Genomic DNA, 288358 nt, shown 5'->3' on the forward strand with positions numbered 1-288358 from the left:
TTAATTTTTGGCTTCAAGGGCATTGCCCCCCAAAAACCCCGTACGGGCATTGCCCCTCGACCCCACCCTATACTATGACAGGGAGTGCACCTAGGGCGATACCCCTTGATCCAATCTTGGGGGTGCTGCCCCCAAACCCCTATAGAAATAATATGGGGAGAAAAATGCATTGAATAAACCTCTAAGTTTGATTAGGCTCCACATCACAACACATACTACCTACCCAATCCACATTAGTATATGCACATAGAGTGAAATCACTCGATCTGTCATACCAAATTCCATAGTCAGATGTCCCTTTCAAATATCTAAATATTCTCTTTACTGCTACAAAATGATATTCCTTAGGATCAACTTGAAATCTAGCTACAATCCTAATTGTATTTTCTATATCTGGTCTAGTGTGAGTAAGATACTTTAAACCTCCAATCATTGATCTATACTTCTTATGCTCAACTACATGTATCTCATCTTTACTAGATAGCTTGTGACCAGTTATCATAGGTGTGCCAATAGGTTTACAATTTTACAAACCAAACCTTTTTAACAAATCTTTCAAGTACTTAGCTTGTGAAATTAATATACCATCATTATTCTACATAATCTACAATCCTATAAAAAACTTCATTTCTCCTATCATGCTCATTTCAAATTCATTCTTCATTTCTTCAACAAATTTATCAATAGCTTCATCATTACCTCCAAAAGTGATGTCATCAACAAATATTACAATAATCAACAAACCATTTTCAACTTCTTTCAAATATAAGTTATTGTCTACCGTACCTTTAGCAAATCCAAGCTTTGCCAAGTAATTATCCAACCTTGCATACTAGGTTCTCAATGCTTGCTTCAGAACATAAAGGGCTTTCTTCAATATGCATACCATGTCTTTATCTTCTGATAAAGGAAAACCTTCAGGCTGCTCAATATAAAATTCTTCTTCAAGTTCTCCATTCACAAAGGCAAATATAACATCTATCTGATAAACCTTGAACTTCTTGTTGACTGTATAAGCCATGAACATCCTTACTGCTTCCATTCTAGCTACAGGTGCATATGTTTCCTCATAATCTATGCCTTCTTGCTATGAATAACCCTTGCATACAAGTCTAGCTTTATTCCTCACAACTTTTCCTTTCTCATTCATCTTATTTCTGAATACCCACTTTGTTCCTACCACATTCTTGTCTTTTGGTCTATGAACTAATTCCCATATATCATTCTTTACTATCTGATCCAATTCTTCCTTCATTTATTGGATCTAATGATTATATTGAGTTGCTTCATCTATGCTTTTAGGGTCAATTTGAGATATCAAACATATCTCCTCATTTACTTTGTTCCTTGTCATCACACCTTTATCTTTACTTCCAATTATCTGCTCAGGAGGGTGATTCTTTGTCAGATTCCTATTAGGGGTAGGAGTTGACATCTCAAATCTTATCCCTTCTCTAGGTTCAGAACTCTATTATCCTCTATGCTCAAAAGTTAGCACATCATTTTGCAAGTCATTGTTATTCTTAAGAAAAACTTCAACATTCTGTTTAACAATTCTAGTGTTATTCTCTTCTTCATCTGAATTATAATCCACCATCTTTTCTTTAGTTTCAAACTTTTCATCAATCCTTACATTTGCATATTCAACTATTGTCTTAGTTCTATAGTTGAAACATTTATAAGCCTTGCTTTTCAATGAATAGCCAAGAAACATACCTTCATCACTTCTTAGATCAAACTTACCGATGTCATCATCTCTCTCAATGTAACATTTGCTCCCAAAAATTCTAAAACGTTAGAGAAAAAGGTTAATTTAATTTATTTTATTAATTTACCTTTTCTCCCTTCTTAAGATTTCAATCTATGCACCTTTTGCATTCTTATTTAATAATTATTTAGTAATTATTAAATAGCATTTACCTTTTAGGTTACACTTTTTGGGTTTTGATCTCCTTCTATAAGGATAGATCATTTGTAAGTATCTTGTATCTTTTCTTTTTCTGAGAATACAATTTGCATATTTTTAGAGCAAACCCTTTGCTCTTCTCGTCTTTTTCTTCTTTGTGATAGGTTTTTACATGTAGGTATTCAGTGGGCTTTGTGGATTTGTTTTGTGTATTGCTCAAATCCTTCATGGTATTAGATCTAGATCTATTGTAGCTTGTTCGATATTTGGAGAAAAATGGAGAACAAGATTTTGGCAGATAAGATCTGTAATTTTTTAGGTATTTCTTATGAAAATAGGGGGTCTCTAATTTTCAAAGCACTTTGGGGCCAAATAGATCTCACAGTTGGATTTAGAAGGCATCAAAACCCCCATTTTCATATAAAGTTTGTCCATTTTTTACAACAGTAATCCGGGAGGCAAAAATATTTTTCCTAATAGGCCCTCTTGCACGCACTCTGAGGCAAATTTTTTTAAAATAAAAAATCATAAAAAAATGAAAAAAAGTTGTTTTAATACCGCTACAACCGCAGTGGCACTAATGTGGTTACCACTATAGTCTTTGCTAGCAGTCACCACTTATTGGCTCCACCAGTGGCTCTGCCTATGGCTCCATCCCTCCACTCCACCACCGCCACTTTGAGCGGTTGTTTTGTAATTTATTATTATTATTATTTAAAAAAAAAAATTCTTGCATTTTTGAGGGCTTTGTTGGTTTTTTTCCATATCTTAAGCATTAGGGGGTCTTTTTCGATGTAAAAAAAGTGCCAGAAAGCTAGTTCCGAGATGGATAGAATGGAGCAGGAATTTTTGGGTTTTGATGCAATTTGGTTACCTGTTTGGCCAGTTAAAGTTGAGTGTTCTATTTTTTACTTTGGAGGCCATATCTTGAGCATCCCAACTTTGTTTTTTGAAAATGTTATATTTTTGGAAAGTTCGTTCAGTTCTCTTTCTAAAAATGCTAGTTTGTCTCCTAGATTCTGCTCCAAGCTCTTTCTATTATAGTTTTTTCTTTATTGTACCATGGTGGATATCTTGGGTGTTTTAGGATCAGGGATCATTTTTGTAGCATGGGATTTCTTCTTTTGGGCTATACTATCTATTGTAATAGCTCTTTGCCCTTTATGATCATTGTTGATATCATTTGTAATCATATTTATGCAAACACACTAAGATAAAGTGCCACTCCTTGCATTTCAGGATCTTGCTCATCATTGTGACATATTGTACTCTTGGTACATTATAAACTTCCATGAGGGATAGTTATTTTCCTATTAGTGCCATCTTCCTTTGTCAAGTGAGTGTCCCTTCCATGAAATTAGCCCCATGATGTGTCGATGACACATGCCTTTATAGGTGTCTGTACCTCTTCCTCACTCTCGATGTTCTTGGTTCATTCTTTTTTTCAAAATTTATTGGCCCACTTTCTCAGTTGCTTGTCACCTTACCCTTGTCAGCATTAGGGGGGGTTGTTCTATTCTTTCTCATGTTTCCTTGGTTTTATTGATCAACTCTTCAGGCTTTAGTGTTTTATGCCATCTGTATCTTTGAGTTCAATTGTTTGCCTTTGTGTGCCTCTTGATTTGATGCAAATTATAGTCTTCTCTACCTAGTTAGGTTCTATTTCAGTAGAGGTTCTATAGATCAATAGTTTCTTTTTGATAGAGTTTGCGATTTCTTCATGCTTCACTAATGTTTCTTCATGATCGCTCTTTGTTTCTATTTTTTGGAACAATCCTCTAGTTGGAGGCTTTGTTGACATTACAGTCAAGTTTGTTTATTAGTGACACACACACTTAATCAGATGGTTAGCAACCACCAAGCTTATCTTGTAGTTTATAGTGTTAACAAAGTAATTTAGGCTCTACCAAGTTCTATATTTTCTACTGAGTTCTTATAACAATATTTAGTTTGTACCGAGTAGTGTCTACCAAGTTAGTGATTATCAATGTAAATTTAGTTTCATAGTGTTTACTAATTTTTTTAGTGCAAATCGAGTTCTCTAGTATTTATCGAGTTCGCAGCTTAAGTAACATGAATCTAGTGTTGACTAAGTTATGCAGTGTCAACCAAGTGATTTAATTTTTACTGAGCTTGTAGTGATAGTGTTGACCAAGCTATGTAGTGTCAACCAAGTGATTCAGTTTATATGCCAAGTTTCACAGTGTTCACCAAGTTAGTAGTGCAAACTGAGTTTAGACTACTTGGAAAGGATTAGTATGAGTCGAGCTTCTATGTCTACTAGGTGCATGACAATGCCGAGCATTGATAATGGTTGCCAAGTGTCAGAACCTCACCGAGTTTTTCTTCAGAACCTGAGTACCTGCAGTTGGGCCAACTTTGATGAATTATAAATTGGATTGGTATATATGTAATATATTGTATAACATCCAAGGTATGCAATGGAATTATATATATATACATATATATATATATATATATATATATATATATATATATATATATATATATATATATATATATGTATGTATGTATATATATATATATATATGTATGTATATATATATATATATGTATGTATATATATATATATGTATGTATATATATATATATGTATGTATATATATCTATATATATGTATACATACATACATATATTTATATATACATATGTATATATGTATGTGTACACACACACACACACAAGAGCAGAAGTGTGAAGTAAGAAGACTACAAGTAGTGTAAGGAGCAGCAAAGATTTATTCATCATAGTAAGGTGATCATTACACTCCAAATGAATCTCATTCAGAAAATCAAAGTTGCAAATCAAAGATTTATCCATCACATCAAGGTGATCATTACAAGAAATATAAGGAGCAACAAAGATTTATCCATCACATCAAGGTAATCATTACACACACACACACAAAAGCAGAAGTGTGAAGTAAGAAGACTACAAGTAGTGTAAGGAGCAGCAAAGATTATCGATCATAGTAAGGTGATCATTACACTCCAAATGAATCTCATTCAGAAAATCAAAGTTGCAAATCAAAGATCAGCCATTGGTTCATCCTAACATGTGGAACAATTAAATCCTTTCACAAGGTAGAATTAACAATATTTTATAAATCTCTTTACCAAGTGCATACTTCACTGTATGTTTGTAAATCCTTTTGCAAGGTGGACCTAGTAGTCCTTATTGCTCCTAATAGGGTAGATCATCAAAAGTTATCATTATAAGCCTTAACAGACCAACTTTATATTGCAGTACTAAAGCTTGTGGGTATCATCCCCACCCTAGTTTTACTTTCTATTTGGAAGGTTTCTAGATTACCCTATTGTGTATCAAAGTGTTATGAATGTTTTAATGCTTTCAATTTTTCATGCATGCAATTAGATTAGAATACATATAAAGGATTAATTGGTGAATTAAGATTAAGTTTTATTGGTTACTGATTCACCCCTCCCCTCTCAGTAACCTAGCCTATCTTATATTTCCAACAGGCTTCTATAGTCCTTCACTAGGTTTTTAGCTATCTCTTTTTGGAGTAGAGTTTTTCCCACTAATTTTTCTCTATTTCTCTATTTCATAGAGATTTGGTTGTGATTGGGTACGTTATCAGGCCTTGTTGCCTGGACCCATGTTTTCTTTCAACATTGCACTGTAGTTTCCTTGCTCTTTCTACATTGTTGCTCATCTTAAGGGGGTTGTTAGAGAAAAAGGTCAATTTAATTTCATTTATTAAATTCCATTTTATCCCTTCTTAAGATTTAAATTTATGCACCTTTTGCATTCTGATTTAATAATTATTTAGTAATTATTAAATAGATTTTACCTTTTAGGTCACCCTTTGTACCTTTTAGGTTATCTTTTAGGGTTTCGATCTTCTTCTATAACGATGATCATTTGTAAGTATCTTGTTTCTTTTCTTTTTTTGAGAATACAATTAGCATATTCTCAAAGCAAACCCTTTCCTCTTCTTGTCTGTTTCTTCTTTGTGATAGGTTTTTACATGCAGGTATTTGTCGAGCTTTGTGGATTTGTTTTACATATTGCTCAAATCCTTCATGAAATACTTAACTGATGGTGAATGTCCAAACCATAGTTCATAAGGTGTCTTTTCCATACGTTTTCTAATCTGTACTCTGTTTTGAGTATATAATTTTGTATTAACTGCGTCTCTCTAGAATGTCTTAGAAACATCATTCTCAAACAACATTGTTCTTGCTTCTTCTTCTATAGACTTATTTCTTCTTTTAGCAATCCCATTTTGCTCAAGTGTTCTAGGTGCAAATAGCTATCTTTTGATTCCATTTTCTTCATAGAACATGTTAAACTCTCTAGAGGTGAAATCTCCTCCTCTATATGATCTCAAACACTTTATCTTAACACTAGATTCATTCTCAACTCTATTCTTAAATATCTTAAACTTCTCAAAAGCTTCAGATTTCTCTTTAAGAAATGCTACCCACATCATTCTAGTGAAATTATTAACAAAAATCATAAAATACCTTTCACCATAGAATCCTCTTATTCTAGAAGGACCACTTAGATCTGTGTGAACGATCTCCAACTTCTCTACGGTAGTAAACTTCTTGCTAGGGAATGATATTTTCATCTAATTAGCCAAAATACATTCCTTACACACAACATTAGTAGGCTTAGCAATATTAGGCAAGTCTCTAATTGCAAAAGTGCTACTAACCTTCACAATATTATCAAAGTTTATGTCATAGAATCTTCAATGCCACAACTAACTATTATCCATTTTAGCTACCAAACATGTCATCTTAGTAGGATTTAATTGAAATACATTACCTCTAGACCTAGTGCCAATTCCAATCATCTTACCATCTCTATTTTTTATAGTGTAGGTCTTCTCAGTGAATTGCAACAAATAACCCTTTTCTACCAACTCTCCAACACTTAACAAGTTATGCTTCAATCCATCAATAAAATAGACATCATCACTGTTAGTTTTACTATCAAGAGTAATGGATCCAATTCCTATTATATGATAGGCTGAATTGTTACCAACTCTAACAATACCTCCATCATGATTCTTGAACTTAACAAAATTATTCATATCATCAGTCATGTGATGTGAACAACCACTATCAATTATCTGATCAGACTTCTTTTTCTACTTGGGTAACTAGAGCTCTTTCTTCTTTGATTTCTCTATCAAGATCAACCTCCTTGATAACCACAAATCCTAATTCATCATCACTTTCACTTTGACCTTTCTCATCAGTTTCTTCATCTTCATTCACATACAAACAATTTCTATCTCTATCTCTTCTAGGGTTAAACTTTCCCTTATATTTTTTCTCTCTTTTAGGACATTTAGATGCATAATGACCAGATTCATTAAAATTTCAACATTTAAAGATTTTCTTACCATCTTTTTCTCTTCTTACTAGAAGGGTTATTCCTTCCTCAATCTTCATGTCTTCATCAACTCTGCTGTTACCAACAAAATCTCCATGTGTGCTTGCATTCCTTGTTAAATTAGGTTGAATGTTTAGGGCACTGAAAGTTGTTTTGACTCTTGCAAGTTCTCTAGACTATCTCAGATCTACTTTTTCTTATTCTAATCTTCCAAGCAATGTTTTCTTTGTGAAATCCTTACTACAAGCCATTACCAGCTGAATCATCTAAGCTATTGGCTTGAATGGCAGTGTCAAACTTTTCAAGATCTTCCATATGACTTCATCATCTTCCTTGGTTCCACCATGAGACTAAATTACTATAGCCATTTATGATATTATGCTAATATAACTTCTTACATATTCATCTTCCATCATTCTAGCATCTTGAAATGCACATATCCAATTAATCTCATTCTTTTTGCATGATCATCACCTTCAAAAGTAGATTCTAATGCTTCCCAAATTTCACGAGATGTTACAAGTGACTTTACCTAACTGTATTCATGCTCTAGAAGAGCTGTTAGTAGAGCTTCTCTTGCTCTCATTTTACACATGAATAGATCTCTCTCTTCTTCACTCCATACTTCAAGCTTTTCTTCTTCATTGACTATCTTCTGATTTTTTGTCAAGATCTAATATCCTAGACCCATGCACAATAGATGAGTCTTCATCTTCTCCTTCCAACTATCATAATTGACCCTATCAAATCTAGGACTATCCTTTCTAAAAATATTTTCCATCAATCTCCCAAATCTATTAAGCTTATCCTTTAAGAACTTGATTCTCTAATACCAATTGTTACAATATATAGTCCACTGATATAACTAAGAGGGGGGGAGGGGGTGAATCAGTTATCCAACTAATATAAGAATTAACTGTTAGATTGTGGTGACTGATCAGGAAAGTACTGTACATACTTCATAAATAGAATTTTGGGCAGTAGCCGACATGGTAGCCGACATATTATGGCCGACATATGGCCGACATGTTATAACCCTAAAGTGGTTTAATACTTGTATAAAAGGGCTTAGGGTTGGGTATTTTTCATAATGTTGTGATACGAAATTGGTTCTTGCGACGATATTGAGCTGTAAGGGATTACGGATTGTAATCAGGTTGTAATCACTGGATTGTAATAAGATCGAACTTGCTATTTGGTGGACATAGCCCAGGGATTGGGTGAACCATGTTAAATCTTGGTGCCTTGTGTTCATTTCTATGTGTTCTATTATTTTCTGTTATTGGTTATATTTGCATGTAGTTTTTATTTCTGTCCATGGTTTATCCTAACATTAACAACCTTAAACAATATTAACCATATGAGTAATATAACTTGAAACCACAACAAGATACTCATACACAATAATATTAGATATGTTAACTAGGGAAACCCTTGATCAGAGGGAAAACCCCGGTTGGGATGGTACCCACAAGATGATGTACTAATATAAATATTTCTTGTTAGAGAATAGACTTTGTTAGGAGTCTGTTACAATATTCAATACATATGAGTCCCTATTTGAAGACTTTGAATACCTCTTAGGAGATTCCAACCTTGTTAGGAGTTGTGGAAGACAACTCAACCCACTACCCAAACAACTTCAAGGGCAGGATCAGTGAACCCACTGTCCAAATGATCTCTGTATTATTCCTTGCTAAATAATAGAACTAAAATGTACTTTGTTCCTCTAACTTTGTCCTATCAACAAAACTTTTTCTCCTTCAGATGTTGTAACCAAATCTTAAATCTCGCATCCAATAATCCCTTGGACCACTTACATGCATTTAGTAAACACTTTTCTTCTTTTTGCACTTTGCACTTCAACAACGATCTCAATGCACATCATACACTTTATAATCAAGGAAAAAATCTTTCCTTTGTTACCATATCTTCATAATAATTTCTTGAGTTGGCCTTGAGGCTTTCCAAATTAATTAAAATAAGATAATTAATTAATTACAATTACAATAGCACTGTCGACTCACAGTCTGTACAAAAGTTTACACGTGCGATACTAAGGCTTGCACACTCACTGACATCATTAGCAAACTATCCTTTGTCAGTGCCTAATTGTGCATCTCTTCATTACATCTCAGATGTAAGATAGCCAATGAACATTAGAAACTACTTTCCCAATACTCTATCTCTAAACTACTCTCTATAAATTAGGTACATCTTCTGTACGCCTTTGAATTGGACTCTATGCACTTGACCACATCATCAGGACACTGTGTTGAACATGTCCATAACTGCGCATCACCAGACAATCAAACCATTATCCGTACCATCAAGATCTATGTCTGATACTCAGCCAGTCTTTATAGAAACCATGCTTGTTGACATCAATGACAAACACAATCATGAATGCAACATATCAATACTCTCCAATGCTCAAGATACTCCCCAAAGTAGTATCATCAGCATTCATGCTAACACATACATACATACATACATACATAGACATACATATATGTATGTATGTATGTATATATTTACGTATGTATGTATATGTATGTATGTATGTATGCATGTATGTATGTATATATTATGTGTAGATCTAGGATTTCATTGTCACGCCCTTGTGATTGCTACATTTTGTTGTCGTGCCCTTGTGATCTCTGCATGTCATTCATTTTATTGTACCTAATATGATGAAAGTTCTATAGGAATTTGATGATGTTCCCTTGTGTTCTCTACATCCCAAGTATCTATTATTGTTGTTAATTTGGGCATCATTATATGATCCAAAATATTGTGAAGTACTGAAGCCGGTAGTAACTTCTACCATGTCTGCAAAAAATGTAGCATAGGTTTAGGGTCTCTTAGCTCCCAAGAATTTGTAGTAGCTATTCTCACTACTGGAAGAGTAACTTCAGTGAAGACTTGAGCATAAGGAGTTGAAGAAGCAAGTTTTTCTTTTGTGTAAATACCATAACCACGAGGCTCATTCCCTTGTAGAAGCCATAGCCTAGTTAAATATGCATATATATGAACCCATCTAATCAACAACTAGACCCATTTAACTAGGTTATGGCTTGTTTCTTTCTAAAAATATCTACTATGATATGTTTTTTGTAAAATTTCTTGTGAACTCTACTCATTTTTATTGGTCTACATTATTTTTGTGGAGGATCTTGAGGTAAGTCACTTAGCACCTTAAAAAAGATCTCTCTCTCTCTCTCTCTCTCTCTCTATATATATATATATATATATATATATATATATATATATATATATATATATATATATATATATATACACACACATACATATATACATGTATGTATGTATATATGTATGTTTGTATATATATATATGTATGTATGTATGTATGTATGGATGTATATGTATGTATGTGCCCTTGTGATCACTGCATTTCATTGTCATGTCCTTGTGATGTTTGCATATGTATGTATGTATGTATCTTGTTGTTGTACCCTTGTGATCTTTGTATATGTATGTACGTATGTATATACATATATATACATATGTATATTTATATATGTGTGTATATGTATTTATGTATGTATGTGTATAAACAAAGAGATCTTGGCACAATAGAAAAATAATAAAACTCACTCAACATATAGCATGGCCATAGATGCGATGGGAACACCTATTGGTAAGTAGATTCCTCTTTTTTTCTCTCATTTTTCATGTGTTTATTTCAATTAAAATATTATTTATTAGGAGGCATTTTATAATATTAGATTCATTTTATGTAGGAGGCGATGAGGACATTCTTGGATGTACTCATGTGATGAATTGCTTGTGAGCAATGAAGATGGACTTCCCCTAAGAGTAGCAGGAGGTGATGAGGACATTCCAATTACTTTAAATATTGATCATTTCTTAAAGATTTTAGATATTAACAGGGAATTTAGATTTTTTTGGGGGGGAATGAGCTTCCACGTTCACGTGGTTGGCCTTGATTAGTAGAGAATATTAAACTATTCTCAAAACCAACTGAAGCTCAACAATAACCTATTATTGTATGACAACTAATCGTGTGAATCTCTTGGTTTCAGCAATGTAGAAGGATGCCATAGTTTAATATGAAATGTGAATTCATATGCATATGACATCAGGCAGAGCTGAAAAACACAATAGATTTGCATTTTTGTTAGAGGTCTTTAATTAGGTATTCTGAGTTATAAACCATCATGAAAATTATTCATGATGATGGTCTATAATTTTAAAAACTTAATAGATGTATTAAATAAATTTAATCATGTTGTATTTTATCAACTCCACCTATTGTCCATGCATTTGAACACAACTGCACGTGCATTCTCGATTCAGAGTGGCATAATCTTATTTTGGATGCAATGGAAAAATGACATGCACCAGAAGATGGGAAAATGATGTCATTTTTGTAGGTTTGGATCTTTTTTTGTACTTTAAATATTGATCCTTTCTTAAATATTTTAGATGTTAATGGGCAATTTAGATGTTTTGGGTGAGGGGGTGTGTGGGGCAAATGAGCTTCCACCTTCACATGGTTGGACCTTCTTAGTAGAGAATATTAAACTATTCCCAAAACCAAGTGAAGTTCAACATTAACCTATGATTGTATGAAAACTAACTGTGTGAATCTATTGGTTTCAGGAAATACAGAAGGACACTATAGTTCAATATGCAATCTAAATTCATATGCATATGACATCAGGCAGAGCTAAAAAAACCCAACAAGTTTGCATTTTTCTTAGAGGTTTGCATAGAACTATTAAATAAATGTAAACGTGCTGGGTTTTTTCAGCTTCTTCTATTGTCCATGCATATAGAATGCAGTTGCACGTGCATTCTAGATTCAAAGTGACATAATCTTATTTTTGATGTGATGAAAAAATGACATGCACCAGAAGATGGGAAAATGATGTCACTTTTGCAGGTCTGGAACCTTTTCTACACTTTAAACATTGATCATTTTTAAAAGATTTTAGATGTTAATAGGGAATTTAGATATTGGAAGGGGGAGAAAATGAGCCTCCACCTTCATGTGGTTGGTCTTGATTAGTAGAGAATATTAAACTATTCTCGAAACCAAGTGAAGCTCAATATTAACCTATGATTGCATCATAACTATTCAACGTTTGCCACCAATTTTTTAATATATTAATACAAAACACCATAACAATTATGATGGCTAGTCATAGATCCTACCACATTCCTACCACATGCTCATCCCAATCGTAACAGATAGTTCTGATGGCTCGCCATGGGGCCGTTAAGGTGAAAATGAGTGGTTTGCCAAAATGGTAGCCCAATTTATGACACATGTGACCATCACAACTTGTGACAAAAAAATTCTGATGCCCATCTGACAAGAGATAATTCTAACTGATGTCAGTTGGGTGATGAGTTACCATCATAATTCTGATGACCTACCATCACAATTTATTTGGGTCCAAATGTGGTAGTGACACAAAAAATTAGGGTTTTTGTTGTTGGGTGGATGAAGGCTTGGCTTGGTCAAGCCCTAGATTGAGAAATAAGCCTTGAATTAATAATGTAAATGTATGTAAATGAAACAAGATAAATGTAAGGATTCTCCTTTCTTGTAAAAAACCTTGTCAATAAGGATTTTGCCTTGTTGTATGTTGTAGATGTTAGATCTAGTATGTAAATGTAGGATATCTCCATAAGTTGCAATGGATCTACCATGACTACCACATGGATGCAATGTGCATCAATGAATAAGATGATTAGCTCCTCAATGTAGATCTCCTCCCTTGATGCCCAATAGTATGCTAGATCTTGAAGAGAAAATTCTCACAAAGAATCCTTCAATGCTTGATAAAAAATTCTTTGCTCGATTGCTTAAAATATTTGAGTTCCTTGAACTCTTTAATTCCAAAGTATAAGGGTGGCATATAAGTTGAATATTAGATCATGGTTGAAAAATGAAGCCTTCAAGCCGCCTCGCATACTAGTGTTTGTATGGGAAAACAATACAAGTTGACCAAAGAGTGGGAGTTTAATATTTGGAACCTTGAGACACTTCAGACTCCATGCCTCACAATCATTGGGGAAGAGGTTGACCTGGGTTAACCTCTTCTAGAATAGGTCAAACTAGGGTTGATCTCATCTATAATAGGCTGACTTGGATTGACCTAGTCCCAGGGAATGGAAGAGAAGGGCCTCTGAAAAGCTCGGAGGGAGTCCAAATGGAATCAAGAAAGGTGGAAGAAAATAGGAGAGAGAGAACATTAAGCATAAACCCATCCATGGTCTATGAAGTCACTATGAAAAAAGTTATAAAAGGTCTTAAAAGATAGGTGCGTCCATTTTAAGATGATATAATAAGATTCCTTAATTCTAAAAATCTTGTTGGTATCTTGTCCTTATCAATATGAACTACATTAATTTTATCCACTAACTTGGATACCTCCTTAACAAAATTTGATATAGCTTGGTTTGATGTATCATAATTCTTTGCAAGCTTCTCCAAGTTTTTCTCATCTTCTTTGATGAGCTCATCCAAGTTTATTGAATAGTTATCTAATATTATGCATTGAATTTTTCCTTCATAGATACAATTCTTTATGTCTTTAATATATTTGTCAACCAATTTAGTATCACTTTACCATCTTAAAATAGACACACTTCATTGTGAGAACTTTCAGCCCTCCTTAGTGTGGTTATGGTCTCTTTTTCCCCTCCTCCCTTTCATTTCACTCTTCTTCACAATCTCTCACTTTTTGACATGGTATTTTAGGTGTCACTTTGCTACCCTTTTGACCATATATCTTGATCAGTTCACTATCTTTTAGTTTCACCTACATCTCCTTCTGGAGGTTTCTATGGACTTCCTATCTAGTCCTCTAGGACTAGGTTGACCTAGGTCAACCTGATCTAGACTAGGTCATCCTAAGTTGACCTAGTCCCTAGTAATTGTGGTGTTCAAGGTCTAAAAGTCTTCGAGTTTTATAATTAATTTAATTAACTCCCATGTCAGCTTGAGTTATTTTTCTACCCAAAAACTAGTATAAATAGAGACTTGGGGGCTTCATTTTCATATCTTATTCTCAAGTTATCTCATGTTCTCTATATATCTACAATTTATCAAGTAATCAAGGCATTCTTATTCAAACATTCAAGTCTAATCTTCTCCTTCTTGCATCAAGCTTCTTCCTTTAAGGTGGTAGTGGAGTTTGGCTCTAAGGATAATATCCATCATTCCAATCCATTCAAGATCTTCTATTATTCATCCATGGTATGTAACATAAATTTCCATAAATTAAGTTTTGGCTTCTTTAATTTCCTTATGTATTCTTTGAGTCAAGGCTATTATACTTACATACTTGATCATATATCAAAGAAAATTGCATCTTTGAAGGTAATCGTATCTTTTACTTGTTATTCAGATCTACTACATGTAAGAATTCCATTTTTCAATTATATTTCAATTATCGTTAATTCCTTAACCTAAGGCTTCACCAAGGCAAGCCTTCATCAAACCCCAACCACAAAACCCTTCTTTTATGTGTTTATTTGTAGGATATCAATCAAAGCTAATAGATTTGGAACCTACTCTTTGGGAGCTTTTTGGAGATGTATGTTGCAAGTCACTGGAAAATGTCAACCTGGTTGTACGACACTGTTCCAAGTCAAACTAGACCTTTAGTGTCCCTTTATAGAGAGATTTATAGGTTTTGTTCCTTTCATCATTTTATTTTGAGATTCACGAACATATATTCAAATTGGGTTATGATCTGTAATTTTTTGGAGCTAAAACACATCTTCCTCTATGCATTTTAAGGTCAGTCTTTCATATTTTATTTCCTTTCATAGCTTTACCCTAGATCTACATATTATTGGTCTAATTGTATTCACATATCATCTAGATTTATATTATTTAAGCAATTATTTCTATTTCACATTCACATTATCCTATTAAGCACCTAAGAGTACATTTCCTTGAATTGTATTCCTCTTTATAATCTAAATTTAGTATTGGTACCCTTCTTCATTTGGGTTATAGGTAATATAATTTTGATTAAAATTGGAATCATATTAGGAAATTCCTCGCTTTCCCTTTCATACATATTTGAATGCCTTAGTGGCATGGAAAATATGGAGACCTATAGTCTTATTAAAGTGCCCCCCTTTCCCCCCTAAACAATCACTAGCTATGGATTTGCATACCTCTAAAAATATTTTATCCTTGTATTTTTGTTGAATTTCTGAACTGACCTGAAGTTAGCATCACAATGATCAAGAACTTTATCCAAGTTCTTTATAGTATCGCCTCCTTGAAATGCATAAGAAATGGAAAAACATTTGTTCATTGTATCCAAGGTTCTACTCAAGAATCTTTCTTTTTTCTCTATACTTTTCTTGGATCTCTCCTTATCTTTCAAAAAGGCCATTAATAATAGCTTCATCAATTGATCCCTATCATAGGTTTTCAAATCTTCTTCCTTCTCTAGTCTAGCTAGTTCCTTAGCAAGGTCACTTGCCAACAATATATTTGAACCTATCTTCTCAATAGAAGAAATGGGAGTCTTTATTAGAGTTTTCATTTTCTCTACCACTTTCTATGCCCCACTCTTAACTATCTTGGTACTTCAACATTAGTGTCATCTTCCATATCATGAACTATATCATCAAGATTGATTACTAAAGGCTTACCTTCATTAATCACTTATCTAATCTTTGATTTAGTCATAATTTCATCTACTTTCTCCTTCTCATTTTCCTTATCCAATTCTTTCTCTCCTTTAACCATCTTCTCTAATTCTAACATAATTTCTCTTATCTCTTCATTAGAGGTGAAATTTTCCATAACTGAATCTTTTTCTTGTTCTTCCTTTGATGCATCCAATGAGATAGGTATCCTTGGGACAAAGAAATCATGTTGATGTATAGTGATAAAAAATATATTAATATTTTCATTATCATCCTTACTTTTCTTGATGTCCTTAGGCTCACTAGGTATCTATGTTTGATCTTTAATAAATGAGCTTTTCTCATGTGGTATTGGTGTACCCTTATAGTCAATCTCCATCAATACTTAAGAAATAAATCTTTTAGTTTCCTCATATTCTTCTACATAATCTTGATGATCCTCATCTCTAATCTCATCTTATCCTTAGCTCTCTTAAGGATTTTGTGCATTTCCTCATAAGTTATCAATATATAGATATCATGCAAGGTATTATCTCTAATCCTTTGATCTTCTTCTAGTGTCCTTAGTCTTTGCACATCTTTATCAAATAATTCATTAGGTATGCTACCCTTTATCTCTATAAGATTCCTCTTAAAATTCAAGAGATAGTTTAAGACAAAATCTTATAACATCTTTTGTTCATCAAAATTATATCTATCACAATACTCATTTAGTTGGTTAATCATACCTTGACTCTCAATTTTTTCGGCAATTATCTTCATGCCATGCTTCCATTTAGACTTCACTTCTATTCTCTTTTATTATGTCCTTGAATTTTTCTTTATTCACTCTTTATGTAGAGATTCAATTACCTTACTCTTCTTAGGTCATATTTCCTTAACCATAGCTTTGGGTCTAGTAGTCATAGAAGGTTTCACAATAGCTTTAAAAATCTTGGTCTCTTGATCTTTCTTCTCTTTCACTTTTACTTGCGATGCTCTTTTTAAAATTCTTCCTATAACTCTTTGTGATGCAGGGGAAAATTTTGTGGTTGCGTCCACAACCAAGGGTCAATATGATATCTCCAAAGGCTTATGCTCAAGTATACTTTGACTTGGAGTCATTGTTGGGGTATAGGTGTCAAGTTTGGCTTGCATTAATACCCCACCCTTCTTCCTAATCTCTCCTATTTGTTCCTTATTTGTAGTCTTATTAACAACCTTTTGAGATTTGCTCTTCTTAGAACTCTTGGAGAGATCTTCCCAAGTTCCCTATCTCTCCACATTGGGATATTTTTCATTAGCCAATATAGCTTATACATATTGTCTAAAAATATAACCTATCAACTTCATATATCATAAGGGTAATCCATTGTACCATAGGCTCCCCTACCTCCATGTGTGTACAATCAATTTCAACAATAAAATACATAGTGTCAACATATTTATACACTACTTAATTAAATGTCCTAATTATTTGCTTCATTTCTCTTTGAAAGCCTTTGAATAATCCAAAGAAATCACTACTAATCTTCTTCTTACCTTTCATCTTGTGGTATTCAATGATTTATATAATTGTAGGAACATCATCCTTCCATGCACTAAGATGCATGTTAGGAAATCTATGTATGATATGGAAAAATATGTGGAAAATCAAATAACCAAACCTGAATGGATGTGACTTACTTGATTATTTTAAGGTTATCTAGAAGATAAAGTCTTATGATCTCATTTATATCATAATGCTTGTATTTTTTAACCATTTTGTAAGTTGCATGAATTATCCCCATTGAGACAAAGTTAACCCTGCTACTATAATATATTTTGTAACCCAAAACCATAGAAATTAAACTTAGTTCTTGTTTCCTAATGTTTGTGATGATCATAGATCTCCTATCCCACTTCCTGTGTTATTTTTAACTTCCCTCTTCACAGTCTTCATCGCAAAGAGTATGATGGCCGCATTGTCCAAACTAGTTACTAAATGAAATGATTCCTTTGTGATCTTGATAGGTTGATCTCCCAACCAAAAGATTTGGTCATGGATTTTTCTCAAAATAATCTTAATCCACTCAATCTCATCAAATTCATGAAAGTCTATGATGTGCACAAGATTTAGGGTTTCAAAGTGCTTAAACATAGACTTGAATGATCAGTCTTTCAAATTCATGAAATTCCATGATGCTAAACAAAATATCAATATCTAAAATTAGATATATCATGTCTCCCAACCTTGAATAATCATATCCTTCCATCACATGCTCTAATTCTAAAATTTGGGGGAAAGATATGTTACTATCAAAATAATTTCCCTAAGGCCATCCTTGGCCAATCAAGTTGATGTTGAGGGCTCAATAGTAGTTGTAGGTGGAATCTTCTCCTTCCATAGACTTTCATTTCCATTTTTTCCTTCTTTTACAAATCTATCACTGAGATTACCCTTATACTTTAATCAATTAGATTCACTAGTTATTCTTCCATTACAATTGTTCCTTCCACTCTCTAGTTGTCTCCTATTATTAACAAATTGATTGAATCTTCAATATATAGTTGTATGCCCTAGTTTATTGCATTTGACACAAGTAACAATCAGGTTTCCATATCTTGGACCATCTTGATTGATTTTCAATCCACAATCTCTTTCATTTTGCCCAAAGTTGTTGGACTTATAACACATAACTCTCGATGAAACTTCCAATAGGTCCTCTAGCATTAGATCTAGTATTAGAGATCTTTATTTTTTTTATGATTTGCTTTAGATATGCATTCATTTGACTTGTGCTCATATAAAAAACAATTGAAACAATAACCAATGAATGGCTTAGCATCAATATTATTTTTGAAATCCTTCTTAATGTGCCCAAACTTGTTGCATGCAAAGCATCTTCCTTTAATCTTCATGATCTGCTATATAGGCACCTTTTTCTTAGTAGGTTTCTAAATAGTATCTTGCATTGTCCTTTCTTCTACATCTTTTGAACTTTTAGCACTATTGTAGCCAAGGCCAGGCATATCACCTTAGGCTTTTGTTGTTGTAATTTATTATCAAATTTTTCATTGCTTGAATAAACTTTTTCAATATGTTTTCTTCCCTCAATAAGCTCTCCTTTAATAATAAATTGGCATATCTTTCAAGATCCTCATAGTTTGATATTGAATTTTCAAGTCCCATCTTCATCTATCCTAGTTGAGTATTCAAACCATGATATTCATTAGATATGATCTTCAAGGCTACTTTAAGATTATCTCTGTCTTATTTTACTTTCTCAATCTCTTTGGCCATCTGAAGAGTAGTAAATTCATATTTATGTTGAAGAAATTTCATTCTGAAGTTTCTCAATAAGATTTGAGGATGGTTCAATTTCAACTACCTTAAGATTATTTTTCATCTGCTCAACTAGTCACTTCCTTTCGATTCTAATTTAACATAAATCTATACCTTAAGCCTTTTATTGTAGTCTTTTGCATCCCTAAGATTATTCTTCAACTTGTCTTTGTTTATATATGATGTATCCAAGTCTTCACATGTTGCATCAAAATTCATTTGTAAGCTTCTTGCATCCATCAAGATCCTCCTTAATCTGTAACACTTCTTCCAAGGAACTAGACCCTGATACTATTGTTAGGATCAAGAAACACTAAGAGGGTAGGTTGTATCATTGTTGCAATACTTTTAATCATGATATTATTTTTATCACAATACCATATAATAATTGAACTGATAATGCATAGTGATAAAGAGAACTCATAACATCATGATTTTCTCTTGAGAAAACCCTAAGCAGGGGAGAAACTTGATTGGGATTGAACCCACAAGATAATACACTAGTGTAATATTTCCTTGTTATTAGACTTGACCATGCTAGGAGTCGATACAAAATGTCATGCACATAAGTCCTTGTTAGGATACTAGACCTTGTTAAGGTATTTAACCCTATTAGGAGTTGTGAGAACAAAAAGGGAGCTCATTGCTCAAAGATAAGGTTACAATCACCTTCAAGGACTCATTTCACACTACATGAAATATTACTTAGAGTTTTAAATCATACAATGAACCACACATAACATCTCAATGTCTGGTTAATTCCAGTGGTGATCAAATCTACCCTATTTTGACATCCAACATCAAGGATCACACATCATGTAACACCCTACTCAAGAACCCAAAAGAAATAAACCTAACATTTCACAATTTTTATTGAACCTTTTTTTTAAAGTTTAAACAACACAAGATAACAATGCAGGATAAATATACACATACACATCAAGTACACATAAGTAATTACAAATATAGTTTTCCATTCCTTAAGGGTTCCTTCACATTGAGTCACATTTAATAAGTTTATAATAATTAGTTTAAGTCTCTAGTACATGTTCATGAATCATAAAGAAATAGCAGATACATCATCTAATAAGAAAATACATGAATGCAACTAATACTATGAGAACACATCAAATAAATAACATCCACTATACATATTGTAGGGTATGCGAGAATAGATACAAGTGCATTAATATACAATACAATATCACATAGGATCTCAAAATACATGATACATAGACACATCAAATTAATAGAAGTCTATGAGATAAGAATAAGAATGATAAAGGGTACCACTACACCAACAAGCATCCAACATCCACAAATCTTAGGGGGACCCAAATGGTAAGAAGACACTACCTCCCAACCACGTGGTCACCTAATCAAGCTTCCACTCCCACCGTGTAGGGGAGATAATGTATGATCCACACACAAATAATCAAAATCAAAAGGACACCCATTCCAATACCAACATCACACACCAAGTCAACATCCATATACCAAATACAATACAATATAAAATCAAGATAAAGTCATTGAAAGGTATCCACCTTAAGTTAAAGGCCTTATGTCCAAGAACAATAATCAACAAATAACAACCATCATTAATAAAATTAAATCACCAACAATAAGTACACCACCAATAAATAGCTGTCACTCATCAATAAAAGTCATTTGTTAGCAATAAATGACATCCAATCAATGAGTAACAACTTATAATAAATACACCATCAAAGTAATATCCAACAAGTACACTACTAGATGTAAATATTTAAAAAAAATGAAGGAGACTCAGGCTACATACTAGGGAGTGTCGTCACATGGTTAAACTACTTGAGTTACCTTGGACTAGTCTTTCAGTAGACCTCGAACCCTCAAGCATTGAGTTACCCTGGACTGGTCACTCCAAATCTCAAACCCTCAACGTGACACATGTGGAACTAGAATAACCTCTAATGAAGACGAGGCAAACTAGTCATACCTCTTAGTAGGTATCATCCCATTCCCATCCTTAGTCTATACAAGCACTCAAGACATGGGTGAGGCAAAATCTCTAACTTATCTTTTCAATGTGTGTCTAAATATTTTAAATTACTATGTTATCAATTGTTACACAAATTACAATGAGTTACACTAGTAGTCACTTTGGGCCCTAGGCCCCATTGCAAGCCACTCTCATAGACATGCACATAGACTACCTTCCCAAAACTCACAAACCATAATTGCATCCTATACCACAAAAGTAATACTGATCAAATTCAGTTCCTTAACAGGAAACCCAAAAATAACATTAGTTCTCAAAACTCAGGTCCTCATAAATGCTCAATAGCATAAAACTCATCAAACATAAATCTCAATTCAAATCATAAAGTACATCATGACATCTAGTCAAATAGTTATAAAAGAAATCTAAAAAACACTTCTAGTGCACATCCTAACTTGGCCAACTAAAAAAATCATAAAGAAAACCATCACGAAAATAAACATCACAAGACTATAAATAGAATATAAGAAACACACAGTTTTCAACCATATGATTTAATTCCATCATTTTCTCTTGTTTAGTTTGGATCATAAGGATGTGTTTAAAAATAAAGTAAGAATACACATGTTTACAGAGATAGTCTGGCTAATATATCTATTTAAATAAACAAGTATTTAAATGTGAAATCTCTTTGTGCATATAAAAATATCATGCAACATTATTATGTTATTAATTTAAATAATCTTAAATCATAAATGATTTAATTAATAGCATAAATGTATATTATTAGATTAAATATTAATATCATTTTCATTTCTAAAATATTAATTTGACTTCTATTTAATTCCAATATTAATATTTACTATTCTTTTAATTCTTAATGCAACTAGAGATAACTTAAACTTGAAATTATACTTTTAATTAAGTTATTTACAATTTCTCTCCTATATTAAATATTCTGATGCAGGAGCATCCAGAGGTATAAGGGCAATCCTGTGTCACCCAAAAAAATGTACTTAGACTTAGTTTCTGTTTCATGTCTTTACATTTTTGGATACCCATTTGGCTTAAATAAAAGTTCCAACTCTCATAGTTCAACTATCAGTGCATTTAAAAATCCCGAAAAAATAGGAGCATGCAATTTGGCCATCATTTTGGTGACCTAGAAGGTGTGACTTGGCCAGATGAATGTAATTGAGATTTAGAGCATTCCAGAAAAAGAATTAGGTCAAAAGGCCCCACGGTTTGAAAGTTATTGCAGTTTTTCGGGTTTTGGAGACCTCCTAAGAATGCTTCAAAGTCAGGTTTGGGGCATTAAATGACCTCAAAAAGGGTCAAAAAATGGGGGATGAGCAAAGCTTGTCCATAGGGCTATGGAGCGCTTTGAGAGCTTTCTGAAAATGTAAACGGTTCGTCAATCGGAGCTACGGTTCAAAAGTTATGCCTCTCGGAAGTTCGGCTATCGTTTCTGGATTCTTATAGATTTACACCGACTTCTAACGCAGCTTCTGGAACCTTCTATTTTGTCGGTGGATGCCTACTAGCACTTTCTAGAATGTAATCCTAGTCCTTAACCCTCTGGGGTCTATTTAAGGAGATTTCTGGCATTGTAAAAGGCAGTTCGGATTGGAGCTTGAGAGGAGGTGCTAAAAGGAGAAATATTCTCCAGATTTATGCTATTGTAAGCCCGTAGGGCATATTTTGAAGTTTATTTTCTCTGCACTATTTGTACCAGCTTATTTTCTCAGTTAATATAATTCCCCCTTTCTATTGTGTCTATTCTGTTGTTGGGTTGTGTCCCCATCAAGTGGTATCAGAGCGGGTTTTCCTGAGTGTGTAGACAGAGCGCCGACTGTGAGGCAGTTTGCACCAGGACTGTGTGGTTGTGGGTTCAAGTTAGAAGATGCCTCCATGAAGAGAGCATGGTAGAAGGGCCAGAGCTATTGATCCTGAGGAGGTTAGAGCCCTCCAGAGACAGGTACAAGCATTGCAAGAGGAGCTTCGTAGAGGAGCAAATATTGGCGTAGATGACAATAGTGAGGATGACAATGAAGAGGAAGTAATGGAAGTTGACGGGGAAGTTCTGAATCCTATAGAGGAAAGGCTTTTTAGGGCCATTACTAGGTTTGGGAAAAGACCTACAATTGAAGTGGGTATATTTTCGAGAAATTTGAAACCAGATGAGTTGATCGATTGGATCAATGAACTGGAAGAATACTTTGAGTATGAGGATATAAGGGACCTAGATAGGGTTAAGTTTGCAAAGGCCAAACTGAAAGGCCATGCCAAAATCGAGTGGCAAGAGGTTCAACTGGAAAGACTTAGAAGAGGAAAGGAGAAGATCACAAGATGGGATCGCATGGTGGACAAATTGAAGAACCAGTTCATTCCTGTGGACTACGAGCTTGATCTGTTTAAGAAGATGCATGGGTTAAAGCAAGTAGGAAGATCAGTCCAAGAATATACAGAGGAGTTTTACCGACTCCTGATTAGAGCGGGGCATGCAGAAGCAAATAAGGAGAAGGTTGCTCGTTATATTAGTGGGTTACGACCTAGCATCCAGGAGGAATTAAGTTTGGTAAGAATGACCAGCGTTGAAGAAGCATACCAGTTTTCCCTACGAGTTGAAGAGAAGCTGAGTAAAAGGTTTGAAGGAAGACAAAGAGGGCGCGGTCAAGGAGGAAGGGGAAGTAGTAGATCATCTGGAGGCTGCAATGAAACCCAAAAGAAAAATGAAGATGAGGGTACTAGCAGGAACTAGAGGAATGAGGGTTTCAACCGCTCCCGTGATCAAGATTTTGGAAATCAAAGAGGAAGAGGTAGAGGACGTGGACAAGGAAGAGGAGGCTTCTATGGTACCTATTTCCATTGCAATGAAGAAGGTCATCGTGCCTTTGAATGCCCTCAACGACAAGGAAGGACAGATAGGAGAGCTGAGGGCCAAGCTAGGGTTGCTCATGTGGATGAGGATGCACAATCATCACATTCAAAGGATGCAGAAAGAGGAGAGACCTTGGTAAATGAAAGAGTACTACTAAGTGGTGAGAATGAACCAAGGTAACGGAGGAGTTTGTTCCGTACCAGATGCAAGTGTGAGGATAAATGTTGTGATGTGATCATTGATGGTGGTAGCACTGATAACTTGGTATCAGAAGAGATGGTCTCTAAGCTGAAGCTCAAGAGGGAGAAACATCCCCAGCCCTATCGAATTTCTTGGGTAAAAGATGATCATAAGGTCTTGGTAAGTGAACAATGTTTAGTAAAATTCAAAATTGGGAGTTACCATGATGAAGTTCTCTGTGATGTTATTTCGATGGATGTTTGCCATCTATTGTTGGGTAGACCATGGCAATTTGATAGACATGCAATACATGATGGACATGCAAACACATACTCTCTGACAAAGGATGGAGTTCGCCACAAATTGAAGCCCATGAAAAAGGAAGGTGAAAAGGTATGTAGCAGTGCTAGGATTTGTCTGGTAAGAAATGATAACATTATATCTTTTTTGATAATAGTTATTTAGTGTAATTTAATATGTTCCAAATGCATTTAAGTCCATTGATCACATGTCTTCATATCTAGCACACTAATATCTAATTTTGATTTTTTTTTTGAAAATAAAAAGGTTGTTCTTAATCCCAACATTATTTTTATTGATCTTTTCAAGCTTGCCTTTACACTTTCATCATAAAAGAATTTGACTTAAACATCTGGCATTATTAAAGGTGATGACGGTTCATCATTCTTATCTTCTTCTTCCATGTTCTGACTTAGCAGCTTAAGCATATTAGCATCCAAAGTGAAATTTCTATCCCATACTTCAATCTCTTCTTTAACTAAGTACATGCCCATACAATTGTTAGAACTAGTTGGTTGAATGTGAAAGAAGACTAGCAAAAATGCAATATTTATTTTGATGATAGGAAACCATTTAACTAACCTTCTAGAGTCAAAGGATGATATGAGGGGATACAATGGAATAATTTTTCTTTTATCTATGGGGATATCATAGTTTTAGGGTCTACAAATGTAGATATCATTTCTAACACATGCTAGCACTTTGTCAAGATTTCCTATGTATTCATGTTTGAATGACCACTTGCATAGGGTTGAGATACTAGATTTATCTAGTTCTAGTAATTAGGCCATAGCCATGAACATGACGAGAATGTCATTGAGTACTCTATACCAATCAATGTTATTCATAAATTCCTTGCCTAAAATCATGTATACTGCTCTCTTAATTAGAAAGTGTGTGTTTTGCAATATAATTGAAAGATGAATATTTGAGATGGGTTCGTCAAAAGTGATTTGAGGAAAAGGTCCCCTTAACTTGATAATCCTATTCATCTTAAGAACCCTTGTAGAAGCAAGTAGGCCCAACCCATCTTAAATAGAATCCAAACCAAATAATGACCTAAGAAATTGAATGGTTGACAAAAAGTGAAGAGGTTGTCGAGAGATGATCTTATGAATGATTTATAAACTAATCACATGACCTGAATTGAGGACACTTCATTTACTTACTTTTGGATAAGGAAATGAAGGGGTGGAACAGATATAATCCTAAAAGACATTAGTTTCAGACTCTTTGGTGACCTAATGATCACCATTCTTAAGTTATTGTTATGATTAAACCAAGTTCCCTTACTATTATTTATTGATCATTATCTATTTCTCAACAGGCTTCTCAAATCACAATTCTTAGGAAGCACAACTCCACAATACTGTCCTACTTGTAATTCTAGTTAGTTTGACCTTAGTTGGGGAATGTATTAGACCATTGTAATTTTATTTTCACTATTATAGCTAGCCTTTGATAAGAAATTTCATTTCTCCTTCTTTATAAAGCTCCATTAGTTGGTGTTAGTTCTTTTCCATTTTAGATGTTGTATTTCTTTGATTAAACCAATCTACATAGCTTGGGTCAAATTTAAGGATTTTATTTTTTTAAATCTTACTTATTTGCAATAACTAATAAGTAGATGACCATCCGTTTCCTTGATCTGAAATTGAATTCAAGCATTATTGGAACTAATAACTCTAAATATTCAATTTTCTTGAAACATGAAAATACTAAAGAGAACAAACTATGTTAACACATTATAGCCATAAGAGATAGAAACCTTCTTGGTCATTGAATATATATATATATATATATATATATATATATATATATATATATATATATATAGTCTTTGATATTTACAATGACAAAATCAGCTTTATAGTTATGAACTTCGACCTAGGGGGGACTAAAAAAAGATAGAGCCCTTAACTGTCCAAACACAAAAACCCTTAAACTATAATGTGTAGATAGGGCTAGGGGGAAACTAAAAAGAAATGAAAGCTAGAAAACTACATTGGAAGAAACAAAATGGAAGAGACCTCAACAAAGTTTGACAACCAAGGGACTAAACCAAATAACACAAACAAAGACCAAACCCTTTAAACAAAACTACAAAAAAATGCTTACAAAGATGAGAAACCAATACTATATTATATCAAAACAAACTAAATCAAAGGTCTTCTTTCATGAAGATCATAATGTGGTCTTCCACTTTCGCAACATTGAATTCCAAAAACCTTGACATTAGGACAAAGGAAATTTTTTGCTAATTGGATTTGTTGAAATTAGGGAGAGAGAAATCTAGTTTACTTAGGTTGAAAAAATCCACCTTAGGATCTCAATAGAAACCAAAGGCTCTAAGGTAGTTAAAGAGCCAATCTTGATTTTGGTCTTCTACAATGTTACTCCACCTTAGCAAAAAATGAATACTTTCCCTCGTCTTCAGCCATACACCATTAAAATGGTTGATATCTCTAATCTATAAAATTGGCCATCTAAGGACATTGGCCTGAAGTAAGCTGTCCAAAGGCTTGGATATATAATCTTCTATAAGTGAGATTTCCAAATTCTCGTTAATTTTTTAGACCATGTGCTCTAGCCCATCAAACTAAGTTAATTAAAACATATTGTTGTCCAAATGGATAATGTTTTAATGACCAACCTATTCCCTAGCCATGCATGTTATAAAGGTGCCTATGATCAAACTATTAGTGTGCCAGGTGTATTAATAGTTAAACACCTTTTCTCCTATAGCCCTACTAACTACCAACCTAGTCATATCATCTATAGGGTTAAGTATCTTGTTCCATCTCTTAGGTTTGATAGATCCTTTCAAGGCCATGGTTCTATTTACAAAGTCATGGAACAAAACTATGACAAATTCCATACTAGGACTAAGGCTAAACTCAATGAAAGGGACAAAATAACAAGAAGAATGAGTATAGGTACCCAATCCATTTCAAGGCATGACTTAATATAGAAGTCTCATACAAAGTAGGATACTTCTCCCACCTTCAAGAAATAACTAGAAGGGTCTAGAAGATGGCCAAGAGTAACTCTAATGAAGACAAATTGTAGAAAATTTAATCACACAAAAACATGCCTAAGAGTGATTTTTATCAAGTTAAAAAAAATGATAAAGATAAGACAAATGTCATGTTGATAGAACTTTGTTTCACACACTACCAATAGAGTAACAATTGTAACTAGACTGGAATGTTTGGCCAATATCACATGAAAGAACAGAGAGAGGAAATCCCGTCTCCCAAGCTCCTATACATTGGGTCTCGACTATGCAAGGAACATGCAAAGTTGGATGAGGGTTGTCAGTATATTTATAATAAGGCAAACATAATCTTCAATGAGTCTTTGTGTGCATAGGATTTCATCTAAAGAGCCTATAAAGCTAGAGATTTAATCTACCTATAAACTACTTTTTCACCATTATTATTAGTAATACATGCTTGAATGGTAGGATAACTTAAATACATGATCAATCAATCAATCTAACATTATCAAGTGCTGCAAATGAAATAGTACCAAGGTATACAAGACCATTTAGTTTTATCTAAACTAAGGAAGATAATAGTAACAAAATAGAAAAATATCACTGCTTTCAAAGATAAATGGATGCCATATCAATCACTCCAAGATCCGTCTACTCTAATAACATCTTAAAATACCAACAAGCAACGGGCCTAACAAAGCTCCAAGAAAGCCAAATTGCAAAAGAAAAGGGTGATATTGCTTCATTAATACCAATGGTGTTACAATTAAATGGAAGATAAAATCATTAATTTTAATGACCCTAGAACAGTCGGCAATTATCTTATTTCTAGATTACTTCCTATAATCTTTGATGGGAAATTAACTTCTTGCCATAACTAATTAACCTACTGCCTTTATTTTTTATATTTACTGAATCTCCTGTCATCTTCACACAATAAAAACTCATGGAAGAGGAAATTAAATTTAAAAAGACATGAAAGAAGGAAAAAAAGAAGTGAGGAATAAGGAAATGGATTTCCCAAAGAAAATTTGGTTCGTGAGCACTAATCTTTACATGCTTTTTTTGTCACATCTTTGTCAATTATCTTCTTAGGGCATTTGTAGATAGATAAGAGCACTCCACTCCTTTGACAACCTTAAATGCATTGGGTATGTGGGGAAATGTGTAGTTGAAAAAAGGGTATTCTTTACCTACTATCATTAATTGCTTGCCACATCATTAAGAAGTATGTTGACCATGCTGACAACAAAAGCCAAGATTCAAGAGGAATCTTTACACATCCGTCTGTGCCTCAAATAAAATGAAGTTCCAAAACCTTTGAGCATAGAACACCAATTTCCATTTACCATGTAATGCAAGCTCACCCAACTAGGTCATAGGGAAAAGAAATCCTCAAATCTGGTCTTTTGTTTTGTAGAGTTGTGGTGCCTTGGGAAGAAGGTGAAACTGCCATTGAGAAGGTATTCAAGCTGGCAAAAAGAAACTCTACATGCTGAAAATATTTCTTGCACAGGAGTCCTCATTGCACACCCTCCCATATCATGACACCAAAGGATCAAAAATAGAAGGGGAGGCCTCATTGACCCAGGAAGATAGGTGTCTTAGGTCTGCCTTTGCAAAGCGTTGATCATGTAAGCACCTCTTCCTTTGTTGACTCCTTGCTTTTAGGGCATTGGTTCTTAGGAAACCTCACCTCCTATGTTGATAGTTGATCCTTCCATGGTTTGGATCTCATGATTCAACTAACCTAGACCCCCTAGGAAATTTCCTTTTCATCTTTTTCCAAAGATACCCTTTTATCAAGTGATCTCTGTTTTCCAGAATTTGCAGTAGTCTTTTTCTAGCCATGATAGCCGAACAATTTTGCTGGTCCTCCAAAGTCACTAACCATTAGTACTTGTGGAGACCAGACATTCATTGGTATACATATCCTTCTTTTCAAATAATTTACTCATTTATCAGGCTTTAATATTTTTGGGATTTTGGGGTTTCTTTCCCTTCTCATCCTTGTAATAGGATAAATGTGCCACCTGGGGAGAAGAAGCGAAACTTGAAATCCCTAACAAGTATTTCAACTGATAAAAAAATGGAAAGGAAAGGTAATTGAAAGTCATACTTGGGAACATAAAAAATGTATCTCACCGATAACGAGGCAAAGAATCCACAAATCCTGAGAACCTACAATTTCACAAATGTCAAATACATAACCAAATTTCAAGGCTCGAAGTTATCTTATTTTTCTCTTATGTCAAAAACCTAAAAAGTATGCTACCCAAACCAAAATTATGATGATGTGGCTCATGACATTGAGTTGTGTTTATGTGATTGACAAGACCACTATTTAACGTCCACTCACACAACACATGGGATTATTTAATGCTAAGTACTTTTGATGTGACAATCATTTAAATTTAAAAATATCATTAAATACACCATGAATGACACAAGACACTCAACATGTGGAAGAATGTTGCACCTAGACTGGCAAGAGGAGCGACAAACCACTATTCATCACCACCTAGGACGTCATAAAGCTACTAGCGTAATGTGGTGCAATGCTAAGAAAGCCACCACTCATTCTATCATGGTTGAGGTTGCACGCATGCATGTAATTGTGACATTTTGTTTGTACATTTCATTTTTCAGAGCTAGAAAACTTACCCCCCAGGCAACTACAAAGAAATACCTGTAACTTCCTTGACTGAGTAAGGAAAGACTCAACTAGTGAGATCCTATCTCACAACCAAACTAGGACCAAAATGGGATACTAGAGAGTATCGATATGGTAGAGACCATCCTTTGGTACAATAAGTTCTTAGAAAAATAGGAGTAAGGAACTCACACCATCAGAAAAAAGATGTCAAACAAGAGACTAATTATGCCTCCCATCAGTGAGATAAACCTTCCACATGGAACCTAGTTTCCTTTTACAAGAACCCATGTTTCCTACTGTTAATTCCACCACACTAATGGGATATAAAACTAGTTTGATGACATGCCGAAGGTGGAGCCAAAGCAACTCCACCAACATGACAAAGAAAGAAAGAAAGAGAAAACATGGGTGTAGGCAAACCAAAAAAAAACCACACACTATCAAAAAAGAACACACCAAAAGGTAGAAGCAAAAAAAAACACAAAGGAATGATGAAACAGGAAAACAAAACCCATAAAAGGAAAGAAACCAGGTGAACATGACTTGCAAAATAGGAAAGAGATGTGACAAGGGCTGAATGAGAATACCAACCTAGGAGACAAAAATTAAGAACACTATGGTGCCTAAATCTACCCTAATTCATACATGAACTAGAGGTAACTTCAAAACCAAAGGCCACTTCATAAACATATAAAGGGTATTTTAAAATTGGCTCCTTGTATTATAAGGAGGTCATGGATTAGTTAAAGCATTAGTTTAATAGGTGCAAATGGGATCATTGAAGAACCCATGGAGCATAGGCTCATCTTCTCACTCATCTAGCCCATAAAAGATATTTTGGAGCTACTATGAACTAGGGTTGGCATGGCATACACTAGGTACTTAAAGGGTGGTTTGTAAGCTAGGTGAATACTTCTAAGGCCAATGTGTAAACTTTAGCCAAGGTATCCCGATCCACTTGGGGTATGGTCTGTTGATGAATGAAAATACAACTCGGGGAATAAAATCCAAATATATCCTTACAACCAGCTCTAGTGTGGGGAAAAAATCATACAAACTCCACTTTAGAGCATGTTGGGATTGATTATTAAATATTGATAGAGGCTTGTTTGGTTCCTTTCAAATAGCAATGAACTAACGATGACACAATCTGGGGTTGTTCTCAAACTAGAACGCTGAGAAGAAAGTTTTTTTTCCATATCAACACATCCACTAATGGAATTAGTAGGTAGATTGAGATACTAGTTCATCTCATTAGGACCGAGGGTCCTTAGGAACCAGTGACAAACAACATCTTCACACTGAGCGGAAAGTTTTTTCCATATTGACCTATCCACTGATGGAATTAGCAAGCAGATTGAGGTACTAGTTCATCTCATTGGGACTGAGTGTCCTTGGGAACCAATGGCAAACAAAATCTTCATGTTCTACATTGTTTCAAACTATAACATCCTTGAATGCTTAGATATGTTCTTCCACCGTTTGAGGACCTAGATCTTCATATTTTTGGCAAAGTTTCTCAAGATTTGATGATAGGTTATGCATCATAGGGAATATTGCCAAGTGTGACAACTGTCCCCTGAGAAATGCTAACTACTATGGAATAATCATTTTCCCTAGTGGTAATTGAGACATAGTTATATTCTAAGTCATGGTCGTAGGTTGGGGCTTGGTGGCCTTATCCTTAATCTTTTTCTTCTTCTTATTTCAAACGATGGGTTCAAGTTCTTCAAACTCTATGGGGACATGCAACTGATGACCGCAACCACTGGAGGCATATCATAGAGAATAAGCCAAGTTAGTATAAAGACTAGGGACTATGATAGTCATTGAATTTTCATTCATGATCGTCGAAACCAAAGCCAAAATTGGATGGAGCTAATGAACTCAAACTTGCCTGGGCTAGTTTTTACACTATATAGGATAAAAGGACACTAAGACTCATTGATGCAACACAAAGGACTAAAGTAGAGGTTCAAGGGTACCCTCTTCCTAGTGTCATTTATCTATTGATAGAAAAAAAATTATGCACTCCCAACAAAGGAACAATTATCACCAGACTGGAATGTACGAGCAATATATTTTGAAAGAATAAAGAAAGGAACTCCTTTCTTCTAAGCTCTTGTAAGTCGGGTCTTGACCATGCAAGGAACATAAAAATTTGGATGAGGGTGGTGACTATATTTATAATAAAGTAGGTAGAATCTCTGGTGGTCTCTGTGTGCATAGGATTTTAGCATAGAGTCTTGCGAACTAAGTTGGGTAGGTATCATAGGACAAAACTAGGGGGTACAGAAAGAAAATAATAGAAAGTTAACAACCTATAGAGTTAGAGATTTAATATACCTATAGTATAATTTTGGATTATTATTATAAAAAATACATACTTGAATGTTAGGATAACTTAAATACATGCTCGATCAATCAATCTAACAATATCAAGTGCTGCAAATGAAATAGTACCCAAGTAAACAAGATCATTTAGTTTTATCCAAGCCAAGGAAGATAACAATTAAAAAATAAAAAAATCTCACTACTTTTGAAGATAGATGAATCACATAGAAATCACTCTAGGATCCATCTACTCTAATAAAAACTTAAAATACCAGCAAGCACTAGGCCAAGCAAAGCTGCAAGGAAGCCAAATTGCAAAAGAGAAGGGTGATACTGCTTCATTAATAAAAATGGTGTTACAATGAAATGAAAGATAAAATAAATAATTCTACTGACCTTATAATAGTAAAAAATCATCTTATTTATAGATTACTTCCTATGATCTTTGATGGGAAACTATCTTCTTTCCCTAACTAATTCACCTACCACCTTTATTTATGATATTTACTGAATCTCCTGCCATCTTCATGCAATGAAAACTCTAGGAAGAGGAAATTATATTTAAATAGCCATGAAAGGAGGAAAGAAAGAAGTGGGGAATAAGGGAATGAATTTCCCAAAGAAAATCTGGTCTGTGAGTGCCAATATTTACATGCTTTTTTTGTCACATCTTTGTCTCCTTAGGGCATCCAAAAATTGATAAGAGCACTCCACTCCTTTGAAAACCTTAAATGCATGAGGTGTATAGGGAAATTTGTAGTTGATAAAAGGGTATTATTTATCTTCCATCATTAACTTCCCACCATGTCATTAAGAAGTATGTGAGCCATGCTAGTGGCAAAAAGCAAGATCTAGGAGGAATATTTGCACACCCGTCCATGTCTTAGAAGGACTAAAGTTCCATAACCTTTGAGCACAAAATACCAAATTCTAGGCATCATGTAATCTAAGTTCACCTGACCAAGTCATGGGGAAAATAAATCCTTGGACTCAATCTTTCATTTTGTAGAGTTGTGGTGCCTTGGGAAGCAAGTGAAACTACTACTGAGCAGGTATTAAAGCTAGCCAAAAGGAACTTTGCATGCTAAAAGTATTACATACAAAGGAGTCCTTTTTGTGCACCCTCCCATCTCATGACACCAAAGGGGTCAGAAATAGAAGGGGAGACCTCATTGACCTAGGAAGATAAGTGTCTCATGTCCACCTTTGTGGAGTGTCAATCATGCAAGCACATCTTCCTTTGCTAACTCATTTCTTCTAGGGCTTCCATTCTTGGGAAAGATCACATCCTCTATTAACAAGTAATTTTTCTATGGTTTAGATATCGAGATCTGACTGACCTAGATCACTTGGTAAATTTCCTTCCTATTTTCATCCAGATATACCCTTTTTATCAAGTGGTCTTTCTTTTCCAGAATTTGCACCAGTCTTTTTCCAGCCACAATACTTGAACAATTTTCTCGATCCTCCGAAGCCATTACCCATTAGTACCTATGGAGACTAGACATTCATTAGTATTTTGATCCTTTTGTTTAAACAACTTATCACTCATCAAACTTTAAGGTTTTTAGGATTCTAGGGGTTTGCTCCCTTCCCATCCTTGTAAAAGGACAAACATGCCACATGGGGAGAAGAAGCAAAACCCAAAGTCCTAAACAAGTATTTCAACTGATAAAAAAAGAAAAGAAAAGGTAACTAGCAACCATACGTTGGGAATGTAAAAAATGCATCTCACTGGTAACAAGGAGAAGAATCCCCGAATCCTGAGAACCTACAATTTCACAAATGTAAAAAAAGACAAATTTTAAGACCTAAAATTATCTTATTTTGCTCTTATGATGAAAACCTAAGAAGTACGCTACCCAGACCAAAATTCCAATGACTTGGCTCATGATGCTGAGTTTTCCTTACATGATTGACAAGACCACTATTTAAAATTCACTCGTGTGACACATGGGATTATTTTATGCTAAGTACTTTTGATGTGACAATCATTTTAATTTTAAAATACTAGCAAATACATCATAAATGACAAAAGGCACTCAACCTAAGGAAGAATGTTGCACCTAGGATGGTGAGATGAGCAAAAAAGTACTATCCACTACTACCTAGGATGTCGTAGAGTCGTTGGCACAATGCCAAGCAAGCCACCACTCATTCTAAGATAATTGAGGTTGCACCTGTGCATGTAATAGTGACATTTTGTCTGTAAATTTAATCTTTCAGAGCCAACAAAATTACCACCTAGGCACTCAAGAAGGTGGACCTATAACTTCCTTGGCTGAGTAAGGAAAGACTTTACTAGTGAGATCCTACCTCACACCAAAACTAGGACCAAAACAAGATACTAGAGAGTACCTAGATGATAGAGACCATCCTTGGGTAGAGAAAGTGCTCAAAAAACTATGAGCAAGGAACTCACACCATTCAACCAAAGACACTAAACAAGAGAATAATTATGCCTCCCCTTAGTGAGGAAAATTTTCCACCATAAAACTTGGTTTCTTTTTACAAGAACCCACATTTCCTACTATTAATTTCATCATACTAATGGGCTACAAAACCATTCTAATGACACACCAAGGGTTGAGCAAAAGTGACTCCAACCACATGACTAACAACCAAATAAAGAGAAAACATGGGTGTAGGAAGACCAAAAACAAAGCCATGTGCCCCCAAAAAAGACCGTGCCTAAATGCACAAGCAAAAACAAAACACAAAGGAATGAGGAAAAAGGAAAGAACTTACAAAAGAAAAGAAACTAGTTGAACACAACCTAAAAAATAGGAAGGAGACACGGCAAGGGCTGATTGAGAATACCAACCTAGGAGATGAAAATGAAGAACAACATGGTGCCAAAATTTTCCCTAATTCACACACAAACTAGAGCTAACTTCAGAATCAAAGGCCACTTTACAAACATGCAAAGGGCCTTTGTTAAATTGGCTCCTTGTATTGTAAGGAGCCCACAAATTTGTAAAATCATTGGCCTCATAGGGGAGGATGAGGTTGTCAAAGAATCCTTGGAGCATAGGCTCCTCATCTTCTCACCCATCTAGCCCACAAAAGATAATTTAACAAATAAAGGTGAAGTTGGAAGGTTCCACCAAAGTACATGGAGGTGTTTGGTCAGGGCAGGATTATAAGTTTGAGTGGGAAATTTGTATTACCTTCTCCAAGGGGGAAAAAATGGGCTCCATATGTGTTTTGGTATCATGTAACCAACACCAATTGGTCAAGGGATAGAATTCTACCATGACAATGGTAAGACTAGGTCCTATGGTCCCTTGGTTATTTAGTTAACTTGGGGGAACACCCCATTAGTCGATGTGTTATTCCATTGTAAGTTACCCTGCCATTGATTATAGTTGTCATTGTTGTTATCTTGGGGACCAGAGTTAAAAGAACCTTGTTACCTTTGGTTTTACCGCCAAATACTCAAATTCAAATTCGCGGCTTGTTCAACGGTTAGCCTAAAAAATTGTTATTTTAATGCCCTGACCCGCCAAAGTTTCTCTTCCGTCAGATTTTAGATGGATCGACGGTCGGCGCAATCTCGTCATCGAAAGTTGCACAGGAGATAGTATCAGCGACATCATGCCCGATTGACACGTGTTTGGTGGGCCCAGTGATTGGGCTACAATGGAGGGCGGGTCGGGAAAGTTTTTCGGCATCGCAGGCACTATGGCGCTATCGCACGCCAACCGGAAAATCTCCATGGCGACATAGCGCCCGACAGAGATGCTCACGTTGGAAGATGGGTCACGTTGCCAAAAAAATGTTGCGACAGTTGGGTAAAGTTTGGTGGGCCAGAGAAAATAAACAGCGAGAGCTTCAGACAAAATATTGGGCCCCATTATGTACCTCATCTGTCCAGTTGGTGGAGCCCGGTGCCACGACAATGAATCAAAAGGAACCACGCATAGATAGGGACATGTCATCGATTGGGCACTATGGCACTATGGGAATTTAGCCTCAATTTTCCCATAGCGACATGGCACCTGGTCGACATGTGGTCACCCTGTGAGGCCAGGTCGCAAGATTGCCTGGTGGTGTTCCGTTGGGCCAGTAAGGAACCGCTGCGTGTAACCAGGTTGGAGTCTCTATCAGTACGGTTGGCACAGTCAAGATTTATAATCTCCACCGTCGGATTTGATTGCATCAATGGATGGCGCCATCTTTCTATGGCAGTGATGCGCAGATGTTATCATGGCGACATAGCGCCCATCCGTCGCGTGGCCATTCTATGGATCAAGTCTCAGGTTCACCAATCAGATGATGCCATGTGTATATGTCAGGACATGGCGTACCACAAGCCCAGTAGTTTTCATAAGGGATGGTGAGTGAAGTACGATGTCGCTCTGATCGTCAGATCTGCAAAGATCTATGGCTGGCGCTATCTCGCCATCGGGAATTGCCCAGACTTTAGCATCAGCGACATAGTGCTCGTACGCCATGTGTCCTGGCGGGGCTGCATTTCATGCCGTCAGAAGCAGTTAGGATGGGATGACCAACAAACCAACAGGAGGACACCACGTATTGGCAGGCCCGGCGAATCAATAGAAACAGAGGGTTACGGGAGGTCAAGACGAGTCTTTGTGATCGTCGGATGAGAAAAGATCAACGGTAGGTGCCATGTCGCCTTAGTGAAGCTGCAAGATTTTTACCATGGTGACATCATGCCTGATTGACACGTGTCCTCGCAGGTCTGGTTTTCGACGTGGCAATTAGCTAACGACCAATGGTTAGATGGTAGGGTGACGTGGTTAGTTCGATGAAGGTGGTCAACCACGGAAGGACTCTCCAGGTGGCAAAACAAAGGATTATGGTTGGCCCGTGTGGCCTAGTCGGCATATAAGAAATCAAGTCGACTGATAGGCTAGGATGATTCATGAACCAAGATGCGAAGATGATCAACGTATCTTGCGAACTGATCTTCGCGATCATTTCTGACCTACCAGGAATGAATACCGGACATAAGGACACTCCACCCATTCGGTCGATCCATCTACCATGTTAGGGAATGTTGTGGCACCATTTTCTATCTTCTCCAGGCTCTCTCAGAAAGAAATTTTTCTCGGTATGCAGGCCAGGATTTCAATCAGATCCCCGATTGGATTCTCAAGATGGGAAGTTAATGCCAGTAGGTAAGAAGTGAATGTAACGCGGAAATCTTCAGTTATGCCTGATCTATAAAGGCAATTTTGTGATCTGTTCTCAAGGTCGATTCTTTTTGATTTTCTCTGCTACTGCTTGCAGACTTGCAGTGTAAAACCCCTTTTGTCTCTGAGCCATGTAATAGCCTGTATCATCTCTTTTAGCCATCAGTGTGAATGTGCATCACTTTGCCTCCCATTGGTGTATTGTTGAGATCAATGATCTGCATACTGTATCTATCTTTGGCCTATTGGATAATACATAAGTGAAATCTCCTTTTGCTAGTGTCATTCGGTTGGTTTTTTCTGATCTGTATGTGATTATTGATCGATATAAGTCTGGATGTGTATGACTTTTGTGTGTTATTCTAGTTTTGTAGTATATATATGGGTAGGAATGAGTCTGAACACTCTATTTTGGTGCATCACCGCCTTAGATTAGACTAGGTAGATTTGCTTTAACGCTCTCTTTCTCCCTTTCCCTTCTGAGAATAGATAGGTGCACCCTAATAGTAAGAGGAAGCCGGCCTTCTTCGGAGACTCAACCTCGTAGTTCAAGTCCCACAGCTTGGAGGTTGTTTCCATGTTTCACTAGGTTGTCCTCACGCATAGGCCTTGGACAAGTGTGCAAACCTAAGTGACAACAGTTTTTGGCACGCCTGGTGGGACATATATCAGGAGATTTCATGTCTACTGGTGTCAAAAGAAGAAAGAGTTTATGAGATTAATGCTGAAGAAGTAGTGCTGGCTTCAGTATTCAAGCCTTCAAGAGGCTGATTCATCAAGTACTTGGTGACTCTGAGCATCAACAAATCTGGTTTCAGGCCAAAGTTGCAGAAATTCATGCCCAGAGCTGAAACAAGGGCGTCTTCTAGAGGTAATTTTCAATATCAAGAACTCTCACTTTCAAGTCCTAGAAGAAGGAGGGCTAGAGCTTCATTATCACCAGTTAGAGGTGGAGTAACAATCAATATACCTGTGAGATCTGTCTCTACTCCTCCTACTGTCCGAACTCAGCCTAGATTGCCATCAACACTCATCAATAGAACACTTGTTTATATGCGACAACCAAGAGTTCATCCTTTTGCCACCTTTAATGGTGGAAGTCCTCTGTTGTTAGCCCAAAGACATGATATACCAGTAGCTGCACTAAAAAGCATACCTGATTTTACTGGTGAAACTTCTATTTCCCCCCTAGAGCATATCCAAGAGGTAGCAAATGTCTGCAATATTCATGGTATTACAGAAGATGATGTTGCTGTCAGACTTCTAGCCTCATCTTTAAAAGGAAAAGCATTACAGTGGTATAGAGGCTTAGCTCATGGTTCCATAACTGATTGGGATGGACTAGGAGCAGGATTATGCAAACATTTTGAGGATAAGAGTGACCATTTGTCACTATTAGAGCAGCTGACTACAATAAAAAGAGCCCCCCATGAATGTATGACTGATTTTAATTACAGATTCCAAAAGACATGGGATAGAATACCTACTATAGTGAAACCTACCCCTGGTAATGCCTTCTTGCATTACCTTAGAGCTTTTAACAGTGATATTGCCACCACAATCCAAACTATGGGAGGAGATACATTACCTAATGCTTATGAGACAGCCATAAAAGCTGAGAACATTCTAATACAAGGAGGAAAATTGGCTCCAAGACCCTCTATGCCTTTCTTTCCTGATGTTCCCAACCACCAACTAGCAATAGCCCCTCTCCCTACAATTTCTACATCGCAAGCCCTTACTCCAGTTCCCCAAACTTCCACATCCTCAAACGGAATAGATGAACTCAAAGAAATGCTCCAAGGTCTAGTACTGAACGCAGATAAAAGAGAAAAGACCCTGGATAAAAAATTACAAGAGCAGGGGAGGGAGTTGAAGGACCAAGGGAAGAGACTAGAGGATAGTTTTTCTCTAATACAAAAGATGAGTAACAAGGTGGTGGCCTTAGAAAGACAGCAGGCCCAAGGTGGCAAGCCTCCCCAATTGCAATATCAGGCTCCAAGTGGTGGTAGGCCTCCTAATCAGTGGAATAGCTCGTTTGATCAGAATAGGCAGAATAGTCATGCTTCTGCTTCAAGCTCAAATCAGAATAGAGCTATAGTCCCTCAAAATAACTTGGCCCAAGACCAAAATTTTTGTCCCTCATGTAACTATTCTTATACCTACTGCCTATGTCAGAAAGCAGAATCTTATTTGGTCCTAACTGTCCAGGAGTCCATGGTAAAGCAATCACACAAAGAAGATCATCCCAAGGAGGCCTCATATGTTCAGAGGCAGGGTGATTGCTCTTTTATGAATCACCAGATGGAGGAACATTGTAATGTAAACTAGGACTCCGTCACTCATAACACAAGAAGCAAGAAGAGAGCTATGGAACATGCTGCTCCTCCTTCTCCTAAGCAAGCCTCAACTTCAAGTGTTATACCTAACACACAAATAGAAAATGAGCAGACAAACACTTCACAATAGCAAAAGCAAGGTCCGAGAAACGAGGACGCAAGTGACCCTTTTGTTGCCCCATCTCAACCTCTTGTAAGTGCAGCCCCCAAAGTTTCTACCAAAATCCCTAGTGCCCCATGAAGTGTGGTAGAGAAAATGAAGAAGACCAATGTAAACATTTCCATGTGGGATGCTGTTGCTACCATACCAATGCAGAGGAAGATGCTGCAGCAAGAATTGGAAAGGATTGAGCCCAAGGATCAGTCACCTACCATGGAGAGTGCCACTAGTTTAGTACAATCAGCAAGAGATGTGGAGGCAAATAAAAAGGTTAGACCTCCTCCATTTTATGTTTCTCTTATTATAGGAGGCAAATTAGTCCATAATTGCATGATAGATTCGGGGGCTAGCAGCTCAGTAATGCCTAGGTGTGTTGCTGATGCTTTAGGGATGAAATATGAGCCCATTGTTAGGGATGTGTTACAACTAGATGGGAGTACTGTCAAAACCGTAGGCATCCTTAGAAGTGTGGAAATGGCCCCACATGCATGCTCTGGTTGTACTGTGATTCAAGACATATCTGTTGTTGAGGTTAAGCCCTATTTTGCCATCTGTCTTTCAAGAGACTTCACTGCTCAAATTGGTGGATTCATATCTGCTGATTGGTCTTACATGTCATTTAAGACCAGATATGGGGCCAATGCTTCAATAAGAGCAGAACCTCAAGCCCTTCATCACACTGAACCCTACACTCCCAACTTCATCAATATGAATTGCCCTATCCTAGAGGTGAATGAAAATAACATAGTAAACAAGCCTGTCACTTCCATAGCAGAGATTCCTGATTTCTTCTTGGATGAGTGGGTAAATACATGTCAGTTTGAACCTATGTTGGAAACCCTTGAGACAGGCATTAGTACATATTGCATAATAGAGAAAGAGGTTCAAGTTCCTGACCTTGTTAGGACTAATGAAGACATAAATGGAGTATGGAGTATGTACTTTGATGGCTCAAGGAATAGAAATGGATCAGGAGCTGGTGTTATGTTGATCTCTCCTACACAAATAAGATACTACTTCTCTTTTAGGTTTCAATTTAGTTGTACCAATAATGTGGCCGAGTATGAATCCTTGATCCAAGGTCTCCTACTTGCCCAAAAGAGGGGAATTCAAGCCTTGAAAGTATATGGGGACAGCGAGTTGGTAGTGAACCAAGTGAGAAATCAGAATATCACCAAAAATGGCTTGCTCAAGTCTTATAAACATAAAGTCTGGGATTTGCTTGAGGGTTTCAATACATTTAACATTCAGAGCATTCCTAGGAAAGAAAATAAACATGCTGACAGACTTGCAGCAGTGGGTGCATCTTATGATGTGCCAGGGAATCTTGAGGAAGAAAAGAAACGACAAATAAGGGTAGTGGTGAGGCCTGCTGTTCCTGATAATAATACTCATTGGCAAGTGTTGGAGTCTGATGAGCAAATTGTGAGCTTCTTGTAGAATGAAGCAGAATTTTCAGGGAGAAATCAGCTAAGACTACAAGATCAATATGGTGATCAAATCATTCATCTTAGTTCCAACAAGCTGCCCAAGGGTCTCATTACCTTGGAAGGCATCTTTAACCCTGATGATCAAAAAAGAGGCAAAGGGATGAATCTAGCTGCAGAAAAGGATGACCATGCCCCAGTTACTGTTGCTGATGGAAAATCTCTTAACATGGGGAAGGTATGTTCTAAAGCTGAGCAAGAATATTTCATTCATCTATGTCAAGAATTTAGTGATGTATTTGCTTGGACATATGATGATTTAAAGGGGTTCGACCCTAGTTTGTTTTAGCATACCATAGATTTAGTTGATAGGGTCAAACCAGTAAGGCAAAAACAGAGGCCAGTGAATCCCAAGATTGAACCTTTAATGAGGAAAGAACTATCCAAACTGATTGAGGCTAACATAATTTTTCCCATCAAACACTCATCATGGGTAGCTAACCTTGTCCCTGTGAGGAAGAAGAATGGAGAAATCAGATTGTGTGTGGAATTTAGGGATCTCAATCAGGCTTCCCTTAAAGATCACCATCCTCTCCCTTCTATGGAGCAAATTCTATCCAAGGTCAGTGGGTCAAGGAGATTCTCTTTTCTTGATGGGTTTTCTGGTTATAACCAAGTGCTGGTTAAAGAGTCTGATAGATACAAGAGAACATTTACTACTAAATGGGGCACCTATGCTTATTGCAAAATGCCATTTGGATTAACAAATGCAGGTGCCACATTCCAAAAGGCAATGGAGGTAGCTTTCAAAAGATTAATTGACAAGTTTGTCTTGGTATACCTTGATGATATAACTGTGTATTCCAAGAATGTGGAGGATCATCTTGATCATTTGAGATAGGTATTTCTAAGATGTAGAGAGTTTGGGGTATCTCTCAACCCAGCCAAATGTGTCCTTGCTACGAACCAGGGAAAACTATTCGGACACATTGTATCTAAGGATGGATTGACCGTTGATCCAGAAAGAACAAAAGCAATACTTGCCCTTCCTCTCCCTAAACACAAGAAAGGGCTACAAAGTTTCCTTGGTAGGATAAATTTTGTAAGAAGGTTTATTCCTAATCTTTCCACCATGGTGAAACCCCTTACAGCCATGCTCAAGAAAGATATGGTCTTCTTATGGACCAAGGAGGGGAATGAGAGTTTTGAAAAGATCAAGGCAGCCATAGCATCGGCCCCTACCCTCATGAACCCAAAATTTGAGAAAGATTTCATCCTCTACACCGCAGGTGGTGAGTCAAGTATCTCTGCTATCTTGACCCAAACAAATGACAAGAATGAGGAGCAGCCCATAGCCTTCTTTAGTGAAGGGCTTAAGGAATATGAAGATAAGTATAGCTTTGTTGAGAAGCAAGCCCTTGCAGTCATTAGAGCCTTGAAGAAGTTCAGATACCTCTTATCCCATAATAAGATCCATTTGTTGGTACCCCATGCAAGTGTAAAAGACTTCCTGTTAAACAAAGATGTCAGTGAGAAGAGAGCTGGATGGATCACTAGGGTAATGGAATATGATGTTGACATTCAGATTACCAAATTGGTAAGAGGAAGAGGATTATGTAAAGAAATGTTATCAGATCAGAACTCAGATGAAGAAGTTGCCATGGTGATAGCAGAGCAGCAGGAGGAAAGGTATGCTGATGGTCCAAGGAGCTGGATAAATGACATGAAGAATTTATTATTAGGGAATGGATACCCTTAGGGATTGGACAGAACTAAAAGAAGACAATATAGACTACAATCCATTCCCTATGTTGTGATTGACGATATCCTATTCAGGAGGGATTTTAATGGGACCCTGTTGAGGTGTGTTGAAGAGGATCAGGCTGAAAGGGTGATTAGAGAACTCCATGATGGCCTTGATGGCGACCACTTCTCTACAAGAACAACCGCTATGAAGATCATGAGGGCTGGATATTATTGGCCATCTCTGTTCCATGATTGTTGCAGGTATGTGAGGAAATGTGAGAAATGTGCTTTTTTCTCAGGCAAACAGAGACTTGCAGCTCTTCCTCTTCATCCTATTCAGGTGGATCAGCCCTTCACTCAGTGGGGGTTGGATTTTATAGGCCCCATTAATCCTCCATCTAGTGCAGGTCATAAATGGATCTTGGTTGCTACTGATTATTTCACTAGGTGGACAGAGGCAGTTGCCTTGAAGGATGCCACAGAGCCATCAGTTGTTGAATTCCTTGATGGAATTGTATCTAGATTTGGTGCTCCTTCTACTATCATCTCAGATAATGCCAAGTCTTTTGTTGGAACCCAAATTTGTGCATGGGCCATGAATCACAATATCTACCTGAGCACATCATCGAAATAATATCCTCAGGGTAATGTTTTGGCTGAATCTTCCAACAAGAATCTGATCAGAATTATGAAGAGGACAATAGAAGACAATCAGAGGACTTGGCACAAGAAATTAAGGACTGCTCTGTGGGCTGATAGGATAACACCCAAGAGATCTATTGGGAATTCACCTTTTGTGCTAGTATATGGTAGGGAAGCTAGACTCCCAATCTCATTGGAGTTCCCATCCTTGGAGTTGGCTCATCAGCTGGAACTGGTTGAAGATGATGCCATGTCAGTAAGAATGGCAGAACTAATTGAGTTGGAAGAAAAGAGAAACAAAGCCATGAAAACTCTAGAGATTCACCAGCAACAGATGAAGAGGAATTTTGACAAGAAGGCAAGGGCCAAAATCTTCAGAGAGGGAGATTTAGTTCTCAAGTGGGACTCAGACAGAGCAAAACCAGGAAGGCACTCCAAATTTGACCCATTATGGAGTGGCCCTTATCTGATCTCCAGTTGCAAACAGGCCAACGCATTCCAACTAAGCAGGCCAAGTGGTGAAATTCTACCCATTCCAGTCAATGGGATCTATCTGAAGCCCTGTTTATGAAGGGTTGTGAATCCATGTACATAGTTAATCCAGTTGCTTCCTGCTTGTTTCTATTTTGCAATAAGTGCACGAGCACATGGCTCTCTTCGTGAGTCATTTTTGACATGTCTCACGCTGCTGAGGAGGTCCTATTTTTTTTGTTTTCAATCATAGAAGTAGAGCTAGAACCTTAAGGATTTTTAATGTTTTGATTTCCTCTTTAAGGGTTAGGGTTCTTGTAGCTCTCAGCTTTGTGCCTCCTGGTCCTCTTTTCGACTCCATAGCCCAATGGATCATTCTCAGGCACTGGTCATGCATTGAGCAGGCTCATGCCCCCTGCGAGTCGCCAGAAGTGTTACCTCTGGTTTACTGCCAAAGACTCAAATTCAAATCCGCGGCTTGTTCAACGGTTAGCCTAAAAAATTGTTATTTTAATGCCCTGACCCGCCAAAGTTTCTCTTCCGTCAAATTTTAGATGGATCGATGGTCGACGCGATCTCATCATCGAAAGTTGCACGGGAGATAGTATCAGTGACACCGCGCCCGATTGACACGTGTTTGGTGGGCCCGATGATTGGGCTACAATGGAGGGTGGGTTGGGAAAGTTTTTCGGCATCGCAAGCGCTATGGCGCTATCGCACGCCAACCGAAAAATCTCCATGGTGACATAGCACCCGGTGGAGATGCTCACGTCGGCGGGCGGGTCACATTGCCAAAAAAATGTTGCGACAGTCAAGTAAAGTTTGGCGGGCTGGAAAAAATAAACAGCGAGAGCTTCAGACAAAATATTGGGCCCCATTATGTACCTCATCTGTCCAGTTGGCGGAGCCCGGTGCCATGGTAGTGAATCAAAAGGAACCATGCACAGATAGGGACATGTCATCGGTTGGGCGCTGTGGCACTATGGGAATTTAGCGTCAATTTTCCCATAGCGACATGGCACCTGGTCGACATGTGGTCACCCTATGAGGCCAGGTCACAAGATTGCCTGGTGGTGTTCCGCTGGGCTAGTAAGGAACTGCCGTGTGTAACCAGGCTGGAGTCTCTATCAGTATGGTTGGCACAGTCAAGATTTATGATCTCCACTGTTAGATTTGATTGCATCAACAGATGGTACCATCTCGCTATGGCGGAGATGCGCAGATGTTATCATGGTGACATAGCGCCCATCCGCCGCGTGGCCATTCTATGGATCAAGTCTCGGGTTCACCAATCAGATGATGCCATGTGTATATGTCAAGACACGACGTAACACGGGCCCAGTAGTTTTTAAAAGGGACGGTGAGTGAAGTACGATGTCGCTCTGGTCGTCAGATCTGCAAAGATCTACGGCTGGCGCTATCTCGCCATCAGGAACTGCCCAGACTTTAGCATCAACGACATAGCACCCGTGCGCCACGTGTCCTGGCGGGGCTACATTTCATGCCATCAGAAGCAATTAGGATGGGATGACCAACAAACCAACAGGAGGAAGCCACGTATTGGCGGGCCCGGTGAATCAATAGAAACAGAGGGTTACGGGAGGTCAAGACGAGTCTTCGTGATCGTCGGATGAGAAAAGATCAACGATAGGCGCCATGTCGCCTTAGTGAAGCTGCAAGATTTTTACCATGGTGACATCATGCCCAATTGACACATGTCCTCGCGGGTTCAGTTTTCGACGTGGCAATTAGCTAACGGCCAACGGTTAGATGGTAGGGTGACACGGTTAGTTCAATGAAGGCGGTCAACCACGGAAGGACTCTCCAGGTGGAAAAACAAAGGATTATGGTTGGCCCATGTGGCCTAGTCGGCATATAAGAAATTGGGTCGACTGATAGGCTAGGATGATTCATGAACCAAGATGCGGAGATGATCGACGTATCTTGCAAACTGATCTTTGCAATCATTTCCGACCTACCAGGAATGAATACAGGACATAAGGACACTCCACCCATCCGGTCGATCCATCTACCATGTTAGGGAATGTTGTGGCGCCATTTTCTATCTTCTCCAGGCTCTCTCAGAAAGAAAATTTTCTCGGTATGCAGGCCAGGATTTCAATCAGATCCCCGATTGGATTCTCAAGATGGGAAGTTAATGCCAGTAGGTAAGAAGTGAATGTAACGCGGAAATCTTCAGTTATGCCTGATCTATAAAGGCAATTTTGTGATCTGTTCTCAAGGTTGATTCTTTTTTATTTTCTCTGCTACTGCTTGCAGACTTGCAGTGTAAAACCCCTTTTGTCTCTGAGCCATGTAATAGCCTGTATCATCTCTTTCAGCCATCAGTGTGAATGTGCATCGCTTTGCCTCCCATTGGTGTATTGTTGAGATCAATGATCTGCATACTGTATCTATCTTTGGCCTATTGGATAATACATAAGTGAAATCTCCTTTTGCTAGTGTCATTCGGTTGGTTTTTTCTGATCTGTATGTGATTATTGATCGATATAAGTCTGGATGTGTATGAATTTTGTGTGTTATTCTAGTTTTGTAGTATATATATGGGTAGGAATGAGTCTGAACACTCTGTTTTGGTGCATCACCGCCTTAGATTAGACTAGGTAGATTTGCTTTAATGCTCTCTTTCTCCCTTTCCCTTCTGAGAATAGATAGGTGCGCCCTGACAGTAAGAGGAAGCCAACCTTCTTCGGAGACTCAACCTCGTAGTTCAAGTCCCACAGCTTGGAGGTTGTTTCCATGTTTCACTAGGTTGTCCTCGTGCATAGGCCTTGGACAAGGGTGCAAACCTAAGTGACAACAAACCTCTTTGCCTCAAAAAGATATTCTCGTTCTGTAGGGGAGTGGACTATTGATTCACCATTGCAGTCTTGTCTATCTTCAACTGACTCATGTTATTAGCCATATCAGTGACAATCCTCTAGAAGGCTTCTATATCAGCTTCAATATGTGTGATTTGATTAGGTGGTTGGGAATACTGCACATACATACCTATTGGATTGGTGGGGATAGTAGGGTTTTTACCACTTGGGTGTGAGGATAAAAAGGTAGGGACTTAATAGGATGGAGTGACTATTGGGACCGAGGTAGGGAACAAAGTTTTGGGTACTTGAGGTACTACCAGTTGATTCTAGGTAGGATATTTTGAAGTTAGGGTAGCAATGTCCTATGATGCATAAGTATAATGGGAGGTGGGATAAGCTAGTAACCCTACCATGGGAATCATGTTTTTATTATCTTGATGAAGAGCTACTCTAGACTAGAGTTGGCATGGTATACCCTAGTTGTTGAAAGTGTGGTCTATAAGATGGGTGGAGACTTCCAAGGCCAATGCATAAAATTTAGTCAAGGTATCTGATAAGCCTCTAAAAGGCCATTATTTTGAGAACCTTTTATCTTATTTTTAGATAATTATCTTGCAAGAAACATTTTGACTCTATGGTTTAAGCAAAAGAACTTATGTTTTTATGAATATATTATCTATATGTTAAGACATGAAGATTGAAGTATAGATTATTTAGATATGTTTTGTTTGCTTGAATTTATGGACTTCTAAGGTTTAATGAAGGAATATTACATGTTGATAAATATTTCCTCATCTATGCTATATTTGGGTAGGTTCCTTGCTATAGCCATAGGATTTGCAAGAGTGATAATTTGAACATTATACCTTTTCTAACATTGATGATGAAATGAGTATATATGTATGTGAAATTTTTGGCATTCAATGTTTTGTAGGTAATTGCCATGCATATTAAAGTCAACATTTCAATGCTAAGTCAAAGCCAACCAGATTGATGAATCACTGCAACAAGTAGATTATTCTGTGATTTTTGTTATGGCAGTGCACGAATGTAGCTTCCTCAACCTACTATATTCTTGGAGGAGTTAAAATGTAGTTAATGATATTTTTGTTGTAAACTTTATGATCTATAATTGATCCTTGTTGATGGAGTGATCGTAGAAGTAAGAAGTTGTTGTAGCTTTCCTTTAAATAGTTCTTATTGTAGCTTTGAAAGGAGATTGGCTTGGCTGGAAGAAAGATATAATATATTATTTTGTAGTGTGTAATCTTGTTTTTAGACGTAATCTCTTAGTATGAATGAATAGAATAAAAAGTTCAAGTTTCCACCTTTAGTCTTGACCATCTTTCTATTCACTCATCCAAGGGGGCCCACTTGGTGAGTGAACTACTTTGTTAGAATAGATTTTATTTCCTTATTTGTTTCTTTGCAAAGTAGACTTCTACTATTCCTATAACCATTGATAATAGAATCATTAAACTATTCCTCCAGCATAGGTGCATAAATAGATTTACTATTTGTAGCATTACTCTAAGCTTTAAGACAAAATATCATTTCAGTTCCTAGCTTAGTTCCCTTCAACATTTCTTTTATGTTTTAGTTGTAATGACTTAAAGAGGAATTAGAGCATATACTTTACACCTGCCCTTTCAAGCTTACGCTCCCAGGTTGACAAAATAAAATGAAGTCAGTATGTTGTTCCTAGAAAAATACATGATTCTTTCTAATCATAGAGTCAATGTAGAAGGATGTCCAATCCTTTGTTATTGAGGTATTTAGCTGACTGACCATTTTGGTGCCATTGCAAGGGAAGGTGTCAATCTAATTCAACCTTGAAGTCATTATGTTAGATTAGATTTCACATTATTTGACATGCATAAAATAAGAGACCCCTTTGGGAGATTTCTTCCCCATAATATTCATGAAGACATTTTTAATCTTGAACCTAAAGAACCTCATAGCGAGAATGAAGAAGAACTTTTTGAAAATCCATTTACTACTGCTCAAGAATGAATACCCTCATCCTTTGATGAATCCTTGCATCTAGATGATCTCTTTCTTGAACTTTAATACCAAGATAATCCACTTTCTCTTGTCATCTATCAAGCACCACTAATAGTACCCCCTCTAGGAATGGCTCAACCTCAGCCTCAACCAACATTTTATTTTCCTATCCCTCCTCAGCAAGGTAACCAAAATTTGAAAAACATACCTGCTACTAAACTCCCCAAGTTTTATGGCTTGATCATTGAAGACTTTGAAACCTTTCTCTTTGAGTTTGACATACTATGTAGAAGTTATGACTACACAACTAGTGCCCACAAACTAAAGTTGTTTCCTTCTACCCTCAAAGAAGATTCTTTGAGATGGTTCATGGGGTTGGGTGCCAATGCTGTAGCAGATTGGCTTACAATGAGGAATTTATTTCTCACAAACCATAAGGAAAACTGTTGGGGTTGAGATTTAAAAGGGGATGCCATTTTTAAAATGTCCCAAAAGGATGATGAAACCTCGAAAGATTATGTTTCCCAATCCATGTTCAACCTGTAGCGTAACACACAACATCAATTAAATGAGGAATCAAAGAAACATCTTTTTCTAAGAGGTGTAAATTAAGGAAGCATTGAAGCTCTAGACCTTATGGAAGGAGGGGATATCACTCAAAAGACTTGGACTGGGATATAGAGTATATGCCTGAATTATTCTAGACCTACTGTGAAGAAAGGTAGGGGACTTAGAGATCTACCACATAAGTCCAACGATAGTTTAGGAGTATCCAAGATGGAATTATCTAATTTTCTATCAGACTTCAAGCAATACATCATTAATGATGTATCCACTTAGCTAGACACCATGCAAGCCTAAAGAAAGAAATATGAAACTGATGCCATGTTGACTGAATACTATCCACATTGTAGAGAAAGGAAAAAGCACTATAGATGTAAGTCTGTTGAAAGTGTGGAGACACAACCAATGCCAACCGAGTTCAAAACCATTGATGAAACCGGAGAGGTACTTTATGTCACTCAAGGAAGGCCATGGGCTCAAAGATAAGGTATGCCACAAGATCCTCTTCAAAGTTATAATAATAATAATCAATTGCAAAATTTTCAAACTACTGGTTTTAGTGTAAATCATAGTTGGCAGCAACCTCAACAGGGTTGGTAGCAACCTAGAATTAGAGTAGCCAATCTAGTCAGCCAACCCTATTGCCACCAACTTAGCAAAAAGCTCTACTGCATCCTCCTATAGCCACTAATACTCCTTCCAAGAAGACCCAACTACCAGTTCAACCTAACCATAATCCGAACAATACTAAATAGTAGGTTCAACAAGAAAGTTATGCTATCTCATTGAATGATATTCACTTAAGATTAGGTACCACTCTTACTGTGCCTAAAAAACCTATAATAAATGAAGTTGAGGATCCTCTAACTGAGCATACAGATGAGTCAAATCAACATACCTCTCCTATAGCCAAAGAACCTCCATTTCCTCATAGGTTGATAGAACAAGGCTGACCCACAGAGAACCATGCAGTCATTGATTTTCTTAATCAGCTGAAACAAATTATAGTAAAAATACCATTACTGGATGTTATTAAGGAAGTCCCTAACTATACTAAAGCAATTAAGGAAGCATGCATTAAGCAACCATGAAGGAAGAAGAAAGATCCAAAAACCATTTACATCCTAGGATAGTTGTCTGGCTTAATGCTAGAGAAATTAACTGTAACTAAATACTTTGACCTTGGGAGTCTTGTAGTTATAGTCACTATTCATAGGATCGAAGTTCAAAATGCTTTGGTTGACCTAGGAGCATCTATTAATGTCATGAATAAGGAGGTAATGTCTCAGTTTCATATCATTGGCCTTAGAGAGACACCTACCATCGTTCAACTTGCTGATAGCTCTACAATTAAACCAAATGGGATGATAGAAGATGTTATAGTCACCCTAAATTCCAAGGAATATCTGGTTGATTTTGTTGTTCTCTCCCCAAAGTCTAATATGGGAGGATATCCTTTAATCTTAGGGAGACCATGGTTAGCCACTACAGATGCTTATATAGCTTGTTGATCTAGGAAGATGACAATATCCAATGGTATTCATACCAAGAACCTAACTTTATACTCCCCTGCTCAACTATTATTACTAGATGACCAAGTAATCTAGCTAGACTTGGGCGATGATGATCTAGAAGCCAATTCCATCCATCAATTGATGATGATGGGTAGAGAATTATTTATAGCTATTCAAGAAGAAGATGAAATAATTTCATCCATTATTCTAAATGAATATGTGTTGAGTTGTCATTTTGCACGATGCTTAACGGCGGGAATTCTTTCGAACTCCTCTCTTGAAAAGTTAATCTTGTGAATCAACTCCAAGGTTCTCGGTGATCTTGTGACCTACTGGAATTTTTTCAGTTGAAGATAAATGTTTTTGTTTATGAGGAGGCCTTTTTTGGTTCGAATAACTTCAGATAAGATGTTGAATTTTTTCATTGCTTCAAAATAAAACACACAAAGAGAACTATGTTTTTGTATTTTGTATTTTTTCCAATGAATGCAACTAATATGAATTCCTAATTTAACAAGGGGTTAGTAAAGAAAATAAAAAAGATAGGGGAACAAGAGGTTTAAGAAAATAACATGAAAAGTAAATCCTAACAAACATAAATTATGGGAACAACACGTCTGTGAGTTAAGCTTTCAAAAAGATCGGTGGTAACAATGAAAGTAGGAGCAGTGCTTCCTTAATTCCAATGATGCAATCATCTATGAGGAATTCAATAATCATATGATGTTTCACTTTACATCAGATTGTAAGGCCACAAAAAGTGCACTCATGCGAGACAAAAAGCTATGAAGGAACAATGGTGATCTCTTCTCAAGCTAGATACGTTAGTGGAATTTGTAGACTTGTAGCAAACACCAAAATTAAAAGATCGCACAACTAGAAACAAAGAAATAAAATTTTGGCTCAATCACAATTCCATGAACATACATTCACAAAAAATATGACACACTTAGGCAAGAATTACTACACTCCAAATGGGAGCACCAAAAGCATATATTATTGCAACATAACGACGGCCTTGATTACATATTACAATCCTATATTTATAAGAAATCATCTCCTCAATTTGTGTTGAGAGTGAGAGATATCTTCATGCAATAATATGATTCTTAATTTAATAAAACACACTAATTATGTACATACTAATAATCGAACTAGTGCTCAGTAAGACTCCATCCATTTTAATATTCATTAATTGGATGCATGAGCCTTTACATGTCATAAAACAAATAATTTATGAGAAAATAAGAAGAAGAGAGCACTTAGTCGAAGTAGAAGTGTCTGGAAGTGTCAAAAATAGAAGTTCCACCTTTATTGGGTGTTTATCAGAGTTAAACTATTGTCAAAATGCATTTTCAGTGCATGCAAAGCTCTAATTTTGGAACTAGCAGTTAACTGTCGGTGCACCTCTAAAGAAGCGCACCTTAGAAAAGTGCATTAGCAGACCTATGCACCTCTGACTTCTTCAGAATTCTTCCAACACTTTATAATAAAAAAGTGTAGCAACACAACTCAATGGTCCAATATTGCAAAATTTTACTAAGTATGAAAATTGAAATTTCGGCTTCTTTGTTTTGTTTCCCTTCATATTAGAGCTATGTTTAGATGCTTGCCTTTGAATTTCTCAATAATATTAGTGATTTTTTCCACATCCGATAAATCTAAAGCATCATACTTATCCTTGACCTTCTATCTGTAGTTGTTTAGTTCAATATGGGTCTTAGCAAAATCCCCGAGTTTAGTATCCAACTCTAGCAAGGCTTCTTCTATCCTGAATGCCTACCAGATATCTTCATCACTAGAAACTTCATCAAAAAATTTCTTGAATTTTTGCACTACTACCTCAATTAGTATTAGCTTCTCCCTTGCATCATCCTCAAAAATGTCGAGATATGCATCACTATAATGTTTCTCTGCTTGTAAAATCTGCTCTTGGGCTTGGTCCTTGTGCCGATGGATCTCCACATGTAATGTTTCCATTACTTTATTATGATCTGCTATCTTTTCAATCCAATCATCAATAAAATCTAACTCCTTGTTGGTAAACAGATTGTTCTTTTGTATTATTACCCTTTATTACCCAATTAAGAACACTATTTGATCACAAACAATTGGAAAGCTTGTTATAGTAAATTTGGCTTTCCTCTGAATTAATAGGTACAACTCCTTGAAACAAATTTGCAATGAATTTTGTTTTCTTCTTAAACTACTTTGTGGTATGTTCTTAACTTGAGATAAATAGAGGAATAACCAAGTTAGACACAAATGGAATCCAACTCAGGTAGATAAACTTCTTAAAGCTGGAATAGACTTATATATCCACACATCTTATGAATCCATAAATCTATCCAATAATCAACTGATATGAATTTAAGCTAAGGTCAACCCTAACTACAACTGATAATTCAGGAAAACTAATAGACTCCTTTCGTCAAACGAATTATAACAATACTTAATACTTTCATTTGCGTTCAGAAAACAGGGGAAATGAAACTTTGTTCTTCCTTAGTTCTCTATGACACAGAAAGGAAATCCTACTAATCACAATACATACTAGAACAGAAAATGATTGAAATAAAATACCATTCAATTGTCTCTACAACAAACAATACTTCACACCAAAATTGTGCCGACCTTTTATTAATCATTTAACTTCATACATATAGAGATTGATAGATGACCGTAATTCCAATCGGTTCATCTTCTAAGGAGACAAATGGCAAGATACCAGTTTGTCATATTACAAAACTTACAAAATTGGGAGAAGTAACAAAAGAAAGTGAAAAGGAGGCATTATTTAGACTTCTTCCCCTTTTCAACTTTCGCTCTATATGCCTTGGCAACAACTATAATTGGAATTAATTAATTCCTCATGATTAGGCATGTGTACATTGGTGAATCTTAAGAGCCATCTTGAATGCTCTCGAGCTAATTCTTTCACGTAATTTAGCTGACCTATCAATTCTATAGCAGCCACATGTATGCATCCACCAAGTTTTTGTAGCTCTATCACTCTGTTTTGACTGCTTGAGGCCATTTCTGATAGGTTACTCAAGTATATGGAGAAGTTGTTCTTTATTACTTCTATTCCAATAAGAGCTTTCCCTTGACTGCTAGTTTGTGGATCAAAATGTAATCCTTTCATCAGCTCAAATGCTCTATCTTGAGTCCTCTCTACTTTATCCTCCATTTCTTTAAGTCCTTCTTCGAATCCCTAAATCATCTCCAATTTGAATTGCATGCTTTGAATCCATTCAAATAGGGGCTCAGTGCCTTTCTTCAAAATTTTTGCTTCAACCGCCTCCTTTGCCTTCATCTGAATGATCATTTTCAAAAGGGAAACACACTCATCACATCTTGCTTTCTCCATAGCCAAAGTGTGTTGATTAGATGAGATATTATCTTTCTCAGTCTCCAATCGAAGGATAACATTCCTGATTTGATCAATTAGAGAAACTCCATCTGTACTGAGTTTATCAATCCACTCCTTCCCAATTTGACCAAAATACCTGTCCTTCTAGAGTTGCGAGATGAAAGCTTGCACTTCCTCTACTGTAGGATTCTCAGTAGTAGGCACACCTATGATTGTTGCTAGTGGAACAACCAATTGCTTGATAAATCTTTTCAGTTCTTCTATCTCTGTTTTCATTTTAATTTTTGATAGTTTGAGGCTCTCCAACTGTCCTTCTATCACCTCATTACTTGATCTCCATAGGCCAACTTTTGTATCGTGCCTGGCCTCTCCAAGGTCAATTGAATGCATAGTGAAGTCCTCAGGAGTCATGTCTTCAATCCTCCCTGTTTTATTTGGTTTCACTATCTCCATGGTTAAATGTTTAGTTTCTAGGTCTTGTCCTAGTATTGACAATGTTTTCTACTTCTTGGCTTTTACCATAGCAAACCCAGAATGAACTGCTTGAGACACAATGTCCTTTGTAGGAACACTTTCATCCTTTCTCTTCCTTTTCCTTTCTCGTGTATCTTCAAGCCAGGACTCTGTACCAATCACCTTAGAAGCCACTCCAAGTGACTCTATGCTAAACATTTTCTTCTTTACTGGAGTTCTTGCTACTGTACCTACAAAGAAAGGATTCTTTGGATCTTGCAGAAGAAGCCTAGATGTACTTAGGGCTTTCTCCTCCTCTCGAGTTTCCTCCACAACTTTATCAAATTTGGTAGATTCACTACTACTACTATCTTCATCTCTTATCTCTACTACTTGAACTAGGGAACTAGTTGGCCTCAAAAGAGAAGCACTCACAGATGGAGTAGGGCTATGATGAGGGGATGGAATTGGAGTAGTATGAGGAGAAGGGATGAGAGTAATTTGTGGAGATGGAGATGAGGAAATGCGAGGAAGTAGGGTTGGAGTGGGAGCACTATCCTTTAACTCCTCTGCCTCTTTTTCTCCAGTAGCAGACTGGGTCCCAATAACTGGCAAAGGGCCGCCTTGACAAGTTAGAGCTATAGGGATGTTTTTATCTGGTGGTTGATCACCTCCTCTCATGGGCATGGCTGGTCCTTGAGTAGCTGCAGTTGTCACACTGGGTGTGGCACTCTGAGAAGAAGTAGGGGTAGCAGCAGCTAGAGAATCTTGAGTAGTCTTGCTCCTACTCCTGCCTTTTTTGGCTGTCCACTCGACCCATTTCTCAATTCTCTTGATGATTCAGGCCATCATAACATCAAGGTCCTCATCTATGTTAACATATGGTTCAGATTTGACTGGAGTGTTTCTCAATTTAGTCAAATATGTATTACTATACATATTTTGTCCATCATCTTCTAGCCCTTCCACATCTAAGTCAATACCATAGGTCTTTATTTGATCCACTATGAGTTTGGAAAAGGCACAATCCCAACTCTCTAGCTCATCTCTGCAATTTTCCCAATAATCCTCTATGGTAGTGAGATGCTTGATTACGCTTCCAATTTGAAGCACATCTCTAGCATACCCATTTGGGTCAAACATAGGTCTTATTACTTCATACTCCTCTAGTCTATATTTACTTTCAAATGCTTTGAGTATGTTCTTTGCATCTAATCGGGACTCGTAGCTATAGGCTCCAACTTTTATGGGGAATTTATACCCCTTCTTTCTCAGAGTAGAACTCACCACATTTACTTGAATTTCTTGCCTCATAATCTCAATGAACATGATCATGTCATCTGAATATCTAGGTAGCTTCAAAGGAAACCCATCAAATGCTGCAAGATGCAAATAAGAAAAAGATGAGAATTGTATAAAATAATAGCCAAATTGACTGATGAGTGCCATTGCTTCTGGACTGAACCTCCACTCCAAAAACCCTTGAAGTTACCTACAAATTCTCATGGTAAACATATCATTAACTCAGATATACTCCGCATAGCTATTCTGTAACTGCAAGCATGGATAAAACTCATAGCTTTTTACATCATCTAGAAATTTCTCTATTCTAGGAAAGCCTGGCCATAATTGTAGGGAAGCCAACATATATATAAAAAAGGATGACATATAAAAAGAATTATAAAACTTGGCCGCACTGAGAGCTTTAGAGAGATGTTCTCTAACTTCATATGCCCAATCAATATACTGTGTATTTGAGCAAATAACTTGCACCAAAAAGAAGTATTGTTCTACAAAATTAAAGGCTTCTACCTCACCTTTGAGTCGATGGAAGAGGACCATAATGTACACAATTTTAGGCTTAAGATCCATACCAAAAATGGTTGTAGGGACCTTAATCTTAGCTCCCCTAGGCTTTTGGAACCAAGATTTCACGATCTCTTTCTGCCATACCATATTTTTTAGGGAGAATTCAGACATGGCTCCTCCAATTGTTAATGCAAAAAACTCCTCTCATTCTAGAATTCATAGGAAATTCACTATTACTTGCCTATGAATTGAGATGAGAACTATTTGATCAGGCAATAGGATCTACTTAGTGTCTAGGTTGTAATGATTGATACATTCCACAATTAGCTCTAGAGCTTGAACTGCGACAAGGAACCCAACTGCCTCCACCGGTCCACTTCCATAGAGTTTCTCCGTTATAGGGTGAATCAGTTCAGTTCTCAACCTTCTCTGGAAGTCTTGCATATCAAAGAAATGTAGTGAAGTATTAGAGATACTCTGCCATGTTGACTTGATTACACCCAGCCCATCAAAACTAGAGAATCTTGATGCCATTTTGACTAAGGTAAAGGCAGATTGTGAATCTTGAAATTGGAAATAGAGCGAGGAAAAGAACTTTGCAAGAGTGGTAATGTTGAATTCAATATTCAATTCAACAACATAACAGTTCACATAAGAAAGTAGTAATTTGAAAATCAATTATGCTTTTCTTTATATGGAAACTTCAATCTACCCGTTAGTTTTCAAGATCCAGGCCACACAAGAAAATTAAATGATAAATCCGTTAGAGTGATGGTTATAATAGATTCTTTCTTGTCTTTTCACTATTTCCATTGGCCCAACGGTAACTTTCCTTTATTATTGACTTACTTTTCCATTTTAACCCTATTTCAGAAAAATAAGAACAGAGTACTCCCTGGGGAAAAATTTGCTTGGCTAAATTCCACTTGAAATATCCTTACAAATTTAACTAATTTGCTTCCATTTCTTTCCCCAACATATCTTGTGATCAATTCACAAACTTACCATGCTTGCAGATGCAATTTTCAATTAGATGCAAAAAATTGCCCTCGAGGGTAGAAAACCCACAGAAGAGAAGTCAATTTCCACTTTTATGCTTTACCCTTATTTTTACTTTCTCTGCGGACAAATGAAAATAGAGTACTCTGATAATAAAAACCCGCTCAGCTAGATTTTGTATAAGATATCTTTGCAAATGTGACCAATTCACTTCCCTTATTTCTTTTAGGCCTCCTATGATTGATCTGATAAATAATCAATCTTACAAGGGTGATTTTCTGATTGATATGAAAAATTGCTTTCAAAGGTAGAAAACCCGCAAAAGAGAAGGCACTCTCTGATTTTTCACTATTGTATTCATTTTGCCTTCTCTACCCTAACCACTTTAATTTAAGCCTTCAGAGAATATAGAAATAACTTTGCAAGTTTAAGTGGGACCCACTGACTTCTAGGTTCGAAGTCTGCCAAGGAGAAACTGCTTCTGAATTTTCTGTCGATCCTCTTTATATTCAACTTCATGGATTTCCAATTATTTCTATAGTGAAAAAATTTCAATACTTGGATGATCTATGCAAAACATAATTCATCTCTCTTAATTTAAGCTCATAAACTACATTTGTAATTCTTGGCAGAGTTTCACCTTCAGGGTGTGAAAATCCGCCCAAGAGAAGGCAAACCTTAATTTTTCGCTAGTCCAAAATTATTCATGCTCGGAACAAAATGAGTTGTAAGTAAGTTCAACTAAAGTAACATAATCAAAAGTCTCCATCGAGTAAGGTTCTAAGTTACCCCATAAGATTCATAATGATAAGGAAAACCCACCCAACCATACAATGTGGGAGAAGGGAAAAGGTGAAAATCTGATGGAGATACTTATCACTTGAGGAAGAAATGACCAACTAACTTGACCAAACTAAACACACTAAAAATAAATTTTTCACTTTTGCAAGATAGGTTCAGGAATAAAAGTGGGGCAACACTCCTCTACTATATATACTTCTACAAGAATTCTATACCCCTGTACCTTTATCGCTTGTAGCACCTGCAAATATTTTCCCCATGCATGTACCTGATCCATAATACTAAAATATTGTTTCAAAATTGCTACCATTTTATCCACATTTTCCTACATAGCATGAAGTAGCTTCAGATTTCCATGGATGATGAGAACACCCTTTTCCTCAAAACTTTCCCACCATTATTGACAAGCATTCAAAAATAGATCTAATTGCACAGCCCCCCATCTCTTCTTTCTAGTGCCACATTCAGAGTCTCCTTGGGGTGTTCAAGATCCAAGGGACCAACAACTTTAGCTAAATATCCTTTTAGGATTTCATTTTTCCTTCGAAGTGTTATTAATTCTACCCCTTCCTCTTCTAAACTCCTAAATACCTCCTTCATCCCCATTGTGACCATCAACTTGGCTGTATCCAATGTAGGCTTCCCAAGCATAACCTCTCTAATTTGATAATCATGCAGAGTCAAATCCTCTATGCCTGTATCAAGAGGAGGAATAGCCACTTGTGCAAACAAATCTTGATTCTGGTCACTATTAATGAATGTCAATGATCTTGCCTCTTTTGATGTGGACTCAAGTTTCCTTAGAACCTCAATCAATTCTATCATGTCCTCTTCATCAACATTGAATTGTTAACTTTTATTTCTTATCATTTCTTTGCACAACCATCTTGGGATCTGTTCCACTGAAGGCTTGCCTCTCAAGGATGAGGAAGTTTTGTTTGCTATCCCCTTTCCCTTATCACTCCTTTCTGGGGTTTTCTCCTCTATGAAGGTTCTCCCTTTATAGTCTCAATTTTAGTGGAGCCCATAATTCTTACCTCTATGTCTTGGGAGGCTTGTTGAGGATATTCGACCATTTTTCCTTCTCCAAACACTTCATCGGTTGATACTTGTTGTGGCTCTTCCTCTTGTTCCTTTTGAACTTGTTCTTCCTTTGTACTTGGTGGTAGAGGAGTAGCAGAGACTTTATCCACAACTGTGACTTGCAATGAGGATAAAGGAGTTATCTCAGGACCCTCTGATTCTGGTGGCATTTGAGTCCAATCTTCCTATTGGGGTTCATTTGTTTGTGTATCCTTGATCTTATCTTCCACCAATTCAGTACCTATAGGAATGAAATCAAAATTTGACATCTTCAAGATACCAGTACCCTCTACATCTTGCTCATCAATCCATTGCCACATTTTATCCTCTGATGTGGTGTTGGTAAATAGATTTTTCACAGTAGAATTGGCCCAACGGAGTGTGTGGAAAACTGTTCACAACAGTTGGACAGGCCCTTGATATGCGGCCTTCCTCTGCGTTTCGAGGGACAGCTCCCTCGTATGATATAATTTTGAAGCTTTTCAAATAGATATAAAATTAAAATTGAAAGGGGAGAAAGCTCATGATGATGAATGCACCACACAACTTCAAGGATTTCCCAAACTACTAAATTAAAACCGCTAATAACAACAATCAAGATCTACGCTTGAAAACTATTACTAGCACAATGTTGATCCAAAGATTCATAAACATCTACACCATACCGTGAGAATGCTCACTACAAAGAGAATCAACATTCTAAACAATTTAGATTTAGAATCAGAGAACTCAAATTGTACATTCCTTTACTTTCTTGCACCAAGAACTTAAGAGGAATTTCTAATTATAAAGACAAATCTGTACATAGTTTCCAAATATCATCTTCTAATCAAAATTTCTGCACAGTGTTCCCTTCTTCTAAAGCCAAAAAGTCCCTTTACAAAGCCCAAAAGAGCCCTTATATAGACACAGAGGTTAATAACTACCCCTCTGTGGTTAGTAACTACCTCCCAAATACATGATTTGGGTGAGGTTAATTAACCTCAACAAAACTAACCTTAAATGACAATAACCATTATTTGAAATGTATGGCTTGGAAAGTGTCTTCAAAAGGTTGAATCATTGATTTGATACTAGACTGTAATAATGGGGTATGTGTCCAAGGTCACACATAGTAGAACACTTCTTTTTTCCTAATACAGGCACAGAGTGGTGTGGCCTATGAAAGTCTCATGTTGACAATGTTTGTTCCACCATTTTCCATAATCTACGAAACTGAAAGGGTCATGAAGAGTGACAAGAAATAGATAACTTGGTTGGCCATTAATAACTTTCTCTGTCAGTGATCGCATTATATCAATGCCATGTCTTTCTATGCATCAATCACATGATATCCTTGCATGGTTTGGGCTCATTCTATACTGATCATAAGAAGGGATTGGAAGTTTGTGATTATGATAAAGTGACCAATTGACATGCAACATGTCTCTACCCATTTCAACAAAAATTGCATCTGCTTACAAGTTTCCAAGGCCACCTAAAGAAATCCATTCTGGGCATATCTGGCAATTATTACATTCCATGAGATCACATTTCTTTGAGGAATTTCTTTGAAGAGCCTAAGAGCCTCCTCAAGTACACCATTTTGTGCATATCCTACAACCATTGTAGTCCATTAGATCACGTCTCTTTTAGGCATTTTGTCAAATAGTTGACGTGCCTTGTTTACACTTCTTCATTTGGCATTGTAAGAAACCAATTGAAGCCTTAAAATTGAGCATTGTTATTCACCATTCAATCTAGTTTTGATTATGATAAGTAGGCCATTGGAACAACCCCAATTTTTATAGAGCAAAGGAGCAGAATTGCAGGAACTAGAAAAAGATGGCGCATTTGATTCATTTCTGCTATGCTTGGAGTGGCTGTAGCATGAATATAATAACTGTTCATGTGAAGAAGATAATGCACCCAGGTTACATGCATATCACAACAGAGTTGATATATATGCTACTGTTGTTAGCAAGGATGGCATTCATGCCCTCATCGAGTAGCTGTGATGGCAACTGACCTTCAAAACCACTGAATGTGATGCCCAAGAATTTTAATGAAAAGAGTGAGCTGCTACATTTCTCAACTTTGTTGGCCTCAGTGCATTTCAATCAGATGCAGTCAGAACTTAAACATAGAGACAATGTACAAAGATCCACCCCCATAGAGCTAATGTATAGAGAGCCCATGTTAGCATGAATGCCATATCATTCCATAGAGCTAATGTAAATGTGCGGAGATCCCATCAAAATCATCAAATCCAACGTCTAAGAATTTTAGTGAAGGCAATGAGAAGAGTACTATAGGAATCTGATGTTGTTGATATCCAGGTCAAATAGCAATTCAAGGCTCTCCAAACGCTTAGGAAGAGTGCCATAGAACTCAATGGTATTGATATGAAAAAGGGAAATATCTATGACGAATCCTGACCTGCACTCAATTTGGAAAGCATGAAATGGCCCTAGTGGTCTTTGCACATTTCTAATGTAAAGAGCTTGAGCATCATTGTGGGTTCTCCCCTTCTTTATGTCATCTCAAAGCCATAATCCTATCATGCTTTTCCCTCGCTCATTCAGATAAAGTTATTACTGAACCGGACTGCCGCCTTCCACAATTTAGGCTATGGAACCAATCTTATCATTTATTCCATGTCTCCAAACTATACAAAAGCTCTCACATTTATCATCAATTCCATTTTGAAGCTCTCTATTTATGTTTGCACATTTCCTCTATTCATAGCCTGTGACTTCTCTTAGTAAAAAACCATGCCTCTCAAGCTTGTTTCACTGACTTCCTTTGATTGTTTCAATGCATTTATTTGTAACAAAGCCCTATTGCATCAAATTCATTTGTCTCTTCACAATAAGACATAGGCAGATTTGCCTCAGTTGAGCAATGAACTATGGATTCATCAAATACACATCGGATGGGAAAGTATCACAGACAATAGCCCATTAAGGTTCAGGTCCAAAATTGGATGGCATAGCACCTTTCTCAAATCAAGAATGAGTCCAATTAAATGAAGTAGTTCTTTTATCGGAATAAATTTTGCGAATGGCTTCCTCTTTTTCAAAACTTTTATGTCTTTCATCTTCTCATCAGGCAGATCCTTTGACCCCCCCTCTTTTTTTTATATTTCAAACCATTTACATGTCTAATTTGGAATTTCAGACATGTTAATAACTATTTCATAAAGGTTAAGAAAAACGTGTTTTTGGACGTTATCATTAACATTTTGAGAGGTTAATGGTTAGGAAAAACACATTTTTGAATGCTATCATTAACCTATTGGAGAGGTTAAGAAAAATGTATTTTTGAACGCTATGATTAACCTATTGGAGAGGTTAAGAAAAACATATTTTTGAACGTTATCATTAACCTGTTGAGAGGTTAATAAAAACATATTTTTGAATGCTATCATTAACCTATTGGAGAGGTTAAGAAAAATGTATTTTTGAACATTATCATTAACTTGTTGAGAGGTTAATGGTTAGGAAAAATGTGTTTTTGGGGGTTATCATTAACCTATTGAGAGGTTAATGGTTAATGATAGACTTTAAAACACATATTTTGGGTCTATCCATTAACTTGTGACAACTTGAGGCTCAGAAGTCGGATTTTAAAAATTTCAAGTGTTGTGTGGAGCTGGGAACAAACCGGGGACATGGAAGCTTAAAGACTCACAAAATTCAAAGATAGAATGGCCAATTGAAAGCTTAAAATTGGGCAATTTTCAAAAATTAACCAAGGCTTATAAAATTGAAAGAATTCATGTGGTCATCTGCAAAGGTTCTTCTTGGATTGCTGGTAGTGTAGCAGTAGAAATTCTTCTCCTTTTCTATTATGTGGCTCTTGCTAGGCAGGTTCTTCTATTCAAAGTTACATTATCCTCATCATCCTCTTCTTCAAGAATAGGTCCTGGAATGGATGGGAAATGAACTACCCTCATGATCACCCTTTTCCTTTTCTTGACTAGAGTCTTGATCTTTCTTCCTTTCTTAGGTGCAGAAGGGGATGCTTGTTCTATCTACTGAGGTGGAGAGACCTCTTGAATCTCATCTTCTATCTCTGTTTGGCTGGGTGTAGCAATCGGTGGCAATTGCGGGTCATCCTAGACTTGTGACACCCCTATATCCTCTTTCTCTTGTACATTTTCTTCTTGCCGCTGTGTAGGTGCCAGGATTTCACCCTCTTCTAGCTTGGCATGTGGAGGAGAATTCCTCTTTCTTTTGCCCTTACCTTGACCTCCACTTTTTTGAGCTTTGTAATAACCCACCAGCCTATTGAGTTGATGTACTATTTCTACCCTTATAGGTGATTGAGCTGCAGAGGTAGGAATGGTCACTTTCTTTCCTCTACCTTTGGCTGGGTGGGCTTCCACATGCAAAATCACTATTTCAAGTATTGGATCAAGCTCAAATAGCTTCTTGATCCAATCTTGCATCATCTTAATAATGTGCCTTGCCCTATGGTTGATATCTAAATTTTCCTCCCTATCAACCTCAACACTCATAACCTATTACCTATCTTATCTTTGTTAAATAGGGGATCAAAGAACTTCTCAAACTCTTGTTGCAATATCTTCAAGGGAATTTTTATCTTTAGGGCCTTCTCTACCAAGCACAAAGTCATCCTACAATAGTCCCTTATTCAGGCATCATAGTCATTTGTAGCATTCATCCAATGTCCTTCAATGACTTCCTCATGTGTGAATGCTTTACCTGCTAGATACTGTACTCTCCTAATATTATCAAAACATGGCTAGGGAGAATTGTACTCTTCCAAGGGATACTAATCCCATTCACACTCAAAATAAGGAATATCTTGCTTCTATTTCACTTCAAAAGGTCCTATGGTCTGAGGCCATGTCCAACAATGTTTATGCTATTTTCTAACTCTATCGTATACAAACTCAATTTGTTGAGCAATCTCCAAGAGGATGAGTCTATCACAAGGGTACCTCAGAAGCTTCTTCGGGTTGACCATGGTACCAGCTACCCTTAGATATGTAAATATTTTAAATTGACTGTAATATGCTCCAAGTACCGTTATCTGTGCCACTACATCATCTAATAACCTCTTCACATTATCTCCTTCTATGAATCAGATTATGGAAAATACAAATGCATCATTCACAATTCTGTACTCTTTGCTTTTCTTTGAGAGATTCTTGTTCACCAACTGAGGCTAGATGATGTATGGCCATGCATTTGGATCCTACATGCTACCTCTTTTGTACAACCTTGGATAATCTATTGCCCTTGCAGCTAACAAGTATACTAAATATGAGGTCATATAAAACTTCCTTTCATTCTTGGCTGCCACCAATTGTTCACATAAGTTCTCACTTAGAGTGGAAGCCCAATCTAGTGGCATCGTCACTTTCTTGATTGTTTCAATGAAATGCACCATAAAGATGTTTAAATGCATGGCTGCGGGTAAACCCATAACTCTGCTCAATAGGACAATGGAATACTTGATGTCTTCAATCATATATCCCCTAGTCATGTCAACTTTGCCTATTTTCTTCCCCAAAGGAGTCTTCTTGATAAGGCATGAGGACTGAATGATCTCTGATGCCTCCTCAATATGTTCCCAGTACCACCTTTCTGCTTGTTCATAGGTAAGCCTAATGAACTGATCTGCCTGTGGGAGATGGAATACTTTCTCAATATTCTTGGGGTGTAGATCAAGGACAATTTCACTAGTTACACTCTTTACCACCCTTTCCTCTAGTACCAAGTGTTCTGCAAGTATCATGCTGAGCTTCAAAGATTGCACCGATACTAGGTGTGAAGCTGTGTTGACCAGTCCAAATCGGATAAGTGCAGAAACCATTTGTGACCTCTTAGTGGGTTTTTTGCATATCTTTAGGAATTTCACCAAATTTTTATGCCCTAGATCAGTATCCTTAAACTCCAAGTAGTCATCCTGGAACCTTGACTTTGCTGGAATGCCTTAGAACTTTAAGACCACAGGTTTCAATGTCATCTTCTTGCCAAGGGAGCTTGATGAAGATGCCATAATATCTGCACAAAAGGACATCCATTAGTTTGGAATTGAGAAAAAATGAATTAATTAAACCCTAAGACCAACTCGTACCAAACTTAGAAAATATGATTACTTGAAAAACATCAAAAACCCTATTTTAACCCTGAATTGCAAAAAAAAATGGCGCACCTAATAGGTGTGCCTAGTGCACCCTTTAGAGAAAATTTTTGATTATATTGAGGTGTGCACCAGTGCACCTCCTACGGTGTGGTGATGCACACCTTAGTTTTGACGTAGAAGTTTTTTCCTTTTGTTTTGTTTTTATAAAATGGGTGTGCATCAGCGCACCTGGGTAGGTGCACTAATGCGCATCCATTTTGGGTTTATGTCTATTATTTTTTGAGGGTGCGCAGTAGTGCACCTCATGAGGTGCGCTATTGTGCACCCTAATTAGGTGTAAACCTTTGTTTTTATTTTTTTTTATGTTCTTCCAAATTTTAGCCATTTTTGTTTATCAAAAACAAAATTGGGTTCACATCACCGCACCCGAGTAGGTGCGTTGATGCTCACCCAATTTTGGGTGTATTTTATATTTTGAAGTCTAGTGCTTTGTGGGGCATGATGCAAAAGGCACACCTCATGGATATGGGATCTACAGTGATGGAGCTTGGAACGAGGCCTTTGGCAGAGATAATGAACAAGGTAAGGAGGTAATGGACCCCCCTCCTTATATACACCCAGGAAACTCTATTGTAGCTGCACCTAAAATGCACAAAAACAACTTCGCCATTTTTGGCACATCAGTGCACCTAAGGAGGTGTGCCTAGTGCACCCTAAAATTGCAATAAAGGCTATGTTCCTTTTCAAATTTTGATTCCTTGGCTTCTGGGTTTCTCTGTTAGAATTTGAATACAAATTAGGACACTAGACAAGACCTCAAAATGACTCGGACCCTAGACTAGGGCCCCAAAAAAGTCAAAAATAAAGTAGGGGGTCCCCATTTCTATCAGAAATGGGGCATGTGTTGTAGAATCACAACAATATGGAACAAAATCTCTAATGTGTCCAATGTATCTTAAAAACCATTGTACCATCTTTGAATTCACTACATCATTCAGAAGCTTCACAATTTCTCCATTCATTATTATCTCATGAGATGAATTCTTCTTATGGTACCCAATTATTGATGGCAGATAAGGTTATTAAGATGGAAATTGGTCTAGGCAAGGAACTGAATATAAATAATGCCTTATCACCCTCCCAACAAAAAGCTATGTTGCAGTTAGTGTAGGAGAATCAAAGCACATTTGCTTGGGATTACATGGACATCAAAGGATTAGATCCTCTGCTTTGCACTCACAAGATTTACATCAGCCTTGACTTCAAACCTATTTGACAGCCTCAAATGAGAGTTAACCCTATCTTAAAAGATATTATTAAGAAGGAATTGCTGGTTTTATATACCCCATCTCTGATAGCCAATGGGTCTCCCCCCTGGTCATAGTACCCAAGAAGGGAGGAAAATGGAAAGTTTGTGTAGATTATAGGGAGCTCAATTAAGCCACTAAGAATGACCATTTTCCATTGCCATTTATAGACCAATTCCTTGACAACCTAGTTGGTAAAAAGTATTTTTCTTTTTTTGATGGTTTCAGTGGTTACAATCAGATTCAAATAGCCCCAGAAGATCAAGAAAAAAACAACGTTTACCTACCCATGGGGAACATTTTTCTACTTAGTCTTGCCTTTTGGCTTGTGCAATGCCCCAACACATTTCAACAAGCTGTCATCAGTATCTTTTCAAATATTTCTACTGATTGTATGGAGATCTATTTGGATGATTTTACTATTTATGGTGCTACTTTTGAAGAAGCAAAAGCAAATTTAGAAATGATACTTAAAAGATGTCAAGACTATAACATTTCTTTAAATAGTGAGAAATGTTTTATGATGATGGAGGAAGGGGTAGTCCTAGGCCATTTTATTTCATCTAAGGGCATCCAAGTAGATCTAGCAAAAATTGAAGTCATTAGTACCTTGCCTATGCCGGAGAAGCAGAAGGATGTACACAATTTTTTGGGACATGCTGGATATTACAGAAGATTTATTAAAAACTCCAGTCAACTTGAATCACCTCTCTATAACCTACTCAAAGAGGATTCTGAATTTTCTTGCGACTCTAGCTATACAACATCCTTCCTATAGCTTAAGGAAGTTCTTACCACAATGCATGTTTTGATAGGACCCAATTGGGGCCTGCCTTTTCAAATTGATATGGATGCCTCAGACTATGCTATCAGTGTTGTACTGGGATAGAAAGTAGACTCTATTGAACATGCCATTTATTTCATCAGTAAGAATTTGCAAGGTGCAGAATTTAATTACACAGTCACTAAAAAGGGATTACTTGTAGTCATCTATGCCCTCAATAAGTTTAGGCATTACATTACTAGATATGAAATATTTGTTCACATTGACTATTCTGCTATAAAATATTTGGTGAATAAACTTGCAACTTCATGAAGATTGGCAAGATGGTTATTGCTTATGCAAGAATTTGACATCACCATAGTTGATAAACCTGGTAAGGTCAATGTGGTAGCCAAGTTTCTCTCTTGGTTACATGTCCCTAATGATATTGAAAGCATTGATGATAGTCTTCTAGATGAGCACCTTTTTCTATTGGCCACACAAAACCCATGGTATGCAGTTATTGCTAACTACCTCACCTCAGGAAAAATGCCAGTTTACTTCTCTACCCAAGAAAGAAAGTTACTAACAAAGAAGAGATTTAATTATTCATGGATTATTAGATTTATGTTCTATACAAGACCTAAAAAAGTGATGTGTAGGTGTCTAAGAGAGGATGAAACATATGATGTCTTGAAAGCCTGTCATGATGAGACCTGTGGAGGTCACTTTGTAGCCAAAAGAACAACCTTCAAAATCTTGACTACTAGGTATTATTAGCTAAGTTTGCACAAGGATACAACCAAATATACAAAAAAATGTGACAAGTTTCAATGAATGGGAAGACCCACTAAATCAGATGAAATGTCCCTACAGCCTCAAGTAGTTGTCACACCCTTTGACAAATGGGGGATTGACTTTGTAGGATGCATTGGACCTCCTTCACAAAGAAAATCCTACATTCTGGTGTGTACTGACTATGTAACCAAATGGGTGGAGGCTAAACCCATGAAACACCCAAGGGATATCAACATTTGTATGAATTCATCTTTACATGGTTTGGTGTTTCTAGGCAATTGACATCTGATCAGGGGACTCAATTTACATCAAATTTGATAATCGCTCTTATGAAGGAGTATACTATCAAGCATGGTAAATTGTCACTTTATCATCCTTAGGCTAATGGTCAAGTAGAAGTTACTAATAGGGAGTTGGAATCTATTCTCACCAAGACTGTAGTGTGGACACCCAAATTTTATTATACCGCTTTGGTAATCTAATTTAGCCATCTCTGAAGGCATCATTAATTAAATTCCTATTTAATTAATCCTTTTCCATCCCCTAGCTGATTAATTTAATTAATCATCTATAGTCCTAATTGATAAATCAAATAACCTATCATTTATCAATTAAATCCTATTCTTCTATCTAATTCCAAAAATCCCCATTTATTAAATAAATCTATTTGATAAATAAAATCCTCAAATCTAAAAACCCCTAACTTATCCCTAATCCTTCATTTAGCCTAATCCACCCCATCCACCCATGCTAACCTAGCTTAGCCACTAACTCACCCACCCTCATTAATGCCATCCACTTGCACATCTCTAACATCCTTAATCTAATCTTAAACCCAAGCCTAATCCACCCCCTAATGTTGTCACATTCCCTAAACAAGTTTAAGACTTTCCTAAACCAAACCAAAGTCTCCCCTCAAAAATCCCAACCACCAAGTCATGAGTGCTCTTACAAACCATAAAAGACTCTTACAAGCCCACTCATGACTCTTACACCCATCTTCCACACTCTTCCCTCTTCCACACTCATTCCTCTTACATCTCTCTTACATACTCAACCCCACTCATCATGCCTTTAACCAACCCTTTACCCTACCCTCTCACACTCATCCTCCTTGTGACAAGTGTCACCTTCCCATTGGTGCTAAACAAGCACAATCCATGTGCTCCCCTTTGAGTGCATCTTAGCCCTCCTTAACCATCTCCCCATCCTTGCATCTAAGCCCTCCATCCCTCTACCCCTTGGCCTATAAATTGAATCCCATCCCAAGCCATTTCATCAACAATCTTTGAGCTAAAGTTACCATGCTATTTTGAGAACCAAAGCCATCAATCTTACCCTTATAATGCCAAATTGAGAGCTCACAAAGCTACCAATTTTCCATTACCCACCTCCATTGAAGCAGCTTTGAGCATCTTCAGCATACATCCACATCAAAAGGACACATCTACAGAATCAAGAAAGCATGGAGTGTTTTCTCTTGTGAGGTTTGCACTTTTTTTTTGCTTATCTTTGTCTAAACATATATGTGAATTTAGTTTTGGTTTGTGAATTTTTACTTTATTTGTTAATGTTCTTTGCATACTAAATCTTTTTCTACAGTAAGATGAGAAGATGTAAAATAAATTTAATGGAAAATCACTTTTAATTGCTTGGAATAGCATAAATGTAGAAATGTAATTATTTCGCAATTCAACCTCTTGTAACCTTGGATTTAAATTTTGAATCCAAGATGATTGATTATATTATAGATAAGTTGTTTCATGAAGAAATTCAAATTAGATTATGGATAGATTTACCTATTGTATTAAAAATTAAATTTGATGTTCAATTGATATATTTCTATAGTTGCATCTCAAATTTGTTAAATAGACATAATGGAATAATCAATATATGTTCAAATTTAAATAGACATGTGATTATTACCCCACTAATATACTCCTAAACACATTAAAATTACCTCTAATATCACTAATGGTCACTAATGGGAGTTGGGACAAATACCCAAATAACCCTTTCCTAAAGTCCTAAAAAAAATGCATTAAAAATAAAATGGTAAAAGGAACACCTACATTATGTCCCTATGGACCCTTGTGCTACGAGGGAGAGAGCTGGACCAAGTTAGAGTCCAATGGGATTGTTATAATGAGGTCACAACTTCATGGGAGAATGCAAAGCAGATGAGATCTCAGTCACCATATCTTTTTGATGAATTATAGGAGGAAGTTCATGCCTAGTGGGGGAGGATGTGAGGCCTCACCTCAATGAATCATAGCAAAGTCAATACACTTATTTTGATACAGTATGATATAAAATTTTGAGACATTATATCTGATGGATTAAATATTATCAGTATTACTTATGTTGTGCGATGATTACTTTAGTATGCTTAGCTATGCTATTTCTGATCTTTTAAATGTATGTATATGCATTATGATGATTATTTTAACATTTTAATTTGAATTGATGAATATGTTATGATGATTCAAATATGAGATTAGTGATGTTAATCTATGTGCATAAATGGGAAAAGTTTATTTAAATGAAAGGTATAATGTTTTGATCAATTTGATTATGTAAATTTTGTTTATATTTGTGTGTGTGTGTGTGTGTGTCTGTGTGTGTGTGTGCACATGTGTGTGTGTGTGTGTGTGTGTGTGTGTGTGTGATTTTATTGAAGTACTAATATTATCAATAAGTGTGCAGGAAATTTAACCATGGAATTAATAAGAAAAACAATAACTAACCCTATGAGCAAACTGCAAGACCAAGGTTGAATCCAATAAAGTGATTGGAACCTCATTGTCAAACGTTCAATTTGTATCATAATCTAAATGTATGTGTATCATTCTATATTTTGTGATGCATCAAATGTTATGCAAAAGTAAATATTATGGTGTCACTTGACACTTGTTATATGCATATGTGTACTAACATGTCAATTAGGGTTGGCAACGTAACTTGTTAGCCTACGACTAATTTAGTTAGTAACCTAAATTAAATCCCCTTGATTTGGGTTTAGTGGAAAGGTTACATCCTTAAGATTTTAGAGATAAAATATTTTCAAGCCACTTTTATAGGTCATAAATTTATCCTAGAAGCCAAATTTAATATAACCCAAGTGCCCAAGTGGTAGAGGTATGGGTTAGGAACCTTTTCGACGCTTCTAGAACTTCCTAGCATCATTTATGACCCCTAAAATATCCCAATTTCCCTTTGTTGTGAAAATGGATCATCTCCATAAGTTTACCCACGTTTAAACTCTTGCTAAGAGGTTTCCTTTATGATAGGGGCATATGGGGAGACCAAAGGAGGCTTAGAGTCAAGTTGGAGTTATTGCTATTTTTGGGTGGGTGAGTTTAGAAGCTATTTAGAGTCCCTTTGAAGAGTTGGAGGGTGTTCACCCACTCTCTATTTTTAGATAATTCAAGCTTTGGAATTGCAAAGAGGAAAGGATTAAGCTCATTTGAAAACTCATTCTTTCCATAACCTTTGTGAAGGTAGGTTTCTCCATTGCCATGTATATGTTCATTTTTTTCATTGCTTAAGTGTGTGTGTAAATCTCTTACATGTTTGGAGTTGTGTTTGTGTTGTTATCATTTGAGGGATGGGTATGTGGTTTTTTTTACTTGTTTCTCTTTTATGTTCTTTTCCTTGTTTTTTTGGGAAAAGTGGGAAGGGAGTGTTGGTATTACTCACCTTTGGATAGGGAAGAAGTGACCATGTATGGGGAAAGGGGTTAGTTGGGCACTAAAATAGTGTAGAGTCTCTTATCGTGGTGTTAGGAACCTGTGTGTTCCTTCTGTTTATTTTGTTAGAGTAGTGTTGTTGGACGCATATGCTTTGTAAGTCGTCCCGTGAGTATATTTTATTATCCCACATGCATAGGTAGTATTACTTTTCTAGATCGTACTCAGTATATAAGAATAGGTTGAGGCCCTTGATGGGCACGGACGAATTTATTGTATTGAGCTTGCTCAAAGGAGGTTACCCCCTCGAAGTGGCCTGCGATCAAGTAGATTCATTCTGAGTTCTGCTATCACTTTGTATTCTGTTATTTCGAGCATTCTCACGATATTGCTATAAGGAGGTTCATCACATCTGGTATCAGAGCACTCTCTTGGGCTCGCTGGGTGGAAATTACATCAAATTCTTTTTTTTTTTCTGTCGTGGCCTTCAGGTTCCTCTCACTTCTAATATCTCTTGTTATTGCAATAACTCTTTTCAGTTGTTCTTTCTGTGAGTGAATTTTTCTAAGTCGGCTGTTCCAAAAAAAAAAAAAAAAAAAAAAAGAGTAAAATTTTTTCTGTTTTTTAGTCGTAGCTTCCTTGTTTGCTTTCTGTTTCTGATCATACTTCCGCAGAACGTCTGCAATATCATTTTGCATAATTCCTTCCTTGGCGACCCAACCCCAAATTTTACATATCAAAGCCCTAAATCCCTCATTTATCTAATTTTAGGGTTTGCCCTATCTTTTTCACCTCTCATCCAATCGCCACCAAATTGAGCCACAAGATTCAATTCCTCATTTTGCTCCCTTATCCCTCTTGGACTGTTCGCCTCATTTCGCCTCCCTACCCTTGAAACCCTCATTTTTCTGTTTCCCTTGTCTCCAGATAGTCTCCCACCACCCGTCGAACACCCATTTCCTATCTGAGTTTTACCCAAATCCAAGTTTGCCGTAACTAAAAAAGTTTTTTTTTCTCATCTTCTACCCATCCCAAAAAAAAAAAAAAAAAAAAAAAAAAAAAAAAAAAAAAAAACCTTGCTTTATGGTTGTTACGCGTACAGGAGCAAAAATCATGGAAGAAGAAATGGCATCCCTCAAAACCAAACTTCAAGATCTGGATGACAAAATTCTGGGTCTTAACTTTCAGCAGTCAGCCATGAGCCGAAACCATTCAGGAGATACTGGGTCCTCTTCTGGCAATTTCCGTGGACCAAAGCTTGATTTTCCACGCTTCGATGGTTCTGATCCGACTGGATGGATCTATAGGGCAGAGCAGTATTTCAGCTTGCATAATACTTTGGATAACCACAAAGTCCCCCTTGCATCTTTTCATTTGGAACATGAAGCTCTTCAATGGTTCCGTTGGTACATCAAGGCTAATGTAGGCCCAACATGGAGAGAATTGTGCACCCTCATTTTGGAGCGCTTTGGCCCTAGTTCCTTTGATGATTTCACAGGAGCACTCACTAAACTGCGTCAAACAGGCACTGTACGAGAATACCAGACAGAGTTTGAAAAATTAGCTAATCACACAGAGGGCTTGTCTGATGAATTCTTCCGTAGTTGTTTTGTCAGTGGTCTGAAGGATGCACTTCGCTCAGAAGTCAAAATGTTTTGACCTACTACAATGATGGAAGCCCTTGGGTTGGCTAAGTTAGCGGAAGACAAGATTAGTGCTCTACAACGCTCCAGATCTAATTTTGTTCCATTCAGAAATACAGGTTCTCACAACCCTCCAGTCATACCAGCTCCCAGAACTACTCCGATCAAGCACTTGTCTGAAACAGAGATGCGAGTCAGGCGAGACAAAGAGCTTTGTTATAATTGTGATGAGAAATGGTCTCGGGGCCATAGATGTGTTCAGCAAAAGCTCTATCTCTTGGATGTGGATTCTCCACCGGAACTGGAAGAATATGTAGATGCTCAGGAAACAGTGGATGATGAGGTTGAGCCTCACCAGCCTGAACCTCCTTCACCAGAAGCTCCACCAGAGATATCTGTCCATGCTTTGGCAGGAGTCACTACTCCACAAACCATGCGGGTCCAAGGTTTCTTCAAGAAGATCCCTCTTACTATACTCATTGATTCTGGTAGCACTCATAACTTCATTGATCCACGAATAGCCAAACAGGCTGATTGCTTTATCCATCCCTGCTCTAGCTTTGAAGTCATGATTGCCAATGGGGGCACTTTACCTTGTAAAGGGAAATGTCGCAATGTGCGTCTCTCTATTGGCGATTATAACATGCGCTCTGACATGTTTGCCTTACCCTTAGGTGGCTGTGATGTGGTTTTGGGTGCCCAATGGTTACGCACTCTTGGCCCCATTCTCTGGGATTTTGCTGAACTTTGGATGCAGTTTTCAGCCGAGGGGCACCAACACACTTTGAAAGGCTTACAACCAGGGTCTCTCAGCATCATCAGTTCACACCGTATGGAAAAACTTCTTAAGAAGAATTCACATGGTGTCATCGCTCAGCTCCATTCCATTCAGATGCAGCCATCAACAGTCTCTAGCACTCCTGCCGATCTCCAACACATTTTGGACAAGTATTCTGGTGTATTTGCTGAACCTGTGGGATTACCTCCTTCTCGTCCAGAGGACCACCGTATTCATCTCCTTCCTGGCAGTGTTCCGCCCAACATCAGGCCCTACCGCTACCCATTTCATCAGAAGACCGAAATCGAGATACTTGTCCGTGACTTACTGAAGCAAGGTATTATTCGCCCTAGTACCAGTTCCTTTTCTTCTCCAGTTCTACTTGTTCGCAAAAAAGATGGGTCATGGCGACTCTGCATTGATTTTCGAGCACTTAATCATCTCACTATAAAGGACAAGTTTCCCATTCCAGTTGTTGATGAACTTCTTGATGAACTTCATGGGGCTCATTTTTTCTCCAAGTTAGATCTTCGTTCTGGGTATCATCAAATTCGGGTTAATGAGGAGGATATACCTAAAACTGCCTTCCGCACACATGATGGTCACTATGAATTTTTAGTCATGCCCTTTGGCCTCACGAATGCTCCTTCAACATTTTAGGCAGTGATGAATAACATATTTCGACCATACCTCCGGAAATTCATTCTGGTCTTCTTTGATGATATCCTCATATATAGCAAAACTTGGGCTGAGCATCTCCATCATCTGGAGCTTGTCTTGCAACTTCTCTCTGATCATCAACTCTGTGCAAAACTATCTAAATGTGTGTTTGGCCAGGAGGAAGTGGAGTATCTCGGGCATATTGTTGCACACCATGGAGTGCGGGTGGATCCTACAAAACTAGAGGCCATGAAAACTTGGCCGCATCCTAAAACTCTCAAGAGCCTTCGGGGTTTTTTGGGGTTGACTGGCTACTATCGCAAGTTTGTCAAAGATTACGGGAAAATTGCAGCACCATTGACAGCTCTGTTAAAAAAGGATGCCTTCTCCTGGACCCCTGTTGCTGACACTGCATTTGAACAACTGAAACAGGCTATGTGCAGTACACCTGTTCTCGCAATGCCAAATTTTTCCAAACCCTTCACTATTGAGAGTGATGCTTGCGGCAATGGATTGGGTGCTGTTCTCCTGCAAGATGACCATCCTATTGCGTTCACTAGCAAAGCCCTCTCTGGTAAGAATCTAGCCCTCTCTACTTATGAAAAAGAAATGATGGCTATTTTGCATGCTGTACAGAGGTGGCGGCCATACCTCTTAGGGAGTCATTTTTGCATCAGAACCGATCACCAAAGTCTGAAATACTTCCTGGAACAACAGGTATCCTCTCCTACACAACAGAAATGGGTCAGCAAACTCATGGGGTATGATTATGAGATCACCTACAAGAAGGGTAAGGAGAATATTGTGGCAGATGCTCTTTCTCGCACATTTGATAATCAAGCTTCCCTTTCCGCTATTTCTATGCCCATTCCCAATTGGTTAGCGTCTGTTCAGCAGGGCTATGACAGTGACTCTTCTTTATCTCAAATCATTCACCAGCTAGCCAATAATCCTTCTGCTATACCACATTACTCTTGGGATGGTGCTTCTCTTCGATACAAGGGTCGGCTAGTGCTTCCTCAGAACCCAGCTCTACATCAGGCTATTTTTTCTGAACTCCATGCTTCTCCTTCAGCAGGGCACTCAGGCTTCCTCAAAACTTATGAGCGAGCAAGGAGAAACTTCTTTTGGAAAGGGATGAAACAGACGATTCAACAGATGGTGGCTGAATGTGATACTTGCCAACGCCACAAGGGTGAAACGACCCTCCTTCCTGGCTTGCTCGAACCATTGCCCATCCCTACACGGATTTGGACTGATATTTCTATGGATTTCATTGAAGGGCTTCCTAAATCCGGTGGCAAGACAGTGATCTTGGTTGTAGTTGATTGTCTCTCGAAATATAGTCATTTTTGTGCCCTCAGCCACCCCTATACTGCCTCCTCTGTTGCACAAATCTTCATGGACCAGATATTTCGTCTTCATGGACTCCCTTCTTCCATTGTCTCTGATCGTGATGCAACTTTTACCAGTCATTTTTGGACTGAACTGTTTCAGAAAACTGGCACCAAACTGAAGATGAGTTCGGGCTATCACCCACAAACTGATGGTCAAACTGAAATTGTCAATAAATGCTTGGAAACTTATCTTCGTTGCTTCACTTCCGAACAACAACATCAGTGGGCCAAGTGGCTCCCTTTAGCTGAATGGTGGTACAATACCTCTTACCACACTGCCTCTAAAATGACTCCATATGAAGCAGTCTATGGTCAGGCACCTCCAGTGCTCCTTCCCTACACTCCCAACAGCTCACCAGTCCAGGCAGTTGACATAGTTCTCCGCAGCAGGGATCAGATTCTTCGTACCTTACAGGATAATCTTCACATGGCCCGTAATCGGATGAAACAACAAGCAGATCAACACCGTTCTGAGCGCTCATTTCAAGTTGGGGATATGGTTTTTCTTCGTCTACAGCCCTACAAACAATCCTCCCTAAAGCTGAAAGGGCGTCATAAGCTGGCCCCAAAATTTTATGGGCCTTATAAGGTTCTGCAGAAGATTGGTTCAGTTGCTTATAAACTGGAACTTCCTCCTTCTTCCCGCATTCATCCAGTCTTTCATGTTTCTTGTCTAAAGAAAGTTCTGGGTACCACTGTCAGAGCACAAACTACTCTCCCTGAAATGGATACGGAAGGATCCATTATCCTGGAGCCGGTGGCAATCATTGACCAGCGCACTCGCCAGCTTCGCTCTCGCTCCATCTCTGAGGTCTTGATTCAGTGGCATGGCATGCAACCAGAGGATGCTACCTGGGAACCCCTTCTTCAGATTCAACAACAATTTCCACACCTTAAGCTTTGAGGACAAAGCTTTTTTCTAAGGGAGAGGGGATGTTAGGAACCTGTGTGTTCCTTCTGTTTATTTTGTTAGAGTAGTGTTGTTGGACGCATATGCTTTGTAAGTCGTCCCGTGAGTATATTTTATTATCCCACATGCATAGGTAGTATTACTTTTCTAGATCGTACTCAGTATATAAGAATAGGTTGAGGCCCTTGATGGGCACGGACGAATTTATTGTATTGAGCTTGCTCAAAGGAGGTTACCCCCTCGAAGTGGCCTGCGATCAAGTAGATTCATTCTGAGTTCTGCTATCACTTTGTATTCTGTTATTTCGAGCATTCTCACGATATTGCTATAAGGAGGTTCATCACACGTGGTGAGGAGATGGAGGAAAGGCAAGGTGTATGGGCCCTTTCATGCTAATGACATTGATCTTACTTTGTGCTGGATAAGGAGGAAAAAGTATGAAAGTTTATGTGAATTTATAGCCTTGAAAGGGCATGTATAATGTATGTTTTTGCATTGAGCAATCTCCTACTTGGTAGTCCACCTTCACCCCTAAGCTATGGATTTGATGTGAACCCAATTGTACAAGCCTTGGAAGGGTGTTCTTATGTCATATTTCAAGATGTGAGATTTGATTTGGTTGTCATGTGGTCAATTATAGTTTCTCCTAGCTCAGTGGGTGGCCTTTCGAGGCCTAGGATGGGAGGTGAGCTCTCCATGGTTGTTCTAAGTCTTTTCATAGATTGATTGGATAGGCTCTCATGATGATGCAACCCAATTTTGGAGCCTTGGTAGTGTTCCTTAAGTTATTTGTTAGAGACTTCTGCTTGTGATGACCTCTTATTGTATCTTGCAATCTTGTTATAAAAAGGGAACTAGTATCTCTATTGAGACCTTCTGAATTGTATTCCATGATGTAGATGTTATTGTTATAATAATTATGATCCTTATTTATAAATTTGGTGTTAAGATGAGAATATGTAAAATAGATTTCATTGCAAATAAATTATAATTACTTGGAATAGCATAAATGTAGAAAACTAGTTGTTTCACAATTCAAGCTCTTGTAACCCTAGATTTAAATTTTGAATACAATATGATTGATTATGTTATAGATAATTTTTTTCATGAGAAATTCAAATTATATTATGGATCGATTTACCTATGTTTTTGAAAATCAAATTTGATGTTCAATTGATATAGTTCTATAGTTGCATCTCAAATTTATTAAATAGACATAATGGAAAAATCAATATGAATTTGAATTTAAATAGACACATGATTATCGTCCACTAATATACTCCTAAATACATTAAAATTTCTTCTAATATCACTAATGGGAGTTGGGACTATTGGTCATATTTTTTCCCTATGTCTTCATAAAGATATCCTGCCATGGGTTACTGGTTTGAGTATGCAAATTAGGGTTTGGTCATGACAATATTTTCTAAACCCTAAGAAAGAGCCCTATTCTATGTATAATCTATGCCCTTTATGTCATAAGATCATCATCTCATAGTTTTAAGCACAATTTTTTAAAAAATATTCATAATTTGTGGGAACCTTTTATGCTTTTCTTTGGACTTCATATAAAAATCTTGCACCATTAGATCTTTCTAAGATCTATGGTAGTCGTTGTGTCACATTGAAGGATTCTGGTTACCTTCTCTTTTGTGACATAGCAACCAAATTTGTTGTTACCCTTGGGACCCAACTAACATTTAATGTAAACTTCCTCATGTTTTACCGAGACTGTTGGATTTTCCAAAATCAATGGAGGTCTCTATGTCACAACCAAAAAATGGTAGGGTCTCACCGGTAGCGACATAGTGCCTTCCTAAAAAAGTGAACCATGGAAGGACTAGAAGCAGATATAGTGCTAGGATTTAGCATGTCATTAATAAGCCTTGCTAGCATGGGAGGTTGTCAGAGATGTCAGACATAGTAAAAGGAACCGAAATGAGGACTTATCATTTTCTTCTTTACAGTGACAATTTTCTAGAAGATCATGGTGGTCGTTATGTCACAACTAGGAAACTCATTGTTTCGGCCAGTAACAACATAGCACCTTCTCATAAAAGTGAAAAATGGTAAGATTAACATGTGTTCGGTGCCATAAAAAATTCTTTATCATTAATGCACCACTTTATTCTTATGGAATGTCAGAAGTAATCAATACAATAACAACAATGAGAACGGACATCTTCTTTGTGCCAAAATTTTTCAAATAACATGGAGGTTGCTATGTCATGATAAAAAAACTCATCATTTTTGCTAGTAATGAAATAACACCTTGCTGTTAAAACAAAACACAGTGGGAACTGAAAAGGAGGTAGCACTAGAAAGTTAATTAATACAAATATTTTGTGAGTATTTCAAGGTGATGTCTTGTCATGTATTACATGGATTCACACTCAAAAAGAAGGCAAATGAATAGTTGGAGCTGTCAGATCAAAGTGCATCAATGACAAGCACCAAGTCACTATGAAAAGTTGCTTGATATTTATCCCATGTGACATGGTGACCAAAGGAAAGAACATATGGACCCACCACAACTTAAGTAAGATAATTGTAAATTCCTCACCATATGATCAAAAATGCATCAATGGTTGGTGCCAAGTCACTATGAAGAGTTTCTCAATTTTTAGGCATAGCAACATAGTGAGAAGGTGACATGTATCCACAAGCACCAATGGGTTCAAGTCAAATTGCTAATGGAAAAAGGAAAGGCTTACATGGAGAATTTCTATTGGGTTGAGTACCAACCTGGCAAGTGAGAAAATGAATCATCCACGATCATATCTCTGGATTGTCATATTTTTTGCAATCAACAGTGTGTTTTAAAAATAGAAGGTGATGTCACCTTGTTTTTTCCTTAGGATTCATTTATGAAGCTTGAAGACTCCATGTGCGAACTAGGAACATAGTATATTGTAGAGATTTTGCTAATTCTTCTCTGCACTGTCAAATCTTTAGACTTCTAGAGAGCTCAGAGCCATTGAGAAATTGTGCTTGGTGATCGAAATGTGAAGGAATTTCCAGTAATCACAGTGTGTTACATAATTATAGTTACAAAATAGTGAAGAGCCAAGTAAGTTTCTCAATCCATTATATATCAAGCTTTCTAGTATTCTAAAAATTTATCCATTTTGCCTCCAAAGAAAGTATTCTAAGGACAAGTAGATTATGCAAATAGAAACATACATGATGACATCCTTGAGTTATTGCCTAAGTCTACAAACAAGTTTGACCTAATAAAGAAGTTAATTCTAGTAAAGCCTAGGCTCAAGGTAGTTGATGGTCTATATGATAGAGGAAATTGGATTAGGGATGCCATTACTACTAAGTCAGGGATTTTTCTTTTTAAAAAGTGGTTTTCAGAGAGAAATCTATTTTCTCCCAATGAAAACATTTGGAACTTTGATTTAGGAAAGCTAGTGGTCCCTATTATATTTGTAGATGTTGACTTACTCATGGTCATTGCCCAAAACTATGACCCTGCAGTTAGAATAGTAAGAAGATTAGATGGGGAATGCTTGATGAGTATAAATGCTGAGGAAATTCAAAAGGTCTTTGGTTTGGAGCCTTTTTTAGAGTACCATATACCCATTGAATTTCTTGGATTGGAAAAGCAATACTGATCAAAGAAGGATAAAGTCAGGCAAGTTGCACTAAGGGCACATTTGGCTTCAATTGGCAAATTTCCATTGGTTATAGCCTCTATAAAAGAGCCTTTTAAGAAGGAATTATTCACCTCCAGAGCCTTAGAAATATATATGACTTTATGTAGAGTTTTTGGTGAGGATGAGCAGAGTTTCATGCCAATCAACTTCATGTATATGATGGCTCAAATTTCTTCTTTTGGTGTGGATATTATTTTTGATTTTTCCTCTTATATAGCGAAAGAAATCCACATAGGACTAGTTGGAATTGCCAAAAGCAAGGTAGAAAAGATTTTTGGTCAATACTCATTGTTGATGCATATGTTTTTTATAAGAAAAATGGGTTTTAAAGGGAGCCTAAAACTCTTTACAAATCAAATTTTTTTCAAAGAAGCCCAATACAAACAAAACTAAAATCCTAAGATGAAACAAGTCACCCAACAAGACATAGTGACTAGGGTGGCATCATAGATAACATAGTACTCATTAGCCACACAAACATGTGTTGAACGGATACCTAAAACCCCAAAAAAGTTTTGAAGGGTACTTGAAACCTTATACAAAAAAACCACAGAAGGTGAAACAAGTCACCAAACAAAAGGTGTCCAAGGTGGCAAAACAAATAAAACATATCACTAAAATCACCAAAATAGGTTTTGACTAGGTTCTTGAAACCCCATGATGAGACACACTTCAAAACTAAAGGCCAAAAGATAGTACAGAGACCAATAGGCCAAAAGCCAGGAGAGCCAAAGAAACAGCCACCAAGAACCATAGGAGAAACTACCTCAAAAACACTAGAAACTAAAACAATAGAATCAGATGGATCAACAACCATCATAAAAGGAGCCAACTGTAGATCCACCATCAAGATGTTAGGAGAGGATGGATAAATAGTGGCACCAGCAGAGTCCATACTAGAAACTAGGACAAAAAAATCTATAGACGAACCAGGTACCACCATAGAAGGAGGCAAGGGAGGGGATAGACTAAAAGAGATAGCAAAATAATCCACACCAAAAATAGGGATAGAAGAATCTAGGGACAGACCAGCTACCACCACAGAAGGGGCCAAAGAAGGATCCTTCTTCAAGATGCCAGGAGAAGACGGTTTATTAGAAATAGTAGTAGAATCACCATTCCCCATAGAAGGGACCTTATAGAAGGTGTAGTGGTCATTCGAGATCCCCTTCCACCAAGAAGGGGACATTTTTAGTCTAGATTTATCGAAAGAGCACCTAGCGGCTAGGTGACTAGTCCAGTGGCAATTCTTGCAGTTGAAGGGGATGCCCTCATAGTCAAAAATTATATTCCAAGAACCAAGAGGAGAATTTTTGATGCATATGTTATTGTTTAAGGGTATAACATATTTTGGGAAGGAGATGCCTTTGAATAGAGAACATGAGGGAGAAGCTCTACAGGTCTAGTTATGGAGTGCTGATATGACTAGAGATGCAGAAAAGGCAAGTTTTGTTAGGTTTGACCAATATTTTGCATCCAAACTAACAAGCCTTTTATTAAGGGACAATCTAAGAATCCCTAAGGCACTAATAATTTTTGCTAGACCAATGGATAACCCATTAGGTTTGAAGGTGTCACATAATTAGGCTTGTAAGAATTTGGCTTAGGCTAGAATTCACCCAAGACCAAGGAGCTCAAACACAAGTGCAATAGTAGACCAATAGAGAGAGTATGATTAGAATGATGATATTCATTCAATATGCCAATATGCCATATTCCATATCAAGAGTACACTAGGAGTGCCTATGTATAAAGGCCTTAGGAGAGCTATAATGCATAGAAGTTAGCATCATGATAAGTCATACAACCAGGCACATGTCCACCAGATATGGGTTATCCTCCATTAAGCATAGAATTAAGTGTGATGATGTGAGGATAAGCCTACAATGGTGTAGCATGCAAATAAGTGGTGTAGACAACATGTGCTAAATTAGGAGTGCAAATAACTATGTTGTCAACATGACAACTTAGTGAATGATGCATACTCCTATGTTGTAGACACCATGTGCATAATTAGAGTTGCATACTTTAATGAGAGTACACAAACTCCTAATTGTCTCACCTAAACAAATAATAAAATAATGTAAAATAGTTAAATAATGTAATAACCTAAGTAAACTTAAGTAAGTGTAAATAGTAAATACTTATTTACACCAACACTCCCCCTCCCCCTTAAGTACAACTTAGGGGAATGCCCTTAAGCTTACAAAATCTAGGATGAAATGCATGATGGGTCTCAGCTACTAGGCCATGTTAGATACCCATGTATATAATGCAATGCAATCTCTCATAAAGCAGAGAAAGAGGGAAAACCTCATGGGATGCATGGATGGATGGAGTAATAAAGACCCCCCCATTATGACATAAATCCAATATATACATAAGAGAATGATGAGAAGAGGAAGAGAGATAGGATAGGCTCCCTCCCCTCCCCTCGAAGAAGAATGCTAAATAGTGACTGCCCCGATGAAGAAGCTGATCCAAGACTATAGAATGGTGTTCCTAGGTACAAATGAGATGCTTTCACTGTGTGTGGAAAGAATCCCATGGATAAGTGATGTCTCTGAAACCTGCTCAACTGGCTGAAGAACTTCTCTCAAAGAACTTTCTATCTGTGCAACTGATGTAGAACCCTACTGCAATTGTTGATCATAAGTATCTACAATCACTTCAACTTGTGATGATTGATTATGTAGAGAATGAACAAGAGAATTGGATGGATCCCTCGTGACAATTGAAGAAGGTAATTTTGCATCAAGAAGAAGAGGCAGATCATCAATACTATCCCCCAAATCTGTCACTAAACCTATACCTAGAAGACTGAATGTACCTTGCTATGTTGGACCTATCATTGTGGCTATGTATGCATGTGGATTGAACTAATGTAGTGACCTCTCACTACAATTTTTGATAGAACCCCACATGTCTGAATCTATTGAAGCAATATCGCTGGTGTCACTATCAGTTTCCACACTGTATGATGTGCGAAGAGGATTGGAGGACAAGCTGGGTGAACTTTCCTCAAAGTGTACATCCTTCTCCAAAAAAATCTAATGTGTCTTAGGATCTAATAGTCTATATGCCTTCACACTATCTTCATAACCAATGAAGGTACAAGGTTGAGATGACTGTGCCTTGCATCCCTTGGAAGATGTGTTTGCCCATGTAGGACAACTGAAGACTTTGAAGTGTGTCACAATAGGTTTTTTGCTGCACCATGCCTCAAAAGGAGTCTTTCCATCTAAGGTTGGATGAGGAGATCTGTTAACAATGTGAGTGGCACTAGAGATTGCTTCAACTTCTAATGATGGATCTAGAGACTTGGCTTGTATCATGCAACTTTCCATAGACTTAAGAGTTTGGATCCTTAATGCTGCAACATTTTTCTTATGTAGACTGAATGCTGACGGAGTCTGAAGATCAATGCCCTCAAGTCTGCAAAAGTCCATAAGTCTTCTATTTACATACATGCTTCCATTGTCCATTCGAAGAACTTTGATGGCTTTCTTGGATTTTTGTTCTACATGAGTCTTGAAGTCTAGAAACTTGTCCAATACTTCATTCTTATTATGAAGAAAATAGACCCAAGTGTATCTTGAAAAGTCATCAACAAAAGTAAGTATGTAGTGACCCTGTCTGAATGCAAAAGGACCTGCTAATACCATGTGATCATCTGTAGAACACCTGCGCTCTTGAAGATTTCCCTCTCTGTAACTTCCCCTCTAGATGCATATCCACTGAATCTGTTGAACATTCACCCTTAGAAAAGTTGATTTAAGGTAGACCTTTGACCATTCTATTTGTGTAAAGTTGCTGAAGATAGTGAAAGTCAAGATGACCATACTGCTGATGCCATAATTGTATGTTCAAATTTGATTGTGTTAACAAGGCCTTTGAAGGAGACTTAGGTACAAAACGAGAGAAAGAGTATAACCTTTTGTTATGATTCACCTTCCCTACTACAACCAAGGAATCATCTTTAAGACTATGCACCTGTATTGAGTCAGGAAGGAACTCAACTCTATGTCCATCTTCGAGGTGAGTGATTTGGTAGATTGATAGGAGATTTGAACTTAGCTTTGGAACATAGAGAACATTTTGAAAGTCTCCATTTTCCATTTCCACATTTCCTTTTCCTTCAACTTCCATTCTACTATCATTCCCCATGAAGATGTGTGGTACCTTGGATTGCTTCATTGAAGAAAAATCCTCCTTTGAAGAACCAATGTGATATGAGGTACCTGAGTCAAATATCCATTCCTTTGAAGAGTTTGAATTAGCCATTAGTGCTTGCCCTTTTCCCTTAGAATTTGAAGATGATGCTTTCTCCATATAAGCATTAGGCAATGGAACATTATGTTTCTTCATGATGTTGTTAAACTCATCAATCTTCTTGAGATAACACTCATGCTCTTAATGACCCAATTTCTTGCAGTAAGCACACTTCTTCTTTTGCTTATTGTTGTCCCCCTTATTGTTGGAATTCAAGGACTTGCCTTGTTGATTGGATTGTGGTGTTATCTTTTCTACATCCTCAGATTTTCTCTTCCATTTTTTCTTACCCTTTCCTTTATTTGAAGACTGTCTAGTTGAATGTTGAGAACCCTCATTGGCCACCAATGCTTTAGACTGAGGTGATTTGAGAATCCTCATTGATTTCAAATTCTTTTCTTCATCATCCAATACTTTAGCATATTCTTCAAAAGTGACTTTGTTATAGGCAGACCCTAAGGTAGTCTTTGAGGTGTTGAAAGAAGATACAAATGCGAAATACTCCGATGGCAGTTTGTTATGTATGAGATAGATCAGTCTGTCATCTTTGATAGAACTCTCACAATAAATAAGCTTTGTCCTTAGTTCATTCACCTTGATGATGAAATCCTGTATAGAATCATATGACTTAGGATCTAAGGAGACAAGCTCATCTTCTATTTTGAAAACATCCTCTTCAGACACTTTACCATATAGGCTTTTGAGGGCATCCCAAGCTTCCTTGGATGTAGAACACTTCTTGATTTGATACATGATCTTATCATCTACCCCCAAACATATATCACCTAGGGCTTTCCTATCCATTGCTACCCAAGCTGAAATATCACTTGCTAATACATTATCACCTACTATTTTAGGAAGAGTACCATCTACATATTGTGAAACTCCATTATGCATTAAGTGATACCACATTTTTATGGACCATGTAGCATAGTTATGAGGAGTTAATTTTGGAAACTTAAAGTTTCCCATAATGCAAAAAGTGAAAGAAAATTGCAGAAAAGAGAGAACACAACACCAAGAACACCCCCCCCTTTTCACTAAATCGAGAAACCCCCCCCAAATAGATGCTTTGGGCACTTTATCAACAGTGCAATTATAGTGGGCCACTTGCCAATTTTTGCCTTCATGGACTTCTAATTTTTCTTGTTACAACCTCTATATGAGATACAAATCTAGAACTTTACAATGTGCTAAAATTATGAAGCAATACAAAGCAAAGAAAGGCCCTATTGCTGAAAGTGACACTTTTTTCCACACAATAGTAAAATTTTACTAGGGATCTGGAAAGTAGATAAAAAATAACACACTTTCAAAAAAAATAGAACCTATTTTTGACTCTAGATGTGCCCGTACGGAGTGTTTGAAGTTGTAAAATGCAGGATTATGAAGGTATAGTTGCCAAAACACACAATTTTTGAAAAATTCGTACAAAAAAAGTAGAAAAGAGCTACACCACTAAATTTTTTAGGAAATTCTACCTAATTTCAAAAAAAATTGCACTTGATTTGGAGTCTGGATGTCTGAGTTATGACCTTCCGAAGTCAAACTGCAAAAACCAAAATCAATCTGGAGAGGGGTTGCACTAGCAAAAGATAGGGTAAAATTTGATGGTCATATGGCCATCATAGTAGTTCTATTTTTCCCTAAAATGATGGTTAAATGATCATCAAATTTAGGCACATGAAATGATGACATCAACATCCTAGCACCCTTGTGATGACATTAGCATGAGGTTAGTCGTACGAATTTGTGCATCCATGCTATATAGATAGGTGGTGGAAAAAATAGCATATCCTACCATGTGTCACTAACTAGTCTTTGGACAGGGCTGCTAACTATTCAGGGTGGCGTGAAGTGGACCCAATGAGTATGCGCCACATGTTAGTCAAGAGTTGTTGCGTCAGTTGCACAAGTGGACAACAGATTGGGTGGGTTATTGAGTTGGTGTAGTCTAGGATAAAGAGTCCATGTGTCCTCTTCTTATCATGCTACATGGCCACAGGGAGATATTCTATAGTGGCCACAATAAACTCTACATTGCTAGAAGATTAACCGCCATAGGGAATATGCCATTGCCCGAGATACTTTGCAGATATTAGAATCTTACAGATGTTGCTAGAATGGGAATTCACTTGCAGGAAAGCTACTTGCCACTAGTATTGTCTATAGTTTGCCATTTTTTATCAAGTGGCCGGTTATCACATTTGCAAGAATCAAATTTCTAAATGGATTAGTCCCACATTGCATGGGAAATCATATACAATTTGATTTATAAGGCAACCTCCGCACCTCTGAAATAAAAGAAGGGCCACTGGAACTTTGGTGGGGCTCGGCTGGTGAGGAATTGTTTTCACTAGAAATGTAATTAGCTGGCCCTGAAGGATATGTGTAGGCCAAAATTTATACAAGCCTTCCATGAATTTACAGAGGTACAAAATGGTATAGCCTGAAATATGCAAAGGCCAAAAAATGATTAATGAGCCCAAACTTAAAAAGATAATGCCCGCCGATTAAAATGATATCCCTACAAATAATGATAAATTCTAAAATTGTAGAGCCTAGTTCTACAAAAAAAATTTCTTTGCAACTAGCCTGATGGGGCAAAATAATTTAGAAAATAAAATCAAAAAATACAGAGAATTACAGAGAAATTAGATCTGAAACACAAATAATCAGATCAATAAAATGACCATACTTGAACTGCAAATCAGGGCCTTCGAGTTCCAATTTGCAAATTTTTTTTGCCTCATGATCAACTTTCACTCAGTATAGGCAAATTTATAGTTGATCTTCATCGAATCAACACTCCGGATGCAACGGTGAGGTCAGATCTGACTCTAGATGCTCCCAATTTTTGTGGATCCTCTGAATTTGGGTCAAGGTGCTGAAGCATGAATGGTCTTGATAGCTATGTGTAGATAAACTCCCTGAGCTCTGATACGATGTAAGAATTTGGCTTAGGCTAGAATTCACCCAAGACCAAGGAGCTCAAACACAAGCACAACAATAGACCAATATAGAGAGTATGATCAAAATGATGATATTCATTCAATATGCCAATATGCCATATGCCATATCAAGAGTACACTAGGAGTGCTTGTATATAAAGGCCTTAGGAGAGCTTCTAGCATGCATAGAAGTTAGCATCATGATAAGTCATACAACCAGGCAAATGTCCACCAGATATGGGTTATCCTCCATTAAGCACGAATTTAAGTGCAATGATGTGAGGATAAGCTTGCAATGGTGTAGCACACAAATTAGTGGTATAGACAACATGTGCTAAATTAGGAGTGTGAATAACTATGTTGTCAATATGACAACTGAGTGAATGATGCATACTCCTATGTTGTAGACACCAAGTGCATAATTAGAGTTGCATACTTCAATGAGAGTACGCAAACTACTAAGTGTCTTACCTAAAAAAAAATAAAATAATGCAAAATAATTAAATAATGCAATAAACTAAGTAAACTTAAGTAAGTGTAAATAGTAAATACTTATTTACACCAATAGGGCTGATGTCATATCATACCCTATTTCAACAGTTATTAGAGTTTATGGTTTCCAGAGAACTTCTCATGTACTCTCCTACCAGGTACCTTTGAAAGTATGGATAGCTAAGATGTTATGGCAGCTGGGAGGATTAGAGGAATCATATATCATCAAAAGAAATGGAGGTTCTATTTTCCCTACTTGTACTGTAGCCCACCCTTTTATAATTACAAAGGGTGGCTGGTTGTTTTTGTATAAATTTCTAGACTAGTATAAAATGGCAGTATCTCATCCCCATTTTTGTGACACTGAGGAGTTTTATGATCTAGTTTTTGGACTTAGGGCTAAGGTTGGTTCAAAAAGGCATGAGCCTTATTTTCCTAAAGATATAATAAGGAATGAGTTCTCTTTATAGGAATAAGAGATTGAAAAGGAGAAATGCAGAGTTTTCTCTAGAATCCTAGAATTCATTCATTGTTTTGATAAAGATTATGAGCCTCTAAAAGATGCAAAAATAGAGGTAGATAGAATAAATAAGCTCATGATTACCTTTCCTGAAATCATGGAGGCTATGAGTGAGAAGAAACAATTCTTTATTAATTGTTTTCCAAATAAAGGAAAAGAGGTCATGAGAAGGTTGCCATTTACTCCTTCAGTTGGGAAAAGAAAATTGATTATCTAGAAAAGACCTAGCTATGATGTGATTCAGAATAAAAGGGCCATTGTGGAAAAAGGGAAATAGATAGTAGCATCTACTAGTATAGCCCTAGAAGAAAGACTTGATGAACCCTCACCTAAAAGCTAGAAGATAATAAGGGAACAAGTACCCTAGGTTGAATAAAATTCACCTACACAATCCCCATTTAAAATTGGAGATGAACATCTCATCAGGGAGCAGATGGAACAACTGGGATCCCCAGGGGGAATATTCATCACATAGGCTGAGTTAGAATAAGGAAATCTGTAGGAACCTCCAATGCCAAGCTTAGAGTTAATAGTGGTAGATTATAGAGGAAAGGAGCTAGATCCTATGATTGAACAAGCTAGTCATGAATTTTTATCTGATGATAGTTTTGTTAGAACAAGAGCCTTCTACCAATTTGCATGGAGAGTAAATATGGGAAAGTATGAGGAGAGATGCAATAAGCTAAGAAGAGAGCATTCAAAAATGGAGGAGCCAGCTATACAGAATTAGATAAAAGAAGAAATGATGCAAGAGTTCCTGAGCATGACCCCTAAAGAAGGGAGACAAATGGTGAAGGCATTTGGTGTTTTATTGCTATCCAATTTGGATATAGTAGATGCTCTAGTTTTTAACTCTATTTCTAATAAACTAAGTATAGAGGATTAGAATAAGAAGGAAATAAAAGGCACCACATTCAGTGAGGACCAAGCCACATTAGTCATTTGGTCAACAAGGAAAGGATCCAAGACTAGTTCCTCACAGTCAGATGATACTAGATTAATGGGCAACAAAATTGTGAAGAGAGTGGAAGATACAACCAATGTAGAAGCTCCACATTTGGGTGTTAGTGTATCTCACCCAACTTTAGCAATTGGAAAAATAGATCAGAAGGAAAAGATAGAACTGTAAGGAAAGATATGAGACACTTTTGGTTGCCTATAATAAAGAAGTTAAATGAAGAATTAAACTTGAAAATAAAGTGGTGGGACATTCTACTAGGCCACATATCACCTATTCTCAACCATTAGTGGGATTTTCTAGATCCAATCTATTTATTGAGATTCTTGACACTCCACAAAGGCCAAAGTTTTATATAGCTGATGAGTTGGAGGAAGAAAAGAGTAAGCTAAAATATTTAAAAGATGAATTGACCTATTAGTATAGTGAGAAACTTAGAAAGGCAATCTTATATCTGGTAGATAAGATTGACTAGCCTACATTATATGAGTAGTTAGTAAACATTTTTGATATGTGGAGAGAAATTAAAGAAGTTGAGGAGGTTTTAAAACCTATAATAAGAAAATGGGAGGAAAGGGATAAGGATATCACCCTTTTATACACTTCAGTTATTGACTCCTCTCATGAATAGATAGAGATAATTTTTGATTTAACTAATGACTTATTTAATTTTAAAAATAAGGAGGCATTACAAAGAAGAGTACTAATTTGTTTCTCTAGGTATTTAGGTGAGAGATTTGATCTTTTTTCCTTAGGCACTCAAACAAATGGATATAATAAAAGAAAGAAAGGAGTGGGGAAATGAATTGAATGATTTATTGGCTCAAAGAATAACTAAAATCATAAATGAAGAAGGATATGTGCTGTGAGTGAAGACAAATGAAGAATTTGTTAAATTACAATTATTTTACAATTCTCTTAGAACGGAATTTGTTGAAATAAATAAAATAGGGGATTGGGTGGTTAAAAAGAAAAGAGAAATCTTGAGCTTTGACTGGCCTGATGATATTGTTTTCTACAAATGGATGGATGTTCTTGTCCATTTAAAACAAACAAAGATAGCAACTGATGATGTAAATAGGGACAAAATCCAAATAGATGACATGTCAGTACATCCAAAAGAAGACAAAGAAGAGAAACCATCCCAAGTGGAAAGCACCATGGTCCAAATTGATGATATGGTAGAAAAAAACCTAGATATAACCATCACCTTGACAGTACATGACAATGCAAGTGGGGATGCCCGGGTTGAAGTAAACTTGCGAAGATTAGAGCCTAACTCATCATTGGAAAGTTTGATAGCTACATAGTCCAAGTAATCAGAATAGCACAAGAGTCAATCATGGAATCCATAGAATTTGAAGATGTAATAGAAGATAGGCCCACCAAAATAATATTATGATGAAAGGCTTTTTTGTTACATGCAATTTTATCTTTTATGATAGAAAAAATGTAAATATCTTTTGTGTAAAAGGATAATTGTCAGTTCTCTATGCCTAAAGCTTGTTGCATCTCACCTTTTATAAGTGAGATTCCAGGGTTAGAAAAGGGGTCTGAATTATTGTTTCTTTTAGTCTTTACGAAGATTGTTCGGTCCAATTTTCTTGATGTACATTTTGTGACATGTTTTCTTGCAATTTTATGATAATACATCAATTTGGCAGGATTTAGATGTTTTTTCTTGAGTCATTCTGTGTCTTGTTCAATTGTATACAATTTTCAAATAAAATTAATACAAAGATGAACTGTCCCCACAACTTTTCTAACTAAATCTTGTCTCTATTTTATTATCTAGTTATCTTGAAATTGTATGAGCAAGGCTTCTTTAATTGAATGTAATTAGACCAAGTTGTATGCCGATTTACTATTGCTTTTAATTCAAAGGATTAAGTAAATGCTTTAGTGAAATTGATTGGATTTCCATGGTAGTAGAAGGGATGTCTGTAAGAATGATTTTCAATAAGAATTACTAATAGTATTGATTGTAATGTAGTCAATCAGATCTAGGAATTGAATGGACTCTGAATCCCAATACATTAGACACTGATCTAATTAATTCAATCTGTAGATGGAAAGATCATAAATAAGCATCAAGTTTAAATTCAAAATCAATTTTATTCTATTATTTGAAGAATGTCAATGCTGATCAGCACTTGTTTGAATCTAATTTCTGAGTTTTAGTTGGCTACTATTGCTAGAATTATTTGCAAACCTAAGAAAAATGGTGACCACATTTGCTTCAAGGGATGTGTATTGTTGTGAAATGAGTAAAATATGTATGTAGTGTCAAGTTGAGAAATATGTTGGAAATGATTGAAAAGCTCAAGAATGAAGAGTGATGGAACTAGCAAAGAATGTTCTCAATCATTGTTTTGTCATTGATGTCAAACTTGCTACTTGTAGGAATGACAATTGCTTTAGTGATCCAAATACTATCAATTAGTTGATTGACAAGGAGGAGGCAATCAATAAGATGTAACTAGAACACCTAGAGAAAGGTTGAAGTTATGATGTTGTAATGAAGTACAAGGATCAACTAAGCCATTGATGAAATAGTGTATTGATGACATACTCTAAGACATAGAGAATGGGCACACTAAACCATATCAAAGATGTAAGGGTTAGCTAAGTCATTTGTAAAGCCTAACTAAGTTTATTAGAGAGAGAACCAAGAAAGCTAGTTAGTGCCAAACAGATTCCTAGTTGAAGCTGAGGAAGTTCAACTTTAGCATGTGCCAAGTGATCTTTAGGTGCCGAGTGAAGATCAAGTTCCAAGTGAATATCAGATGCCGAATAAAGATCAAGTGCCCAGTAACACAGAGAGGTGCCAAGTGAAGATACAGGCGCCAAGCATGATTCAAGTGCCGAGTAACACAGAGGTTCTGAGCGTCAATAAACCAACAATGCTAAGTTGTTACATTATTTCAAAAGTCAAAGATTCACCTGATCTAAGCTAACATGGTAGTTATCTAGAATTTTGTGAATCAAATAAAAGATAAGAGTGATGAGCTGGTGGCACAAAATACTATATAAAACATTTTTGGCAAATATAATTAGATACTAGACAAAGTTTCTAGTTAAGAGAAAGATATGGGGTAGATACATTGTATCCTACCTAATCTATTGAAACCCTAAAGTTGGAGAGGGAGAATCGAGCGGGAAAGGTAATCTAGATTTCTATTTAAGGAGTCATAAGGTCACGAAGCAAAAGAGAGAGAGGTCAGCATAAAAGCATGAAGTGTTGAAGAAGGTGCTAAGGGGAAAGAAAGCATAGATACTATGCTTTGATAGATGACCACATTTATGGTTGCATTGGTATGATGAGCAAGAAGACTCAAGGAGATGAAGCTTGAGATGACAAGCTATCAGAACTGAAGTGATTAAAGCCAAGCAAAGGATTGAACTGAAGTGTGATCTATAATCTACAAGATATGTTGTAAGTTGTATCAGATCAAAAGCCATTATTGTTACTCTCTAGCAATTGTAATAGTTAGTATAAATCCTATGGACTTAGGTTGGTTTAATAACCATGTTGTAAATCCTTTAACAGGGTGACATTCCAAGTGAATGTTCCAAAGTCCTTTTACCAGGCCCATTCCTAACAGTATGGTGAAATCCTCTAACAAGGTCACATTTAATAGTGTGTTGCAAGCCTTTAACAAGGTAGGCTCTTAACAGGGCATCACTTTAGAAGAGTGAGAATTAAGTAGCATGTTATTGGTGGTTTTTCCCAAATTGGGTTTCCACGTAAATCACTATGTCATGTGTTGATCTTGCATGTTGATTTGCTGTAACTTGCTAAGATGATTGATTTAAGCTTGGATGGATGAATAGTTTAATGGGCTCACTATAATTGGTAAAAAAGTATTATTAGGGCATTTAGACCTTGGATAACTAATTCACCCCACCCCTCTTAGTTATTCTAAAGAATTCTAACAAAATATTCCATTCCTTAGATATACCCACCTTGGTTCTGTAGAGCCTAAGAGTAGAAAATCTATCTTGATTTTGTTGAAGTTGGGTCCAGATATGAAACACATACAATTGTTTATGGGAAGTAGCTAATCATTAGATTATTGTGGTCTTTTATTATCTTAGTATTAAGTATTTTAGACTTAATAGTTGAAAAACACCAACAAAATGGTGACTCTACTAGGGAGTTGCTTAACACACGTTTGTGTATAAAAAAGTACTACAGTTTCTTTGGTCTTGTCATATACATGTCTGTCAAAGTTTTTAGTAGTGCTCATGGTTATAGTGGACCTTTTTAATGAAAAACCTTGAGAATTTAAAAAAAAGAGAAAAGATGATAAGTACCATAGACTTACACTAATGGATACAACCCTTATGAAGTGTCTTATCTGTCAAGCAAGAGTTGTAGTCATATATTTTTGTGATTGGTCCTTCTATATTGCAAAGTTGTTTTGTATTCTCTTGTGTCTTTCCCTTGAAGTCAAAAACTATTTTATTGTCATATTTTCCCTAGAATAGGATGGAAACACAATCAAGGTTTTGAAGCTAGTGCTTATTTGATAATTAATCTCATAACTGGCTAACAAAAGGAAGACTATGCAAGCCTATGCAAGGGCCAATCTTGATATGCCATTATACACTGATCTACCCCAGGACAGAGGGAAGAATCAAAGAAAAAAGAGAGCATATCCAAATCCCACCTAGAAACCAAGGGTAATACATTAGTACACCTATAATACCAACCAATGGTAGGAAGGGAGTCCTCTTCATTAAGTTCTGAGTCAGAGACTACAAGGCTTTTGGGTGGGATATTTAGTACTGCATTGCAAGAAGATCAATTTTACCATGACAAGAATGTTTCCTTAGTAGGAGATACATTATACAGATCAAATATGAACCATAGGCTAGGATATGGGAATGTTATGAAAGATCAAAAAATAGTTCCATATGTGGAGACTAATCTTATAGATTTTAATGATCCTACCAATTTAGAAGCAACTTTTGTAGACCCTAAAGAAGTGTGTTTAGAGATAGAAGTCCTGAAGAAATGGGTTGCAAAAGAGGAGGCAAAACGTGCTCATTTGGAAAAAGAAAGAGAGCAAGCCACCTTGAATGCTAATATTGAAAGAGATAACCTACTTAGAAGGATAGTTGCTTTAAAGGAATAGAATAAGAAGTTAGAAGAAAGGACCCTAGTCCTTCATGCTAATGTGTTTGGGGATATAGATAGTTTGAGATCTAAGGTTCTAGAACAAGAAAAGCTCATGAGCCAAAGACAAGAACCTTTTATTTCTCAAGTCCAAGCATGCCCAAGTAGACCCTATAAAACCTACTATGAAACACACAAATAAAGGAAAGGGCAAAGCTATAGGAATCCAAATAAATGAACCCGAAGGTTTACCAAGAAAATTGGTAAACCCTCCCATGTCTAAATTGGATCTTGATCTAGAAAAGGCCAAGAAAGAGAAAGAGGATTTAGAAAAACATCTTGAAAAGGTTGAGAATGAAGCTCAAGTAGTAGAAACTAGGAGAAAGATTAAGTTTATCAAATCTAACTCTGCTTTAGCCTCCTGGTCCAACTTGTCTACTCAAACTACAACTTCGATCCCTACTTGTGGACCAGTAATATCCAGTCAGGCTATGTCTCAATCTACCCTCATGTCATCATCCACTACTAGCATTTAGATCCCTACTGTTCAAATATAACAATCTCAAAATATTGCTCATAATCAGGCTAATATAGCAAGCACATCCAATGCTGTAGGTTTTTAGAAGAAGCCTATATATATGAAAAAATTTACACAAATATCATTTGTAAGGATTTCTGGTTTCCCTCATCCCATATCTTTTGATCTAAGGGATAAAGTTGTTAAGTTCTCTAGAAACAATGCTGTCATTGGTGAAGAACACTTGAGAATCTTTATAGATATGTTAAATGACTTTGAAGTTGAGCATGTAGATGTGGTGATGAAATTATTTGTACACTCATTGATTAAATAGAATGCTAGAGATTGGTTTAGAAGATTACCAGATGACTATATTAGTTCCTGGAGTGATATGGAGAAATTGTTCAAAGAGAAATACAGTGATAATACTAATGTTGGTTTCATGTTGAATGATTTCAATAATATCAAGAAGAATCCTAATGAATCTACATTTGATTTCAATGTAAGATTCCAAAAGGGAATGTACAAGTTGTTTTAGGTTATGAAATTGAATGAAGATGTCTACCTTACAGATTACCAGATGACTATATTAGTTCCTGGAGTGATATGGAGAAATTGTTCAAAGAGAAATATGGTGATAATACTAATGTTGGTTTCATGTTGAATGATTTCAATAATATCAAGAAGAATCCTAATGAATCTACATTTGATTTCAATGTAAGATTCCAAAAGGGAATGTACAAGTTGTTTTAGGTTATGAAATTGAATGAAGATGTCTACCTTACAGATTACCAGATGACTATATTAGTTCCTGGAGTGATATGGAGAAATTGTTCAAAGAGAAATATGGTGATAATACTAATATTGGTTTCATGTTGAATGATTTCAATAATATCAAGAAGAATCCTAATGAATCTACATTTGATTTCAATGTAAGATTCCAAAAGGGAATGTACAAGTTGTTTTAGGTTATGAAATTGAATGAAGATGTCTACCTTACAACATACTTCAATGATTTTGATAGCAAGATGGCTTATGAGTTGAGGGATAAAGAGCCTAAAAATTGAAGGGATGTTTTTATAATTGTAGTAAACATTGAAAATAATAGAAAAGCATCTGGTAAGCTGGGGAGGAGAGATGATCCAAAGTTGTTCAATCCCAAGAACGATAAGAAATAACATGATAAAGCTCCTACAACTAAGAAGCATAAAGAACCCACAATAGGCCAAGTATTGGACTTGTTGAAGAAGATGAATCCACTAGTTTTCAATTCACATAAACCTAATGTTGGTGAAAAGGCCTTAGTAAATAGTAATCATTTCAATATATAGCCAAGAATGTAGAATTACCCCTATACCACTCAATGGAAGGATGGTAAACCAATTCCTAACTAGACCCAAAATGTGAAGGATAAGGGTACACCAAATCCTCTACTAAGAAATTCTGTTAATATGAATGATGATGTGCCATGGTGCATCATATGTCAATCACATCATTCTTTAGATTATTGTACGATTGCTCAGTCATTTGCTTTAGATCACAATGAATAAAATGAGGAGGAAGAATAAGAAACGAGCCATGATGATGTAAGCTATAATATGGTAAGCATGTTTGATGATTGTGTAGATTTTGATTTAGAGGAACATGAGGATGATGTTACTAGTCAGAGAGTTGCTTACCAACTACATCATCAACAAGTATTCTCAGATGATGAAAATTATGATAAAGACAAGGTATGTAATGTATCCTCAAATATTGATAATATAAATTTGAAAATTCCTTCCAAGGAGGAGATTGACAAAATTACTGCATAAATGATTTCTCAAGTGCACAATAACTATAATTTGAGGAGTAGGACAATTGGAAATGATGTTGGAAAACCTTCTGGTATATTCATTAAGGATATTACACACAAGATAAAGGATGAAAACAAGAAAACTCATGTAGATACAACAAAGGCCAAAGATAGCAAAGCCAAGAAGTGGGAACCTAAAAAGACTGTGCAATTTCAAACAAGTGATACCCCTAGAGCAGTAGTGCAAGAAAAGAATTCAGGATCTGATTTAGCTAAGTAGATCATAGTGCCTATTGTTCAAAAGAATTCAACTCCAGGTATGCTTGTGAAGCCCACTATATCTGAGCCTATTGATATGATATTTATGTTGTCACAAATTACTGTCAAAGTACCTTTGTCTAAATTGTTTAGAATTGATGAGCACAAGAGTAAGGCATTGTCATGGTTAGGTGGGATATGAAATAATAGTAATATTGCTGACAAAAATGTCATCCAATAAACCCCAATGATAACTAAAGATAGTGGTATTATATCCTAAATTCCTCATATATTTTTGGATGATTCATTATTAGCCTACATATATTTTTTCTCAATTTGATCATAAAAGGAAAAACCTTAAAAAATTGCATGATAGATTCAGGTGCTTCTAATACCATCATGCCCTCTAAAGTTATGGAAGCTTTAGGTCTAAAGGTAGATGTAGGGGTATTGATGCTAGAGAAGTCCTAGTCATAGGTACTATTAATGCATTACCATTCAAGATAACATCATACCCTAAGGTGGAATTGACCATGTTAGTCCTTGTGGTTGACGTTCCTCCACATTATGGAATTCTATTCTCTAGAAAATGGAGTGTTGCTATGGGAGGTAGTTTACAATGTGACTTGTCTTATGCAACTTTCCATATAGGTGAAAAGGTTGTTGGAGTAGATAGGGAGCCAAAGGTCAACACAATTCTAGGAGAAGGAATTGCTAAGAATTTAACTTGCTTCTTGGACACCGGTGTGAATGCTTTTAGGGTAGAACTAAATATTTAGGAAGTTAAGAAATTACCTGCTATGATTGAACATGAAGTAGAATGTTGTATGGATTCACCAGTTCTATGGACCATGTACTTTGATGGGGCTAGTTCTAAAGAAGGTTAAGGGGTAGAAGTAGTTTTGTTTCTCCTAAAAAGAATACCTTTAGATATTCATTCACTCTAAAATTTTCTTGTACCAACAATATAGCAGAGTATGAAGCCCTTTTTTTGGGATTGAAAGTTGCCACCTACCATGGAATCAAGAAGTTGCATGTCATAGGTGATTATGAATTGGTTATTTCACAAATTAAGGAAACTTATGCTTCAAAAAAAAAAGGTTGGAATAACATAGAAATGTAGTATGGGACTAGATAGAGTTTTTTGATGCATTTGGTATTTCATGGAGGGATAGAAGTCAGAATAAAATGGAAAACCTACTAGAAAATGTAGCAATCAAGCCTAAAGAAATGTCATTTGCAGGAATTTCATAGATGGATGTTCAAAATAAGCCTTCAATACCTAACAATATTGAACATTGACAAGTCTTTGAAGATGACAAAGATATTTTAAATTTCATGTTAAGCGAGGACAAATAACATGGTCAAGAAATAGATTGTAGTGATTTAATTGAAACCATTAATGGTAAGGAAATAATTTTTGGCCAAGAGATTATGTAGTTGAAAACCAACAAGTTACCCAAGGGGTTATTGGTCTTGGAGAATATTTTTGATAATCAAGATAGAGTAAAACCTAGAACTAGGGACCCTAAGCCTCAAGAATTAGAAGAAATAAATCTTGGTATTGCTGAGGCTCCCAAGAAAGTTTATATTGGCTAAAACTTGCTAGTTGAAATTAGAAAACCACTGATTAATTTTCTAAGGAAGTATAGACATGTCTTTCCATGGTCATATGATGACCTAAAAGCATATAGAGAAGATTTATTCCAACATGTCATACCATTGAAAGATAATGTAAAACCTTTTAGACAGAAGAAAAGACCAATAAATCCCACCCTAGCCCCCAAAATGCAAGAAGAGTTGATGAAGCTAAGGGATGGAGGAATAATCAAACCAATTAGACATTACACTTGGGTTTCAAACTTGGTACCTATCCAATAGAAGAATGGAGATATAAGATTATGTGTAGATTTTAGAAATTTAAATATTGCATCTCTAAAGGACAATCATGGATTACCAAACATGGAAGCTATGCTGCAATAGGTAACCAGTTCTAAATTAATGTCCATGATGGATGGATTTTCAAGGTACAATCAGGTCCTTGTGAAAGAAAGTGAACAATTTAAGACAACTTTTACAACTCCATGGGGAACCTATGTATATGTGAGGATGCCATTTGGTTTGATTAATGCAGGTGCAACTTTTTAGAGAGCTATGGATGTAACAGTCCATGAGTATATTGATAAATTTATGGTAGTATACCAAGATGACCTTACAACATATTCCAAGAAAGTTGGTGACCATTGCAACTATCTGGAAAAGATTTTTATCAAAGCTTTGGAATATGGAGTGTCCTTAAACCCCAAAAAATGTACTTTTGGGGTGACAGAAGGTAGGTTATAGGGACATATAGTATGAAAGGATGGAGTGAAGATAGATTTTGAAAGAGTGGTAGCCATTGATAAGGTGCCTAAGCCAAAAAAATGTAAAGAGAATACAATCTTTCTTCGGGAAAGTGAATTTTCTATGGAGATTTGTTACAAATTTTGTTGAGAATAGAAGACCTATTTCCAAAATGCTCAAGAAAGGATCTACTATTAGTTGGGATGGTGAACCTTGATAGGCCTTTCAAGATATTAAAACTACCATGAAAAATGATCTAGTCCTTAGGACCCTAGGCTACACTAAGCCAATGCACATATTCTCTTTTGCATCCTTCGATCCTGTAGCTGTAGTTTTATTATAGAAGAATGAGGAAGGATATGAACAATCTATTGCTTTCTTTAGAAAATCTCTATAGCCTACTAAACTAAAATATGAGATAAATGAGAAAAACACTTATGCTTTGGTGAAAGCTATTAAAGCTTTTAGGTGTTATTTGGTAGGTGCTATTGTTATTACATTTGTACCTAGTGCAGTTGTCAAGGATATATTTTCACAACAAGAAGTATTATTAGCTTAAAGAATAAATTTGAAAACTGAGTGTCAATACACTTAACCAAGATCAAGAGTAAGTGCCGAGTAAGATAAGGTGCCGAGTGATAACAAGTGCCGAGTGTTAACAAGTGCCAAGTACAATAGGTGCTGAAGTGTCGAGTACAACAAGTGCTGAGTGTTAACAAGAGCTAAGTACAACATGTACCGAGTAATACTATTTTGTTTAGGTGTCGAGCTATCTAGGAAATAACATGTGCCGAGTATCAGAAATACTTCAAGAGCTGAGTAACTCAGTAGATCAGCATAAAAGTTTGAAATTGCACAAACTATGATGCAAACAGTTTTTGCAGCCGACAGAAGGTAAACTTCAAAGGATCTAATTATAAAATTGAATCTTTTATTTTTCTCGTGCAACTCACATGCATCCAATAAGAAAACTGATAAATGGCATGCAACCAATCAAGTAAAAAAAATAAGTATTGAGTGGGAAATTGAGAATCAATATGGATCGTAGATCCAAATCAAACCCTAAGTCTTTGAAGTCTTTATAAGGAAGACGAAATTTCATTGTAAACATGCATATGAAAGGACATACAAGGGTGCATAAGAAAATCTATTTTCAGAAGCAAGAGTTATCAGATCACAAAGGATCAAGATTAGGAGAAGGTGGAAAAGGAACCTGTATTCAACAATCAAGGATTGGAATCTATCAAGTTTATTGTATCTAATACTCTCTAGCAATTGTATTAGAATGAAAATCCTATGATGATAGGTTAGCTTTATAGCTATTCTATAAGATCCTTTTGATTAGGTGATTAAAATCCTTTAACCGGGTGACACTTCATGTTAAGTGTTTGTAAATCCTCTAACCAGGTCACTATTAATACAGTGTAAAGCCTTTAACAGGGCAAACCATCAGAAGTGGTTGAACAATATTGCTATAGTAATTTTTGTGGGTATCATCCCCACCCCAGTTTTACCTTCTTATTCCTGGAGGGTTTCTAGGTTACCAAAATTCCGGTGTTATGAGTTATTGATGCATGAGTTTTGTTACATGTTTATTTGATGTATTTACATGCATACAACTTACTTTTAGTTAAAAGTTTTATTGGCTAAAGTTTGATACTTATGATTCACCCCCCCTCTCATAAGTACTCTTTCCATATTTGAATATTCCAACAATTGGTATCAGAGCTGGTTAGGTTCTCACAAGGAAAAGCCTAACAGCTTGGAGGGAAAGATCTAAAGATGGAAGCTTTCAAACTTGGAAAGATCATTGAAAATTAGGTGATAGATGTGCAACTTGCTCTGCATAGCTTGGAGGAATTCAAAAACAAATTGAGAAACTCATTAAAAAAGAGGAAGGATCTAGCCATAGCTGAAAATGATATACACTACAAGGAGATTGATACCACCAACATATTTTCCAGTGGAGACACTAAAGAGTTTGATGCAAAAATAGAAGAACTGATGGAGAAAAATAAAATTCAAGAAGATGAGATAAGAACTCTCAAGATGGAACATGAATCACAGGCTATAATGATATGTGAAATTACTGAACAAAAGAAAAGAGTAGTTGATGATAAGGTCATGATGGAAAATGACAAAAGGAATCTTGCAAATAGACTTGAAGAAAAATGTACTGAACTGACAAGGATCTCAAACATGCAGATGGATACACTTGCCCAAATGATGAACCTTCACCATGAACTCAATGTAAAGGATATTGAGATCTCTACCTTGAAGATGAAAAATGAACAAATGCAGAATGAATTGAACAAAGAAAAAGAGGTAGCAGAGAATCTCAACAAATCAAGTAAAGCAATCAAGTATTTTGAATAGTTGTTGAAATCACCAAAATCTACCCATGATACATCAGGACTAGGATACAATAGCACTAAAGTTGGAGAATCTTCAAAGAGTGCTGAACAAAGAAGTGATAAAGGTAAGAATTCAAAACCCAATTGTCATTTTTGTAATAAGAAGGGACATACAACTAATGTGTGCAGGAGTAGAAGATTCAATCAATCAAACATACCCAAAAGTTTCTATCACAAGTGCAACAAGCAAGGACATATGACACAAAATTGCAAATCCAATGTCACAAGGACTCAAAGATTTGATGGACATTGTTATAATTGCAAAAATTATGGACATAGGGCATTTGAATGCAGATCAAAACCTATGTGGACAGTAAATCAACCAGCAAAGACATCAAACCATGAATTTTGGGATTACAACACCAGGAACAGCTATCACTATTGTCAAGAATATGGACATATCCCACAGAACTGCATAAGAACACATTTTAGAGGGAACTACAAAAGATGGTTGAGTCAAACCACATGTTTCAGTTGCTAAAAAATTGGTCATGTCAGCAGGAATTGCCCAACAAGGTCAAAGGCATCAAGTTCTAAGTTTAGCAATGGAAAGCCAAAGATAGATGTTGGACATATCAGAAGTGAAATGAATAAGACATGGAGGAAGAAAGATGAGTCTAGCACATCAAGTATAGAGATCACTTCTCCTAATAGGTCAAGTGATCACACTTCATCAAATTAAGCAAAGAACAAGTGTGAGGGATTGATAAACCAAGTTACATCATAAATCAGTCCCAAGACATATAAGAACTGCAAAAATGAAATCAGCATAAACAAAGATGCTAAGTCAAAATTGAGAACTCATTGAAGATATGTCAAAATTGCCTTCAGGAGCCGAGTTGCTAACAACGATCGAGTTGATAGTTGATGCCAAGCTATGAAATATCAATAAGAGCTGAGTAAAGTAAAACATAATGGGAGCTGAGTCATGACGAAACTTTTTAAGTGCCGAGTAGACAGTTGGCAGCATACTAAGAATTTATTACTCTGTTTTGAAGGGTACATAAATCTGATTTTTGATCATTTTCCCACCATTCGAACAAGAAGCAAAGCTGAAAAGAGCGAAGAAGATCAATATCAACTCAGAAGCCATTTGTGAAGATTTCAATAGCGATTCAAGACAAATTTCATCGATTTAAGGTATTTTACTTAAGTGTCGAGCTACGTAGGACTTATAAACTTGTTTAAATTATAAACCCTAGTTTGGCTAACAATGGCATCTGGGTCAGGAACCACTAAGGGTATAGAGAGTCATGAAGTTTAGTTGGTCAGCAACGAAGTTAAACAACTTGAATTTAAGCCCATTCCAGAAGTAGCATACAAGAATGATCCTGTAGGTGCATTATCAGTTATTTCGGATAAAGTTGTTATGGTCCAAGATGTTTGCAGATGCTATAATTGCAAAATAGGTGCCATAGGAGACTTAGAAATTCATAATGCATATGATAAACTGTGTGAAAACAAAGTACTGAAAAATGAGTTTTCAATAATAGAAAGAAAAGGATTGACCAAAACCCTAGCATTTCTGACTGTTTTCAAAACTGAATGGGTACGAATAGTTTTGAGCTGAATACATGACAGAGCTTTTTGGTTAGAGTCAGGGCCAGTAAAATTCACCAAGAAAATTGTTCATAGGGTTACTGGTATTCCAACCCTAGATTGGCCAACGACCCTGCGAAGTGACAAAACGGAAGTAATAGAGAAAAATACAGGTGCCAAATGGAACAATAGAGGAATGACTATCGACACAGTCACAGATTCCCTACTAGATTTTGTTGTGAGAATAATTTCACATAAATTCTATCAATCAAGCAGGTTGAACAGTGTACCTTGTATAGCAGTTGATGTTGCATACAAGATAATCAAAAGAGATCACACTTATGATCTAACAGAGCTCATGTTTCAACAGATTAATGAAAATCTGGGAGCAATAAGGAAGAGCAAGGGAGCTCAATGCAAATTTGGATCAGTTTTGATGTGTATGTTTTTCTATCTAATGAAAGAATTTCCTTCTATGGGTAAAGTAAAATGGAATCCAGATAAAACAATTGTTGAACAAATTAATGGATACATTGAACAGATGGGTGAAAATTTTGATGCCCAAATGACTAGTTATTTTGAGGACTTCAAAAAGTCCATGAAACAAAGAATGAGAATTCTAGTCTCATTGACTGAGAAATATGATTTTTTTTTTTTTTTTTTTTGTAGATATAGATTATACTTACATACAAGTAGTTATACCTAGAATAAGATGGCTTAGACCACTAGGTTATGAACTTGATGTTGATCAAGCCTCTGCAACAATAACAACTTTACTTGCAAAAGAAGCTGATAAAAATGCAGAATTTTTTGGAACCTATGATGTTGTCAAATGAAAGGTGATAACAGATTTGAAGATTGCTTCAGCAGTAAAGAAGAAAGAGAAAATGGTGAGACAAATCAAAAGAAAATTTGGCGTGGAAGAAGAAGAAGGAACAACAGGAGAAGAGGGAGAAGACATTGAAGAAGAAGGAGATAAACTTCAAGGTCAGACTCAAGGGTTAGGAGAAGACAAAGAGGAAAGTGTTGAGGTAGAAGAAGCCAAGGAAGCACCAGTTAAGAGAAAGACCACAACTCCTTCTGTTCCTAAATCCAAGGGAAGGAAAGTAGTTGCCCCTGCACCTAAGAGACCTACCACAAGGGCTGCAGCACAAAGAGCCCAAGAGGAGGCAAAGAAAAGAAGAAAGACTCAAAGAAGACTACTACTGAGTCAAAGAAAAGGAAATTTATTCCCCAGCCTGAGACAGATGAGGAGAAAATAGAGTCAGAGGACACAAACCCCTGACTGTTGTTTCAAGTGGTAAGACACAAACCCCAGACTGCTGTTGAAAAATTATGTTAAAAAATTAGAAATAATGATTTAAAAGGTCTAAAGAACCTAAATTTTTCTAAGCTCACCAAAGAAGAGCAAAATAAATTAGAGGAATCTGTGTATGCTATGATGGCTGAGTATAAGCACACACCTCTAGAATTAGATGAATCTATGCCAAGAGAATTGTATAAAATTGTAGAGGATAAATGGCATTTTTGTTTACAAATGGAAAAAGAAATAAGGGAGTCAACATTAGCAAGATTGTTGCCTGATTTGACTAAAGATCAAATAATAAATGCCGTAAAAAGGCATAATAACAGATTCACTCCCAAGTATAGAGCATTCAGCATATTGCAGAATAAAATTGAAGAGGTAGTTACTAAATCCACAAGATTGTGGAAAATAGTTTACAAGAAAATTGAAGATGTATATAATGAAGAATATAAGGCAGAGGCAATTTCCAAGACAAAGGAAAAGAAAGTATCAGAAACCAAAGAAAAAGAGCAGGAACTAGTGGAGAAGAAGAGTAAAGAGGAAAAGGAAGAAGAGGCACATAATGAGGAGAAAGAGGAAGAGAAAGATATAGCTGAGCCACAAGATCAAAGTATGCTAGAAATTCAAGTATCTCCTCCTAGTCCTCCTCATGCGACCATCACACTTGCAGATATCATAAAAATAAAGGATGTTACAGATACTTCAAATCTAAACATTAATCCATTAACTCTAGAGGATTTGGAAATCCTTGACCAATCATCACTAGTAGCAAAATTAAGTTCAAATCTTGTATTGGTCAGTGTTGATGAATTACAGAATCCAGAAGTGAAGGTAAAAGCACAAGTGCCACCTTTGACCATACAAACTACTGGTATTCTATTCCTTCCACCACCACCTCCACCAAGTATAGTCACTTATACACTCCAAGTGCCGAGTATAGCAGCAGGGGAAATAAAAGAAACATCTGAACAACCAACAAGTTCAACCCCACCTAGCAATCATAAAAGGGATATTCAAGCTGAAGAAAAAGATGAGACAAAGAAGAAGGAGGAGACTGAAATAAAAACATGGGTTGCATTACCAAAATCTGGTACTCCAAAACAAACTCTTCAGTAGCCGAGCACAGATGGATTACAACTGAAAATCAGAACACCAGGCTCAAGCTCATCAAAGGCAGTCAGGAAACTTCACTATGGAGTTCCTGAGCTTGATGAAGAAATAAAGATCCCATATTATGAATCTAGCACTCTTACTGAAGAAAAGATTAATGAAATTCAGAGTGCATTAGACAAAAGAAGGAGACAAGAAGCACTAAGAAAGGAATACAAGCATAAGCTTACCTTGAATGAAATTAAAGATATATTCACGGAAGCCTTTTGCTTACAATCTCCAGATGAGTCAAGACCAATTATGGAACAACTATCTGATATAGTTGACTAGGTGACTAATGAAGACCAGGAAACAAATGTCGAATTGCTTGAATGGTCAGAAAAGAAGTTCCAAGGTAAAGTAAATAGTAAAATATCCGGTGATATAGCACTGTCTAAAGAAGAACTAGCAAAGAAAGTTATAATAGTTAAAGTTGTACTAGGAAACATCTTTTCCCTATACAACAAGTTGTGTGATTTTTCCACATTCACATAGGACACTAGCCAAAAAATACTGAGCTTGGAAAACAATCTAAAAATTTCTAGCATGCAACTCCCCACAGATCCAGCTTAGAGTGAGAAGCATTTTGTCGAATCGCTTCACACACAAAGAGAGTTAGCTGTCTTAGCAGCAGAGGAGGCAACCACAAAAACCAAATTGATAAAAATTCAATCGTCAATAACTCCTCATTTGGAACTACTTCAAAAGGAGCAGATAAATGCAGAGACAGTCCTCAGGAAAGACCCCAATCTTTCTTCATCTGATGGACTTGTACACCTAGCAGCAGAGATTGCCATCCAGCATAAGACATTGGATGTCGCATTAGCAAATTGGGATGCAACTCTGAAGGTACTCCTTGAAGTAAATAGCACATTTTTGGCCAAGTATGGCATTTAATTGTAAAGACCCTTGACATAAGTGTCAAAAGGGGGGAGAATAAGTAATGAGAGAGTAATAAGAAGTGATTAAGTAAGGGGGAGTTAAGTACAAGAATGAAATGATAAGTATGATAAAAGGGGGAGATAGCAAATTTTGAGATAGAAAATTTTGAGATAGCAAATTTGGAGATAGCAAATTTGGAGATAGCAAATTTTGAATGTAGGATAAATTACTGAGTCACATGGATCTTAATTAAGTGTTTTTGCCACTCATGTCAAAGGGGGAGATTGTTAGCTTAAAGAATAAATTTGATAACTGAGTGTCAATACACTTAACCAAGATCAAGAGTAAGTGCCGAGTAAGATAAGGTGCTGAGTGATAACAAGTGCCAAGTGCAACAGGTGTCAAGTGTTAACAAGTGCTGAGTACAACAGGTGCCGAAGTGCCAAGTACAACAGGTACCAAGTAATACTATTTTGTTTAGGTGCCGAGCTATCCAAGAAACAACATGTGCCGAGTATTAGAAATACTTCAAGAGCCGAGTAACTTAGTAGATCAACATAAAAGTTTGAAATTGCACAAACTATGATGCAAACAGTTTTTGCAACCGACAGAAGGTAAACTTCGAAGGATCTAATGATAAAATCAAATCTTTTATTTTTCCCATGCAACTCACATGCAGCCAATAAGAAAACTGATAAATGGTATGCAACCAATCAAGTAAAAAAAACAAGTATTGAGCAAGAAATTGAGAATCAATATGGATCGTAGGTTCAAATCAAACCCTAAGTCTTTGAAGTCTGTATAAGGAAGATGAAATTTCATTGTAAACATACATATGAAAGGACATAAAAGGGTGCATAAGAAAATCTATTTTCAGAAGCAAGAGTTATCAGATCACAAAGGATCAAGATCAAGAGAAGGCAGAAAAGGAACCTGTATTCAGCAATCAAGGATTGGAATCTATCAGGTTTATTGTATCTAATACTCTCTAGCAATTATATTAGAATGAAAATCCTATGATGATAGGTTAGCTTTACAGCTATTATGTAAGATCCTTTTGATTAGGTGATTAAAATCCTTTAACCGGGTGACACTTCATGTTAAGTGTTTGTAAATCCTCTAACCAGGTCACTATTAATACAGTGTAAAGCCTTTAATAGGGAAAACCATTAGAAGTGGTTAAAAAATATTTCTGTAGTAATTTTTGTGGGTATCATCCCCACCCCAATTTTACCTTCTTATTCCTGCAGGGTTTCTGGGTTACCAAAATTCTAGTGTTATGAGTTATTGATGCATGAGTTTTGTTACATGTTTATTTGATGTATTTACATGCATACAACTTACTTTTAGTTAAAAGTTTTATTGGCTAAAGTTTGATACTTATGATTCACCCCCCCCTCTCATAAGTACTCTTTCCATATTTGAATATTCCAACAAGTATCAGGAAGAGGTGTAGATGGATCAACAGGATCTAAGAATTTAATATTGAGGTTCAAATTACAAAATTGGCAAGAAGTTAAGGGCTACCTCAGCTTATGGCTCAGTTTAACTTAGATGCTAATCAAATAAATATAGTAGTAGATGATCTAAGATTAGGTTTATGTGACATGGACCACTATAATTGGTATACCAATGTTATTCATTATTTACAGCATATGGAAGCTCCTTTCAATTTAACAAAAAATGAGAAAAGAAGCACCAAGTTGCAAGCCATCAGGTATATCATTGTTGAGAGCAACCTATGGTGGAAAAACTTGGAAGGAATATTACTAAAATGTGTTGATCAAGAGAAGTCAATAGAGGTATTGAATGAAATGCATTTTGGAGTCTATGGAGGACATTACATGGCCAAGACCACTGCACACAAAGTGATGAGAGCTAGATTTTAGTGTCCTTCCCTTTTTAGAGATGCTCAAAAAATGGTTAGATGTGTGATCCCTGTCAAAGATTTGTAGACAAATTAAAATTTTCAAGTAACACTCCTTTGAAACTAGTGGAAGTTCAAGCACCATTCCAACTATGGGGAATGGATTTTATAGGATAAATCTCTCCTAATTCTAGTACTAGTTATTCATGGATATTGGTTGCTACTAATTACTTCACAAAATGGGTGGAGGCAATTCCTACAAGAAATGCAACTAGCAAGGTTGTCAATAATTTTTTGCTAAATAACATCATTTCAAGATTTGGTTGTCCTCAGAGGATTGTGACAGATAATGCAATGTGTTTTAGATCTAAGGAATTCATAAAATTTTGTGATAAGTATGGGATTACAAGATCAAAATCTTCTCCATATCATACACAAAGAAATGGACAAGCTGTATCCATTAGCAAAAGCTTGTTGAAAGTAATAAAAAGAACACTAGATGATAACAAGAAAGCCTTGGATTTTAAATTGAAGTTAGCAATATGGGCTAACAGGGTTACTATGAAAAAGCTATAGGTGTATCCCCCTTTGACATTGTGTATGGGATTTAGGAAAGAATGCATTAGAACAACCTAGTGGGACTCTATAATTACATCCAAATGTATGATGAAGACATTAGTGATGACATGCAAGAAAGATTCGATGAGTTGGTAGGATTGACAAAGACAATGAAAAAAGCATCTCTTAGAAATTAGAAGTTGCAACTACAAGTTAAAGCACTCTATGATAGAAGAACAACGAGCAAGAAATTTGAACTTGAAGATCTAGTCCTCGTGTGGAATGTTAGGATTTAGGAAAAGGGAAAACATGGAAAATTTGATCCTATATGGTTGGGCCCTTATCTAATTGAAGCTTCATGGGGAGAGGATTCTTATTTGCTGAAGGATCTATCAGGTAACATTCTTGAGCTACCAATTCATGGATAGTTATTGAAGAGGTATTTTTGCTAAAATACTTGTTTCTCCATGAATAGTACTTTTAGGGTTTCTATACATTTGTATATCCTTTGTGTCTTTTGTGTAGTTCTTGTATATTCTTTTTTTAGTGTCATTGCTCTCTTAGAGTTATCAAATCAAAAAGATAGTCAAGTTTGTGGTCTACTTCTCCCATGGATTCTAAGCCCTCATATGAATTTTGCATATTCTTTGTCCCTAGATAGAGCCACTATTTGTCATGTTTTTTCCCTATGTCTTCATAAAGATATCTTGCTATGAGTTACTAGTTTAAGTATGCAAATTAGGGTTTTGTCATGAAAATATTGTCTAAACCCTAAGAAAGAGCCCTATTCTATGTATAATTTGTGCCCTTTATGTCATAAGATCATCATCTCATAGTTTTAAGCACAATTTAAAAAAAAAATAGTCATAATTTGTGAGAACCTTTTATCCTTTTCTTTGGACTTCATATAAAAATCTTGCACTATCAAATCTTTCTAAGATCTAGGTAGTCACTATGTCATGTTGAAGGATTTTGGTTACCTTGTCTTTTGTGACATAGCAACCAAATTTGTTGTTACCCTTGGGACCCAACTAAAATTTAGTGTAAACTTTCTGATGTTTTACCAAGACTGTCAGATTTTCCAAAATCAACAAAGGTCGCTATGTTACGACCAAAAAATGGTAGGGTCTCATTGGTAGTGACATAGCACCTTCCCATAAAGGTGGACCATGGTGGGACCAGAAGTAGAAGGTCATGATTTAGAATGTCATTAATAAGCCTTGCTAGCATGGGGGGTTATCAAAGATGTCAGATGTCATGAAAGAAACCAGAATGATGACTTGTCATTTTCTTCTTCATGGTGATGGTTTTCTAAAAGATCATGGTGGTCACTATGTTGTAACTAGGAAACTAATTATTTTGGCTGGTGATGACATAGTGCCTTCCCATAAAAGTGAAAAATGGTAAGACTAACATGTGTTAGGTGCCGTAAAAAATTCTTACCATTAATGCATTGCATAATTCTTATGGAATGTTAGAATTAATCAATACAATAATAGTAATGAGAATGTGCATCTTCTTTGTGCTAGAATTTTTCAAATAACAAAGAGGTCGCTATGTTGTGATTGGAAAACTCATCATTTTGGCTGGTAATGTCATAACACCTTCCCATTGAATCAAAACATGGTGGGAACTAAAAATGAGGTAGCACTAGAAAGTTAATTAATAAGAATACTTTTCCAACATGTCAAGCTGATGCCTTGTCATGTATTACATGGATTCGCACTCAGAAAGAAGGTAGATGAATAATTGGAGCCGTTAGATCAAAGTGCATCAACGGCAAGCGTCAAGTCTCTATGAAAAGTTGCTTGATGTTTATCCCATGCAACATGGTGACCAAAGGAAAGAACATATGGACCCACCATAGCTTAAGTAAGATAATCATAAACTCCTCACCGTATGATCAGAAGCACATCAACGATTGGCACCAAGTCGCTATGAAGAGTTGCTCAATATTTAGGCATAGTGACATAGAGAGAAGGTGACTAAGCAAGAAAATGAATAATCCATGATTGTATCCCTGGATCATCAATTTTTTTGCAATCAACAATGTGTTTTAAAAATAGAAGGTGATGCCACCCTATTTTTTCCTTACAATTCATTTATGAAGCTTGAAAACTCCCCATGCAAACCAGGAACAAAGTATATTGGAGAGATTTTGCTAATTCTTCTCCATGCAAAAAAATCTTTAGACTTCCAAAGAGCTCAGAGCCATTGATAAATTATGGTTGGTGATCAAAAAATGAAGGGATTTCTAGTAATCATAGCATGTTATAGAGTAGTGAAGAGCCAAGTAAGTTTCTCAGTCCACTATATATCAAGCTTTTTGGTATTCTGAAAATCTATCCACTATGCCTCCAAAGAAATTATTCTCCAAACAAGTAGATTATGCAAATAGAAACATACCTGATGACCTCCTTGAGTTATTGCCTAAGTCTACAAAAGAGTCTACCATGATAAAGAAGTTAATTCAAGTAAACCCTAGGCTCAAGGTAGTTGATGGTCTATATGATAGAGGAAATTGGATTAGGGATGCCATTACTACTAAGTCAGGGATTTTTGTTTTTAAAAAGTGGTTTTTAGAGAGAAATCTATTTTCTCCCAATGGAAACATCTAGAACTTTGATTTAGGAGAGCTAGTGGTCCCTATTGTATTTGTAGATGTTGACTTACTCATGGCCATTACCCAAAACTATGACCCTGCAGTCAAAATAGTAAGAAGATTAGATGGGGAATGCTTGATGAGTATAAATGCTGAGGAAATTTGAAAGATCTTTGGTTTGGAGCCTTTGTTAGAGTACCATATACCCATTGACTTGCCTAGATTGGAAAATGAATACATATCAAAGAAGGATACAGTCAAGCCAGGTGCACTGAGGGCATGTTTGGCTTCACTTGGGAAATTTCCATTGGTTACAACTTCTATAAAAGAGCCTTTTAAGAAGGAATTCTTCACCTCCAGAGACTTAGAAATACATATGGCTTTATGTAAAGTTTTTGGTGAGGATGAGAAAAGATTCATGCCAATAAAATTCATGTATATGATGGCTCAAATTTCTTCTTTTGGTGTGGATATTATTTTTTATTTTTCCTCTTATATACTAGAAGAAATCCACATAGGACTAGTTGGAATTGCCAAGAACAAGGTAGAAAAGACTTTTGGTCAATACTCATTGTTCATGCATATGTTATTGTTTAAGGGTGCAACATATTTTGGGCAGGAGATGGTTTTGAATAGAGAACATGAGGGAGAAGCTCTGTCAGTCTAGTTATGGAGTGAAGATATGACTAGAGATGTAGAAAAGGTAAGTTTTTTTAGGTTTCATCGATATTTTGCATCCAAATTGAGAAGCCTTTTATTAAGGGAAAATCCCAGAATCCCTAAGGCACTAATGATTTTTGATAGACGAATGGATAACCCATCATATCTGAAGGTGTCACATAATTGGGCTGATGTCATACCATACCCTATTTCAATAGTTATTAGAGTTTATGGTTTCCAGGGAACTCCCCATGTAATGCCCTACCTGGTACTATTGAAAGTAGGGATAGCTAATATATTATGATAGCTAGGAGGATTAGAGGAAGCATATCTGGTCAGTACAAATAGAGGTTCTATTTTTCCTACTTGTACTGTAGCCCACCATTTTATAATTACAAATGGTGTATGGTTATTTTTGTATAAATTTCTAGACTAGTATAAAATGGAAGTATCTCATCCCCATTTTTGTGACACTGAGGGGTTTTATGATCTACTTTTTAGAATAAGGGCTAAGGTTGGTTCAAAAAGGCATGAGCCTTATTTACTTGAAGATATAACAAGGAATAAGTTCTCTTTACAAGAACAAGAGACCAAAAAGGAGAAATGGAGAGTTTTCTCTAGAATCCTAGAATTGATTCATTGTTTTGATAAAGATTATGAGCATCTAAAGGATGCAAAAATAGAGGCAGACAGAATAAATAAGATCATGATTACCTTTCCTAAGATCATGGAGGCTATGAGTGAGAAGAAACAATTTTTTATTAATTATTTTCTAGATAAAGCCAGAGAGATCATGAGAAGGTTGTCTTTTATTCCTTCAGTTGGGGCAGAATAATTGATTATCTAAAAAAGACCTGGCTATGATGTAACTCTGAATAAAGTGGTCATTGTGGATAAAGGGAAATAGATAGTAGCATCTACTAGTGTAGCCCTAGAAGAAAGACCTGATGAGCCCTCACCTAAAAGGAAAAAGATAATAAGGGAACAAGTACCCCAGGTTGAAGAATATTCACCTACACAATCCCCATTACAAGTTGGATATGAACAACTCACCAGGGAGTAAATGGAGCAACTGGGATCCCAAGGGGAAATATTCATTGCACAGGTTGAGTTAGAAGAAGGAAATTTGTAGGAACCTCTAATGTCGAGCTTAGAGTTAATAGTGATAGATTAAGAATGGAAGGAGCTAGATCCTATGATTGAATGGGCTAGTCATGAATTTTTATCTTATGACAATTTTGTTAGAACAAGAGGCTTCTAGCAATTTGCATGGAGATTAAATCTGGGAAAGTATGAGGAGAGATGCAATAAGCTAAGAAAAGAGCATCTAGAAATGAAGGAGGTAGCTATAAAAAATTAGATAAAAGAATAAATTGTGCAAGAGTTTTAGAGCATGACCCCTAAAGAAGGGAGATAGATGGTGAAGGCATTGAGTATTTTATTGCTATCCAATTGGGATATAGTAGATGCTCTAGTTTTTAACTCTATTTCTAATAAAGTAAGTATAGAGGATCAAAATAAGAAGGAAATAAAAGGTGCCACATTTAGTGAGGACTAGGCTACATTAGTCATTTGGTCAATAAGGAAAGGAACCAGGATAGGTTACTCATAGTCAGATGATATTGGATTAATGAGCAACATAATTATGAAGAGAGTGGAAGGTACAACAAATGTAGAAGCTACACATTTGGGTGTTGGTGTATCTCACCTAAATTTAGCTACTATAGAAAGAGATCAAAAGGAAAAAATAGAACTGCAGGAAAGATATGAAACACTTTTGGCTACCTATAATAAAGAAGTTCAAAGAAGAATTGACCTTGAAAATAAAGTGGTGGGACATTCTACGAGCCCATAGATCACCTATCCTTAGCCATCAATGGAATTTTCTAGATCCAGTCCATTTATCAAGATCCATGACACTCCACAAAGGCTAGAGTTTTATAGGATTGATTAGTTGGAGGAAGAAAAGAGTAAGCCAAAAGCTTTACAAGATGAATTAACCTATCATTATAGTGAAAAAATTAGAAAGGCAATCTTATATTTGGTAGATAAGACTGACTAGCATACATTTAATGAGTAGTTAGTAAACATTTTTTATATGTGGAGAGAAATTAAAGAAGTTTAGGAGGTTTTAAAACCTATAATAAGAAAATGGGAGGAAAGGGATAAGGATATCACCCTTTTATGCACTTCAGTTATTGACTCCTCTCATAAACAGATAGAGATAATTTTTGATTTAACTAATGAATTATCTAATTTTAAAAATAAGGAGGCATTACAAAGAAGAGTAAAAATTTTTTTCTCTAGGTATTTAGGTGAGAGATTTGATCTTTTTCCTCAGACACTCAAACAGATGGATATAATAAAAGAAAGAAAGGAGTGCAGAAAAGAATTGAAAGATTTTTTTGTCTCAGAGAATAATTGAAATCATAAATGAAGAAGGATATGTGCTATGGGTGAAGACAAATGAAGAATTTGTTAAAGTATAATTGTTTTACAATTCCCTTAGAAAGGAATTTGTTGAAATAAATAAAATAGGGGATTTGGTGGTTAAAAAGAAAAGAGAAAATCTTGAGCTTTGATTGGCCTGATGATACAATTTTCTACAAATTGATGGATGTTCTTATCTATTTAAAATAAATAGAGATAGCAATTGATGAGGTAAACTAGGACAAAAGCCAAACAGATGATATGTCAGTACATCCAAAAGAAGAAAAATAAGAGCAACCATCCCAAATGGAAAACATCATGGTCCAAATTGATGATATGGTAGAAAAAAACCCAGATATAAGTATCAGCTTGACAATACATGATGGTGCAAGTGGGGATGCCTGGGTTGAAGTAAACTTACAAAGATCAGAGCTTGACACATTATTGGAAAGTTTGATAGCTACATATTATGAGGAATCAGAATAGCACAAGAGTCAATCATGGAATCCATAGCATTTGAAGATGCAACAGAAGATAGACCCACCAAAAGAATATTATGATGAAAGGCTTTTCTGTTAAACAAAATTTTGTCTTTTATGACAACAAAAATGTAAATATCCTTTTGTCTAAAATGATAGTTGTTAGTTCTTTATGCCTAAAGCTTGTTGCATCTCACCCTTTATAAGTGAGATTCTAGGGTTAGAAAAGGGGTCTGAATTATTGTTTCTTTTAGTCTTTACTAAGATTGTTCAGTCCAATTTTCTTGATGTACATTTTTTGACATGTTTTCTCTGCAAGTTTATTATAATACATAAATTTGGCAGGATTTCAATGTTTTTTCTTGAGTCATTCTGAGTCTTGTTCAATTGTATACAATTTTCAAATGAAATTAATACAAAGATGAACTGTCCCCAAATCTTTTCTAGCTAAATTTTGTCTCCATTTTTATTATTTGGTTATCTTGAAATTGTATGAGTAAGACTTGTTCAATTGAATGCAATTAGATCAAGTTGTATGTCAATTTACTATTGCTTTTAATTCAAAGGGTTAAGTAAATGCTTTAGTGAAATTGAATGGATTGCCATGGTAGTAGAAGGGAGTTCTGTAAGAATGATTTTTGGTAAGAATTATTGATAGTATTGATTGTAATGCAGTCAATTAGATCTAGGAATTGAATGGACCTTGAATACTAATGGATGAGGAACTAATCTAATTAATTAAATTTTTAGATGGAAAGATCATAAATAAACATCAAGCTTAAATTCAAAACCAATTTTATCTTATAATTTGAAGAATGTCAATGCTGTTCAACACTTTTTTGCATTTAACTTCTGAGTTTTAGTTCGCTACTATTGCTAGAATTATTTGCAAACCTAAGAAGAATGGTGACCAAATTTTCTTCAAGAGATGTGTGTTGTTGTGAAATGAGTAAAATATGTATGTAGTGTCAAGTTGAGACATATTCCATCCCTAAGGTATACCCACCTTAGTTCCGCAGAGCCTAAAGATTAGAAAATCTATTTTGATTTTGTTGAAGTTGGTTCTAGATATGAAACAGATACAATTGTTATGGGAAGTAGCTGATCCTTAGATTGTTGTGGTCTTTTATTATCCTAGTATTAAGTGTTTTGTACTTAATAGTTGAAAAAAACAAATAGGGACAAATTCCATCTATACATGGCTTTGCTAATTTGGACTGTGGAAGAAATGCTGAAACATGTGATGGCATTTTGGAGAAAGAAAGAGATGGAGTTTGTGGCATATTGGATGACCATTTAGTTCTTGAAAGAGATCAAGAAAATAGATACTCAAAGGTTGATCCTATGTTGGATGAGGCATCACTATGGCTACAAGTTGATCATGACCATGTGCAAGAGTTGAATCTTCATGGAAACATTTCTAGGTGTTGCATATCATCTTTCAGTGAGCTTCCTACACTTTATGCTTTTCAGCCTGGAGTGGAATCTACACTTGGAAATGTAAAGGATCAAGTCTCAAGTGAAGGAGAGTATTATGATGAGCTATGGTTGTTCAAAAAGGAATGCTAGATCAGCATATGCATGCATGCAATTACTCTAAAGTTTGGCATTGAAAGAGTCATTGTCAAGAAATGGTTTGGAGTTGTTCCATTGAGGTACGCTTTGCTGATTCAGAAAGGCTCCTATTTCTCTCAACTGGTAAATGGATTTGCTTAACTTCTTCTTTCTTCCAGTCTTTATGGTAGGTTTTTTTCCTACCTTTGTAAATATTGTAAATAAGTTTTTGTTGTGCATAGTGGTAGTTGGAATAATGTGCAAGCCTCGTGCTTGCTAGTAGTTTAGGAGTTTTAGTTTACTAGTTTTTCCCTGCTCCCCTCTGCCCTCTCTACAAGTAGCTCCCAGTCCAATTTTCTTGTTGACTCTATTGCCCAATAGACAAGACACTTGTCTTTAGCTAGAGATTGCTGGAGTTCTCTAATTTCACATCAAAATCAGTCCAACAATTAGAGCCCTTGTTAGTGTATATGAGAAATATGTTAGCAAGTAATACTAATCTATTAAGAAAACAAAGCATTAACTAGCATAAAAGACATAACATATATGAGAGACAAAGTGAAACCCTCAAATGAGAATATGAACCATGGAATGGCTCTCCCAATGAGGATAGTCACTTGATTTAGGGATGAGTCTATTTGATAGGATTTGGGATGTATGCTCAAGCTTCAAACTAGCTTCAATGGAGATTTTTGGGATTTTTGGTGTGGATGCATGCAAAAGTATGGATTTGGCTTCAAAATGGCATTATAACTTTACTTGATGGATTGTGAATGAAAAGGCTTGGGAGGGGATTCAATTTATAGGCTAAGGGCTTGAGGGATGGAGGGCTAAGATGCAAGGATGGAGAAATGGTTAAGGAGGGTTGAGATGCACTCAAAAGAGAGCACATGGATTGTGCTTGTTTAGCACCAATCAGGGAGTGACACATGTCACAAGGTGAGTGGATGGAGGAAAGGGGAAGGATGAGTCAACAAAGGAGGCTCAAAGGATAATATCTTCATAAAGACCCTTCATTATGGCTTGTAAGAGCTTGTAAGAGTCTTTATGGCTTTTGTAAGAGCATTCATTGTAGGGTGGTTGGGATATTTTGAGGGGAGTTGAGATTGTTGACTTTCCTTGGCTTAGGAAAGTCTTAAGCTTGCTTAGGGAATGTGACAACATTAGGGGGTGGATTAGGCTTGGGTTTAGGATTAGATTAGGGATGTTAGAGATTTGAAAGTGGATGGTATTCATGAGGGTGGGTGAGTTAGTGGCTAAGCTTGGTTAGTATGGGTGGATGGGGTGGATTAGGCTAAAAAGGGGATTTAGGACAGGTTAAGGGTTATTAGATTTGAGGGTTTTATTTATCAAATAGGTTTATTTAATAAATGGGGATTTTGGATTTAGATAGAAGAATAGGATTTAATTGATAAATAATAGGTTATTTGATTTATCAATTAGGACTATAGATGATTAATTAAATTAATCAGTTAGGGGATGTCAAAGGATTAATTAAATAGGAATTTAATTAATGATGCCTTTAGAGATAACTAAATAGGATTACCAAAGCAATGTAATCAAATTTAGGTGTCTATAGTTAGCACCCAATATGAACATGATTTTAAAACTTGTAATTTGTGTTTTTGAACCATTTTGAACCTTGGTTCAAAGTAGTTTGAAGTGGTTCAGAAGTTCAAATGACCTATCCTATAGGTTCAACACAAGTAGAGTTCGGGCTCATTCGTTCAAAGTGGCCTAAAATGGTTCATTGGTTTAGATGACCCATCCTGCAGGTTCAATACAAGAAAAATTCAGACTCATGGTTTAAAGTATAGAATGGTCGACTCAAAAAAGGTCACAATTCAAAATTATTTTTTGTCAGTTCAAAGGTTCAACAATTTGAACTTCAAGTGCAAAGTCTTGAACCACTTCGAACTGAAGTTCAAAGCAGTTCAAACTAGTTCAGAATAGTTTAATTTGATCATGCAGGTTTAATGATCTATTCTAAGAGGTTCACATGTACAATTCAATGGCTTGGTTTCAATGATTCATTTCCCAAGATAGAATTGCAGTTTGTTATCCCACAAAATTGGAGGCTCTGTGATACAAAGTTCATATTAAGGTCAAGTTTAGAGGTTCAACATTTAGTTCACTGGTTCAGTATATTCAAAACACAAGTTCAACCAAAGAGCACTAGAGACAACTATTGGCATCATACATTTAAAAGATGGGATGTGTTTTGAATAAATAATAGAGCAAGATTTATTGAAATCAGATGCTTGTTGTTCCAGAAAAATAGTCTCAGTGCGGGGGGCATAACTCCCAACTTCACTATTGGATCTTTCTAAAATTGGAGTATATTGGACATAACCAAGATATATAAATTCTTTCCAAACTGATCTTAAAAATTCAGTTTGGTTTGTGAGATATAGGTGACTGTGTGTAGGTCTATCAAAATTATCTAGAATAGCCACAAATGCAGATAACATAAAAATAGTCATATTTTGAGGGCCATATCTCTCAATTAAGACATTGGATCTGGCTGAATTTCAGATATTTCTTGGAAAACCTGATTTTTTAAATCGTCTCCAAAAATTTTTATTAGATTCATCATGGATCAAAAGTTATGGGTTTCTTTTTGCACCTCTATCAGACCAGCAATAGCAGTCATAAATGTAGATGACAGAAAAATAGTCACAGTGCAGGGGCCATAACTCCCAACTCCACCATTGGATCTTTGTGAAATTTATATATGTTTGATTAATCCTAATTTTCTAACTTCTCACTGAATTGATCTTTAAAATTTTTTTTGGTTCATGAGATACACGTGTCATTTTGCACCTCTATCGGATCAGCACTTTGTCACCAGCAAATGCCACCTGTCAGCATACTTTAGAGGTCATGTCACCAAGTAAATATTCATTATGCCACATATCATATAATAAAGATAAAATTTAAAGAATATGAAGATCATGAGGATGTGACTAGAAGTCACCAGAGAGAGCCAGTTCCAAGAAATAGTTGTTATTATAACTGACCAGCCAACTCAATCAAAAAGAAGATAAATGGGCAGTAGCAAGTGAAAAAAGGGGAAGTCAAAAAGTTTTTCAAGATTTAGTTATGAATTTGAAAGGTTACGTGAAAGAACATGTTAAAAAGGCTTGCAAAAGAAAATGAGGGGGGCTCCACTTCTTTCGGTGCTGGAGACTTTGATGCTGCAGAACAGAAGAGTTGAGCAAGGGTTTTATTTTTCTTTCCTTAACGGAGATTTTATGCTGCCGTAAGGGGAGGGTAGAAGGTTAGAGTTTTAGATAGGTAGATGTTGTAAAGATAGTAACTAATAGATATTGTATGGATGTTTTAGTTTTTGAATGACTTTGTGTAGTTAGAAATTCAATATTTGTATGTATATCATCTTGAATTTAGCTTATAAACTTTGTGTTCACGCATGTTAAATCGGCATTACTTTGTGAATTTTGATTTAGCAGTTCAGGGTATTTGATTACTGTCTTTACTAAAAATTCATCATGTTACTCATTCCTATAGATTAGTCAAGTGTGTCATGGTTGTTAGAAATAATCTATACCTCACAATCTAAGAATTCATGAGAGATCCTTTCGTACTTTTGGCTAAAAGTGCAGAAGATTTAAATTCATTGAATATCTCATATGAGGAACTATATTTAATAAATAACCTATCCAACTATTGGTGTTGATTTTTCCTTTCACTTGGGCATTCAGGGTCAGATTTGCACACATTTTCTTAGAGGACAATCTGTTTACTAACAATCATCTACGTAAAAAATGATAAACTTACCTAAAAAATTCTTCAGCACCTCATTCATGAGGCTCATGAAAGTGCTTGGTGCATCGGTTAGCCCAAAAGGAATGACTAACCACTCATACAGTCCATCCTTTGTGTTGAAAGTACTTTTCCACTCGTCACCTTCTCTGATATGAATCTAATGGTACCCACTCTTTAGATCTATCTTTGTGAAATACTTAGCTCCACTCAAATAGTCCATAATATCATCCATCCTTGGCAATAGAAATCTATACTTTATTGTGATCTTGTTGATAGCACGGCAATCTGTGCACATCCTCCATTCTCCATTCTTCTTTGGTGCTAATACTATTGGTATAGCACATGGACTTAGGCTCTCTCAAATCAACCCCTTCTGTAGTAACTCATGAACTTTCCTGTTCAACTCCTCACTTTCTGTTGGTGTCATTCTATGCATTGCCTTGTTTGGCAAACTAGCTCTTGGAACCAAATCCATCTAGTGATTGATCTTCCTCATTGGGGGCAATCCATCAGATACATTATCTGATACAATATCAGAAAACTCTCCCAACATATTTGCAACTTTTGTAGGTACCTCCTCTAGTTCTTCTTTACTATCTTTTGGAATTATAGAAAAATACATATGCTCACACTTCATACCTTTGAGAAACTCTTTTCCATCAAGAACACATATTTTGGCAGCACTACATACCTTTTCTTCTTTCTCCTGCAATGGCTTCAGCTTATGTTTCACTCCATCCTTGGTCAGAGTGTAGGTATTTGCCCACCCATCATGTCTAGCATGCCTATCAAACTACCATGGCCTACCAAACAACATATGACATATGTCCATAGATATGATATCACATAGTACCTCCTCTTGGTAGCTTCCAATCTTGAACTGCACAGAGCATTGCTCATTGACCATGACCTTTTGGTCATCTTGCACCCAAGCAATATGGTATGGATGCAAGTATTTCTATCTCTTTAGCTTCAATTTGGTGACCATTGTTTCTAACACCAGATTGACTATACTTCCACCATCAATGATCACATCACAACACTTATCTTCACATTTGCACCTTGTGTGAAATAAGCTCCTTCTTTAATCAGGTTCATTCTCACCACTTAGCATGACAATTTTGTTAACTAGGACTTCTCCTCTTTCAGCATCTTTAGAATGTGATGATCTGGCATCTTCATCAACATGTGCAACTCTAGCCTAGCCTTCTATTCTTCAATTTGCCCTTCCTTGGTGCTGGGTACATTCAAATGCTCTATGCCCTTCTTCTCCATAGTGAAAACATTTCCCACAAAAGCCTCCTCTTTTAGATCCTTTTCCTCTACCTATTCCTCTCTAATCTCTATTGTTCTAATCATGGAAATGATTGGAATTTTTTCCCCTTTTGTTTTGATTACTACTTCCAACCTCATCCTTGTTCTTTTGATCATCATTATGATCTCCATAAGATCGTCTGCCAGATCTTCCACCTTGACCTCTTCCACTATTCTTATTGTCAAACTTCTTGCTTAGTTTCTCCTCAATTCTTAGGGAAAACTGGTATGCCTCCTCAATATTGTTCATTCGAACCAAACTTATCTCATCCTAAATACTTGGCCTTAACCCATGAAGGTAATGAGCCACTTTCTCCTTATCAACTTTTGCATGGCCAGTTCTAATGAGAACTGAATAGATTTTCCTGCTTGCTTCAACCCTTGCATTTTCTTCAACAGATCAAGCTCATAATCCATAGTAATGAATTGTCACTTTAGTTTAGCTACCATCTTTTCCCATTTGGTGATTTTGTCCTTTCCCTTTAGATTTTGCTCCAACTAAACCTCCTACCACCAAAAATTTGCATGTCCCTTTAGTTTTACCTTCGCAAACTTGACCCTATCAGGATCCTCAATATCTTCATACTCAAAGTACTCCTCTAATTTATTAATCCAATCGATCAACTCCTGTAGGTTAAGATTTCTCGAAAATGTGGGAACCTCAAACTTAGGTCTTTTTCCAATCTTGGAGATGGCCCTAAAAAGCCTCTCTTCCTCTGGATTTAGAATTGCCTTTGCTTCAACATTTTCTTCTACTTCATCCTCATCCTCACTTTCATCTCTTATGGGAAGATTCATTCCTCTATACATTTTTTCTTTCAATGCTTGCATTTTTCTTTGGAGGGCTCAAAAACCCTCAGGTGTAACACTTGCAACTCTTCCACCACACTTCTTCGTGGAGGCATTTTTGCGCTTCTACTAAAACTCGAGTGCAAACTACCTCACAATTGGTGATCTGTCTACATGCTCAACCTAAACCACAGTTCTGGTGTGAACTACCTCACATTCGATGATCTGTCCACACACTCAAGAACTCTATCTTTGATACCACTTGATGCAGGGGACTCCCCTTAATACCATAAACTCATAACATAAACAAAGAAACAATAGCAAATGCAAGAACAAAATATGGACTTCTTATTATTGTCACAAATGTGGAATTAAAAAATTCTCTATTATAATATGATAACCCAAATGGGCACCTCCATTATAGTAATCTGCAAGACAGTGTTATGAACTATCACCCAGAGCTGTTCTAGACAATCTTCGGGCCTTTCCTAAATGAACAATTTTATGCCACCCGGGAAGGTTCAAGGTGTTCAAACTTAATACCTAGGGCTGATAGACCCTAACAATACATATAGAGTCAGCTAAATATATTTTTGACAAATTATTTTAGAAATTTCGGTAGCCCAACTTCTGAAGGCCATAACTCATGAACCGTTGTCTAATTGGCTATTATAACCACTTTTTGGAAACACCAGCTCATGATCTATAGGTACAAAACCACACTAGCACCCTTTTGTCACATTTTAAGACCTCATCCAGGCACTCTAAGGCCTCCAACGGTGAGCCTGAAGATTTTTCTGCAAATTTTTCCATAAAAAATCCGTAATAACTTCTTCAATACTTAAGTTAAAGCAATGAGATTTTTATGGTAGCCTTATAATGTTGTAATGAACCTTCATATAGAAAATGAGAACATTCTGATTTTAGATAAGAGACTTACTAAAAATAGCAAGTTCCCATAAATAGTAACCACCTTGTCTACTGGTCCTTATTAAAATAGAAAAGACTGAAATGAAAATATTTTATGGTGATGCAAGATTTCTCTTACACCTAGGACGCTCCTACATCATTAAATCCTTATTAGAAGATTATAACCCTGTTAGGAGCTATGGAAGATAGCTGGACCCACTACCCAAACAACTTCAAGGGAAAGACCAGTAAACCCATTGTCCAAATGATCTCTGTATTATTTCTAGTAGAAAAATAGAAATGAAATGTACTTCCTTCCTCTTTCCTGTCAACTATACCTCTTCTCCTTTTGATCTTGTAACCAAATCATAAATCTCACATCCAATAATCCCTTGGATCACTTACGTGCATTCCTCAAACACTCTGCTCCTTTTCACACTTTGCACTTCATACAATGATCACATGCTTCAACACACACTTGAGAAAAAAGGAAAACATATTTCCTTTATACCATATCTTCAAAATAATTCCTTGATTTGACCATGAGATTTTCCCAATTAATTATAATGAGATAATTAATTGATTATAATTACAATAGCACTATCAGTTGACAGTCTATACAAAACTTCACATGTCCAAAACTAGGACTTACACACTTGGTGACACCACCAAATGACTATCCTCTATCACTGCCTAACTATGGATCTTTTCATTACATCTTAGATGAAATATAGTAAAAAAAAATCAAGAACTAATTTCCCAATACTCTGTCTTTGAACTACTCTCTATAAATTAGGTACAACTTTCATACATCTTTGACTTAGACTTGGCCCACTTGACCATGTCATCAGGACACGGTGTAGAACATGTCAATGATTGTGCATCACTAGACAATCAAAATATTGTCTATACCATTATGATCTCTATATGCTACTTAGCCAGTCTTTATAGAAACCATGCTATCTTGACATCAATGACAAACATAGTCATGAATGCAACATGTAAATACTCTCCAATGCTCAGGATACTCCCCCAAAGTAGTATCATCAACATTCATGCTAACATGTCTAAATAGCTTCAAGGCCAATACCACTGAACTTATTATCCAACTGATATCTATATTATTCCTTGCCGAATAATAGAAATGAATTGTACTTGTTTTTTTACTTGTACTTCCTCTTCCTTTGTCCTGTCAGCTAGACTTTTTCTTTCAATTTCGATACCAAATTGCCAACTTTTCATCCAATAATCTCTTAGATCACTTACTCACATTTACCAAATACTTTTCTCCTATTCACACACTTTACACTTCATGTATATCAAATCCATGCTTTACCAGAAGGAAAATAACCTTCCTTTATACCATGTCCTAAAAAACATTCCTTGAATCAGCCTTGAGGCTTTAATAGTTAATTATAATAGGAACACATTAAGATAAATATCCAATTTATAATTTTACAATACTATTGGCTCAAAATCTTCACAAATTCTCACACGTGCGACCTCAGATGTTGTGCATTCACTGAATTCATCATTAGGTTTTTTATTGTTACTTTCTAACATCACATATCATGATTCTATATCTTTTAAGAGATACAAATCATTCATCAAAAATTACTTCTTAGGAACTCTATTTGCCTACTTCTCTCTATAAATTAATGATGTCTTCTACATATATTCTACTCTCTCTATGCATACTTATCCACATCATCAAGACACAACATCAAACATGTCCTTAGCTATGCTTGACCTGATCATCAAAACTCTATTTGTACAACCTCATTATTTGTATGCTACTCTGCCAATCTTCATAGAAATACTTCTATGTTGACATCAATGACAAACATAGTCATGAATGCAACATGTCAATCATGCTACAATCTCCCACATGCTCTTGCAATGCTGAGGATACTCCCTCAAAGGAACAACATCAATATTCATACTAACAATCTCCCCCTTTGAAATTAATGGCAATATAGATGAAAAACATCTAAGTTCCAAGAATACCAAAACAACACTTTGTTATAGATGTTGTTCTCTTCTTTTCAAATCCTCTTCATCAATCAAATTTGAACCTCACTAGAACAATACTCTATTTGCATCTTTTTTTTTTCTTTAGGATTGACATTAGTTGTTCACATTCTGATTCTTATGAACAAATCTCAACTTGTACCCAATTCAATGTATCTCCCATTGACATCCATTTAATAATTTCTCCCTTATTGTGCTTAGAGAATCTTCTCCCTCATTCATGATACTTATCTATGCAATCCCCCCCCATAGTACTAAGGAGATATTTTGCATGCATTCTCTCCCATGTTGATATCAATGACAAAGGCTTCATTATGTTAATCATCTCCTCCAAGTCTTCAACTAGCTTGAGTGTCTAAAGACATTTTTCTAGACCAACTACCAAGAGTCCTAGATGACTCTCATCATCTTAGATACTCCCCATATAGGAAGCATTAGCATTCAATCCAATCAAATAATACTGCTCTATACCACTGGACTGATAATCTCTGCATCATCTACTCAGAAGTAGACAGGGGCATAACCCCAACTATAACTTGCAAGTACTCAAATGTATCTTTAGGAAAGGGCTTCATAAAAATATCTACAATTTGATCTTTTTTACTTACATAGTCCAATCTAATTTCTTTCTCTAACACTTTCTCTCCTAAGACATGATACTTAATAGATATATGCTTAGTTTTAGAATGCAATACAGGATTCTTAGACATACTCAATGTACTTGTGTTATCACAATGTATGATAACAGGATCTAACAATTCTATCTTAATATCTTTTAGCATCTACTTCATCCACATAATTAGATTACAATTGTTTGTTATTGCCACATACCCTACTTTTGTTGTACTCTATGAAATACATTCTTGTTTCCTACTCAGCCAAGAAATAAATCTTCCTCCAAGAAAAAATGCTCCATCACTAATGCATTTTCTATCATCCATATCACCTTCCTAGTCCACATCAATATAAGCACACAAAATGAAATCACTTGATTTATCATACCATAATCCATAATTAGGTGTACCCTTCAAATATCTGAATATCTCCTTTACTGCTACATAGTGAGATTTGTTAGGACTCATTTTTCTTTATTTCCAATAATCTATTCTACAGGGTGATTCTTTGCTAAATTCCTATTTGGTGTAGGAGTTTCTATCTCAAGTCTTATCTCTTCTCTTGGATTAAATCTTTGCTCTCCTCGTTGCTTAATAATTTGTACATCATTATTCAAATCATTGTTAGTCTAAAAGAAAATTCAATATTCTCCTTGTTAGCCTTTGGATTAACATCTCCATCAAAATAATAATCATCAGCAATAGTTACTAAAGCTATCTCTTCTATTACTTCCTCAACCAATCCAAGTTCATCATCTTCATCATCACTGCTACTAAAGAATATTTCCATTGTTGCTTTAAATTATTCGTTATCATAAAAAATGAAATCCTTTCTTTCTTTCCATACTCTCTTAGGACATTTGGATGAAAAATGACCAAATTATTTACATGTCCAATAGGTGAAATTTTTTATACCTTTATCTTCCCCTTTCCAATTGCCATAATTGATTCAATCAAACTTCAAACTTTCTTTTCTGAAATGACCCATTGTTGATCTCCCAAAATTGTTAACCTTTCTCTTCAAGGACCTAATGCTCTGATACAATTTGTTAGAAAGTAAAGTCCACCAATATAACTAAGAGGTGGCGGAGGGAGTGAATCAGTTATACAACTATTTAACAATTATCAACCTTATTAATTCTTGACCATATGAGTAATATAATCAACAACCATAACAAGATACTCATACACAATAACACTAGATATGCTAACTAGGGAAACCCTTTATTAGAGGTAAAACCCCAATGGGGATGGTACCCACAAAATAATGTACCAATATAAATATTCCTTTTTAGAGGATGGACCCAATTAGGAGTCAATAAAATACATTTAGTACATATCAGTTCATATTACAAGAATTTGAATCCCTATTAGGAGTTGTAGAAGGTAGATGGACCCTCTATCTAAACAACTCCAGGTCTGAGACCACTAAACTCATTATCCAACTAATCTTTGTATTATTCCTTGTAGAATAATAGAAATGAATTATACTTGTACTTCCTCTTCCTTTGTCTTGTCAACTAAACTTCTTCTTTTTCTTATCTCAACACTAGATTCCTAACTTCACATTTAATAATCCCTTGGATCGCTTACTCTAATTTATCAAATTCTCTTCTCTTATTCGCACACTTCACACTTTATGCATATCAAATTCATGCTTTACCAAAAGGAAAATAACCTTCTTTTATGCCATGTCCTCAAAATGATTCCTTGAGTTGGCCTTGAGGCTTTCCCAATTAATTATAATAAGACCACATTAAGATAAATATCCAATTAAAATTTTTGCAATACTGGTTGCTTATAGTTTTCATAATTTCTCACACACACAACCTTAGACCTTGCAGACTCATTGATGTCATCATCAGGCCATCTACTATCATTTTCTAACCTCACATTTCATGATTCTATCTCTATTGAGAGACACAAATCAATCATTAGAAACTACTTCTCAAGAATTTTTTCTTCTTACTACTCTCTGTAAATTAATCATATCTTCTATTCTTTGTATGTGCACTCAACTACATTATTACGACACAAAATCAAACATGTTCTTAACCATGCTTGACCTTATCATCAAAACTTTGTTCATACAACCTCATTCTCTATTTTCTACTCTGCCAGTCTTCATAGAAATACTACTATGTTGACATCAATAACAAAAATGGTCATGAATGCAACATTTCAATCATTCTAACAATCTCCCATTGCTTTATAAATGCTTAGGATAATCCTCCAAATGAATACCATCAACATTCATGCTAATAGTTGCATTGATTGTTTACATATTTTGGAAGTAATAAAGATAATGAGAGTTGTTTTAATCTAATAACTGATTCCCCCCCCCCCTCCCAACAATTATCTTGGTGGACTTAACTTTCTAAAAATTAGTATCAGAGCATTGGGTCCTTGAAGGAAAAGCTTAACAACTTAAGGAGATCTATGGAGATTAAAGTCAGGAGAGAAAATTCAAGGCTTGATGGAGTCAACTATAGAAGTTGGAAAGAAAAGATGAAGACACATCTACTATGCATGGGTCCAAAAATATTGGTTCATTACTATAAAGGAGAAGGACATGATTGATTAAGATGAGCATGAAGGATGTGAGGAAGCTGAGGAAAATATATTTATGCACAATATGCTTGTTGTACAAGCACTATTATCAGCTCTTCCTCAAACTGAGTTTGGTCAAGTAAAATCTTTGACACTTGCTTATGAAATGTGTACTACTTCACAAAAGACATGTTGAAGGGTGCTCCCCTTAATACCATAAACACATAATAGAGAAAAAAAAAAAAAAAAAACAACAACAACAATTTGTGTGAACAAAATATGGGCTTCTTATTATCGCCACAAATGTAGAATTACAATATGCTAACGATGTAATGCCCCACTTGGAGATCCTTGGAACAAGGTTCAATATAAGCTGAGATAAGTTTTTTTTACAAGTATGAGAGCACAAGACAACCATCATGCATGGATCATAAAGATCACAATGGAAGACTAACCAAAAACCAAACACCAAAGATCTCCAAGCATCACCACTATCAAAGAAAATAAACAATAAAACATAAGATATCAACAATGCTAAAAGACAACAGTAGAGTCCTAAGAAATTTGCTAAGTCTAAAATCCTAAAGCCCTAAAATTTGGCTAATTCTAAATTTTTGAAGCCCTAAAATTTCCTAGAACCTTTATAGTAGCTCATAGAGGTTTAGAACCTATCTCAAAAGACTCATCACATTTATTAAAATATATCTTAATTATAAAGAATTAAATGATATATTTTAATCTAGTTAGGAAAAAAAATTTGATCTAGGAAGTTGTAAAACCTAAAAGGGTGTCAAAAACCAACTTTCAAAATTTTCTTAGACAAGCCTAGATACCCCATGTTTTTCGTGCAAGACTGCAAAGTGCCAAATTCACATGTGAAGATATGCAACACACACGCGCGAGAAACTACCATCCATGCAAGAAGGTGCACCGAATGGCATGAGGAAGTACCCAGCCCAACAACATAAACTGGTGTTGGCTTTCACACAAAGAAGTACAAAGATACATGAAGAAACCCAATATGCCACACAAGGACTTGCATTCTCATGCGAGAAACTACAATTTTGCATGAGAATCCAAAACAGCAAGCCAGAAAACAATGAAGGAAGAAAATTAGAAAATGGATTCCTCCACATCGAGGAGTACCAGATCCACTTTTTGAGGCAAGAACACTCCAACCATAATTGAAAGATGGAAAGCTAGAAATAACATCTAACCATCTAATCATACAACGAAGGAAAAGAATAGAAGGGAAACATCACAGTGAGTAGGACAAAAAAACTAAATATGTGGTTCCTCCCAACCTTCAATAGCATCATAAATGTTGGGTGATGCGATGCGCTCCCCTACCCACAGGTGGTTAATTATGTGGTGTTCCATGTTCACTAAGAGTCATGGCTTTTGGTGCAATGGCAAATGGGCCCAACAATTGGTATCAGAGCCTGGTTTTGGCTTGGTCGTGGGTTCAAATCTCTCCGGTGCCTTCCCGACCCACGTAAGCACCTGGTATGCGCGTCGAGGGGGAGATTGTTGGGTGATGCGACGTGCTCCCCTGCCCACAAGTGGTTAATTATGTGGTGTTCCATGTTCACTAAGAGTCATGGCTTTTGGTGCAACGGAAAATGGGCCCAACAATAAGACCATCATGGTCCATAGCCATCCCCCACAGGTAACATCCCAAGCCATCGATCAGATAGTTGGTACTATCATAATAGGGACGTCAGCACTAAACATGCTACAACATAAGCATAAAGAAATCTAACATGCTAAAAGAAAAGTATAAGATAATCCTACAAGTAGGTAACATCACTTATCACATGTTAATCGTCACAATAAGGAAATGCAATAGCAACTAACATCATTTAAACATGATATACAAGAATTCCAATGAAAGCATAAATTACAAGAAAGCATACTCTAAAATTTGAAGTACCAAGTGAAAACATCCAACAATGGTCACACTAGGACAAAAAGGCCATCTTTGTACACCAATCCCTAGTAGTGGTATAGGTAGCTATGCCTCCCAACCACATGGCACCCATAGGTCCACACCCGTCACGCTAATGGAGATACTGATCCAACCATAAAACAACATCCATGGCTAGCACACATGCCAAGCAGTATGATGAATGAATCCAAGAAAAAGACAATGCATCAACTACAAGTCTTGGTTAGATACTCTATGAGCTACTAAGTAAGGGATGACATCATGGAGAGTCCCTTGGCATCGACAACCCCAAGCTTGGATCATGCAGATTTAGCTTTCTCAATGAAAAGGCTCTAGCAAAAAATATTTTTTACTATCCTAAGTTTTATTACCACCTAATGTTTTATTTAGCTATCACTTATAAAAAGCTCCCTCTTCCAACCTCCGGCCTCATGATCATCGAGCTATGAGATAGAAGCCCCCTCCATATGCTACCCTACCCTACCCATGCTCATCCAACAATGAGCACCCATAGGCATGCAAGTTCCCAATGCAATCCCAATGATCATAACTTCTAGAAGTACCACAGAAGGTCAAGACTCGCAAGTCACCTAACAAATATACACACACATACTCATGTGTGGCACACCACCATCACAAAGATCATAACACAAGGACTATATGAGAACACAAAGTAGAAAGTCACTCAATCAAAAATAGAATCAGGATGATGAATGTGGCATGCATCCCAATACAACATGAAAGTGAAATAATGGTCTAACTAATATCCAAACAGATGATCCAAGTCCATGACCAACAATGTGTCAAGAAAACCCAAGAAAATAGGGTGGCATGCAAAACTAGGTAAAAACCCAAAAATTTTGGAAAATTTTGAAATTAAAACCTATTTGACCTCTAGGTACAAGAACCCTAAAAATCCAAAAAAATTGAGTTCAGATAGTGTATGCAAAAATGGCCAACATAACGGTGCAAAACCCCAAACCCAAATCCAAAAAACTAGGAAAATGCTCATACCCAACCAATTGGGTAGAACTAGCAAACAAAAATGGAGGGGAACACTAGTTCTCAGCCTCTTAACAAATAGATACCAAAAATAGAAGCTAAAATAGAGCAGAATTTCTAAAATAGGAAAGCCCTACCTGACAACAAAAGGGGTAGAAATTGAATTCCGCACAATAAAATAAAATGCTTGCCAAATATACCAAAAATCATGGAAAGGCAAGGTCTACCCGAGCTAAATCCAATGAGACCAACCTTGCAAAGATTCCACACTCACAGCTCCTAGAATGAACAAAAATCAAATCCTTCAAAAGAGAATTCTTTAAAAGCTCTCCAAATTTCTATTTTCAAGAAGTGAGAAGTCAATAATAAAATCCCATTTTCAATACTTATTCACTTTTTGAGTGAATAGTTGATTAGGGAAAACAACTAGTTAGACTATCTAGACTTCAAATAAATCCAAATGAAAATGGGTTATTGCTTGTAACAAGAATTCACCTAAGGTGAAGTTACCAAAAATTAAATTCAAGAAGATTTAAAGCCCAAAACCCAAAATCATAGAAAATCACTAAACAAATTTCGTGACAATGCAAACCTCTAAATGCAAAAACACGCTTGTTGGTCTAATCACATAATGCATATGAGTTTGGATTTAATAATCACTAAAAGGTTTTAAATTAAAAATAATTAAAATAAGGATACGTTAACCATATAGGGACGACATTGGTAAAAAATGAATAGTTGAATAACTAACTCCATGTGCCACTACCATGGATATAATTTCTACATACCACACAATCAAGTGCAATTGCATATAATATCATAACCGAAGCAAAATGCATTAAATATCTAATTAATCCATTTACATCACTCATGTTCACAGAAAGTGTAAAGATACAAGAATGAAGTAAATAACCATAGTATAAAATCTATCACATAACATAATTAGAAATTATGACCAAATACTAGATAATCAGATATCATCATAGATCTACTATCATCTCAAAATGGAATCCATGTGCAAATATGATAAGATGAATAGTATAGCAATAAAGCATCTATGGTACTGAGTCAAAGTAAAACATTTGACCCTCAGGTCATCCTCAAAATACACAAAATAGTAGTATCAAATATCTCTCAAATCAAAATAGACAAGGTATAGACTAAAAATATGAGAGGCACTACAAACCAACATCGGTATTACTTAAACAGATAATTTAATGCCGACCAGGAAGGTTCTAGACACTCAAACTTAATACCTTGGATCAATAGACCCTAACAAGACATATAAAGTCAGCCAAATACACCTTTGACATTTATTTTAAATGTTTTGGTCAGCCCAACTTTGGAAGACCATAACTCTCAAACTATTGCTCTGATTGGCTATTATAGCCACCTTTTAGAAACCTCAACTCTTGATCTACATTGGGCCTCATCCAAGCACTTTTAGGCCTCCAACGGTGAGCCTAGAGTTTATATACCAAAATTGCAAACAAACAATCTGAAATAAATCTATAAATACACATGATATGACATTGAGCCTCAACTGATAGGTAGACATATCCATGATGAATATCCACCTCTAAAATTAGAACTTTCTAATTTCTTATGACTAACTTACTAAGTAGCAAGCCTCCATAGATGAAAACTCTACATTAAGACAACCCTTACTTAAACAACTAAACTCAAATAGTTTTGATTGATGCAAGATTGCTCTTACACCTAGGATGCTCCTACATCAAGACATGTGAGGGTGATGATCATGCTAGAACGGTAAGATTACATATTTGGCTATTTTTATTTCAAGATGTTAAGATGATGGAAGATGAATATGTAAGAAGTTATGTTGGTAAAATTTCATACATTATAACATGAATTAAGACTTGTGCAAGAGAGTAATCAGAAGATGAAGTTATATAGAAGATCTTGAAAACTTTGACACCTACATATAAACAGGTAGCACAGATGATTGAAAATGTTATTCGTTGCACACTTGATTCTATAAGAGATACTCTTCTTGGGAGATTGGAATCAACTAAGATGTGGATGAGACAAAGTAGAGAATTTCCTAGAGTAAAAACTACTTTCAATGCATAAGTGTTCGACCTATGTTTCCAAGAAGTGTAGTACAAATGGAGATTATGCTACTAGCAGTTGAATAATAATGTGAGGCCTCCCCTTGACCCATCATAGCATAGTTGATACACTTATTTTTATACATTATGATATGACATTTTGATACATTATATCTAATGGATTAGAGATTATCAATATTACTTATGCCATGTGATGGTTACTTTAGTATGCTTAGCTATATTATTTTTGATGTTTTAAATGTATGTATATGCATTATGATGATTATTTTAGCATTTTAATTCAAACTGATGAATATGTTATGATGATTCAATTATGAGATTAGTGATGGTAATCTTGTGCATAAATGGGAAAAGTTCATCTAAATGAAAGTTATAATGTTTTGATCAATTTGATTATGTAAATTTGGTTTATATACATATATATCTGTGTGTGTGTGATTTTATCGAACTACTACTATTCACATTAAGCCTAGATACTCACTATTTTTCACGCGAGACCATAGAGTGTCAGATTCTCATGTGAAGATGTGCAACATACCCATGAGAAACTGCCATCCACGTGAGAAAGTGCACTGAATGGCATGAGGAAGTACCTAGCCCAAAACCATAAACTGGTGTTGGTTTTGCATGAAGAAGTGCAAAGTTGTGTGAAGAAACCCAATACGCCACACAAGGACTTGCATTCTCATGCGAGAAACTACAATTTCTAGTGAGAATCTAGAACAACAAGCCAAAAAAAATAAAGGAAGAAAACTAGAAAATGAATTCCTCCACACCAGCGAGTACTAGATCCACTTTTTGAGGCAAGAACACTCGAACCATAATTGAAAGATGGAAAGCTAGAAATAACATCTAACCATCTAATCATACAATGAAGGAAAAGAACAGAAGGGAAACATCACAGTGAGTAGTACAAAAAAATTAAATATGTGGTTCCTCCCAACCTTCAATAGCATCATAAGACCATTGTGGGCCCTAGCCATCCCTCACACGTAACATCCCAAGCCACCAATAAGATCATTGGTACTATCATGATCGGGATGTCACTATTAAACATGCTACAACATAAGCATAAGGAAATCTAAAATGCTAAAAGAAAAGTATAAGATAATCCTACAAGTAGGTAACATCACCTATGACATGCTAATCATCATAATAAGGAAATATAATAGTAACTAACATCATCTAAACATGATATACAAGCATTCTAATGAAAGCATATACCACAAGAAAGCATACTGTAAAATTTGAAGTACCAAGTGAAAATATCTAGCAATAGTCACACTAGGAAAAAAAGGCCATCTTTGTACACTAATCCCTAGTATTCGTATAGGTAGCTATGCCTCCCAACCATATGGCACCTCTAGGTCCACACCCATCATGATAATGGAGATAATGATCCAATCAAAAAACACACAAACAAAAATCCATGGAGAGCACACACACCAGGCAATATAATGAATGAATCCAAGAAAAAGGCAATGCGTCAACTACAAGTCCTAGTCAGACACTCTATGGGCTACAAAGTAGGGGATGACATCATGGAGAGTCACTTGGCATTGATAAGCCCAAGCTCGAATTATGAAGATTTAGCTTCCTCAATGGAAAGGCTCTAGCTAGCATAGAACATTTTTCATTATCTTAAGTTTTATTACTACCCAATGTTTTATTTAGTTATCACTTAAATAAAGCTCCCTCTACCAACCTCTAGCCTCGTGATCATCAAGCTACGAGATAGAAGCCCCCTCCATATGCTACCCTACCCTACCCATGCTCATCCAATGATGAGTGCCCATAGGCATGCAAATTCTTGACCCAACTCCAATGATCGTAACTTCTAGAAGTACCATAGAAGGTCGAGACTCGCAAGTCACCTGAAAAATGTATGCATACATACTCATGTGTGGCACACCACCATCACGAAGATCATAACACAAGGACTATATGAGAATACAAAGTAGAAAGTCACTCAATCAAAAATAGAATCAAGATGATAGATGTGGCATGCATCCCAATACAACATGAATGTGAAATAATGGTCTAACTAACTTCCAAATAGATGATCCAAGTCCATGATTGAATGTACCAAGAAGACCTAAGAAAATAGGATGGCACACAAAACAAGGTAAAAACCCCAAAATTTTGGAAAACTTCAAAATTAAAACCCATTTGACCTTTGGCTACAAGAGCCCCAAAAATCCAAAAATAATTGAATTTAGACACTGTATGCAAAAATGGCCAGCATAACGGTGCAAAATCCCAAACCCCCACCCCAAAAACAAGGAAAATGCTCATACCTGAAAAACCGAGTAGAACTAGCAAACAAAAATGGAGGGGAACATTAATTCTCATCCTCCTAACAAATAGCTACCAAAAATAGAAGTTGAAATGGAGAAGAAATGCTAAAATAGGAAAGCCCTACCTGATAGCAAAAGGGGCAGAAACTAAAATCCACACAATAAAATAAAATGCCCATCGAATCTTCCAAAAATCATGGCAAGGCAAGGTCTACTCGAGCCAAATCCAACAAGACCAACCTCATGAAGATCCCATGGTCACAGCTCATAGAATGAATAAAATCAAATCCTTCCGAAGAGGATTCTTCAAAAGCTCTCCAAATTTCTATTTTCAAGAAGTGAGAAGTGAATAATAAAATCCCATTTTCAATACTTATTCACTTTTTGAGTGAATAGTTGATTAGGGAAAACAAATAGTTAGACTAGCTAGACTCTGAATCAATCCAAATGAAAATGGGTTATTGCTTGTAACGAGAATTCACCTAAGGCAAAGCTGCCAAAAATTAAATTCAAGAAGATTTAAAGCCCAAAACCCAAAATAATAGAAAATCACCAAAAAAATTTGTGATAATGCAAACCTCTAAATGCTTAGAAACGCTTACTAGTCTAATCATATAATGTATATGAGTTTGGATTTAATAATCACCAAAAGGTTTTAAATTTAAAATAATTAAAATAAGGATATGTCGACCATATAGGGACAACATTGGTAAAATATGAATAGCTGAATCACTAACTCCATGTACCACTACCAGGGATATAATTCCTACACACCAAAACACACAATCAAGTGCAATTGCATATAATATCATAGCCGAAGAAAAATGCATTAAATACCTAATTAATCAATTTACATCACTCACGTTCATAGAAAGCGTAAAGATACAAGAATGAAGTAAATAACCACAGAATAAAATCCATCACATAAAATAATTAGAAATTATTTACAAATACCAGATAATCATATATCATCATAGATCTACTGTCATCCTAAAATGGCATCCACGTGCAAATATGATAAACTGAATAGTATAGCAGTAAAGCATCTATGATACTAAATCAAAGTAAAACATCCGACCCTCAGGTCATCCTCAAAATACATAAAATAAGAGTATCAAATATCTCTTGAAACAAAACAGATAAGGTATAGACTGCAAACATGAGAGGCACTACAAACCAACATCGGCATTTCTTAAATAGATAATTTAATGCCAACCAAGAAGGTTCTAGACACTCAAACTTAATACCTTGGATTGATAGACCCTAACAATACATATAAAGTCAGCCAAATAAACCTTTGACATTTATTTTGGATTTTTTATTCATCCCAACTTCAAAATATCATAACTCTCAAATTGTTGCTCTGATTGGCTATTATAGCCACTTTTCAAAAACCTCAACTCTTGATCTATAGGCTTGAATAGACACAAGCACCCATCCATTGAGTTTTTGGGACTCATCTAGGAAACTTTTAGGCCTCCAAAGGTGAGCCTAGAGTTTATATACCAAAATTGCAAAAAATCAATTTGCAGTAAATCTATAAATACACATGATATGACAGAGCCTCAACTGATAGGCAAACATGTCCATGATGAATATCCACCTCTGAAATTAGGACTTTCTAATTTCGTATGATTGACTTACTAAGTAGCAAGCCTCCATAAATGAAAACTCTACATTAAGACAACCCTCACTCAAACAACTAAAATGAAATAGTTTTGGTTAATTCAAGATTGTTCTTACACCCAGGATGCTCCTACATCAAGACATGTGAGGGTGATGATCATGCTAGAAAGGTTAGATTACAAAATTAGCTATGTTTATTTAGAGATGTTAAGATGATGGAAGATGAATATATAAGAAGTTATGTTGGTAAAATATCATAGATTATAACATGAATTAAGACTTGTGTAGGAGAGTAATCAGAAGATGAAGTTATATAGAAGATCCTAAAAAATTTGATACCTAAATATAAACAGGCAGCACAGATGATTAAACATGTTATTCCCTACACACTTGATTCTACAAGAGATACTCTTCTTGGGAGTTTGGAATCAACTAAGATGTGGATGAGATGAAGTGGAGAATTACCTAGAGTGAAAACTTCTTTCAATGCATTAAGTGTTTGAAATATGTTTCTAGGAAGTGTGAGTACAAATGGAGATTATGCTACTAGCAATTGAATAATAATGTGAGGCCTTACCTTGACCTATCATAGCATAGTTGATACACTTATTTTGATACATTATGATCTGACATTTTGAGACATTATATCTAATGTATTAGAGATTATTAGTATTACTTGTGCCATGTGATGGTTACTTTAGTATGCTTAGCTATATTATTTTTGATGTTTTAAATGTATGTATATGCATTATGATGATTATTTCAGCATTTTAATTCAAACTAATGAATATGTTATGATGATTCAATTATGAGATTAGTGATGGTAATCTATGTGCATAAATGGGAAAAGTTCATCTAAATGAAAGTTATAATGTTTTGATCAATTTGATTATGTATATTTGGTTTGTGTGTGTGTGTGTGTGTGTGTGTGTGTGTGTGTGTGTGTGTGTGTGTGTGTGTGTGTGTGTGTGTGTGTGATTTTATTGAACTACTAATATTTGCTTGAAGTGTGTGAGAAAGCTAACCATGGAATAAATTAGAGAAATAGTAACCAACCCTATGTACAAACTATAAGACCAAGGTTAAATCTAATAAAGTGAATTGAACCTCATTGTCAAGTGTTTAATTTGCATCATAATTTAAATGTATATGTATCATTTTGTATTTTGTAACATGTTGAATGTTATATAAAAGTAAATCGTATGGTGTCACTTGACACTCTTTATATGCATATGTGTACTAACATGCCAATTAGGGTTGGCAATGTAACTTGTTAAACTAAGACTGATTTAGTTAGTAACCTAAATTAATTCCCCTTGATTAGGGTTTAGTGGAAAGGTTATACCCTTGGAATTTTGGAGGTCAAATATTCTCAAGCCACTTGTATAGGTCATTAACTAGTCCTAAAAGCCAACTCTAATGTAATCCAAGTTCCCATGTGTTAAGGTTATGGGTTGGATACCTTTTCCACCCTTCTAGAACTTTCTAGCAATATTTATGACCCCTAAAATATCCCAATTTTTCTTTGTTTTGAACATGGATCATCTCCATGAGGTTACCCAAGTGGGGAGACCAAAGGAGGCTTAGAGTCAAGTTGGAGTTATTGCTATTTTTGGGTGGGCGAGTTTAGAAGCTATCTAAAGTCCCTATGAAGAATTGGAGGGTGTTCACTCACTCTCTAGTTTTATAGAAGTCAAGCTTTGGAATTGGAAGGAGGAAAGGATTAAGCTCATCTCAAAACTCATTCTTTCCATAACCTTTGTGAAGGTAGGTTTCTCCATTGTCATGGATATGTTTATTTTGTTCATTGTTTAAGTGTGTGTGTAAATCTCTTGCATTTTTGGAGTTGTGTTTTTCTTGGTATCATGTGAGGGATGGGTATTGTGGTTTTTAAAAAAAAATTTCCCTTTTATTTTATTTTCCTTGTTTTTTTGGGAAAAATTTGAAGGGGGTGTTGGCATTACTCACCCTTGGATAGGGCAGAAGTGGCCATGTATGGGGGAAGGGGTTAGTTGCACACCAAGATAGTGTAGAGTTTCTTCTTATGGTGAGGAAAGGGAAGAAAGGAAAGGTGTATGGGCCCTTCCATGCTAATGACATTGATCTTACTTTGGGGGGGATAAGGAGGAGAAAGTACGAAAGTTTATGTGAATTTCTAGCCTTGAAAGGGCATGTATATTGTTTGTTTTTACATTGAGCAATCTCCTACTTGGTAGTCCACCTTCACCTATAAGTTGTGGGTCCTATGTGAAACCAATTGTAAAATCCTTGGAAGGGTGTTTTTATGTTGTGTTTAAAGATGTGAGATTCAATTTGGTTGTGGAAGGCTTGTACAAAACCTATTACACTTATAGGACAAAGTGGTTGGATTTCATGATCTAGGATAATATGTTGTTCAAAGGAAGCCAGTTGTGCATTCCCAAAAGTTCAATGAGAGAGAATCTTATCAAGGAGAAGCATAGTGGAGGATTGGCTGGACATTTTGACAGAGATAAAACCATAGCTTTGGTTGCTCAAAATTACTACTAGCCACTGTTACAGAAAGATGTGACAAATTTTGTACAAAGTTATAGAGTGTGTCAAATGGTTAAAGGAGTAAAGTAGAATACAGGGTTGTATCAACCATTATTTGTACCAGAGAAGCTATGGGAGGATGTTAGCATGGATTTTGTTCTTGGATTATTGAGGACACAATGTGGGCATGACTCTATTTTTGTGGTTGTTGAAAAATTTTCAAAGATGGCACATTTTATTCCTTGTAGGAAGACTAGTGATGTTGTTCATGTAACAGAGTTATTTTTCAGAGAAGTGGTGAGATTGCATGGTTTGCCAAAGAGTATAGTTTCAGATTGAGATACCAAATTTGTTGGATATTTTTGGTATAAATTATTGAAGAATTTGAAGATAGATTTGAAGTTTAGTTCATCACATCATCCACAGACTGATGGATAGACAGAAGCTATGAATTGTGGTTTGGGAAATTCGCTGAGATGCTTGGTTGGAGATAAACCAAAAGGATGGGATATGATTTTACCATAGGCTAAATTTGCATATAATAATTTTGTCAATAGGAGTACTAGTAAATCACCATTCCAGATTGTATATGAAAGTAGTCCCAAAAATGCTTTTGAATTGAGACAGTTGGATAAAGGAGAGATAAGTACTGCTAAAGTAGAAGATTTTGCTGAACATTTGAAGAACATCAATGAGGAGGTGAGGAAGCACATCATAAAGATGAATAAATAGTATAAGGCTAAGGAAGATGTGAAAAGGAGGTATAAGGAATTTTAGATTGGAGATGATGTCATGGTTCATTTGATGAAGGAGCATTTTCTAGTGGGTACATATAATAAGCTGAAGATGAAGAAGTTTGGCCTATGCAAGGTAGTGAAAAGGCATGATTTTGGAAATGCTTATGAAGTGGAGTTACCTACTAAATTGAATATTTCACCAGTATTTAATATTTTAGATTTGACCAAGTATTATGAAGGAGGTTATGGAGATGAAGTTGTAGAAGCGCAATGGAGTATTCCAATAGCTAGTTCAGCTACAAAGGATATTGAGGAGATACTGGACAGTTGTGTTGGCAAAAGTACCAAAAATAGAACTTATGAGGAATATCTGGTCAAATGGAAGGGAAGACCAATTGAGGATTCATCATTGCTAGCAAGGGAGGAGGTGAACCATCTTGGTTTTCCTCTAAACACCTAAGATGTGATAGGTTCACTTCTCAAATTACCGCGAATGTCTGATGCAGGAGTATCCTAGGTCTAAGAGAAATCTTGCATCACCCAAAAATATTTTCATTTTAGTCTTTTCTATTTTAATAAGGACTAATAGAAATGGTGGTTACTATTTATGGGAACTTGCTATTTTTAGTGAGTCTCTCATTTGAACTCAGAATGTTCTCATTTTCTATATGAAGGTTCATTACAACATTATAAGGCTACCATAAAAATCTCATTGCTCCAGCTTAAGTATCAGAGAAGTTATTATGGATTTTCAGTGAAAAATTTGTAGAAAAATCTTCAGGCTCACCGTTGGAGGCCTTAGAGTGCCTAGATGAGGTTTGAAAATGTGACAAAAGGGCGCTAGCGTGGTTCCATGGTTGTAGATTAGGATTTGGAATTTTTGAAAAGTGTTTATAATAGCCAATCAGAGCAACGATTTGTGAGTTATGGCCTTCAAAAGTTGGGCTACCGAAATGTCTAAAATAATTTATCAAAAATGTATTTAGTTGACTCTATATATATTGTTAGGGTCTGTCAGCCCTAGGTATTACATTTGAGCATCTAGAACCTTCCTGGGCAGCATAAAATTGTCTATTTAGGAAATGCTCAAAGATTGTCTAGAACAACTCTAGGTGATAGTTTGCAACACTATCTTGCAGATTACTGTAATGGAGGTGCCCATTTGGGTTATCATATTGTAATTGAGAATTCTATAATTCCACATCTGAGGCAATAATAAGAAGTCCATATTTTGTTCTCGCATTTTCTATTGTTTCTTTGTTTATGTTATGAGTTTATGGTATTAAGGGGAGTCCCTTGCATCATTCAAATTCTCCTAATAATGACTCATATGTACTGAATGTATACATAGACTCGTAACAAGGTCTATCCTCTAACTAGAAATATTTATATTAGTACATCATCTTGTGGGTACCATCCCCATTGGAGTTTTCCCTCTAATCAAGGGTTCTCCTAGTTAACATAGCTGGAGTTATTGTGTATGAGTATCTTGTTGTGGTTTTTGATTATATTTCTCATATGGTTAAAGTTTGATAAGGTTGATAATTGTGATGTTAGTTGGATCACTAATTCACCCCCTCCCCCTCTTAGTTCTATTAGTGGACCATATATTCTAACAATTGGTATCAGAGTAGTAGGTCCTTGAAGGTAAAGCTTAACAACTTTGGGAGATCAATGTCAAATCTTTTCAAAAAGGATAGTCTTAGATTTGATGGGGCCAACTATGAGAGTTGGAAGGAGAAGATGAAGACTCACCTATTGTGCATGGGTCTGAGATATTGGATCTTGAAAAAGAGTAAGAAGAAAATTTTTGAAGAAGAAAAGCTTGAAGGATGCAGTAAAGAAGAGAGAGATCTATTCATGTGTAACATGAGAGGAAGAGAAGCTCTACTATCAACTCTTCCAAAAAATGAATACAATTAGGTAACGACACTTCAAACATCTCATGAAATTGAGAGAGCATCACAATCTAGTTTTGAAGGTGATCCACATGCAAAGAGAATGAGATTCCAGAATTAGATATGTGCATTTCAAGATGCTATGATGATGGAAGATGAATCAGTAAGAAGTTATATTGGTAGAATATTAGAAATTGTTGCAGGAATTTGGTCTCATGGTGGAATAAAGAAAGAAGATTAGGTAGTTTGAAAGATCTTGATAAGTTTGACACCACCATTCAAAAAAGTAGCTTAGATGATTCAATGCCCTACACTAAGGATTTCATCGAGGAAACATTGCTTGGAAGATTAGAAGTGACAGAAGTAGATCTAAGACCTAATCTAACAAGGAGTGCAAGCACAGATGGAGATTTTACTAGTACTAGAAAATCTAAGGAAGAAAAGAAGATTGAGGAAGGTATAGCCCTTCTTGTGAGAAGAAAAAAAGATGGTAAGAAATTTTTTAAAAGTTGGATTTGTGATGAGTTTTGTCATTATGCATCTAAATGTCCTAAAAGAGAGAAAAATGTATAAGGAAAGTTTAAGCCTAGAAGAGATAGAAATTGTTTGAATGCAATTGAAGATGAAGAATTTGATGAGAAAGGTCAAAGTGAAAGTGATGATGAATTGGGATTTGTAGCTATCAAGGAAGATGATCTTGATAGAGAAATTAGAGAAGAAAGGGCTCTGGTTTCCCAAGTTGAAAAGAAGTCTAATTGGATAATTGACAATGGTTGTTCACATCACATGACTGGTGATATGAATAAGTTTTTTAGGTTCAAAAACCATGATGGAGGCATTGTTAGAGTTTGAAAAAATGCACCCTATCATAGAATAGGAATTTGATCCATTACTCTTAATGGTAAAACTAACATTAATGATGTTTATTTTGTTGATGGGTTGAAGCATAACTTGTTGAGTATTGGGCAGTTGGTGGACAAGGATTATCAATTACAATTTACTGAGAAGGCCTGCATTATCAAAGATAGAGATGGTAAGTTTATTAGAACAGACACAAGATCAAGAGGTAATGTATTTCAGTTGAATCCTACTGAAATGACATGTTTGGTAGCTAAAGTGGATAATAGTTGGTTGTGGCATAGAAGATTCTATCACATAAACTTTGATAATATCATGAAGGTTAGTAGCACATTTGCAGGCAGAGACTTGCCTATGATTACAAAGCCTACTAATGTTGTGTGTAAATAATGTATTTTGGCTAAATAGAAGAAAGTATCATTTCCTAGCAAGAATTTCTCTACCACAGAGAAGCTAGATATCATTCACATAGATCTGAGTGGTCCCTCAGGAATAAGAGGATTCTATGGTGAAAGGAAATTTATGATTTTTGTTGCTGATTTCACTAGAATGATGTAGGTAGCATTTCTTAAAGAGAAATCTAAGGCTTTTGAGAAGTTTAAGATATTTAAGAATAAAGTTGAGAATGACTATGGTGTTAAGATTAAGTGTTTGAGATCTAATAGAGGAGGATAATTCACCTCTAGATAGTTTAACATGTTTTGTGAACATAATTAAATCAAAAGACTACTATCTTCACCTAGAACACTTGAGAAGAATGAGATTGTTGAAAGAAGAAATAAGTTAGTAGAAGAGGTAGAAATAGCGATGTTGTTTGATAATGATGTCTCTAAGATATTTTGGAGAGAAGTAGTCAATACAATAGTGTACACTCTGAATAGAGTACAGATCAGAAAAGGTATGAGAAAGACACCCTATGAATTATGGTTTGGTCATTCACCATCAATTAAGTATTTCAGAATATTTAGCAGCAAATGTTACATTAAGAGATATGATGACATTGGTAAGTTTGATCCAAGAAGTGATGAAGGTATGTTTCTTGGCTATTTATTGAAAAACAAGGCATACAAATGTTTTAACTATAGAAATAAGACAATAGTTGAATGCACAAATGCAAGGATTGATGAAAAGTTTGGAACTAAGGAAAATACGGTAGATTATAATTAAGATGAAGAAGATAATTCTAGAATTGTTAGACAAAATGTAGAAGTTTTCTTTGAGACAAACAATGATTTGCATAATGATGTGTTAATTGTTGAGCAAAGAGGAGAGTAGATATTTGAACCTAGAAATGAGATAAGAGTTGAGATGCTAACTCCTACTTCTAATAGTAATCTGACAAAAAATCACCCTCTTGGATAGATAATTGGAAAAAAAGACAAAGGTGTAATGACAAGGCATAGAGTAAATGAGGAGATATGCGTGATATCTTAGGTTGAACCTAAGAGTGTAGATGAAGTATGTAAAGATGATCATTGGATTCAAGCAATGAAGGAAGAATTAGATCAGATTATGAAGAATGATACACAAGAGTTAGTTCCTAAACCTAAAGAAAAAAATGTGATACGAACCAAATGGGTATTCAAAAACAAGATGAATGAGCAAGGTGAAGTTGTGAGGAACAAGGCTAGACTTGTATGCAAGGGATATTCACATCAAGAAGGCATAGACTATGAGGAGACACATGATAGCTAGAGTGGAAGCAGTAAGGATGCTCTTGGCTTATGCAAAAAATAAGAAATTCAAGGTTTATCAGATGTGTGTTAAATCAACCTTCATGAATGGAAACTTGATTAAGAGGTATATATTGAGCAGCATGAAGGTTTTCCTTTATCATAAGATAAAGACATGGTATACAGATTAAAGAAAGCTCTATATGGTCTGAAGCAATCACCTAGAACCTAGTATGCAAGGTTGGACAACAATTTTGCAAAGCTTGGATTTTGCTAAAGGTACAACAGATAGTAACTTGTATTTGAAATAAGTTGAGAATGGTTTTTTGATAATAGTAATAATTTTTGATGATGTCATTTTTTGAGGTATTGATGAAGTAAGTGATAAGTTTGTTGAAGAAATGAAGAATGAGTTTGAAATGAGCATGATAGGAGAAATGAAGTTTTTGCTAGGATTCCAAATTGTGCAAAACAATGATGGCATTTTTATTTCACAAGCTAGGTACCCAAAAGACTTGTTGAAAAGGTTTGGATTAGAAAGTTGTACACTTGTTGGAACACCTATGATAACTAGTCACAAGTTATCCAACAAAGATGAGACACCTATAGTTGAGAAGAAGAAGCACATATCCATGATTGGAGGTTTGTAGTATTTGACTTACACCAGACCAAATATAGCAAATGTAGTTGGGATTGTAACTAGATATCAAGATGATCCTAAGGAGTATCATTTAGTAGTAGTAAAAAGATTATTTAGATATTTGAAAGGAACATCTAACTATGAAATTCGGTATGATAGATCAAGTGATTTCACTCTATGTGCATATATTGATGCAGATTGGGTAGGTAGTATGGATGATAGAAAGGGCTCTAGTGGTGGATCATTCTTTCTTGGAGGAAGATTGGCTTCTTGGCCAAGCAAGAAGCAAGATTGTATTTTAAAGAGTACAGTTGAGGTAGAGTATGTTACAACAAAAAATAATTGTAATCAAATTATGTGGATGCAGCAAATGTCCAAAGATATCATAATTCAGTTTGAAGAGCTTTCTATCATTTACTGTGATAATAAGAGTACAATGAGTATGTCTAAGAATCTTGTATTGTATTCTAAGACTAATCATATATCTATTAATTATCATGTGCTAAGAGAGAAAGCAACAGAAAAGATATCAGATTGGATTATGTGAGTATTAAAGGTCAGATTATAGATATCTTTATGAAGCCTTTGCCTAAAGATACATTTGAGTACTTGAGAGGAATGCTTGGGCTTATGCCCCTACCTACTTCTGAGTAAATGATGCAGTAAATGCATCAATCTAGTGGTACATAGCACTATTGTTAGACTAGACTAAATTCTAAAGCTTCTTATATGGGGGAGTATCTATGATGAGATGAGTCATTGAGGACTCTTGGTATTTGGTTTTGAACAGTGTCTTTGGACACTCAAGCTGGTTGAAGACTTGGAGCAACATATGAACAATTGGTATTTAACAATTGATATTTTGTAATATTAAGGCCTTTGACATTAATGTCAATGGAGGAAGAATATGCATGGAAAATTTTTCCTAAGCAATGGGGGAGAAGAACTCCTCACTATGTATGCGGGAGAGATATCTCTTTAGGGAGATTTAGAAAGATTCATGAAAGGAATCATGAATATGCACCAGATGTATTATGAAGTTGTTTAGTGTGAAGAGAACAATTGTTGTCAATCTAGAAGAAGAAGAAGCAAGACTATGCACCTGTTGTGTTGAGACTTTTTAGCATGTGAACAACTGATGTTGATCCTAGAGTCTAAAGGATTTTAGACTTTTGATGAAGAGGATTTGAGAAGATGAGAACAATAGTAGCAGAGTAGTTTTTGGTATTCTTGGAACTTAGATGTTTTTCATCTATGTTTGCATCAATTCCAAAGGGGGATATTGTTAGCATGAATTCTGATGATACTACTTTGGGGGAGTATCTTGAGCATTGGAGAGTATTTAAATGTTGCATTCATGACTATGTTTCTGTAAAGATTGGTTGAGTAGCAGACATGGATCTTAATAGTACAAACAATATTTTGATTTTCTAGTGATGCAAAGTCATGGAAATTTTATACTTTGTGTCCTAATGATGTGGTTGAGTGTGCCAAGTCTAAGTAAATAAGGTACAAAAGTTGTACTTGATTTACAAAGAGTAGTTCAGAGATAGAGTATTGGGAAAGTAGTTCTTGATGTTTGTTTACTTTCATCTAAGATGTAATGAGGAGATGCATAGTCATGGAGTGACAGAGGATAGTCATTTGGTGATGTTAGCAAGTGCACAAGCCCTAGTATCACACGTATAAAGTTTTACATAGACTGTGAGCAAACAATGCTATTATAATTGTAATTAATTAATTATCTCATTATAATTAATTGGGAAAGCCACAAGGCCAACTCAAGGAATTATTTTGAAGATATGGTATAAAGGAAAGATATTTTCCTTGAAGATATGGTATAAAGGAATAGTACAATACAATTCTATTATTCTATAAGGAAAAATACAGAGATCATTTGGACTGTGGGTTCATTGGTCTTACCCTTGAAGCTATTTGTGCAGTGGGTCCAACTACCTTCCACAACTCCTAACAAAGGTTGCACAACTCGAAATAGGGTTGGAATCTCCTAATAGGGATTCAAAGTCTCCTAATAGGGACTCATATGTATTGAATGTATTCATAAACTCCTAACAGGGTCCATCCTCTAACAAGGAATATTTATATTAGTGCATAATCTTGTGGGTACCATCCCCACCGAGGTTTTCTCTTTGATCAGGGGTTTCCTTAGTTAACATATCTAGTGTTATTGTGTATGCATATCTTGTTGTGGTTTCTGATTATATTGCTCATATGGTTAAAGTTTAATAAGGTTGATAATTTTGATATTAGTTGGATAACTATTTCACACCCCCTTTCATTCATATTGGTGGACTATATATTCTAACAAGACAATGGGTCCGTTAGGCTTCTATAACTCCTAACAAGGTTGGAATCTCCTAATAGGGATTCAAAGTCTCCTAATAGGGATTGATATGTAGTGAATGTATTTCATTGACTCCTAATATGGTCTATCCTCTAACAGGGAATATTTATATTAGTACATCATTTTGTGGGTACCATCCCCACCAAGGTATTCCCTCTAATCAAGGTTTTCCCTAGTTATCATATCTAGTGTTATTGTGTATGAGTATCTTGTTATGGTTGTTGACTATATTGCTCATATGGTTAAGGATGTTAGTGTAAATAATTAATAACAATTTACACTTTACTTAAGTTTACTTAGGATAAATGCATTATTTTGTTATTTATTGGGTTAGAGACCTAGGAGTTTGTGTACTCATATGAGTTGTCATGTTGACAACATAGGAGTAAGAAAATCTAATTTAACACATGGTGTCTACAACACTGGAGTTTGCATAATTAACTGAATTGTCATGTTGAGAACATAATTATATGCACTCTTAATTAAGCACATGGTGTCTACAACATAATTTTACATGAGACACCTTTGCAGGCTTATCCTCTCATATCACACTAACTCCTATGCTTAATGGAAGATAAATAACTCTTGGTGGACATGTGCTTAGTTGTGAGACTTATTAGTGTGCTAACTCCTAGTCATTCTAGAGGTCTTTATATAGAGGAACTCCTAGTGTACTTTTACATCAATTAAATTTCATATTGTTATTCTAATCATACTTTGTTGATCTATTTTGTGCTAGTTGTTGAACTTCTTGGTCTTGGATGATTTTTCCCTAAGGAAAATTCTTACATGCTATCAAAGCTATACCAAATTCTTATATGGTATCAGAGCCATAGGAGCATCATTTCATAGCCATTGGAGACCATTTTTGCTTCACCTCTCGGAGCACCTTGATTTAGATCCAGAGTATCCGTAGCTATTGGGAGTGTCTAGAGCCAAAGAAGACCTCACCATTGTGTCCAAAGAATTGATTCAATGAATTTTGACTATAAATTTGTGTACCCTAGGCTATAGTCAAATCAAAGGCAAAAAAATTTTGCAAATTGATATCTGAAGGCCCGATTTGCGAAATTGGTATGATCATTTCAGATATATACAATTAATTTTCAGATCTACATTTTTCATTTGCATCTCCTTCTAGATTTACAATTTTTTTCAGATTTGCATTATTTTTTCCAAAAAAATTGGCCTTTTAGGCCTATAGGAGAGATATTTTGCAAGAAAAATTTGGAGCTTGTTGGTGCAAATCAGATATTGGCATCATATTCAAAAGGTCAAAGAACCCCCAAATCAACTTTTTCTTCATCAAAATTAGACATCTAAGGTGAAATATAGAGTCATTTGATTTTTGGAGGTGAGACGATGAAGATTCAAGAAAAATAATTATAGAGGATGTTTGAGCTCTCTGTTCTTGAATTTTTCTACAAATCGCAAATCCTGATTTTTGCCACTTCAAAGGTTTAGCACGGGCTCATTTGGACACATAATCAGGTTCCATTTTTTTTTTGAAAGTGCATAATTCTCTGTCTACTTTCTAGATTTGCAATCAGATTATAGGCTTTTGTGGACAAAAATACTACATTCAAAAGTCCACTAAGGCCTAAATTGGCAAGTGGCTATTGTAAACACACTAAGTATAAAGTGCCAAAATCATACATTTTGGGGGGGGGGGGGGGTCATTGATTATTTTTGCATTTTGGGGGGTGCATACATTTATTAATCTCATGGATTTTTTTTTCACATTTCAGTTTGGTGTTAGACCGAGGTTGACAAAAAGGAACTATCACAAATGGAGTGCTTTAATCATTAATCATCTAATAAGAGAACATAAGGAAGTATTTTATTATTTATGTTCTAAAGAACTACCCTCTGATGATCTGACACCTATTAAAATAATTTTGGACATGATTTATTTCAGTATCATTACTGATTGCTTTGATGTCATTAGAAAGGTTAGTGAACCTTATGACATTTGGATGGCTCTTTGGAAAGCATATGGAGATCCCACAATTCCTCCATTTCTAGAGGACATTCTACCTTTAGTCACTCCAGTTATGGTACCTAAAACTCTAGTTGAGATCTTACCTCCTGCTATTCCTGTTGTTTCTACTACTCCAGTTCCAACCACAGCTGTTCCTAATTCACTATAGTAGGAAACAACATGTCTGCCTATTTTTGCTTCATGGAATGACTTCCTTCTAGACATTGCAGTGTTGTTTGTGGAGTCTTACATTGAAGATGTGGGAGACATCATTGATGAAATCCATCTTCTCTTTTTTGGGGAGAATTATTCTTTAGTTGTTGTAAGGGCACACTCTAACCCTCAACCACTTGAACTTTCTTTTGAGACTGACATGATTGTTGACACTTCTTTACAGTAGTTAGAGAAGGACTCTTTTACTTCATAGGAGACATATTAGTCTTTGGAGATTGTATTCCAGTTTCCTTAGACATCATATCTTCTAAGGATTCTTTCTACTAGTTGGGGAGCATTCTCTACTACACCTATGGCACCATTTCTTCCTACAAGGAGGATCATCATTTAGTTTTCATGGTGCAACTTCTTCAGTCATCAACGAGCTTCTTTCATGGGTGTGCATTCATCGTTGAAGGGAGGCGACATTACTTCTCTTCCCACATCTTCCTATTAGGAATCTTTATTATCTTTGGAGGTTGATTCAGTTTCATACATGGACATGTTACCTTGTTTGCCACCTTCTTTTGGGCATTCACCAGATTGGTTTGTAGCATCTGCATTCATCAAGGACTTGTCGACATATGATCAGACTTCAAAGATAGCATCCACACCATATTCCATATGGATCCCTCTTCCATCTTCCTATCCATAGTGGGAAGCATACTTGCACCTATACTTGGTGTATCTTCTTCCTAAAGGGAGAGATGTTGTTTGTAAGCATTGGATTCTCTTTTGTCTTCAAGCACTCATCATTAGGAGATCCTTCACTAAGGGGGGGATTTCATCGAGGGATTCTCTATTGTACATGCATGATGTATATGATAATGGGGGGGTCTTGATTACTCCATCCATACATGCATCTTTCTTTATTGTACTTATCTCTCTTTTTGGGGCAGGGTTTTTCCCATGAGGTTTTCCCTCTTTCTCTATTTTTAGAGAGATTTCTTGCATTTCATTTCATTGCATTGTGTGTACATGATTGCATTTGTACATGGGTACATAACATGGCCTAGTAGCTAAGACCCATCATAGCTTTTGTGAGCTTAAGTACATTCCCCTAAGTTGCACTTAAGTGGGGTGTTAGTGTAAATAATTAATTACTATTTACACTTTACTTAAGTTTAATTAGGATAAATGCATTGTTTTATTATTTATTAGGTTATACACCTAGGATTTTGCATACTCATATAAGTTGTCATGTTGACAACACAATTATATGCACTCTTAATTAAGCACATGGTGTCTACAACATAATTTTACATGACACACCTTTATAGGCTTATCCTCTCATCATCACACTAACTCTTGTTCTTAATGGAGGATAATCCACTCTCGGTGGACATGTGCTTAGTTGCAAGACTTATCAGTGTGCTGACTCCTAGTCATTATAAAGGCCTTTATATACAGGCACTCCTAGTGTACTTATACATCAACTAAATTTCATATTGTTAATCTGATCATACTCTATTAGTCTATTTTGTGTTAGTTGTTGAGCTTCTTAGTCTTGGATGATTTTTCCCTAAGGAAAATTCTTACATGGTATTAGAGCTATACCAAATTCTTACAAAGGATTAATAAGGTTTATAATTGTTCTAATAGTTGTATAACTGATTTACCCCCCACCCCTTCTCATATATATTGGTGAACTTTAGTCTCTAATAGCAACAACAATATAAATATCACCATACATAATAACAACAATTTTTTAAACTAGTGAAACCCTTGATAAGAGGGAAACCCCTGGTGGAGATGGAACCCACAAAATGATGTACTAATATAAAATGTTCATTGTAAAAGGATGGACCATGTTAGGAGTCAATGAGTACGTATCAGTCTATGTAGGGAGACTTTGAATCCCTATTAGAAGTTGTGCCAACCCTGTTAGTAGTTTATGAGATGACATAAGGACCCACTGTCCAAACAACTTTAGGGAAATACCAATGAACTCACTCTCCAAATGGACTTAGTAATATCCTTGTTAGAATAATAGAAGTATACAACTATCCAACAACAATGCATTTTCCAAATACAGTCTCTTTGTAATCTCATTGTGTCTCATCTGCACTATACACTTATGTGATCAAAAGATATTTGTTATCAGGTTCATTGGATCTCACATACAAGTTCACATGCTCGCATTACACAAAAACCACACTTTACAAAAAGGAAACCATCTCTCCTTTATAATGAGTCCTAAGTTATTGAGCTAGCCATGGGGATTTCTTAATTTACAACAATAATATAGAAACAACTTAAGATATTACATTACACATTACATTACAATATTACAACTTTTCACAATTACAACCAAATTGTCGGCTCACAGTCTACATAAATCTTCACAAGCGTAACATCTAACTTTGCTCACTTAACTAGACCATCTTAAACATATATTCTTCCTTTATATAACCTTGCTTAACTATATTCTATCTCTATTAGGAGATACAATCAAAATATCAACAACTGCTTGAACTAAAATTGTGTTTGCACTTTGTCTTCACTAAATCTTGAATAACTCTACATTGTATTCGAATTTCTATACACAAACTTAGCCATAGCAACATAAAAATTTGTAGAACATGTCTTCAACTACACATAAGATAATATGTATCCCTCAAACTATGTGAAACCAAAATCTATCTGCTACTCTGCTAGTCTTCACAAAATAACTAGTATGTTGACATCAATGACAAACTCTATCATGAATGCAACACACAACCTTTGAATCATGTTTCTAGAGATGCTATGATACTCGCCTATAGGAATTCTATTAACATTCATGCTAATAATACAAGAAGTTAAGAAGAAGACCAATTTATTTGGTGTATGGGAAAATGGATTGTGACAATATCCCCCTCTTTGACATCAAGGGCCAAGGCTTTCAAATCTTCATTAGTTCCCCCTTTATCAAAACCTATCACATTTTTATCTATTATGTTCTTCCCTCTATTATAAATAACACTTAGACCACCTACACTCCTTGAAGATCAAATCTCACTATTCTAGGAAACAAGGAATATATATTGTGCTTCTACCCCTTGAGAAATGCACATCTTATGGATATAGTTAGGAGGGACTATAACACCCCTAGATTCTCTGAAATATACTAAAATGTATCATTAGAAAGTGCCTTTGTGAAGAATTTGCAACATGATCTTTGGTGGGAACATACTCCAACTTGGCTTCTCATTCTACAAACTTCTCTCTCCATAAGTGAGATCAAAAAGAAATGTGGACAGTCCTTGAATACATTATCAAATTCTTTGTGATGTTAGCATTAATATTTTAACACAAATTAAATGATCTCATCATACACTAATTTGATGTTATTTAAATTTCACTTTATTCATAGAAGTTGAGTGCAATGAGAAGGTATAACAATATATTCATCTTTCGTTGTGGATAAGAATACTAAAATTATCTTTTCATCAAACTAAGAGAAAAATGTCTCCCAAGAAAAATGCACTTCCACCTCTAAAATGAAGACATGTCTATTAGAATTATGATACATTTGTCATTAGTCACAAACACTTATTCAATTCTGAATGTTTCCTGAGCTCATCGCCTAGTCTACAGTTCACACCAAGCATTTAGTGGTTACCTTATAAAATTCGCAAGTAAACAGTTGATACTGAGCAGTTAGTGATTACCGAGTAGAACAGTTGATACTAAGTAGTTAGTGGTTACCGAGCAGAACAATATTCTTTGAGAAGTTAGTGGTTACTGAGAAGAACAGTGTTCTCTGAGCAGTTAATGGTTACCGAGTAGAACAGTGTTCTCCAAGCAGTTAGTGATTATCAAGCTTCATAGTATTTACCAAACAGACAGTGCTCACCGAGTCATCAAAGATCTCAGTGTTTACCAAGTAAACAAGGTAAATGAAGGAATCAATGTTTACTGAGTAAACAAGGGAATCTGTATTTTCCAAGTAAAGAAGGTTATCAATGGATTCAGTTTCTATCGAGTGACACAACATTCACCAAGTCACCAATGGTTACCGAGTTCTGAGCTACTTAGAATGATTAGTATGGACCGTGCCTCTACTATTACTGAGTGCATGACGATGCAGAGTATTGAAGTGGATGCCGAGTATCAAAAAGTCACCGAGTCAGTTTGTGGAACCCAAGTTTTCTACCACCTGGCCGACTCAGTAATGTTTGTTCACTTGTGTTTTGGCCGACCTTGCCAGTGTAAATATTGGAATGGTATATATCATTTGAAACAATGAGATGCTAATAGGAATCATCATTAGTTGCAGTGTGTTGAAATATTTTGAGAAGAGGGAAAGCGAATCACTAGTAGAACAGAGGAATTCAGCAAGGTCAACATTGATGCAAAAAAGATATATTTGTCACATCGGGTGATCAGAGCACAAGGAACTTATCAGCAATCAGTTGCAATCAGATTCACTACTTCATCCTAACAGGTGAATCAATTTTCTAAATCCTTTAACTAGGTAGACTTAACAGTCTTTTGTAAATCTCCTAACAGAGTGCATACTTCATTGTATGTTTGTAAATCCTTTAACAAGGTGGATCTAGCAATCCTATTTTCTCCTAACAGGGCAAATCATCAGAAGTGATCATTGTAAGCCTTAACCGGCCAACTTTATATTGCAGTATTGAAGTTTTGTGGGTATCATCCCCACCCCAGTTTTACTTTCTAATTGGAAGGTTTCTAGGTCACCAAAATCTGTGTGTTCATGTGTTATAGATGTTTATCTTTTCATGCATACAGTAGATTATATGGATGACTGGTAAAAATATTATTGTGCAAAAATTGAAGTAAAGTTTTAGAGTTACTGATTCACCCCTCCCCTCTCAGTAACCTTGTTAGTCTTGATTATTTCCAACAATTGGTATCAGAGCATTGTGGTTCTTAGGATAAAGTTTAACAACTTGAGAAAAGATTAAGGACAATGGAGATATTCAGACTTGACAAATCTATTGAGAATGAAAAGCTAGATCTAGAAATGGGCATGACTCAACTCAAAGAAGAAAAAGAGCATCTTTCTCAATCTCTGAAAAGAAGAAAGGAACTTGCAAGACAAATGAATGATCATCAGTATATTGAAGAAAGGATTGAAGACCTTTTACCATCAAGCAGTGCAAATGAAGCTAATGAAGCAATCAAGGAACTCCTAGCAAAGAATGGTTCTCTGTAGGAAGAAGTAAGAAAGCTCAAAAGAGAACAAGAAATCCAATTCATCAAGTTATGTGAAGTTTTGGAACAGAGAAACAAGGCAAATGAAGACTTAGAGGTAAGAAATAATCTATCCCTTCAGCATGAAGATCTTATAGGACAACTATCTAATGCAAATGAAGAAATCATGATTCTAAGATCTGAGAATGAAAGTTTGAGAAATGATTTAATCACTGAAAGACAAATCAATGCAAGTTTGCAAAGTGATCTGAGATCTGAAAGACAAAACAATGGAAGTTTGAAAAATGAAATAAATGTTGAAAAACAAGTCAATGAAAGGATGATAAAATCTCAAGCAGATATGGATCAATTGAATTTGCAAAATGAGCAGAATCTTCATAGACAAAAAGGTAAAGCAGGCCTTGGATACAATGAAGAAGGTGAATCTTTAAAATAGGGTACTCAAAAGAATCAAAAACCTACTTGCAATCACTATGAAAAGTTAGGTCATACATCTAACAGATGTTGGAGCAATGGTAAAGAAAATTCAATGGTAAATGCTATAATTGCAATCAACATGGTCACAAAGCAAATGAATGCAAGGAAAAACCAAAGTTTGAGGGCAAATGTCACAAATGCAAGAAACAAGGTCACAAGGCATCTGAATGTAGATCAAAATCATTCAATCTAGCAGAATAGGTTATCAAAGCATTATTTGGTTGGGACTACAATACTTGGTGTAGATGTCACTATTGTGGAGAATATGGACACATTGGAATAAACTGTGCAAGGCATCACCTAAGGAAGAAAGATACTACTATAAGATGTTATACATGTACAAAACTTGGTCATATATCCAAGAATTGCATAAATATAGGAAAAATTGAAGATAAAAAGAAAGCTAGAGCTGACAACATTCAAAAGTAGATGAGACAACAGTGGATTCCAAAATCTACCAAGCTAGAAAATTCAAATAATGACTATGTCACTCAAGAAGTGGGTGAATCCACCATTTCTAATTAGACTCATCAAGAAGGACCAGGGACTACATCTTCAAGCAATATCCTAATCAGTTCCAAAATAAAGAAGTGCAAATGAAAAATTAGTATTTCAGATACAAGACATATTTCACTGTGATGCATTTACCGAGCAAGGTTGATTTCAGACTTAACCGAGCTAGGTCGGTAATGTGAAAATTTTTAGTTTGTTTACCGAGTTGCAAGGTTTACCGAGTAAGTTGTTGGCTATCTGATAAACCCTAGGTCATCTCAGCTACCTTCATACCCAAAAATTAATGGTAGATTTTTCATCAAAAGGGCAGAGTTTGATCTCATTTTTCACCGCAAATTCAGAATTTACAGAGCAAATAGTTTCCAAGAGTGTGAAAGAGAGTTCAACCGATTTGAAGTGATTTTTCAGCAAAAATTTTGTCAAAAAAAATCATTCACTCACCAAGCAGCAATGGCATCCACAAGCACCACCAGCAGCAAGGCAAAAAGAGGCTTTGAAATGCTTGTAAAAGGAGCAGAATGGAAAGCACCCAGTTTCAAGATCGTTCTCGCCATAGCTGAATCGCTCGACCCTCATGGAGCTCAATCAAAAATTCCACCAAAAGTACTACTTATAAATGACATTCATACTCATTTTAAATGTACTGTTCCAGAAATAGGGACACTAGACATGGATAATGCCCTAGTCGAGTTGTGTGTGAATGGAACCCTAAAACTCGAGCACAAACATCTGGAAACCAAAGGTTTGACCCATATCTTGCATCTGCCAAGGAACTTCCAAATGAAATGGATAAGATACATTTTAAGCTATGTGCATAATGGTCAGTTGTGGTTAGAGAAACTCGTCTTGATAACGAAGAAGATGATTCATAAGATCATGGGTTTGCCAATGTTAAGTAAATCAAAACCCACCAAAACCCTAAGTCGGGATGAACTTCAGAGGTTAACCCTAGCCAAATGGGATGGCAGAGGAGTAAAACCTAACAATCTATCTAATGTAGAGTTGAGATTCAGACTCTATTTAATTGCATATAAGATGTATAGTTCCAGCAAATTGAACAGTGTGCCCTGTGAGGCTATAGATTTAGCCTATAAGGTTGTCAAGAAGAACATGGAGTTTGACCTAGCAGATGTGCTGCTCAAACAACTTAATAAAAACATGGATAGTATAAGGACCTCAAAAACCAACTCTTGTAAATTTGGTTCCTTGTTGGTTTGTTTATTTTTCTATGTACAAAATTTTTTCCCTTCAAAAGGTACAGTAGTATGGAGGAAAGACATTCCAGTTTTGTATCAAATAAATGAATTTGTAGCAGAAATGGGTGAAAGTTTTGATAGTATTATGGACAATTATTTTGAAGACTTCAAGGAGAGGATGAATAAAAGGTTCAGAATTCCTCCTAAGCTTGTTGAGGATTACAGAGATGATGTATGTTTCATGGTGGACTGTGACAAGGTGTACATCCAGGCAGTCAGACTCTGAGTTGCATGGGTAAAACCTCTTCCTTATGAGGTAAATATTGATGAAACCAGAGACACCATAGAGGCACTGGTAAATGAGCCAGTAGACCCAAGGTAACCAATTTTTGGAACCTATGAAGAAGCTAAGGCCAGAATTGAGCTTGAAATCAAGCTACCATAGGCCATAAGCAAGGGCAAGAGGAAAATAGAAAAATTGAAAACCTCTATCGGTCCTCTTATGCTCACCGATAGAAAAGGTGAAGATGAAGAAGGTGAAGAAGAAGAAGGAGGAGAAGAAGAAGAAGGTGAAGAAGAAGGAGAAAAATAATCTGCAGAGGAACAACCAAAGAAGAAAGGTAAGGTAATCATTACCAAACCCAAAAAGAAGCCTACTGCAGTATTCACCAGAAGAACTAGGAAAGGTAAGCAGGAACCTATACTAGTTAGGCCTGCACCCACATTTGAGCAAAGGCTCAAACAGTTGGAGGAAGGAGCTAGCATCACAAATTTCAAAGCATTGAAATTTGAAACTAGAACTGATGCGAAGAAAATGCAAATTGAGGAACTGGTACTCAGCAAGATGGGTAAATGGAAATACTCCCCAGACTAGATTGCCACTCAAATCTCAAAAGAACTACTGGAGAGATTGCAACCAAGATGGGAGTTAGCCACCCAAATGGTATAAGATATTTATGAGAAATCTCTAAGGAATCTTCGACCAAGTCTCACTGGAGCAGAAGTAAAAACTGAAATGAAAAACCATGAAGGTAAAATGATGATCAGATTCCACACTTGTTTGATTTTGATCAAAGACATTGAACATGTTGTAAATGATGCTACAAACATGTGGAAAAACATCTATCATCTACATAAGCCCAGTGTAGACCTAGTAGAAATCAAAGATGATGACAGGGACAATGATGATGAGCTTGTTAGCACTCCATCCGTCACAGTCTCACTAGGAGAGTTGCATGCACTGATGAAAGATAAAGAGGAAGAAGACAAGGAAGAAGAAGTTGAAGAGGCAGATAAGGAGGAAGACGATCCGGTGAAAATTGCAGCAGCAGTTATTGCATCACTTCCTCACTCTCCACCTAAAACTATAGCATCATCAAGGTTGGAGTCAGTTTTAGCAGGTTTGGTCACATCTACATTAGGTATATCATCAGCACCTGCCACATCTCAGCTCTAGGTATCATCAATGGAAGAGTCTACCACTTCATCTACTGAGATGCATTCCTTTTCTTTAGTTACCAAGAAAGCCTTCTCAGTTCCATCATCACCAACTAGAATAACAGTAAGTTCCACAATTTTGTCAATTCCAATTTGTTCTACAATTTTGTCAGCAATATCTGTATCTACTTCAAACCCAGTTAGCTTAGATATTGCATCACCGAGTGTATCACCATTTGCGGCAAGTACTTCAATTTTTGACCCGGCATATACTCCTATTGGCACTCCACCCTCAAGTATCCCAATTTTCACTACTAGTCCTTCCATCTCTACCATTGTGTCTATTCCCAAGTTCAAACCAGTCATCATAGAAGTCAAACAAAAGCAACCATTAAGACTTATGATCACTGGAAAGGAAATTCCTAAAAACATTGACCTAGACACTGAGATAGTAATTCCAAAGATTGACTATGAAAATGCTACCATTGAAGAAATGAGGTATGCTAGTCAACTAATTGAGATAAAGGCTACGCAGAAGCAGCTAAGGTCTGAAAGGGATAAGGAATATAAAATAATTTAGGATGCCTGAAATATAATTACAGAGGCTATAGGTGTTGATTTAGATTCTACTCAACACATTTTGATCCAGTTAGAAGAGGCAGTCAATAAATTCAATGAGGATACCTTCGATCAAGAAAAATTGATGGAGAAGGGAAAGAAGAAATTTGATCATAAGGTGCTTGAGCACATTGCTCAGCACATAGCAATAAAACAGGTTGAATTAACCTCAGTTTTGGCCAACATTGAAAATTATTTTAATAATGTAACATCTCTTTTTGCTAAGCTTTGTGATGTTATCGAGTATACCAAGGAAATAAGAGAACAATTGAATAAGATAGATGAGGATTCGAAGGCGAGCGCACAAAACCTGAAGCTTGACCCCAATTCAACCTCATCTCATCACCTTAGAATCAAATTTTTGTTAGAAAAATAAGTAGAATTGCTAAGAGAAGAGTCAAGGATCCGATCTACATTGCTAGATATTCAGAATATGATCCTTCCTATCATGGACACAATGCAAAAGCACATTGCCCATTCAAAAACATTGATCCATGACAACAATTTCTCCGTTGCAGATCATGTGATTGAACTTTCTGCAGAAGTTCAGATAGCTCTATCCACATGCAAAATCCTACAAGAGAATTGGGATAAGACTCTATAACTAATTCTTCAGGTACATTTAGATTTTATCTCACATTTTGATGTTTCCATGTAAATACATTCTTTTTATTCTTTGGAATTATTGTCAAAAAGGGGGAGAAAGAAAGATACTCAGAAAGAGTTATTGGTGAGATAAATGTACAAAACGGATAAAAGTGAGATACTGTTAATAAAATTCATATAGCTCATGTAAATACCTTGTTTATATTGTATGGGGGAGTCATATGTAAGGAAACCATGTATATTCCGTAGAATCAGGTGTCAGTATGTCAGACTTTGTATAGAAGTTTTGGCTCATAAGTGTTTTTGTCACTAATGGTAAAGGGGGAGATTGTTGGAATTATGATATATTTGTCATTAGTCACAAACACTTATTCGATTCTAAATGCTTACCAAGCTCATCACCTAGTCTACAGTTCACACCGAGCATTCAACGGTTACCTTGTAAAATTGGCAGGTAAACAGTTGATACCGAGCAATTAGTGATTACTGAGTAGAACAATTGATATCGAGTAGTTAGTGGTTATCGAGCAGAATAGTGTTCTCCAAGAAGTTAGTGGTTACTGAGCAGAATAGTGTTCTCTAAGCAGTTAATGGTTACCGAGCAGAACAGTGTTCTCCAAGCAGTTAGTGATTACCGAGCTTCGCAGTATTTACCAAGCAGACAGTGCTCACTGAGTCATCAAAGATCTCAGTCTTTACTGAGTAAAAAAGGTAAATGAAGGAATTAGTGTTTACCAAGTAAACAAGAGAATCAGTATTTACCAAGTAAAGAAGGTTATCAATGGGTTTAGTTTCTATCGAGTGACACAACATTCACCGAGTCACCAATGGTTACCGAGTTTTGAGCTACTCAAAATGATTAGTATGGACCATGCCTCTACTCTTACCGAGTGCATGATGATGCAGAGTATTGAAGTGGATGCCGAGTAGCAGAAAGTCACTGAGTCAGTTTGTGGAACCCAAGTTTTCTACCACCTGGCCGACTCAGTAATGTTTGTTCACTTGTGTTTTGGCCAACCTTGCTAGTGTAAATATTGGAATGGTATATATCATTTAAAATAATGAGATGCTAATAGGAATCATCGTTGGTTGCAGTGTGTTGCAATATTTTGAGAAGAGGGAAAGCGAATCACTAGCAGAACAGAGGAATTCAGCAAGGTCAACATTGATGCAGAAAAGATATATTTGTCACATCAGGTGATCAGAGCACAAGGATCTTATCAGCAATAAGTTGCAATCAAATTCACTGCTTCATCCTAATAGGTGAATCAGTTTTCTAAATCCTTTAACCAAGTAGACTTAACAGTCTTTTGTAAATCTCCTAACAGAGTGCATACTTCATTTTATGTTTGTAAATCCTTTAACAAGGTGGATCTAGCAATCCTATTTTCTCCTAACAGGGCAAATCATCAGAAGTGATCATTGTAAGCCTTAACCGGCCAACTTTATATTGCAGTATTGAAGTTTTGTGGGTATCATCCCCACCTCGGTTTTGCTTTCTAATTGGAAGGTTTCTGGGTCACCAAAATCTGTGTGTTCATGTGTTATAGATGTTTATATTTTCATGCATACAGTAGATTAGATGAATGACTAGTAAAAATATTATTATGCAGAAATTGAATTAAAGTTTTAGAGTTACTGATTCACCCCTCCCCTCTCAGTAACCTTGTTAGTATTGATTATTTCCAACAATGTCATCTTTAGATAATATTGGAATGAAATGATTGTTCAAATTCCAAACTCTTTATCTTTTTCTTAACAAACATTTCAAAATGATCTCTCCCTTTGTTTCTATCCCATAACATGTCTGTCTCTAGCTCTCTCCCTTGTTCATTCTCTCTTACCCTCCTTATCTTATTACCCATCTCTCTATTTCTTCCACCCTCCTTCAAAACGAACCATATGAATTTAGTTTTAAATACCATACTTGTTAATTTTTGTTGATGAAATAGGATCAATTAATCTATTTTGTAACTTGTAATAACACTTTTGGATATTTTTGTGTTTTTCAAGTTACTGTACGAATGAATATATATGTGATATAAAGAGGCATGCCTCTTGAAGAGACATCTCTCTTTAATATATTAACTTATATTAGTTATAGTTATAACACAATTAATATATTCTCAATATATTATAATGATTATATATATATATCACTCTTAATTAAAGTTAATTATTCCATATATAATATTTTTCATATATTATTCCATAGTTTCTATTTGGATCTTCTCTTGAGCATGTTGTACTCATATTGTAAACTAAGTATATATGAATTTTGGTAATTTACTATGAATATATTCTTTCTTATATTCTATGTCAAAAATTGTAACTGTCAATATTAGTGCCTACCTATTATATAGGTAGGGAACTAATGTTTTTAGTAGACTATTCATAATTAGTTTTCCTAATAAAAAATTGTAAATTTCTATGTCCTAGGATTTCCATGGCATACCCTAGCAATGGTAGTTACATAGTAAGGGCAATGTTTGGCCATTTCAGGGATTTTTGATGGGATGGTGGAAATGGATCAGCTGCATCATCAACACCATTGTTTACCTTGCACTCTATGTCACCTATGTCAACATCATCCTCAAAGGGCAAAAAAGAGGGCTAAATTAGTTTGATTTAGTTACACACAAAGTTGGTATACAGAGAGGGCCACACATGCATCTGCATCCAAGATGGACAAAAGTCTCTCCTAGGGTTCTATCTTTAATCAGACTCTTTACTTTTAGGGTTGCAGAGTTGTCCAGTTGTCAGTCTGCTTGATTGTTCAAGCATTTCATTTGGAGTTTTGGGATTATTTGGGGTGGGAGGATCCCTCTAGTCAAGTGTTGTAGTCGGACAACATTTAGATGCTATGAGTCTATGGGTTCCAATTTCAACCCTTTATATTTTCAAGATGAAACAAATGAAAACTCTTCATCATGGTCAACCTAGGAACGTACAATATTATGATCATTCATGTAGTCAAAACTCTCGTATCATCTTTTGTTTAGAAGCTAACCTTTACAATATTACAATCATCAATTATATCTCAAACATGGTAACACATGACAACACCTTTCGCATGGGGTTGTTGGACCATCAATATGCTTTTACAATGCTACTAACATAGTCAATTGACCTTACAATTTTATTATCATAGTTTTATTGCCAATATTTTAATTTTTATATATTATTTTTCTTATTTTTGCAAAATTGTCCTTATTAATGCTGGCTATATCGTTGGTCATGAGATCCTTATTTGGGGTATGTTATCGCTACTATCTTGAAATTATTGCTTTTATTGAAAGCCAAATTTATTTATGCTTGTTTTGATATATGATTTGCCCTAGTGTTTTGAGTGTGAGGTGTCTCTCTTTGTCCCCAAATGCATGACTAAATTTATAGCCCTTACACATACTAAGAGTTTTTCTTCCATGGTTGTACCACAATCATGAGCTGAGGGGAAGTTATTTGCACCCAAAACTTAAACAAAATGTTTCATCATTGGATGTCTTGTCTCTTGTGGTAATTCTAATGTTTTTGTCTACTTCTATTTTTTATATCATGGTTGATAGAATGATGCTGATATAGACATCCCTTTTTATTAGGTATCATATGGTGTCATGAGTTTCTATTTGGATCTTGAGCATGTTGTACTCATATTGGAAACTAGGTATATATGAGTTTTGGTGATTTACTATAAATATATTCTTTCTTATATTCTATGTCAAAAATTGTAACTTTCAATTTTAGTCCCTGCCTATTATATAGGTAGGGAACTAATGTTTTCAGTGGACTATTCATAATTAGTTTTCATAATAAAAAATTGTAAAGTTCTATGTCCTAGGATTTCCATGGCATACCCTGGCAATGACAGTTACATAGTAAGGGCAATGTTTAGCCATTTTGGGGATTTCTGATGGGATGGTGGAAATGGATCAGCCGCATCATCAACACCATTGTTTACCTTTCCCTTTGCATTAGTTATGTCAACATCATCTTCAAAGGGTAGAAAAGAGGGCTAAATTAGTTTGATTTAGATACCCACAAAGGAGGGATATAGAGAGGGCCACACCCGCATCTGCATCCAAGATGGGCAAAAGTTTCTCCTAGGGTTTTGTCATTAATCAAACTCTTTACTTTTAGGGTTGCAGAGTTGTCCAGTTGCCGATCTGCTTGATTTTTTAGGCATTTCATGTGGAGTTTTGGGATTATCTGGGGTGGGAGGATCCCTCTAGTCAAGTGCTACAATTGGACAACATTTAGATGTTGTGATTCTATGGGTTCCAATGTCAATTAAGTTCTCTCTTTTGTTCTATCTGCACCTTGACTTAAAAAAATTGACATATTTTGCATATTCATTTAGAAGAGATGGTACAAAAATAGTATTGGAATCGCATAGTGATTTTTCTCCTCAACTAGATAAATGACCATACAACACTTCAGGATAGCCTTTTTTCTACACAAATATTGCAAAGGGTAGGCGAAGGTTCCATTTCTACTTTCCTCCTTCATGGAAGGTCTCATAAGGGCAAGGAATCAAACCCTAAAGAGGCATAAAAATATTGATTTTAGACTTTTGGTTTTGAAAATCTTGCTGAATATTTTCATATTCATTGTGATTGGAAATTGTGATCTATATAATTTCCAGTCTATGAAATGATCTCAGTACTAGGACAGACAATTTTCCTACATATTACTTGTCTATGCAAAGTCTTCAACTTTTATGTTTGTAGAATGAGTTTATAATATGTATGTTGTGCTTTGGAGCACAAAATCAAAGAAAAAGATGAAGTCCCAATCTATAGTCCATATGTACTAGCGTGTGATGAAGGATGCTCCCCTCAATACTATAAACACAACATAAACAAAGAAACAACAACAATTGAGAGAACAAAATAGGGGTTTCTTATTATCACCACAAAGGTGAAATTATAGAATTCACAATTACAATATTCTAACCCACATTGGGCACCTTCAATACAAAAATCAGCTAGACAAAAACTCTAAACTATCACCCAGAGCTACCCTAAATTGTCTTGAACAATTCTACAGGCCTTTCTTAAATAGGCAATTTTATGTCACCTGAGAAGGTTATCGAAATTGACCATCGAGGTTGACAAACCCCAAATTACATTTATTACATTAGAGTCAGCTCAAAGAATTGCAAATTTTAGTTTATAACCATGAGTAAGGTAACCTAACTTTTGGAGACCATAACTTACAAACTGTAGCTCCAATTGACTATTATAAACACTTTTTGAAAAGTGAAAATCTTGAGCTACAACCTCTAAGATGTGAAGCACCATTAAGATGAGGTCTGACCCCATTCCAAAGCCTCTAAAGCCTTCAAAACTAAGTTCAATGATTTTTCTACAAAATTTTCCATCGAAAATCTACAATAACTTCTCTGATATGGTAGCTGGAGCCACAAGCTTTTTTTGGTAGGCTTAAAATTTTGAAATGAACCTCCTTGTAGAAAATTAGAATATTTTGAGCTTGTATCAAAAACTTGCTAAAAATAGCAAGTTCCCAAAAATAGTAACCCCTCTATCTACTAGACCAGATTAAATTAGAAAAGCCTAAAACTAAATAGATACAAGCTAAAAGTAAAAATATTTTTGGGTGATGCAAGATTACCCTCACACCTAGGATGCTCCTACATCAGATACTCAAGGTAATTTGAGAAGTGACTCCATCACATCTCAGATGTTTAGAGGAAAATAAAAGTGGTCAACCTCATCCCTTGCTAGCCATGATGAATCTTTGACTGGTCATGCTTTCCATTTGAATAGATACTCTTCATAGGTTTTGTTCCTTGTACTTCTACTAGCATGACTCTCTAATATCTCCTCAATCTGCTTTGTATCTAAAGTAGCTGTCAGAATACTCCATTATTCCTCTACAACTAAATCTTCACCACCTCCTTCATAAAACTCTATCAAATCTGAAATGTTAAATACTAGTGAAATATTTAGTTCAACAATAAACTCTACTTCATAGGCATTTCCAGAATCATGCCTTTTCACTATCTTGCATGGTCCAAACTTCTTCATTTTGAGCTTATTATATGTACCCACTGGAAAATGCTCATTCCTCAAATGAACCATGACTTTATCCATCTAAAATTACTTATACCTCCTTTTCAAATCAGCCTTAGCTTTTTACTATGTATTCATATTTATAATATACTTCCTCACCTCTTCATGGATGTTCTTCAAATGTTCAACAAATTCTTCTACTTCAGCACTACTTATCTCTCCTTTATCCAACTGTCACAATTCAAAAGCATTTCTAGGACTACTACCATATACAATCTAGAATGGTGATTTACTAGTATTCTTGTTGAGAAAATTATTATATGCAAATTCTACTTGTGGTAAAATCATATCCCATCCTTATGGCTTGTCTCTAACCAAACATCTCAGCAAATTTCCCAAACTCTAGTTCATAACTTCTATATGTCCATCAGTTTATGGATGATGTGATGAACTAAACTTTAAATCTATCTTCAATTTCTTCCACAATGTATGTCAGAAATAACCAACAAATTTGGTATCTCAATCTAAAACTATACTCTTTGGCAGACCATGTAGTCTCAACACTTCTTTGAAAAACAACTCCACCACATGAACAACATCACTAGTTTTATTGCAAGGAATAAATTGTGCCACCTTTGAAAACCTGTCAACCACCAAAAAAATTGAGTCATGCCCAGGTTGTGTCCTTGGTAATCCAAGAACAAAATCCATGCTAACATCCTCCAATGACTTCTCTAATTTATGACAAAGAAAATGGGTCTAAGTGAAAACACAATAAATTGTAATGTTTTTTTTTTTTTTTTTGCTCATCTCTAGATATATTTTAGTATTCCTAATGTGGAACAATTTCACATAAGGGTTTGGAAAGAAATGTTAAGGATTAAAAGTTATGAACAATGTAATCAGACATAGAAATTTGATTTTGTAAATGAAAATGTTGTCTTAGTTGCCTAAATGTTAGGTTCGTTGTTGAAATATTTGAGATGTTCTTGGTTCCTTGAGGATGTACTAGCTTATTATGAATCCCTTAAGTTGAACTAAGATTCCTTAAAGGTAAATACAAAGGACTTTGCATCATGCACAAATACCACTGAAGTTCCTAATGAATTTTCTCTAAAATTAAGCTAACCCATGGAAGCTTCTTACCTCTATTGCTCTAGTAGGTGGTGGCCAATTTAAGATAGCTACAACTTTGTCTGGTCCATCTTCAAAGATCCCTTGGATACCACAAATCCCAAGTATCCAAGTTCTTTCTTAAAAAACTCACCTTCTTCCAAATTGGTTGCCAACTTCTCTTCATACAACTTCCTTAGCACCATCTCCACATGCTCAAGATGTTCTTCTCTTGTCTTATGAAGATGGGTATATCATCAAGATATACTGCTAACCCTCATTTTTGTTATGACTAATTTATAAAAATTTATTTTGAAAATATTTTGAATTATGTTGAGCATTTAGGGATAGTTCTATCCTATTTTCATCCACTAGTGATAACCCTAATTTTGATAAATTTTATCCATGCCTAGCACTTAGGGTTTCCCTATGTTTTCAAAAAAATGTTTTACCTTATCAAACCCTTGTTTTTTATCCCGCGCTCTTTGTAAACTTTTAAATTTTCAAAATCTTCAAAGTTTAGTGTTTTTGTTTTAACTTCTTATGTGTGGATGAGATTTCATGAGAATTTAAGTGTATGACCAAGTGACTAAGTTTAGTCGTAATGTCAAGGCTCTTCATCAAAATGCAACATCAAATGACACAACCCAATGAAGCAACTATTTTCCTTTGGTTGCAAGGTCATAATAGTGAAGCACTTAAGCTCTTCTTAAGCTGTGACTAAGAGAAGCACTTAGTGAAGTGCTTTAGTCATGTGGTCGCTTAAATAAAATGTTATGTTAAATTTTGGCAGTGAATGGGTGAATGGTTATGTCATTTGGTTGGGCACTTAGATGATAAAGTTTTTAGGTTAGCCATGACTATGTGAAAATGGTTGGAAGCCTACAAAGAGTCTTCAGTTGCATGATCACATGCAGTTAAGGTTGACCTTGGGTTTGTGTTGCAAAGTAGCAAAATGCAGTTGATCGCATGTTCGTAGGATTTAATGAGTAATCATGGGTTAGGGTTGTGAGGATGCGACGATCTGCCATATGGAATGATGGGCCCGGGATATAGAGAAGAGTTAGACCAGTAAATGGGTTGATATGTGGCATGCTCCAAGGGGAAAAATGAAGAGCTTTGAAAAATCAAAAGGCAGGTGGGGCCATTTTTCAAAGGAATGTCGATCAATAAAAGTAGATAATACTCATCTAATATCTTTTTAATCAAAGGAAGTTATGAAGTTAAAGATTTTTGTTCGTGTGGTCATATAGTAAGGTTAAGTATTTAGTTCTTTGACCATGACCAAGAAAAAAGGTTAAGGAGATGTTAAATCACACAATCGTGATGTTAGCTAAGTAGTCAAAGAAGTAAGTTGTGACCCAATGATAGTTGTTATAAAGTGTATAAGATGCTTGTTCTCTCAGTCATGTTGTCAGAAAGAATGAGGGTTTGTGACCTGATGAAATAGTTAGCATAAAGGGATGGATAGTTTTTTCACCCAATCATGATGTCAGAGATAAAGTTTGAAGCATAAGCTATGAAGCGGTGACCAAGTTAAAAGTCAATAAGGAACCCCTCACTCGCACAGTCACAAGGAATATTTGTTATTAGTTAAGACAAGGCATGATCCTGCAAGGTCTTAAATAGTTAATGAGAAAATAAGTAGTAGCAAGGTCACAAGAGCAAAGGCCTAAAACACATAGCGGTGTGTGAAGCCACAACTTCATGATGTAAGGACATTTGCATGGTCGCTAATGTTAAGTGTAAATGTTAATGAGATGCAGCGACCATGCAATTGAGATTATAAGGGGTCTAATCCTATGGGCATTTAATCACAAGTTTAGTGGATAAAAACAAAAGATACACCCCAAAGTGTAAGAAAGAACATAATGTTGTGGTTTTCTGGTCATAGGTGTTTAAGTGGTAATACATAAAATGGTAGTGGAATGACGAACAAGGGAAGTCACCAGGTCATGAGGATGAAATGTTAAGTAAGAAATGACTATTCTAAGACTCATAATTATTTAAAAGTTATGCCTTGTCAAAAGTGCATAAAAAAATTGAAAGGTTGGCTGTACATGTTGTTTCTTTGCACTTTTACAATTTTTGAGATTTATTACACACGTTGACATAAAGAGACATAAATTCTCCTATGCTACATTCTCTCCATCAATAAGTTGATATAATGGTATTTTGAGCTACAATATTTTTCATAGTTTAGAGATAAGAGCTTGAGCACCAATAATTTGTAGTGTTTGCAGAGATATTTAGTGTTCTTAGAGCCAATATTGACAGATATTGTTCTAAAGTTTTAATTTGAAGAAGTCATCGCACAGGAAGAAGGAAAAATGATAGCTCAAATTGATGTAGAAGAATCTTCATAGGCCACAAAGTAGGAAAACCCTAAGCTGGCAACTCTTTATGCAGAAGAGTGGGTGTATTTCCTTCTAGGGTCTACCCATGTTCAAAATTTAAATTCCCACATCTTCAAGGATGTATATTCCTTCTGTAGAGATGTCATTGTGCCTAAGACTAACGAGAATGAGCTATTTTGGTATTTCTATTAGATAAGGTTTGAGAAGTCACCAATCTGTAATGCGTGGATTAGAAACATGGAAGAGTTGATAATGCCAGAGGTGATTTTGGATGTTGATCTAATGAATGCATTGATCAAATCCTACAATCCAATAACCAAAGGTTTCCATAGAAAGGATATGAGTATCCTTTGCAAACTGGACAGGGAGACTTTTTTTGAGGTTTTTGACCTTCGAGGACCTCTCATGAAGAAAATTGAGAGAGAGAAAATGAATGAGACATTCAAGAATTCCAAGAATTTCTTCCCTAGGACTATCATGAATAGGCACATTCCCAAATCAAGGAAGGATAAGGGTGAATTTCCCAAGAAGGTAGGATAGCTTATGCCACTGGAGTTCTTTTGCAAGTATTTCAAGAATACCATCTTCAGGATTGATAAGGTGGTAGGAGCTGATGGAACCATGAATTCCCCAAGCTACATATATATCCTAGCATTGGATATCTAGGATCCAAATCATAATGTTTATTATGATTTTGTGGAAAAAATCATCAAAAGGATGCATGAGGAAATTGTGGTAGCTTTGAAGGGAGAAATGGGAAACTTCAAGTTTTTTCACTATTCATTGTTGATGTATATTATTCTCTTTAAGAATATAGGGCATATTAGTCCAAAATTCATTGAGGCCATTGAGTAGAATGGAGAAACGCTACCTATGTAGTTGTGGACTCACTTCTGGAAAAGGTTTTATTCCTATGCTAGTAATGTTGCTTTCTATAATGATTTTGTCTTTCCTATCACAAATATGTTAATGGATGTAAATGAAAGAGTGCCTAAGGGAGTGAGGATGTTATAAGACCATCTGCTTGGCCAAATGGGGATAGGGTACTTAGCCATGATTGAGCTAGTTTGTTTTTATTTGAGAAATTTTCAATTATTAGGGTTTTTGGTTGGCCACAACCTCCCCATGTATTACCTAGATATATCCCTAAGAGGTTAGGCCAGTTAGAATTTTTCTAGCAATTTCTAATGATGAACAAAGAATACTTAGGACCTGCTATTAAGAAGGGCTCCTTTGTAGCTAGAAACACAAAGATAGATGACATTTTGATAGGGAAGGATGCTATAAAGGAGATATATCAGTTTATGCTTGAATTTGAACATTCATCTTCCCCAACTAGAACCTATGATCCAAATGATTTGGTGAGGCATGCCCTTGATCAAATGAGGAAGTATACTCTTCCTCGCAACAAGCCAAATTGGGAAGAGGATTCCATCATGAACTGCTTGGAGATAGAGGTCTATAGAGATAGGAACTAGAAATGGTGTAGAATAATTAAGATAGAAGAATCCATGAGGGCAATAAACCCATCATTCAAGGGTTTTCACCATGATTCACTATATCTAGATAGGTATAATAGGTGCTTGGAAAATTTTGATGAAATAATAGCACAATTACCTTCTAAGATTAGAGACAGAGTAGAATCCCAATCACCTCAGCATACTCTTGAAGTGCATTGATAAAAAAAATCCAAGAGAGTACTAAATGATATGCATTCTAGAGTGTGTGGGGGCCATTATATGGAAAAGACTACTACCCACAAGGTAATGAGAGAATGATTTTGGTGGCCTAGCTTATTTAAGGATGCACAAGTCCTAGTTATAAAGTGTGATTCTTGTGAAAGATTTAAAGGAAAATTAATTTTTTCTAGGAATACTCCATTAAAATTAGTTGAAGTATAGGCACCCTTTCAGTAATGGGGGATGGATATCATAGGTGAAATCTTAACCAAGTCTAGTACTAGCTACTCATGGATATTATTAATAGTTTATTACTTTACAAAGTGGTTGGAGGCTATTCCTACAAGAAATGCTACAAGTAAAGTGGTGAATAAGTTTTTGCTAAATAATATAATTACAAGGTTTGGATGTTTTGAAAGAATTATAATTGATAATGCCATGTGCTTTAGATCAGAAGAATTTATTAAATTTTATGACAAGTATGGCATTACTGGGTCAACATCATCACCCTATCATCCATAAGGGAATGGACAACCTGAATCTACAAATAAGATCTTGTTAAAAGTCATGAAAAGGACATTGGATGATAACAAGAAAGCATGGGATTAAAAATTGCACTTTGCAATCTAGGCTAATAGAGTGACAATGAAGAAGGCAATAGGTGTATCACTTTTTGACCTTGTGTATGGAATCTAGGCTAGAATACCTCAGAACAACCTGATAGGTCTATATAACTACATTCAAATCTATGATGCAGATATCATTAATGATATGCAAGAGGGGATGGATGAATTGGCTAGGTTAATTGAGACAAGGAAAGAAGCCTCTACAAGAAACATAAAAATACAACTACAGATAAAGTATCTGCATGATAGGAAGGTAGTGGAGAGAAAGTTTGAACTAGATGATCTTGTCCTAATGTGAAATGCATAGATGGAGGATAAAGGAAAGCATGGAAAATTTGATCCTATCTAGCTTGGTCCTTATCTAGTTGATTCTAGTTGGGGTGTGGATTCATACTTCATCAAAGAGTTATCAAGAAGCTTTCTTGAATTGCCAGTTCATGGACAATTCTTGAAGAAATACTTTTGTTGAAGGTATTTATCTTTCATGAGCAGTAGTTAGGCTTTTATATCTTTGTATTTTTGTATTTCTTATACATATGTTGTTTTTGTATAAATGTGTATACCCCTATACAGTCTCAATAGGTTTCATGTGTGTGGTCTACTTCTACTAGAAATACTGCATTCTTGCATGGGTACAGATTATCCATCAAGGAGTTTATTGGCAAATCATAGAAGAACATTGATCATTTTTTGCTATAGGGGATAGGTATTAAAAAAAGAATATAAGTGAGTGAGTTTTGAAAGAGAATAACGATAACTAGTCATTTCCATCCCTAAGGTGTACCCGCCTTGGCCTTGCAGAGCCTAAAGTGTAGAGAATATTTATGATTCTATTGAAGTTGGTCCATAGCTAAGATTAGCCCTGCTGAGTATAGGTTTCAACTATTCCTTAGGCTTGGTCTCTGGCTTATGCATCCTAGTGTTAGGTTTAGAGCAACCTAATAGTTCCTTTCCAAGAAAGAACCCCAACATATACAACCACAAATTTCCCTATTTAGTCTTTCAACACTTCATTCATGAGTCTTATGAATGTCCTAGGAGCATTTGAAAGCCTAAATGTCATCACAAGCCATTTATACAAGCCATTTGTGGTCTTAAAAGATGTCTTGCACTCATCACCCTCCTTTATCCTTATCTAATGATAACTAATTTTGAGATCCAACTTTGTAAAAAATTGAGCCCCTTAAAGAAAATAAATCAAGTCTTTAATTATGGGTATGGGGAACCTATATCTTGTAGTGATTTTGTTTATGGCCCTTGAATCTATGCCAAGTCTCCATTTTCTACCCTTCTTAGATGCTAAAACTATGGACATTGCATAATAACCTAGGCAGGCTAAGGAAGACCGAGGTTTTCCTTTGGGATTTTAGATTTGAGTGGTGCTAGCCACACCAATAGGTGAATAAAGGGGTCAATTTATGCCTAAGTATGTGGGTGTTAGGTTTGACAAGCCCAAATAGATCAAAGTTGCTCATTAGTTGCATATTAGGCCAAACTAGGTGTTTTAGGACCTAGAAGGGTAGAATGGTCAAGTAGAGGTTTTGAAGTCATATTTAGGTTGTTTACATCCTATGTGAACATTATGCAAGGTTTTATGGCTTTTGGAGGAAGTTTGAGGGGTTAACTCATTAAGATGTTAAAGTTGCTCAATTGTTGTCAATGTTGTCAGTGACAACATTGACAACTTTTCTTGCATTTGTGTAACTTTGTCTAGAATAACTATCTCAAAAAGTTAGGAGTACTCATGGTAAGCCTATATGAGCCCATTCTCAACCTGTTCAAAGGGTTGGTGAAAATGGTATTTGCATTGTACAGACTGAGTTTCCATTAACAATTTAAAGCTTTTGTGTTGATTTGGCATGTAGATGGATTAGATTTGGAGCTTTTTGTTTTGGAGGTGTTAGTGTGGATAGATTTAAGATTGTATAAAACTTTAGTTTTTCATTTTGCAAGGTTTAGAGTGCTTGAAATAAATATCTTGTTTCCTACTAGTCTACTATTTTGAATCAGGTTGTTTGTACAAATGAAGTCATAGGGCCACTTCCTACCATAGAATATGTATGGATTTTTGGGATTTGGAACATGATTCAATGTACATTTTTATAGTGGAGATGGGGCCTTGAAATTTCGGGGAGGAATATTTGAGGTGATGTCCTAGGCAAGTCCTAGTAGCTTGGTTAGGGATCACAAAGTAGAACAAGTGGAATGAGAGTGATTGAATGTGTATGATACTTCAACCTAAGATTGGATTATGTTAGAAGGTGTTGTGGATTGTTATGTAGGGTTTTGAAACCCTATGTATTTCCCCTCTTCATTCAATTATGTGAGAAATTAAAACAAGGTGAGCTTTAAAAAAAAAAAAAAATTAAAAAATTATTTTGCATTGCATAATATTTAATTCGTTAAAGAATTAAATATTATCATGTTCAAATGAAAAATAATTAAATTATTGATTGAACCAACATTAATCTCTCACATAGTTAAATCTAAAAAAGAATTAATTATTTTTATGATATGAGGGTGAAAATAAGAGAAATACAAAGTTAAAGAATTAACATTATTGTAAAGTGCTAAATAATTATTGCACTTAATATTAAAAAATTAAAACATAAGGAGAAGAACAAAAGAAAAATGATAAAATGAAAATTGGTTTGGCAAGAAGTTGGGGGTAGTTGAACTTCTTTGGGAAAATTATTTAATGGGTGAAAAAGAATTATAACAGGTTCTTGTTCTTCTTGGTTTGGGAAAGGTTTGTACATTTTTCAAGAAAGGGGAAGGCATTTTCAGTTTGAGGATTTGTAATAGAGAAGGGAAGGAGAAATTGATTTTATTTTGTAAACTTGTTTATGATACCAGGATAAAATGATCCTATGGTTGTTTTGTTTACATATTTGGAATAAAGAGAAATTTAATTTTAGATCCTATGGTTTAAATTTGCATTTCTCTAGTTGGAAATGATCTTGTGGTTACTCCATCCATGTTCAGAATGTTATCTTGTTCATTTATCAAGGTTTCTTGTGTGTCATGGAATCCTGAGGTTTTATACACTGTACATGTAGTCAATATCAAATTCCCCTTTTGTTTCTATATAAGCGAGAAGATTGATTACATAGCCTCTATACTATGTATTTGATTTCCTTTCAAAATTATTTAAATTAAGGTTCACATTCATATCATGTTGATGAATGAAAGTTAGTGTTCCTTCTTTGCCTTCTGGTTAAAGGCATATCAAAAAATTATTTATTTTGAATTAAAAGGAGGGAGTTGTACCTCTATTTCAAAATTTAGAGAGAACTTGACAAGATAATTGCAAGTGACTCTATTTGTTGGTTTCAAAGTTTGTCTTTCTTTTTGGTTATTCGAGAGTCATTTGTGAAGGTATTTTTGAGAGGACAAACTTGTTTACTAACAATTTTTGGTGACTCTACTATAGACAGAAAGAAAGTTCCTTGAATATCTAAAGGTTACCTCCCTGAGGAGAGAGGTTGGTGACTCTAATTAATTGTAGTGAAGGAATTTTGGTGTTATGGCTTTGGTTGTAGCCCAACTGTGGGGGGCTCAGATTGGGCCATTTTATTTTTCTCAACACTCGGCCTTAGCTAAAAATTCAATAGAATGTATCTCAAATTTTTCTGACGATGCAAATCAAGACCTTGATGATCACATCAAAGCAACTACATTCACCTGTGAGATTCTTGGTGTGTAGGAAGAGAACATATTTGTAAGACAGGGAGTCTCATTGGGAGTGTTGCTGATTGGTTTTAGAATTTGCATAATGGTTGTATCACTTGCTAGAGTGATCTTGAGGTAAAGTTTCTTCAAAGATTTAAACCTATGATTGATGTTACCAAGTTATTGTTAAATTTGTTTCAAATTAAAAAGAAAGAGATTGAATCTATGAGGGATTTTGTAAATAGGTTCAATAGATGTGCTAGTAAAATTCCCCAAAATAGCCAACCAAATGAAAATAATCAACTGTGTATTTTTATTTCTGCTTTACAAACTGAAATCAAGTTTTTGTTAAAGCACCAAAGAGAGCAAACATTGCAAGATGCATAAAAGGAGGCTATTAGTTTAGATGATGGCATGTTTCTAGGTGGAATGAAGTGTAAAGAAATTATGTAGGTAGGAATTTATCTCTGTGAACAAAAAAATTATCTAAAAGAAAAGCCTAAACAGAAAAGGGTCATTATCAAAGCAGTGAAATCAAAACCTCCTATTTATCAAAGTCTAACAATTTTCAATAATGAAGATCTTCAAATACCTCCTATGATTGAAAGCACTTCCTATAGTGTAGCCGAAGCCTACCATCTACATGTTGATTATAATGATGAATATGCCTCATAGTTAATTGACTTAGTGACTAGCCTTGATATATCTCCTATTGAACAAAGCCTGGAGGGTGAAAGATCAAATGAAAACTTAGTAGGAGATTTTCAAAATTTAGAGTTTGATTCTTTTATATTTGGGACTTATAATGCTATTTCACCAGATGATGTTGTTCAGGAAGGTTTGAAAAATGAACACACACACAAGAAAAGATTGATGACAAATGCTCTTCTAAAAGTATGGTTGATCGCACAATGCAATGTCTATCAACATGCTTGAATGACTCTTCCTATAAGAATGAAGTTGATTATGAATTATTCCTATTTGATCTCTTGGAGACTAATGAAGTACTACTATAGCCCAAAGTACCAAATGATAGCCAAGAAGCAGGAAAAGATTCATGCATTTTTTAGCCGCTTACAGGTCTTTTCCCCTCTCTTCCTTTGGAATAATTGGTGCAACAAATTACAATAGAATAATCACATGGGCAATCCAAAAATCAAAGGACTCAAGATATGACAAATATTGTTCAAATTTTACCTACATTTGTGAAAGGAAATGTTGATATGAAAAATGTGGAAGAAAATCCTAAATCTATATTTATTTTCTCTCCTTTGCATTCATTTTCCATACATGAATTAAAAATCACATTGACCATGTTGCTCACTTGTGTGCAAAACATTCTTCCATTCTACCAAGAATTGATTTAGAAAGGTTCATAATTTTTCCAACCTGTAAATAACCACATTTAGTTTTTAGGGTTTTTCCCTCTCTATTATAAGTAACTGCCTTTTTTGCAATTTTTGGCTTGAGTTTGCTTTTATTTTTGTTTGGGTTGGTGTTTCCCTTCAATAACATTGTCTCAGTTTTGTTCCTTCCCCTTCCTAATGTCAATCCATATTCTAAATTTTTTTGTGTGATTAAAGCCATGTTGAATTGATTGCTAACATCCTATCCTCATCTAGTTTCAATGTACAAAGTTCCCAAATTCAAATTTTTACATTTCATTGCATTTCTAAGAGATATATGTATAAATATAATGAAAGTAAATTGAAAGGAGTGTGAAATTTGAAGCAATACATGAGCATTAGATTTTAGTTAGATATTTTGTAGTATGATGGGTGCATAGGCGTATGGATGTACAAGCTTTGGAGTTTCTCTTTTGCATTATATTATCAAAGGTTAGGGTTTTCAATTTTTTTTTTGGTGGGAAATCTATATGGTGGAGTTACTCTCTTTTTGAGTTGGTGAATATGTGGACTATATTTCCAAAGGCCTTGTTTGATATTCCACACTTATAATAGTTTGATAATCCTATCAAGACCAAATGTGTGGATAGATTATTTTATTGTTATGATAAATGAAGGAAAGAGTAAAAGTGTGAGATGCATGTCACACAAATACTAGGCTATCTATGATGAAGATGTTGTTAGATATCTTTCCAGTGCAAGAGATCTTGAATGGGCTGAATGATTTGAGCATTTCTTGTTAGAATCATATATTGAAGATAGTGGGAAGGTGAAATGGTGTCCTAGTATTCCAAACTATGGAAATACTTTACATGTTGAAAGAGATGTGCACATGGAAGTTGAATGTGCTTGCAGACAACAATTCTATTTTAATTGTTTGGGTCAAGCTCATTCTCCTTGTTCATGTATCATGTGGGGGCTTTGGGACAAAAAAATGTAAGGATGAGTTAGAAATAGTTAACTGGCTAACAGTTTACATGAAGCCTTACCCTAAGTGTCACAAGCCTATTGGAAAGAATGGTGGTTGCATTTTAGTGAGTTGCATTTAAGGCTAAGCTTTCTACTGGCTATGTGGTAGTGCAACTGGTCATGAGCATACTTAGACTACCATTGAAGGGCATATTTGTGGCCAATATAAGAAGAAAGGGAATAGTAGTCATAAAAGACAGAGCATGATTTGAAGAGATATATACATTACCATTCATGCTGGAAGGTACATATGGATTCTCTAAAACTTGAAGCAAAATAGAGGGAATTAATATAGACAACAATACTAGATTTAGAAAAGGTAGAATCTGGAATAAAAGATTATAGTTGGCTAACAAATGGACTGCAGAGGTTGTTTAGAGCAAGGCGTGCCCTTTCATAACCTTATGATTTTTTTTATTACATGTCTGGAGGTGATTTATTTAGGGATGAGATGACATATGATCAGAGGACATTGTGAAAAAATCTTTTTGAGGATCAACAACTACAATTAGAGAGTGCAGCAGAACACCTCTCTAAGTTTATTGAGGGTCCTTTCAATGAGCATGACCAAAACTATGTTTTAGAGATCCATATGCAAGTTATCAATTTGAGTGTTCTTAACAATACTTTGTGCAAAAAAATGCACATGTTGCTGAAGGAAAATGAGTGGTGGTGCCTTAAAAAAAAACAAATTATTAGAAAGGCTATGATTCAAAGATCATAATTTGCATTATCCTATTGATTTGAAAATTCATTGGGCAAAGCATGGTACACACAATTTTGTTACTATTAGGTGGTCAAAGTGGCCCATTTGCACTAGTTGTATACCCATAGATATTTTACCATTCAAACCAACAAGAAGCCTGGATCAAGGTATCAAGGTGTAAGATGGTTTTGGTCAAACACTGCCATTCGAGTTGTCATTGAGTGTAGTCCCAATGAAGACAAATGCAATTGAAATATCAAGCACTCAAACAACCATGACTAAGGGAACAAGTTATTAGCAAAGAAAATGGAGTTTGGGTAAATAGAAAAAGGAACCCTAGAATGTAGAGCCCGAATGTGGATTGCTTGACCAATTGCCAATTTTGTCATAAATGAATGAATTTTGTTAAACTTGAATAATTCTAGGGTTAGAAATCTATTTTTCCAAATTTTCATTTAAATATAGAATACATGTGCAAAAGTAGTTGATAAATTAACAAAAAAAAATTGCATAATGTTGTTCAAGAACTTGTTGATAGTGTCAAGGCTGTTGTTTGAAGACTGGGCTTGAGTAAAAAATGGCTTAGAATCTTTCCACATTGAATCGATGCCATTTATTGAGGCTTTGTGTCAACTCTCTCATTTTGTTGGCCTCATACCTTTTTTTTAGGTATTGTTGGTTAGTAGAAAACAAAGCCATTAAAACATAATGTCTGGGAACTCTGAGGATTGGGTTTGACACCTCATTTTCTAGTATGTCATAGTGCAAATGATTTAGAAGAAAATATTGAATTCAAGCTTTCACAAGTTTTGTTATGTTGCACCTGGGCATATTCTCACACCTTTGATGTTTCCAATATTTGGCATGTTCCTCTCTTAATCAAGGATCAAAGGGCTCATGAAGTGATTCTTGGATCTCTTAAATATTTTTCAAACCCCTTTTCTGAAGGATTAGATAGAAAGAGCACCTCAATTTGATCCTTTGATGGATCCAATATAAATTTCAAATCCATTATTGTCCAATAATATAGTTTGTAAGTTCATTTCCTAAAGGAGGAGCTTAGGAGAATGGTGTTTGAGAGATGCTTGTGAACGAAAATATGATCGATTGTTTGTGGTAGTCAAGGAAATAGACAAGATATAAACACTTGGAAATTCCATCATCCTTAGGTTCCAAAATTTATTTGGCTGCTCGAGATATGTATCAAAGACACAAAACAAAAATTGGTGCTTTGTCTTCCAACTGCAGTAATAAAATGAGAACGCATTAGAGCATAACTCTATGGCCTAATAGGTAGACACTAGAAGTAGACAAAACAAAGGTTGGTGCTTTGTCTTTTAAGAGAATGCATAATTTTACTTAGAATGAAAATGGAATGATGACTCTACACCCAATGGATAGCACTAGAAAACATCAAATAGAGATTTTAAAATTCTCTGCATCCTGGCATAGAATGCAACCCCTAGAGAGAGCCACTGTTACCTAGGGTTTTGAAACCCTAAGTATTTCCCCTCTTCATTCAACTATGTGAGAAATTAAAACAAGGTGAATTTTAAAAAATAATAATTTTGCATTGAATTATATTTAATTCTTTAAATAATTAAATAATTCACGTTCAAATGCAAAATAATTAAATAATTGATTAAACCAAAATTAATCTCTCACGTAGTTAAAACTAAAAAATAATTAATTATTTTTATAATATGAGGGTGAAAATAAGATAAATATAAAGGACAAGGTTAATTCTTTAAAGAATTAACATTATTGTATAGTGCTAAATAATTATTGCACTTAATATTAAAAAATTAAAACATAAGGAGAACATGGGAAAAATGATAAAATGCAAATTGGTCCAACAAGAAGAAGTTGGGGGTAGTTGAACTTCTTTGGGAAAATTATTTAATGTGTGAAAAAGAATTATAACAGGTTCTTGTTCTTCTCGGGTTGGGAAAGGTTCGTACATTTTTCAAGAAAGAGGAAGGCATTGTCAATTTGAGGATTTGTAATAGAGAAGGAAAGGAGAAATTGATTTTATTTTGCAAAATTTTTTATGATACAAGGATAAAATGATCCCATGGTCTTTTTGTTTACATATTTGGAATAAAGAGAAATTTAATTTTAGATCCTATGGTTTGAATATTTTACATTTCTCTAGTTGGAAATGATCTTGTGGTTACCGCAGCCATGTTCAGAATATTATCTTGTTCATTTATTAATTTTTCTTGTGTGTCATGGAATCCTGAGGTTTTATGCATTGTACATGTAGTGAATATTAAATTCCCCTTTTATTTCTCTATAAGTGAGAAGATTGATTAGATAACCTCTGTACTATGTATTTGATTTCCTTTCAAATTTTTTAAATTAAGGTTCGCATTCATATCATGTTGATGAATGAATGTTAGTGTTCCTTCTTTACCTTCTGGTTAAAGGCATATCAATTTTTTATTTATTTTGAATTAAAAGGAGGGAGTTGTACCTCTATTTCAAAATTCAGAGAGCACTTGACAAGATAATTGCAAGTGACTCTATTGTTGGTTTTAGAGTTTATCTTTCTGTTTGGTTATTCAAGAGTCATTTGTGAAGGTATTTTTGAGAGAACAAACTTGTTTACTAATATGGAGTAACCCTAATCCAAAGGGGAAGCCTTAGTGGAAGTCCTAAGGGAGGAAAAATATGTTAGAATTGCTTTAGAATAATTGAGAGGGGGGGTGAATTAGTTATCTGAGGTCCAAATGTCCAAATAAAACTTTTCTCTAAGTGTAGTGAACTAATTTAACCATTCATTCATCCAAGCTTTAACTTATTTAATCAGTAGGTTACTATAAAACAACATGCAAATATAGCACACAAGAAATCAACACATGACACAGTCATTTATGTGGAAACCCAATTTGCAAAAAACCACTTGTAACATGCTACTCAATTTTCACTCTTTTGAAGTGATGCCCTATGAAAGGCCTACGCTATTAAAGGCTTACAACACACTGTCAAATGTGACCTTGTTAGAGGATTTAACCACCCTGTTAGAAGTGGACCTGGTTAAAGGACTTTAGAACATTCACTTGGAATGTCATCTTGTTAAAGGATTTACAAATGACTATTAAACCAACATAAGTCCATAGGATTTTTAGATCTAACATAGTTGCTAGAGAGTATTAGAAAATCTTGACTAGACTACAACATACAACTTATCTTGCAGATTTCAAATCACTTCTCAGCTCATACCCTTTCCTGGCCTTCAATCTTTGCAACTCTTAATAGCTTTCCCTCCTTTCAAGCTTTGTCTCCTTGAGTCTCCATACTCAATATACCAGTGCAATCATCTCTTCATGACCACTTCTAGAAGCAGAGCCTCTGTGCTCTTCCTTCTCCTAGATATCTCCTTCAACTACTTCATAGATTTGGCACTTCAGCAGCAATAGTATCAGCAACTCTTTGCTTCTTGGTCTATTGCTTCTTAAATAGAAGTTTGAAATACTTTTTGATTCTCCCTTTCCAACTTTAGGGCTTCGATGGATTAGGTAGGATACAATGTATCTAACCCATATTCTATTTCCTCTAGAAACTTCTTGAATAATCCTTTAGAATTTGTTTGAAAATGGTTTACATAGGATTCTGTGCCACCAACTCATCATCCTTATCTTCCAACTCGTTCACAAAATTCAATGTAACAACCATGTCATCTTAGTTTTTGTGAATCTTTGACTTTTGAAATAATGTAGCAGCTCGGTACTATTGAAATATTGGTGCTCGGCACATACTGTGTTACTCGGCATCAACTGTGTTTTTCTTGATGCTCGACACCTGAAGATCACTTGGCACCAACTAAAAATTTTTTGATGCTTGGCACCTGATCTTCACTCGGCACTTGAAGATCACTCGGCACATACTAGAAATATCTGTTACTCAGCTTCCACTAAAAATTTGCTCTGCTTCCACTAGCTTGCTCGGCACCCACATACAATCTTAGTTTAAGCTTTGCATTCAACCTTGTTATAAATTCTTCCTCCAATGTTTCTAAGTATAACCAACCTTTGTATTCTTGAGTATGTCATTGGTACATTACTTTACCATTGTCTTAACTAATCCTTGCACTTCATTACAACATCATAACTCAATCTTTCCTTTAGGTAGTCTTGTTACATCTTGTTAATCAAATCCTCTTCATCAATCAACTAAGTGATAGTGCATGGATCTTATAAGAAAATATCATCCCTACAATTAATAGGTTTGACATCGATAAAAGAATGATTGAAAACATTCTTTTACAATAATCTCCATCTTTGATCTTTAACAACAATGAGTTGTTCAATCAGATTTCCAACAATCTCCCTCTTTGGCATTGATGGCAAACCAAACTGATCAACCATTAGACAAAGCTATTCAACAGTAAGTCATATGCCAAAAAGTAAATTATAACATTTCATCTCCTATTATTTTGATTGCTTCATTTTAGCTTCTCCCTCTTTGCTGATGTATCCTTGTGTAGACACCTAAATTTGATTACACCGCTTTAGTAATCCTATTTAGCTATCTCTAAAAGACATCATTAATTAAATTCCTATTTAATTAATCCTTTTCCATCCCCTAGCTGATTAATTTAATTAATAATCTATAGTCTTAATTGATAAATCAAATAACCCATCATTTATCAATTAAATCCTATTCTCCTATCTATTTTCAAATCCCAAATTTATTAAAATCATTTTAATAAATAAAACCCTCAAATCTAATAACCCCTAAAGCCTATCCTAAATCCTTCATTTAACCTAATCCACCCCATCCACCCCTACTAACCAAGCTTAGCCACTAACTCACCCACCCTCATCAATACCATCCACTTGGACATCTCTAACATCCCTAATCTAATCCTAACCCAAGCCTAACCCATCCCCTAATCATTTGCACATTCGTAAGCAAGCTTAAGACTTTCCTAAACCAAGCCAAAGTCTCCCCTCAAAATATCCCAACCACCAAGCTATAAAAGCTCTTACAAAGCCATTAGTGACTCTTACAAGCCCATTCATTGCTCTTACAAGCCATTATGAGGGTCTTTATGAGCTTTGAGCCTCCTTTTTTGACCCCTCAACCCCTCTTGCTCTAACTAATGACCCTGTGACATGTGTCACTCCCTGATTGGCTATAAGGAAGCATAATCCCTGTGCTCTCCTCTCATTCAATCTGGGCCCTCCTTAAGCTTTCTCCTCTCCTTGCATCTTGGCCATTAATCCCTCAAGCCCTTTTCCTATTTAAGGAATCCCCTCCCAAGCCATTTTAATCACAATCCATTACCATAAACTTATAATGCTATTTTGAGAAGCCATTTTACCAAGCTCACTCACTCACACCAAAATCCACCTAAATTCCACCATTGAAGCAATTTGAAGCTTGAGCATACATCCCAAATCCACAACCAAGACACCTCTCCAAATGAAGTGATCATCCTCATTGAGAGAGCCTATCCATGGCTCATATTCTCATTTGAGGACATCACTTTGTCTCATCTAAAGTTTATATTAATTTTGTTAGTTAATGCTTTGGTTTTTAAAATAGATTAGTGTTTCTTGCTAACATATTAGTGTATACACCTTGATCTTTGTATCATTCTTCTTCTATATTTCTCATCTTTTGTTGTTTTTATCAACCTCAAAAATTTCCCTCTATCTCTCTCCTTCTTTGTTGATCAAAAGTTTACTTCTCCCTCTTTCACAACAATGCCAAAGACATATCAACATCTTAATATGTAGATGTGACTTTTATAGGTTTATCCAATATCTCCCTCTGTCACCTTACTTGTGACTAGTTTGGGATTTCACCACTTCTATTACTTTAGGCATAGATCCCAAAGTAAACATCCTCTACATCAATGTATAAAATCTTAAACATTCAGCTTATTTGATGCAAGGCATACTTTCTTTTTGATTCAAGTAGCCTTAGCTAGGGGTATTACTCCTAACTTACCTCTAAGATACTCAAAAGCATATTTTGGTAAAGCTTTTGTGAAGATATTAGCAATCTATTCCTTTGAGCTAATATATTCCATCTTTAATTGTTTGTTTTCCACCAATTCTCTTACATAGTGATACTTGATTGCAATATGCTTAGTCTTAGCATGCATTATTGGATTCTTTGATATGTTGATAGCACTTGTATTGTCACAATAGAGTATCATAGGCTCATTTACTTCTTCCTTCATACCTTGCAGCAAATGTTTGATCCATACAATATTGGTGTAGTTTATAGCAGCTGCAACATATTCAGCTTCAGCTATGGACTATGAGGTGCAACTTTTATTTTTGCTTGCCCATGTAATCAACCTTTTTCCTAAGAAAATTGCTCCTCCACTGGTGCTTTTTCTATCATCAATGTTACCTCCCCAATTTGCATCAATGTAGGCTTTCAGTTCAAATCTTTCACTTCTCCTATAGTACAAGCCAAAGTCATCAGTACCTTTCAGGTATCTTAGTATTCTCTTCATTGCCATTAACTGATTTTCTCTTGGATTTGTAGAGAATATTGCTACTATCCCAACAACTAATGCAATATCAGGTCTACTATGTACAACATATTGTAGCTTTCCAATCATTGACCTATACAATGTCTGATTTACTTTAGCAAACTCATCATTCTTGGATATTTTATGGCCTATTGCCATTGGTGTGCTAACTGGTTTTGAGTCTTCTAACCCAAATGTTTTGAGTACTTCCTTGATGTATTTGGATTGGGTCACAAATATGCCATACTTCAACTAATGTATTTGTAATCCAATGAAGAATTTGATTTCTCCAAACATTGACATCTCAAATTTATGCTTCATTTGATCAGCAAAATCTTTGCATAAAACATCTTTTCCTCCAAATATTATGTCATCAACAAAAATTTTTGATATCAAAATGTCTTTACCTTCCTCAACTTTGATGTACAAGTTTCTATTGTCATATATTCTTTCAAATCATATCTTCACAAGATACTTGTGCAATCTTTCAAACCATGCTCTTGGTGCTTGCTTCAATCCATAAAGTGTTTTATGTAGCTTGTAGACTAGATTCTTGTTCTTTTCATCAACAAAACCCTCTAGTTGTTCTATGTAGACTTCCTCTTCAAGTATACCATTCAGAAAAGTAGACTTCACATCCATTTGGTAGAATTTGAAACCTTTGTATGTAGCATATGCAAGTAATGTTCTTACTCCTTCCATTCTTGCAACAGGGGCAAATATCTCTCCATAATCCAGTCTTTCTTCTTGTGCATATCCTTTGCAAACCAATCTGGCTTTGTTTCTCGTTATCTCACCATTCTCATCAAGTTTGTTTCTAAAAACCCATTTTGTACCAATCACATTCTTATCAACTATTCTATGAACTAAAGACCATGTTTTGTTTTTCTCAATTTGATCTATTTCCTCTTTCATAGCTTTATGCTAGTCATCATCTTGTAGTGCATCATTTACTATTTTGGGTTCAACTTTTCTCAGCAGACATGATTCATTCCTGAGCCTATTCCTTGTCATTGGTCTAGCATCCTTGTCACCAATGATTTGATCTACAAGGTGATGTCTTCTTACATACTTGGTTAATTTGGGTTTAGCCCTTCTTTCCATGTTTGATCCTTTAGCTTAAGATTCATTTTGTTCTATTTTATTTGGTATTTCATATTCCTTTTTTGCATACTATTTTTAGAATTAGATTGGGCATTTTTTATATTCTGCAGCTCGACTTCTGAATGCAGCTCGACATTCACTGGTTAAGACTCGACAGATACTAAAATTTTTTGTTGATTCTCAACTTGATTTATAGAATTCTCTTCTACTGTCATTCCCTCATAGAAATATACAAAGGATCTATAATCCTCTATTTTATTTGACTCATCAACCTAAACTTATGCATGCTCATCAAAATTTACATTTGCACTCTCCACAACTTTGTTAGTGTTAGCATTCAAACACTTATATGCCTTACTTCTAGTGGAGTATCCAAGAAATATACCTTCATCACTATTTGCATCAAACTTTCCTTTTTTGGCATCTTTCATAAAATAACACTTACAACCAAATACTTTGAAATGTTTAGCATTAGGTGAATGACCATACCATAATTCAAAAGGTGTATCATTTATACCTTTCTTGACTTGAACTCTATTTAATGTGTAGACTGCAATGCTTACAACTTCTCTCCAGTACTTTAGTGCAACATTTTTCTCCATCATTAGTGTTCTTGCACAATCTATTATTGATCTCTTCCTCCTTTTAGCAATACTATTCTATGGTGGAGCTCTTGGTGCTAATGTTTGCCTTTTGATACCTTTGTCATTGCAGAATATTTCAAATTCTTTTGATGTAAACTCTCCTCCTCTGTTTGATCTTAGGCATTTTAGGTTCTTTCCTGTTTGCTTCTCAACTCTAGCCAAATACCACTTAAACATTTGGAATGCATCAGATTTTTGCTTTAAGAACATAATAGTCATCATCCTGGAATAGTCACCTACAAATAGCATTATGTATCTGTCTCCTAGGTAGCTTTGCACTTCTATTGGGCCACACAGGTTTGTATGAACTAACTCTAGTACTTCTTTGGAAGTACATGTTTTTCTTTTGAAACTAGATTTAGTCATCTTTCCTAGTTGAAATTGTTTGCACATAGTATTTTCAAGTTTCTTCAACTTGGGTAACCCTCTGACTTTCTTTTTCTCACTGATGCTAATTAGATTATCAAAGTTAACATGACACAACCTTTTATGCCACAACCACACATCATCAAATCTAATAACAAGAAATGTTGCATCTTCCATATCTAGACATAATATATTACTCCTAGTTTGTTCACCCTTTCCTATCAAATTTCCATCAGTGTCATAGATTTTGGCAATTTTATTTCCAAATTCAACTTTACATCCTTCATTTCCTAACTGTGATACACTCAGAAAAATATAATTCAACTCTTCAACATAGTATGCATTATCACATGAAATTTTCTATGTAAGTTTGATAGAGCCCTTTTCCTTGATTTGACATGGAGCATCATTACCAAATCTAACATTATTTCCATCATATTGAGTAAAGGTAGTGAACTTACTTTTATCTCCTGTCATGTGATGTGAGTATCCATTGTCTATGATCCACTTGTCATTCTTGTTCACATAGGTAACCAATGTTGTTGCTTCATCTTCATCTTTCTCTGATTCATCCGCCATGGCTACAAATACTACTTCATCATCATTCTCATCAGAATCTTCTTCAAAAATGTAGCATCTTTTGTCGTTCTCCTTATAATCTTTGCTATCATCTTCTCTTTTGTTTTTGTACTTATTTCCTTCTTTGAAGTTCTTCCTCTGTGTACACCTAGTAGCAATATGTCCTACTTCATTATAGTTAAAACAAATGATAGGCAGTTTACCCTTGAATTTTCCTTTGCCTCTATGGAATCTTTTGGCCAGTAGTGCCTCTAGCTCTTCCACATCTTCCTCATTTGTGCTATTGCCACTGGATGCACACTTTCCTTTTCTACTCTTCTTCTTTGATGTTGCCTCCTCAGCATCTTTTAATGTCAACTTGGCCCTGAAAGTAGATTCAACATTCTCAGGTCTGTAGTTATCAAAGTTGGACAATTCAAATGCAGTAAGTCTTCCTACTATCCCTTCAAAGGTTAGTGTATTTCCTGGTACACATCTCAATTCCTGGATGGCTGAAACTCTAATAGCATAGATGGGGAGCAGGGTTCTAAGTATTTACTATTAATAGTGTCATCATCCAATTGACCACCTAAACTTCTTATAGCACTTACTACTTCTTTCATTCTAGCAACATATTTGGAAGCATTCTCACCTTCTTCCATTCTCATATCATCAAACTTTCCTCTGAGGCTTTCTCTTTTGGCTCTTTGAATATTCTAATCTCCTCCATTGATATCTTACAAGGCTTTCCACATTTTGAATGCAGTATTACATCCCTTGATGTCATCAAATTTAGCATAGTTGAGTGTAGAGGCAATCTCCAGCATTGCTTGATCGTGTTCTTGCTTTTTCTTCAAATCATTTGCAGTAGGAGCACTAGTTGGATCAACATGTTCTATTATAATTGAGCTTTGGGCATAGTCTCCTATAGATCCAAGATGCAACTTCATTAGACTTTTGCATGCAAAATTTTTTTCTTTGTTGAGCTTGGGGACCTCTCTCTTGGACATCTTGATCTTCCTGCCTCTAGTACCTTGAAACTAAATCAGTAGAAGGCTCTGATACCAATTGTTAGAATTTCTTTAGAATAACTAAGAGGGGGGTGAATCAGTTATCCAAGTTCCAAATGTCCAAATAAAACTTTTCTTTAAGTGTAGTGAACTAATTTAACCATTCATTCATCCAAGTTTTAATTTATTTAATCAGCAAGTTACTATAAATCAGCATACAAATATAGCACACAAGAAATCAACACATGACACAATGATTTACATGGAAACCCAATTTGGGAAAAACCACCAGTAACATGCTACTCAATTTTCACTCTTCTAAAGTGATGCCCTATGAAAGGCCTACCCTGTTAAATACTTACAACACACTGTCAAATGTGACCTTGTTAGAGGATTTAACCACCCTATTAGAAGTGGGCCTAGTTAAAGGACTTTAGAACATTCACTTGGAATGTCACCCTATTAAAGAATTTACAAATGGCTATTAAACCAACCTAAGTCCATAGGATTTTCATATCTAACAAAATTGCTAGAGAGTATTAAAAAATCTTGACCTGACTACAACATACAACTTATCCTGCAGATTTCTGATCACTTATCAGCTCATACCCTTGTCTGGCCTTCAATCTTTGCAACTCTTAATAGCTTTCCCTCCTTTCAAGATTCATCTCCTTGAGTCTCCATACTCAATATACCAGTGCAATCATCTCTTCATGACCACTTCTAGAAGTAGAGCCTCTATGCTCTTCCTTCTCCTAGATATCTCCTTCAACTACTTCGCAGATTTGGCATTTCAACAGCAACAATATCAATAGCTCTTTGCTTCCTAGTTTGTGACTTCTTAAATTAGAAGTCTGGAATACTTTTTCCCACTTGATTCTCCCTTTCCAACTTTAGGGCTTTGATGGATAAGGTAGGATACAATGTATCTACCCCTTTTTTTTTTCCTCTAGAAACTTCTTGAATAATCCTTTAGAATTTTTTCAAAAATGGTTTACATAGGATTCTGTGCCACCAGCTCATCATCCTTATCTTCCAACTCATTCACAAAATTCAATGTAACAACCATGTTGGCTTAGTTTTGGAAAATCTTTGACTTTTGAAATAATGCAGTAGCTCAACACTATTGAAATACTGGTGCTTGGCACATACTGTGTTACTTGGCATCAACTGTGTTTTTCCTGATGCTCAGCACCTGAAGATCACTTGGAACCAACTAAAAAAATTCTGATGCTTAGCACTTGATCTTCACTCAGCACTTGAAGATCACTCGGTACATACTAGAAATATCTATTACTTAGCTTCCACTAAAAATTTTCTTAGCTTCCACTAGCTTGCACGGCACCCACTTACGATCTTAGTTTAAGCTTTGCATTCAACCTTGTTATAACTTTTTCCTCCAATGTTTCTAAGTATAACCAACGTCTATATTCTTGAGTATGTCATCAGTACATTGTTGGCATCAAGTTATTATTGCCATCAATGACAACACTTATCTATTTCAATATGGTTATCAAGCTCATCACTTAGTCTATAGTTTATACTGAGCATTCAATGGTTACCTTGTAAGTTTAGCTGCTAAGCAGTTCACACTAAGAAGAACAATGGCTACCAAGCAAATATAGGCAATGTGAAGTCCAACAGTGTCTACTGTGCTTCACAGTGTCTACCAAGAAATCAAACTGTGTCATGGAAATTTAGTGTAAACTGAGCATTGGAAGCCAATGTTTACTGAGTGATGGATGTGTAGTGCTTACCAAGTGGAAGCAAGATAAATAGAAGATTCAGTTTCTACCAAGTGACAATATATCTACCGAGTCTCCAATGGTTATTGAGTTCCAAGCTACGTTGTGTGATTAGTATGGACCAAGTTTCTACATCTATCAAGTGCATGATGATGCCAAGTAATGTAGTGGATGTTGAGTATTAGAAGGTCACCACGTCAGCTTGAGGAACCCAGGTTTATTACTATTTGGCTGACTCAGTAATGTTTTGTTCACTTGTGTTTTGGTCAACCTTGTAATTGTAAATATTGGAATGGTATATATGTAATGTATTTTATCATTTGCAATGTGTGTACATGTATGAAGAATAAATGGACATGTAATGTTTTGAGAAGAGTGAATGTGAGTCAACAATAGAGTAAAGTAATCAACAAGGTCTACAAGGAGTAGTAAAGATTCATCAATCACAAGAGGTGATATATACTTCAAGGATCTAATCAGCAATTAGAGTTGTAAGTAGATCCACTATTTCATCCTGATAGGTGAATTGGTTTTGTAAATCCTTTAATAGGGTAGACTTAATAGTCTTTGTATAAATATCTTAATTGAGTGCATACTTCATTGTATGTTTGTAAATCCTCTAACAAGGTGGACCTAGTAGTCCTATTTGCTCCTAACAGGGCAGATCACCAAAAGTGGTCAATGTAAGCCTTAATAGGACAACTTTTTGCTGCAGTAGTGAAGTTTTGTGGGCATCATCCCCACCCTAGTTTTACTTTCTATTTGGAAGGTTTTTGGGTCACCAAGTATTGTGTTCATGTGTTATGAATGTTTTTCTTTCCATGCATATAGTAGATTATCAGAATAAATGGTGAATGAATCATATGATGAATGTGTTGAATTGATTTAATTTTTTTGTGGTTACTGATTCACCCCTCCCCTCTTAGTAACCTAGCTAGTCTTGATTATTTCCAACAATTGGTATTAGAGCTTTGTTGTTCTCAAGATAAAGTCTAATACCTTGAGCAAAGATCTAAAGGACAAATGGAGATATTCAAACTTGACAAGGCAATTGAAAATGAAAAGCTAGATCTGGAGATGGCCATAGTTCAACTCAAGGAAGCAAAGGAACACCTTTCACAATCCCTAAAAAGAAGGAAGGAACTTGCAAATCAAATGAATGACCTTAAGTATGTTGAAGAAAAGATTGAAGACTTTTTCCCTTCAAGTAGCTCAGATGAAGCAAACAATGCAATCAAAGATCTCCTAGAAAAGAATGGATCTCTGCAAGAAGAAGTAAGAATTCTAAGAAGAGAACAAGAAATTCAATTAGCAAGGTTGTGTGAAATCTTGGAACAAAGAAACAAATTGGAAAATGAGACAAATGAAAGGATCAATGCAAGTCAAGGTCTTATCAATCAACTATCCAATGTAAATGAAGGAATCATGAATCTAAGATTTGAAAATGAAAGCCTAAGGAATGATCTAATCACTGAAAGAAAAATCAATGAAAGTTTGGAAAATGACCTAAATGCTTAAAAGAAAATCAATGAGAGAATGATGAAATCTCAAGAAGATATGAATCAATTAGATCAACAAAATGAGTAGAATCTTCATAGGCAAAGAGGAAAAGCAAGACTTGGATATAATGAAGAAGGTGAATCTTCCAAACAAGATGCCTAAAGGAATCAAAGACCTACTTGGAATCATTGTGGTAAGTTAGGTCATACATCAAACAAATGTTGGAGCAATGAAAAAGAAAAATTCAATGGAAAATGCTATAATTGTAGTGAACATGGTGATAAAGCTAATGAATGCAAGGAAAAAAAAAAATTTGAAGGCAAATGTCACAAATGCAAGAAACAAGGTTACAAGGAATTTGGATGCATATCAAAATCATTCAATCCAGCTGAACAACTTGTAAAGGCAATATTTGGTTGGGACTACAATACCTGGTGTAGATGTCATTATTGTGGAGAATATGGACACATTGGCATAAACTGTGCAAGGCATCACTTGAGAAAGAAGGATACAACCATAAGATGTTATACATGCACTGAACTTGGTCACATAGCCAAGAATTGCATGAATATAGGAAGAATTGAAGATGAAAAGAAAGCTAGAGCTGACAACATTCAGAAGCAGATTAGACAACAGTGGATTCTTAAATCTATGAAATTTTTTCAAATGATGGCCATGTCACTCAAGAAGTGAGTGACTCTACCACTTCCAATTAGATTCATAAACAAGGATATGGAACTGCATCTTCAAGGCATATTTTGAGCAGTTCCAAATGAAGAGAGCAAAAGATCTAATTAGTATTCTAGATACAAAGGGTAACAAGAAATTAGGTCATACTGAGCAAGGTTGGTCGTAGAATTAATCGAGCTAGGTTAGGAATAATAAAGTTTTATTTGATCACCAAGTTGCAAGCTTCTATTGAGCAAGAATGAGTGGATGAAAGCCTGTCAAGCACTATGTCATCATAGCTACTTTTTTACCAAGCATTAATGGAAATTTTTTTATCAAAAAGGTAGATTTCAACTTCATTTTCACTATAATTTTAGTATACTTAGAGCTAAGAGATTTCCAGGTGCACACAAGTGATTTCAAGTGATTTCGAGAAAATTTCCAGCTAACAATTTGTTTGAAAATTTTCTTACACTTACTGAGTAGTGATGGCATCTAGAAGCACTAGTAGTAGCAAGGTGAAAAGAGGTTCCAAAATGTTAGTCAAAGGAGTTGAATGGAAGGCACCAAATTTCAAGCTCATTCTAGCTATGGCTAAATCACTTGATCCCTATGGTGCTCAGCCACAAATCCCATCAAAGGTACTTCTGATTAACAACATAAGAACCCATTTTAAATATACTATTCAAGAATTAGGGTCATTAGAAATGGATAATGCCCTAGCTGAAATGTGTGTGGATGGATCATTGAAACCCGAACATAAACATCTGGAAACAAAAGGGTTAACACACATTTCTCATTTGCCACAAAATTTTCAAGTGAAATGGATTAGATATATACTCAGTCAGTTTCATAATAGGCAATTGTGGTTGGAACAACCCATATTAATCACCAAGAATATGATTCATAAGATTACTGGTCTTCCCATGCTGAACAAACCAAAATCTACCAAAACCCTAGGTCATGAGGAACTTCAAAAGAAAACCCTAGCTGAATGGGATGGTAGAGGATTGAAAATTAGCATCGTTTCTAATGTAGAGTTAAGATTTGGAATTCATGTAATTGCACATAAGATTTACAGCTCTAGTCATTTGAACAACGTGCCATGTGAGGTAGTGGATTTAGCATTTAAGGTTGTAAAGAAAAACATGGAATTTGACTTGTCTAAATTACTGCTGAAGCAATTGAACAAAAATAGTGACAATGTAAAGACGTCCAAGAACAATGCTTTCAAGTTCGGTTCATTACTTGCTTGTTTATTTTTCTATGTCCAAAAATTCTTTCCATCTAAGGGCTCAGTTGTATGGAGAAAAGACACCCTAATTCTATATCAGATTAATGATTTTATTGCTGAGATGGGTGAAAACTTTGAGAAGGTTATGGATAATTATTTTTGAAGATTTCAAGGAAAGAATGAACAATAGATTTAGGATCCCTCCTAAGCTTGTAGAAGACTAAAATGATGATATATGTTTCATGGTGGACTATGAAAGAGTCTATATTCAAGTAGTCATACCCCAAGTGGCATGGGTAAAATTGTTGCCTTATGAAATTAACATTGATGAAGCAAGAGACATTATTGAGGCATTAGTAAATGAGCCAGCCATTCCTAATATTGCTACACTTGGCACATATGAGGAAGCCAAGAAGAGGATAGATCTGAGTATCAAGCTTCCTCAAGCTATCAGCAAAGGTAAACAGAGAATTGCAAAATTAAAGACAGTTGAAGGTCCTCTTATGCTTATCGAGGGAAAAGGTGAGGATGAAGAAGAGGAGGAATCTGATGATGATGATGTTGAATCAGAAAAAGAAGAGGAACCACCAAGGAAAAAAAGTAAGGTTTTTATCACCAAACCTTAGAAGCAACCAACTATAGTATTCACAAGGAGAACTAGGAAAGGCAAGAAGGAAAGTGTTCTAGTACTTGTCCGGCCTCCACTCACATTTGAAGAAAGGCTAAAATAGTTAAGGATTGGAATAGGCATTAGCAACTTTAAAGACCTCAAGTATGAAACTTAGACTCCTGTAGAATAGAAGGAGATTGAAGACTTGGTAATGGAGAAGTTGGGTACTTGGAAATTCTCTCCTGAACAATTTTCTTCTCAAATTCCTGTAGTACTCCTTGATAAAATAAAAGTTAGATGGGAGAACACAGTACAAACTGTCAAGGATATATTTGAGCAAAAATTGAAAGAATTGGTACCTAGTTTGATAGATGCAGAAGTTAAAAGGGCATTGAAGGATCATGAAGGAAGAATGAATATGAGATTTAACACATGCCTCATATTATTGAAGGACATTGAATCAGTTGTCAAGAATGCCATAGATGTTTGGAATGATGCATATCATCTCAGGAAGCCAATTGATGATCCTGGTGAAATTAAGGATGATGATAGTGACCAAGAGGATGATGAAGATGATAACATTTCCTCAATCACTTTGGATGTAACTGATAAAGATTTACAAGAGTTGATGAAGGAAAAGGTTGAAGAAGGAAAGGAGGAAGAAGCAGATGAGGAAGAAGAGGATGAAGATGATCCAGTCAGAATAGCAGCTACAACAATTGCATATCTTCCTCACTCTCCACCAAATACTATCACATCTATGGAGATAGCTTCTACTAGTGAGATTATGAGCATAACAACAACATCAATTGCTCAATCTTCACTAGTCTCCTCTAAGCTCCAGGTGTCTACAATGGAAGTGTCAAGCACTTCATCTACCAAGTTGTCTATTACTTCTTCAGCTACCTAGTTAGCTCCCTCTACTCCTACATCATTATTATGTTCTACAATCTTGTCTTCTGCAACTCCAATTGCATCAATTTTTGTTCCAACTAGTTCTTCAATTGTAAGTATTCCAGCCTGTACATTACCTATTGGTACATCATATTTGGGAGGCACATCAAGTTTGAATACAGTTAGCACCTCTCTTAGTTTTCCTCTAGTTGGACCAATTCAAGTTTTTTCTGCTAGTCCAACTTCATCAACTATTGTTTCTATTTTAAAATCCAATGAAGTAAGCACTCAAGTAAAACCAAAGACTCCACTAAAACTTTTGCTTATTGGCAAAGCAATTGATGAGGATATAGACTTGGACAAGGAAATTGTTATACCTAAGATAGATCTGGATACTGCCACAGTTGATGAAATGAGACTAGTTAGTTAGCTCTTAGAGAAAAAGGCAAGGCATAAACAACTTAGAGATGAGAGAGATAGAGAATTCACTATAATTGAAAGCACTAAAAATATAATTATTGAGGCTATAGGTGTTGATGTGGATTCATCTTAACACATTTTGTTACAATTAGAAGAGGCTGTAAATAAGTTCAATGAAGACACTTCTAGCCAAGAGAAATTTATTGAAATGGTAGAGAAGAAATTTGATAATAAGGTGCTTGGGCACATTCCTCAGCACATTGCAATAAATTAGGTAGAATTATCCACAATTTTGAGCAATCTTGAATAGGCTTTCACCAATTTAACATCACTTTTTGGCAAGCTTTGTGATGTTACCGAGTTCAACAAGGATATAAAAGAAAATTTGAGTAAAATTGATGAGGATCGAAAGGAAAGTGCTCAAAAATTGTAGCTTGACATTGGTTCAAGCTCTGCAAATCACATAAAGATCAGATTCCTATTAGACATGTAGGCAAAACTATTGAAAGAGGAAGTAAGGATCCAGTCTACACTAATAGACATCCAAAACTTGATCCTTCCTATCATGGACACAATGTAGAAGCACATTGCATATTCAAAAACATTGATCCATGATAACAATTTTTCAGTTGCAAATCATATGATTGAACTCTCAGCACAAGTCTAAGTTGCACTTCATATCTACAAAATTTTGCAAGAGAACTAGGATAAGACATTAGCTCTTATTCTTAAGGTACATTCTGAGTTTCTCTCACTTTTTGGTGTCTTTGTATAAGTATGTTATCTTTGGCATTATTGTCAAAAAGGGGGAGATAGAGATATCTATGAGAAAGACATGATGTAAAATTTCTATATACACTCAGTATGTTATTATGCCTAATATGGTATGTACATTGTATGGGGGAGATATGTGCAAATATATTTATAGCATATTTACAGACACAAATTTTGAAAAATAAAAAATCAAAATCCGCATGTCAGTGTACATAATTTATGGCTCATAAGTATTTTTTCACTAATGCCAAAGGGGGAGATTGTTGGCATCAAGTTATTATTTCCATTAGTGACAACACTTATCTATTTCAGTATGGTAACTGAGCTCATCACTTAGTCTACAATTTATATTGAGCATTCAATGGTTACCTTGTAAGTTCAGCAGCTAAGCAGTTCACACCAAGGAGAATAGTGGCTACCAAGCAAATATAGGCAATGTGAAGTCCAACAGTGTCTACCATGCTTCACAGTGTCTACCAAGCCTCTCAGTGTCTATTGAGTAGTTAGATTGTGTCATGGAAATTTAGTGTAAACTGGTCATTGGAAGCCAGTGTTTACCGAGTGATGGATGTGTAGTGCTTACCGAGTGGAAGTAGGGTAAATGAAGGATTCAATTTCTATCGAGTGACACTATATCTACTGAGTCTCCAATGGTTACCGAGTTTCAAGCTAAGTTGTGTGATTAGTATGGACCAAGCTTCTACTTCTACGGAGTGCATGACAATGCCAAGTAATGTAGTGGATGTTGAGTATCAGAAGGTCACCAAGTCAGCTTGAGGAACCCAAGTTTTGTTATTGTTTGACCAACTCAGTAATGTTTTGTTCACTTGTGTTTTGGCCAACCTTGTAATTATAAATATTGGAATGGTATATATGTAATGTGTTGTATCATTTTCAATGTGTGTATGTGTATGAAGAAGAAATGGACATGTAATGTTTTGAGAAGAGTGAATGTAAATCAACAACAGAGTAGAGTAATTAGCAAGGTCTAAAAGGAGCAGTAAAGATTCATCAATCATAAGAGGTGATCTATACTTCAAGGATCTAATCAACAATCAGAGTTGTAAGTAGATCCACTATTTCATCCTGACAGGTGAATTAGTTTTGTAAATCTTTTAACAGGGTAGACTTAATAGCCTTTGTATAAATCTCTTAACCGAATGCATACTTTATTGTATGTTTGTAAATCCTCTAACAAGGTGGACCTAGCAATCCTATTTGCTCCTAACAAGGAAAATCACTAGAAGTGGTCAATGTAAACCTTAACAAGCCAAATTTCTATTTTAGTAGTGAAGTTTTGTGGGCATCATCCCCACCCTAGTTTTACTTTCTATTTGGAAGGTTTTTGGGTCACCAAGTATTGTGTTCATGTGTTATGAATGTTTTTATTTCCATGCATATAGTAGATTATCAGAATAAAGTTTGAATGAATCATAAGATTAATGTGCTGAATTGATTTAAATTTTTATGGTTACTGATTCACCCCTCCCCTCTCAGTAACCTAGCTAGTCTTGACTATTTCCAACATACATTACTTTACTATTGTCTTAACTCATCCTTGCACTTCATTACAACATCATAACTCAACCTTTCCTTTAGGTAGTCTTGTTACATCTTGTTAATCAAATCCTCTTCATCAATCAACTAAGTGATAGTGCTTGGATCTTATAAGCAAATATCATCCCTACAAATAATAGGTTTGACATCAATGACAAAACAATGATTGAAAAAATTCTTCTACAATAATCTCCCTCTTTGATCTTTAACAATAGTGAGCTGTTCAATCAGATTTCTAACAAAATACTCTTTCCATTAGACAATATGCCAATGTTGGAAATATAGATGGGGTAATTGAGAGGGGGGGGTGAATCAGTTACCACAATAATAAATCCACAGATCTTTTAGATGTCTTAAAATAGATACTGCTGCAACTTGATAGCTACACAGGAAATGGTGTAACTCGGTAGATGAACTGTTAACTTATTAAGCATTCATAAAGATTTGACATGCATGCATAAAAGAAATAACATTAACACAAGAGACACTAGATTTAATGCGAAAACCCAATATGGGAAAAACCACCAAGTAACTAGCTACCAATTTTCACTCTTTTGAAGTGAGCTCTATTAGGAGCCAAACCAATTAAAGGTTACAAACCAAACTGTTAGGTGCGACCTTGTTATAGGATTTAATCACCCTAGTAGGAGTGGCCTTGCGAGAGGTCTTTAGAAAAATTCAATGGAATTGTCCACCTTGTTAGAGGATTTACAAAAATGGCTGCTAAACCAACTCTATTAAGAGATTTACAAATCACTACTACAATGATGAAAAAGTAACAATGAAGTGACTTGAATGAGATGCAAATTAACTTTGCTAATACAGGTATCTTGTCTACTTCAATAGATCCTCACTGATCAAATATAACTTTGCTTCTCCTCAAGGACATCTGATTCTTCTACAAAATTTTCTCACATAATCAATATTCTTGCATGCTCGCTCATTACACTCATCCATACAATTGAATTCATAACTTGACCTTTTATTTATACCTTACAAATTTGTCAAGTTGGCTGCATTACAAGTACATTAACCAATAATCATTACACCAGTCGACTACAATCATTGCATATAACAATTGAGCTTTATTTCCAAAAATAATAAAATCCTTCATTGGCTGACCTAGCTCAGTAAACACTGCTCCAAACATGATTTCTAGTGTTGATCGACTATAGCTCGATAAACACTGTGAATCTCTAAAAAATCCTTAGAGATCGAGTGAACTTGGTAACAACTGATCTACCTTTATTGACCTTTCAAACTCAATTAACACTAACTTCTAACTTAGAATCCTTCAATGCCTGAGTGAGCTCAGTAGAAGCCATCTTCACTGTGTAGTATATAGGAGCACTCAGTAGACTCTGTAACTCTCTTTGCTAACCAACTAAACTTGGTAGACTCTGACTGATAGCTAATATGAAATTTGTGTAACATCAAAGACAACACACAATTGAACAATTGTATCCAACAATCTCCCTCTTTGGCATTGATAGAAATAGAACATGTCATAGCAGAATGAAATTTGAAAATAAGTCTTTTCAGAACAATTCTCCCTCTTAGATTATATCCCACACTCTTCTTAAATACAAATCCAAATTTTAGAAAGATATGACAATATACTCTCCCTCTTTGACAACACATGCCAAAGACAACACAAACCAAATGAGTAGCAATGTACCTTAAGTACTAATTCATATGCAATATTTCCATGACTATCTTGCATCAACTAAAAGATCTTCAACTTGATACCTATTGATGCATCACTAAAACTTCATTTTAGTGAGCTTCAAATGGGGTAATGACCCCTAACTTACTTCTTAGATACAAGAATGCATCCTTAGGTAAAGGCTTGGTGAATATGTCAGCAATTTGTTCCTTTGTATGGACATATTCCAATATGATCTTCTTATCCTGCAACAATTCTTTGACAAAATGATATTTTATTGCAATATGCTTGGTTTTTGAATGCATCACTGGACTTTTAGAAATTTTGATTGCACTTGTATTGTCACAAAACATAACAACAAGTTCTTTGATTGGGATGTACAATTTTTCTTTTACTTGTCCAAGAAACCAACCTCTTTCCAAGAAAGAAAGCTCCTCCACTTGTTCTTTTTCTATCATCAATGTTTCCTACCCAATCTGCATCAATAAACACTTTCAAATCTAGATTACCTCCAAATTTGTACCATAATCCATAATCTTCAGTACCTTTCAAGTATTTCATGATCCTTTTGATTGCCATCATCTAATTTTCTCTTGGTTTCACTAAAAATCTTGCTACAATACAACTTGCAAGGGCAATATCTAGCCTTGTATGAACTACATACTACAACTTTCCAATCATAGATCTATACAATGTCTGATCTACCTCTTTTGATTCATCATCCTTGGCAAGCTTTAGACCAGTACACATGGGAGCTCCAATTGGTTTACAATCCTCCATACCAAAAAATTTTAGTATCTCCTTGAAGTATTTTGATTGAGTAATGTAGATACCATTCTTACTTTGCTGAATTTGAAGACCAAAGAAGAATTTGATCTCTCCAAACATAAACATCTCAAATTCCTTGCTTGTTTCTTCTAAAAATTCTTCGCAAAGATCATTATTACTTGTGAACAAAGTATCATCTACAAATATTTCTGCCAAAACAATTTTTTTATCTAGTCCTTCCTTGATGTACAAGCTACTATTATCATTAGTTCTCTAAAAACCAATATGAATAAGATAGTTATGCAATCTTTCATACTATGCTCTAGGGGCTTATTTTAGACCATACAATGCTTTGTGTAATTTATAAACCATGTCCCTCTTGTCTAGATCAACAAAACCTTTAGGCTATTCAATGTAGACAACTTCTTCCAGAATACCATTGAGAAATGTAGATTTGACATCCATTTGATATATCTTAAATCCTTTATGTGCAACATATGCAAGTAAGATCTTGACTCCTTCCAATCTTGCAATAGGAGAAAAAATTTCTCCATAGTCTATTCCTTCTTCTTGAGAGTATCCTTTGCATACCAATCTAGCTATGTTTCTTGATACCTTAGCATCTTCATTCAACTTATTTCTAAATACCCACTTAGTTCTAATCACATTTTTATCTTTAGGCCTAGGTACAATATTCCATTTTTTTTTTTCTCTATCTACTCTATTTTTTCATTCATAGCCTCTATCCGACTTTCATTTCGTAATGCATCTTTGACACTTCTAGGTTCAAAATCAGTAAGTAAACAAGTACCTTTTAACTTACTTCTTGTCATAGTACCTTCTAATTTATCTCCAATGATTTGATCTAGAGCATGATGTCTCCTGACATACTTGGCTAATATAGGTTCCTTGCCTTTTGAACGTATTGCATTATCATCCTCTTGTACTTCAACTTTAGGTTCTAACTATTCAAGCTACTGCTCAGGCTCTTCAGACTCAGTAGGCATTGGATCAATAGCATCATAATGAGACTCAATTTCCTATAGCTTGGTTTGAACTTCCTGCAACTCAGTTATTGAAGACTTGGGAGTATATGATTCTTGGTTGATAGATGTAACTAGCACTATATCAAGTTCAATGAAAATAAATCTCTTATAATCTTTAGGTTCCCTTCTGCTTTCTTTTTCAATCCTCTCTATAAACTCATCAAATTTCACATGTGCACTTTCTATGACCTTGTGAGTACACAAATTCAAATGTCTATATGCTTTGCTTTTGCAAGAGTATCCCAAAAATATTCCTTCATCACCTTTCACATCAAATTTTCCTTTTCTAGATTCTTTCAAAATGTAACATTTACTTCCAAATACTTTTAGGTAACTCACATTAGGTTTATAGCCATACCATAACTCATAGGGGGTTTTGAATGAGTCCTTCTTCAACTATACTCAGTTCAAGGGATGAACTGTAGTGCTGATAGCTTCCTTCCAGTATTTGATAGCAATATTCTTTTCAATCATTAAGGTTCTTGCATAGTCCATGATAGATCCATTCCACCTTTTAGCTATTCCATTTTTCTTGGGAGTTCTAGGTGTTGATACCTATCTTTTGATTCCCCTTTCAATGCAAAAGTTATTGAACTCATGGGAGATGAATTCACCGCCTTTGTCTGACCTCAAGCATTTTAGTCTTTTGCTTGTTTCCTTTTCTACTCTAGCCAAATACCACTTGAATTTCTCAAATGCTTTTGATTTCTCTCTTAGGTACAGGATAGTCACCATTCTTGAGTAATCATCAACAAAAAGAATGAAGAAATTTTCTCCAGTATAACTTTTAATTCCAATGGGTCCATAAAAATCAATATGCACAATTTCTAAAATTTCTTCAGACTGATAGTTCTTACTTTTAAAGCTAGTCTTTCCCATCTTACCAATTTGACAATTCTTGCATAGACCAACCTCAAGTTTCTTTATACTAGGAATGCCTCTTACTTTCTTGAATTTTCTTATTTTCACCAGATTATCAAAATGCACATGACATAACCTTCTATGCCATAACCAACTTTCTTCAACTTGAGCAATAAAACATGAGCATTCACCAAGTTCAAGATAGAACAAGTTACCTTTTGTCTGAATGCCTGATCCAATCAGCTTTCCTTTACCATTTAGTAGTCTTACTTTCCCATGCATGAATTCCACTTTAAATCCAATATTGAGTAGGTATGCCACACTCAAAAGATTGTTCTTTAGACCTTCTACCCAATAGGAATTATCACATACAAGCTCTTTGGTTAGTGAGATTCTTCCTCTTTCTTTTATAGAACAAGGTTCGTTATTACCAAACCTCACACTATGACCATCATAGTCTTCAAAATGTTCAAACATAGTTTTATTACTAGTCATATGATGAGAGAAACCACTACCTATAATCCATGTATCATTTTTGTTCACATAAGAAATAAGTTTCATCTTATCTTCCTCATCATTATCAGAATCATCTTTCATAGCAATGTAAACAATTTCATCTTCACTATTGTCAGAATCCTTAGAATCTTTAGCCATGAAACATGTTTTCTTACCTTTTTTATTGAATGATTTGAAATCTTTCTTGCCATTCCATTTTTGACCTTTCTTTTCATTTTTTTTTTTCTTGTTTGGACACCTAGCAGCAAAATGACCAATTTCCTCACATGAAAAATAGATTAGAGGAACTTTACCTTTATATTTCCCTTTGCCTTTAGAATATTTCCTTGCTAGCAGAGCTTCAATTACCTCAAGATAATTGTTTGAACTCTATTTTGATTCATCTTCACTTTTTTACTAAGATTCCTTTATCTTCTTTCCTTTCTCCTTAAATGAAAGCTTGGTTTCAAATGTTGATTCAATGTTCTTGGAAGCTGGAACATAGTTGTCATAATTGTCTAGCTCAAATGCAATCAATCTTCCTACTATGGCCTCTAAATTTATCTTATGATTTGCTTCACATCTTCTTTCTTGAATTGTGGAAACTCTAATTGCATAAGTAGGAATTAAGGTTCTAAGAACTTTACTTATAACTATTTCTTCCTTGATATCTCATCCAGAAGCTTTGATTGCATTGACACTCATTTTGACTCTTTCAACATACTTGGCAATGTTCTCATCTTCTCTCGTCCTCATTTGATAAAATTGACCTCTTAAAATTTTTGCTTTAGATCTCTTCACATTTTCATCACCTCCATAGATATCTTTTAGTTTGTTCCACATTTCAAAGGCAGTCTTGCAGTCCTTGACATCATCAAATTATTCATGGCTTAGGACAGATGCAATGTCTATCATCATGGTATTATGAGTATTTTTCTTAGCAATTTCATTGACATATAGAGTACCACAAGGTGTCACATATTCTTCATCAAGATATTTCAATCCTATATCTCCAATGGAAACCAGATGGAGTCTCATGAGACCTTGCCATGCTAAAAAGTTATCCCTATTAAGCTTTGGAATTTCCCTCTTGTAAGACATCATGATCTTTAGCTTAGATCCTTGAAATATTTCTTACAAACACTAAAAGCTTTGATACCAATTTTTGGAAATATAGATGGAGTAATTGAGAGGGGGGTGAATCAATTACCACAAAAATAAATCCATAGATCCTTTAGATATCTTAAAATAGATACTATTGCAACTTAGTAGCCACACAGAAAATGTTGTAACTTGGTTGATGAACTGTTAACTTATTAAGCATTCATAAAGATTTGACATGCATGCATAAAAGAAATAATATGAACACAAGAGACACTAGATTCAATGTGGAAACCCAATATGAGAAAAACCACCAAGTAACTAGCTACCAAACTTCACTCTTCTGAAGTGAGCTCTGTTAGGAGCCAACCTAGTTAAAGGTTACAAAACACACTATTAGGTGTGACCCTGTTAGAGGATTTGACCACCTTGCTAGGAGTGGCCTTGCTAGAGGTCTTTAGAACAATTCAATGGAACTGTCCACCTTGTTAGAGGATTTACAAAAATGGTTGCTAAACCAACTCTGTTGAGAGATTTACAAATCACTACTACAATGATTAAAAAGTAACAATGAAGTGACCTGAATGAGATGCAACTTAACTTTGCTGATACAGATCTCTTGTTTGCTTGAATAGATCCTCACTGATCAAATATAACTTTTTTGCTCCTCAAGGATATCTGATCCTTCCTCAAAATTCTCTCATATAATCAATATTCTTGCATGCTTTCTCATTACACTCATCTGTACAATTGAATTCACAACTTGACCTTTTATTTATACCTTACAAATTTGTCAAGTCAGCTACATTACAAGTACATTAACCAATAATCAACATTACACCAATGAGCTACAATCATTGCATAGAACAATTGAGCTTTATTTCCAAAAGTAATGAAATCCTTCACTGGCTGACCCAGCTTGGTAAACACTACTCTAGACATGATTTTCATTGTTGACTGACTGCAACTCAGTAAATACTATGAATCTTTGAAAAATTCTTGGAGACTAAGTGAACTTGGTAAGAACTAATTTACCTTCATTGACCTTTCAAACTCGGTTAACACTAACTTCTGACTCAGAATCCTTCGACACCTGAGTGAGCTTAGTAGAAGTTGTCTTCACCATGTAGTATATGGGAGCACTCAGTAGACTCTATAACTCTCTTTGCTAACCAACTAAACTCAGTAGACTCTAACTGATAACTGATATGACATTTGTGTAACATCAAAGCCAACACACAATTGAACAATTGTATCCGATAGCCAAACCCTTGAAACCCTTGTTTAAAGGCTAAAATTGTGCTCGTACAATACAAAAAATTTGGGAACCCTAGACCCCTGAAATCCTTAAGGTCTCTAAAAAGGGTATTTGGAATGGTGGTTTGTTTGGTCCCTTGTTAAGAAGTTTTGCAAGATGTTTGGGTTTGACTGCATTTGGAGGGCTAATGCTTATAGCCTCATTTTAAGCATTTGAGTGCATTTTTTATTTGTAGTTGAGACTCGATTAGGGTTTCAAAACTAATTTTGATTGATAACCTTGAAGGAAGTCCAAATACATTTATAGATATTCATCCATCCATTTGGAAGGTCAAATGAACATTTGGGGTTACCTGTGCCGATGGTGAATTAGCAAGCAAGTTTGTTCTACCTAGTTGATGTACACTAATTGAATGGTTTAGGATCTATTAAATAGAGTCCTATAGAGCATAGATGAGTAGAAACCCTATTTGGTCAAGTGTGTGACCTAAGGATAACCTGAGAGAGATTTGGGAAAGAAGCAAGATTGGTTGTCAAATCAGTTTGACAAAGGTGATTGTTGCCACAAAAGCTTGCACCCCTGCATAATGTCTTACCTAAAGGAAACCTTGTGAAACATTGAAACAATCTCCAAGTTGTGGGACTTGAATAATGAGATTGAGTCTATGGAGAAGGTTGGCTTCCTTACTATAAGGATGCACCTAACTACTTCTTGAGAGGAAAAGGGAGAAGAAATGCATGAAAGAAAACTATCTAATATAATATAAATGGGTGATACACCAAAATAGTTTGTTCAACCATATCTCTACCTAACTATGTACTATTCATCAAAATAATCTCAAAATACATTGATTTAATTTTTGTATTAACTCAACAATCACATGTAGGTCAGGAACCAAATGAGATGCTACAAGGAAGGAACTTCACTCAATAACATTCAAGAAGTAAAAGTAGATATTGTCATGTAGAGTGAAGAATGGAAACAAAACATCAATAGAGGCAAGAAGATTTTTCACTAATATTGATGAGAGAATGAGGTATAGTAGAGAAACATAATCATTCATAGACAAAAGTAAATTATAGTAGTGGAGTATATAATACAATGCTATAGAATTAGAGAAAAATGGCTAACCCTTGGAAGGGTTACAAAATCTACTTTTATAGTTCAAGCATAATTGAGAAGCTTCTACTCTAAGGCTTTGCCCAACCTCTATCATTCAAGTTGTAGAGAACAATCACTACAAATCTAGGAAGATCTACTCTTGGCACACATCCAGATGTAGGAAAATCATATCTTTCATGCAATTTTTCAGCCTTGAGAAGACATAAATGACTATCATTATCATCTAAATGGGTAGATGGATAAGCTAGGCAATGATGAAGTGTCCCTTCTCATTAAACATGCATGGAGATCACTTAGAAATGGTTGTAGATGATCAAGAAGATCAGATTTGCCATTAAAGAGACTTTTTTATTTGTTCTCAACATGCCAAATTAGATATATTAGCAATGTCAACAATATTCAACATTCATCCTATACCTTTCCCACAATTCCATTGGTCGAAGACCCTTTATATTTTCAAGCTAAAACAAATGAAAACCCTTCATCATGGTCAACCTAGGAACGTACAATATTATGATCATTCATGTAGTCAAAAATCTCGTATCATCTTTTGTCTAGAAGCTGACCTTTACAATATTACAATCATCAATTATATCTCAAAAACACAGTAACACATGATAACACCTTTAGCATGGGGTTGTTGGACCATCAATATGCTTTTACAATGCTACTAACATAGTCAATTGACCTTACAATTTTATGATCATAGTTTTATTGCCAATATTTTAATTTTTATATATTATTTTTCTTATTTTTGCAAAATTGTCCTTATTAATGCTGGCTATATCTTTGGTCATGATATCCTTATTTGGGGTATGTTATCGCTACTATCTTGAAATTATTGCTTTTATTGAAAGCCAAATTTATTTATGCTTGTTTTGATATATGATTTTCCCTAGTGTTTTGAGTGTGAGCTGTCTCTCTTTGTCACCAAATGCATGACTAAATTTATAGCCCTTACACATACTAGGAGTTTGGCTTCCATGGTTGTACCACAATCATGAGCTGAGGGGAAGTTATTTGCACCCAAAACTTAAACAAAATGTTTCATCCTTGGATGTCTTGTCTCTTGTGGTAATTCTAATGTTTTTGTCTACTTCTATTTTTTATATCATGGCTGATAGAATGATGCTGATATAGACATCCCTTTTTATTAGGTATCATATGGTGTCATGAGTTTCTATTTGGATCTTGAGCATGTTGTACTCATATTGGAAACTAAGTATATATGAGTTTTGGTGATTTACTATGAATATATTCTTTCTTATATTCTATGTCAAAAATTGTAACTTTCAATTTTAGTCCCTGCCTATTATATAGGTAGGGAACTAATGTTTTCAGTGGACTATTCATAATTAGTTTTCATAATAAAAAATTGTAAAGTTCTATGTCCTAGGATTTCCATGGCATACCCTCACAATGGCAGTTACATAGTAAGGGCAATGTTTGGCCATTTCGGGGATTTTTGATGGGATGGTGGAAATGGATCAGTTGCATCATCAACACCATTGTTTACCTTGCGCTCTATGCCACCTATGTCAACATCATCTTCAAAGGGCAGAAAAGAGGGCTAAATTAGTTTGATTTAGTTACACACAAAGTTGGTATATAGAGAGGGCCACACATGCATCTGCATCCAAGATGGACAAAAGTCTCTCCTAAGGTTCTATCTTTAATCAGACTCTTTACTTTTAGGGTTGCAGAGTTGTCCAGTTGTCAGTCTGGTTGATTGTTCAAGCATTTCATTTGGAGTTTTGGGATTATATGGGGTGGGAGGATCCCTCTAGTCAAGTGTTGTAGTCAGACAACATTTAGATGCTACGAGTCTATGGGTTCCAATGTCAATTAAGGTCTCTCTTTTGTTCTACCTATACCTTGACTTAAAAAAATTGACATGTCTTGGATATTCATTTAGAAGAGATGGTACAAACATAGTATGGGAATCACATAGCAACTTTTTCTCCTCACCTATATAAATGACCACACAACACTTTAGGATAGCACTTTTTCTACACAAAGATTGCAAAGGGCAGGAAAGGGTTCCATTTCTACTTTCCTCCTTCATGGAAGGTCTCATAAGGGCAAGGAATCAAACCCTAAAGACGCATAAAAGATTGAGTTTTAGATTTTTGGTTTTGAAAATCTTGCTGAATATTTTGATATTCATTGTGATTGGAAATTGAGATCTATTTAATTTCCAGTCTGTGAAATGTTCTCAGTACTAGGATAGACAATTTTCCTACATATTCCTTGTTTATGCAAATGCCAAAAGTCTTCAAATTTTATGTTTGTAGAGTGTGTTTATAATATGTATGTTGTACTTTGGAGCATAAAATCAAAGACAAAGATGAAGTCCCAATCCATAGTCCATATATACCAATGTGTGATGAAGGATGCTCCGCTCAGTACCATAAACACATAACATAAACAAAGAAACAACAATAATTGTGAGAAAAAAAAAGGGGTTTCTTATTATCACCATAAATGTGGAATTAAAGAATTCACAATTACAATATGCTAACCCACATGGGAACCTTCATTACAAAAATCAGCAAGACAAAAACTTTGAACTATCACCCAGAGCTACCTCAAACTTTCCTAAATAATCCTACCGGCCTTTCTTAAATAGGCAATTTTATGCTACTCGGGAGGGTTCTAGAAATTAACCATTGAGGCTGACAAACCCCAAATTAAATCAATTACATTTATTACATTAGATTCATCTTAAATAATTACAAACTTTAGTTTATAACCATGAGTAAGGTAACCTTACTTACAAAGACCATAACTCACAAACCGTAGCTCCAATTGACTATTATAACCACTTTTTGGAAAGGGAAGATCTTGAACTACAACATCTAAAATGTGAAGTGCCACTGAGATGAGGTTTGACCCCATTCTAGAGCCTCTAAAGCCATCAAAACTAAGTTCAAATATTTTTCTGCAAAATTCTCCACCAAAAATCAGTAATAACTTCTCCAATATGGAAGCTAGAGCCACGAGCTTTTCATGGTAGGCTTATAATTCTGAAATGAACCTTCCTATAGAAAATCAGAACATTCCAAGCTCATATGAAAAACTTAGTAAAAATAGAAAGTTCCCAAAAATAGTAACCCCCCTATCTACTAGACCAAATTAAAATAAAAAAGCCTAAAACTAGATAGATACAAGCTGAAAGTAAAAATATTTTTGGGTGATGCAAGATTACCCTCACACCTAGGATGCTTCTACATCAGACACCCAAGGTAATTTGAGAAGTGACTCTTTCATGTCTCAAATGTTCAAAAGAAAATAAAGGTGGTTAATCTCCTCCTTTACTAGCCATGATGAATCTTCAATTGGTCACCCTTTCCATTTGACTTGGTACTCTTCATAGGTTTTGTTCCTTGTACTTTTGCCAATACGAATCTCTAATATCTCCTTTATATCTGAAGTAGCTACTAGAATACTCCACTATTCTTCTGCAACTGCATCTTTGTCACCTCCTTCATAAAACTCTATCAAATCTAAAATGCTAAATACTGATGAAATATTCAATTTAGTAGGCAACTCTACTTCATAGGCATTTCCAAAATCATGCCTTTGCACTATCTTGCATGGTGCAAACTTCTTCATTTAGAGCTTATCATATGTACCCACTAGAAAAAGCTCATTCCTCAAATGAACCATGGCTTCATCCCTAATCTAAAATTCCTTATACCTCCTTTTCATAATAGACTTAGCTTTGTACTATGTATTCATCTTTACAGTGTGCTTCCTCACCTCTTCATGAATGTTCTTCAAATTTTCAACAAAATTCTTCTACTTCAACATTACTTATCTCTCCTTTATCCAACTGTTGCAATTTAGAAGCATTTCTGGGACTACTCACATATATAATCTGGAATGGTGATTTACTATTATTTCTATTGAGAAAATTATTATATGTAGATTCTTCTTGTGGTAAAATCTTATGCCATCATTTTGGCTTGTGTCCAACCAAACATCTTAGCAAATTTCTCAAACTCTAGTTCACAACTTTGGTTTGTCCATCAGTCTATGGATGATGTTATGAACTAAACTTTAAATCTATCTTCAATTTCTTCCATAATATAAATTAGAAATTCCCAACAAATTTTGTATCTCAATATGAAACTATACTCTTTGGCAGACCATGTAGTCTCAACACTTCTTTGAAAAACAACTATGCCACATGAACAACATCACTAGTTTTATTGCAAGGAATAAAATGTGCCATCTTTGAAAAACTGTCAACCACCACACAAATTGAGTCATGCCCACACTGTGTCCTTGGTAATCAAAGAACAAAATCCAAGCTAACATCCTCCCATAGCTTCTCTAGTATAGGTAATGGTTGATACAACCCTATATTCTACTTTACTCCTTTCGTCATCTAACATACTTGAAAACTCTATACAAAATTCTTCACAACTTGTTGGAACTGTGGCTAGTAATAATTCTCAGCAACCAAAGCAATAGTCTTATCTCTCCCAAAGTGTCTAGCCAATCCTCCACTATGCTTCTCCTTGATGGGGTTCTCTCTCATTAAACTTCTAGGAATGTACAATTGGATTCCTTTGAAAAACATACTATCTTGGGTCACTAAATCCAACCATTTTTTCCTATCAAGTGCAACATGTTCTATACAAGCCTTCTATGCTTCACTAAAATTAGGATCATCTGGATACAAATTCTTGAGTTTCTTGAACCCAACCACCTCAATTTGCATTTCTACCAGCAAAAGTTGTCTTCTGCTAAGAGCATCTGCAACTCTATTAGACTTCCCACTCATGTGTTTAAAAAAAAATGTATAACTCTGAAAAAACTCAACCCACTTCAAATGTCCTTGGTTTAGTTTACCTTTACTATTTAAATATTGCAAAGCTTGATGAATGGTATACAAAACCAACTCCTTAGGAAGAAGATAGTGTCTCCACTTCTTCAATACTTGAACTATAGCTTAAATTTTTTTATCATAAACATAATATTTTATTTTTGCATCATTCAATTTCTCACTAAAATAAGAAACATGTCTAACTTCTTGGCTCAAAAAAACTCCTATTACAGTACCACTAGTATCACAGTATACTTGAAACACCTTGTTAAAATTAGGAACTGCTAAAACATGTTGCTTAGTAACTTTATGTTTCAATAGATTAAAACTCTTATTTGCTCCTATAGTCTACTTAAATTCTTCCCTATCCCCTGTCATTGTTTCAGTCAAGGGTCCACAAATACTACTAAAATCTGTTATGAACCTTTTGTAAAAACTAGCCAATCCATGAAAATATCTTACCTCTATCGCACTCCTTGGTGTAGGCCATTCAAGGATAGCATTCACTTTCTCTGGGTCCATTTTTAGACCTTCTATTATGACTACAAATCTAAGGTGCAACTCCTTTACAAAATTGTACTTCTTCAGGTTTATCAGCAACTTCTCTTCCCTCAACTTATCAAACAACTTTCAAATATAAATCAAATGCTCCTCCAATGTCTTACTAAATATCAAAATATCATCTAGGTAAACAATGAAAAACTTATCTAGAAACTCCTTCAATACCTCATTCATGAGCCTCATGAAAGTGCTCGGTGCATTAGTTAGGTAAACAATGAAATACTTATCTAGAAACTCCTTCAATACCTCATTCATGAGCCTCATGAAAGTGCTCGGTGCATTAGTTAGCCCAAAAGGCATGACTAACCACTCGTACAGTCCTTCCCTTATCTTGAAAGTAGTCTTTCACTCATCACCTTCTCTGATATGAATCTAATGGTATCCACTCTTCAAATCTATCATTGTGAAATACTCAACCCCACTCAAACAATTCATAATATTATCCATCCTTGGAAATGGAGATCTTTACTTTGATTGTGATCTTGTTAATAGGAGAATATGTGCACATCCTCAATTCTTCTTTGGTGCTAATACTGCTGGTACAACACATGGACTCAGACTCTCTCTAATTAATCCCTTCTGTAACAACTTCTAAACTTGTCTTTTCAACTCTTCCCTTTTTGCTGGTGTCATTTTGTGTGTTTCCTTTTTTGGAAGACTAGCTCCTAAAATCAAATCCATCTAGTGATTGATCTTCCTGATTGGGGGAAATCCATCAGGTACATTATTTGACACAATATTAGAAAACTATCCCAACATATATATAACTTTTGTAGGTACCTCCTCTACTTCTTCTTTACCATATTTTGGAATTATAGAAAAACACATATACTCATGCTTGATACCTTTGAGAAACTTCTTTCCATCAACAAAACATATTCTTGTAGCACTAATACCTTTTCTTCTTTCTTCTTCAACAACTTCAACTTATGTTTCACTCTATCCTTGGTCAAAGTGTAGGTATTTTCTCACCCATTGTGTACAACATGTCTGTCAAATTGCCATGGCCTACCCAAAAACATATGACATATGTCCATAGATATGATATCACAAAGTACCTCATTCTAGTAGCTTTTGTTCTTAAACTTCACTGAGCATTGTTCATTAACCATTACCTTGTGGTCATCTTGCACCCAAGCAATATTGTATAGGCACGAGTGTTTCTATCTCTTTAGCTTCAACTTTCTTACCATCATTTCTGATACTAGATTGTTAGTACTTCCACCATCAATGATCACATCACAACATTTATATTCACATTTGCACCTTGTGTGAAAAAAAACTCCTTCATTGATCATGTTCATTCTCACCATTGAGTAGGACTCTTCTATTGACTAGGACTTCTCTTGCAACATCTTCAAAATGTGATGATCTAATATGTTCGTCAACATGTGCAACTCTAGCCTGGCCTTTAGTTCTTCAATTTGTTCTTCCTTGTCACTGGGAACATTCAAATGCTTTATACCCTTCTTCTCTATAGTGAAAGAATTTCCCATGGAAGCCTCCTCTTCCAGATCCTTGTCCTCAACCTCTTCCTCTCTAATCTCTATTCTTTTGATCATGGAAATGATTGGAATTGTTTTTTCTCTAGTTCTGACTACTACTTCTAGTATCATCCTTGTTCTTTTGATCATCATTTTGGCTGCCATAAGATCAGTCCACTAGATCTTTGATCATGACCTCTTCCACTATTCTTGTTGTCAAACTTCTTGCTTAATTTCTCTTCAACTTTTAGGGAAAACTGCTATGCCTCCTCAATACTTTTGGCTGCCATAAGATCATCCGCTAGATCTTCCATCATGACCTCTTCCATTATTCTTGTTGTCAAACTTCTTGCTTAATTTCTCCTCAACTTTTAGGGAAAAATACTATGCCTCCTCAATACTGGTCATTCGAACTAGACTCAACTCATCCTAAATACTTTTCCTTAACCCATTAAGATAACATGCCACTTTCTTCTTATCATCTTTTGCATGGCCAGTTCTAATGAGAACACGATAGAACTCTTCGGTATACTCTTGAAGAGATTGTCCCACTTGCTTCAACCCTTGCATTTTATTCAACATATCAAGTTCATAATCCATGGGAATGAATTGTCACTTCAATTTAGCTATCATCTGATCTAATATGGTGATTTTGTCCTTTCCCCTTCTATTTTGATCCAACTAAATTTCCTGCCACCAGAGCTTTGCATATGCCTTCATTTTTTCCTTCACAAACTTGACCTTATCAGGATCCTCAATATCTTCATACTCAAAGTACTCCAATTCATTGATCCAATTGATCAACTCCTCTAGGTTAAGATTTCCCAAAAATGTGGGAACCTAAAACTTAGGTCTTTTTCCAATCATGGAGATGGCCTTAAAAAGCCTCTCTTCCTCTGGGTTTAGAATTGCCTCTGCTTTGACATTTTCTTCTACTTCATCATCATCCTCCTCTAATTTGAAATTTTCTTCTACTTCACCATCATCCTCAATTTCATCTCTTATGGTAATATTTATTCCTCTGTGCATTTGTTCTTTCAATGCTTGCATTTGTCTTTGGAGGGCTCTAAAACTCTCAGGTGTAACACCTACAACTCTTCCTCCACACTCTCTTTGTGGAGGGATTTTTGTGCTTTCACTAAAACTTAGTGTAGACTACCTCATAATTGGTGATCTATCTACATACTCAACCCAAACCATGGTCTTGGTGTGAAATACCTCATAGTCAACAATCTATCCACACACTCAAGAACTCTAGCTCTAATACCATTTGATGAATGATGCTCCCCTTAATACTATAAACACATAATAGAAAAAAAGAAACAACAAAAATTGCTAAAAAAAATAGGGGTTTCTTATTATCATCGCAAATGTAGAATTAAATAGTTCACAATTACAATATGCTAACCCACATGGGTGCCTTCATTATAGGAATCAACAAGACAAAAATTTTGAACTATCACCCAAAGCTACCCTGAACTGTCCTAAACAATCCTACAGGCCTTTCTTAAATAGGAAATTTTATGCCACCTAGGAAGGTTCTAGAAATTAACCATTGAGGCCGAGAAACCTCAAATTCCATAAATTACATTAATTGCATTAGAGTTGGCTCAAAGAATTACAAACTTTAGTTTAAGGTAAACTAACTTTATTGCATTAGAGTAAGGTAAACTAACTTTTAGAGACCATAACTCACAAACCATATCTCTAATTGACTATTATAACCACTTTTCAGAAAGGGTAGATCCTAAGCTACATCACAAGAGATGCAAAACACCACTCAATCAAGGTTTGACCCCATTCTGGAGCCTCTAAAGCCTTCAAAACTGAGTTGAAATATTTTTCTGCAAAATTTTCCAATGAAAATCTTTAATAACTTCTTCAATATCAAAGATGGAGCCATGATCTTTTTATGGTAGGCTTATAATTATGAAATGAACCTTCCTATAGAAAATTAGAAGATTCTGAGCTTGTATGGAAAATTTACTAAAAATAGAAAGTTCTCAAAAATAGTAACCCCCTTGTCTACTAGACCATATTAAAATAGGAAAGCCTAAAATGAAAAAGATACAAGCGGAAAGTAAAACTATTTTTTGGTGATGCAAGATTGCCCTCACACCCAAGATGCTCCTGCATCGGTTTGAAACATGTCTTTCAAAAGTTTAGATCTTTATTTTGGACAATTTTTTAATATAATTCAATTTCAAAAAAATATAGTCTTAGCTCATGCATGATAGTTATTTGACAAAATGGTTCAACTCTTGCAAATGTATATGTGCATTAGTCAAGCGGGGTGAACCATTTGAATCTATTTTGAAAAGAATTCCTATGCTCCACACAATTAGAATATTTCCAATGATTCACATTGTCCCAATGTATAACTTTACTACTCTATTTGAAATGAATCAGAAAACACAGAAAGGAGATAATTATAATGACCTAGAATAGTAGCACTTAGAGCTCATTAAACTTTTGGATATAAATACCTAAAAATTGAAAATTTGATGTGTCATGCAATCTTTTGGGTTCTTTTACTCATGAATATGAATGAAGCTTGAAGAAAGAAAAGCTTAGTTAAGGAACTATTCTATTCTAACTTGCAGAATAATTACTAGTTATTAGTGTAGAATAACTTTCAAATTGCCCAATTCAGAGAAGTTGTACTATGCCACAATGGTCAAGAATTTTTCATAAAAATAAAATGTTTGGACTTCCATAGTTGAGAAAGAATGTGGATGTCAAATTTGTGGTATGCTGTGATTTTTTCTTTAAACAAAGTTTTTGTCTTCTACCATTAAGAAAGAATATGGATACCAAATTTGACCAGATCTATATGCGCATATTAAGGTCAATGGAATTTGATATATAAGTTCCAACCTTCTGAAATTGGAGCAATATATGCTCTATTGAAAGTCTTCTATGAATGCTAATGAAATATCTTTTATGAATTTTAATAAGAGATCTAAATTCTACATTTTTTAATTCTACATCTTGAATGTTTTGAGTCATAGAGGAGGCATTTGTAAAGGGAGTTATCTATGCTAATGTAAAAAGAGACATGTTAGATGGTAAAATTGACATAAAGACATATGTTCTCATGGATGGCCATCAAATATGCATCCATTAGGTGTGGGCCTAAGATGATGATTTAAAACTTTTTGTTAGATGACACTCGTTAACAGAGAAAAGTAGGGTTGCCAAAAAAAAGAAAAGGTTAAACCACGTAGTTTTGAAGAAAGGGCAGGAATGATGCTCCACAGCTTATATTCATAAACAACTCTGTATCTGACCACTAGTAAGCACGTAAGTTGTGTTGATATAACCGTAGCATTTTCAAACTAGTTTTTGGCGCTCATTTTGAGCAATAGAGAATTCCATAGTTTAATAAGAAAGTAACAACTCAAAGTTCAAACCCTAATCTCATGTTCTTCTCTGACATTATGTAGGTGCACTTTCAGTACACCATTTTTAAAACTTTTAAAGTTTCCATCCATAAAGAATTTCCCAAAAATTGTTCCCAGTATGTTTAACAAAGTTTCTATGAAGGATTGAATTATTTCTGAGTCTAGATATGCAAATGTGGAAGCAAATAGAAGTCAAAATTCATTTTTCCACCATGGAGAAGCACTTTTCTAATTTTTTGCAATAGAGAAGCCAACTTGGGATTTTCCACCAAAGGAAAAATGAACTGTAATGGAAAACTCATTTTCCACTACGCCTTTTGCAGTCATTTTCTAATTTTCCATGGAGAAGCACTTTTCTAATTTTCCACAAGGGAGAAGTCAACTTGGGATTTTCCACCAAAGGAAAAATGAAGTGTAGTGGAAAACTCATTTTCCACTACGACTTCTACAGTCATTTTCAAATTTTCCATTGGAGAAGCAAATGTTTCATTTTCCACCAAAGAAAAATGAAGTGTAGTGGAAAACTCATTTTCTACTTCTCTTTTCGTAGTCATTTTCTAATTTTTTATTGGAGAAGCAAATATTTCATTTTTCAGCAAAAAGAAAAATGCATAGCGGAAAATTCATTTTTCACTACGACTTTCGTAGGCAAAGTCCAATTTTCCACATGAGGAGAGAAAAGGAAAATCTCAATCCAAGATGAAGGTATATGGGATCTAGCATCAAGATTACTCCAGAAAAATAATTTGTGAATCAATCTACATCAAACTTTTGCCCACTACATGGAAATGGAAAATTCATTTTCCACTGCGACTTTCACAGTCAAAGTTCAATTTTCCACCAAAGGGAGAAGACAAAAGTCAGATTTCCGCTATAAGAATTCCAGAGAATTTCTCCCAAATTTTAGCAGAGAATTAACATTGTAAGCATTGAAGATAACATTATTGCAGATTGAAGACATGGATTATAGAGCATTGAAAGAACAATGGCTGGAAATTTTATTTTATTAATTCTGATTTTGTAGCAGTCATATAGAGCAGAATTCAAAAATTCATATCTTTTTACCCATTGGTTATTTTTCCGATCGCTCTAGTAAGGATGAAGATAACTAAGTTTGGAAGAACATATCAAAAAATGAGCTCAATCCAACGGTGGAATAAAATGATATGCCCCACAAAAAATGGCTCATTTTTACCTGGCAGAACTATATATTTTGTTGTCCACTCAATGAAGGAAAAATTTTGATATTGATTTAACATTTTTAAATTTCAATTGTTAACATATAATTTAAATATGTTAATATCTATCATTATTAACTTTAAAAGTTAATAAGCATATCAGTTTTCAAAAGGAAAAATATGAGAAGTCAAAGAGACAAAATCGGTTACAGAACTTAAAAGTCACTGGAAGAAACCAACGGTTGCTGGAGAATGTATTTATTGTAAAACCTTTTCCATTAAGAGGGGCTTCTTTTCTGCAAGAGTAGGTATTGCTAGAGTAGAGGGAAAATAGTAGTTTATTTTATGCATTTCATTTCATGCATTGATTTTTGTAATAGATTTGGCCAGAGTTGCAGGCAAATAAAAATTAGAGCATTGTATTTGTTGTGTTCAAAACAAAGAAGAGTTTTGCTTCAAATCAGAGAATTTGAGTATTATTTTTTGAATATATTCAATCAGAGTATTGTTGTGTTCAGTTTTGGACATTATCTTGCATCTTGCATCAAATAACGAATGTGTTGTAGATCAGAGTATTTGCACGTATTCCTATTGCATAAATCTGAATATTAAATCTTCATTTCTTCACTGCATTCACATAATCTGCATCCATATTTCATTACCAATATCAAGAAGTCATAGGAGTTGTGGATTCTTGGCATTGGCTAGATTTAGGAGTTAAAATCTGTCTGAGTTAGTTCTGTCTGGGACTGGCTTGGTTTTCCCTCTTCCATTCTTAGGTTAAGAACGTACCCAATTAGTTTAGGAACAAACAAATTCATTGAATATCATTGATAAGGGAGTTGTACCTTTCAATTCAGAGGAAATCTATCAACCTCATGATAGATTATCCAACTGTTGGTATCAAATTTTTTCTCATAGGTTTGGGCATCTAAGAGTTACATTGGAAAGAACAATCTGTTTACCAACAGATTTTTGGCGACTCTACTGAGGAAGCGGAAAAGAAGATTAGTGCTGAAGTTTTACTTCCTCAATTTATATTATTATCTCTACTTGAGATTGGCGACTCTATTTTGATTCTCATCATTTTTGGTTGAAGAGTCCAGTGCTTTTATTTTCAAAATTATTATTATCTCTACTTGCAGGAGATTGGCGACTCTATTATTAAAAGACCATGCCCATTAAAGTTGTGAAAGGAAGAAGGCCAGATCCTTCTTTGATTGAACTTCATCAAACTCAAGATCCAGTCTTGCGTGATCTTTTTGATGCTTTTAGAGAAAGCATTACCCATGGAAGAAAAATGAATTTGAGCATTGAAGAAGATCATGCACCATTCCTTTTATGGAAAAGTGTTTGTGCCAGGTATCACAAATTAAAAGAGCTGGAAATAAAATCAAAGTTATTGCAACATTGTAGAGAAAGGGTGTTGTAGCTAAGAAAAGAATTGAAGGTAGATAATGATGAGATTGTAGAAGTTCCGCACCATCACATCTCCTATAATTTTTTGGTCTTGAGCGAACAAGAGGTTCAACCAAGAAAGAAAACTAGAAGAAAACCCACATTCAAAGAGATAGAAGCTGAAAGTGATTTCAATTTACAATTTCTTTGGACTGCGTTTAAACAAAGCATTGCTGAAGCTAAAAAGAAGAGATTAAGTCTCTCCAAAGATCATCAATCCACTCTATTGTTAAGGTGTGTATACCAGTAGTACTTTAATGTCCAAGACCAAAGAAAGGGGATTTGTGTTTCAGCAAAAGCACTTGAAGAAAAACCAGTAAATCAAGAACCAATGTCAGTTAATTGTTCAGTTCTTGGAGAACAAGAAACACCCCAACTTCCAAGGGCACAAATTTCAATGGGCAAAGACACTCTTGATAGCGGCTGGGAAATGGTAAGTGAAATAGAAAATGAGGATTTTTCTATGGTTTCTTTTGTTCCTGAGGTTACAAGTTTCAAATTTGATGAAAATGATGATCATCTTTTACATAAAGTTTCTTTTGAAAATCATCCTTTGGTTTGTAAGCAAGTGGAATATGAAACTTTTAAGTTTGAAGAAGATATTTGTAAAAGTGATTTTAAACCTACACAAGTTGATGATGATTCTATGTTGGAATCATTTTATTTCAAAGATAATACAACTCTGAGTTTTCTTGAAGAAATTTGTGTCGACAAAAAGGCTGGAGCATGTGTTGATAATCATTTTACCAAATCTGAAAATATGATTGAAGAAACGGTTGCAAGAATAAAGTTTGAGCAGAGATTCTCTTTGACTGACAAAGTGTTGCAACATCATGGGGAGGACAAAGAACCAGATTATATTTTTATTTGCCATGAAATAGAAGCTAATCGAGTCTTGGTGCCTGCCAAATGTAAGTCTTCTTCTACAACCGATTCAAGTATTGAAGTTTTCAATTTGGATAGGGAGTTTTCAGACTTGATAGCTACTAGAAAGGATGAAGTTACTTCAATCTAGATTGATCCTATGCGTGATGAAGAATCATTTTATTTTAGCCTGGATTTGAAATCTAAAAGTTCTATTCAAATCGATTGTGATAAATGTGCATATGATGGAACATCATTTTCAGAACTGTTTGAGTATCCTGAATTTTTCAATATTGTTTCGAATGTTGGAATCTCTATTAAAAATGATGTTGTAGAAAGAGATGAAGGTGAGTGTGTTCCCGTACTAGATTCAGAATCTTTATACCTTTCTTCCTCACAAAAAATGATTAATGGTGCAAGAAGTAATGTGTAGGCAGGCATAGATGAATCAGAAATATATGATGAAGGATGGTTGTTTGGAAGGGATTTCTGGGCCACATATTTTCAGTGTACCTCTGGATTCAGTTTTGATTATGATGAAGTTGCCAAGGGGAAATGTTTTTGGTTTAACTTGTTGGAGCATAATTTTCTTTTCCAGAAAGGTTCATACTTCTCCCTTCCGGTTAATGGCCATGTGTGAGTTTCTTCCTGCTTGCTCTTTTTTTTGGTGAGGTCTCCTCACCTATATTTGTAAATAAGCTTTTGTTTTCGCAATTTTGGTGTGCATAGCTTAATGTTTCGTGCATTCTCAATTTTGGTTTTGCCTTACTCCCCTCTGCCCTCCCAGCAAGAAATTCTTTGATGATCTTCTTTGTGCTTAGACTCTGTAGCCCAATGGATAGGCACTTGTCTTTTGCTAGAGATTCTAGATTCTTTATGCACTTTGTAGCACATAATCCCCATTCAGAGCCAATTGTAGGTGCACTTTCAGTATACCATTTTTTAAACTTTTAAAGTTTCCATCCATAAAGAATTTCCCAAAAAATTGTTCCCAGTATGTTTAACAAAGTTTCTATGAAGGATTGAATTATTTCTGAGTCTAGATATGCAAATGTGGAAGCAAATAGAAGTCAAAATTCATTTTTCCACCATGGAGAAGCACTTTTCTAATTTTCTGCAATGGAGAAGCCAACTTGGGATTTTCCACTAAAGAAAAAATGAAGTGTAATGGAAAACTCATTTTCCACTGTGCCTTTCACAGTCATTTTCTAATTTTCCATGGAGAAGCACTTTTCTAATTTTTCGCAAGGGAGAAGTCAACTTGGGATTTTGCACCAAAGGAAAAATGAAGTGTAGTGGAAAACTCATTTTCCACTGCGACTTCCGCAGTCATTTTCAGATTTTCCATTGGAGAAGCAAATGTTTCATTTTCCACCAAAGAAAAAACGAAGTGTAGTGGAAAACTCATTTTCTACTTTGCTTTTCGTAGTCATTTTCTAATTTTCCATTGGAGAAGCAAATATTTCATTTTTCAGCAAAAAGAAAAATACATAGCGGAAAATTCATTTTCCACTACGACTTTCACAGGCAAAGTCCAATTTTCCACATGAGGAGAGAAAAGGCAAATCTCAATCCAAGATGAAGGTTTATGGGATCTAGTATCAAGATTACTCCAGAAAAATAATTTGTGAATCAATCTACATCAAACTTGTGCCCACTACATGGAAATGGAAAATTCATTTTCCACTGCGACTTTCGTAGTCAAAGTTCAATTTTCCACCAAAGGGAGAAGAAAAAAGTTAGATTTCCGCTATAAGAATTCCAGATAATTTCTCCCAAATTTTAGCAAAGGATTAACATTGTAAGCATTGAAGATAACATTGTTGCAGATTGAAGACATGGATTATAGAGCATTGAAAGAACAATGGCTGGAAATTTTATTTTATTAATTCTGATTTTGTAGCAGTCATATAGAGCAGAATTCAGAAATTCATATCTTTTTACCCATTGGTTATTTTTCCAATCGCTCTAGTCAGGATGAAGATAACTAAGTTTGGAAGAACATATCCAAAAATGAGCTCAAGCCAACAGTGGAATAAAAAGATATGCCCCAAAAAAAATGGCTCATTTTTACTTGGCAGAACTATCTATTTTGCTGTCCACTCAATGAAGGAAAGATTTTGATATTGATTTAACATTTTTAAATGTCAATTGTTAACATATAATTTAAATATGTTAATATCTATCATTATTAACTTTAAAAGTTAATAAGCATATCAGTTTTCAAAAGGAAAAATATGAGACGTTAAAGAGACAAGATCGGTTACAGAACTGAAAAGTCACTGGAAGAAACCAACGGTTGCTGGAGAATGTATTTATTGTAAAACCTTTTCCATTGAGAGGGGCTTCTTTTCTACAAGAGTAGGTATTGCTAGAGTAGAGGGAAGATAGTAGTTTATTTTATGCATTTCATTTCATGCATTGATTTTTGTAATAGATTTGGCCAGAGTTGTAGGCAAATAAAAATCAGAGCATTGTATTTGTTGTGTTCAAAACAAAGAAGAGTTTTGCTTCAAATCAGAGAATTTGAGTATTATTTTTTGAATATATTCAATCAGAGTATTGTTGTGTTCAATTTTGGACATTATCTTGCATCTTGCATCAAATAGTGAATGTGTTGTAGATCAGAGTATTTGCACGTATTCCTATTGCATAAATCTGAATATTAAATCTTCATTTCTTCACTGCATTCACATAATCTACATCCATATTGCATTACTGATATCAAGAAGTCATAGGAGTTGTGGATTCTTGGCATTGGCTAGATTTAGGAGTTAAAATCTGTCTGAGTTAGTTCTGTCTGGGACTGGCTTGGTTTTCCCTCTTCCGTTCTCAGGTTAATAATGTACCCAATTAGTTTAGGAACAAACAAATTCATTGAATATCATTGATAAGGGAGCTGTACCTTTCAATTTAGAGGAAATCTATCAACCTCATGATAGATTATCCAACTGTTGGTATCAAATTGTTTCTCACAAGTTTGGGCATTTAAGAGTTACATTGGAAAGAACAATCTATTTACCAACACATTATATGTCTCAAGTAGTGCAGCTACAATCAAGCATATCATGTGCAAAAGATGTGTTTAGTGTTAATCTTGCATGAGGCATTTCTTATAAATTTTGAAATCATGAAGCTTTTGGTTGTTGTAAGTTAGATTAGAGTGAAGCAAGATGATGTGATGTAATAGAGTCATAGTTATTCAGGTGCAAAATATGACACACTTGGATAAAATGTAAAATAAAACATAAATATTACCAAGGGGGACACATGGAAGTATTCATTTCAGTATACCATACAAAACACATTTGGGCATAGATGTGAGTTCTATGACATCAATAACTACTTTGATCACATATGTGATAAATCTAGAATGTCCCAGTGTACATTCATATACAAATTGTCAAGTGGGAACACATCAGTCATATATGAAGATGCCAAGGCACATGGTTGTCCTAGAAGATAAAATTATGGCTTGCACATAAAGGATCTTGAGGAGTATAACCTCAACAACTTCATTCTAGTTGATACAATGTATGATTCTATGTTATTAATAGCTAATGGGTTCAATCAAATGTAACATAACATATGTAATCATGTTCATAAAAGCAAAATATGCCATGCAAGTAATGAAAGAAAGACATGAGACAAGAACATGTATGATGATACACATATCTAATAGACAATAAAATTATGAATGAATTGATGATAAGAATGATGACCTCTAATTTATTGATGTTCCTGATGACTACAAAAGTGTCCCTACATATGAACAACCTGAATGGACCACTAGTCTTAGACATGGTTTAGAACTAGTAAACAAAATGAGGCACCACATAGGATTCCTATTTTCCCCTAATCACCAAAACCATAAGCAAGAAAGAATATTGAAAACAAGGGTGCATAGCATGCTTGTTACAAAGTGGCAATGAAATCATGTCAATTAAACAAAAGGATGAATGACAAGAGATGTTGTACTGCCAATTCACTTATATAGTCAACTTTTCAATACCACTATAACCAATAATTCAAAATATTGGAAATTATACTAGTGATACATATGACTAACAATATTTGTGCATTTTCCATGATGCTACAACTATGCATAAGAGGATGTTCATTCCAATATAATGGTTTACACAGCTCATATTTATGTGTGAAAAATATATGCTAGTTTGAAATTCAAATATATCTATGATATGAAATGTGTCTTTTCTACCAGTACACACCCAAACATTTATATATATTTGTATATGTACATTCATATAATGTGTGTGTATGCTCGTGCATGATATTATGTGGTTGGTTTGTCTTTTATCCATGTTCCATGTCATTTTCTTCTCTCTATTAGGGATAACATGGCTACTTTATTGCCTATTTTTATTTCAAGATGTAGTATCTTGTGTTGCAATAACAAATGCCACACTTTTTCTATGCCTGATGTGACTGCCAAATATACCTCTCATATAAAATGTGTCTTCTCTATCAATTCATAATGTGCATATGCACATGTGCACGTGCGCGCGCGCACACACACACACACACACAAATGCATGCACATGCATGACCACACACATGCATATTATAACATACACATCAATAATATGAGTGTTATAACGACTGGGCATGAAAAACCTATCACCCTATCCATTCGCACCTTCAGGACCATACAAAACCATCTTGGCATAGATGCAAATTCAACCACCTTAATAACTATGTTGATCACATGTGTGATAAATATAGAATATCCTAGTGTGCATTCAAATACAAATTTTCAAGTAGAAATACATTAGTTGTATATGAAGATGCCAAGGCACATGGTTATCCTAGAAGATAAAATTATGGCCTACAGATAAAGGATCTTGAGGAGTATAACCTCAAAAAATCCATTCTAGTTGATACAATGTATGATTATATGTTATTAACAAATAATAGGTTTGTGAGAATTTGGCTTAGGCCAAAATTCACCCAAAAACTAAGAACTCAACAGAAGCACACAATAGACCAATAGAGAGAGTATGATTCGAATGATGATATCCATTCAATATGCTATACTTGAGAGTACACTAGGAGTGCCTCTATATAAAGACCTTAGGAGAGCTTCTAGAATGCATAGAAGTTGGCAACATGATAAGTCATACAACTAGGCACATATCCACCAGATATAGGTTATCCTCCGTTAAACACAAATGTAAGTGCGATGATGTGAGGATAAGCCTACAATGGTGTATCACGCAAATCAGTGGTGTAGAAAACATGTGTTAAATTAGGAGTGTGAATAACTGTGTTGTCAACATGACAACTTAGTGAATGATGCAAACTCCAGTGTTGTAGACATCATGTGCATAATTAGAGTTGCGTAACTCATGAAAGTACACAAACTCTTAAGTGTCTCACCTAAATAAACTAATAAAATAATGAAAAATAATTAAATAATGCATTAACCTAAGTAAACTTAAGTAAGTGTAATAAGTAAATACTTATTTACACCAACACCCCCCCTTAAGTGCAACTTAGGGGAATTCGCTTAAGCTTACGAAATCTAGGATGCAATGCATAATGGGTCCCAACTACTAGGCCATGTTAGGTACCCATGTACATAATGATACATAGTCTCTCATAAAGTGGGGAAAGAGGGAAAACCTCATGGGAAAAACCCTCCCCCAAAAAGAGAGATGAAGAAGGATGCATGGATGGATGGAGTAATCAAGACCCCCCATTACAACATACATCTAGTATATACATAAGAGAATAATAACAAGAGGAAGAGAGACAAGATCAGCTCCCCCCCACCCCCCAAAAGAAGAATGCCGAACAGTGACTGCTCTGATGAAGAAGCTGATCCAAGACTGCAGAATGGTGTTCCTCCCCTTACGAAGAATTAATGCCAAGGGTACTAATCAGATGCTTCCACTGTGTGTGGAAAGAATCCCATGGATAAGTGATGTCTTTGAAACTTGCTCAAGTGGTTGAAGAATCTGTCTCAAAGAATTGTCTATCTCTGCAACTGATGAAGAACCCTACTGCAGCTACTGATCATAAGTATCCACAATCACTTCAACCTGTGATGATTGATCATGTAGAAAATGAACAAGAGAGTCGGATGGAGCCCTCATGAAAATCGAAGAAAGTGTCTACATTAAGAAGAAGAGGTAGATCATCAATAATGTCCCCCAAATCTATCACTGACCCTGTACCTAGAAGACTAGATGTACCCTTCTATATTGGACCTATCACTATGGCTATGTATGCATGTGGACTGAACTGAGGTAGTGACCTCTCACTAAAACTGTTGATATAACCCCACATGTTTGAATTTGTTGAAGCACTATCGCTAGTGTCACTATTAGTTTCCACTGTATATGATGTGTGGAGAGGACTAGAGGACAAGCTAGGTGAACTTTCCTCAAAATGTACATCCTTCTCCACAAAAATTTGATGTGTCTCAAGATCCAATAGTCTATATGCCTTCACACTATCCTCATAACCAATGAAGATACAAGGCTGAGATGACTGTGCCTTGCATCCCCTGGAAGATCTATTTGCCCATGTAGGATGACACCGGCTATGGTGCAACATATTTGCACCGACTGCATGTCATTTCCCCATTATCCATAGTCATACGCATCATGATATTCTGCAACTATCTAATCATATTCTTACTACATATTTATTGAGTTGTCAGATAAACTTTTTCTTTTGTTAGAATTCATAAAGTCCACCATATAGGCTGTTTGAAGGATTTATATTAATGAAATTTAATATGTTTTAGATGAATTATAAATATTTTTGCATGTAACCCTATTTTTGAGTGATTTTATTCTGTTCTATACATAATTTCAAATTGGAAAAGGTTAAGATTTTTTATTGTTTAATAATAATGCATTAGTATTATTTTTTATTATGATATTTTGTTATATTTTTTATATTATGTTTTTATATTAATTTTTAAATTGACTAATTCGAGAGAATATATATGAATAAATATTTTTTTTTTCATGTATGACAAGTTAAGATATAAGTATCTTTGAAAGAATAGTATGTTAATTATTTTAAGAATACAAATATTTAAAAAGTATTAGTATTTATTATTTGATAAAAGAATAATTAAAGAAAAATCTCTAACACTCCTAAATGTACAACAATCAATAAATAATCACCAAAAATCATATAAATATTAATCATGACATTATCTAAACATATTTATAAATAATCTTTAATCTTGTAAGTAGTAAAATATTTATAAATCTATAATTTAATAAGTAGTTAAATATTTATTAACATATTATGATTACTAAATACAAGTAACAAATGAGAATTGTATAAGAGAACATATTAGCATATTATAATTACTTAATGCAAGCGACAAATAAGAATTGCACAAGAGAGCATATTAGGATTCACAAAAAATACTACAAAAATACTACTATTTATTGTTTAATAAAATTATCATTTAAAATACAACTCTTTCACTCCTAAATATATAACACCAAAAATTATGTTAATATTTAATAATCATTACATAGTCTAAAAATATTTGTGAACACTTAAAAGTATATTTATAAATATTTATAAATGTATCTAAGAATTGTACCAAAGTAAAATTAAGAAAAAATGTAGAATAAAAAGTCATCTCTTTCAAATTAAATTAAAAATATCTTTAGTTAGTGTTAAATCAAACAATAATTTCAATTTCATTTTTTTAATAAAGTAAAATATTGTTTAAAAAGGTAGTTTTTAACAACTTAATTTTTCATTTATGATTAATATATAAAATGAAAACATGATTATTTATTTTTGTATAAAAGAATTTAATAAAAATTAGTTTACATAAAAGCACTTAATTTAGAAACTAAGTATAATCAAGATTGTCACATTTAAAATCTATTATAAACCCCTCGCCCTCTACCAGGGTTGTTTTGCTAAGTTCTGGGCTAAGACTGGTATTATTCAATTTGCTAATATTTTTGAGCATGACACTCTTATTCCTTGGGTGGATCTCAAGTGCAAATTTAATTTACCTGATTCTCATAAAAGGACTTATAATTTGATTTTACAAGCTACTAAGGATATCCTTGCCATTTGCCATGTGGATTCACATAGATACCTTAAATGCAAATGGCCGGATGGTATCATCTTAGACAAGCTAAAAGCCAAGAATATCTACAGAGTTATTGATCACAATGTTGGTATTCTTGATCATCTTAACAATTTTTGGTATTGTTCTTTTGATGTTAAAACTTGGAATAAGCTTCTGGATAACACGTGGAAAAGCCCTGTGGAACCTAAAATACAATGTTTTAAGTGGTTGGTTTTACTTGATAGACTACCGATTAAAAGAGACATTTAGTCTTCTGATATTTGTAATATTTGCAAGATGCCTGATTTTGGTAGACACATTTTATTTGATTGTCTTTTTGCCAAAGAGTTATGGAGACTTTTTGGTATTGTTTATCCTATTAATGTGAATATTATTCAGATTGTTACTGGCTATATTAAAGGTATTAGTAAGGATGCTAATTTTTTCTAGAATATTCTATCTTCTAACATTCTTTGGCAGATCTGGAAGTGTAGGAATGAAGAAAAATATCAAGGTAAGCCAAGGGTTCTTACTGAGTGTTATCGTAAACTCACATATTTTAAAATCTTCTTGCAGATTCAAACTACCATGATGATTGAGAAGGAGAAGCTTAGGAGGTTTTTCAAAGATGGTCAAGCCAAGTTCTTTTTCTATGAGCTCAAGTATGGTTATCAATGGTGTAGGTCTTTGGATGATCTGCGGATGTTTGAGAAAACTTGTTGGAGACTGAACCAGGTGATAAGAAGGAACCAAAATTTCAAGAAGCAGGAGATCTTTATGCTGGCCCAAATCCAGGAAAGAAAGGACATTGTTTGGATGGAAGGCCCACTCGGTTGGATCGCTTGGGTGGATACCTACCCTGATATTTTGCATTAGTACATGTGTTGTTTAGTTCTTTGTTGTGCATGTTTTTGTATATTTGTATAGTTGTTGTTGTTGTTTTGGTGTGAGGCAATGCCTCTATTCTGATACTCGGTGAACATTGTTCTTCTTCTTTTGGTACTCTCTATAGCTAATAGAAAAGTCTATTATATATTCTTATTATTTCTAAATTTAATTATTATTTTTTGCATTTTAGAATCAGTGATCCAGTTCAAGAGAACATAAGAGTGAACAAGAGCCACACAGTGGCATGTACTTGCCATAAAATAATTGTAATAGAAATAGTTGTTAAATATTGTAGTAATTAATTAGAGGAATAATAATAATTTTTCCATTATATAATATATAATTTTAATATTATAAAATGGATTATAAAAGAATAAATTATAAAATAATATTTTATTTTAAATTTAATTTGAATTGAGTTGTGATGTTTTTTGTAAAATAAGAAAAATTATAAATGAATTTAAGAAATAGATTATATTCATTAAATTGTAAAATTGAAATAGAGAAATAAAACTTAAAAATATAATATAATTTGTGTCATTGAGAAGAATTGAATATCTTGAAATTAAAATAAAGCCCATATTAATTGAAACATTGATGAAAAATTAGATAAATAGTTTGTAAAATATTTAAATTTGATCTTAAGATTATAATCCTAAAATCTTGTTGAAAAAAATGAATATGGAGTATGGCTCCAAAAAAAGGGGTCTTATAAGACCAAATTGATTAAGCCAATCATAATTCAAATAAGTCATTTATATAATATTTCTAATTTATAAATATTCATGGAAACTTTAGAAATATGTAAATAAGAAACACATGTTTATCTATGATTGATTGAGGAGTGCAAAACTATTGATTAATTGAGTTGAACTGAATGCAATAGTACATTGCCTACGGCAAGTACAATAATGTTAACTTAATGAAATATACTTACTCTTATCTATTATACGATTTGCATTTAGAAATTATGAAAATATAATTTAAAAATAAAAATTACCTAAAATATAAATATAATATAATTAAAAATTAAATAAATTTATTTAAATTATGAAATCTAACTAAAAAACATATTGAACTACTATAATTTATTGATAATTCCTAAAACAATTTGTATTTGCTTAACAACTCTCTAATGTTTCATTAATAGAAGTATAAATTTTTATAAATTTTCCTTTGAAATAATCTACATTTACACAGTTGTAACAATATTTGTTTTAATTGCACAACTCATTTACTGCACAACACTAACGTGATTCGATTGAAGATATATTTAAGATAAGAATTATTTTTATTAATTAATATAACACACGTTATTGAAAGAACTGGAGATGAATTATATGTTTAAATTTTTATAATTTTATTAAAAGAATCAAAAATAAATTACATATATAAAGATTTATAATTTTAATGAAATTATTAATACATCTATAATTTTTATTTTTATTTATAATGATAATTTTTCATTTGACTTCACAAAATCTTTTAAAATAATTTTTTTTTATACAATACACATTATTTGTTTTATTTTTATAGTCTTAACATAGTATTATATATTTAATAACTATATAAAATTTACTTTTAATTCAAAAATTATTTATATTTATATTATAGTAATACAATTTACATGATTAAATATATTTATTAAAAACTATACTAAATTAAGTCAATTTGATGAAATAATTTTTATTTCTATTAAATAAAATATTTATTTATTACTAACAATTTGATATATTAAATAAAATCAATGTAATAAAAATAATATTTATAAAAATATCTATCCTCAAGATTAAAACTAATTTTTTTCTAAAAATAAATTCAACAAACTATACATAAAATTATTCAATATATACATTAATATTTGTTTAAAATTATATTATATATTAATAAATTGAATTTAAAAATAAAACTTAGCTAATAAAAAACGCCTTAAAACAAAACAAAATAATGTCATCTATATATTCAAATGATATGAATAGAAGTGTTAATTTTTACTCAGCCAATATAAGAAAAGATAAACTAATATAGACGAGAGAAGCATTTTTTATTGGAGAAGTTAGAAGTCTGCACATATTAATTACTAATTACTAACAACTCTGTTGTTGCATACAAAGTACAAATTATTTGTATATGCTTAGACCATGCATGGGATGGGCATGTAAATGACAACTAGGCCCGGTGTGCAAATACGTTGCACCGTAGCCAGTACCATGCAAGACAACTGAAGACTCTGAAGTGTGTCACAATAGGTTTTCTGCTGCACCATGCCTCAAAAGGAGTTTTTCCATCTAAGGCTAGATGAGGAGAACGATTAAGAATGTGATTGACACTAGAGATTGCTTCAACTTCTAATGATGGATCTAGAGACTTGGCATGTATCATGCAACTTGCCATAGACTTAAGAGTTCAGATCCTCAAAGCTACAACATCTATCTTATGTGGACTGAATGCTGGTGGAGTTTGAAGATCAATTCCCTCAAGTCTACAAAAGTCCTTAAGTCTTCTATTCACATACATACTTCCATTGTCCATTCATAGAATTTTGATGGCTTTCCTGGATGTCTATTCTACATGAGTCTTGAAGACTAGAAATGTGTCCAACACTTCATTCTTATTATGAAGAAATAGACCCAAGTGTGTTTTGAAAAGTCATCAATGAAGGTAAGTATGTAGCGATCCTAACTAAATGCAAAAGGACCTGCTAATACCATGTGAACCATTTGTAGAGCACCTAGTGCTCTTAAAGACTTCCCTCTCTTTAACTTCCCCTCTGGATGCATATCCATTGAATTTGGTGAACATTCACCTTTGGAAAAGTTGATTTGAGGTAGACCTTTGAGCATTTGATTTGTGCAAAGTTGCTAAAGGTAGCAGAAGTCAAGATGACCATACCGCTCATACCATAATTGCATGTTTAAATTGGATTGTGATAACAAGGCCTTTGAAGGAGACTTGGGCACAAAATGAGAGAAAGAGTATAACCTTTTGTTATGATTTACTTTCCCCACTGCAACCAAGGAATCATCTTTAAGATTGTGTACCTTTACTGAGTCTAGAAGGAACTAAACTCTATGTCCATCTCCAAGGTGAGTGATTTGGTAGATTAAGAGGAGATTTGAACTTAGGTTTGGAACATAGAGAACATCTTGAAACTCTCCATTTTCCATTTCCATGATTCATTTTCCTTCAACTTCCATTTTTCTATCATCTCCCATGAAGATGTGTGGTACCTTGGACTACTTCATTGAAGAAAAATCCTCCTTTGAAGAACCCATATGATATGAGGCACCTGAGTCAAATATCCATTCCTTTGAAGAATTTTAATTAGCCATGAGTGCTTTCCCTTTGCCCTTGGAACCTGAAGATGACCCTTTATCCTTATAAGCATTAGGCAATGGAACATTATGTTTCTTCATGATGTTGGTCAGTTCATCAATCTTTTTAAGATAACACTCATGTTCTTTGATGAGAGCCAATTATAACCTATTTAATGCTCTATTTTAATCTATCTTATGCATTTTCCTACATACTTCTCTACTCCATTTGTATCCAATTTCATTCCATTTCACCATTATAACATTGCATACAGTTTAATATTTATAAACAATATTTAATATTGTATTGGGATTAAATTTTGGAAAATCAATCATTGATTTCTTTTTACTAATGTTTATTATTATAGTGTGTTGATTTGTGAAACAAAACTTCCTGTCACATTTGGAGAACCAAATCTTCAATTAAGTATCATGACTGTTTTCAAACTAGGAGTGTGTCTATGTGCCACATGGAGGATAATTTGGCATGGGAATCATTAATCTATCCCTTTGATATGCATTGCATAATCAAAACCTAAATCTCTTCATTGGGAGATGGATATTATGTTGACTGTACACTATTAGTTACCCTCCTTTGGCTCTTTTTGCAGATATTTTACCCATGCTGGTTTCTTTTCGTTATACCTATTATGGACAATGAAAAATCATGCAAGTTGCATTCTCTAACTGCATAAAGACCTTCAATTTTCATTTGCTAGTATTTATGTGACCCAATATTAGATTGTTTTTATACCACTACAGATGTATCACATGGACCAGAATCTATTATACCATGAATCAACAACGAATGAGGACAATACTATTTTGTTAGAATGATAGAACTGATTGCCTATTCTTGGCATGAGATAGATTTATGTTTTATGCATTTACCTACAGTAAATCATGTGGAAGCATGAATAATAGTGATGCTAAAAAAGCTATGGTGGTAAATCCCTTGTGTACGTTGTTATAATAGCATTATTTTAAGATGATACATAATGTTATCGACCAAAACCAAGTTGTTCTATTCTTAGGAAACATTAAATAGTATTTGTTATGATCTTGAAGCTATATATATTAGCTCAAGCAGAGAATATGTAATATGAAAAATATTTTGATCAATAATATAGACCTTGCATGAGTGAAATTGTTTAAGGGAGAAGCATTTTAATTTCAGCACTCAACAAACTAAGGAGGAAGGGCCCACTACTCAAGATGCTGGTGATTTTTGTAATATAATTATAGCATGTGTAATTTGTATCTTAGTATTTACAGCATGGTGTGTTATTAAGTTTTCATTTCAGAATTGTAATTAATTTGTTTGAATGCTTCTGTAATTTGATTAATGTTATAAGCTAATCGAAATAGTTTACTGAGTTTTCATTCTCGTTGTCATTGATTGAATTCATGTAAGAAACTATTTATGTATAGAATATTAAAGTTGCATCAGATTTGCACAGTATTCTATTATTTCTTCTAGATAAATTTTCATTGGATCTTTGAATTATCACATTTGTTATTATTGTTATTTCTTAAATGTTTATTTATGTTTTTGATGTTCTTGTCGCCAAGAAGTGATAGTTCGTGATTTCTTTGGCCTTCATAGATTCAATTTTGCGTGTTGTAGTTACATTCATAATCCCTCATTTCACAACTGACATCCCTTGGTATCATATTGCTTAGACACCTTTCGCAAGCTTACGCTCTCAGATTGACATGTATGGACCAGCTAAATTTCATTTTAAATCATTAATTCTTTATAATTATTTGCCCCAGTGTTGGCCTATCATTTTGGCGACATTGCTGAGGAAAGGTGTCAAAGGCATGTTAGTTTTCTGATTTGAGTTAGGAACAATGCATTAGGATGAATGTTTTTGCAATTACTAGCCTTGCTTAAGTAAGTAATCTTAATATGCATTGTGTAAATCATATAGATGCATTGCTTTAGAGTTTTGTTTTAGAGTTTGCAAGTAGGCTTAGAAATCAGATTCATTAGTTGCTTTAGAAACTAGATTCAATTATATATTATCATTATTTTTTGTGAGTTATTGGTAAAGACAAGCATATTTTGAAGAAAAAAGTTAAAAATAATGTATTTTCAAGGTTGTTCAAGTATATCAAAATTGGTTGAAAATTGCTTCAAAAATGCAAAATTTGAAGGGAATACAAGAGGAAAAATGTGCTTGGCATCGAGGGCACTGCCCCTTGACCCTACCCTATATTGCGATAGGGAGCACACCTTGGGCACTGCCCTAGGATCTTGCAAGGGGCATTGCCCCTTGACCCCACTGCTGTCTGCCGCCCCCGGACCCTTGCTTTCAAGTTTAAAAACAAAAGAAGTAATTGGCAGGGAAATCATGCTAACCAAAGGTGATATTTTAATACCCTCTCTACCTAATGAATGCATCTTAAAAGATATTGATCTTCCATCATCACAGGTATGTACAAATGGTATCTTTATGTCTAACCAAGAAAATATCATTGATGAATTCTTAGAACAATGTGATTTTGATGATGAAATTTTAACCACTTGTTGTTCTCTTTGCTATAGGAATGATGACCAATGCATATGCCTAAACAATCAAGAGCAAGTGGTGAATGAGGTGCAAGATATTTCTAATCCCTACCATGATAAGGGTGGAAGTAACCAAGTATTCCTTATAATGGATGAACAATATCAAGCATCAACCTAAGAAGATCAAGGTATGCATTATGTTGGTAACATGTATTGTCACTCTATTTCATTATAAATCCAACATATTTCTTCAAAATGTACTTCTCCACCTAGCATGCACAACGAATGTAATCATGCATGCTCACAAAAACTCGTATATCCCTCTTATATTCCACCATATCCATACTTACCATCTTCATATGACCCATCCTTCTTATTCCCATCTACTTTATCTCCTTCACCCTTCTTACCATATTCATTATCTCATTCACATCATATTCTACCCGCTCCACCTTATCCACCAAAGGAAACTATATTACCTCATATACCACTTCATAATAAGGTGGTTAATAGTACATATAAACTTTCATGGATCCCTATACAATCTAATGATGTGCTTAAAATTGATAAATCAACATTGGAATGTATTGATGTATATAAGGGATGTGATTTTGGTTTAATTAAATTAGAAGAACAATACCATTTATTGGATTCTAATCAACTTTGTTCTTCTTTTCTACTTAGTGAATTTGAAATACCTAAAAATGAGCCCATACTTCAAATTGCATCAATTTTAATTATTGGACTCATAAGTATGTGTGTTAATATTAATCATGCACTAAGTAATTTTAAGCCATATGAATTCCATACTCCACAAACATGCTACCAAATCCTCCAATATCTATATTTTATTACTCTTTTACTTATACATATTGATATTTGGAGGCCTATGGTTAAAAGGAACATCCCTCACATACTTGTTGATTTGGGACCAATAATTGATTAAGCACAATCATACAAGATTCTATGCATTAATGGCCAAAATGTCAAAACTAGATGATCATTATTCCTCATCATTGATTCTTTTCATTGTCCTAAGATGACCAATACACTATGGATGATTCCTTTATTTAGCAAGGATCAAATTATTACTATCTATATATTTTTCTTCTTGGTTCTTGTATATCCAACTGATCATTCATTGATTACATGTGCTAGTTTCTTGATTCCTTGGATGATTTGAATTCCCTATACTTTTATAACCTATAGTTAATTTGGGAGTACATCCATTGAATTATTGAAATATTTGATTTTCCTATCATTCAATACGGCTTAGAAAATTGTGAAGATGTGTTACTCTCTTCAGGTTACCTAATTTCTTTGGTTATCCTAATGATTTCATGACCTTGTAGCATGAAATTAAGTTGGGGGGAATCCCTCCAATCTTGTGGTTCTTGGATGATTTTAAATTAAGATTCATTAGTTGTTTCATTGGTCCTTTTAAAAAACCTCCACATGTGGCATCTCCACAATTCAAGGTATGTGTTCTAGTGTTAATTAGCATTGTTATTATATGAACACAAGAGTTTATTTGTATTTATCCATTCTATCAAGTATATATTCATAGTAATAACTCTATCTATCATTTGTAAAACTAAATAACCTACTTAATGATAGAGTTATTGAATGGTTGATATTTATTTACTATGCTTGATATGCTTGGTTTTGAGAATATGGTTACAGGTCCCTTGTTGTGGTGTGATAATCTTAGAATCAATACTAGTTGATGATGCTTTTCTACACAAGCATTTTCATAACACACTATGTTGGTTTTTTTCACATTTTGTGGGCTTGCTAGCTATCTGGTGTATATCAATTTTTCTTGTGCTTTACTATTGGAGATCACAAGAAGATTGTGGCATAAGGTGTTCACCACCTTTAGATAGAATTTTCTTTTTCACATGGACGAAAATATGCAGCATGGTCTATGAGATTCATGATTATTCAGGAACACATCTAATGATACTTTGAATACATTGCCAGCTACCACACTCCTTCCTCGAGTTCTATCTCATCCTCTCTGGAGTTCTATGGACACATTGGTGACTACTATTGGTTTTCACTCCATACTCATATATTTGGTAATGAAGGCGTGTTACTCACAACTTTACATTTTCCTACAATTGGTATTTCACATGCTTCACAAGAATAGGGTTTCATATCTTCAAGAGATGTCTTCTTATTCAGTTAGCATAGAGAAATATGAGAATCATCATCCTTGTGAGTAATACTCTTACCCAAGTGTCCCAATATGTTTTGAAGCTCTCCAGCTAGTTTTTAGATTTAGTGGTCTAAGATACATATATCAAAAATGTTTCTAATGTAGTGGTTTGTGGTTCTAGTTTTGATGAGGTTATTCTTGGTGATTATTTCAAGTTCCTTATGCAATCAAGTCTCAACAGTGCCTTCTACATGGTCATGGTAAAAGAAAAAAGCTTTGGATGGTCTCATTTTTCATCATCCATGTTAGGATTTCATTTCTTTGGTCATTCTGTGCAGTTGTTGGAAAATTGAAAAAAATTAATAAAAGGAAAAAGGGAAAAAAAAAGAGAGAGAAAAAAAATAATAAAAGATCCAACAATGAAAACCTTCAGGCATTGTTGGCTAGTTAATATCTGAAAATCAATTTCTGACAGATGTTAACTACGAAATAAATCCTTAATGGTGAAAGCTATTTTTACAACACCATTAAGTGGCGAGTGATAAAAAAATTGGCTTCCCAACAATCACTTGTCATTATCAAAAAGTGAAAAAAAATGAAAAAAAAGCAAAAAATAAAATAAAATTGAAAAATGCGATAATTGGTGTTTTTGGTTTTTCTACCAATCATTCCTTTTAGGAACATTCATCGGCTTAAGTGGTTCTTTTCATTTTTGGCACCTCCTATTGCTCACTTTTGTAGCTTTGCTCCTCTTTAGTGTGATTGTCAAATCTTTGATCACCCCTAGTAAATGTTGCATGATCTATTGAGGTGTTTCAATGGATTTTGGTACCTACTATATGATCTCTAGTGCTTCATTTGATGATGGTGGTCCCTCAGCTTACCCTCTTTGTCTCAATTTTATGGTTCCTTCCAGTGGTCTTCTCTTCGGTGCTTTCAAATAAATGGTGGTCTCTCGTGGTGTTGCAATGCAGTTCTGGATACCTTTCTTCATTCCTTGTTGTTGCTTCATCACTTTTGGAGGTGGTACTTGCTGAGTTTCTCTATGTTCTAGCCTTGGTCTCTCTACACATGCATGTTGGTAAATTAATTGATTTTGTTTTTCCTTATTTTATCTCTTAACTTTATTTTTATTGCTTATTATATTGATCACTATGCAACACCCCTACATACCCTCTCCTTGTTTCCCGTGGACAGTCAACCTTTAAGTTGGGGGGAAGAATGTCACCATATTATCTTTCATCTGTCACCCTTACTAAGCCCATCATACTATCCATTATATCCATCGTAGAATAGCCTTTGTTTTGTCTCTCATTTCTCCTATTTCACCCATTTAAACTACTATTATGCAAATTGAGATAAACTCTCCTATACGTAACCTTTTGAACCATGATGCTATAAAAAATGAAAAGAAATGAAAAAAAAAAAGAGAGAAAAGAAAAATAACGTAAGAAAAGATAAAAGAGATATCCCTATTGAAGAAAAAAATAACAAAGCATGTCATGTAAAGCAAAGAAATGGATTTGTGTTCATCTATGAGTTATCATGGTTCAAAGTAAAGACAAAGTCTAAATCCATAAATCCAAGTGCTTTTAATTCAAACTAAAGACCTGATGATCATAATGATTGCACGAGGACGTGCAATAAGCTAAGTTGGGGGAAATGATGAGAGCCAATTATAACCTATTTAATGCTCTATTTTAATCTATCTTACGCACTTTCCTACATACTTCTCTACTCCATTTGTATCCCATTTCATTCCATTTTACCATTACAACGTTGCATATAGTTTAATATTTATAAGAAATATTTAATATTGTTTTGGGATTAAATTTTGGAAAATCAATCATTGATTGCTTTTTACTAATGTTTATTATTACAACGTGTTGATTTGTGGAACAAAACTTCCTATCGCATTTGGAGAACCAAATCTTCAATTAAGTATCATGACTATTTTCAAACTAGGAGTGTATCTATGTGCCACATGGAGGATAAGTTGGCATGGGCATCATTAATTTGTCCCTTTGATATGCATTGCATAATCATAACCTAAATCTCTTTATTGGGAGATGGATAGTATGTTGACTGTACACTATTAGTTACCCTCCTTTGGCTCTTTTTGCAGATATTTTACCCATTCTAGTTTCTCTTCATTATACCTATTATGGACAATGGAAAATCATGCAAGTTGCATTCTCTAACTGCATAAAGTCCCTCAGTTTTCATTTGCTAGTATTTACGTGACCGAATATTAGACTATTTTTATACCACTATAGATGTATCACATGGACCAAAATCTATTATACCATGAATTAACAATGAACGATGAAAATACTATTTTTTTAGAATGATAAAATTGATTGCCTATTCTTGGCATGAGATAGATTTCTATTTTATGTCTATACCTGTAGTAAATCACGTGGAAGCATGCATAATAGTGATGCTCAAAAAGTTGTGGTGGTAAATCCCTTGTGTACAGTATTATAACAACATTATTTTAAGATGATACATTATGTTATCGACCAAAACCAAGTTGTTCTATTCTTAGACAACATTAAATAGTATTTTTTATGATCTCGAAGCTATACATATTAGCTCGAGTAGAGAATATGTAATATGAAAAACATTCTGATCAATATATAGACCTTACATGAGTGAAATTTTTTAAGGGAGAAGCATTTTAATTTCATCACTTGAAAAACTAAGGAGGAAGGGCCCACTGCTTGGGATGCTAGTGATTTTTGTAATATAATTATAGCATGTGTAATTTGTATCATAGTATTTGCAGGATGGTGTGTTATTAAGTTTTCATTTCAGAATTGTAATTAATTTGTTTGAATGCCTCTGTAGTTTGATTAATGTTATAAGCTAAGTGAAATAGTTTACTGAGTTTTCATTATCATTGTCATTGATTGAATTCACGTAAGAAACTATTTTTGTACAGAATATTAATGCCGCATCAAATTTTTTAGGTATTCTATTATTTCTTATAGATAAATTTTCATTGGATCTTTGAATTATCACATTTGTTATTATTGTTATTTCTTAAATGTTTATTTATGTTTTTGATGTTCATGTTGCCAAGAAGTGATAGTTCCTATTGTTGGGATTTCTTTAGCCTTTATAGATTCAATTTTGCATGTTGTAGTTGCATTCATAATCCCTCATTTCACAACTGACATCCCTTGATATCATATTGCTCAAACACCTTTCACAAGCTTACGCTCTCGAATTGACATGTATAGACCAGCTAAACTTCATTTTAAATCATTAATTCTTTATTATTATTTGCCCCAGTGTTGGCCTATCACTCTTCATGACCCGATTTCTTGCAATAGGCACACTTATTCTTCTCCTTATTGTTGTCTCCTTTCTTGTTGGAATTTGAGGACTTGCCTTGTTGATTGGATTGTGGTGTTGTCTTTTCTGAATCCTCTGATTTGTCTTTCTTCCACTTCTTCTTACCCTTTCCTTTATTTAAAGACTATGTAGTTGAATTTTGAGAACCCTCATTATTGGCCACCAATGCTTTAGACTGAGGTGATTTGAGAATCCCCATTGACTTCAACTTCTTTTCTTCATCATCCAATAGTTTAACGTATTCATCAAAAGTGACTTTCTTGTAGGCAGACCCTAAGGTAGTCTTACAGGTGTTGAAAGAAGATGCAAATGTGGAATACTCTGATGGTAGCTTGTTATGTATGAGATAGATCAGTCTATCATCTTTGATAGAACTCCCAAAATTAGTAAGCTTTGTCCTTAGTTCATTCACCTTGATGATGAAATCATATATAGAATCATTTGACTTAGGATCTAAGGAGACAAGCTCATCTTCAATTTTGAACACATCCTCTTTAGACACTTTACCATAAAGGTTTTTGAGGGTATCCCAAGCTTCCTTGGATGTAGAACACTTCTTGATTTGATACATGATCTTATCATCTACCCCCAAATACATATCACCTAGGGATTTCCTATCCATTGCTACCTAAGCTAATTTATCACTTGTTGATACATTATCACCTGTTGGTTTAGGAAGGGTACCATCTATTGGAAATAATCAAGACTAGCTAGGTTACTAAGAGGGGAGGGGTAAATTAGTAACCTCAAAAACTTTAAATCAATTCAGCACTTAACAATATAAATCATTTACCATTCATCCATCTAATTTAGTGTATGCATGAGAAAAGATAAACATTCATAACATGTGAACACAGTATTTTGGTAACCCAGAAACCTTCCAAATAGAAAGTAAAATTGAGGTGGGGATGATACCCACAAAACTTCACTACTGCAGTATAAAGTTGGCCTATTAGGGCTTACATTGACTAGTTCTGATGATCTACCCTGTTAAGAGAAATTTGGACTGTTAGATCCACCTTGTTAGAGGTTTTACAACCATACAATGAAGTATGCACTCTGTTAAGAGATTTACACAAAGATTGTTAAGTCTACCTTGTTAAAGGATTTGTAAAATTGATTAACCTATCAGAATGAAATAGTAGATCTGACTTACAACTTGACTATTGAATAGATCTTTGAAGTAAAAATCATCTTTTGTGACTGATATGACTTTGTTGCTCCTTGTAGACCTTGCTAAATACTCTTCTCTGCTACTAATTTGCATTCACTCTTCTCAAAACATTACATGTCCATTTCATTGATTACACATCCATACATTGCAAATGATACAATACATTACATGTATACCATTCCAATATTTACAATTACAAGGTCGACTAAACACAAGTAAAAAAAAAATTATTGAGTCGGCCAAATAGTAGAAAACTCAGGTTCTTCAAGCTGACTTGGTGACCTTATGATACTTGGCATCCACTACATTACTCAGCATCATCATGCACTTGGTAGAAATAGAAGCTCAATCCATACTAATCACACAACGTAGCTTGGAACTCAGTAACCATTGGAGACTCGGTTGATATAGTGTCACTCAATGGATACTGAATCCTTTGTTTACCTTTTTGTCACTTAGTAAACACTACACATCCATCACTCGGTACAAACTGGCTTCATATCACACAAATTGATGACTCGGTAGACATTATGAAGCTCGAAGACCACTACCTATTTGGTAAACATTGTTGAACTGCACACTCACTCGGTAGCTTCAGGAATGCTTGGTGTGAACTACTTAAGTGATGAACTTACTTGGCAACTACTAAATGCTCGATATAAACTATAGACTGAGTGATGAGCTCAGTAATCATTCATAATCAAATAAGTGTTATCACTAATGACAAATACAACATAATACCAACAATCTCCTCCTTTGGCATTAGTGAAAAAAATACTTATGAGCCAAAACTTATGTACACTAACATATTGATTTTTTATTTTTCAAAATTGATCTTTGTAAAGCTGTTGTATATACATATCTAACATATCTCCCCCATACATATGGCATAATATATACATAGCTTTTATCTGTACATATATCAATCTATTTTCTCCACAAGTCTCTTACTATCTCTTACTCCCCCTTTTTGACAATAATGCCAAAGAGATATGAAAAATATTCAAATAGAGACACCAAAATGTGAGAGAAATTTGGAGTGTACCTTGAGAATAAGAGCCAATGTCTTATCCCAATTGTCTTGCAAAATTTTGTAAGTGGAGAGTGCCACTTGAACTTGTGCAAAAAGTTCAATCATATGATCTGCTATGGAAAAATTGTTATCTTGGACCAATGTTTTTGAATATGCAACATGTTTTGATCCTAGCTTCCTCTCTTAGTAATTCTACCTACATTTCTGACAAAAATTTCAACTTCATGTGATGTGATGAGCTTGAACTAGGGTCAATCTATAGCCTTTGAGCACTTGCCTTCATATAAAAACCAATCTTAATTAATTTCTTCTTTATAACCTTGGTGAACTCGGTATCATCACAAAGCTTGCCAAAAAGTGATGTTACATTAGTGAATGATTTTTCAAGGTTGCTCAAAATTGCAGATAACTCTACCTAGTTTATTGCAATGTGCTCAAGCACCTTATTATCAAACTTCTTCTCTGCCTTCTCAATGAGATTTTCTTGGCTAGAGGTATCCTCATTAAACTTATTTATAGCCTCTTCCAATTGTAATCAAATGTGCTAAGATGAGTCAACATCAATACCTATAGCCTCAGTTATTATGTTTTTAGCATTTTCAATTATAATAAACTCTCTATCTCTCTCATCTGTAAGTTGCTTCTACCTTTCTTTTTGCTCCAAAAGCTGACTGACTAGTCTCATTTGATCAACTGTGGCTATGTCTAGATCTAACTTAGGAATGACAATTTATTTGTCCAAATCTATGTCTTCATCAATTTCTTTTCCAGTAAGCAGAATTTTTAGAGGAGTCTTTGGTTTTACTTCTGAGCTTATTTCTTTGGACTTAGAAATGGAAACAATAGTAGAAGTAGCTAGACTTGCAGTAAAAACTTGAATTGGTCCAACTAAAGGAAAACTAAAAGAAGTACTAATTGTATCCAAAATTGATGTGCTTCCCAAAAATGAAGTACCAATAGGTGGTGTACCAACTAGAATACTTACAACTGAAGAACTGATTGGAACAAAAGTTGGTGCAGTTAAAGTTGTAGTTGACAAAATTGTAAAACATACTAGTAAAATTACTGTACATGGTGTTGTAGAAGTTGACACAATTGGAGAATTGGCAGCTGTGCATATTGCTGGAGTAGATGACATAGGAGCTGATGAAGAGGGCTATAGCTCAGTAGATGAAGTGGTTGACACGTCCATTGGAGATACCTAGAGCTGTGAGGTAGCAAGTGTAGATGATATATCTATGGTGGTGGCAATCATACTTGTTGAAACTGACTCCAACCCTGATTGGTGGATAATGAGGAAGGGAAGCAATCATTTCTATTGAAATTTTCATTGGATCATCTTCTTCATCTTCTTCCTTGTCTTCCTCTTCAACTTCTTCCTCTTTCTCTTCATCATCAACTTTTAATACTTGATAGTCTTCAACATCAAAAGTAACACATGGAGTGTTATCCTCTTCATCATCATCACTATCACCATCATCATCCTTGATTTCCACTAGGTCATCATTGAGATTATGTAGATGATAGATGTTCTTCCACATGTTTTTTGCATCTCTAACAACATGCTCAATATCTTTCATTAAAATCAAACATGTATGGAATCTAATCATCATTTTACCTTCATTGTTTTTCATTACTGCCTTTAGTTCTGCATCTGTAAGATTAGGCAATAGTTTCCTCAAAGATTGTTCATAAATATCTTTAGTTGTCTATGCAGCTGATTCCCACCATGGTTGCAATATTACGAACAATTCTTTTGAGATTTGAGGAGCAATCTAATTTGGGGAATACTTCCATTTCCCCATTTTGGTGAGTACCAACTCCTCAATTTGCATCTTCTCAGCATCAATCCTTGTCTCAAAATTTAGAGCCTTAAAGTTTGTGATGCCTACTCCTTCTTCCATATTTTTCAACCTTTCCTGGAAGGTAAGTGGGGGCTTGCTAAGCACAACTTCACCTTTTCCTTTTCCTTTTGTTCTTCTAGTGAAAACAACTGTGGAGGCCTTTGGTGGCTTGGTAATGATTACCCTACCCTTCTTCTTTGTTGGCTCTACCTCCTTCTCATCTTCTTGTTCTTCTTCTCCTTCTTTTTCTTCTTCTTCTTCATCGTCATCTTCTCCTTTACCTTTTGTAAGAATTAGAGGGCTAGTGGCAATTTTCATCTTAGCTATCTTCCTCTTGCCTTTGTTGATTGCTTGGGGTAGCTTGATTTCAAGCTCAATTCTAGCTTTGACCTCATCATGTGTACCAAAGATTGGTTGCTTGGGATCTGTAGGTTCATTTACCAATGCTTCAATAATATCCCTAGTTTCATCAATGTTGACCTCATATGGGAGAGGTTTTACCCATGCAACTCGGGGCCTGACTACCTGAATTTACACTTTATCACAGTCAACCATGAAATAGACATCATCTTTATAGTCCTCAACAAGTTTGGGAGGAATTGTGAACCTATTGTTCATCCTTTCCTTGAAGCCTTCAAAATAATTGTCCATAATGCTGTCAAAGTTTACACCCATTTCTACAATGAACTCATCTATCTGATACAGAATAGGAACATCTTTTCTCCACACAATAGAACCTTTAGATGGGAAAAAATTTTGCACATAAAAGAAAAAACATGTCAGAAAAGAACCAAATTTACAAGGGGTGTTCTTTGATGTCCTAATACTTTCCATATTCTTGTTCAATTGCTTCAACAGTAACTCTAACAAGTCAAATTCCATGTTTTCCTTCACAACTTTAAATGCTAAATCCACTGCCTCACATGACACATTGTTCAATTGACTAGAGCTATAAATCTTGTGGGCAATTACATGAATACCAAACATCAGTTCTACATCAAAAATAGTGCTAATTTTCAAACCTCTACCATCCCACTCTACTAGGGTTTTCTTCTAGAGTTCATCCTGACCTAGGGTTTTGGTAGATTTTGCTTTGTTTAGTATGGGAAGGGTAGTAATCTTGTGAATCATCTTCTTGTTATTAACACGGGAATCTCTAACCATAGTTGACCATTGTGCACATGACTAAGAATGTATCGAATCCACTTAATTTGAAAACTTCTTGGCATGTGTGTGATATGGGTCAACCCTTTTGTTTCTAAGTGCTTATGTTTGAGTTTTAGTGAACCATCAACACACATTTCCTCTAAGGCACTATTCATATCTAGGGTTCCAATTTCTTGAATAGAACACTTAAAATGAGTACGAATGTTGTTAATCCAAAGAACCTTGGGTGGAATTTGAGATTGTGCACCATTAGGGTTGAGTGCCCCTGCAACTGCTAGAACTAGCTTGAAATTTGGCACTTTCCACTCCACACCCTTAACCAACATTTTTTAACCCATTTTTTCCTTGTTGTTGCTACTACTCCCAGATGCCATCACTGCTCGATAAGTGATAGAAATTTTTTGAACAAATTCTTTGCTGGAAATTTGCTTGAAATAGCCTGGATGCACCTGGAATTGCTTAGCTATGTGAATATTGACGTAGTGGTGAAAAATGAAGTCAAATTCTACCCTTTTTTATGAGAATTCACCATTAATGCTAGGTACCATAATGATGTAGTGCATGACAAACTTTTATCCACTCACTAGCTTGGTAAAAACTTGTGACTCGGCAATCAAACAAAAATTTCATTACACCCAACCTAGCTCGGTTGAGTCTATGACCAACTTTTCTCAGTAAGACTTGATCTCATGTGATCCCTTTGTATCTAAAATACTGATTTGGATCTTCTGCTTTCTTCCATTTGGAACTGCTCATGTTATAGCTTGAAGATGCAGTTCTAGTTCCTCTTTCATGAGTCCAATTGGAAATGGTGGAGTCACCCACTTCTTGAGTAACATTTCCATTATTTGAACTGTTCTTTGTAGTAGATTTAGGAATCCATTGCTATCTCATCTACTTCCTAATGTTATCAGCTTTAGCTTTCTTCTCATCTTCAACTCTTAAAATATTCATGCATTTTTTAGCTATATGACCAATTTTAGTGCATGTATAACATCTTACTATTGAATCTCTCTTTCTCAGGTGATGCCTTGTACAGTCTATGCCAATGTGTCCATATTCTCCACAATAGTGATATCTACACCAAGTATTGTAATCCCAACAAAATATGGCTTTGAAAATTTGTTCAACTAGATTGAATGATTTGGATATGCATTCAAATGCCTTGTGACCTTGTTTCTTGCATTTGTGAAATTGGCCTTCAAATTTTGGTTTCTCCTTGCATTCATTAGCTTTATGACCATGTTTACTACAATTGTAGCATTTTCCATTGAATTTTTCTTTTCCATTGCTCCAACATTTGTTTGATGTATGACCTAACTTACCATAGTGATTGCAATTAGGTCTTTGATTCCTTTGGGCACCTTGTTTGGAAGTTTCACCTTCTTCTTTGTAACCAAGTCCTGCTTTACCTTTTTGTCTATGAAGATTCTACTCACTTTACAGAGTTAATTGATCCATGTCTGCTTGACATTTCATCATCCTTTCATTGAGTTTTTTTTCAAAAATTAGATTAGTTTTCAATCTTTCATTGACTTGTTTTTCAATAATTAAATCATTCCTTAAGCTTTCATTTTCAAATCTCAAATTCATGATTTCCTCATTTGCATTGGAGAGTTGATTGATAAGACTTTCTTGCTGAAGGGATTGATTTTGATTTGTATTGTTCCTTGCCTCCAAGTCTTCATTTTCCTTATTCCTTTGTTCTAAAATTTCACACATTCTTATTGACTAAACTTATTGTTCTCTTTTCAATTTTCTTACCTCTTCTTGCAGAGAGCCATTCTTTTCTAGGAGTTCTGTGATTGCTTCATTAGCTTCATCTGAACTACTTGATGGAAAAAAGTCTTCAATCTTTTCTTCAACATACTAATGCTCATTCAATTGTCTTGCAAGTTCCTTCCTTCTTATCAGTGATTGGGAAAGATGTTCTTTTGCTTCCTTGAGTTGAGCTATGGCCATTTCCAAATCTAGCTTTTCATTCTCAATAGCTTTATCAAGTTTGAATATCTCCATTGCCCTTGATCTTTTCTCAAGATATCAAACTTTATCCTGAGAACCACAAAGCTCTGATACCAATTATTAGAAATAATCAAGACTAGCTAGGTTACTGAGAGGGGAGGGGTGAATCAATAACCTCAAAAAATTTAAATCAATTCAGTACTTAACAATATAAATCATTTACCATTCATCCATATAATTTATTGTATGCATGAGAAAAGATAAACATTCATAACACATGAACATAGTATTTTGGTAACTTAGAAACGTTCCAAGTAGAAAGTAAAACTGGGGTGGGGATGATACCCACAAAACTTCACTACTGCATGTTAGTGAACAGATTGTCCTTTGAGGAAACACATGCAAATTTGACCCTGAATGCCCAAGTGAAAGGATAAACTAACACCAATAGTTGGATAGGTTATCATGGGATTGATAACATTCCTCTAATTTTTTATCAGGTACAGCTCCCCATATGAGATATTCAAAATATCAAACATCTACCCATAAATACAATGTAGATGCAAAAACCTATACTACTACATAAAAATAAAGTAAAGAATAGTAGATGACACAAAGTTCATTTTCTGGATGTTGCATTGTCTAATGAGGACAAAACTGTGTCTTTCATCTTCTTGGGAGAATTAAAATCAAAACCTTGCAAGATATTTTGAAATGACAATGTAATAAAGAAACAATCATATCAAACTAAAAATTTAGAGAAAACTGAGAATGACACAAAGTTCATAATTAGTGGAAGGAAAAATACATTGTAATCAAATTTTAATGTGTTTAACCTCTAGTCTCCCTTCCCTAACTGTAAAATACCACAAAGACTCTTTTACACATTATAATCTAATCATTATTCAAAGAAAACAGAAACTTTTTCCACAATATTACATCAAACACCAAAATTTAATCTGCATCTCAGACACACAGTTTTGAAAAGAGAGAAAAATGTGCCCATGCTCTGCCTCTCACTATCTCTCAAGAAAATGAAACAATTTTTGCAAAATCCCCTCCCTTCCTGGAGCCCATAGTCTACAGTCTGGAAGTCGGAAGAAGAAAAATTAGAACCACCCTTTCCAAGTTTTACTGACACTTTATCTTCTCTATTGTTAGTTCTTGTTCTGTTTTGGGTAACTGATTCTTGGGATCATGGTTGATCTTCTCTTCCTCTTTTATTTCCAATTTCCCTTGGTTGTAATATTTTACTCCTAATCAAACATTAGGTAACAAATCTAATGACATATGCCATTAAGGTTGAAATATAATATATATCCTTTCCCATTCTGAATGGAGTCCTGGGGCACGCAGGAATATGTTTTGACACAATATATAATATATTTGAATGAATATGTAATATATTCATTTCCTATTAATCCATTGGGGGACTTTTGCACCAGATTCTTTTGATAGGAAACACTTGTCACCAATTGCCCCTTTTGTTGTTGAGCTACTCTCATGACTATCATGCTTAACAAACAATGTATATAATCTACATATCTGTCAGTGAAATGCTTGGATAAAAGTCACGTATGAAACATCTGTTGGCATGGGCTTGGATATTTATTGTTAGATACATACTGCTACCCTTACAAGTCGGGTCCCCCAACAGCAATAGAATTCTATTGAAATTCTTTCTCTTGGCGATGTTTGAACATTATCAAACTCAAAATCTACATATAAGAACTGCAACCCTATCTTAGTATTCATCCTAAAATACTTTACATGTATACTTCATAACATATATGTTGCTGATTCTTAACTCTAAGATTATGCCCGAGTTTTACTCAAATTTTGCTATGTATTGAAGTTGAACTGTGTATATTGTTAGTAATATCTGCCAACTTGAATAGGAAATGATATAAATTCTACTCAAAGCACCCGCCAAGTCAAAATCCTATCAAAATCTGCTGCTCAGGTCATAGTCATATATGGATTGCTGGTGATATATGATATGCCTATCTATATCACATTATCTAAACCATTCATTTATGTACATTAAAAATTGATGCTTAGATTTATATTGATGCATGCATATATGAAGAATTTGGACAGAGCATGAGCTCCAAAATTATAAGATTTAAATGCAATATCAACATTATATGAGACAATTCACAAATAGTCTCCTATTTGTATAAGCATATAGATAATGCTTTAAGTCCAAAACTTATTGAATCAACATCTTTTTGTTTGTACCCAATTACCTTCAATTTGAAGGTCTTCTTCACATCTGGTGCTATATCCAATGACTACCAATTGCCTATGAGGAATAAATCACATGCCATTTTCATAGCTCACTATTCATTGTCCACAGATGCACCATATCTTAAAAAGCTCAATGGCAAGATTGTGCCTAATCAAATTATCCCACTTTTATGATTTCAATTGATATACAAGTAAATGTAATTCCAATAGAATATTCCCCCTTATTTGGAGTATTAATATGTTGAGCTGACTATGAATTCTTGTATCATATGTGAGGGTTCTACACTTTTAATGGTGTATCTTTGATAAATCTGAATTCTGAGATTGAACTTCTAAATTCAATTCATTGATTCATAGTTCTAAGCATATAAACTCACTAATATCACCAAAAACCCAAACTAAATTCTGAACCTGGATTGACTAATCCCTATATCTCTGCTTTGAATCATTGGAATTGACAGTTTTGAGCCTAAGCCTTGATTTTGAATCTACATGTTGATCAATTTGAACCACCAAACCTTTGAATCACTAAAACCAAGTCACTGAATTATACGTGTGAACTTGCATGAGCACATTGAACTATTTTTTAACCACTTTGAACTACTTCAAATTGAAGTTTGAAGTGGTTCAAAACTCTACATTTGAAGTTTTAAAATCTTGTCCATATTAGGTACTAACACTGCAGTATAAAGTTGGCCTGTTAGGGCTTACATTGACCACTTCTGATGATCTACCATATTAAGAGCAATTTAGATTGTTAGATCCACCTTGTTAGAGGTTTTACAAATATAAAATGAATTGTGCACTCTATTAAAAGATTTACACAAAGACTATTAAGTCTACTTGTTAAAGGATTTGGAAAACTGATTCACCTGTTAGGATGAAATAGTAGATCTGACTTACAACTCGATTGTTGAATAGATCTTTGAAGTACATATCACCTTTTGTGACTGATATGACTTTGTTGCTCCTTGTAGACCTTATTGAATACTCTACTCTGCTACTAATTCCCATTTACTCTTTTCAAAACATTACATTTCCATTTCATCGATTACACATCCATATATTGCAAATGATACAATACATTACATATATACCATTCTAGTATTTACAATTACAAGGTCGACTAAACACAAGTATACAAAATATTACTGAGTCTGCAAAATAGTAGAAAACTTAAGTTCTTCAAGATGACTTGGTGACCTTCTGATACTCAGTATCCACTACATTACTTGGCATCATTGTGCACTCAGTAGAAGTAGAAGCTCAATCCATACTAATCACACAACATAGCTTGGAACTCGGAAACCATTTGAAACTCGGTAGATATAGTGTCACTCGATGGATACTAAATCCTTTGTTTAGCTTGCTATCACTCAGTAAACACTACACATCCATCACTCGGTAGAAACTGGCTTCATATCACACAAATTGATGACTCGGTAGACACTATGAATCTCAATGACCACTACCTATTCGGTAAACATTGTTGAACTGCACACTCACTTGGTAGCTTTAGGAATGCTCGGTGTGAACTACTTAAGTGATGAACTTACTTGGCAACCAATGAATGCTTGATATAAACTATAGACTAAGTGATGAGCTCGATAATCATTTATAATTGAATAAGTGTTATCACTAGTGATAAATACAACATAATACCAACAACCATCTACATATTGTGAAACTCCATTATGCATTAAGTGATACCACATTTTTATTGACCATGTAGCATAGTTATGAGGAGTTAATTTAGGAAACTTAAAGTTTCCCGTAATGAAGAAAATGAAAGAAAAGTGCAAAAAAAGAGAGAACACAACACCAAGAACACCCCTCCCCCCATTTTCACTAAATCAAGAAACCCCCCCCCAAAATAGATGCTTTGGTCACTTTATCAGTAGTGTGATTACAATGGGCCACTTGCCAATTTTGGCCTTCATAGACTTCTGATTTTGCTTGTTACAACTTCTTAATGGATTACAAATTTAGAACTTTACAATGTGCTACAAGTCTGAAGCATTACAAAGCATAGAAAGGCCCAATTACTAAAAGTGAGACTTTTGTCCACACAACCCTATAATTTGATAGTAGATCTTGAAAGTAGATGAAAAATAATGCACTTTCAAAAAAAATGAAACCTATTTTTGACTCTAGATGTGCCCGTATGGAGAGTTTGAATTTGTAAAATGTAGGATTATGCAGGTATAGTCACCAAAAAATATAATTTTTGACAAATTTGTGCACCAAAACTAGAAAATATCTACACCACTAAAACATTTAGGAAATTATACCCAAGTTTAAAAAAAAATCACACTTGATTTGGAGTCTGGGTGTCCGAGTTATGGCCTCCCGAGGTTGGACTGCATAAACCAAAATCAATCTAGAGAGGGGTTGCATCAATGAATGATAGGGTTAAATTTGACAATTATATAGTTGTCACAACATTTCAAATTTAGCCTGGAATGATGGTCAGATGGCTGGCAAATTTAAGCTAGTGAAAATGATGATGTCAGCAAAAATTAGACCCCCTGTTGACATGGCAGTACGGCTTGTTGACATGGCACTTGTATGGTTGCACGGTTTCTATGAAAATGTACAGAAAAGAACAATGTGTCAAGTGATGTGGCATCTAGCTAGATCTACTAATGTGACCAATTAGTGGTCTTCCTATGCATAGTTGGAGTATGACTAGCCCCCGTGGCTGCAGGTTGTCGTTGACTGTGTCAGCTGATTTGGCTAGTACTGACGTGCACAGGGGTTTACTGGGATTACAACATGGCCAAATGAAAACATGCCATGTGTACATGTTTTGGCCTGTTGAGGGTCCCTGTATGTCATCCATGTGGCACAGGCACTTGCGCAGGTGAATGCATGGCGCTTGCATAGGGGGACACATGGTTGCATCATATAGTAGTCGTAGCATGGGGAATTATAATGGTACTAGCTATGGTGCAACATATTTTCACCAAGCCACTGCTTTTCTCTACCCTCACTTTGATGTCCTTTTGTGACAGAGTCAGCCATGTAATGCCCCGCCCGGAGATCCTTGGAAACAAGGATTCAAATCAAGCCAAGATATTTTTTTTTTACAAGTATGAATGCACATGACAACATCATACAGGGATCACAACGATCGCAACGGAAGACTTCACCACAATCCCGGCAACCAACGAATCTCCAAATGCCACTACCAAACGGACACACGCAAACAAAGCCAACAACGACAACACACTTGATGAGGGCACAAGAAACAGCCACTCATCAACAAAACACCAAGCTGGGGTAAAATGCAAGAACTAGAAATTTGGCTAAGCCTAAAATCCTGAAGCCCTAAAAATTGGCTAAGTCTGGATTTCTGAAGCCCTAAAATTTCCTAGAATCCATAACTTATCTTCGAGAGGTCTGAAACCTATCTCAAATGATTTGTCGCATATATTAAAATATATCTTAAGTATAAGTTCCTTATACTTAAACGATATATTTTAAACCCCTAGGAAATCTATTTTGAACTAGGAAGGTGTAAAAACCAAAAGGGTGTCCAAAACCAACTTTCAAACTTTCATCCGACAAGCCTAGATAGCCCCTGTTTCTCATGCGAGAAAGAAAATTGGTCTCGAGTTTCGCGCGAGATATTTCACCGCTTTGCACGAGAGAGTGCGCACTTCGCGCGAGGACTACTGAGCTTCACGCGAGGATTCACATTCTCGCACGAGGATTCCTATGCGCCGCGCGAAGATTTACATTCTCGTGTGGGAAGTGTATTCTTTTGCACGAGGAAGAAACAGTCTCGCGCGAGGAAGAAATAGTCTCGCACGAGGAAGAAACAGTCTCGTGCGAGGAAAATACAATCTCGCACGAGGAAACAAATCAGTGCGACACAAAACACAAACAAAAAGCTAAACAAACAAGGAAACCTCCACACCGAGGAGTACCGAATCCACGTAAATTGAGGAATGAACACTCGAGAGCACTAACAGTAAGGAAAGAGGAACATCTAACCATCTAAAACATAAAAGCAAAGCACATACTGAAATAAACATCGCAATGAACAAAATACATTTTAGAACTAAACAACCAAATAAATGCGCGGTTCCTCCCAACCGTCAATAGCATCATAAGACCATTGTGGGTCCTAGCCATCCCCCGCGTGTAACATCCCCAGCCACCAACCAGATCATCGGTATTGTCGTAATAGGGACGTCACTACTAAAAACATGCAACAATATAAGCATAAGGAAATCTAACATGCTAGTGATAATGCATAAGATAATCCTACAGTAGATAACATCACCTATCACATGCTAAACAACAGTAAGCAATAGATATACTACTAAATCAAATAACATCATCTAATGATATGCTAAACATCATGATAAGGGAATGCGTCAAGTAAACTAACATCATCTAAACATGATATCCAAGCATTCCAATGAAAGCATAAATCACAAGAAAGCATACTCCGGAACCCAAAGTACCAAGTGAGAACATCCAGCAATGGTCGCACTAGGACAAGAGACCGTCTCTGTCCACCAGTCCCTAGCAGTGGTGAAGGTAGCCACACCTCCCAACCACGTGGCACCCGTAGGTCCACACCCGTCGTGCTGATGGAGATAATGATCCAACCACAAACACACATAAAACACAACATCCATGGCTAACACTCACGCCAGACAGTATGATGGATGCAACCAAGAACCTAAGACAATGCAAGGAGTAAAGGTCCTGGTCAGACACTCAATAGGCTACTATGTAGGGGCTGACATCTTGGAGAGTCGCTTGGCATCAAAAAGCCCAAGCTTGGATCATGTGTCCTCAAACTTAAACGGGTGCTCACACATTGTGTCCTCGAACTTAATCGGGTGCTCACACATTTTACTTATCTTAAGTTTTATTACCAGTCACACATTTTATTTAGTTATCACTTATATAAAGCTTCCTTTGCCAACCCATGACGCCATGATCGTCGGGCTGCGAGATAGAAGCCCCCTCCATATGCTACCCTACCCTACCCATGCTCATCCTATGACAAGTGCCTGTGGGCATGCATACTCCCATCCCAACCCCAATGATCATAACTTCTGGCAAATTCACGGAAGATTGAGCCTCGCAAGTCACCCAACAAATGTACGCGCGCATACTCGTGTGTGGCGCACCACCATCACGAAGATCATAACACAAGTATAGGAATGAGAACACAATGCAAAGAAAACACCCAACTGAAAGCAACACGGGAAGGACGAATTCTACACGAATCCCAAAGCCAATAAAATCATACATCATGAAATCACTCAATCGACCTCAATCTGAGAGTATGGATTCTACATGAATCCCAATGATGTAACAAGACCAAACATCATGAACTCACTCAACTAGCCTCAATCCGAGAGTATGGATTCTACACGAATCTTAGCGTTCACGAAACAAAAGCAAAGGTCTAAACGAAACTATAACAGGAAACAATTCACTCAACCAAACACAAAGTCGGGAGTACGGGTGTGACACGCATCCCAATGCAACAAAAGGTGCAAAAGTGGTCTGACTGATATCCAAATAGGTCATCAAGGTCCACGACACACATTGTGCCAAGAAATCCTGAGAAAATAGGGCGATACGTAAAACGAGGTAAAAACCCCAAAAATTTGGAAAACTTCAAAATTAAAACCCATTTGGCCTTTGGGTTCAAAAACCCCAAAAATCCAAAAATAAATGGAATCGAACACCGTATGCAAAAACGACCAGCATAACGGTGCAAAATCCCAAACCCTCATCCCAAAAAATAGGAAAATGTTCATACCCGCCCAACCGGGTAGAACTAACATACAAAAACGGAGGGGAACACTAGTTCTCAGCCTCCAAACAAATGGCTACCAAAAATAGAAGCAAAAACGGAGCAGAAACAATAAAACAGGAAAACCCTACCTCACAGCCAAAAGGGCAAAATGGGAATCTGAACCATAAAATAAATATCTCGCAGAAGTAGCTGAAAATTGTGGCAATCCAAGGTTTCCCCGAGCCGGATCCAACGAGGCCAACCTCGCGACGATCCCACGCCCGTAGCTCCCACAACGAACAAAACAGTAAATCCTCATGAAGAGGATTTTGGGTTTTACTCTCCAACTTTCCAATTTGAAAGTGAGAAGTGAGGAATTATTTTCTTTTTTGGATACTTATTCACTTTTTGGGTGAATAATCAATTAGGGCATTTAACCAGCCAATCTAGTTGAACCCTGAATCGACCCAAACGAAAACAGGCTATTCCTATAAATAGGAATTCATCTATGGCAAAGCTGCCAGAAAATAAAATAAATCAATTAAAAAGCCCGAAAACCCAAAAACACATAAATCTCCTTAATAACTTTCGCGACAAAGTGAACTTCTAAATACACAAACACGCTTATTGGTCTAATCACATAATGCAAATGAGTTCGGATTTAATAATCACCGAAAGGTTTAAATTAAACATTTAATTAAGGATACGTCAACCATACAAAGGCGACATTGGTAAAATATGAACGGCTGAATCACTAACTCCATGTGCCACTGCCAGGGATATAATCCTGCACACTAAACAACACAATCAAGTGTAATTGCATATAATAACATAGCCGAAGCAATAAATGCATTAAATCACCTAATTTAACCATTTATTTAATTATATTAAAATAATCTATTTACATCACTCACGTTCGCAAAAGGCATAGCAACGTAGGAATGAAGTAAATAACCATAGCATTAAATCCATCATATAGCGAAATCAGAGGTATGTCCAAATACCAGATAACTAGATAACTAGATATCATCATAAAACACACTGTCATCTCAAAATGGCATCATCATGCAATATGATTAATTGAACAGCATAATAGTCTAATATCTATGATACTGAAATCAAAGAGTAACATTTGACCCTCAGGTCATCTCAAATGTAAAACATCACATAAGAACAGATATCTCTCAGATCAAAATAAAATAAGGTAAATGTCTGCAGCACATAACCAAATAATCCAACAAGAACAATCCATTCTAATTACTTAAGCATTTAATAATGATAGATAACTCTGCATTAAAAAGGCACTAAAACACATAAGCAAATACAGTCGTAAACATGACTAACCACTGCTACAGGAACCTAGTCCAGTGTAGCATGGTAAAAGAACATAGTGCAATCTTTGCACACATCTCAAGGTACTCACAGAACAACCTCATGATACCACATCGATCCTGGTAACCACTGGCACAAACCTCAGTGAACCAAAAATCACATCATAATCTCAAAGATCAGTCAAAAGCATAATCAAAGCAATTGATACAAAAACATAAATCCAAACACCTCAACGGTGTAGACCACTCAGGGTCACAATCATGATCCATCACAAAAAAAAGATCAGCAAGGTTGCATCCATCAGGATGACTTACAAAAGTCAAATGGGAGAGGCACTACAAGCCAAATAATTTGTGCCCATAGTTAGTGAAGTAACTCTTTCGAGCAAAATATTTAACATAATTTTTCACTTCCAAATTAAAACTCATACTTTTTTTGACTAAATCTTTTCATACATTTTATTAAATATTTTCATATATTTTAAAGTTTAGTTTAATGTGTAAAATTTATAAGATTTGTTTTAAAGAAATAGATAATATATGCATCCAACTATTTTTCTTTTGATGACAACAAATTAAAACAAGAATCTTGAAGGAAACTATAATCATTTTTTAAACTACAATATGTTTTATATTATATGATTTAATTGGATGCACGTAAGTTAATATTTTTATATGTTATTTTAAATATTTTAAGTAAAAATTATGGATGATTTTTTAAATTTTGAATTAAGATTAAAGTATATATTATTTAGTTTTAAATAATTTATTGAATAATGAGTTCTTAGACCTTATTTAACTTTATTATTATATCATATAAAATAATTAATATTTAAAATATTTTTTAATCAATTAGGTATATTAGACATTATGTAATATAAATTTTCAAATTAGTCAAAATCAGTAGGGGCACAATTACTTGATCCATGATGGGCTCCTTGTAAGCCATTCAACTTCACCACCATCTATGGAAAGAGTGATTGGAAACTCCTATTAAAAAGCATGCATAACTCAAATGAAAAATAATCATACAAATGAACAGTCATTTTGCATGTCAGTATTTTTAATAGATTTCATCAAACTCTTATCAAAAAAAGAAAGGAGGATGAAATGTAATTTTGATATAATGTAATGTGGACTTTAAAATAACATATATTTAATTAAAAAATAGGGAATAATTGTTCTTGGTTTTGGTATTGTATATTTTCTATTATAAATTCCATATCACTCTCCTTCCACATGATAAATCAAGACACTATATATTTAATTTTTAATTATAATTTTGGATCATCTTTCCCTTTTCCACAAGATAAATCACATGTAATATAATTTAAAACATTTTTTTGAAAAAAATACACAATTAAAACTAAAACTAAATCATGTGTACTAAAAATAAAATAGCATACTAGTCCACAAGAAATTCCATAAAATATAATAAAACATGATGTTTCTAGATTTAACTAAATAGTTATTAGAACACTATCACATGTATGATCTCTAAATAGATTTAAACAATTTTAGTAAAATGTTGAAGGAAATTATTTAGAACACTATCACATAATGAGTGGTTGGAATCTTTTTGGAATCTATATTTTGACTTAAAATACAAAGACGGTGTATATATGATCAAGTACATTTTACTAAAATTGTTTTAAATCTATTTAGAGATCATACATGTCTATTTAGAAGTAAAATGCACTAAGCATCTACTCGAGCAAAAATGTATATAGAATATGTATGAATGTATAATAAAATTCTATATATTAAAACTATTCATTGCTATTTATATTGCACAATGTCTAATATACCTAATTGATTAAAAAATATTTTAAATATTAATTATTTTATATGATATAATAATAGAGTTAAATAAGGTCTAAGAACTCATTATTCAATGAATTATTTAAAACTAAATAATATATACTTTTATCTTAATTCAAAATTTAAAAAATCATCCATAATTTTTACTTAAAATATTTAAAATAACATATAAAAATATTAACTTACGTGCATCCAATTAAATCATATAATATAAAACATATTGTTGTTTAAAAAATGATTATAGTTTCCTTCAAGATTCTTGTTTTAATTTGTTGTCATCAATAAAAAATAGTTGGGTACATATATTACCTATTTTTTTAAAAACAAATCTTATAAATTTTACACATTACACTAAACTTTAAAATATATGAAAATATTTAATAAAATGTATGAAAAAATTTAGTCAAAGAAAAGTATGAGTTTTAATTTGGAAGTGAAAAATTATGTTAAATATTTTGCATGAAAGAGTTACTTCGCTGACTACGTGCACGAATTATTTGGCTGACTTTGTTAGCAAAGGACATCAGAGTGAGGGCAGAGATGGGCAGTGGCTTGGTGCATATGTTGCACTGTAGCTAGTGCTAATTATAACTCCCAGTGTTGGGAGACTTTGAAATGGCCGAGAATTCCTTTCCAATCACTGAATTTCATTTAATGTGTGCCAAATTCTTCAATCTTTGTCCCACATTGGTGAGAGTATGGAGCAAGCGGGTTTATAAAAATAAGAACCCATGATGAGAACTACAAAGCCAAGCCGTGGTTAAAAGAACCGTCGGTGTTGTATGTGCTTGGCCATGAAAATCTATGGTGGCCAGGTGATAGAATCCAAAAAATATATACCCTCCACCGGATTGTGCAAATTATGATTCGGCCATTGCCCGAAAAATTATTAGATTTCTCCTGCACGAATTTAATGTGTTATACAGCCAAAATTTGTAGGCTGAAAATTGATCGCAGATGCCCGCAAAATAATAATGCATAAACCCTACAAAATAAATAATATCCAAAATTGCAGAGCTAGGATTTGACAGCCTAGTTCTCCAAAAAAAATTTCTCTCATAGTTCAATTGGGTAAAAATATTTCAAAAAATAAAATTCAAAATTGCAAAATACCATGTAAGAATTTGGCTTAGGCCAGAATTCACCCAAAAAATAAGAACTCAACACAAACACACTTTAGACTAATAGAGAGAGTCAATATTTTATACTTGAGAATACACTAGGAGTACCTATATATAAAAGCCTCAGAAGAGCTTCTAGAATGCATAGAAGTCAACAACATGATAAGTCATACAACTAGGCACATGTCCACTAGATATAGGTTATCCTTCATTAATCATGGATGTAAGTGCAATAATGTGAGGATTAGCCTACAATGGTGTATCACACAATCAGTGGTGTAGACAACATGTGCTAAATTAGGAGTGCGAATAACTGTGTTGTCAACATGACAACTTAATGAATGATGCAAACTCTAGTGTTGTAGACACCATGTGCATAATTAGAGTTGTATAACTCATGAGAGTACACAATCCAAAAAATATATACCCTCCACTTGATTGTGTAGATTATGATTTAGCCGTTGCTCAAAAAATTATTAGATTTCTCCTATGTGAATTTAATGTGATGTACAGCCAAAATTTGTAGGCCGAAAATTGATCGCACATGCCCGCAAAATAATAATGAATAAACCCTAAAAAATAAATAATATTTGAAATTGCAAAGTCGGGATTTGATAGCCCAGTTCTCGAAAAAGAATTTCTCTCATAGTTCAATTGGGTAAAAATATTTTGAAAAATAAAATTCAAAATTGCAAAATACCATGTAAGAATTTGGCTTAGGCTAGAATTCACCCAAAAAATAAGAATTCAACAAAAACACAATCTAGACCAATAGAGAGAGTCAATATGTTATACTTGAGAGTACACTAGGAGTTCCTATATATAAAAGCCTTAGAAGAGCTTCTAGAATGCATAGAAGTCAGCAACATGATAAGTCATACAACTAGGCACATGTCCACTAGATATAGGTTATCCTTCATTAAGCACGGATATAAGTGCAATAATGTGAGGATTAGCCTACAATGGTGTATCACACAATCAGTGGTGTAGACAACATGTGCTAAATTAGGAGTGTGAATAACTGTGTTGTCAACATGACAACTCAGTGAATGATGCAAACTCTAGTGTTGCAGACACCAAGTGCATAATTAGAGTTGCATAACTCATGAGAGTACACAAACTCCTAAGTGTCTCACCTAAATAAACTAATAAAATAATGCAAAATACTTAAATAATGCATTAACCTAAGTAAACTTAAGTAAGTGTAATAAGTAAATACTTATTTACACCAACAAGATTTAATCAAATGAAAGATAACATATATAATCATCTTAATAAATGTGAAATGTTCCATGCAAATAATGAAAGCAAGACCTAAGATAAGAATGTGTAAGGCAATATACATATCTAATAGACAATAAAAATTGTGAATGAATTGATGATAAGAATGGCGACCTCTAATTTATTGATGTTCCCGATGACTACTAGAGCATCCCTACAAATGAACAACTTGGACTGCTAGTCTTAGACAAGGTTTAGAGCTAGTAAACAACACGAGGCACCACATAGGATTCCTAAATTCCCCTAATAAACAAAATTAGAAGCAAGAAAGAATATTTAAAATATGGGTGCATATCATGGTTATTACAAAGTGCTCATGGAAATAATGTCAATTAAACAAAAAGATGAATGACAAGCAGTGTTGTACTATCATTTGACTTACACAATCAAATTTTTAATACCACTGTAACAAAAAATTCAAAATATTGGTAATTATGCTAGTGATACATATGACCAACAATATTTGTCAAATTTCCATGATGCTACAACTATGCATAAGAAGATGTTCATTCCAATCTAATGATTTACACAACTCATATTTATGTGTGAAAAAATAAATGCTAGTTTGATTTCCAAATATATCTATCATATGAAATGTGCCTTCTCCACTAGTGCACACACACACACACATATTTATATATTTTTGTATATGTATGTTCATATAATGTGTTTATTCCCATGCATGATATTATATAGTTGGTTTGTCCTTTCTCCATGTGCCATGCCATTTTTTCTCTCTATTATAGGTTTAATATGATTATTTTATTGCCTATTGTTATTTCAAGATGTATTATCCCACATTGGAATAATGAATGCCACACTTTTGTATGCCTAGTGTGACTTCCAAATATATGTCTCCTATAAAATGTCTTATCTACCAATTCATAATGTGCACACACACATGCATGCATGTGCATACCCACACACATGCATATTATAACAATCAGGTCAATAACATGCGTGTTATGATGAATGGGCATGTAAAACTTATCACCTTTTCCATTTTCACCTTTGAGACCATTCAAAACTCATCTTGGAATACATGCAAATTCCAAGACATCAATAACTACATTGATCACATATGTGATAAGTATAGAATGTTCTAGTATGTATTCAAATACAAGTTGTCAAGTGGGAATATATTAGTCATATACGAAGATGCCAAGGCATATGGTTGTCCTAGAAGATAAAATTATGGCCTTCACATAAAGGATCTTGAGGAGTATAACCTCAACAACTCCATTCTAGTTGATACCATGTATGATTCTTTGTTATCAACAAATAACAAGTTCAATCAAATGAAAGATAGCATATATAATCATGTTCATAAATGTAAAATGTTTCATGCAAGTAATGAAAGCAAGACATGAGGTAAGAAAGCACATGGTAATATACATATTTAATATACAATTCAAATTGTGAATGAATTGATGATAAAATGATGACCTCTAATTTATAAACGTTCCTGATGACCACCAAAGTGTCCCTACAAATGAATAACCTGAATGGACCACTAGTCTTAGATAGGGTTTAGAACTAGTAAACAACACAAGGCACCAAATAGGATTCCTATATTCTCGTAATCACCAGAATCAGAAGCAAGAAAGAGTATTGAAAACAAGGGTGCATAACATGCTTGCTACAAAGTGGCCATGGAAATCATGTCAATTAAACAAAAGGATAAACAACAAGAGGTGTTATACTATCAATTGACTTACAAAGTCAACTTTTCAATACCACCATAACCAAAAATTCAAAATATTGGAAATTATACTAGTGATACATATGACCAACAATATTTGTGCATTTTCCATAATGCTACAATTGTCCATAAGAGGATGTTCATTCCAATTTAATTATTTATACAACTCATATTTGTGTGTGAAAAAGAATGGTAGTTTGACTTCCAAATATATCGATCATATGAAATATGCCCATGATATTATATGGTTAGTTTGTATTTTCTCTATGTGTCATGACTTTTTCTTCTCTCTATTAGAGTCAATGCGACTACTTTATCGCCTATTGTAATTTCAATAAGTATTATCCTTCTCTGCAATAAAAAATGTTGTGCACTTGTTTTCCTAGTGTGACTTCTAGATATCTCTCTCATAAAAATGTGTCTTCTCTATAAATTCATAATATTCACACACACACATGCACCCACACACACAAAAAAAATAGACACACACATGCATGCCCACACATGTACTTATTATAACATACAAGTCAATAACATGTGTGTTATGATGACTAAGCATGAAAAACTTGTCACCCTTTCCATTTTCACCTTTGGGACCATACAAAACTCATCTCAACATTGATGAAAATTCTACCACATTAATAACTACATTGATTAGATATGTGATAAATATAGAATGTCCTAGTGTGCATTCAAATACAAATTTTCAAGTGGGAATACATCAGTCATATAGGAAGATGCCAAGAAACATGGTTTTCCTAGAAGATAAAATCATGGCCTACACATTAAGTATCTTGAGGATTATAACCTCAACAACTCCATTGTAGTTGATACAATGTATGATTCTATTTTAGTATCAGCTAACAAGTTCAATCAAATGAAAGATAACATATATAATCATGTTCATAAATGTGAAATATGCCACACAAGTAATGAAAGCAAGACCCAAGATAAGAATGTGTAGGCTTATATACATATCTAATGGACAATAAAAATTATGAATGAATTGATGATAAGAATGATGACCTCTAATTTATTGATGTTCCCGATTACTACCAAAGCATCCCTGCAAATAAACAACTTGAATGGACTACTAGTCCTAGACAAGGTTTAGAACTAATAAACAACATGAGACACCACATAGGATTCCTATATCCCCTAATCACTAAAATTGGAAGGAAGAAAGAATATTGAAAACAAGGGTGCATGGCACGCTTGTTACAAAATGGCCATGGAAAGCATGCCAATTAAACAAAGGGATGAACAACAATGTTGTAAGGAAAAATATTTCTCTTTGACCCTACCTTCTCTTAGGGTCTTCTCTATGCCACTTCTCTGGCCTATTAGGGTTCTTGCACTAACCCTACCTTAGGAGGATCCTATTCCCAACCCTTCTACTCTTCAATTTGTCCACACCAATAATGAAATCAAGTCTACCCAAGAAATGCTCCATGGATGTCTTCTTGAACCATTCACACCAAGTACTCAAACTCAATCAAATGGAGAGAGGGTTTTTTTTCTAGGGAATTGGGGTCATTCCCATGCTCAACAACCAAAAATGCATAGAAATCTCTATCGATCTCAATAATTTGCTCCAAACTAGGCTTAATAGGGCTACAAGGAATTAGGCCTCCAAATTCACCTTTTTTCGCACAACTTAGAAAATGCTTAAAAAAGTGGAAAAAAAAATTAATATCCTAATACCATTTTGGAAGATCTTTTAGATTCACCTAGTCTCACTTCCGCAACTTGTCTATGCAATGGGTTGCTACATTTAAATTTAAAATTAAGGATTTCACCAATGTGCTGATAGTATTCACAAGGGTTTGTTAAAATACCTATCAACACATCTTACCATGACTTCCCCTTGGTCATAGGGCTTCATCACCCTTATATCCTCCTCTCCATCCACTTGGATTGAAGCAAGTAATGCACTCAATCCCATCAAATGCTATTTCAATCACTATGATCCCTAGCCATGCTCCTTTGGCTTTCTTAAGGCATCACTTTATAAATGGAAAAATTTCTTTCTAGGGACCAAGCTCTTGCAGACTTATAGTACAAGGAGTCATCTTCCAAAGAACCGTACAAATGCCATGATGGAAAAGGTGAGTTATGACTCCATATCCAAAAAAACTACCTGCTTCAGACCAATTCGATAGTGTTAAGACAAAATAATTTTCAAAATGCAATGTAATGAAACCAAAAGACCCATATAATCACACACATAATATATTATTTACATCTAATAACTCATGCATAGGTCAAAGTGCATATTTCAATCCATTAAATGACTCAATGAATTGAAAATGCTCTTACTACGAAAAAATTACTCAGCAAAATGCTTGTTCATTAATCAAATTTTCAAAAAACTATCATTTAACCCATGTCACATGTCAAGGGAGACCTTAAATAATCCCAACACAAATTTACCAACTAATTTTAAGTGGCTATTCCATCCATTTCTTGAAGACACACTTTTTGCAACAAAAGTTATCATGACAACTTTTGCAATTTTGCAAAGTTGTCATGCAACTTGTCAACATTTTGCATAGTTAGACCAAACTTGGTCAAAGCCTCATGAAACTATACCAAATGATTGAATATGATTCTTAGGAAATTAAATGACCATTCCACCCTTTCTTTATCCAATCTAGCCCTCTAAATGCAAAAATGCCACCTTTGACAATGATGGCAGTAATTACATAATACCTAGCAATATTGGACAAACAAGTAACAATTGAATGCTTCCTAGGACCTAATTGGACCTCCTAATGACTAAGTCACATTGTAGGATTCACTAGCCCCTTTATTACACTAGTGCCTTGGCTAAGGCCACTACAAGCCAAAACTTGACTAGGAACCCTAGGTTACCATGTAGCCTTACCTAGGTGCTCTTGCACTATGCTCCCCACAAAAGTAAATCATGTCACTCCTCTAGGAAAGATGTCACCGAAAATTACTAACTTCTTAAATTCTATAGCTACAACCCATGTTGCCTTTGACTCTAGCTTAGCTCTCAATTTTATGAGGTGTTCGATGTGAACCTCATGTCTAGTGGTCTTCTTGGCCCTTGAATCTAGTACTTTCTCTACCTTTAGTTCCATCTTGGGAGGTAATTCATTAGGTGCTACATCCTTTCCAACCTCCTATTTGTTCACATCTATTTCAGTTAGAGATACCTTACACTTGATTAGGTGTGCCACATTAAAGACAAGTGAAATTTTCAAATCACTAGGTAGAACCACCTTATATGCATTAGCTCCATACTTAGCTAGGATCTTATAGGGTCCCACTCTCTTCATCTATAGTTTAGTAGGTACTCCTTTCTATAACCTAGACTTATTCAAATGGTCCATGACATAATCACCTATTGAAAACTAAACATCCTTTCTCTTCTCATCTACTTTAGTCTTCAATCTTTGTGTAGTCTCTTGTATAGTCTTCTTCATCTATCTTGAATCTCTTTCATTCTTTGAGTGAAGTCTTCAATCTAACCACTCCTATAATCTATAGGTCCAAGGTCTCTAAGTTCACACACACCCCTTGGATGCATCCCATAAACAATCTCAAATGGGCTCCTACCTATTGTTTTGTTCACACTATCATTATATGCATACTCTGCTTGATGAATAATCACATCCCATGTCTAACCACACTCCTTAGTTAGGAACCTTAACAAATTACCCAACAACCTATTAACCATCTCAGTTTAGCCATTCGTCTAAGGGTGGTAAGCTAAACCAAATGATAGGTTAGTTCCCAAGCTACTCCACAAGGTTTTCCAAAAATGGCTCATAAATTGGATATCCCCATTTGACACAATGCTTAGGGGTAGTCATGGATCCTCACAATCTCTTTAAAGAATAGATGTACAATATGGATAGCATCATGGGTTGTTTTGCAAGGTATAAAATGACCCATTTTGCTAAATCTTTCCACCACAACATAGTGCTATCACAACACTATTTTGTTTTAAGTAACACTACAATGAAGTCCATGCTAATACACTCCCATGGCCTATTAGGGACTGGTAAAGGTTGGTACAAACCTACATTACTAGCTCCTCCTTTTGCCTTCATGCACACTACACACTATTCCACATATCTTGAAAATTTTGTCCAATAGTAGAACCTTTGAAGTAACTCTAGGGTCTTGTTGATACCAAAATGACCACTTAGGCTTCCATTATTTTTTTCTTGGATGAGGTTCTCTCTCATGGAATCCTTAGGAACAAATAACTAGTTTCCTTTAAACAATAGCCCACTTGGCAAGGTATAATCAGAAAAAGAATTATGAAAATGATTCTAAAATTTAGAGCATACCTTATAAGCTTCATCAAAGTCTTCATCATCATTGTAGAGGTCCTTAAAACTCTCTATGCCAATGATATGTAGTTCAACTTCTTGAATGGTCAACATCCTCCTACTTAGTGTATCTACAACCTTGTTAAGCTGCCCCTTCTTATGCTTGATGGTGAATGTGAATGCTTGAAGATACTCCATCCACTTCAAATGTATATTTCTTAGCTCTTGTGTATTGATGTATCTAAGGGCTTGGTTGTTAGTAAAAATTACAAACTCCTTGGGTAGAAGGTAATGTCTCCACCTCCTAAGAGACTAAACCAAAGCATACAAATCCAAGTCATAAGAAGAGTACATCTTCTTTGCTTCATTTAAATTCTCACTGAAGAAGGCTACTGGCCTATCTTCTTGTTTCAACACACCCCCTACTACCATCCTACTTGCATCACACTCTAGGGTAAATAGTTTGTCAAAATTAGGTAGTTTAAGGATAGGTTGTGTTGCCATTTTTTCTTTCAAATTTTCAAATGCATTTCCTACTTCAAAAGTCCGTAGCAATGGTGCACAAATGTCACTGAAGTTCCTAATGAATTTTCTATAAAATTGAGCTAACCCATGGAAGCTTCTTACCTCTATTACTATGGTAGGTGGTGGATAGTTTAAGATAGTTGCAACTTTGTCTGGTCCATCTTCAAAGATCCCTTGAATACCATAAATCCCAAGTATACAAGTTCTTGCTTAAAAAACACACCTTTTTCCAAATTGGTTGCCAACTTATCTTAATGCAAATTCCTTAGCACCATCTCCACATGCTCAAGATGTTCTTCTCTTGTCTTACTGAAGATGAGTATACCATCAAGATATATTGCTAACCCTCATTTTCGCTAAGAATGATTTCTAAAATTTTATTGTGAAAATATTTTGAATTATGTTGAGCATTTAGGGATAGTGCTATCCTATTTTCATCCTTTGGTGATAACCCTAATTATGATAAATTTTATCCATGCCTGGCACCTAGGGTTTTCCCAGGTTTTCATAAAAATGCTTAGTGTTTTCATAAAAAGACTAAACTTTGAGACATTTAAGAATTCTAAGAATTTCTTCACTGGGACTATCATGAAGAGGCACATTCCCAAATCAAGGAAGGATAAGACTGAATTTCCCAAGAAGGAAGGACAACTTATGCCACTAGAGTTATTTTGCAAGTATTTCAAGAATACCATCTTCAGGATTGAAAAGGTGGTAGGAGTTGATGACACCATGAGTGCCCTATGCTACATATATGTCATGTCATTAGATATCTAGGATCCAAATCATAATGTTTGTTATGATTTTGTGGAAAACATCATCGAAAGGATGTATGAGGAAATTGTGGTGGCTTAGAAGGGAGAAATTGGAAACTTCAGTTTTTCCACTATTCATTGTTGATGCATATATTCTCTTTAAGAATATAGGGCCTATTAGTCTAGACTTCATTGAGGCCACTGAGAAAAATGGAGAAACCCTACCTGTGTAGTTGTGGACTCACTTCTAGAAAAGGTTTATCCCTATGCTGGTACTATTGCTTTCTATAATAATTTTTTCTATCCTATCACAAATATGTCAATGGATGTAAATGAAAGAGTGCCTAGGGGAGTGAGGATGTTAATAACACTATTTTCTTGCCCAAATGGGGATAGGGTACTTAGCCACGATTGAGTTAGTTTATTTTTATTTGAGAATTTTTTAATTATAAGGGTTTTTGGTTGCTCGCAGCCTCCCCATGTATTACCTAGATATATCCCTAAGAGGTTAGGCTAGTTAGGAATTTTCTAGAAATTGCTAATAATGAACAAAGGATACTTAGGCCCTACTATTAAGAAAGGCTCCTTTGTAGCCAGAAACACAAAGATAGACGACATTTTGATAGGGAAGGATGCTATAGAGAAGATAGATAAGCGTATGGCTGAAGTTAGACTTCCCTCTATTCTAGCTAGGACCTATGATCAAAATGATTTGGTGAGGCATTCCCTTAAACATTTGAGGAAGTATACTCCTCCTAGCAGCAAGCCAAATTGGGAAGAGGATTCCATCATGAACTACTTGTAGACAGAGGTGTGTAGAGATAGGAACAAAAATGGTGTTGAATAATGAAGATAGAAGAATCCATGATGATAGTAGATGCGTCATTCAAGGGTTTTCACCATGATGCACAGTATTTAGATAGGTACAATAGGTGCTTGGAAAATTTTGATGAAATAATGGCACAAGTACCTTCTAAGATTAGAGACAGAGTAGAACCCCAATCCCCTCAGAATACTCTTGAAGTGCATTGATCCAACAAAATCCAAGAGAGTACTAAATGGTATGCATTTTGGAGTGTGTGGGGGCCATTATATGGCAATGAATACTACCCAAAATGTAATGAGAGTAGGATTTTGGTGGCCTAGATTATTTAAGGATGCACAAGTCCTAGTTAGAAATTGTGATTCTTGCTAGAGATTTATAGGAGAATTGATTTTTTCTAGGAATATGACATAACACAAGGTAGGATAATCCCCAAAGGAGATGTGCAAACCCCCAACAAAAAACCACATAGTGGAAATACAAAAACAAAAACAAAAATGCAAGATCTAATAACAAATCACACCTCTTTATTCATAGATATATCTGATTACATACAATATACCCAGCTATAAGGCCTTCTAGGTTAGGGCCAAATATAATAGAAATTACAAAATTAGTTTTGCAAGATCCAAAAAGATCCAAATTATAAACCCAATCCAACTCTTCTAGATACACAAGTAGATAATAACACCAAGAAGAATCTGCACTTGTACCATTAGGTCCACCAAGCAATCCTCTAGTTCCTAAGCCACAACTCTATCTCATCAAATTCACATCTATCCTTCATTCCATCCCCTAATTGAATGAATAAAAGATTCCACAAGACCCCTACTTATACCTAACTAATCCATAAGTCAACCCAACATAATTACAAACTAAATTAAATCCTTTACATTAAATATAGGTCAAGCCACAAGTCAACCACAACACACGTTAAATACTCATACATAAATTAAATGCCAAAATTTGGCTCACAGACAACTTGACACCAATAGAAACCATGACCAAGTGGAGTGTTAGCAAAACAAAGCCAAGCACCAATAAATTCCCAAGCATTGCTGAGCTTCTAGACCATGCCAAGCTCCCAGACCATGCTAAGCTACCAAACCATGTCAAGCTACCAGACCATGCCAATCTCCATAGACCATGCCAAGCTACTAGACCATGTTGAGCTACTAGATCATGCTGAGCTCCATAGACCATGTCAAGCTCCCAATGTATGTTGAACACCAATATCTACCAAGATCCATAACACTTAACCAAAATCCCTCCAAACATGCAGGATCATAAGCAAACTCAAGATGCTCTTGCATCAGACACCCTAGGTTGGAAAAGATGTTCTCAGTAGCTGGAAGAAAACCTTCTAGGATTGAACACATAAATCCCAAATCAGTTCCTCACATACATATCCTCCAAGTCCTCAATGTGTACACTGTTTCCCTTGTTCTTCTTTTTCTTCTTCACATCCATCTTAGGTGTGCTACAACTCTTCTTTCTACACTGATCTCCAACCTTCTTAGAATCTAAAAACTCAACTTGGCTACCAATACTTAGGTTCCTCCTACCAAGCTCTTCATTTTGTAAAGGAATCAGGAAAAAGTTCCTACTACCTTTCTCAATATTAAACACATTCCTTGCACAATCATGCATAACCCTAAAATCATACTACCAAGGTCTACCAAGCAACACATGAAAACTATTCTTGTCCACAATATCACACAACACTTGATCCTTATACTGCCTGATCTGGAAATCAACAAGGCATTGCTCCCTACTTCCAAAGCATGTTCACCTTGCAACTAGCCAATCCTATAAGGATAAGGATGTATCACTCTCTTTAAACCAAGTTTCTGAACCATCTCTTTAGCAACAAGGTTATCAATACTACCACCATCCATAATCACCTTGCAGACTTTACCACCAAACTTGCAACAAGTCCTAAACAAACTAGTCCTTTGACAAGAATCCAATGTCTTCTCACCAACCAGTACTGGCTGAGCCAACAAACTCTCTCCATGCTTAGGCTAATTGTCTTGAACTACAACAACAGTTGTCCTACCAAGTGGAAATTCAAAAGATGTATGCCATTCTTTACCATATCTAAAATAATTACCTCTAAACCCACCTCCACCTGTCATCCTTTTTTGATCAATAAGTTTTGGTTCACCTTTAACACTTGATTTAGCTTGTACAAGGCTATCCTATTTCTCCTTTCCTCTAGCATTACCTTGAATTTTTCTCTTCATCTTATCCTCTTCCTTTAGGGCATATTGATAAGCATCCTCAATTGAAGAAATATTCAGCATACCAACCTCATCCTGAATATTGAATCTCAAACCATTAATGTACTGAGCTACCTTCTCCTTTGATAATTCTTTATGCCTTGATCAAATAGTCAACTTGTAGAACTCCTCAATATAATATTTCATAGTCATATCCTTCTATATTAGATTCTGCAACTTCTTAAACAACTCAAGTTCATAATCAATAGGAATGAACTTAACCTTCAACTTAGTCACCATCAATCTCTGCCTATAGATCTTCATTTCACCTTCCTCTTCTCCATCTCTTTGGAATTCTTTCCACCAAAGAGAAACATGTCCTTTCAACTAAATTCATGCCAACCTCACTCTGAGTGGGTCCTCAATATCCTCAAGCTCAAAGTAGTCTTCCAATTCGTCAATCCAATCAATCATATCTTCAAGAGTCAAAGTTCTTAAGAAATTAGAAACCTCCATCTTATGTTTCAACTTCAACTGAGATCCAAGTCTAGAAAACTAACTAGACCTAGTTCCAACATGTCTCTCCACATGATCAATTCTATCTGCACCACTAGATCCAACAAATTCAAAGTCTTTAGCAACTTCCTCATAACTACCTTCAGTACCCACATGCCTATGTACACCACCTAAAGCACTTACAATTTCAGCAATTATGTCACTCTTCATCAATGCAACCTCAGATGTGAAGTCTGCTTTTATCTTCTCTAAGATCTTTTCTTCCACAACATCACTAAGATCAATTGCCCTAGGGTCCAATATTCTTGGAGACATCTTCCAAAATTTTAGCAAACCCTAAGCAATAGATCCACCAATCCAAAAGATCAATCAGCCACAAGATCAACCTTCTTTGCAAATCCAGATGTGAACTACCTCAACTTCGATGATCTATCAACACATCGAGGAACAACCTTTTCTTCGATACTATCTGACACAACACAGGGTAGGAGAATCCCCAAAGGAGTTGTCCAAACCACCAGTAAACAACCACACTATATAAATACAACAACAAAACAATAGTAATGCAATATCTAATACCAAATCACAACTCTTTATTCATAGATATAACTGATTACATGCAATATGCCTAGTTGTAAGCCCTTCTAGGTTAGGGAAAAATATAACAACAATTACAAAATCAATTTTGCAAGATCCAACTTACAAACCTATTCTAGCTAGTCTAGATACACAACTAGATAAGAACACTAAGAAGAATCTGTACTTGTACCCTCAAGTTCACCAAACAATCCTCTAGTTCCTAAGCCACAACTCTATCTCTTCAAATTCACATCTATCCTTCATTCCACCCCCCAACTGAATGAATAAAAGACTCCACAAGACCCCTAATTATACCTAACTAAGCAATAAGTCAGCCCAACCTAATTACAAACTAAATTAAATCCTTTACATTAAATATAAGTTGAGCCACAAGTCAGCCACAACACAAATTAAATACCCATACATAAATTAAATGCCAAAAGTTAGCTCACAGACAACTTGACACTAAGCGAAACCAAGGCCAAGCTGAGTGTTAGCAAAACAAAGCTAAGCACTAGTAAATTCCCAAGCATTGTTGAGCTTCTAGACCATGCCAAGATCTTAGACCATGCTGAGGTACCAGACCATGTTGAGCTACTAGACCATGCAGAGCTCCATAGACCATGCCAAGCTACCAGACCATGCTGAGCTACTAGACCATGCTAAGCTCCATAGACCATGCCAAGCTCCCAGTGTATGGCAAACAACAATATTTTCCAAGCTCCACAAAACTTAACCAAAATCCCTCCAAACATGCAATCTCAACCAAGTCTAGTACTGGGCACTCATGGATATTATTAGCAATTGATTACTTTACAAATTGGGTGGAGGCCATTCCCACAAGAAATTCTAAATTAAAGTGGTGAATATCTTTCTGCTAAATAATATAATTACAAGGTTTGGGCATCGTGAAAGAATGGTAAATGATAATTCCATGTGATTCAAATCTAAAGAATTTATTAAATTTTGTGACAAGTATGGAATTACTAGCTCAACATGATCACCCTATCATCCACAAGGAAATGGACAAGCTGAATCTACAAATAAGAGCTTGTTAAAAGTCATAAAAATGACTTTGGATGATAACAAGAGGCATGGGACTCAAAATTGCACTTGCCAATCTGGGCTGACAGAGTGATAGTGAAGAAGGCAATAGGTGTATCACCTTTTGACCTTGTGTATGGAATCTAGGCTAGAATGCCTTAGAAAAAATTGATAGGTCTATATAACTAAATCCAAATGCATGATGTAGATATCATTAATGATATGCAAGAAAGGATGGATGAATTAGTTGGGTTAACTGAGACAAGGAAAGAAGCCTCTGCAAGAAACATAAAACTGCAACTACAGATAAAGCATCGGTATGACAGGAAGTTAGTAGAGAGAAAGTTTGAACCAAATGATCTTGTCCTAATGTAGAATTTATGGATGGAGGATAAAGAAAAGCATGGAAAATTTGATCCTATCTAGCTTGGTCCTTGTCTAGTTGATTCTACTTGGGATGAGGATTTATACTTCATCAAAGAGCTATCAAGAAGCTTTCTTGAATTGCTAGTTCATGGACAACTCTTGAAGAAATACTTTTGTTAAAGTTATTTATATTCCATTAATAGTTAGGTTTGTATATCTTTTTATTTTTGTATTTCCTATGCCTATGTTGCTTTTGTATAAATCTATATATCCCTATATGATCTCAATAGTTTTCATGTGTGTGGTTTGCATCTACCAAAAATTTTACATTCTTGCATGGATACAGGTTATCCATTAAGGAGTTTATTAGCAAATAATAGAAGAACATTGACCATTTTCTTCTATACGGGATAGGTTTGAAAAGAAGAATATAAGTGAGTGAGTGAGTTTTGAAGGAGAATAACAATAACAATCATTTCCATCTCTAAGGTGTACCTACCTTGGCCATGTAGAGCCTAAAGTGGAGAGAATCTTTATGATTCTATTGAAGTTGGTCTAGAGTTAATATTAACCTACTGAGTATAGGTTTCAACTATTCTGTAGGCTTGGTCTCTGTCTTATGCATCTTGGTGTTAGGTTTAGAGAAACCTAATAGCCCCTTTCCAAGAAGGAACTCCAACATATACCACCACAAATCTCCCTTTGTAGTCTTTCAACACTTCATTCATGAGCCTCATGAATGTGTTGGGAGCATTTGAGAGCCCAAATGGCATTAAGTGCCATTTATACAATCTATTTGTGGTCTTAAAAGATGTCTTCGACTCATCACTCTCCTTTATCCTTATCTAATGATAACTACTTTTGAGATACAACTTTGTAAAATATTGAGCACCTCAAAGAAAATCCATCAAGTCTTCAATTATAGATATGGGGAACCTATATCTTGCAGTGATTTTATTTATGGCTCTTGAATCTATGCAAAGTCTCCATTTTCCACCCTTTGTGGATGCCAAAACTACTAACACTGCATAATGACCTAGGTGGGCTAAGGAAGACCTGGGGCTTCCTTTTGGATTTTGGCTTTTAGTGGTGTTAGCCATACCAATAGGTGATTAATGGGGCCAATTTATCCCTAAGGATGTGGGTGTTAGGTTTAACAAGCCCAAACATATCAAAGTTGCTCATTAGTTGCATATTAGGCCAAACTAGGTGTTTTAGAGCCTAGAAGATTAGAATGGTCAAGTAGAGGTTTTGAAGTCATATTTAGGTGGTTTAAGTCGTATTAAAACATTATGCAAGGTTTTATGGCTTTTGGAGCAAGTTTGAGGGCTTAACTCATTAAGATGTAAAAGTTACTCAATGGTTGTCAATGTTGTCAGTGACAACATTGCCAAATTTTCTTGCATTTGTGCACTCATGGTAAGCCTATATGAGGCATTCTCAACCTGTTTAAGGGGTTGGTGAAGTTGGTATTTTCATTGTATGGACTGAGCAACACATTTCTTTTAACAATTTTAAGCTTTTGTGTTGATTTGGCATGTAGATGGATTAGATTTGGAGCTTTTTGTTTTGGAGGTGTTAGTGTGGATAGATTTAAGATTTCTCAAGAATGAGGTCTCAAATGGTGACTCATAGCACTCTATTCATGGAGTGAAAGGGTTTGTAATGGAGGCCCTTAGTTTGACCTAGTTTGTGCCCATGAAAGTACTCCATAAAATGAGACATTCAAAGATCAAAATATGCATGCAAATGAAGATGCAAACTAATCTAAATGATAACAATGCAAAGCAATGCAAGAAAGGAAATATAATCTATTAAAGGAAATAACAATGCAAGATTAATCCATTAAAGCAAATATGAATCTAAGCTAATATGAAAATGCAAGGATGAAGCATGATAATGGAAGCCATCGATGCATGAGAAAAGAAGACAAGAAGAGAGAAGTTGCAATGAAGCTCCAATGTCCAAACTCTAAGGCTCAAACTCCTTCTCCAAAATCGCTCTCCAAACTTGCAACATAACAATACTATAACAACTAACATCTATTCAAAAATGAGAAGGAGAGGGCTCCTTATAAAAAAATTGTGGAGGTGGGAGACTTCTCACAAGAGTAATGTTGGATAAATCCCTAAAAAGACCAGTAAGAGGAAAAAGCTCACCACTTAGAGATATGTGCAAAAAAAAGGAATCTTTATTTGATTTATTTCCTTTTTTCATCAAAAAGAGAGCTTCAAGTGGGGAGTTATTTATTTAACTAAAAGAGGGATTTTCTTTTAATTAAATAAGATAAGATTATTTAATTAAAAGGGAGATTTTAATTAAATAAGATAAAACTATTTAATTAAAAGAGATGTTTTCTTTTAATTAAATAAGATAAGATTGTTGAATAAAAAGAATTTTTTTAATTAAATAAGATAAAACTATTTAATTAATAGAGAGATTTTCTTTTAATTAAATAAGATCAGATTATTTAATAAAAATAAAGATTTTAATTAAATAAGATAAAATTATTTTATTAAAAGAAAGATTTTCTTTTAATTAAATAAGATTATTGATGAAATGATCAAACCTTAGGAAATATTGAAATAATTAAATTAATTGCAATTTGATCAAAGAAAATGATTTGAATTCATTGAATAAAATATTATGATGCATTGATTCAGGAAATTGATAAATTGATTTAGTAAATTGATAAATTGAAGAATTGGGGTCCATAATTTAGGCAACCATTTTAGGGTGCATACATTTGCCCCTTTTTGACAAATGTGTGATCATTTTAGGAACACATATATTCAAAGAATGTAGTTGAAGTGTGAGGTTGATTTGGGATCACAAAACAACACATATGTGTGGTCAACTTAGGAACACATCAGGACAAAGAATAAAATTATTTATAAAAAAATTTTCTTGACAAAGATAAGGCTGTCCCAGGTGGAACAAAGATTGATATTGATGAATCAAGCATTGAAGTTTAATAGGTGTTAGTGAACAATTTTCTCAAGATCTTTAACAATTTTGCAGAAGAGGAAAATTGCAAACTAACAAAATTCCCATTTATTGATAAGGAATTCTTTGCTTTAGAGATTTACTTCAATATTAATCAAGGTGCAACTAACCTTTATGAAAAGATAATTGTTCTTCCTCTATCAAGGGAAAATCTTCCCAAGAAGTATTTTATTGAAAAATACTTAAAAGTTCAAAATCATTTCACAAACACAAGATATATGCTAATGCTGAAAAACCACTTAATCTTAACAATCAATATCATATACATGATTGAGTGTTTAAGATAAAAAGATCAATGTTTAAACAATACAGATTTAACCTCCCACAACTTTCAAGATTCAAAATAGATAATTCTAGAATGCACATCAATTATAACTTGACTTCTAAATATAACACACACTCTCAAGAATGCATATTACAGCAAAGTAAATAGTAGTATCTGCCTCAAGAAGCTTCTGTATATAAAATTACAGAACTTTACTTCATTTGCTACTAATTTGAAATATTCTATTTCAAAATTCTAAAGTACAAAGTATCAAAACAAAAGTATTCTTGTTCTAGTCTATGGAGAGATTAACTCTATCAAATATCATCTATTACATATGTATAGGCATAGGGATTGATAGATATCCAAAATTACCCCACTAGGAGTAAATTGTCTATACATTAACACAACAGTGTTAACTGAAAAGAAAAAAGAAATAAATATGAAAATAAAAGAAAAATAATTTCCCATTGATCATGTGACACATCAGGAGAAATTGTGTGCACAAGGAACAATCCTTGTGGCTTTCCATGTCTCAAATGTGGTTGAGAATGTAGAAATAACTGACTGATGAGGTAAGCCGATATATGCAATCCTCTATTTCTATATTTCTTTTTCTCTCTTTAGTTCTGTTATCTTCTTTGCGTGCATCTCCAAATACTTCAAATTGATTATCAACATAGGCTTGGTATGAGAAACATTGGAGAAATCTTGCCTACATGGTGTCTTCTTGTCTTGGACCTCTCAGAACTTCCTTTGGATTTCATTTATCAATTCTTCCATAGGGGCAATGAAGTCACTCTCTTTTCCTATGCAATGCTTACTGAACCACTTCAGATCATCATGAATGGTTTCATCCACAAGCTTGAGACAATATGAGATTTCTTTGATTTTGTTGACTGCCTAGACTAGCATCTCATTCCTCCATTCGATGCAATCCTTGATTACATGTAAGGTTTTTTCATCAAGGCCAATGACAACCTGAAATTTTTGTAAACCAAATCCCTAAATTTCCTCAATCCAAAGCACCACCTTCACCCAATTATTTCTCTCTTTTTCAAAACCTACATTACTGGACTCCACCTTTTTAATGATGATAGCAATCTCCTTTGAAGCCTTGTCCAAAATTCAAATATGTTGATTAGTTTCTTTTAGGATGAACTGCAACCACTCTTCAAACATTTTTGCAATAGCTTACCACTTCTATAAATTATCAAGAAATTATTGATTGGCTGAAGAGGATACATCCACCATTGCTAACATCTCATTTAGAGGTTTGGGTTCTAGATGTAGGATGGCATTGATATATTGTACCATGCTTGTCATTGCCTCTTTCATTTCCTACTTGTTCTAAGCATCCTTCCAAAATCTATTTGCTATCTTCTTGTTTGAAACCTCAAAAATATTCATATCAATAGCATGAGTCCCATTTCCAAGGTCAATACTCAATACTTGGTTGTCCTATAGAGTGAGGTTCTCATGTGAACTACCTTTTGGTGGCTTGGCTATCTCAGTTGTCCAATGTCCTAATTTTTTTATCAAAGTCAACCTAGACTTAGTTTCAGCCCTTTTAGTTTCTGAAGGCTTTCCCAAGCATTTGCTAACCAGGTCATCAATAGGCATGGACAATGCTACTAAACTCCTTTTCTTTTCAACATCAGTTTCCAGCTGCTTGGGAGTAGTAGGCTCTTTACCTACTATAGGGAAAAATATTGCTAAGGCCAAGGTGTCAGATTGAACACTAGAGAGACTTCTAAGGATCTGGGGTGTTATTATCCATGAGGGAAATGGGAGACTAATTTGAACTAGCCTTTTTTTTCAATAGGATCTAGGTCAACTATGACTGTCTCCTTTTCTTTGCTTGATGTTACCTTCTTCGTGGTCGAATGAGTTACCCTTCTGAACTTTGGGACCTCTTCGAGAACTTGAAGTTGAAGTGGCTTGGGAGTTACTTCAACTTGAACTTCAGCTTTAGCTTTAGCTTTAGGAGAACTTGCAACAAGGTTAGAAATATCAAGGTTAGAGATGGCTTTAGGTTTGACCTACACCTTTTTGTGTTTAGTTCTTGAGTACGTTTATGGGGGCTTAGTAGTGATTGATTCAACACTTTTTGATTTCAACCATTTTTTTAGTTCTTTTCAACACCTCTGAAGTATGGGACATTAGGTCATCTTCATCTCTCCTAGTCCAATTGAGCTCAAGGATAGGTCTGTATTCATTCTGTTCAACATAGAATGGGTCAATCACATCTTCATATTCATCTTCAGTTATCCAACAGGTGTTGAGATTCAATTTAAACATATTAATCTAATTGATTGTCAACCTAGACCATAATCTCTTTCTAACTTCAAATTCATCAGAACAATTTTCTCAGTAATATTCTAGATGAGGAACATGGGTTAATGAAGATGCATGCTTGAAATTATCCCTAGCAAATCCTATATAATCAAACTCTTTTCTAGGGGTGTATGGTTTGAGGCATAAGCATGACAATGTAGGTTGTGTTAACATGGCTTGTTTATAGTTTGAACACCTATAGTGACCAATTTTAATAAGGAACAAAAATAAGACTAACTTCTTTGTACTTTTAGATGATTCAAACATAGAAATGAGCTGCCTACATATCTCTAATAAAAAAATACTATCTAAATAGTAACGTGGCAACTTAAGTGGTTCACCAGAGAAACCCCCAATTCTAAGATATGTAAATTTAGGGAATTGAATATAAAAATAGAGATAAATTTTAATAGCCTGCATGGATTCTTTTGATAACCTATGATTTCATGACCTTGGAGCTCAAAAACTAACCTCCCAAGAAAGATTTCATTAACCCTCCTGAATTCCTTACAAGATTCAGTTGCCTGAAGGTCTTTGTAGTATTGGTAGATAGTCATCTCTTCTGTCTAGGGCATATGTGGAATTCCCTCCCATTCTTTAGGCATCATCATAATATAGACTAAGAAGGGGTATAGAAAGAATGAGATGAAACTACTTACTACTATGAGGCCTCTATATAAATTTTTAGCTATTAAGTCTGCCTAATCAATGAATTTTTCACCTTCAACAATATTTTGAATGAAAAGATACATCCAAATTTCCCAATGAAATGCATGGTCATTGCCCTTGATCCTATTTAGAAGTAACACAATGTCTGTTATTTCTTTAATGCAATTTTCAATTGTCAATGGCTTAGGAAATCTTGAGCCTCCTTCATCCAGCCTCAACAACCAAGTTTGAGCCACAATGGAGTCATAGTTCTTCTTTATTTTGCAATATAGGCATTCAGATTCCTCAAAAGTCCATGGTTCATAGGGTTCTTTATGAGGGATTCTCAAAGCTGAACTAATACTTGTTCTGCTTATCCTTATCAATACCTCCCCTGAGACTTTCTTTATACATCTGGTATTTGGGTCATAGTGATTCGTACACTCCACAACTAGTTTTGGGCATTCTATAGCTGGTGGGAAGGTAGCAGCTTCCAACAAACCACTACTGGCTAATTTTTGGTATATGGGACCAGACTAGACATTCCTCACCTGCTCAATTACATCCCCTAGGTTTTTGTTTACTAGGAAAGTGTCTCGAATTTTAGGTAGGGTGCTCAAAAGGAAAGGTTTCTCAAGCTTAGGCATTTTGGGATGAAAAAGTGTCATGGTTCAATTTGAAAGATACAGATTTATAGAACTAAATCAAAACACTTCAAATGAAAACCAGGCACAAAAATGATAGAGTGGAAGATAATGCACTTATAGTTTTGAGTAGAGTTCAGGCTTCCACTTTCCTTGCTTACTAGTCAGCATTGAGAGCTCAAGATAGAAATGAGCATTCTACAAGAAAAGGGGGTAATAATAGGGTGATTACTTGAAAATCAAAGAATAGATATGAGTGGGTAAAAATTTTATTACAAACATGCCACTTGTACTTTGACCAAACTTGTAAGGAAATTGACAATTAATATCCATCACATCCATTTGTAGCTCAACCTTCATGATGTCACAAAATCCATGCGCCACCTTTTTCCATAAAGTAATCATATTTTTAGCACAATTTCTCATAATTACCATAATTATTGCCTTTTACATCTTTGATATCACCTTAAGGTGGGACCCATTCCTTTGGCTTATAAAAATGAGTTCATAATCTATTGTTGTACATTCTACAAGAAAAAAAGCACACATCATAAAACCTCGACGTCGAAGTTGAAGTTTGACTCAACTTTCACTTCAACTTCAACTTCAACTTCAAGAAAGTGGATCTGGGTTGATGTTAAGGGTATTTTGTCAGAATGAAAAGGAAAAAGTGGAGTTGAAGTTGAACTTGAAGTAAATCGGGCTTCAACTTCAGCTTCAAGTTGCAAAAGGACACTTGGACTGCAACTTTACACATCAGGGAAAGATATGGTAACAATTGGCTCTAGCTAGGGAATAAGACTGAAAGGATCATAGGCAGACTTAAAATCTCTGGTTCCACAGACCAAAAGAACAGACCTAAACAAAAACACACAAAATAGGGAAAGATAGAACAACATAACTAGAAGGAAAACAAAGCAAGGGAAAATGGATATTTACAATGAGGACAAAAAGAAAACCTAGAACTTGAAAAGTTTAAGATCTTGTCCATTATATGACAAGGGCAGATCATCACCATTAAGATATTTAATCTTGAATGCATTGGAACCCAACTCAGCTGATATAATAAAAGGTCCTTTCCAGAGGCTTTCAAACTTTGCATGAGCTCCTTTTGGTTCTCTTCTCTTATCCCACAACAACACTTGATCTCCTTTCATAAGCTTCTGAAGTCTAGCTCTCTGATGAAAAATATTTTTGACTCTGGCTTGATGATTGATTATGTGATTCACTATCTCTCTCCTTTCCTCTTCAATCTTTTGGAGGTATAGTACCATTTTTTCAATAGTAGTAGAGAACACTCCATTTTCAATTGTCTTTTGCAGATTTAGAGTAGCAAGTTCTAAAGGTAAAGATAACTATGCTTCAACTCTGTATAATAGTTCAAATGGGGTCATACCAATAGTCCTTTTAGGAGAAGTCATGTCTGCCCACACTGCTTCATACAAAATTTTATGCCAATCTCTACCTTTTTCATCAACCAACTTCTTCATGATATTTATCAAATTTTTATTAGTTGACTTGGCTTTCTCATTACCTTGAGGAAAGTAATCAGAAGCATGTGATAATCGAATACCATGATCATAACAGAACAACTAAATTTCTCAAGATGAAATTTTTTGAGCATTATTAGTCACTATTTTGCCAGGCACCCCATAGCATGTCAGAATGTTTTCTATCAAGAATTTATAGGCCACTTTAGATGTTGTAGACTTTACAGGAATTGCTTCAACCCATTTAGTGAAGTAGTCAGTGGCAGTGAGAATATGGGTATGACCAACACTTGAGTTTGGTTTAATTGGGCTGATGAAGTCAAGTCCCCAATGCTAGAAGGGTTCTTCTATGATGATTGGTTTCAAAGGTAATGTAGCTAATTTTGGTTTATCCATAAATAATTTACATTTTTCATAATTATTGACCCATTTGTAAGCATATTTAAACATACTTGGCTACTAATACCCACTCCTTAGTATCTTAAAGGCTATCACTATGGATGAGAAATGTTTGCCATAGGTTTCATTGTGGAAAGTTTTGAGTAACTTCTCCTATTGATCAATATCAACACATCTCAAGAACATGCCATCCAAACCTCTTTTGTACAAGATATTATCAACAATCACAAACTTAGTTGATCTGAGTTGAAGACTTCTTCTATCTTTTCCTTTGACATGATCAGGGCATTACCCATAGGTCAGGAAATATGCTATATCTGAATACCATTCATCCTTCAGACCTTCTAATGAGCAATTAGATTAAGCCTCTTCCTCTTTTTTTTTTGATATAAGTTTGCAAAGACCTTGACCACAAACCAATTTGGTTGGATTGATATCTAGGTCAAATTCTTGTACCTTTGACACCCAAGTTGCTCTATTGTTTAGTGCTACATCTTGCTATGTGTTAGTAAACAGATTTGTCACAGTAGAATTGCCCAACGGAGTGTGTGTGGCAAACCGTTCACAACAGTTGGATAGGCCCTTGATATTCGGCCTTCCTCTGCGTTTTGAGGGGCAGCTCCCTCATATGATATAATTTTTAACAGATTTTCAAATAAAGAATTCAAACTTCCAAGTTCAAGGGGAGAGTCATGGAAGACGAATGCACCACACGCCCTCACAACCCTCTGTGGTTAACAAGATCGATAACAGTGGTGTCCAAGAACTACGCTTGAAAGCAACCAATGTTATTAAGCATATTCATTATCATTTGTAAACACTCGCATAGCACCATGATAATGTCTACCAAAACGTATAACAATTTGGATTTTAAAATAAGAAACCCAAAGCACATCTCGTTTCTTTTTCTTGCACCAAGAAAGCAATAGAGATCTTTCAATTCAAAGATAAAAAGTGTACATACTTTCCAAAATTTATCTCTAGATCAAAATTTCAGCATAGTGTTCCCTTATTTTTTTAACCCAAAAAGTCCCTTTACAAGCCAAAAGGTGTCCTTATATAGACATAGAGGTTAATAACTACCTCTCTGAGGTTAATAACCACCTCCGAAACACAAAATTTTGGAAGGTTAATTAACCTTAAGAAAAATAACCTATACAAGGAAACTTGCAAAAACAAAACTTTAGCTAGAATTCTTGAAAACGTTTGCATATACAATCACTAATTCTTCTAGCTATTAGCCCTATCTATCAAGACACAATTGATCTGTCTCGAAAAGCCCTGTAAGCATCTTGGACGAGTATCATTGATTCATAGTTCGGAATGAACACGTTTTCCATCTTGAGTTTGGCTGTGAGATATCTATCTTGGATTTCTTCTGACTCCTGTCGGTATGCTAAAATGTTACAATCTCCCAACGTGACTGCAACCAAGCTAAGCTTCATCATAGTTTCAGCATCTGACACACGGTTCTCTATTTCTGAATGAATTTGAACGCTGAAGGAATCAAGGAGAAACTGACAATCAACATGTTGAAGATCACTTACTGGCATCCCACCTGTGATAGTAGAGATTAATTCATCTGTACTTTTTGCTTTCAGCTGCTCCAAAGAGGTTATTAACTTTTCGAACTCTGCGATCCCTTTGTTGATGTTTATCATCTTCCAACCAACACTTTTACTCCAGATACATATTTGGTTGTCACTCGGGTCAGCAATAATTTTCTCAAGGAGTAGGGTGCCCGTATCCAACTTGGCTATTTCCTTTAATTCATCGGCTACTTTTTGCCAGTTGGATTTATGTTCTTTGCTATTTTCCAGCTCCTTAGAAATTTCCTGTACCTGCATGATGGCTTTCCCACATATCTCCTTTACTCCAGTTATAAGTTTTGAAGCATCTTCTATCATCCTGTTTATCCAAGCCTCGATCATTAAACTATATGACTTTTGTTGGTCAATTCTTTGAACAATAGTATGATCTAAAATACCATCAAGTCTTGTTGGAACTGGCGGGGTGGCCATGACTTGGGTATTAGAAGGGTTGCTGATTGAATTAACATAAGCTACCATCATTTGAAGTTGTTCTTTGAGTTGCTCTTTGGCTCTTCTCTCTTTCTTCGCCCTTTGCAACATCTGAGCGGCAATCAATTCGAAATTTTGAAACTCTCTTTCCGCATTAGAAGGACCAAGGTCAACGTTTTCTAGAATGAAATCTGATTCAGATGCTTCATCAACATTCTTTTCAACTATAGGCTTGGCTAATTCTACATACAGATTGCCTGAAGTTTTATCAATAGCTAACCTGGACATCACTTTGGTCTTTTTCGCCTTAGGAGGCTCCTGAAGAATGCTAGAGACCATATCAAACGGAGGCGGAACCAACTGAACAACATTCTTCCTCTTCTGAAGACTATCCTAGAACCATGAATGTGTAACCTTTGAAATTTGTTCGGCACCTGTTACATTTTCAGCAACCATTATTAAGTCCTCTGAATTAGATAACGGGTCATCCAACTGTGTAATGTCTATTATGGGCACATCAGGAGGAGGAAGACTCAAGTGAGGAATTGCTACATCACGAGGGGATGTAACCGGAACATGTGATTCAACAATTTGAGGGCTTCTTAGGTCTTTTTCATTCCTTCTACCTTTCATTTTTGTCCTTTTCCTTTGTACTGTAAACTTATCTGGCTGATTCAAATTTTCATCTTGATCTTGAACATCTATCTTCTCACTAGAAGCGGCCTCTATTGCCATTTGAGATGATTCCCCTGTATTATTTCTCCCTTCTTCATTTTGAGATTCACCAGTTGCTTTTTCGATTCTGATTTTACTAATCCAGTCTCTCGTTCTTCTAAGAACATAGGAAGACCTCTCTTTCAAACTTTTCAATTCGGGAATTGACCAATCAATAGGAGGGAGCTCTAGTAATTCAATCTTCTCGTAATAATAAGGATCAACCAAAGAAACTTCATCATCATCTATGCCTGTTACATCAATGTCTAACTTGAAGTTTATTATCTGCCGTACTGTAAGCCGCATCCAATCCCTCTTCCTGACTTCGAAGTCATTTTCGCAATCCTCCCAAAAGTCTTCTAGAGCTGGGAAGTGACTGAGACTGGGATTTAACTTCAATTCATTCACAGCATAGCCCTTACTATCATAAGGGAAACACATCGTGTAAGGATGCAAATTTATCGTGGCGATAGATCTTTCA

At 35.2% G+C, this 288358-nt stretch overlaps 1 pseudogene; it reads left to right on the forward strand.

Moving 5' to 3' along the window:
- The first annotated feature begins 66283 nt into the window (after positions 1 to 66283).
- On the forward strand, positions 66284 to 180779 carry LOC149532249 (putative E3 ubiquitin-protein ligase ARI1 pseudogene; annotated as a pseudogene).
- The last annotated feature ends 107579 nt before the right edge of the window (positions 180780 to 288358 follow it).

Source organism: Cupressus sempervirens, chromosome 10 (genome assembly GCF_028749045.1).
Source record: "Cupressus sempervirens isolate cs-2001-9-10 chromosome 10, ASM2874904v1, whole genome shotgun sequence".
Taxonomy (NCBI): domain Eukaryota; kingdom Viridiplantae; phylum Streptophyta; class Pinopsida; order Cupressales; family Cupressaceae; genus Cupressus; species Cupressus sempervirens.